At 40.4% G+C, this 232,464-nt stretch overlaps 3 protein-coding genes, 1 long non-coding RNA gene and 1 other non-coding gene across 10 annotated transcripts; 2 read left to right on the top strand and 3 right to left on the bottom strand.

Annotated features, from left to right (window-relative positions):
* Positions 1 to 6,674: 6,674 nt before the first annotated feature.
* Positions 6,675 to 28,751, bottom strand: HINT3 (histidine triad nucleotide binding protein 3). Its single transcript, XM_087444058.1, has 5 exons — positions 28,413 to 28,751; positions 17,227 to 17,344; positions 13,318 to 13,387; positions 10,509 to 10,635; positions 6,675 to 8,292 (listed from the first exon to the last, which is right to left on the bottom strand). Exons 1-5 carry the CDS (start codon positions 28,584 to 28,586, stop codon positions 8,260 to 8,262), a joined length of 522 nt encoding a protein of 173 aa, XP_087300184.1. The 5' UTR covers positions 28,587 to 28,751; the 3' UTR covers positions 6,675 to 8,259.
* A 229-nt stretch (positions 28,752 to 28,980) lies between these two features.
* On the top strand, positions 28,981 to 34,547 carry LOC147914548 (uncharacterized). The gene is made up of 3 exons (XR_015555271.1): positions 28,981 to 29,065; positions 29,450 to 31,433; positions 32,340 to 34,547. It is a non-coding gene; the product is annotated as an uncharacterized LOC147914548 (long non-coding RNA).
* Positions 34,548 to 42,154: 7,607 nt separating this feature from the next.
* On the bottom strand, positions 42,155 to 193,099 carry NCOA7 (nuclear receptor coactivator 7). 6 transcript variants are annotated; one of them, XM_087444053.1, is made up of 16 exons: positions 192,674 to 193,099; positions 170,993 to 171,106; positions 129,812 to 130,032; positions 105,845 to 105,924; positions 102,216 to 102,323; positions 97,949 to 98,062; positions 97,248 to 97,373; positions 95,534 to 95,718; positions 90,305 to 91,332; positions 89,483 to 89,651; positions 67,700 to 67,847; positions 58,469 to 58,594; positions 56,997 to 57,149; positions 45,155 to 45,250; positions 44,629 to 44,702; positions 42,155 to 44,251 (listed from the first exon to the last, which is right to left on the bottom strand). In XM_087444053.1, the coding sequence occupies exons 2-16, from the start codon at positions 171,040 to 171,042 to the stop codon at positions 44,116 to 44,118; spliced, it is 2,814 nt and encodes a 937-aa protein (XP_087300179.1). In that variant the 5' UTR covers positions 171,043 to 171,106; positions 192,674 to 193,099; the 3' UTR covers positions 42,155 to 44,115. The 6 variants fall into 6 exon arrangements, with proteins under 6 accessions (XP_087300179.1, XP_087300181.1, XP_087300180.1 ...); XM_087444055.1 differs by having other exon boundaries at positions 90,305 to 91,299; XM_087444054.1 differs by lacking the exon at positions 192,674 to 193,099 and adding an exon at positions 191,975 to 192,097.
* An 8,907-nt stretch (positions 193,100 to 202,006) lies between these two features.
* Positions 202,007 to 202,078, top strand: TRNAE-CUC (transfer RNA glutamic acid (anticodon CUC)). Its single transcript has one exon. It is a non-coding gene; the product is annotated as a tRNA-Glu (tRNA).
* Positions 202,079 to 214,329: 12,251 nt separating this feature from the next.
* HEY2 (hes related family bHLH transcription factor with YRPW motif 2) lies at positions 214,330 to 228,416 on the bottom strand. Its single transcript, XM_004422287.3, has 5 exons — positions 228,194 to 228,416; positions 226,158 to 226,236; positions 225,942 to 226,025; positions 223,559 to 223,640; positions 214,330 to 219,607 (listed from the first exon to the last, which is right to left on the bottom strand). Exons 1-5 carry the CDS (start codon positions 228,274 to 228,276, stop codon positions 218,922 to 218,924), a joined length of 1,014 nt encoding a protein of 337 aa, XP_004422344.1. The 5' UTR covers positions 228,277 to 228,416; the 3' UTR covers positions 214,330 to 218,921.
* Positions 228,417 to 232,464: the final 4,048 nt, after the last annotated feature.

The following is a 232,464-nucleotide window of genomic DNA, read 5'->3' as shown; positions in this document are numbered from 1 at the left end:
TACCCAGAACAAACCTGAAGTCCTAATTGCAAACTAGGCCCACTAAGTTGCCACCTGCGAAGCAGCTTCTGCCTGTAGAAAATCTGTGAAGGAAAACAGGCTGGAGATTCAGCCTTCTTTCCTGGTCATCCTTAAACTCTAATGCTGCTACAAGTCAAATAATCAAGGGCCATACGCTTGCAGGCAGATGTAAGATGGCAGGCTGATTGAGCTAGGCTAGAGGAGAACAACTCGCCCCATTTCTCAGCAACTGGCTGAAATAGAAACAGTTTTCCAAAAGGAGCCTAACCTAGTGCATGCCGAAATTAGGGATGCCTTTCCTCTCTGGGCTAGTCCTTAATTTGATTCTTTTGTTTGCAATGAGATCGAGATTGCAAAATACCAAAAAAGGTTTCACTCTACTTTTACTCCACTCCAAATACAAGGCCACACCAAACCCTGGATGTCATCCACACTGCTCCAGGCTTCAGCTTTGTAGCTTAGGCAGCTTTGCAAGTTTGAATGGGATCCCATTTATTACTTCTCTTGGGCAAAACTTGTGAACCAGGGGTAGTATAAGTTCACAGCACATTTGCCTCATTTGCCTCATTTGAGCCAGGTCTTTGGTCCTTCCTCCTTCCCAGTTTCCTTCTCTCCCTTCCTTCTTCCCTTCCTAAAATATAAGAAGCAAACAGGATTTCTAAACAAAGAAAGGCTTTTAGCAAGTAATTTGCAAATATGAAGTCTCCTAGTAGATGTGCAGCTTCCCTTCTAGGAAAGGGCACACAAATTCTTGTTTAAGCACAATTCCCAGTAATCACCATCTCTTGATCCTATTTGCTTCCCATGAGAAGGAAAATTATTATATGTAGTATAGATGGTCTCAAGTCCCATAAAAGGGATTTCCCTGAAAGTCTACTGTAACAGGCCCCAAAGAGGAGTTTTACTCAATTCCACAGGGCATAGGTTCTCAAATTTAGCTGCACATTGGAATTACCTGAGGAGTTTTTAAAACTACAAGGCCCAGAATCTATCCCGAGGGATTCAAATTTAATTTGTCTGAGGTATGGCCTGAACATAGATATTTTTAAAAGCCCCTCAGTTGTTGATTTTAATGTGCAGCCACCAGCAGCAACAGTATCACCTGGGAACCACTTAGAAATGCAAAATCCTGCCCCACCCCCAAACCTGCTGAATCAGAAACTCAGGCGAGGGACCTAGCAATCTGTTTTAAACAAGCCCACCAGGTGGTTCTGATGCACACTGAGGTTTGAGAATCACTGCCTGGGAGAGAGGGGAATGGATGGATGGGTTTTGAGTCCCAGGTACCACAGATAAATAGCATGTTTTGCCTTCTTCTCACCCACCTTTGGGGAGAAAATTTATGTGATAAATTTGCAAAATGCTGCAAATATTTTTCTTGGCAGATGATGTAACAAGAAGCTGGTTACTAGAGGTAACCAGCTAGATTGAGAATCTTGAATCTCATTAGCTGAGAAAACATCTAGAATAGCCAATTTAAGTTAGGTGATTTCCTGTGGGCCAGGCATGTTGGCTAGATCCAAGGCTTCAGAGAAAATGTAAAAACTTACAGTGCAAAAAGAAGTGTGTCCCAAAGGCATGGAGAGAAGTCGAGGGAAAGAGTCAGCAAGATGGCAGGAGCTAGACGACACTTTCTCATTGCCATGCAAAAGTTTAGTTATTAAATGCTTGAAATGCTTGGTGTGGGTAGATTTTTTGGAAATTCAGAGATGCCACCCGAGTTATATTGGTCATGGATACTGCCATGAAAGACATAAGGTCAGGGAGATCAGCTGACATCTAGGTTATACTCTTTGATTTGGGGATTGAAAGTTGCCTGAAATTAGGGTTATCACGTGGTGCTCGATCAAATTTTGGTTTGTTATCATAACATTTGAAGGGGCTCAGAGTTAATACAACATTTACTGACCAATAACATGAATCAGTCATTGGGCTAAGGCAATGGGGATACAAAGATAAATAAAAAATGAGATCCCCCAGCTCTAAAAGCGTTCTAAATCCAGTGGCAAGAGATACCCCATTATTTCCTGGCTAGACTGTGTAAGGTCTGTGCTAGGAAAAGAAAATATCATGGACCAGTGCTAAAGAAACACTAAATATTGCCGTGGTTAGGAATGGGAAGTACCAGAGAAAACTTCCAAGAGGTGGTAACATTTTAACCTGGACTTTAAAGCTGAACAGATTTTGAGAGGTGTGCTCAGTTTAGTTGGAATAGTAAAAATGGCTGGCATATGGGGTATCAATGCAGGAGATAAAGTCGGAAAGGCTGATGAATAATCTTGAGGGTAAATGGTGAGGTTTTCATAAGCAAGAAAATTGCATGATCAGGTCAGTAATCAGAACACTGATGGAGGCTATGTTAGAAAGGAAGCAACTGGAGGCATGGGGCCCAGTCAAGAGATTCTAGCAATGTTCAAGGCAAGAGAGGATGGTGTCTGAAAAGGCAGAGACACTGAGCACTGAGAGGAATGAACTGATTTTTGTTGCAGGGCCCTTCAAGGAAACATCCTGGTGCCAAAACTTCTTGTGTCTCAGGGCAAAGCATTTGGGAACCGTGAGTCTGAGAGAACACTCGGGCATACATGTTCTGTTTATCGACTGTATAAATGCATTGAGAACAGACTATAGGGCGGACAAGGACAAAAGCAGGGAGATAGTGTGGAGGCTGACTGCAACAATCTAGGCGATGATGACAAGAACTTGGCCAAGATCGCAGCAGTACAGCTGGTGAGAAGTGGTCAGATTCCGAGTATATTTTCAAAGTACTACTGGTAGGGTTTGCTAATGGGTTAGACATGAAGTGTGAGAGACAGGAGTCAAGGATGACTGTAAGACTTTTGGCCTGAGCAACTCAAAGATTGCAGTTGTCATTAACAAAGATGGGGAAGACTGAGAGGAATGGGGACAGAAGGGGGAATGGTTTAAGCTTGAGGTGCCTGTTTTATATCAACAGGAAATATAATAACATTTACCTGAAAGGTATTTGACTTCAGGACTGGTTTAATTAATGGATGATTTTTGACTGTGTATCCATCTCTACCTGTGTGGCTTTAAATAATTAATCATACAATGAGGATCTGATTCTTCTTAATCAGAGGTAAATCTAGACATTTTAATTAAGCTTATTTAAGCTGAATCAGAGATCTGTTTCTTGTATTTATATTGCTAGGATAAAAGCTGATTCATAACCAGATGAATCAACAGGTATCAGCTTCATTTTAGTGATCTGGAGTAGTGGGCACTTAATGAAAGTGTGGGCATCAACTTTTGTAGATAACTTTTTTGTGTGTGTGTGAGGAAGATCAGCCCTGAGCTAACATCTGCCAATCCTCCTCTTTTTGCTGAGGAAGACTGGCCCTGGGCTAACATCCATGCCCATCTTCCTCCACTTTATATGGGACGCCGCCACAGCATGGCTTAACAAGCGGTGCGTCAGTGCACCCAGGATCTGAACCGGTGAACCCCGAGCCGCCGCAGCGGAGCGCATGCACTTAACCGCTTGCGCCACCGGGCTGGCCCCTGTAGATAACTTTTTGACATCAATATCTAGAAATGTATGCGTGTTGCAATAATAAAGACTGTGCTCTTTGGATTCTTATGAAAGAAGAGTTATGTCTACATCTCTGACAGTGAACCTTTCATACATTAGGATCAGGCAGTTTATTAAACATCTTCAATTTAAACCTTTGTTTTTAGTACAGTCATGAATTGCTTTACAACAGGGATACATTCTGAGAAATGCACCATTAGGCAATTTCATCGTTGTGTGAACATCATAGAGTGTACTTACACAAACACAGATGGTATAGCCTACTATACACCTAGGCTATATGGTACTAATCTTACGGGACCACCATTGTATATGCAGTCCATCATTGACTGAAACATCATTATGTGGTACATGTCTGTACTATTAAAAAAGTCCAGATGACCTAGTGGGATTTATCCCAGGCATGCAAGGCTGGTCCAACATTCAAAAATCAATTAATGTAATGTAATGTAAACATCAACAGGCTGAAAAAGAAAAATCACATCATCAATAGATGCAGAAAAAGCATTTTACAAAATCCAACACCCATTTATGATAAAAATCCTCAGTAAACTAGGACTAGAGAGGAACTTCCTCAACTTTGATAAAGAATTTCTACAAGAAAATCTATAGCTAACATTGTATTTAATGGTGAGAAACTCAAAGCTTTTCCAGCTTAAGATTAGGTACAAGGCAACAATGTCCCCTCTAACCACTCCTTTTCAACATTATACTGGAAAGTTTAGCTAATACAATAAGTCAATAAAAGGTATACAAATTGAAAAGAAAGACGTAAAACTGTCTTTGTTCAATATGACATGATCATCTACATAGAAAATCTGAAAGAATCAATTAAAAAACTACTGAAAATAATAAGCGATTATAGCCAGGTTGCAGGATACAAAGTTAATATGCAAAAGTCAACCGCTTTCCTACACACCAGCAATGAACAAGTGGAATTTGAAATTAAAAACACAATACCGGGGCCGGCCCCGTGGCTTAGCGGTTGAGTGCGCGTGCTCCACTGCTGGCGGCCCGGGTTCGGATCCCGGGTGCGCACCGACCCGACACACCGCTTCTCCGGCCATGCCGGGGCCGCGTACCACATGCGGCAACTGGACGGATGTGCAGCTATGACATACAACTATCTACTGGGGCTTTGGGGGAAAAATAAATAAATAAATAAAATTAAAAACACAATACCATTTATATTAGCAAACTCCAAAATGAAATACTTAAGTATAAATCTCACAAAATATGTATAACATCTATACAAGGAAAACTACAAAACTCGGATTTAAAAAAATCAAAGAACTAAATTAATGGAGAGCTATTCCATGTTCATGGATAGGAAAGCTCAATATTGTTAAGATGTCAGTTCTTTCCAACTTAATCTATAAATTGAATGCAATCCCAATCAAAATCCCAGTAAATTATTTTGTAGATATTGACAAATTGATTCTAAAGTTTATATGAAAAGGCAAAAGATCCAGAATAGCCAACACAATACTGAAGAACAAGGTTGGAGGACTCACACTACCCGACTTCAAGACTTATTACTAGAAAGCTTACAGTAATCAAGACAGTGGTATTGGCAAAAGACAGACAGATCAATGTAACAGAATAGAGAGCCCAGAAATTGACCCATATAAATATAGTCAACTGATCTTTGACAAAGGAGCAAAGGCAACACAATAAAGATAGTTTTTTCAACAAATGGTGCTGTAACAATTGGACATCCACATGCAAAGATATGAATCTAAACACAGACCTTAGAACCTTCACAAAAATTAACTCAAAATAAATCATAGACCTAAATGTAAAATGCAAAACTTAAAACTCCTAGAAGATAGGGGAAAACCTGTATGACCTTGGGCATGGCAATGACTTTTTAGATACAACACCAAAGGCACCATCCATGAAAGAAATAACTGATAAGATGGACTTCATTAAAATTAAAAACTACTGCCCTGTGAAAGACAATGTCAAGAGAATGAGAAGACAAGCCACAGACTAGGAGAAAATATTTGCAAAAGACACATCTGATAATGGACTGTTAGCCAAAATATACAATGAACCCTTAAAACTCAACGATAAAAAAAACGATAAAAAAAAATGGGCCAATGACCTTAACAGACACTACACCAAAGAAGATATACAGACGGCAAATAAGCATATTAAAGGTGCTCTATATCATATGTCATCAGGGAAATGCAAATTAAAACAAGATACCACTACACACCTATTAGAATGGCCAAAATCCCAAACACTGACAACACTAAATTCTAGCAAGGACGTGGAGCAACAGGAACTCTCATTCATTGCTGGTGGGAATGCAAAATGGTACAGCCACTTTGGAAGACAGTTTGGCAGTTTTTTACAAAACAAAACATACACTTACCATATGATCCAGCAATTGTGCTCCTTGGTATTTACCCAAAGGATTTGAAAACTTATGTCCCCCCCAAAAACCTGCATATGGAGTTTATAGCAGCTTTATGCATAATTGCCAAAACTTGGAAATAACCAAGATCTCTTTCAGTAGGTGAATAGATAAACTTTGGTACCTCCAGACAATGGAGTATTATTCAGCGCTAAAAAGAGATGAGCTATCAAGCCATGAAAAGACACAGAGGAACCTTAAATCCATATTACTAAGTGAAAGGAGCCAATCTGCAAGGCTATAAACTGTATGATTCCAACTATATGACATTCTGGAAAAGACAAAACTATACAGACAATAAAAAGATCAGTGGTTGCCAGGGTTTGGAGAGGGAGGGATAAATAGGTAGAGCACAGAGGATTTTTAGGGCAGTGAAAATACTCTATGATACTATAATGATGGATACATGTTATTACATATTTGTCCAAACCAAAAGAACATACAACACCAAGAATGAACCCTAAGATAACCTATGGACTTTGGGTGATAATGATGTATCAATATAGGTTCATCAATTGTAACAAATGTACCACTTTGGTGGGGGACATTGATAATTGAGGCTCTACATGTGTGGGGACAGGAGGTATATAAGAAATTTCTGTACGTTCCTCTCAATTTTGCTGTAAACCTAAAACTGCTCTAAAACAATAGTCTTAAAAAAAAAAGGCCAGAGAGGCAAAATTCGACACAGTATTTTTCCATATTTATTTAGCTTTCTTTTAGCTAAGTAAGCACAGTTTGAAATATCTCATTAGTAATAATTTTACAATTCTGCAATTACAAATAGTATCACAACATGCATAAATAATGCTCTTGATACTACTTTACACATTTTTAAGACAGATTATCAATTAGCTTTGTGTTGAACTACTGTTATAGATAGCTAGAGAGTTACCAAATACTTAAACTACTGAAAAGGCTGAGTGAATTTTAATTGTAGTAATTTAATTATTAATCTTTAGATATAAAAGAGAATTGCTACTAAAAGTGTGAGGATCCAAGGGTTTTCCAACAAGAGAAAAACCTATTGTGAGAGGGTATAAACCTATGTTAATTAAATCAATTGGCTAATCACATTTTTTAAGAGGTCAATAAGGTAATTGAGAATTCCTTAAATACCTTACATATTATTACCATAATATTGTCAATTATATCATTGCAAGTTCACATAGTACAACATGTTGAACATGCTGAAAATTCCTTTTCTAAATCTGGTCATATTTGAACTGAATTATAACTTGTAACTGCTAATCTATGTAGGTGCTTGGTGAGCTACTTAACAAAGCAGTGCTGAAAAACCTGTAAATCTAATTTTGAGAGCCCATAACCCCTACTTCCAAATCCCTCTCTCCACTTCCAGTGAGTAAAATAGAATTTGGACATTCATTTCTATTGTAAGGTAAAAAATAATGGAAGTAGAACTCAAGGAAAGCACATGTGGGTCTCTTGGCCCCATGTTCCACTGTCTACCTGCCTAACATTGTCTTCAATACTCAGTTCTACTGCATCTGCTCTCAAGTGTTTCCCTCTCCACAGCCTCTTCTGTGAACATTGTAGCATTTAACACACTAAATTGTAATCACTGGTTTTGTTTGACCCTTGTATTAAGCAATTGAAGGCAGACTGTCCTTTCTCACTTCTATATTTCCTAATACTGGCAGTGTCTGGTAGAGGACCAATTTATTACAAAGATGCAAGGCTTCAAGAAATGAAAACTAGCATCTGAAATCTGAGTAAAAAGTGACACACATACAATTCTTTCCATCAACAAGATCAGAGATCACTATGTAGTATGGTACGCTTTATTTTGAAATTTTATGTGTAAAATTATAGAACTGTCAAGAAATAATTTATTTTTCTCCTTCATAGTAATAAAGGCTCCAACAAAGTATTTTCTATACCAGTTTATTCTTCATAAATAAATCACTATTATAATTGACTATCTACTGAAAAATTAAAATATTTGAACTTTTCTTTTTAAATACAGAGCCCTTCTTGATTAACAAAATTTGTTTTAATGGGATTTTATCTATAGTATCTTATACCTTAGACAAATAACCGTCAAAGCAAAGAGTCAATGACAAAGTATTCATGTAACTATATCACAGATCTCAAAAAACAGACATTCAGAAAAGATTTAAGGCTACCCAGTAATAGCCTCTCATAAAACTCAATGAACCTTACAACTGTAATTAGACTTCAAAAGGGGCCAAAATAGCACTTTCTGTTGAGCCAAGATTAGGAAAATCTTCCACTGTTGACACTTTCATGTTCTTAATTTTTCGATCAAATAATCAGCCTGTAATTAAAAAAATATTACATACTTTTTATTCTAGTAATCATAACCTGTATGAAATAATTCTACTGGCATTCCTATTATAAGCCACAGCAGAAGAGCTAAATACTACATATTTTGTTCCTAAAAATATCTTACAAAAAAAAAAATCTCTCAATATAATAGTTTTATAAACTATAAGTGAAGGTATTATTCTATATTGTATATAAATAAGCAGATTTTTATCCACATTGCATATTCATTAAAAAGTTGCAATAAGAGAAGGAAAATAAATGTAATACGATAGTTTTAAAAAGGAAACTAGACATGGAGGAACCTTACATGCATTTCACTAAGTGAAAGAAGCCAATCTGAAAAGGCTACATACTGTATGACTCCAACTATATGATATGCTGGAAAAGGAAAACTGCAGAGACATTAAAAAGATCAGTGGTTACCACGGATTACGAGGGGGAGATATTTGAAAAGGCAGAACACAGAGGATTTTTAGGGCAATGAAACTATTCTGTATGATACTATAATGGTGGATACATGACATTATACTTTTGTCCAAACCTATAGAATGTACAACAGCAAGAATGAACCCTAATGCAATCTCTGGACTTTGGTGATAATGATGTGTCAGTGTAGTTTCATGGATTGTAACAAATGTATCACTGTGGTGTAGGATGTTGATAGTGGCAGAGATTGTAAGTATGTGGAGACAGAGGGTATATGGGAACTCTGTGTACTTTCCATTCAGTTTTGCTGTGAACCTAAAACTGCTCTAAAAATAAAGTCTATTAAAAAATAAAAAGTAAACTAAAGTTTTCTAGTTACATCATTTCAGATACTTTTCTCAATCATCTTATGTATCTGGAACATTATATAAGAGATTCTGAAATAAACTTGAATATCTTTATCTTGATTTTTTTCAAGTCTCATAATATACTGACCAAGTCCCAGATTTAAGAAGAGTTCAGATTCCTAGGATGAACCATCAACAGATCTTATAACTTTGTTCATTCGTTTTTCTTTCCAACTAAAAAGTCATGTAAGGAAATACAGTTAAAAACATTACAAAAAAATATTTTTAATTACTTTTTTATTACAAAAGCATGGATCATGTAGAAAATTAGAAATACAAATAGAAAAAATCCCTTTTTTATCACACTGATTTTTTAAAGAGACCATTCTATCTGTCCTGCAGGATATCCCACATTTTTATTTCAAATTAACACACACACATATATAACTTAAATATATTTTGTAATTAAATAAAATCATTTGGACAACAAGTAGAAGAGAAGGACAATAAGTTTGAAATATGAAGTTTCTAGAAATCAGATGCTTTTTAATTTCTTGTGTATTATGACTATAATTATAATATGCATTAACTAATGGTAATTATTTAACTTGTAATTTGATGATTATTCAGATGGCAACTATGGTTACCTTATCATCAAGGACACACGAAATAAGAGACTGGTAAATTACTAGTCAAGTAGCCCTGGAAGGACAGAGTCACTTAATAACTAAAGCTTGACTGTCCGGTCACAAACCTATAATCAGCTGAATTCTGTGCTACTTTTGCCCTAGCAAAACAGAATTCTGCAATTTTTTAGGCTCAAAGCTTCAGCCTCAGGTCTGGTGGTTAATGCTACTTTTTCTAAGAAGTTTAAACTGACTATCAAAAATCACAAAACCTCAATTTCTACAATGATGTTGGTGATAATGATAGAGCCAGCAGGTAACATTTACTGAGCACTTACTATATTGCCAGGTACAGTTTTAAGTGCTTTACATGTGAATTATTTCATCAATCCTCTTCTCCACCCTAGAGGTAGGCACTATTACTTATATGCAGGTAATAAAGACATTGGGCCTTAAAAAGTTTAAGTAACTTGCACATGGTCCCTCAAGTAACTAATGGAGCCAGAATTTGAATCCAGATCTGACTCTGGATTCTGAACTATTAATGCCATGGTTCTTCCATATCCTATCCTCTGCTTGCAATGGAGAGACGTAGCCAAAGTTTCTCTTCCCACAGATCTGATGACCTGGAAAATCCCCCAAATTAAAAATATCATTTTGGATATGTGCAAGCAGTATGTTAAAACAGATGATCAAGTCTATGAGAGCTGTAAGTGCCTACTGTTGCCAAGAAAAGAAAAACTACAACAAAAGGGATAAATATTTTAAATATTTTTATATGCTGCTAGTATAACAGTAACACTTACTGTGATAAACCAATAGGAATTCACTCTATAAACCAATTTTGATATGAAGCCAAGCTGATCGACTGGTGCCAGTACATGAAGGTGCAAGTGGGAAATGGAACAGAATGGCGGCATATGGAAACCCATTCTAAAACAGAAAGGTAAGAGATAACGGACTAATCAGTTCCACAATAGTTTAAAGCTATTTCTTCTGGTTAAAACACATAAATATTAAAGCTAACCAAAACAGGTTGCCTAAGGTAGACAGATTACCACTCAAACATCTCTTTTATTGTTTTTCTTTATACATTTCAGAGCATTCACACAGTTCCTCTTCTTTTCACGTTGAAGTTCACAATAACATAAACTCTTCATCAAGGAAGGCCTTAATAGCATATTTATGCCTCAGTGTAACCTTTAGGAATTCTGAGTTGGCATTATGTCTTATCACTTCAGTCCTTATATTAAGCTTTAATTCTCCTAAGATATGCCTCTACAATGAATCTTAAGAAAAAAAATTACTGGAGCCAGCCCTGATTGCCTAGTGGTTAAAGTTCAGCGCACTCCACTTCAGCAGCCCAGGTTCAGTTCCTGGGCATGGAACCACACCACTCGTCTGTCAGCAGCCATGCTGCGGTGGCCGCTCACAAAGAAGAACCAGAAGAACTTATAACTATACGCCACTATGCACTGGGGCTTTGGAGGAGAAAAAAAGAGTGAGATTGGCAACAGATGTTAGCTTAGGGCGAACATTCCCCTGCAAAAAACTAAAAGGCTCAATCAAGCCAAATAATTTAAAAAAAAAATTTACTGGACACTCAAGTAGAAGAAGGGTTCCTCTATTCCAAGACATAGCCAGTAAATGGCTTGCTTTCTCCTTGAATAAAGTGGTCAATCATTTCCTTACCAGTATTTCAGTAGTGAGATTAATTATGTCATCATTAAAGGAAACTTTATCATCACTTAAGTTTCTTGTTTAATACTGAAAGTTAGATGATAATAAATTTTTTTAATATTTACTTTTATTTCTATTTATTTATTTATTTATTCCCCCAAAGCCCCAGTAAATAGTTGTATGTCATAGTTGCACATCCTTCTAGTTGCTGTATGTGGGACGCGGCCTCAGCATGGCCGGAGAAGTGGTGCGTCAGTGCGCGCCCGGGATCCGAACCCGGGCTGCCAGTAGCGGAGCGCGAGCACTTAACCGCTAAGCCACTGAGCCGGTCCCTGCTTTATACAACATTTATAAAAGAATTCCTTTGACTAGTAAAAAAAATTTTTTTTAAATATGATTTAACCTCTTAAAAATCATTTTACAAACAGTTTCGTAAATCCACTTATTCTCAGTGGAGCCGGGCACACCTGTAACAATAATATAAGCCTAGAAATATTTGCCTTTTCAAACTAGAACTGATTGTCAATTAAAAAAGAAAAAATACTAGAAGTGAGTGGGAATGTGTGAAGAAGGCACAGGAGAAGTGCTATATCGCAGCCATACAGGACTGACAATGTGGAGTCAGATACACATCACACGCTAGAAAGCTTCCACCACTACCTAGAAAAGAGGACTAGGTTTTCCTTCTATGAAACAGGAGTCACATAATGTAGAATCTAGTAATCCAAAAGCTAGAAGCACCTCAGGAGTTCACTCAACCCTTTCATTTTAAAGATAGGGAAGCCAAGATCCAAAAAGTTTAAGAGCCTTGCCCAGGTCGCAAAGTTGGGCAGTGGTGGAGCCAGGAGTGAGACTCGGGGCTCTGGACCACTAGTCCAACGTTCATTCTCCTCATAAGCACTCCTACGACTGGGAAGGGAATGTGCTGCTTTTGGCCAAAGGGTCTCAAATACCATCTGATCTTTGCCATTATCATCCTTGGATAGTGCTTAACAGTTTTCAGAGGATTTTCACACAATCTCATTTGAGCCTTACATGTAGGCAGAGCAGATGTTATCTTGGAGAGGTTAAACGACTTGTCTGAAGTAACACAGCCAGCACAAGTACAGTACACAGCAAGTAGCATGGATAGCATTGGAATTCAGGTCTCTCTGAATTCCAGTTCAGAGGTGTTAGAAGTAATCTACACTATACCTGCCTTGGTACTGCTTTGGACACAAAAGGCAAAGTCAGAAGTCTTTTAAAAAGCAAAATGGGCAGGGGAGACCAGCCCACTGCCATAGTGGTTAAGTTCGTGCACTCCGCTTCAGCGGCCCGGGGTTCATAGGTTAGGATCCCAGGCACTGCTTATCAAGCCATGCTGTGGCAGGCGTCCCACATATAAAGTAGAGAAGATGGGTAAAGATGTTAGCTCAGGGCTAATCTTTCTCACCAAAAAAAATAAAATAAAAAAAAATAAAAAACACTGTTAAGATTAATTAAAAGAGTTGCCAAATTGAACATTATGTGCTTTTGCTCAAACTTTGGCAAATGCCCAAGTTCAGCAGGCAAGGAATTCAAGTTAATTTCATGCCCAAAGTGTAATAATGTATTTTTAAATCACATAAAATTTTTTGTAAGAAAATTCAATTTACACAATTTTATAGGAATGCACATATTGAACAAAGAAAAGTGGACTTTTAACTATTTTACCTACCCACTGCTTGAATATACTTGTCTGTCCAAACTATAACTGGTGATTATTGGAAGATGTTGAGACATGAGAGGAAGAGGTTTATTTATTAAATTTATACTACTAATGAACTATATGCTCAGTTCAGGAAAACTGCATTTAAAACATGAACTCTGCCACCTCTGCTTTCATTTGTCCATGAGGAAATAACATTTCAGAAAAACCAAATGTGTATATGGGTTTCTATCTGGAAGAATACATACCTCACATTTTTGAAGTCAGTGAAATTATTCTTTTCAAGAATGGTTTTTCCAGCAGTTACCATGTTCTCAACTATAAAATAGGAAAGAAACTACATTACACTATAGGAGACATTAAGTTCACTAAATCGTTATTAATCTTAACTTCTAGGGTCCTAGTCAAAAGTCATATCAAATGGGTGAACATTTAAAGATACATTCAACGCTCTAAGTTACTGAGAAGTTTGCTTATCAACAGCTGAAATGAAGGTTCAATCTATCACAAAATATCACACATAGGCTGACTTTGAACAGTTGTTGAAGGGTACTAGCAAGTGATCATGTAGGACATATGATCCTACTGAGGTCTAATTCTAATAATAAGGAGACCAAGTAATCAAACAAAAATTGTTTGAGAAGAAAATAGAGGGCCGGCCCCATGGCTTAGTGGTTAAGTGCACGCTCTCCGCTGCTGGCGGCCCAGGTTCAGATCCCGGGCGCTCACCCACGCACCGCTTCTCCGGCCATGCTGAGGCCGTGTCCCACATACAGCAACTAGAAGGATGTGCAGCTATGACATACAACTATCTACTGGGGCTTTGGGGGAAAAAATAAATAAATAAAAATTTAAAAAAAAAAAAAAGAAGAAGATAGGAAAACTTTGAATTTGTCTTTGATCCCAAATTAGGGATATGATATCCCTTCACGTCAGCCTAGCCTTGACTAGCTAAATGTTTATATAACTGTTTTGGCTTCCAAGCTCTCATCTGCCTTAGCATCTTTATTGTCTGGTGCTTTATGGCCTTCAGATGGGTATATGCTTCCCCACTGGAAAACTTTTGGTAACCTGGGATCTTCAAAGCAGAACGCCAAACTTTAGACCTCTTGTTTCTGAATGGTGTAACCAAGTGTTTGAAAGGGGAAGCAGTGAGAGACGCTACAGAGGATGGTTGTCAGAAGGAGGCTTACAAAATCGTTGCTAATGTTTACTTCTCTAAGTCAGGCTTGAGCAGGGAGGCTGCCACTCTTCCATGACAGGGCCAGTACCATACCCCATACCGTCAAAAAAAAGTTCAAGATACTTCAAGCTAGACTTTATCTTGTTTTCCTTTAAAATACTCCCAAGAGGGCCGGCCCTGTGGCTTAGCGGTTGGGTGCGCGCGCTCCGCTACTGGCGGCCCTGGTTCGGATCCGGGCGCGCACCCACGCACCGCTTCTCCCGCCATGCTGAGGCCGCGTCCCACATACAGCAACTAGAAGGATGTGCAACTATGGCATACAACTATCTCCTGGGGCTTTGGGGGAAAAAAAAAGGAGGAGGATTGGCAATAGATGTTAGCTCAGAGCCAGTCTTCCTCAGCAAAAAGGGGAGGATTAGCATGGATGTTAGCTCAGGGCTGATCTTCCTCATTAAAAAAAAATAATAAAATAAAATAAAATACTCCCAAGATCCCAAACATGTGGGTAAATATAAAAGCCTGTTTTTTCTTTAATTTCTTTAAAAGACATATGACTGTTTAAAGCAATAATTTTAACAGTATCATGGGATTATAAAGTATGTATGTGTAATATATATGACAACAATAACAAAGTGTTGCAAGGTTTCTCACATTTTACATGAATTGATACAATGTTAACTCTAAGTAGGCTGTGATAATTACAGGATCTCTCTAGAGCAACCACTAAAAAATAATGCAAAGAGGATTAGCTAAAATGGCAAGAGATAAATTAAAGTGGAATACTAAAAAATATATTTGCTCAACCACAAGAAGGCAGGGAGGAAGACACAAGGCAACAAAAAACAAATGGGACAAACAGAAAACAATGCCAAGATGGTAGACCTAAATCCAACTATATCAATAGTTACATTAAATGTTTATGAACTAAACACTTCATTAAAACACAGAGATTTTTCACACTACGTTAAAAAAAAAGCCAGACCCAACTACATTGCTATCTTCAAGTCTTTAAATATAAATATTCAATTTGGTTGAAAGTAAAGGATAGAAAAAGATACCCAGTGCAAACAATAAATAATAAGAAAGATGGAGTAGCTAAATTAATATCATACGAAATAGACTCGAGAAGTATTTCCAGAAATAAAGAGGGACATTTTATAATGATAAAAAACGGATCAATTCATTGAGAAGATATAACAATCATAATTATGTATTCACTTAAAATCAGATCCAAAATACATGGAGCAAAACCTACTGTCTCTTTTCTAGTTCACTGATATCTATTCTTTATTGTTTCCTTCCTTATACTTCTTTTGGTCTGATTTGCTTGCCTCTTTCTAGCATCCGAAAGTGGAAACTTGTCATGGGTTTTCAATCTCCTTTTCTAATATAAGCATTTAAAGCTATAACTTTCCCCCTAGGCACTGGCACTGCTTTAGCTACATTCTACAAATTTTGATACATTGTGTTTTTGTTACCAATGAATTAAAAATATTATCTTCTTTGACCTATTTATTTAGAAGTTACTTAAAAGTGTATTAACTTAAAAATTTTTACTGTTATTCTAGATTTTATTATTTTTCTAATTTAATTCCATTGTCATCAAAGAACATATTTTAGAAGATTTCAATCATTTGAAATGTATTGAGACTTATTTTATTGCCCAGAATATGGTCTATCTTGGTAAACAAAATGTGTATTCTATAGTTGAGTCCTATTATTGTCAAATATAGTCACGGTGCTTGATAGTGTTATTGAGCTCATCCATGTGCTTATTATTTTCCCAACTTTATAGTATAAAAATATTAATTGTAAGAACTTCTAAATTTTTATTATGGAAATATTCAAATATACACAAAATCAGAAAGAACAGTATAATGAAATCCCAAATACCCATTATGCTGCTTCAAAATTAGTAACATTTAATTTGCAACAGTTAATAAAACTTTTAATAAATACTAAAAAAAAGAAAAAGAAGTATGAACACATTTCTCCCTCCTTAAGAAAAACAGTATGAAAGAAAATACTTAAGTCTATGGTGGCTGTTGTCTGGTACTAAATATTTCCTGTATCAGCTGGCCTCCATCTGTTGGAATGACTGTGAAATATACTCACAGAACTTCAGATGACTAAGGAACTTTGCAAGATCTAGAAAAAACAGTTTAAAAACTGGCACTTCTGTAGTCTAAACCCTAATGAACTAGACATCATTAGTTTTCCATAAAAGAGATTTCTTATTCATCTTCAAAAAATCTGGCCCAGTTTATCTGTCTTGTCAGCTACCTTAAAGTATTGACCAAACTAATCCCAGACCCTGGTGACAAAGGCTATCAAAGCAGATTTGAAGTGAACTTAGAAATGTCTTAGTAAATGATAGCTGACAAGTCACAGAAATCATGAGTAGGAAAATACAGGATAATGATATAAGAGACAAGATTCAGAATCTCCTTTTAAGAGGCTAAAAGTTCATCACTAAAATCTCATAATTAAACTTTGGTGCTAGTTCATCTACACAGGAAACTACAAGGCAGGTACCAACACGGTCTCACTCTCAGGCAGTATGAGCTCATACACCACATCATAACTTATTTGTTTATAATTTTTCATAGCACCTTTCATTTTCAGAGTCAAGAGAAGTCATCATTTAAAAAGCATAAAAAGGCATTGTCTTTTAGAGATTTTAAAGATTAAATAACATGATGTCTGGGATTTGCTTCAAATCCACTGTGGGAGGTTAATATATGAAAAAAGATTGGCCACAAGTTAATAAATGTTGAGGTGGGGTGATGAATACATGGAGATTACACTATTTTATTTTTGTATATATTTGAAATTTTTCATAATGAAAGTTTCAAAAAGTCATAATGCTCCTTTTTTGTAATACCTGGCTAGGCTTTTTCTTTTTAATCGTCACTGCCATTGCTGATGCCAATTCAAGATGACATAATGATGAAGAATACTGCCACTGTCTTACCCAGTTCCATGTGATCTTTCTTTAGATCTCTACAGTTTCCAATATGCTTCTTTGGCACCACAAGATAATGATGAGGTACTGCTGGTTTGATATCTTTGAAGCAAACTAGGTCTTCATTCTAAAGGAAAAAAACGTATCATTTGTTAGCGAATTTTTCAAAAGAATTTCCTAATGCTGTTCCGGCATGTCTTAAACATCGTAAATCTCAGTCTGATAGGGAAATGGTACTTATGTTACAACTAAGCCCCAGTGGGCAATTTTGTGATTACGCCTTAGATCCATAAAGATAAGCTTTAGCCTCCTTCATGAGATGCTCATTTATTCCAGAGAATAAAAAGACTTATATAAAGTCAATTTCAGGAAAACAGTTATGAATGAGGTTCATTAAAACTTCATTACCAACAATTCCAGAGTTTTTTTAAATTTTATTATCTATTTCTCCGTCTCTACCCTAAGGGTTTTTTCACGCTTAATGTGTACTTTTAAAGGTTTGACTACAGAATCACAGCAAGATGGACATATTGTTTTTTGCACTTAATTTTTTTCCAAAGTGGCATGTTCCTCAATTATAACAAGAACATCCTCAGGCGGGCCCCATGGCTTAGCAGTTAAGTGCGCGCTCTGCGCTGGCGGCCCGGGGTTTGGATCCGGGGCGCGCACAGACGCACTGCTTCTCCGGCCATACTGAGGCCGAGTCCCATATACAGCAACTAGAAGGATGTGCAACTATGACATACAACTATCTACTGGGGCTTTGGGGGAAAAAATAAACAAATAAAAATTATAAAAAAAAAATAATAATAAATAAATAAAGAACATCCTCTAGCATCTACATATCCATGGGATAATTTTAAACATTTTTTTACAGCAATTATATACAAATACTTTGTCTTTATGTTTACTTGCCACTTTACAGCATTAAAAAGACTTTGAAATGCTGCAACAAGCCCCAATATATTGTACAAAGTCATGTGCTCAATCCACTACACGTGTGGCGTCAGTTTTCTGGTTTACACACTCCACACAGTAATGTAAGGAAAAAAGAAAAGGGAGTCTTTCAACCTATTAATATTTGAGTTTCAAGCTTTTCCAAGGGAAAAATCTATATTCCCTAAACAACCTCATTCAATATCTTATATAAAAAATTAGTCAAAATTAAATAAAATCAGTAAGTATAATTTCCCTCAGAAAAATTTCCAGAAAGCACTGTTACTCATTAGTTCTCCACTCCACGAACCAAAATTCAATTTGAATGAGGGCACATATCCAGGCCAGTAATCTTGGTTTCACTGAGAATAATGGTGTTGGCAATTGCACATACTGCCCCATCAACTTCCTTCTCAGTGTCCACGCAGCTCACCTCAACATCAGGTGACTGATAACTCGACCTCCGGTGAGACCACACTTCAGAGACTGGGACTTGTCTACTTTAGCCCCCAGCAGGCCATGATTGTAATGGGAGGCAGCAAAGACAAGGTATTACGTGTCCCTTTCCTACCTTAAGACTTCTATAAAATGACCACAATACCACTTGATTAAAATACTGTTTAAATATTGACTTTGTTGCTGTCATCACTTATATACCTTCAGCCTAGAAGCTGCTAAAATGTGGAGGCACAACTACACAAAAATCTTGATTATTTTTCCAGCTATTAAGTGTGACCTGCCTATAAGATGAGTACAGGGAGGGGGAAAAAGCTGTTACTTTAAAGATCTTGTGGTAAACACAGTGATGGTTAACTGAAAGCAGCATGAGCTAGGAGAAAAGTACACGAGTAAGAACTGAATTGAGGTGCCTGCTGACAGAAACAGGGATTTGATGCCGTGTTTGAAGAATAGGAGAATCCTTCATTACCCTCAAACTTTCAGGAAAAATCTATAGCAACTGTTGCTTTGTGTTAATGTATCAGGAAAATGAAAGGAAAAGAATCTGCGTTACTTTCTTTGGTTAATGCAAGACAAAGGTTTGAGGCTAAGACAGAATATTCAGTAGAAACAGAGAATACGAGAGGTGACTAGGGATAATGTATACAGCACACTCCTCCCAGCCTCAGGAGAAAATCCTCTGATACAGTGGAGAGACTGGTGGGTTTCCTGTGATTCATGGATAGAGGCTCAGATCAGTTTTGCGTGTGAGCATACACATACTTATATACACGCATGTACATATGTATACATGAATACATATATACCCGTGTATGTGCACATGTATGTATATATAAATATATATTTTTTAAAAATAATATATATATAAAAAGAGAAATCCCAGAAGGTTGATGACTTGGGGAACCCCAATGGCTAACCCTAAAATAATATGACAATTACATCAATTTTAGTCCATTTTATTATCGCTTTTCTGTCTAGTACTAACTTTAAATTTTTTTTTTTTTTTTTTTTTTAAAGATTTTATTTATTTTATTTTTTCCCCCCAAAGCCCCAGTGGATAGTTGTGTGTCGTAGCTGCACATCCTTCTAGTTGCTGCATGTGGGACTCGGCCTCAGGATGAACGGAGAAGTGGTGCCTCGATGCGCACCCGGGATCCGAACCCGGGCCGCCAGCATCGCAGCGCGCGCACTTAACCACCAAGCCACAGGGCCGGCCCACTAACTTTAAATATTGACATCTATGCAATGTTTTTAAAAAGGATAAGATCGAGGACCACAATGTTTTTAATTAAGGTTTTCCATTATTTCTTTGATGCTTCCTTCTGAGAAACGATTAGTATTGGGGAGTAAATCGACCACAACAAAACTGCCACAACTGTACTTCCCAGATTGGTTCATAACACAACTTTATACACCTTTATTTCCCCTCAATTATGGCATTAACTTTTAAAAATCCAGAGGTAAGTCTTTCTGGTACAGAATACATCTTGATTAGAATCCGTTCGAGATAATGCACCTGAATTCTACCTCAAAGCAGGAGTAACACTTCTTTAGATTCATGGAACTAGAAAGTTCCAGTCTAAAGGTTAACAGGAGAAAAAAATTAAAGAAGCTCCTAAAAATCTGCTCTCTCATACTCCATGATTCAGCCATAACAATGAACCAAATGCCTAGTTCTCTGTCTTTGTGTACCAAACCCCTATTTTGAAAGGTTTTATTTACTAAATGTCATATATGAATAAATAATTTATTTTCCCAATTTTAATTAATAAAAAAACTACCGGTCAACATAACTGCCATTAGCAGGAGTAGATAAAATTCCTGTTAAAAGCAAAGAAACTTGCGGGCCAGCCCCATGGCTTAGTGGTTGGGTGCGCGCGCTCCGCTACTGGCGGCTCAGGTTTGGATCCCGGGTGCACACCAATGCACCGCTTCTCCGGCCATGCTGAGGCCACGTCCCACATACAGCAACTAGAAGGGTGTGCAACTATGACATATAACTATCTACTGGGGCTTTGGGGGGAAAAAAAAAAAAAGGAGGAGGATTGGCAATAGATGTTAGCTCAGAGCTGGTCTTCCTCAGCAAAAAGAGGAGGATTAGCACGGATGTTAGCTCAGGGCTGATCTTCCTCAAGAAAAAAAAAAAAAGAAAAAAAGAAACTTGATGTTTTAGTTAGCCTATGCAATCAATTACTGAATTAGATTTTCATTAAGCTTTCTAAAATACTGAAACTGGCTCTCTGATGTTACCTTCTCTCTCATTGCTACTACCAACCCAGCCATTATTTAGACTCTTCATTTCAGAATTCCAAAGATACACTGGCAAAAAATATGAAATGATGTATGTACAAGGCTATTCTTTGCAGCATTATTTATGATAGCAAAAGACTGAAATTAACCCAAGTGTCCATAATTCAACTAGGAGACTGGTTGAATAAATTATGGTAAATCCATACAATAGAGTACTGTGTAGCTATAGAAAAGAATGAGGAAGATCTTAATATATTTATGAAATAATTTCTGGAATATACACTTAAAAAAAAAACAAGGTGCAGGAGCGTGGTTAGACTATCTTTTGTGTAATAAGGGGGAATACAAAAATAAACATACACATACCTATTTACTCACAATAGAAGGCTAAATCAAAAATATTTTTTAAAAGTTTCTTATAGGAGAAGAGGAACAGGGTAGAGATGATAAGAGAATGGATGCTAGACTTCTCCAAATGTACTTTGCTTTACAATTTTGACTTTAAAAATATGTGAATATTTAACATACATTTTTTTTTTTTAAGATTTTATTTATTTATTTTTTCCCCCCAAAGCCCCAGTAGATAGTTGTGTGTCATAGCTGCACATCCTTCTAGTTGCTGTATGTGGGACGCGGCCTCAGCATGGCCGGAGAAGCAGCGCGTCGGTGCGAGCCCAGGATCCGAACCCGGGTCGCCAGCAGTGGAGCGCGCTCACTTAACCACCAAGCCACGGGGCCGGCCCTAACATACATTTTTGAACTTAAAAAAAAAAGTAGTCCCCAAAAATCTAAAACAAACAGAAACAAACGAATCTAACTGTATGTCATGTTGGTAGCATAACCACACAAAGAAAAGATGATTTCAAGTGACTTTAAAATACGGAATTTTGACTATCCATCCCTAACAACACGCACTAAGAGAATATTTCATTTGCTGCTTTCAATTCAGATCACAGGCAAGCTTCTCAAGTTTGGGACATGCCATATTCACCTTTAAACTCCAAGTGTAAGCCTGCAAAACTGTTGAATAAATAAAATAACAGTTGCTTAAATACCAAGATGGAAACTATGGAAACTCCCTCCTCTACCCCACTTTAAAACAAATGGTGTGTCATTAGGGTTTTAGATACTTCTCCAGTAAAAGAGATAGGTTTTCCAACGACCTTTCAGTCGGTCCTTGAAAACACCTTCTTAAAGTTGGAATGATGGCCATTGTTTGATTAAAACAGTGTTTCTCAACCTTTTCTCATTATCACTCCCCTAAGAAAACTTTCTGCACTTTTTTTCCAAATTGCCCCCTCCCATGATATTTTAATACCACAGCTATATTGTATATCTGTTTATGACCTACGGTATATCTTACATATATAAAGAATACACATTTTTTTGCCCCTATCCCAGGCAAGAACACCAATTTTTACCCCTTTTGAGAATGCATGGATTAGAAAAACAGCTAGTCTATCTTGACTTCATTATCACCACTGAATCTAACCATCTGGGCTAAGTATCCACTTAAATACAACAAGTAAATAAGGAACAGGGTAGACTGGCACTCAATCTCCATTCCAAATACGTCTGTGCATTCTGCACTACAGAAACTAAAAAAGCTAAAATCCCAGATGGAATTTAGGTCTTTCCAATTAGATGTACTTAAGACTTAGGTGCTTTGGAAAGCTGACCTAGGCAAAGCCATCCTTCTGCTGCTTCTGCTAATTCCAGCTGGCAAACGTGGTCAGCTATAAGACTACAGAGACAGAGTCTTTTTTCTTTCTATTTCCCCCCATTCCAATGTCTAGTACCAGCTTCCCAGGAGTACAGAGACAGGCATAAGACATCCGTTCTGTTGTCAGCAGGGACTACCAGTGTGGACCCAGCAGGTGTACAGTGTAGCTCTGAAGCAGTGTGGTTTCTCAGAGGGGAGCAGAAATGTGTAGGTGACCTTTAGGTTGTGGATGCTACTGCCATTTAGTGCCCAGAGGTCAGGAATGAGGAACATCCCACAATAGGTGGAACAGCCCTGCACAACAAAGCAGAGTCCAGCCCAAACTGCCAACGGCACTCCCACTGGAAACACCGCTCAAAAGTGGCAGTCACACTGCTCCTTCATCTCTGGATCACAACTAAGGAGACACCTTCTTCAGGTCCAAGTTCCAGTGGAGTCCCCTGACTCCTATGCTCCTGACCGCGGCAGAGAAACCAGCTCCCCAGCGAGCCAGCTCTGCAGTGCTGTTCTGGGTGTCATTCTTGGTGGCTTTTCTAGAACGTCCTCCTCCAGCCCTTGCAATGACTTTTTAGCAAATAATTCCCTATATTAAATCAATTTTTGCTTAAAATCCCTAGAATTGTTTCTCTTTCCTGCAACTGAACCCTGACTGATACCTAAAGCAAATAAAAAGAAGTAACATTTGAAAGAACATGTCAGTACCATGCCATCTAAGGGGTAGGGCAATTCTGATTAAAGGAGGGAGAGAACATTCAAGTTAAACTAGTATTTCCTCAGAATGGTTTCAAGCAAAGTAGAAATATACATCTAGCCCAGTGTTTCTCAACCATTCTCTCATTATAGCCCTTCTAAGGGCATTTTTAAGACACTTTTTTTCCCTAATCCACCTGCCTGATATTTTAATACCACAGATATATCCTGTACCTGCTTATGTACTCTCTGTTTATCTTTGCCTCACACATAAAAAGAATAAGATATTGCCCCCAAAAAACTAATTTTCACCCCCTTGGGAGTGATATCTCCTCCACCAAGAATGCATAGTCTAGTCCTTGCTTAGTTTTAATTCTGCAGAATACAACAAGAAAACACTATATAGAGGCCTATGGGGTGAGGAATCTTCTCTAGCTTTTGCCAGAAAGGTTTCCCAGACTAACCCCACATAATGCTGGTAACTCCAATTATTCCAAATCAAATTTTCTCCTCTGCACTCAATTATAAGTATACCTTACTTTATATAAACCCAGTAGCTTCTAAATGTTTAAAATTAATATATATGAATGAATATATGAATATATTATATACATATATATAATGTAAAACATAAAAATTAAATATTAGGTGGTTATTCTCCTTTTAAAAAGATTAATCTTTAACCTTTAATTAGTGAGCTCTTGTATATCAAATCATCTTAGATTCAATTTAAAAAAGATATGCAACTTTTTGGAGCACTATTGCACAAGCACGTGTATCTTGCTCATGTTCTGTATTATATGAACTACTGTATATATTCACCCTATACCCCCTATTTAGGGTATAAATTAGTTAACAGAAGTATTGATCATGCCTAATTTCCTCTATAGAAAGGCACTATGCTCTTCATATGGTTTATTCTGAGACTATTCCTAACAAAGAAAAAGTCCTGACCTTTGGCCAGGAAGAAAGCTATGATTAAAGTTTGGGGCATCCCAACCCCTCTTGATCACTTTTAGACAAACAAAGCTTTCCACAACTACTAGTATCTATTTCTATCAGTTTCCTTCAACATTGGTACTGGAGTGTGCAAAATTTAAAAGCAGTTTCTAGGAACCTAAGAAATATTGAACTCTGTGAAGTTAAAAAGCTCACTTTACCTCTCACTAATCACTAACCTAATTTTATATTTAGTAAAATAAGGAGTGAATGAAGAGGCAGAGCCCAGTCCCTTCTGATGCTGTGGATCAGTTCAGCAGAGGCCTGCTGTACAGACAGACAACTGATAGACGTAATCTTTCTCCCTATCAGCTGCTCCCTGCCTTCACTTCCTTCTCCTATTCAGCATATTTTACGGCCTATCATGTCAGCCATTCTCTAGCCATAAATTCTTATCTTTGTCCCACTGCTGGAGGGGTAAAAAAAAATCACACAGCTGAGCAGTCATTAAACTGACTGTCCTCAACCTCGCTGACCCTCACCACTATACAGCAATCCTTCTGTTTTCCCTGATTCTCTCTCCTGGCCTCCAGAGAAGCTACTTCAAACTTTTTGCTTCTAAATAACCATTAATTTGCTCCTTCACCTCCTTCAACCCTTCACTCAAATGCCACCTTCTTAGGGAAGCTTTTCCTGACTAAAATTTTAAAATTGCATCCCTTTTCTCTTTTATCTTTCACCGTTTAATAAACTGTGTATTTTACTTATGTTGCTTCTTGTCCATTTCCTGTGAGTGGAATGTGAGCTCCAGGAGGACAGGAATTTGCACGTTTAGTTACTGCTGTACCCTAGTGCCTCTGACAGTGCCTGGCACATAGGAGGCACTCTTTCAAATACTGAGAATGAATGAGCGAGTTTCCTCTTTCCTAGGGACAAAGCTCTACCACCCCGAGCCATTTTAAATCTCTCTCCATCGACAACTTCCCATCAGGGTTTAAACACACCAAAGTCTTCACTGTTTTAAAAAGCTTTCTCTTAACCTCCAACTCCTCCTGTAGTTACCACTCCCTTTCCCTCCTCCCCAAGATTGCCAAACTTCTTCACAAGTTGTCTATATTTGCTGTCTTCAATTTTTTGTCTCCCAGGTCCTTCTCAATCAACAACAACCTGCCTTCTGACTCCCCACTGCACTGCAACTGTTCTCCTCGAGGTTGATGACTGTCACTTTAGGGACAAAACCAGTTCTGATCTAACTTGGCCTCTTGAAAGCTTGCAGGAGAGTCACCTAACCCAGACTTGAAGATTAGGTAAGGCTGATACTCCTGCCAATTCCCTTCTTCTTCACATAATCCTTTTCTTAGTGTTCCTAGTTTTCCTTCTATTTCTCTGTTCCTTCTCTGTCTCCTTTTCAGGTCCTCTTCCTCTGCCAGCCCCTTATGATGTTAGTGTTCTTTAGGGTTCTGTGTAGGTGCCCTCTTCACTGCTTACTCTACATGTCCTTCCTAGGTGATCTCATCAATTCCCCTCTCTTCAATTTCCATGTATAAACTGGCAGTTCTTATAATCTGGGCTAGAGATACAGATCTCTCCAGAGCACCAGACTCTCCAACCTTTTACTGGACATCTCTGCTTAGGTGCCTCAGACTCATCTCAACTCCACAACCCCACAACTGCACTTACCACTTTGCTACTCCCCAGCCACCTGCTCTCCTCCTCTCTTCCCAATCATAATGAAATGGTGCCACCACTACCAGTTTCCCCCGGCCGGAAGTCTGGAAATCATCCTTGACTTCCCTCTTTCTCTTCCTAATTCTCCTACATCTAAATCAGGGTTTCTCAACCCAGGCACTACTGACATTTTGGAGCCAGATAGTTCTTCACTGTGGGGGCCTGTCCTGTGCACTGTATGATGTTAGCAACCTTGGCCTCTACCCATAAGGTGGCAGTAGCCCTCCCCACCCTTTCAGTTATTACAACCAAAAGTCTCTTCAGACATTGCCAAAAATCCCCTAGTGAGCAATTATCCCCAGCTGAGAACCACTGATCTATCTCCATCAACAAGTCCTGCCTGTTTCACCTCCTAAATATCCTTAAATTGATCCACTTTTCTTCATCCCCACTACCACATTCTTATTTCAGCCCATCACCAGGCTGGATCACTTCAATCACCTCCTAACAAGTCTCCGTGCCTCCAGACCGGTCCTCTCCAAATCATTCTCCACAACGGTGCCAGAATGATCTCCCAAAGACCAAACCCCTTCATGTAACACCTCAACCCCTTCCTCCCAACCCAGCATTAAACATTTCTTCTTCTCCAGAGAGAAAAATGTTGGAAATTGGAAGATAAAACATTTGGAAGGAGGAAGCATCCCTTCACTCTTCAGATAAGACAAAACTCCTTACCATGAATTACAACACCCTTAACAATCTGGTCCCTTGTTTCCCTCTCCAGCCTCAACTTTCACACCACTCATCTCCTCAAACTCGATGCTCCAGTTAGACGGAATTTCTGTTAGTTCTCCTGTGGCACAAACTGAACCTCTGGAGGTTATTTTTATCTAGGACATGATTCTCTCACCCGCTCAACTCCTACTTATTTCTTCATGTCTCACTTCCTTTGGAAAGCCTTCCCTACCCCTTAAAATCTGGGTTAGGTGCCCCTCCCACGGGCTTGCAAAATACCATCTCACCACAGCACAGGGCATTGTCATCAGCTACCTCTTCTGTACTCATTCCACCCTTTATATTATAAAATTGAGACAGGGACTATCCTTTCACTTGTTCACCACTGAATCTCCAACACTAGGTGCTTAGAAGGAATTCAATCTACTTTTAACAAATGAATGCATGATTACTACAAAAAAAAAACAGAATCTTTGGAGCTGATTCTCTCAAAAGGTTGTTTCTTTAAAGGCAAGCAGAACCGGCAGAAGAAAGTGTGTACCAGATATCTGTTTTAAAATATCTGGACAAGGGACAAAGATTGGATTGGTGGTTACCAGAGGGGAAGGGGGGAGGGAGGAGGGTGAAAGGGATAATTTGGTACATGTGTGTGGTGATGGGTTGTAATTAGTATTTTGGTGGTGAACATGATGTAGTCCATGCAGAAATAGAAGTACAATGATGTACACCTGAAATTTAAAAAATAAATAAATAAATAAATAAAATATCTGGACAAAGTCTTAGTACTCTAAAAACGTGCACACGTCGCAACTGATAACAGTTGTAGGAACTGTACCCTGCAGTGGAAATCAGAGGCTATTAAGTAATAGTTCGACCTCAGATTCCCCCCACCTCTCCTTTCAGTCAATCTAAGAAACAAGCTTTTCACCATTACCATTATTTATTTTCTGCTAGTTTTCCCTACGTCAATATTAGAGTGTGTAGAATTTAAAAGCAGAGTCTTGAAAGGTAGGGTGGGGGGATCCCTTTAATAAAAACAAAGGCCATAAACGCTATTTTCTCCAAATACCGCGGTACCTGTAGAGACAGGCCGGAGCATTTGGCTTTATCACGACGTTTGCTCCCCTCGGAACAGCAAAGATAACGCAGGAGACATCAGCTTGCCCGAGAGAAGTAGGTCTGTCATTAACACCAGGACACCTGGCCTCCCCCGGCCCATCCACGCAGGATCCTCCCACCCCGGTCCACACCCGTGAGGCCCCCCTCCCGAGCTCCCAGGGCTGACACGACCCCCACCCCGGTCCATTCCCGCGAGGCCTCCCTCCTGAGAGCTCCCAGGGCTGACACGACCCCCACCCCGGTCCACACCCGCGAGGCCTCCCTCCTGAGAGCTCCCAGGGCTGACACGACCCCCACCCCGGTCCACACCCGCGAGGCCCCCCTCCCGAGCTCCCAGGGCTGACACGACCCCCACCCCGGTCCACACCCGCGAGGCCCCCCTCCCAAGCTCCCAGGGCTGACACGACCCCCACCCCGGTCCACACCCGCGAGGCCTCCCTCCTGAGAGCTCCCAGGGCTGACCCGACCCCCACCCCGGTCCACACCCGCGAGGCCTCCCTCCTGAGAGTTCCCAGGGCTGACACGACCCCCACCCCGGTCCACACCCGCGAGGCCCCCCTCCCGAGCTCCCAGGGCTGACACGACCCCCACCCCGGTCCACACCCGCGAGGCCTCCCTCCCGAGCTTCCAGGGCCGGCAGGACCCCCACCCTCGCGGGCCGCGCGTCGCCGCCCACCTCACAGTCCAGGAGTTCGGTGCCCGGCTCCTGCTGCCTGGCGATCCGGCAGAACACGCACTTGCTGCTGCAGCCCTCGGGCTCCGGCCACTTCGCGGGCTCCGACGAAGACACGGGAGGTGCTTCGGCCGCCGCCGCCGCCGCCGCGCTGTCGCACTCCCGCTCCTCAGCCATCGCACCTGCCCCCGGTGGCCCAGGGCCTCGGCTTCTCCAGGACCAGGGGAGCTGCGTTCGGCCGGCCTCCTGCACCTCCCCGTCATTACCTGGAGGCGTCGCCCGTCGCCTGGCGCTGGCCCGGGCGGGAGTTGAGCGCCCGCGCTGATCCCGGCTGAAGCTAGAGGGACGGCGACGCGGGGCAGGGCCTCGAAGACGGCGGCCACGAGGGGGCGCGCGAGGACGCGCGGGGGCGCTACCCGGAGAAGCCGGCGGCGGCTGCGGGAGGAGCCCCGCCCCCTGCGTCTCGTTGGTGATGACGCACGACGACCGCCGAGACGCAGGAGCGCGCCCCGCGCCGCCGTGACGTCACCGGCGCGCCCTGGCGCCCGGCCAAGTGGAACCTGTTGGGTGCTCTGGAGTTTTCCCCGGAAGTCTGTCATGTAACATGGCCCGAGAGTGCGTTACGCTGTCGTTAAGAAAAAAGTTTTAAAAAATTGGTAGGTTTTAAGAGAATGAATGAAATTTTTAGAGCTTTCTTTTCAACATAGATCATATTTGACGCTCTGTGTCTGCATTTTTGAGCCACGGTAATTTTAGATGCTTAAGCTCAACATGTCCGAAGCTGAGCTTCAGTTCCCTGTTTACCTTTTATTGTTGTTGTTAACAGCACCAGTTAGGTCAGAACAGCGGCCTTTATCTCACGTTGCTCATGCACGGGTAGATGAGGGGTCCTGTGTTATACAGGCGGTTGTGTGCGCACAGGCGGAGTTGCTACCAGTTGGTGCTCTGGCTAACTCCCCTGGGAAACAGACATTCGGGTTGTTGTGACAATAGCTAGAAATTTTACTTGCGAAATGGAATGCCGTTTTCTAATTTCACAGGGGCCCTGCAAGAGCCAGCGGCAGCCCTGCTTCCGAGAAGGGTCTGAAGTCGGAGAACTATACGACTTGCCATCTGTGAAGACTTGGGCTAAGTTACTTATCTTTCTGTGCCGAGGCTTTCTGTTTCTTCATCTTAAAATGAGGATAATAATAATGCTTAATGCAAACGTTGTTGTGAGGGCCGGCCCTGTGGCTTGGTGGTTAAGTGCGCGCGCTGCAATGCTGGCGGCCCGGGTTCGGATCCCGGGTGCGCATCGAGGCACCACTTCTCCGTCCACCCTGAGGCCGAGTCCCACATGCCGCAACTAGAAGGATGTGCAGCTATGACATACAACTATCTGCTGGGGCTTTGGGGGGAAAAAATAAAATAAATAAAATCTTTAAAAAAAAAAAAAAAAAAAAACGTTGTTGTGAGAAGTAACGCGTAGCAGCCTGGCACAAAGCTCTCAATAAATGTTATTACCAATAGGTAGTGATGGTATGTAAAACCGTCCAAGTGATCAGATGGCTCGCTTTCATTTAAATACAGAAGCTTTAGGGCTCCTATCTAAGACAGAGTCTGAGTTATGCTTTTGTAATGTCATTTATCCTGTATGATGCCAGCTAGAATAAACTTGAAGCAATTAATGATCTGGTTATTACTTTAGAAGATAATGTTTTCAGTTTTAGAGGTCAAGTTTCTTAATTGCTAAAGTGCTTACTATATAGTAACTCACTATGATCAATTTATAAACTTGATTAATGGGGAATTTACCCATCATTCTCATTTTTTTAACTACTTTTTTGGTTAAAATCACGACTGAAAAAAACCATGAATGTGTTGCATGTAGAATGATGCATTAGGATATCACCTTATTTGAGAATAATTTAGAATATGGATGGGAGTCACATTACTGTTTTCAGCAGCAAACATTATTAAGAGCCAAGTTTGGACATCATGCCGTAATTCAAACAAGCCTTCATTTGTCCTTGCTTTCACCTTCATTTACTAATCCATTTCTCTGCTCTCTTTTGCAACCAAACTCCCCAAAAAAGTTGTCTGTACTCTTCCCAATCTCTCTCCTCCTCTCCTCTCACACTGTCTCCTATCAGGCTTTCACTGCCACCATTCCATCCAAACTGTTCTATCAAGGTAACCAATGACCTCTGTGTTGCCAAATCTCATGGTCACTTCTCAGTGCTCATTTTTTTTGGCAACAGTTGATCATTCTCTCTCCCTTGGTACAAAACTTTTCTTGTGTTGGTTTCCAGGACACCACACTGTCTCAACTTTCCGGCAACCTGATTGCCTGTTCCTTCTCAGTCTCTTTGGCTGCTTCCTTTTCTTCCAAACCTCTGTCATTAATGGGCTTTGGTCCTGGGTTCTCATCTCCATTCTCTCTCCTTCCCTTCCTCCCTCCCTCCCTCTCTCTCTCTCTCTGTCTGTCTCTCTGACATACAAAAAGCTATATATATTTAATGTATATAACTTGATGACACTCTTCTCTTTAGCTACACTCACTCTTTTGGTGATCTCATGCAGTCCGTTGCTTTAAACACTATATGTATGCCAACGACTCCCAAATTTAAATCTCTAGTATAGACCTCTTCCCTGAACTCCAGACTTGAGTATCCAACTTCCTATTCAGCCACCCCGTACACATGTCTAACAGATGTTATAAACTTGTCTGAAGCTGAGCTCCTCTTCCCCTCCCAAAACCTGCTACCATCTTAGTTGAGGGAAACTCCGTTCTGTCACCTACTCGGGAAAAATTTTGAAATCATATTTGATGCTTCTTTTTAACTCTTCGTATCCAATCTATCAGGAAATTCTTTCAAGTACGTCCAGAATCTGACATTATCACTACTATCAACCGTGACTGAGCCACCATCACCTTTCATATGAATTATCCAGTAACCTAACTGGTCTCCCTACTTCCAGCCTTCGTCCCACCCCCATTCCTGTCTAGTCTCAACATAGCAGCCACAGCGATCCTTTTAAAATGTAAGTCAAATTGTGTCACTGCTCTGCTCAACAGCCTTCAATGGTTCCACATCCCACTGAGAGTACAAGCTAAAGCACTTCCCTATGAGGACCCCGAAGACTCTACCTTATATGCCACCTGCCCACCTCCACACATTCTGACGTCAGCTACCACCAATAATACCATTGCTTCCTCTTTTCAAGCCACACTGGACTCCTTGTTGTTACTTGTGCCAGCCAGGCATGCTCCCACATTTGGGCCTCTGCGCTGGCTGTCTCTCTGCCCGGAACACTCTTTCTACTACTAGTCATGCAGATTTCTCCTCTCATCTCCTTAAAGTCTTTGCTCCATGTTTACTTCCCCAATGAGGTCAACTCTGACCACCCTGACCACCTATCCCTCACTCTCACCCCCAGCGCTTCCTTCCCATTTACCTGGTTCTAGTATTCCATTGCATCCATTACCTTCTAGATATTTAAATTTAAATATTTAATATTATATAGCAGTATTAGATATAATTATTTAAATACTACATATTTAACTTACTATGATTATTTGTTATTGTCTGTTTCATCCTCACTGAATGTAATCTCAACAGGAATTTTCATCATTTTTGTCTGCTTTTAGTTCATGGAAGTGTCCCCAGTGCCTCTATGTAGAGTGTGAGATACCAGGTGTCATCAAGGACAACCCCAGGGTTCTTAGTCTGAAAACTAAAAGGTTGAAGCTGATGTTTACTAAGATGGGGAACTCTGGGAAGAGCAAGTTTGAGGGCAGGAAAGACCAGGCATTGGGTTCTGGGCATATTAATTTGAGATGTTATATCAGTCTGTTTAGAAACAGTTTGTTGCAGTACACAACTCTAAAAATCTTAATGCCTTAAATCAAAAAGGTTTATTTCTTGCTCACATCTGTGTCCATTGCAGGTTGGCTCTGGCTGTGCAGACTTCATCCCATGACCCAGGCTGAAGGAGCAGGGATGTTTCTGGTGTTAAAACAGAGGGAAGAGAGAGCACAGTGGAGCCACATGATGGCTCTTAAGTCTTCTTCTCAGAACTGGCACATGTCACTTCTACTCACATGTCATTGACCGAAGCAAGTCACATGGCCAGCCCTGACATCAGCAGAACAGGATTAAATATAATCCTAGCACTGAAAAAGGTAAAACATATTTTGAAAAATAATACAGTCTACTACAGATGCCTATTTGACATCTAAGTGGCAGTGTCATTAGGTAGTTGGATATATGAGCCCGAAGTGGAGATATAAATTTTAGAATCTTTAGCATATAGTGTTTACATTCATGAAGTTAGAAGAGATCACCAAAAGACTAAGTATAAATAAGAAAGAGAAAAGTTCCAAGGACTGAGCATGGAGCCCTCTAGCATTTAGAAATAAGAGAAACGAGAAATGGTCAAACATGACTGAGAAAAAGTGGCTGGTGAGAACCAGGAGAATAACCAGGAGAAAGTGGTGGCTGGAGGTAAAGCAAAGATTGTTTCAAGTGGGAGGGAGTAATCAGCTCAGTCAAAGGCTGAGTTGGTGAGAAGAGGAGGACTGGGAACTGAGTGGAGGTAAAGCTGATAAAAGCAACTTTACTGTTGGGGTTGGGGAAGAAGCCTGATTGTAGTGGGTTTAAGGGAGAATGGTAGTAAATGAATTAAAGGCAGCAAGTATGAACAGACCAAACAGATTATTCACAGGAAAAAAGAAGGTGCACGAAGAACATCGGAAACCATAAACTACACTGATGAAGATCGGGAGAGGCCAAGACGCTGGAATATCTAAGTGCAGGAGCAGTGACTTGCCACTCAAAGCAAACACATGTCATTCATGTTTATCTACTCAGGTGTCTCCATTCCTTGCAACGTGAGGAAGCTGCACTAACTCACCATCCTTTCCCCACCAGTTAGCTTCACCTTTATCACATTTTAAATTCCGTTTCCTTATATTTCTTCCATAACCTCCTAGTGTTGGAGTGCCCCAGGGCTTACTCCTTGCTCTTCTTCTCTATCTACATTTACTCCCTTAGTCTCATCCAGTCTCAAAGCTCTCAATATCTATATGCTCATGACTCCCACATTTCTAACTCTATTCATACCTTTCTCCAAATCGAAACCCCACTGCACACTTGATATTTCGACTTGGATGTCCAATAGCTTAAACTGCTGATCTCCCTACTACAAACCTCTTTTATTCATAGATTTCTGATCTTTTTTTTCTGTTGTGAGGAAGATCAGCCCTGAGCTAACATCCATGCCAATCCTCCTCTTTTTGCTGAGGAAGACCGGCCCTGAGCTAACATCTATTGCCAGTCCTCCTCCTTTTTTTTCCCCCTTTCTCCCCAAAGCCCCAGTAGATAGTTATACGTCATAGTTGCACATCTCTCTAGTTGCTGTATGTGGGACGCCGCCTCAGCATGGCCGGACAAGAGGTGCATCGGCATGTGCCCGGGATCCGAACCTGGGCCACCGGTTAGCAGAGTGCGTGTACTTAACATCTGCTCCATGCGGCTGGCCCCATAGATTTCTGATCTTGGTCAATGGCAGGTTAATCCTTCCTGCTCTAGATCCTGTCACTCCTCTGCTCAAAACCTCCAGTCCCATCAGCAGAACAGTTAAGAAACTTTCGAGGCAGCCCTGATGGCCTAGGGGTTAAAGTTCGGCTCACTCTGCTTCCGCGGCCTGGGCCCAGTTCCCTGGCACAGAACCACACCACTCATCTGTTGGTAGCCATGCTGTGGCAGCGGCTCACACAGAAGAACTAGAAGGACTTACAACTAGAATATGTAACTATGTACTAGGGCTTTGGGAAGGAAAAAGAGAGAGAGAGAGGAAGTTTGGCAACAGATGTTAGCCTAGGGTGAATCTTTGCCACCAAAAAAATAAAAAAAGAAACTTGCCCAACATCACCCCATTGAGTCACTGACAGAGCTGAGATCTGAACCCAAGCAGTCTGACGGGAACCTGTGTTCTTAACCACAGTACTTTGACACATGCGTATATTTAGTAGGTTACGAGTTGGTATGTCGAGTAGGAGCCCATATTTTTTAAATATACAGATGGATTTATAAGAAAATGCCTGAAAGGTTGTATACCAAATATATTTGTACTGTGATCTCTGGATGAATAAATTATGGCTTGAGTTTTTCCTTCTTTTTGTTTATCTGTATATTTTACATTTTCAACAATGAAAGTGCTTTACTTTTGTCATAAGCAAAACATTCTAACAGATTTTTTTCAATTCAGGATTCCAGATAAACTTCATTTCCTTTAATCATTCTCTGTTTCATAAATAATCTCATTCCATAACTTTTTTAGTTGTTCAGCCCTGATGTCAGAAGATACAGGGCATTTTCAGGCAGATTTCTCAGTATTTCTAGCAGAGACGTATTATAGAGCTGCTACATCTATATGTCTGATACAGTGTAGTGTTTCTTTCCATGTCACAGTAAGAAGTGTCTTGGTGGGTTTGTCTTAATTTCGTAAAGTATCATCTCAACAGTAGGCGCCCCTTTTTCACATCCTAAATAGCAATTTCCTAAACATAAATACAAAGACCTTCCCTGGCTTATATTTGGTAAATAGAAATAACTTTGTGGTATTTCACCAGCGTGTCAAGAATGTTAGATTTTTCTGAAGGTAAAAGACAAGCATCATAAACACGTTTCTTCCTCCTTAAGAAAAACAGTATAAAAGGAAATACTTAAGGCTAAAGTGGCTGTTGCCTGGTACTAAATATTGCGTGTATATTGGCCTCCATCTGGTGGAAGGAGGGAAATGTCTGGGGGAGAGAGGAGTGCTGTGTGTGGGAAAGGAGAGAAATTTCCAGTTTCTGATTATTAAACTGCCTTACTTAGAGCTCTCTGAGCAAATATTGGCAAGTGGCCCAGAGTCCCAACTTGTGGTTCTTTGAGCTTTGCTAAAGGACTTTAAGGGAAGTCCTGATCTGTTGTTGTTAAATGGAAACTATGTAAATCGTTTGTAACAGAAAGAATGACAAAGGAAAAATCCTTTCTCCTTACGACGACATTCTCCTTCCTATTTTTTCCCTGATAAGTTATTTCATTTACTTGTCTATAGAATATAATGTAGACACTTCTGCTTTTCTTCATAATGCTTTCCTAAAAGCCATGTCTTCAAATAAATCATTGAAAGTAATTCCTACTTTCTATCAGGAACAAGGTTACCCTTGGACTTCGCGTTTCTCATAGAGAATTCAGCATAAACAAAGTATGATGTGACTAACACCGTAATAGTACTAACTTACCTTTGTCTGGCATTTTACAATTTTCTAAGGCACTTTCATATACATAAATTAACTTGATTCTCATGACAACTCAGAGAAGTAGATATTATTATCCCTATTTTAAAAATGGAGAAAATGGGATACAGGAAGATGAATCAGCCTACTCAGGATCGTTTAGTTGCTGGATGATAGAGAGGTCCATCTTACAGCCATTTTAGTAGGACCAGAGGCACTTCCTGTCTCCCCACAATCAACAGAAAATAGCTACTGTGTAAATCAGCACACCTCCATCATCTTAAGTTAATGTCAGTTTTCTTGTCAAATTCACACCTGTATTTCTTTATAATCTCAAGGCCAATAAATCTCATCTACGCCATTCATTCGTATTCTTATTAGCTGACCTCAAAGAAAAAAATTTTTCTTTACTCATAACCAAACTATCCTATGCTTCTTTTCCCCCAACTTTTTTCCACCGCTGACCTCTTTTAAACTTCTTCCACTGTAAAAGCCACAGTTTGATTGTAAGCAATCTAATCTATACCAGCAATCTCCTCACAGAACCATGCCTTCACCTTCTTGCCTTCACTGAAACTTGGCTTTCCCCCAAGGACATCACTCCCCTTGAGCCTTGACAAACAAAAATTGCTTTTTCTCCCCACCTTCCAACATGCTGAGAGAGATTTGGAAGCAGCGTAGGCATTCTTCTAGCTTCTAACTACCAGTTCCAGGGGCTTCCATTCCTACCTGTATGCAACGCCTGATACAGGTAGGAGTCTCATGCTATAGCACGAAGCATAATCACTATCAATCACCCACTGGCTTCTAGGTCACTCCCCCAGATTCACAGAAAGCTTCAGCAACTGGCCCACAAATGCTGCCAAACTTCCAGTGTTATCTCAGACAACCTCAACTTCCGTGATTCGCCACTTCTCAAGCACCTGGATTCCAGTGCCCTTTGCCTCCATTCCTCTTTAACACAACTCATCCCCGCGGCAAAATTCTAACTTTACATTTACCCAGATGCTCTGAAAATCTGAACTGCAATGCCTCTTCACACCTCTGCAAGCACCTGTCCCAGCAACTTTCACACTCTCCTAACTTCTTAGTAATTTCTGTTCTTGACCTTTCTTCAGCTCTTTCAGTCGCCTTCCCATCTTCACTTCCTTCCCTACCCGGCATGGACCTGAGGCCCGTCAATTCCCTAGATTGCTTCTGGGCACCCACCATGCCCTCCCTCTATCTTTGCTATACTCCCAACTAACTTGCTCTCTCTTGTGGTTATCTAAGTGGTTAAAGGCATGGGCTGGGGAGTCAGACTCCCTCAATTTGAAGCATGTTTCTACCATTTAGTAGTGATTCCGCCTTGGACAAGTCACTGATTTTTCAGTGCTTCCATTTCCTCAAATGGGAAATAATAGTAGTACGTATCTCATGACCATCACAAGTTATGATGATGATTAATTGAGATAATATATGTAAAGTGCTTAGAATAGTACCTAGCACATAAGCGCTCAATAAATGTTTACTGTTATTACAAGTGAACTGCTTGATGCTGCTTCTAAAAAAAAAATCACTTAACTGAAGTGTAGGGCCTGAGAACCTCTGATGTCATCATGTTAACTATTTGTCCCCCTCATCAGAAGTAGATAAGATTAATAGACTGACTAACGTCTATTATCCTTAAGGTAGGAACAGCAAGGATTTCGTGTGACCCCTTCCCAGAAGACAGACTAGAAGAAACAGGCAGAAGACATGAATAGACATCTCACAAAAGAGAAAACATGAATGGCTAAGAAACATATTAAAAGATGCTCATCTTCATAGTAGTCAGGAAAATGCAAATTAGACTCACTGTTAAAAGTAATCTTACAAATATACAATTCATAAATGTACAAAGTTCTATATACAAGCATGTTCACTAAAAATTGTTGGTAATAGCCAAAAAAGTCCGTTAATGAAGAACTGTTTAAACAATGACAGATCCTTGCAATGAAGAATGAGGTAAGTCTCCATATACTGATGTTGTTCTGATGCTACATATACAAAATACTTTTCACAGTATATGGTTGAATTAAAAAGGCAAAGTGAAGATTAGTATGTATAGTATGCTTCTGTTTATATGAAGGAGACATAAATAATACAAGCATAGGCATGCTCTAGAAGGAAACACAAAGAACTTTTGTGGTTGTTACCTCTGGGAATCTCCTGTACTGTTTGAAAACTTTACCATGAACATGTATTAGTTTTATAAGTAAAAAAGGAAATAAAACCTCAGTTAAAAATATCTAAAGAGCTAATGGGAGCCTTTGCAATATGTCTGAAAGTCATTTTCATAACTAAATAAGTCGCTGTCTTAGAAGATGAACTTTCTTTTGCAACTCTCACATCATTAGTTGGTTCCTCCATTTGAAGGAGGAATTCTTTCACTATTTTGTTTATCTAACGCTTAGTAGTGCTTACTGTATCCTGGGCACGATTTTAAATGCTCTAATCATCATACAGTCATGGGGTTGTTATTACAGTAGGCCCCCGTTATCCGCGGTTTCCCTTTCCGAAGTTTCAGTTACCCTCGGTCAGCCTGGGTTGGAAAATATTAAATAGAAAATTCCAGAAATAAATAAATTTTAAATTGTGAGCCCTTCTGAGTAGCTTGATGAAATCTTGTGCTGTCTCATCCCCCAGGGCATGAATCATCCCTTTGTCCAGCGGATCTAAACTGTATACACTATTAGTCACTCAGTAGCCATCTCAGTTATCGGATCAACTGTCGTGTTGTCGCAGTGCTTGTGTTCAAGTAACCTTTATTTTACTTAATAATGTCCCCAAAGCGCAAGAGTAGTGATACTGGCAATTCAGATATGCCAAAGAGAAGCTGTAAAGTGCTTCCTTTAAGTGAAAAGATGAAAGTTCTCGACAATAAGAAGAAAATCATCTGCTGAGGTTGCTAAGATCTATGGTAACTTTCACTACAGCAAATTGCTATAATTGATTTGTTTTATTGTTGTTGTTGCTAATCTCTTACCTGTGTCTAATTTATAAGTTAAACTTTATCATGGGTATGTATATATAGGAAAAAACATAGTATATATAAGTTTCAGTACTATCCGTGGTTTCCGGCATCCACTGGGGGTCTTGGAAGATATCCCCTGCAGATAAGGGGGAGCACTTTATTATTCCCACGTAGTAGATCAGGAAAATGAGGCACACAGAGGTTAAATTACTTAACCAAGGTCACATAGCTAGTAAGCTCTAGAGTTGAGATTCAAACCCAGAATGTCTGGCTCCAGGGACTCCATGCCTTCTCCACTATGCGTTGCTGCCTTTTGAAGTCTCTAGAAGCTTTGATTCTACCTGGGTGATCTGATTATATGACCTGCTGGAAGGGACACATGCCATATACCCCCAACTCTCCCTGGGACACCCCAGGTCAAACCTATCCACTTATCTGACCCTTTGGAGGATCTAATAGGGAAACAAGATGCTGCAGAAGAACAAGCCTAGTCCTTGCTGGGTATGGAGTAGGGCCTTTTAACAGCTCTCAAGGTCGACACAATACCTCAACATAGCATATCTGTAGAAATAGTCTTATTGTTAATTGGAGTCTTCAAGGATGAAAGGGCTGATCTCAGTCAGCTGTTAGGTAAAATGTGGCTGATCCATCCGCCAGTGGAGCTTGGGGTTAAGCCAAGAAGGACAGCTGTGGGGATTCAAGGCTGAACCGATTGGCTGAATTCCAATGTTTTCAAAGTACCTCAAGGTAAGGAGGATTTTCTAGCTGCAGAGACATGAGAAGACATGCCTTATCTCCCAAGTTTGTTGAACGTGAATACATTTCTTGTTTAGCATTTTCCTCAAGGGTTACGTTAAGCTAGATCAGGGTTACTTTTTGTAACCCTAGCAGTGGAGTGGTTGTTCAAATGATGAGTCCTTGTGGATGGGTAAATAGGACACTAAGATTATCTAATGCTCTCTTCCCTTTTTTATTTTTTGAGGAAGATTGGCCCTGAGCTAACATCTGTGGCTGATCTTCCTCTTTTTCTTTTTTCTTCTCAAAGCCCCAGTACACAGTTATATAGCCTAGTTGTAGGTCCTTCTAGTTCTTCCGTGTGGGACACCACCTCAGCATGGCTTAATGACCAGTGAGTAGGTCCGTGCCTAGGATCCAAACCCGTGAACCCCTGGCCGCCAAAGCAGAACGCGGGAACTTAACCGCTACGCCAACGGGCTGGCCCATAGTGCTCTCTTCTCTTATTATGCCTTTGATCGCTCTTCATTTTAATGGGTTAATACTGAAAACTTTCTCCACATGCAGGCGGGTTCTCTGGGTGTGCACGTGGTGAGTGGGCACCCAAGCTGACAAGCTTAGTAAGGAAGATTGGTCACTGAATAGAACTGTTTGAGGCCTTCTTTGTGGTTCATTATCTTTTGATGATTCTGAAACTTGATGCACAATTCTGTGTAAGGAATAAATTGTTTTTCTTTCCTGTGGTTCATCATGCACTGTGGCTGGGTGCCTGGTGAGGGATATGGCATCATACAGGGCTGCCATGTGCAGTAGAATGTCCAGTATAGGAACAAAACACATGCCAATGGCCAAGGCAGGAAATCTTTTTTGAGACGAGGCCCGGGCCCTGGGAGAGGTTTTCACTACCTTTGGTTAGAGATAGAGATCAGTAACCCTAAGAGATCCAAGTTTCAGTGTGGAACTCAGCCCTCTGGTCACTTTATTAGCTGACTACCTAAACAGTGAGACACACGCTATTACTTTAGGTGGTGCCAAGCAGTGTGATGATCTATAATAGCAGAGACAAATCTAAGTACTTAGAACTAAAGGTTCTCTTCTGGCAATGGAGTAACAGTCTGAGCTGTGCCAAATCTTGATCTAGAGCTACGCTATTCAATATGGCAGCCACTGGCCACATGTGGCTAAAATGTAAATGAGTTAAAATTAATAATTCAGCTCCTCAATCACATTTCAAGTGTTCAAAACTAGTACAGTTTTTATTGGTATGGTTTATTTATATGGTAGCTAGTGGCTACCATAAAGGACAGTGCAAATTTAGGGAACATTTCCATCATCAAAGAATGTTCTATTGAGCAGCCCTGATATAGAAGATAAACAATAAGTCCCCAAAGAGATTCTGTCAAGAAACACTATTTTGGGGGCCGGCCTAGCGGTGCAAGCGGTTGGGTGCGCACGCTCTGCTGCGGCGGCCCGGGGTTCGCCGGTTCGGATCCCGGGCACGCACCGACGTACTGCTTGTCGAGCCATGCTGTGGCAGCGTCCCGTATAAAGTAGAGGAAGATGGGCACGGATGTTAGCTCAGGGCCAATCTTCCTCAGCAAAAAGAGGAGGACTGGCATCAGATGTTAGCTCAGGGCTAATCTTCCTCACACACAAAAAAAACACTATTTTGATGGCTTGATGGATCATAACAGGAAGGCCCTGTCTAGCTTTTATTCTGAATCACTAGAGATTTGAAATAGCAGGGAAGGCAGTAAGACTTTTGATTTTAGTGTGAATCGTAAAGCCTAATTTTCTCATTAAGATACCTTCTGTTACGGGATCACTATGGATAATGGTCATAGGCAAGGAAGTGGGGGCAGAGGATGTGATGCTCTGAGGTTAGGGCTTCACCTAAATGAGGAGTTTGTGACCTGATTGAGCAGAAGGAAGTGGTCAAAGGCACTTCTGATAGTCACACAAGGCGCAAGTATGGCTGACCTTTAGTTTCTGGAACTTCCTTCAGCTTCTGACCACCTTATCTTGCTTCATCTGATTATACTGATAAAAACAGGTTAAGCGTCCTAAAAAGAACGTGAATCTTAGCTTCCCTTTCTGGTTTAAGAGATTCTCAATGCCTCCCTCAAAAGGAAATTTATTAGTCCTGGTCCACATGCCTCTAAAATTTTAAAAGGAATTAAGGACACGGAAATGAAGGGCAATGATACTTCTCACACTAGTTCAGGATGTCCCTGGTGGCTGTAGTATGGAGATGTATCTAAGTCATTTTCAACAGAATCTGCTGAGATATTGGTTGCCCCCTCCCACCCAAGTCCTTTGATATGGACTCATGAACTGAGGAATTGAGGAGCAATGAAGACTGCTGGGGTCTTCATCTTTAAGGACTAGGAGACAGGATGCCAAAGAAAACTGATCAGAGGGAAACGTGTCCCTCATGGAAATTAGCAAGTAGGTCAAGAGAGATGTTCTAAAAGGAGGAGGTCACTATACAAATAACAGCTAGAAGGATTAAGGACAGAGAAACAGGTAGATAGAGCCAAGAGTTGTCTCCAGTAACTATAACAGGAGCAGTTTTCATGAACTGATGAGAGGATAGGAAGGTGGCTACAAAGAATGAAGACGGAATTTCCAGAGCGGCAATAGAAACATGAGCACTGGACATGTCTAAGTATTTCATCATACTCTCACACAAGTAAAAACTCTAGCATCCAATAAATATTTAATGACTCCTCAAAAAGAAAATCACACTGAATGCATAAATTCCTTTATTGAAAATATTGGGCTAGCACTGCATTACATATACTTAATATCCATAAATGAAGGGCCACACATTTCTGATTGGACAATACTGTTGTAAATACAGAACACAGCATCTGGATATGCTCTCACAAGTATAATAGCATGGACTAAACTAGGTGAGAGTAAACTATATGCAAATGACCATTCTGTTTGTTAATAGCATATGGTTGCAAATGGCATAAATGGTAAACGTGATCATTATGAGACAATCCTGATATCTCACACCAACACATTATTTAACAAGCAGATTAAGGTTAAGCTGCCAGTATGTTGTTAATCAAGAGTTCTCAGTAGGAGAACTGGGTGAAAGCAGACCCAGGCTACAGATTTAAGATTTTATAGCATCCATTTAAACTTGCACGGAATGTGAGTGGAATAAAATAACTGTTGATCTGACAGGAGGCCACTTGGCAATTTGTTTGTTCTCTTTTATAAATAGTCTAAAGTAAGAGAATAAGGGAAATATTCTGCCAGCTTAAGGCTAACATTCTAAGAACTGTTTTGTTTTTTTAAATGCAGGTATGTAAATATTACTTGTTATTAATTTTTCGTTTCAAAGATCACTGGTGATGTAATTTATGACAGATCACTTCTCAGCTTTGGCTATTATTTGAAAATTTTTTCCATTAGCAGTCTTTGGCTTTCATAAAAGTCTGGCAATCAATAATATTGGTTAAATTTTAACAAGGCTTTATTATTTTTAATAAAATTGTGTTTTATGATGTGAAAATGAATTGATGTTAAAAAATAGGTTTTACTTTTCATTTCAATTTTGGTATGAATGCATTTCTTTGCATTGCTTTTTCTCAAGTAAGAGTCTAGAAACTAAGACGATTGGGCTAATTTGACATTTTTCATTTGATATAAAATATGCAGAAATTAAAACACTCGGTCTCTTTTAAAACAGAGGCCTGTTCGCTAATGTAAAAACTTGGGGAAAATTATGTAAAACACACTACGAAAATAAAGTTTTTGTTATTAATACACATGATTTTATAGGAAGCATTTTCTTTTCAAAAGCAGGGACTGTTGTAAGCCTACGTTCATAAAGGAATCCACTTCTGTAACTATCAACTATGACTGTGAGAAATGGCTTATTCTTCTTTACACAGTTATGTTCAGAGTAAGTAACTGAAAATGTACCTTTTTAATAACTAAATGGAAAGCTGGCCAACAATAGTCAAACCAACGAACATTGGTAATGAGTTTTTAAAAATTGAGAATTATGCATATATATACGCTGCTTAAGACCTATCACCCTAAACAATCAGGGCAAAAAAAATTCAATATAAAACTATATAAATCAAATGGATTTGTTGCTAAAACAGCACAAAATGTATACATTTCTTTACTTCAAGATTTGACACATTAAAAGAAAAAAACTGCCAACACATTTCAGACAATATACTAGAAATAATAAATAAAACAGTTTTTAAAAAACATCATATATTCCCTTTAAGTGCTGTGCACTTGCAATTTTTCTAAATGAGACTAACCTTTTCCATGGCAAACAAGAGTCTGCTGTACATTTTGGTAATGAAAATTATGTTGATAAATACACAAGGCATGTATGTATTTCCACAGTATCTTTTTTTTTCACAGTTACCAAAAATAAAAATTGCATTCAACTCATACATCTATAAACACTCTTGATTCCTCGCTGTATGGATTTGAAGGAAGAGGGAGTATAAAGTCTTTCACCAATCTGGACTCCAAATTTCTTTCTTCGTTGTCTGCCCTCCACATCTATCTTCCAGAATCTGTGATGCGATCATGCTCTGAGATGATGGCAGAAAGAAAGCATTATGGTGGGTGAGGCAGTCTGTGCTGGGGCTTTGTCTTCTAGCCAGCTTTAGGAGGGCTGATCAAACCCGGTCTTTTTAATGCTATATTTTAAGGCAGTCTGAATGTCACTCGAATGTCCATACTTCGAGGTCCTGAACTATGAAGTCTTCCTTTTTGGAAAGAATATCATTATTGAAAGTGCTGCAGGAGTTGCTTCGTCCGTGGTATAAATCAGCATCGAGCCACAAACCAAATCGTCCCCTGATAAGGTGAAAAAATCAAAATGGTGAAAACATTTCAATCTTGTTTGGCACATTTTCTATCCTCCCTCGCCCCATCTTCTTTCCTTTGCGCTACAGACAGACAAAACTCTAAACTGCTTGTTGAAAAAGGTTACATTTCCTTTATTTCATTTAAATGACCCATCTTTCCTAAAAGACAAGTGGTAGTAGTCCCTCATTTAGACACATCTATAAATCATTTTATCTTTGATTCTTGGTGTCATGTATCAGGCCACTGTCCTAATTAATCTAAGCACATGGACTAGCTAAAATCACCTGACACCAAGGTTTCAGTTACCTAGGTCAAAACAGACCCGCTCAGGTCAGGTGGTAAATTAATAACAACAAAAACCTTACCCTCCACCACCAAGTTCCAAAGATGTGATGTCTCCATTGATGAAGTATGAGTTTTCTCCACTCCACTTAAACACCTGAGGGTAGAAACACAGGACAGAGAACAGACATTTTAATCTGGAGAATCAGCAAAGAGGGAGTATTAGGACAGTACCTCTGTGTGGAAGGGAATTAATTACCCATTGGCTGAGGAAGCTCCTGACTGCCAGACCTTTCCCACACCAGGAAGAGATCTCCAAAGGGGTTATGAAGTCAGAAGGATCTCAGGCACATGTTGACTCTGACTTGCAACCCCTCCCTGGATCCCAGACTGTGCAGAAGGGCAGTTCCCCAGGCCCAGGGAGGGACTCTGAGCAGGGGGTGCGCTACAGTCATGCAGTGCTGACTTCATGAAGTAGTCATGAAGGCTACAGCAAAAGCCAACAAGGTTTACAGGATAGCTGCTACTCCAACGATGGCCCCGCCTCCAACCCCACCCACATCCCTACCTGTGACATTGGGAAGCTGGGTATTTCTCCCATCTAGGTACCTTGAAATTAGGGCTAAACGTGTAGAGAAAAGTTTCGCCTGTGCCATAATAGTGGTCACTGAACTTGAAAGGATGAGTTGCATATGCTCCAAAAATCTGCCAAAAGAAAACAGAAACGTTATCTACTTTCAAAGAAAGGCTTTCTGAAATATTTTAACACAATCCTGGTCTGAGATCTCATTATACCTCTTTCAGCAAAGATCATTACCAAATTGGAGCTCTTAAATAAAAAAGACCACCAACGAATGGATAAATAAAATGTCCCAGCTCTAATTGGAACCCAAATGGCTCAGAGAACTTATTTGTCAAAGACCAACAATTTTTCCAATTTTAGAAGACTTCTAAAGTCCACTATGGAGACAAATTTCCTTTAGTGAATACAGATGACATATTTGGAATATTAAACAAGATGCATCTTGCACACAGAAATGAGTGGTTGAGATAACAGTCATGTCTCTTAGGAGTTTTATAAGTGGAATTGTGACCAGACGTTTCCCCAGAGAAAATAAATTTCTCTTTTTTGATTTGTAAAAAATGAGTTCTCAATATGTTTATTAAAACCATATCCTTAACATAACTGATCCAATATAGTCATGTGCCACATAATGACATTTCTGTCCACGATGGGCTGCATATACAATGGTGGTCCCATAAGATTAGTACCATATAGCCTAGGTGTGTAGTAGGCTATACCATCTAGGTTTGTGTAAACACACTCTACGATGTTCGCACAACAATGAAATCACCTAACAAAGCATTTCTCAGAACGTATCCCTGTTGTTAAGCAACGCATGACTATATACCTTAGTTTGAAAGCGCTTTTAAGAAAAAGATAATTTCATAATACTATGGGCTTTAAAGGTGATTTATATGTATTTGAATCAATGGCTTTCCTATTTTTTGCTTGTTGGGGGTTGGAAGGAGTAGTGTTTTCAGAATACGCATGCCCACTGCCTCAGCTTCCTACCCTGAAGCTCAGATCCTGATCGGTACTGGCAGTGGTGAGGGTTGGCAAGAGTGAGTATGCATATTTTGAAAATGTCCCTAGGTGATTCTGATATACCTTCTACTCCAAATCCCACTTGAGAAACATTGCTTTAAATGGAGGTTATCTGAAAAATGTCTTATAACTTTTCAAAATTATTTTAATTGGATTATAATCATTGTGGAATCTCTTCTTCACCAATGACACTCAGTTACTGACTCCTTGAAATACAAAAAATTAGGTGGAGTACAAGTCTAAAACTCTTTCTAACCAATATTCTTAATACTTTCTGCTACTAAACCTTACCAAACAAAATCCTACCAAACAAAACAAAATAAAAATATCAAAAATCCATTTCCCTTCTTCTGATGATCTTTCAGTAAAAGAACTAAAATACAACTGAGGGGCTGGCCCCATGGCTTAGTGGTTAAGTGCGTGCGCTCCGCTACTGGCGGCCTGGGTTCGGATCCTGGGCACGCACCGATGCACCGCTTCTCTGGCCATGCTGAAGCGGCATCCCACATACAGCAACTAGAAGGATGTGCAACTATGACATACAACTATCTACTGGGGCTTTGGGGAGAAAAAGGGAAAAAAAAAAAAGGAGGAGGATTGGCAATAGATGTTAGCTCAGAGCCAGTCTTCCTCAGCAAAAAGAGGAGGATTGGCATGGATGTTAGCTCAGGGCTGATCTTCCTCACAAAAAAAATTAAAACAAAAAAAAATACAAGTGAGATGGGCATCTAGTTTTAAAAGCATGTGCTAAAATATGACAAGAGGAATGGTCATAAGTGGAAGAAAGTGGGTCCCTTTCTGATCAAAGAACAGGAAAAGCCACCCTTGCTCTCTCACTCTCCAAAGGATTCCAATTATATTCTTTCTTAGCCAAAATTTTCTTAGCAATCATAGAAATCTGTTTAAGGACTGGGGATTGAATGATACTAACGAATTACTGTTAATTTTGTTAGGTATATAGCATTTAGTTACGTAAGAAGATGTCTATTTTCTTTTTTTTCTATTAACTTATTTAGAAAGAAATTGTATAATATTGTGTATAATGATACTGTTGGGTCTATACCATATAAAAATTTAAAATACTTGGCAATATAACAAAGGAATCCATGGGAATAAATGAAGACAACCAGAAGTGGTTAAAGGAAGATTAATATAACAACATCTATAAATGTATATTTGCTCTCCTTTCTTCTCTTAGCTTCTTTAGTAGATAAAAAATCATAGAAAGTAGTAATCATAATTTACTATTGGGTTTATAATACATGTCAATGTAATACATATAACAAAATTGTCATACAAATAATAAAAAGTGGAATGATGTAACAGAGTAATATAGCAGTAACATTTCTATACCTCACTGGAATTAAGTTAGTATATTAGTATAAATCAGACTCTATTAATTGTCTGATGCTTGCTCAATTATTTTCCGTAATACCTTGTGGTATAAATTACTCCACAGTCTGATTCAATTAGATTTGGGTCCCTTTTCAGAGGGAGTTTTTGGCCAGTCTGAGTTTATCCGGACTCCAGGAAGGTTCTTAGCTGTTGCTTTCCCTGGTTCTCTCTGGAACTATCGTTTAGCTTGTTGCCTTCCTGGAGCTACCAGCCTCCTCTTAATTGTTTACCACCAAAATTGTCATTGTTCTCTGGAGCACCCTTTGGCTTGAACTTCCCCCAACTCCTCTAAATACAGTCAGCTCCTGTGGGGAGAGCTTCAGAGCTCTACTATCTTTTGGTCTGTCTCTTCCCATGGAGCTAGGAGCTCAGGGCTCTGCTCTGGAGCCGGGGGCTGGACAGTGGCCTACTTGTCTCAGATGAACAATCTTGTTTTATGAGCAGAGTGCTGGGCAGGGTAGCCGCTGGTCTTGGCTCGCCTCACCTGGCAGGGAACTGCTTCCCTGAGAGCTGGGGCAACGGCAGCAGAGACCCTTGTATTCTCAGCCTGCCATGCCTAAGGTCGAGTATCTGCCCCACGAGGAGGGGCTGGTGGAGGAAGAGAGCCTCCACCTCTAGGCCACACTTGCCTGAAGTTAGCCTCCGAAAGACAGATCTCAGGCAGGGAATAAGAAGTACTGGGACCTGCCCCTAGAGAGGGTATATCATAGCCCTTGCCTGGGAGCTGGGGGGACGAGCCCCATCTTCTTGTCCTCACATGCCCAGAGTGGAGCTTCTGTCAGTCTGAACTGGAGTGGGGGGAGGGAGCAGGTTGTCCCTCACGTGCCACAGAATCTCACTGTTATTACGGAGATTTATTCGATTTTTCTTAAATAAATGTTTCTTCACTTGCTGTATGCCCTTCAGACAATTTCCAGAGACTTTATGTGATTGTGGTTTTTATAATTTCCACCAGTTAGGGCTATTTCACTGGGGATTGACACTATAGTGCTCCTCATTGCTGCCATTATGCCTATATAATATTTTTATATTAGAATTTTATATAATTCATTTCCAGATAAATTTATAGGTTTGTTCTATCATGTTCTCAAACATAGCGAAGCCACATTCATGCCTCGGGGATAGATGGAGTGGGGGAAAGCAGAGTTAGTATCCAGGTGTCTTCAAACAACACAAGTGCCTGCAGAGTACCAGATTCAGTAAGACCACACCTCCTGACAAACAGTACCTTCAGGTGTGGGCCTCCTTAAACATCTGCCGACGGGAAGCTGGGGGAGGCTGTGCTTCGTCAATACCTGCTCTGTGCAGCCAACACATTCCCCACCAGGTTTGAGATCCTTTGGGAAATTAGCAGGAGAACTAATCTATACTTATGGTGAGGGTTTGGGTGTGTGGTCTAAAAGCATCTAGCCATATCTCATCTAAAACATAGCCTCCACCTTCTCAAACACTACACTAAATCCCTAAGTCATTCTATTTTAAATCTTTATTATTATTTTAATTTTTAACTTGACTCTACCCACTATTCAGCTTGGATCACTATTAAATAAAATGTTACCAATCAGGAGATAATAATAGCAACAATGATAATAGCTAAACTACTCCCCAGAACTCTTAATCTACAGTTATACTGCAAAAAAGTCATAGGAAAGATCTTGGGTGAGAAAGACAATGCTTGCAGTACCCTCATTTCTCTGCTAATTTTCCACAAGACAAATTATGACAGCAGAGATCTATTTCCCCTGAAATGATCTCAATTATGTGGCTTTGCACCCCAATGTATAATAGTGTCCCACACTTAACAAGTACTCATTATACATTTGCTGAACGGATGAATAAATGAATGGCTGTTGAGTAAAACCTGCTGCAATGCCAGAAAGAGAAAAGAACGGCATCATCTTAAAAACATAAAGGAATTTCTTCTTGACATTACATAGACCAAACTGAAATGAATAAAGAGCAGACCTGAAGGATGCCTTCCTTTTGTGAAGCAGGAGCCTGGGTGGGTAGCATATGAGAGAAACCTGGCCAGATTCCACCTCACACTCCAAGCTGACTGAGGGAAGGAGTACTAGTGTAGGGTAGATGGGGGTAATATCTAGACTTCACCAGTGCCTCCAAGACAAAGTGCAACACAGCAAAACTGCATTGAGCAAGGGCACAGAGCCCTCCCCCATTGTCTCATAACAACTGGGCCCTTCAGGTACCACACACCACGGCCTTGACCAGCTCTCCATCTCAGCAGCCAAGCAGGCGAGGTTTGTGGGCACTACTTCAGCTACCTGGCAAAAGTTCTGGTTTGGCAATGGAACTTCTGTCTGCAATTATCTCCAAATCCAAACTTGAGAATTTTCCCCAACTTCTCCAGCTTTAGGTTGTAGAATCATTATAGCTTCCATACTGTATACTGAGCACAGGAAAAAAATTCTTTAGAATGTGACTGTATTTGGAGATATGCTCCATTTTCTTTTTTAGAGATGCCTTGTGAAGTACATAGGGGCAAAATGACATAATAATTGGGATTTAGTTCAAAATACTTCAGCAAAGAAGAAACAAAGAAAAGAAAGACAGATGAAGCCTATGTGGCAAAATCCTGCTAACTACGGAGTCTGGGCGATGGGAGCTCATTGTACCAGTCTCTCTACTGTTGTGCAGGTTTGAAAATCTTCATTAGAAAATGTTTTCGAGTCTCGAGTCAAGATGGCGGCATGGGCAGACTCGGAACTCACCTCCTCCCGTGGACACAGCCAATTTACAACTACTCGTGGAAAAATTACCCCTGAGACAGAACTGAAAACTGGATAAGAGGAACTCCTGCAACAACGGACAAATCTAACTGAGGTGGAAGAGGCAGAAACTCCCTTCTGGAGAGAAAAATGCAGCCCTCACAAGCCGCCAGCGTCACGGCCGCCGGGAGCAGCTCACAGGTACGCAGCCTCCCTGGAGGCGCGGGGTCCTGAGCCGGGGAGCGCCCCCGCTGTGGGCATTTTGTGGACCCAGCACAATCGAGACGAGTGGCATAATATCTGACTGTGCCTGCTACTAAAACACTGGGGAGCACCCCCAGAAAAGCTGGTTCACAAAGAAACAACAACCGGCTCTTAAAGGGCCCACGCACAAACTCACCCGTTTCAGAAAGCATCCTAAAATCACCAGAAAGAAAGGTGCACAGTGCTGTGGTGAAAAGAGACTCACCTAAGAGGCCCTGAGTGCATCTCGGTTTGGGGTGAGACCTCCCCAGGGACTGGGACATCGGCGGCGGCCAATGTTGTGGCCTGGTGTGGATGTGCTGACGCAGACGACATTGGAGTTCTCCCTGGGGCCTGCTAGCCCAGGTCTGCCTCACCCCCTAGAGCACCGATTTAATCCAGGTCAGCCAGGGCAGACAGCCCACCCTAGAGACGGGCCCCACCCAACAATAAGCCCTCAGGCAACTTGTGGGCCTGCATAGATTGGTGACTGGATTCTCTGCAGCCTGGCAACTGAGCCGACTTGAGCGGGGCAGGGTGTGCACAAGGAGCGGGTGGAGAGTGTGGGGTGGTGGCAGAGTGTGTGGGGCTCCCACGGTGGAGAAACTGGGTCCGCTTGGGGAGGTTGGGGCACGCACATGGGGCAGGACTGTGTTGACTGTGTGTGGACCTGTGGGCGGCAGGGCTTGTCAGCTGCAGAAGACTTCTGCTTCTCAAAGACCTACATAGGGGGTTTGCCCCACCTTCCAAAGCCTGAAACAATTGGGTGCTCCTGTGCCTGAGGCCAGCCCCACCCAGCTGCAATCCTCAGAGAGCTGACAAGAGACCTAATAGGCTAGAGGCTTACAGCAATTGTAAGGCCCTGAGCCTAACAACCTGCCACGCTGGGGGCTTACTCACTTAAAAGAAATACTGCAACACAAATGTGGTATTAGAACTTGCAGCCAACTGTACTGGGGCTCCCCACACCTGATAAAGAGACTGAAGGGCCCACAACAACTACAAGCAGCTGAGCATTACAACAGCTGGCCAGGAGCATAACTCGGCCTCCCTGGGTGCCTACAGGGAGAGCAAACAGGCCACAACAGAAGGACACAAGTAGCCCACATAGGGGTCACCCCTGGAACATTGAGAACTGAGGGAAGCACACTGGAAGCCTCCTAAGGCATCACTTACATAAGGTCACCTATCCAAGAGCAGGAGACGTAGCTGACCTACCTAATACATAGACACAAGCACAGGGAAAGAGGCAAAATGAGGAGGTAAAAGAATACATTCCAAGTAAGGGAACAGGACAAAACCCCAGAAAAGGAACTAAGTGAAACAGAAATGAGCAACCTACCTGACAGAGAGTTCAAACTAAGAGTGTTAAGGATGCTCACTGATCTGGGGAGAAGAATAGATGAACTCAGTGAGAATGTCAACAAAGAAATGGAAGATATAAAAAAGAACCAATCAGAAATGAAGAATACAATACTGGAAATGAAAAATTCATTAGAGGGACTCAAAAGCAGAGTAGAGGATATAGAAGAACGGATCTGTGAGCTGGACAAAAGACTAGAAGAAATTACCCAAGGTGAACAGGTAAAAGAGAAAAGAATTAAAAAGAGTGAGGAGAGTCTAAGGGACCTCTGGGACAACATCAAGCGCACTAACATCTGTGTTATAGGTGTCCCGGAAGGAGTAGAGCGAGACAAGGGGGCAGAGAATCTATTTCAAGAAATAATAGATGAAAACTTCCCTAACCTAAGGAAGGAAACAGACATCCAGGTACAGGAAGCACAGAGAGCCCCAAACAAGATAAACCCAAAGAGGCCCACACCAAGACACACCATAATTAAAATGTCCAGAATTAAAGAGAGAATCCTAAAAGCCGCAAGAGAATGTCAAGTTACATACAGAGGAAACCCCATAAGGCTATCAGCTGACTTCTCAGCAGAAACCTTACAGGCTAGAAGAGAATGGCACGATATACTTAAAGTGCTAAAAGGAAAAAACTTACAGCCAAGAATACTCTACCCAGCAAGGTTATCATTCAAAATGGAAGGAGAGATCAAAATTTTCCCAGACAAGCAAAAATTAAAGGAGTTTGTCACCAAGAAACCAGTGCTACAAGAAATGTTAAAGGGGCTGATCTAAGGGGAAAAGAGAAGACCACAAATAGGAAAAATTATCTATTTCCATGATAAGAACGTAATGGATACAAATGCACAAAAAAGAGGTTAGATATGATATCAAAAACATAAAAGGAGGGAGGAGGGTCAGCTTTCAGACAGAGGTCAAACTAAAGTGACCATCAATTCTGTATAGAATAAGAAAGGAACAGAGAAGGACTACAAAAACACTGAGGAAAAAAAAAAGTTTAAAAATGGCAGTAAGTACATACTTATCAATAGCTACTTTAAATGTCAATGGACTAAATGCTCCAATTAAAAGGCATAGGGTGGCTGACTGGATAAAAAAACAAGACCCATATATATGCTGCATACAAGAGACACACTTTAGATCTAAAGACACTCACAAACTGAAAGTGAAGGGATGGAAAAAGATACTCCACGCAAATGGCAATGAAAAGAAAGCTGGGGTAGCAGTACTCATATCAGACAAAATAGACTTTAAAACAAAAACTGTAAAAAGAGACAAAGAAGGGCATTACATAATGATCAAGGGAACAATCCAACAAGAGGATATAACACTTGTAAATATCTATGCACCCAATGTAGGTGCACCTAAATATATAAAGCAATTATTAACAGACATAAAAACAGAAATAGACAGTAACACAATAATAGTAGGGGACTTTAACACCCCACTTACACCAATGAATAGATCATCCAAACAGAAGATCAATAAGGAAACATTGGCCTTAAACGACACACTAGAACAGGAGGACCTAGTACACATATACAGAGCATTCCATCCAAAAACCGAAGAATACACGTTCTTTTCAAATGCACATGGAACATTCTCCAGGACTGATCACATATTAGGCCACAAAACAAGTCTCCATAAATTTAAGAAGATTGAAATAATACCAAGCATCTTTTCTGACCACAACGGTATGAAACTAGAAATCAACTATAGGAAGAAAATCAGAAAAGCCACAAATACGTGGAGATTAAACAAAATGCTACTGAACAACGACTGGGTCAATGAAGAAATCAAAGAAGAAATCAAAAAATACCTGGAGACAAATGAAAATGAAAATACGACATGCCAGAATTTATGGGATACAGCAAAAGTGGTTCTAAGAGGGAAGTTTATAGCAATACAGGCCTATCTCAACAAACAAGAAAAATCTCAAATAAACAATCTAACAACGCACCTAAAGGAACTGGAAAAAGAAGAACAAACAAAGCCCAAAATCAGTAGAAGAAGGGAAATAATAAAAATCAGAGCAGAAATAAATGAAATAGAGACCAAAAAAACAATAGAAAAAAATAATAAAACCAAGAGCTGGTTCTTTGAAAAGATCAACAAAATTGACAAACCTTTAGCTAGATGCACCAAGAAAAAAAGAGAGAAGGCACAAATAAGTAAAATCAGAAACGAAAGAGGAGAGGTTACAACAGACACCTCAGAAATACAAAAGATTATAAGAGAATACTATGAAAAGCTATATGCCAACCAATTCGACAATCTGGAAGAAATGGATAAGTTCTTAGAATCATACAACCTTCCAAAACTGGATCAAGAAGAAGTAGAGAATTTGAATAGACCAATCACCAGTAAGGAGATCGAAACAGTAATCACAAACCTCCCCAAAAATAAAAGTCCAGGACCAGACGGCTTCCCTGGTGAATTCTACCACACATTCTCAAAGAAGACTTAATACCTGTCCTTCTCAAACTCTTCCAAAAAATTGAGGAGGGGGGGACGCTCCCTAACTCATTCTACGAAGCTGACATTACCCTGATACCAAAACCAGACAAGGACAACACAAAAAAAGAAAATTACAGGCCAATATCACTGATGAACATCGATGCAAAAATCCTCAACAAAATACTAGCAAATCGCATACAACAATACGTTAAAAAGATTATACACCATGATCAAGTGGGATTTATTCCAGGTATGCAGGGATGGTTTAACATTCGCAAATCAATCAACATAATACACCACATTAATAAAATGAAGAATAAAAATCACATGATCGTCTCAATAGATGCAGAGAAAGCATTTGACAAAATACAGCATCCATTTATGATAAAAACTCTGAATAAAATGGGTATAGAAGGAAAGTACCTCAACATAATAAAGACCATATACGACAAACCCACAGCTAATATCATCCTCAATGGTGAAAAACTGAAAGCTATCCCTCTAAGAACAGGAACCAGACAAGGATGCCCACTGTCACCACTCCTATTCAACATAGTACTGGAAGTCATAGCCAGAGCAATCAGGCAAGAGAAAGAAATAAAAGGGATCCAAATTGGAAAGGAAGAAGTGAAACTGTCACTATTTGCAGATGACATGATTTTATATATAGAAAACCCTAAAGAATCCACCAGAAAACTTTTAGAAGTAATAAACGAATATGGTAAAGTTGCAGGATACAAAATCAACACACAAAAATCAGTTGCATTTCTGTACACTAACAACGAAGTAGCAGAAAGAGAAATTAAGAATACCATCCCATTTACAATTGCAACAAAAAGAGTAAAATACCTAGGAATAAACTTAACCAAAGAGGTGAAAGATCTGTACACCGAAAACCATAAAACATTTCTGAAAGAAATTGAGGAAGACACAAAGAAATGGAAAGATATTCCATGCTCTTGGATTGGAAGAATTAACATAGTTAAGATGTCCATACTTCCTAAAACCATCTATAGATTCAATGCAATCCCTATCAAAGTTCCAACAACATTTTTCACAGAAATAGAGCAAAGAATCCTAAAATGTATATGGAACAACAAAAGACCCCGAATAGCTAAAGGAATCCTGAGAAAAAAGAACAAAGCTGGAGGTATTACACTCCCTGATTTCAAAATATACTACAAAGCCATAGTAACCAAAACAACATGGTACTGGCACAAAAACAGACACACAGATCAATGGAATAGAATCGAAAGCCCAGAAATAAACCCACACATCTATGGACAGCTAGTCTTTGACAAAGGAGCCAAGAACATACAATGGAGAAAAGAAAGTCTCTTCAACAAATGGTGTTGGGAAAACTGGATAGCCACATGCAAAAAAATGAAAGTAGACCCTTACCTTACACCATACACAAAAATTAACTCCAAATGGATTAAAGACTTGAATGTAAGACCTGAAACTGTGAAACTTCTAGAAGAAAACATAGGCAGTACGCTCTTTGACATCGGTCTTAGCAACATCTTTTCAAACACCATGTCTGACCGGGTAAGAGAAACAATAGAAAAAATAAACAAATGGGACTACATCAAACTAAAAAGCTTCTGCACAGCAAAGGAAACCATCAACAAAACGAAAAGACAACAACAATTGGGAGAAGATATTTGCAAACCATACATCTGATAAGGGCTTAATCTCCAAAATATATAAAGAACTCATGCATCTCAACAACAAAAAAGCTAACAACCCAATTAAAAAATGGGCAAAAGACCTGAACAGACATTTCTCCAAAGAAGATATACAGATGGCCAACAGACACATGAAAAAATGTTCAAAATCACTATCAGGGAAATGCAAATCAAAACTACAATGAGATATCACCTCACGCCCATCAGAATGGCTATAATTAACAAGACAGGAAACAACATGTGTTGGAGAGGATGTGGAGAGAAGGGAACTCTCATACACTGCTGGTGGGAGTGCAAACTGGTGCAGCCACTATGGAAAACAGTATGGAGATTCTTCAAAAAATCAAGGATAGAACTACCATATGATCCAGCTATTCCACTGTTGGGTATTTATCCAAAGAACTTGAAAATTTGTAAAGGTACATGCACCCCTGTGTTCATTGCAGCGTTATTCACAATAGCCAAGACTTGGAAGCAACCTAAGTGCCCATCAAGGGATGAATGGATAAAGAAGATGTGGTATATATACACAATGGAATACTCCCAGCCATAAGAAACGATGAAATCCAGCCATTTGTGACAACATGGATGGACATTGAGGGTATAATGCAAAGTGAAATAAGTCAGAGGGAGAAGGTCAAATACCATATGATTTCCTTCATTAAGTAGTAGATAATAATAACAATAAACAAACACATAGGGACAGAGATTGGATTGGTGGTTACCAGAGGGGGCGGGAGGAGGGTGAAAGGGTTAATTCGGTACATGTGTGTGGTGATGGGTTGTAATTAGTATTTTGGTGGTGAACATGATGTAGTCTATGCAGAAATAGAAACATAATGATGTACACCTGAAATTTTTACAATGTTATAAACCAATGTTACTACAATAAACAAAAATTAAAACAAAAAAAAAGGTAAAAAAAAAAAAAAAAAGAAAATGTTTTCTATGAGAGGAACAAGCCTCACCTGATTATCCATATCTTTGATGACCAATAGGACAGGACTGTCTAGCGACGCTGATTTCCGATAGAGAGTTTTCAAGCTGGTCCCATGCTCTAATGTGCTGTATGCGAGTCTCCATGGATACCCTTGTACCCTTGCTGGAAGGCGTCGGGCCAGCTGTAATTCCAAAGATGGAGATGTAAATATACAGTTCACCCACAAATCACTCATCAACTTGCAGCACAAAACAAGCACCTGTGGCTCAAACTCAAAATCACACTTACTTACATATTGCTCATCTTTACTCTGGCAAATATTTGCCACCATAAACCAATAAAAGAGAAAAATCATTGCTTGATAGTGTTCACTTTGGCAGAGGTGCTGCCAGAGCATGCTTCCCCACTCAGGGGCCTGATTGTGGGGTCACTATGCCACTATCCATTTGAAGATACCGCATCTAGCTTGATAAAGAGGTATAAATTAGACACACGCTCTCCTTTTTACACTTCAGCCTGGCTTTCGCCCAAGAGTTCGTGTTTCTCCCATTGTTCTTTCTAAACCCTCACAGGCTCAGAGCTGCTACTGACAACTACAGAGGTAAGAAGAAGAAAACACAGGCGTTTTGTGCTTGTAGTCAGATGTAGTCCATCCTCATTCCACCTGTATCTTTCACCTACACTAATATTTAGCTTCAACTTGACTGCCATAAATACAATAATGCATATCTCTTCAAAAAAACCAACAAAGGAGGCTATGAAGTGCTGAAGTCTTCAGAAAGTTTAACGTCAGTTCTAGTAACAGCATGAACCCCGTCTCTGTAATTGCTTGGTCAAATCTCTTGGCTTTCCTGGGCCTTCACAGACTCATTTGTAAATTGAGGAAGTTGAACTTAATGATTCTTTAAGGTCTCTGAAATTCAGATTTCTGAATCTGACTGATGGGGGAAGTGCAAGAGATTCCTTACTAAAGTTCAAATGCAAACACATTATAGTATTTCATAATATAGAAGTAACAGATTTTCAGAAAATATAACGTACGCAAAGAAAATTACAGAAAAAGGAAAATTCTTCCTAGCCGTAGGTAGTTTTCATAAAGCAAGTAAAGTGTATTTGCTACATGACTTTTATTAACTCGATAAATTACAGTCATTGGACCTCTGCAATAATCACTAGGATAAATCTGGATCCTTTTTAAGTGTATTAAGGACTATGGTCGGACACTTTACAAATTGTTTCGAAGACAAGAAATGGCTTTTCATTCAAGTTTGGGAGATGATGCGGTGTCTGGCGAACTCCTCGCACTCCCAAGAAGCCAACAGGGAACGTTAACCTTTCGGAAGCGGAGAAAGGGACACTGGCCTTGGTTAGGCGCCGGTGTTCTTCCTTTAAAACCTGGCTCGTCCTTCAACCCGAGCAAGAAGAGCAAATGCAGTCAAGGAGGGGAAATGCTTTTTCAGGCCTGGAAGACCCCCACCCTAAGTCCTCGCTACGGCCCACCTGCTCGATGTGCATGTTCTCCAGGAGCGCGCTGTGGGGCTGCAGGACTGGCAGGGCCAGCTCATCGTCATCGTCGTAGTAGCTGCACGTGCTCCTCCTGCGCTTTGCCTCCTCAACGGTGATGATCTGACACGGAGAAGGCACATGAGCCAAGAAAAACGATGTACTTGCGTTTCCTCTGCCTGCAGAGAGCGACCCCAGGTACCCAATTGCCCATAACAGGTGGAGTTTTAGCAGCAGGACAGAAACTGAAATGGGACTTTGGGGAAACGGCTGATTTTTCAATTTCAGAAAAAATGCAGAATTTAACACTGTACAGTTGGGGCGCTTAATATGCACAAAGTCAAGTCTCAAGTCGTCTACTCTTACTATTGCTGCCGATTGCTCAGTCATTGAGTGAAAATAATGGATAATTCCACAAGCAACTTATACTCTTGAAATGCCCTAAATTATTCTCCTTTAGCCTGCATCTAAATTTGAATTGTTATGGGGCTAAGCAAAAGATCATTCTGTGAGTAAGTCTTCTATAAATAGGAAAATTGGGGAAGATAAGATAGTTTTTTTAATCAAGACTCCCAATGTTTTCTCTTAAGATTGTGTACATAGCAACCAACCTTCATAGAGATAACGAATGGTAACAGCTACCAGGAGCAACAATTAGGATAAGATTGTTTATGTATGGTTCAGAAACTATCGAAGTAGTCTTTCCTCTAAAACTTAGAAACAAGATGTTGTACACAACGTTTATTATTTCACTGTAACTAGGCTTAGGAACTACCAAAGTCAATTTCATCTTAAAATCTACTTTTTTGGCCCCTCCTAAAGTCTGGATAAATCACGGAATTATTTTGAAATTGAAAGATATATATTTAGTGATTTATTCACCAAAATTCCCAGGTACCAGTATTAACGAATTCTGCATTATGGAGAAAAAAAACATTTAAGTTATATCCAGTGAAAGTCATCAGATAATGCACTACTCAATTTCCAAAATGTATAGTGATAGATATAAAGTACCTGCCGTCGTCTGAGCCAGATTTACAGGTAAGGAAATCAGCTTATACATTTTACCATCTTCTCAAGGGGAATTTACTTAAAACACTCTCAAAGAATCACAAATCCAGCATTTTAAATGTATTAAATAAAGCATACGTTTTTGGTGAACTCTACATTTAACACAGGTATAAAATGAGGCTCTGGGATGGAAAAAATCAAATATGGATTTCTGACTCCAAAGAGAAGGGGCAAACCACACCATATTTATCTCCAAAACAAACAAAATACCTGCTCCGGTTGAAATGTCAGCACAATCCTATTTAAGAAAGCATTTCAAAACAGACCGAGTGGCAGATCTCTGAGGACTCACCGGCACCTTATCAGCCCTCAGGGACTCCAACATACCTTCACAAAAGGCTCGTGGTCTGGTCTGGCACAATAGAAAATCTGAATGTCCAAGGGCAATCTTCGTACCCTCATCATGCCCGGGTGAGGACTGTCTGCTTGCTCTCTAACGAGGAGCAGGTTTTTTCTCTATCTGCTTCCACACCACTGTGACTTGTAGCCACAGTGAGCTACAACTGCTTTTTGAAGTCTCTCGTTTCCTGCACGCTTAAGTTTCTGTTTCCCTTAGGAGAGGGTTCAACATTTCTACAGGAACACACCCAAATTAGGATTCAGAGCAAACACCCGCTTCCTGTCAGGCACAGCCAGAGAGGCTGTAAACTGACACTTGTACCTTTGAAAGGGTGATTTCCTAACAGGACAACAAAACCCCATTGTTTTCTTTTCTCCTTAGGCTTTCCTTCCAAATTGTCCTCCGGCTAAGCTAGCTTTTCTAGCCCTGCCTTTTCAGAGTTTTTTCCAGCACCTTCTTTAAAGCTAAACCTCCCCGTTTTAACCTTTACTACGTTCTCTGATATCAGTTTGAATCTCAAAGGAAGGATGAAAAGCAGCCTTTACCTGAGGTAGAGTCCTTAGTTTAAGAGCAATAGCATTTCATTTCAATACCCTGTCATGTTTGTCGGGTATGAGGAACTTCAGTGAATGGGAGAACATCTGGTTTACATGAGGCTGAGAAAAATGTTACTTTAGATCAGATTTTTCAAAAGAGCTGTCAAAGTAATATTTATCTTTTACTTTTTAGAATATTAGTCTTCATGACTAGTAAGCATGATGAGTCCTCCTCTACTCCCCAGATCAGATGTCAGGGGGTTGGAAAGAAATATAGATCACCATTGGATCAATTGCAGTGATCTTTCTGTGACTTTTCCAGACCCCAAATGGCCTTTCGGTCCTGGGTACTGCTGAGGGGATCCGAGTGCTGTTGTACAGCTCACGCTGAGGGTCAGTTCTAATGAGGACTCTGGCAGATACTTAGTGGCCAGTCCCAGGTCAACCAGAACTTATTCTCAATGCAAGAGCCTGGACACAATCTGGGGCAGAAACACTCGGATTTTGTGCCAGTCAGACAGCATTCTCTTCAGTACCTCCCCGTCATGACAGCTAACATTACTGAGTGCTTTCTATATGATGGTAAGCACCGGGGCTTTGCCAGTCTCGGGGACACAAAGCAATCCATGGTCTCCAGTGGGTGAGGAGACAGAGAGACATTTATAAATAAATGAGTGCCATTCCACATGATACAAATGCTAACAGGAGCAGCTCAAAGGAGGCTGGAGCCACCTAGCGAGTTCTGAGATGCTTATTCACAGAGGAGGTGGGGCTTCAGTTCCATAGCAGAGGGTAGGGTGTGGGGAGACGGAGGTGGAGGGTACAGCAGGAACACAGGGATGTTCTAGGTTCACTCTGGCTTGAGAATAGAGAGCAAGAGAAGTAGAGATGAGGCTAGAGAGGGAGCAGGAGTGGAGAAGATGAAGAGTCTTGATGCCATCAAGGGGCTGAGAACGTATGCTGTAGGCCAGTGTTTCTAAAAGCTGGCTGTTCTTCAAAATCATCTAGCAGCTTTTAAAAATACAGATTCTGACATTCCATCCACCGGACCTACTGAATTAATACCTTTAATGGTGAGGTGCTAGGATTCAGTTAAAAAAAAAAATCACCACCTGGTGGTTCTGATGATTGGCCAGGTGGGTAATGATGGCAATGGGGAGCCACTGAGTGTTTTAAGCACGGGAGCGTATGACCACCTTGTGTTATTTAAACAAGTTAAATAGATAGCACAGAATATATATAAGACCTTTAAACACAAGGAAGAAAACATCAGAAATCATTAAATAGTGCTGGAAAAATTGACTATTAAAAATATTACCTATCATATATCAATAAATCAACTGTAGAGTGATTAAAGTTTAAATTGGTATCATTGGGCCACCTATACATAAAAGCATTATAAGAAAAAACCATAAGCAAAAACTATAGATAAAATAAAAGACGAATCACAAACTAGGAAAAAAATCTGTCAAAAATACAGGAGACAAAGAATTAATATCTTTAATCATAAAGAGCTCAAACTGTGTGATGAAACTATTAAGATTCTTTTAGGAAAACGGGAAAAGGAAATGAGTGGGCATCACAAGGAAGAAAAAACACAAATTTTGTATATATTATAGAGCAAAAATTTCTAGAAAGGAGTAATAGTAATAATATTTTCTGCTGGTAGAAGCACAGTGAGAAGGGTATTCTTCACATTGCTAGCAAGTTAAGTTGGCATCATATCAAAAATAAGAGCCTTAAAAAATTGTACCCTTATACTACATAATTTCACTTCCAGGAAACTAAGAGTTGCAGATCATCTCATCCTTGTGAAAAACTTGAACCAACACAACAATTCCTAACAGTATGAAATCATTAAATACATCATAATTGAGATTAAAAATATTATGCAACCACTAAAAATAAGGCTTAAAAGTCTTTTTTTGTTGTTAATGCCATTGAGTTGACTCTGACTCCTAGCGACCCTGCGCACAGCAGGGAAGACTCTGCCCATCTTTTTGTGCCGTCCTCTCCTCTTCCGGTGCCATATCAGACAATGCCCCACTGCTATTCGTAGGCTTTTCAAGGCCATTTTTTTCAGAAATGAGCGCTTCTTCCTAGCCTATCTTAGTCTGGAAGCTCCACGGAAACCTGTCCACCATGGGGGACCCTCCTGGTATTTGAAATCCCGGTGGCATAGCTTTCAGCATCACAGCAACACGCAGCTGCCACAGTATGACAACCCACAGACGGGTGGGTGGTGTGGTTCCCTGACTGGGAAACGAGAGTGCTAAATCTTAACCACTTGACCACCAGGGCTGGCCTCATTTTGGTTAGTTAAGCATTTTTTAATACATTCTGAAATCATCAACCCAGGCCGCAGCGGTGAGAGCGCCAAATCTTAACCACTAGACCACCTAAAAATCTTTAACATGATACAATTATCACAATGTGTCAGGTGAGAAAAGCCAGATACAAAACTCTACATAGAGCATGACCCCATTTTGCAAAAATAAAAAGCAAGACTCACCCCCTCTTCCCCTGCACCACCTAGAAAACATCCTAAAACAAAATAGCAAAAAAAGAGTCAAAGGAAATGTACAAAAGTGTTAAGTATGATGAGATATTATTTTTAAATTTTCTGCATGGTACTTTTCTGTAGTTCCCAAATTTCCTACGATAAGCAGGGATTACTTTTAAAAAATTAGGAATTAAAGATTATTTAAAGAGCTTGCATATAGGAGGATGGACTGGTGGTTGAGGTGGGACTGGCGGTGCCCTTGGGAGTCCAAGTGAAGGGTGCAGAGGGCAGCAGTGGTAGAAGGGAGCGGAGCTCCCTGTACCAGGCAAGATCAGAATCAACAAGATTCTGACTAGAGATGACCAACTAGATATGATGATGAAGAAGAAGAATCTGGGATGATACCTAGGCTTCTGGCTTGAGGCACTACTAATTAAGATGGGAATTCATGGGGAGAAGGAAGTTGGGGTGAAAGATGATGAGTTGCTTTGGACATGCTGAGGATCAGACACCTGTTAGCCTCCAAGGGAGTGCAAGACTCCTCTTCCCCACCCACAGAGGAGGAGAAACACTGTTATGGTGGCTTGGCTTTAAAGGTAACGCTAGTAAGCAGGGCTTGCTCCTGCATGGGAGGGAACTTGGCCAGCATTCTTCTCCTCATTGCACTTTTGGACTCTCTTCCATGTGGCAAGAAAATAGGGACTAGGTGGCCTGAACAGTCCAGTTACTTCTCCAGTTATCTTATCTTTCCACGTGTCCTGAGTGTCAGCAAGAGTACTAAGAGCTTGGAAGAGGCCAACTCTTTTCTTCCTCTTCCACTGCAGGTCTAGAGACTACATTCTAGAGGGATCTGCCCTCTCTTTCATTCCCCTCAAAATGGCTCAGTCTGAGAAGGCCTGGGGCAGACTGCCCAAGCACAGCTCTGCTCTTGATTCTGAAGCAGACCTTTCTCTCTCTGCATATCTCGAGCTCCTTTTTCTCTGGTGCTGGTAGGTGTGGCTTCTCTCACTGGAGTTGTCAAGACCTAAGATTCAAGGTTGGGATTAGTGGAAAGAGGCAGAAGAGGCCTTAAGAGAACTGCTTCGGCTCAAGATATTCAGGCCTAGTCAGGAAAGGATTAAGTCCCCAGTGCAACCTAAACCTTCTCTCTGGAACTCCACAGTGGGGCAAGAGGCCACACCTTCAGCAAGAAAATGCACCTTTCCTGACTTTGCTTCCTCTGTGCACATATCTCATGGGGGCCTCTCAGGCAGGGATGATTAGGTGAGGACAGGACTTGATATTCCTCTGTGCCTTGGCCAGAATACCAATGTCACACGATCTCTGCCTCGTGGAGACTTCTAGCAGTGCCTGTGGGGCATCTGTGATCTCTAGAGTAGCAGCCTGGGAGAAAGAGGGTGTGATGCAGGCAGATGTGGGAATCAGCAGTATAAACCACGAGAGGTGATGTGCTCATCCAAGGAAGAGTAACTGATGAGGAGAGAAGAGAGCCAAGGACAAACTCCTAGCGACAAGCAAAGTAGACTCAGAAAGACTGGCCAGAGACAGGAGGACAAACAGAAAAGCCAGAGTTGATACAAAAAGCCAAGGGAGGGAGGGCCTAATAGACAAGCTTACATCTTCAAACAATGGTCTCAAAGAAGGAGCTTACGAACTATGGGGAGAAAAACACATAAACAAGTAAACTGCTGGGAAATATACTACAGAGCTATGAACAATGGGCTGTGGGGGGACAGGAGGAGAAACTTTTCTGGAAAGCATCACAGAAGTGACCAATGAGCTGGACCTTGAAGGATGACAGGAGTTACTATAGAAAGCTGCGTGTGCTTAAGTTGTACACATTTGGGCTGAGAGGGAGTGAATGAGAAAGGGGAGAGTGAGTGGTGTAAACACACATATGAAAGGATCTGGCATTCCAGAAGGGATTATACCTAAGGGGCAGGCCTCATCACCCATGGTCATCCCAACCTGGCAAGGTCCCAGCCTTGGAAGAATCTGACTGCCTCCTTGATGAATCTAAAACCAGACTGGGGGTGCTGCTGGAGAAAATCACCTCTCCCTGCAGCCTGGCACCACTATTAACATATGGTGGCAGACCCCGACAGGGCCTTCAGTACCAGGCAGTCATCCTATGACACTTCTTTACTCAGTATTGTTCCTAGGCTCCAGACTTGCTGTTTCATGCCTTCTCCATATTCCTCTAACTCCTCCTTCACGTCTAGGAGATGGCCCCTCCTTCCACCTCAAAGAAACCACTAAGATGAGAAATGCCATGATTTGCCACCACCAAATCTCCATTTTATTTGCACACATCCTATTCTTTTCTACTGTCCGATCACCTGTCTAAGGCCAATCCAATCCCTAATCCCACATTCCCTACAGATCCTCAGGGATCCACTCTCCTGATCATTCGTCCCTCATCCCTTTATCTTCTGCACCTTCTACTCTACTGTTCCCGCTGACCTCATCTAAAGGTTAGTCTCTCTCGCAAGAGGCAAAACCCTTCCCCAATCTCACCTCTTCTTCCAGCTTCCATATTATCTCATTGTCATTCCCCAAAACCAAATGTGAGTTGTTTGTCCACATTTACTAGTTCCACTTACTCACCTCCTACCCATTCTTTGAACTACTGGAATCTAAATTTTGAACCTACCACTTTGATGAAACTGCTTTTGTCAAAGTCACTATCTTCCCCCCGGTTCTAAATCCAAAAGACATATCTCAGTTCTTGTCTTTTGACTCCTCTGCAGCATTAGTCATTTTTGAACAATTACTTCCCTCTTAAAACATTCTCTTCCCTTGGCTTCGAAGACATGACTTTCTTTATTTCCCTTCCTCTTCCCTGGCTGTTCCTTGTCAGTCACGTGTGTGGGCTCTACTGTCTTTGGCCCTTTAATGCTGGAGTCCTTAAGGTTCTGTTCTGAGCCCTGTTCCCTTCCCATTGTACACACTCTCCTGGGATGACCTCATCTACACTCACAATTTCAACTTTGCTAATGATTTCCAAAAGTGTATCTTCAGATCTTTTCCCTAAGTTTTATTCTCAGTTGTTTCTTGGACATTCCACAGGTCCCTCAAATTCAGATTAAAACCAGAACCTCAGAGAGCCAGACTTGATGGCCTAGCAGTTAAAGTTAGGTGTGCTCCACTTCAGCGGCCCAGGTTCAGTTCCGGGGCGCGGAGCCACACCACTCGTCTGTCAGTAGCCATGCTGTGGCGGTAGCTCGCACAGAAGAACTTACAACTACACACAACTATGTACCGGGGCTTTGGGGGGTGGGGGGAGGAGGAGGAAAAAAAAAGGGAGGAAGATTGGCAACAGATGTTAGCTTAGGGCAAATCTTCCCTACCAAAAAAAAAAAAAAGAACAAAGAGCATTTCCTACTAAATCTAACCGTCTTGCTATGCTCCTTATCTCAGTGAAGAACAAGTACCACTGTCTCTCCAGTTTCCACTGTAAAAACCAAGAGATCAATCTTGACATCATCCTTACTTATCACATGTAATTAATTACTCACAAAGTCCTGTGTATTCCACCTTCTAACTATCTCTCAATCCCCTCTATCCTCGCTGCTACTCTTGTAGCAACCATTATCTCTCAACACCGATTACTGGAAGAGCCTCCTAATGGGTCTTCAAGTCTCAAGTGTTGCCTAACTCCAATCTATTGAACATCCGTCAGCAGAGAGAGCTCTCCGAAATGTGTATCTGTGTGTACTTCGTGCTCAAAACAGCTCAGTGCTTCCGACTGCCCTTAGGAAGAGAACCAAACTCCTACGCATGGTTCACAGCTCCTTCACTATCTGCCCTTGCTTACTTCTTCAGCTTTGTTTCTTTTTTTTTTTGAGGAAGATCAGCCCTGAGCTAACGTCCATGCCAATCCTCCTCTTTGTTTTGCTGAGGAAGACCGGCTCTGAGCTAACATCGGTGCCTACCTTCCTCCACTTTATGTGGGACGCCGCCACAGCATGGCCGGAGAAGCGGTGCGTCGGCGCGCACCCGGGTCCGAACCCCGGCCGCCAGCAGCGGAGCACGCGCACTTAACCGCTAAGCTACGGGGCGGCCCCTCCAGCTTTGCTTCTTGCTCCTCCCTCAGCTTTGCATGCTACGCTCCAGCCACACTGAACTTTTGTTAGTTCATCAAATGCCCCACTCTCTCTCTTTCTCCCCGGGGTCATTCTCTGCACAGACTTTTCCCTCTGGCCAGAACATGTTCCAAGTTCCTCTCCCACTCCGACTGCCTATATTCCCACTTCTTCCCATCTCGGCTCAGCTCAACCTTCTGGGCAGCTTTCCCTGACCCCCTGGCTCCACGCTCCAAGCATGTGGCACTTCACCTAGAATGGCAGTTATCTCACTGTATTGTAATGAGTTATCTATATTCCTTGATGCTAAATTCTACTTATCTCGTCCGTTGTGCCCCTAATAGGAAGGGCTGGGTAAGTGCTCAAAAAAATTATGAAGGGCTTTTCAGGCCAAATTAAGGAGGTTGAATTTCAACCCATATGTGAAGGGGACCCAGCAGCAGTTTTACAAAAGGGGAGTGAAAAGACCCAGTGGTGGTAGCGGCGGTAGGGTTGACGGTGATGGGGCCTTTCTGACACACATGACTAGCTTCAAACAGAGGAAAAAGGCTACCTTCCCATATAACTTCAAAGGGGCACAGGAAATCTAACTTCTTGCCAGCCAAGAAGTTCTTGGGATCTGGAAACACGAATGCTTTTATTGCATCCTGTACTTTAAGGACCATGGCAGTGTAGCCCCTCTTGAGCGCTTACCTCCCAGCTCTTGGTGGTTGGCTCGCTGAAGAAGTTGTCAATCATATTCAGTTCTTCCTTTTCCACCACCACAAAGCCTTGCTCTTTGGCATCTTTCCCATAGACGTCAGGAGACCATTGAACAAAGAACGTGTATAAGTGATCCACCCTGAAAAACACGTTCGTCACAGGAGTTAACACCAAATCCGGTTTCCTGGCAGGCACTAGCGGGACTTGGGCACATACCACCAGCTTGGCAAATCCATTTTATTAAATGGGAAATTTCCCACTGTGAAGATGATCTCTACTAGTGCATTCCAAACTCGGAAAATAAGTCAACAAATGAAGGCAGAAGCCCAGAGACACCGAGAAACTGTCTTTTAATCTGAGCTCAAGATCAAGAGATGGGAAAGAGACCTCGCGGAGCTAGCTAGCCCCCTTTTGCCAAGGCAGGACACAGTGAAAAGACAGCCGTCTATGAACCAAGAAGTGGGCCCTCACCAGACATCGAATCTGCCAGCACGTTGATCTTGGACTTCCCAGCCTCTAGAGCTGTGAAGAATAAATTTCTATTATTTTTAAGCCACCCAGCTTATGGTATCCTTTTACAGCGGCTGGCCTGAACAGGCTAAGACAAATATTAATAGAACTAAATGAAACAAACAAAAAAGTCACTCACAATTCTGATATCCCAATGGATCAAACTGTTCTTAGGCTTCCATATTGCTATCCATTCTTGTCCACACATACACAGTTTTCTTTTCATTGTAATTGGGGCCAAGACATAGTTGTTTGTTATACACGACATTAAATAATGCACCTTTGTCATGTTGCTAGTCTTTGTACTGATTTGTAAAGGCTACGTGAGAGAGTAATGGACCATAATTAGCCTGTGCTCCCATGTCCTCAGGATATCTAGCTTGTTTCCATTTCTTTGATTGTACTTACAATGAACATCCTCATGGTCTATGCCTTTCACCATCTTTTGAATTATTTCCTCAAGGTTAGTTGCCAGAAAAGGGATTACTGTGCCAAAGGGCATGATTTTATGTGTGATTCATCCTGCCAATCTGCTTTTGAAAGCTCACTAGTTTACTCTAACACCAGCGCTGCGGTTTGTGTCTACGTTTCATAACAATCTGCTTATCCTTTTAAAAAAATGAGTTTAATATATATTTAAGTTTGACCTGAATCACTTCATGTTTCTTTGAGTATTAGTTGGCTTGAACGTTTTTCACAGGTTTTCTTCCCGGCTACAGCTTTTCTTTCATGAATTGGCTCTTTGTGATTGTGGAGTCAATGCTTCTTTTTTCAGTTTATGGGAAACTTTACATCACGTAAACGTGAACACAAGCAAACGCGTGTCTAAGGTTTTGTTCCCCTTTTTATATTAATCATGTCTTTTCTTCCATAATACAGAATTACCAATTTTCATATACTTTAAAGGTACATTTTGACATTTCTCCTACTCCTTCAAACATGGAAAATTGTCACCCAAGACAAGGTGTGTATCAGTAGGTATGATATGCTACCGTTTCTACTTTTTTAAAAAATAGATATAGATATGTTATAATTGTACATGGATATGATAGTTAATTTTATATGTCAACTTGGTTAGGTCTTGGCCAGTTTTTGGTCAAACACCAGTCTAGATGTTGCTGTGAAGGTATTTTTTCACATGTGATAACATTTAAATTGGCAGACTTTCAGTAAAGCAGGTTACCCTCCATAATGTGGGTGGGCCTCATCCAATCAGTTGAAGGCCTTAAGAGCAAAGGACTGAGGTCCCCTGAGCAAGAAGGAATTCTGTCTTTAGATGGCCTTCAGACTTGAGACTGCAACCTCAACTCTTCCCTGGGTCTCCAGCCTGTCAGCCTGTCCTGCAGATTTTAGACTTGCCAGCCCCCACAACCATGTGAGCCAATTCCTTAAAACAAATCTTTCCCTCTCTCTCTCTCTCTCTCTCTCTCTCTCTATATATATATATATATATCCTATTGGTTCTGTCTCTTTGGAGATCCTTGACTAATACAATGGCCTACTCTGAAAGGCTATATAAGAAACTGATCAAAATGGTTACCTCTGGGGAATGGAATGGGGTGAGAGAAGGACATATTTTACATCATATACATCTTGAAGTTATTTCAGTTTCAAGTTAGTCCATTTTTATGATTCAAGCATCAAAATTATATTTTAAAGAGCAAGTAATGAGAAGTTTCCTTCTCACTCACATCCCTGTCCACCACATTCTGTGCCCACCATTTCCCTTCTAGGTGACCACTTGATAAGTTTCTTGTGTGTTTTTGTGGTGTTATTTATGCAGATATAAATAAATATGAATATATATTTTGTCTTGCATTTCTACAAAAGATAGTACTGTTCTCTACCTTGCTTTTTTCACTTAACAGTCTATCCTGGATCTCTTTCTCATCAGTATATAGATGGCTTCCTCATTCTTTCTTTTACAGCCACACGGTACTTTACAGTGTGGATTTACCATAGTTTATGTAACCATCCCCTATAGCTGGACACTTGGGTTGTTTCCAAGATTGTGCTGTCATGAACAATGCTATGATGAATAACTTCCTGTGTGAGTCATTTCACAGGTGTACAGGTACAGCTGTAGGATATATCCCCAGAAGTGGGATTGCATTGTTAAAGGAGCAATTCACTTATAATTTTGACATATAGTACCATGTTGTCCTTTTTAGGGATGATATGATTTTTTGCTCTCCCACCAGCAATATGTATACTCTTTTGAATCTTTGAAGTATTTTTACCACATAGTATGAAATTTCCTATTGAAAATTAACTTAGAAAAAATGAAATAAATCACTACTCCGGAGAGGTTTGATAAGTCTACAATTCTAACCCTTTTAGTTTTCTATTTATTTATTTATTTTTTGTGTGAGGAAGATCAGCCCTGAGCTAACATCCATGATAATCCTCCTCTTTTTGCTGAGGAAGACCGGCTCGGAGCTAACATCTATTGCCAATCCTCCTCCTCTTTTTTTTTTCCCCCCCAAAGCCCCAGTAGATAGTTGTATGTCATAGTTGCATATCCTTCTAGTTGCTGTATGTGGGACGTGGCCTCAGCATGGCTGGAGAAGCGGTGCGTTGGTGCGCACCTGGGACTGAACCCAGGCCGCCAGTAGCAGAGCGCGCGCACTTAACCACTAAGCCAGGGAGCCGGCCCCCTTGTAGTTTTCTAACACTTAAAATTTAGTCCATCTTAACTGTATTTTGGAAGAGAGTTGAGAACCAAATATGCTTCACTCTAACTTTTGGAAAAGGAGACAATTATTACACGCATATCCCAATCAGATAAAACGGCTTCCTAAATAGTGTTGGCTAGCTTACTTGTGAGAAAGAGAAAATCGGTCCCTGATACTGGGAGCTAGCCTGGTCCCTTCAGCCAGGCCTCACTGTTCCTAGGAGCTAGCCTGGCACTCACAGCTAGGTCCTGGTATCTCCTATTGAACATAAACAACTTTACAGAACATCACCATCAGACAAGGCCACTCCATGACCACGATGAATCATGACAAAAACAAGATCACTCTGAGGTCTCATATCTGAACACAAAAACGTGAACATTATCCAGCCACAAAAATGACCAAACATCCCTCTAATCTGGCTAATATGAATGACTGCTTCTTTACCAATTTCAGCATTAGCCTCTCTAGATAACCTTCTAGATAAGACTTATAAGATACCCCACCATAGAATGACCTCTGCTTCCTAACAGCATCCAACCCAGAGCAAAGTCCCACTTCCTCAAGTCTTCCCCCAAATCACCCAACACAACCTAAATCCTCTAATTCCTTTCTAGTACCCTCTTACTGAAATGGCCCATGGTCCCATGGTGTGCCTTCTCCCTCACTGCAACAAGTCAACCCAATTCATTCAGCTTCAGGTGTGTTCTTGGTGGTCGCTGGCTGGAGGGCGTTGCTTCCCTCGACAACACTCCCTTTGCATCCACTATGTACCAGCGACCCTGCCCATGTGGAGCTTACCTTCTGGAATACTAGAGCTAGTGGGGATATTGGATATCGTTTAATCCAACTAACTCTCCTTAGATGTAAGGGAAAGGGGGGGTCTGAAGTCTACCATCAGCATCACAGCCAGGACTGGATCTCCTGAGGCGGGCATCAGGTGTCTTTCAACCACACTACAAAGTCCTCTCCTCATTCCACATTGATTTCTGAACCATTTCCCAGTTAACTTCCTGGTTATGTCACAAGACACATTTTTATCACTTTTTGGACCCATTTTCCACTTCTCATTTGTCCTCTAACATTTTACCCTCACAGGAGAAGTTGGTGCACAAGCACAAGCACTCAAGAGGCGCTCCACGACACGCTAGCAGCTCACGCCGACACGCGTCTCTGCGCAAGACTGCAAGGGAACGAGGGATGAGGCACCGATTTGGAAGTAAGACTTCATTTCTCCGTAGACATTATAGGAAAATATCAATTGTGAAAAATGAAGGTCAGTAAAGATTTTACAGAGAGAGCTCACCTTAGCAATTGCCAGTCACTTCCCTTTTTGCTGACAAAGACATTAAGTTGCTTGGGGAGACCATTTGAGCAGTCCTTTTTAATTATGCAGATATAAGGTAAGTTGGACTTACTATTCTGGAAGAAGATATAATTGGACGTTCCTTGCTTGGTGAAGACAAGTCATTCCTACAACCCACTGGGAGGGTGCATGGGATGGAAGATGGGAGAGAGGGAAGATTTGTATAAGGTCTAAAGGATTTCCTGGGGAGGAGGCATCTTGTGCTTAATACCTTCTCTTTCAAAGTTTAAGATTATTAGAGCATCTCTGATGAATTAAGGTGGTCCTAATAGAGGTAAGCCCTTAGGGAAAGACAACACCTCTTCCTCCACCCCCATCCTTTTTTTTTTTTTTTTTTTTAATTTTTATTTATTTACTTTTTCCCCCAAAGCCCCAGTAGATAGTTGTATGTCATAGTTGCACAGCCTTCTAGTTGCTGTATGTGGGACGCAGCCTCAGCATGGCCAGAGAAGCGGTGTGTCGGTGTGCACCCGGGATCAGAACCCCGGGCCACCAGCAGCGGGGCGCATGCACTTAACCGCTAAGCCACAGGGCTGGCCCCCCATCCTTCTTGAAGAGAGAAACTCTTGAAGAGGGTAGGGAGTTAGGGGAGTGGTCTGGTCTAGACTGATGACCTGGGATCCAAATAAACGCCATGATTATCTTAGGAGCAGGTTAATTTGGGCATGGTGTGCTGCTGATGGTAAAACTTAGACCAAGCCCCCCACACAGTGGGCATACTATGGAAGGAAATGGCTACATATGCCATATGCATATGTGTGAGTTCCTTAGGAGCTGAAACAACCTGGGGATGTGGGGAGCACAAGGTCAATTTTGGCATAAAGCATTCTTGCCTGCATGTGTCATTCTTTCTAGAAGCAATATCTCAGCCTGGGGCAGGTCTCTGGGGTGACCAGGTAAGGGGGTTTATCCCACACCTCTTCTCTTGGGACTGCCAGGTTTCCAGAGAGTGGTGAATCAAGCCTCTGAGGTTGTGGCCAGAGCGAGTGGCCTATTCTGCAGCAGCCAGTGGGGGTTCAAGAGCAGCCAGGACCACCCCTTTAAACTAGGCACTGGGTTTGGTGAACTTACCAAAGTCTCTAGAAAGGAGGGAAAAGGCATTCTCAAAATATCGTAGAATAGAGGCTCAGGGTCAAAAAATTTTAGTATTAAACAGCGAAGCGCCCTTATGTTTTAAGCACTGCTGGTGTAATATAACATACCAGCTACCTAAAAAGAACAGACGTGATTCCCTCCCCCGGGGACCTTACATTGCACAATAACCCTAAGAGGCAAGTATTACTCATCCAATTTAAAGATAAGGAAACTGAGACTCAGCAGATGGAAGAATATGCCCAAACACCCCATCCTAGAATGTTCCAGCCAGTCTAAGCTGACTGCCTCTTCTTTTATGAATACTGAACTCCAAGCGGGACAGGTACGCTTTTGGACCTGTCCAGAGACAGAGGTCTCATAGTATGGGTCAACTGCTTCCTCAGCTTTGGGTTTTATTAATAGCTTAAGTAATATTAGTGAGATGCCCTGGGTGGCCCTTAGAGCACATGCTGCCCACTCCCCAATCCTCCTCCTACACCGTCCATTGGTAGGCTCACGGGACTGCCAGCGCTGTGCTCTGTGCTTGGGGAACATCATGGGGCAGCCGCCTGACCTCAGCCATGCTTCTGAGAATGGTTCTCCACTGGCTGTGGCACGCAGGGCAACGGCCCTGAATGGCCTCCCTCCTCTCTCAGGTGGTGTGTTCTATCTCTGCAGCAAGAAAGTCGCCCCAGCCTTGGGAAGCCTCAGGTGAGGTGAGATGGGAAACTTCAAACATACATTCTGCATGGGGCATCCTGATGGGAAATGCTCACGTCTCTTCTCGCAGACATTCAAGGCACTGGCACACCCTGACTTCCCTCAACAGCAGCCTCCCACACGAAATCTCCCCATTCTGTCATGTACATGGGCCCTCACGCTATGCCTCTGAGGGAAGAGCAGAAGGAACGAAGAATCAAAATGGCCTGTTCCACAAGAGAAAATGAAAGTTCATTTGGAACCAATCTGACTACTTAATTCTTAGGCCTCTGGAGACCAAAGGGAAAGAATTAGTGTCCCTCTTCCCAGCTCTACTTCTGCTCAACTCTCTAGCTTTCGTTTATGTCATTTTTACGATTTAATTGGGGAGAGAGAGGAAGAGGATATGACTTCATCTTTTTTTCTTCTAGATTAGAGTGGCTGTAAGTTAAGTTTATTTAACCTAATTCTTGGAATGGTTCTTTTTGGCTAACTGGGTTTTCCCAGTGGTTGGTTCCCAGAACTCAACGCTGCCCTCTGGAAACAGGCCTCACCTTCTGAAAATTTCCCTCCTTGTCCCTCTGCCTCCACATGCCCTGTCCTTCCCCTTGACGGTATCAGTTCTGCGGTATCAGTTCTGCTCTCACCTCCACCCCACCCCCTCCTCTTCCCGCAGCATCAGCCCCTCCCGGATTCACACACTTCCAGGCCAACCTTTCCATCTCACCGGCGCCCCCTAGAGGCACAAAGTTTTGATCCTTCTGCTGCACCTGCCTTCCAAACACCTGCCCACAGAAACAGAAACAGTCATCTTTCCAACTCTCTTGGGATGATGGATGTTGCTGTATTTTCTTATTCATGCTGAATGGATCCACTACAAATCAAAGGCATCTAACCTTGGCTAGGAAAAACTCTCCCTCATGGGGCTCCCTACTCACCTCTACCTCTCTTCCTTCACTAGCCCACACAGCAGCTTTTCCAGACCTCTGCTTTCTCAAGTTCTCAACCTCACCTCCCACTCACCTCCCTCTCTAGACAGAACACTCTCCACTGTACCATTCTAATAATGCACTCCCCTCTGCCGTCCCTCTTAGAGATCTTTCTCTCCAGAAGAAGGAATTCCTCTTTTCCCCATTTTAACCCTCCTCTCTGTACTTTCACCAGTTCCACTCCTTGGTGAATCTCCTCCGTTATCTCCACCCCACCTCTCCATTTTCTCCATGTCTTTATCACCTTCATTTTAACCCACAAAGCTGCTTGCATTTCCCCATCCTAAAAAAATAAAAGCTCCTGGATTTTGTTTCTCCCCAAAGCTCCCTTCCCATACCTCATCTTCCCTTCAGGGTATATTGTTAGCATTTGGGTTAGCATATGTTCCAACTCATTTTCATTCCTGAATTTTCCATTCTGATTCTATTAACCTTTCAGTACATGCCCTTTGTTAAATCTGCCATAGATACCATCTAGAAGGAAGCAGAGTTTTTAAATCTTGTTCTCTCCCTCACTACTTGAGTGAAGCTGTTTTTCTCAAAAGTGACCTATTGTCAGACTCAACAGTATCTCAGTCATCATCTGTCTTGACCCCCGAAAGCCTGTTGATGGCTTTTGTGAACCGCTCTCACTGACTCACCCTGTGGTCTGGGATGAGTCACTGAGCTTCTCTTGGCCTCAGTTCCCTCAGCACACTGTCTAGGGCCTCTGGCCAAGCCAACACAATTACCAGCAATTACAGCCATGTTGGCTGCTAACTGCCCGTGAAGCAGTAAGCGCGGTAACACACGTGAGCTGGGAACCGGGTCAAGTACTAGGTTCTGGGAAATGCTAATATTTAAGGAGCAGCAGCAGAAGTGGTCCTAGAAGGAAGCCAAGAAGAAATGGCAGAGAGGTAGAGTGATCTTACAAAATGCAAAGCTGATCACTTCGCCCAACTGTGTAAAATCCTTCCAATGTCTCTCCGCAGGTTTTACGATGCATTCAAACTCCTTAGGGCTGCCTGAGAGCTTTGTTTTGTGCCAATCCCCACAACTCCTTGTTCCAGCCATATGCTCTTGTATCTTTGCTCCAACATCCATTCTGGCCTCTGTGCTCATGCTGCTGCCTCTTTTCTTATTATTATCATTGTTTTTAAGAAGAGTGATGACAAAGGTAAGCCCAGTGGAGAAGCATCTCAGGCTGGGGTCAGGGAAGGCGTCCCGGGGGCCATGGTCATGCAGAGTGCTGAGGGATGGGGAAGAGTCAGTTACAGATGGAAGCGGAAACGGCCTCCTACCAGAGGGAATATGTGCAGAAAGACATGTTATTTCAAGAGCAGGGTGACGCTGGAGGGAGGTCACAGTGGACACGGCAGAGAGAAAGAAGGGCAATGCAATCAGGTCACTGGTGACTTTCTGACCGAGGATTCTGCAACAGGATGGGGCTGCTGAGATGCAGGAGACCCAGGCCCTGCCTAGAGTGCTCAGACTGAGGGGAATAAGTCAATCCTGAGGGGAATAAGTCAATCCTAACACCGTTACAACAATCCAGTGACAGAAGCCAGTGACCATCTGCCTGGGATGTCTGTGTTGATCAGGCAGGGGAGGAATTCTTGACAGGGGAATGGAACAGCGAGATTTATTCTTTGCTTCATGGGATGGCAGGAGATGAGAATGAAAAAGCCAGAGGGCCTGGGTCACTGGGTCACAGAAAGTCTTGGACGCAAGATAAATGCTTGGACCTTATCCCGAGGCCACTGTTTCCCAGTGTGGCAGGGGTGGTTCCAGTGACTTCAGAGGGTACACAGAGGAACATATTTTAATAGCTACATACTTAAAGAGTATTAGTAGTAAATACAACTAGTGTATTATACCTCTGGTCTCCCAGGTATTACTATTCTGGAAAAGGCTAAAAAAAAAATAAGGATGATTTAAGTCCTTTAAAGACAACTATTAAGTAAACAGCAGCCCAGAGGGTATGCAGATAGGGGGTATTTGTGAAGGAAGCTGTGAAACTGAAACATGCGAAGCACTGCTGTGGGCGCTGGGGAGACAACACCCAGAGCTTTAGCAGGGAGGAGGCCTGGCCAGATCTGTAGTTTAGAAAGATTGCTGTGCAGCCAAGTAGGGAAGGTCAGGAAGAGACAGGACTAGAGACAAAGGCTTTGTTGAGAAGACTACAACAGGGATGCCACCAAGAGATGATCAAGGCCACAGCCCAGGCGCGGCAGCGGACCTGGGGAGAAGCCTGCCATAGACACACCTCCAGGCACAACACCAGCTCCGACCCAGCCAGCCACCATTAACACCAAAACCCGGCACCCCGGCTTTGTTTGGGTTTCCTGTCTAATTACAAATTTGGCTCAATCAGATTTCTTCATAAATTCAAAGGTTTTTATCGTCAACACAAGGCTCCTTTAGGGATTCACCCCAAAGGAGACACCAGATTCAAGTTACAAATCCCTGTTTAGCAGATCAAGTTGTCATCTCTGAAGAAGAAATTGAAAGAAAGTAAACGATACAGGTTCTTGGAAAGCAGTGGCTTTACCTCAGAGGCAAGAAAGCACCGCAGGAGAAGAAGCAACAACACCGGCAGCAGAAACAGCTAACTTTCATCCTTTAGTGAAAAACAAGGCCGTTTTTTCTCACAACAACCCCATGAGGTAGCCCCTATAATTATCGTTCCTATTTAACAGAGGAAGAAACAGATGCTGACACAGATGAACTAACTTGCCCCAGGCCACATAGCGTACGAGTGGTGGACCCGGGGATCATCCTCAGGTCAGCTCATGGTCTCAACCAATTATGCTTCACCATTTCCTTTATGGCCAGTTCCACTGTCCTGGTTTTACTCTTTTATAAAAGCTTGTCACTGACAAAGCTGTAGGGCTGAGGGATATAAAACCTGATGAAAAATCCAAGAGTGGACGCCTGGAACAAAACATTATTCTATTATTCACACTTTAGGTATATAAGCTTTAGGTATAATTATAATCTCTTTTATCAAACAAGACTCACTACTAGTTATGGTGGGATTTTATTTACTGTTGCTTTTTTTCTTTTCTTTTTTTTTTTTAACATAGTTTTGAGGTAAAGTAAAAAAAAAAAAAAAAAAAAAAAAACACTCACACGTTTCTAAGTTAAAGACCTGAATTCCCAAACTAGCTGGAGGCTTTCAGAAAGTTCCTTAATCTCTCTAAGCTTCCAAAATGAAGATAAGAAAACCAAGCTCCTCAAATAGGTGTCAGGAGCATTAAATGTGCAAGGAAGTTCATTCTACCTTCGGACAGACCTTTTAGAAAGTCCCTTCTGTGTGATTACCTAAACTCTCGCTACCACGGAAACCAACCAATTTGACCAAAATGACCCAGAAGCAGTTAAGGCATTCTTGTCTTATCCAAGGCCATTTGACTGGTAGGAAAAGAAACTGGGGCTATACACAGCAAAATATAACCCCCAAACCACCCACTTGATTTAAAAGTAATTAGCAGGAACCATTAAACAATTTAATACCTATTACATTAAAAACGTATTTCAGAGAACATTATGGCACAGAGGACGGGAAATAACAAGAAGACAAGGAAAGGGGAAAAGAGAGAAAGAATGTGACCTAGAGAGTACTGAAATATACATATATATATGCAGCCCCACTGTTCACTTGTATTGCTGATTATAAGTTACAGATACTCCAATGCACTTCAGCCTAAAACCTCCATAGGCTCCGTTCTGAATGGACAGCCACAGAAGCCTAATAGGACAAAACACACTGGACCACAGACCTTGTTACTAGAAAACCATCACTTTTTAAAAGCCACCTCAATGGCCTGGTCCGAGGTCCCTATGTGAAAAAGGTAATTTTCCTTGCCCTGTAAGGTCCCCTCTGGATTCAATATTCTACAACTCCAAATGAAATCAACAGTTAATAATGCCCTGGTGTGATGCCCATTCTTAAAGGGTCTTAGTGTGTCTGTAAAAAGAAACTTTATTTACAAAGTACCAACTAAAGATGCTTCTTTCCTCCGGTTCACCAAAAATAATAGGTAAGTTCCTTTGAGACTCATTGATCAAAACAACAGTTATACCTAGAGAAAGGATCACTCAAAAATAAGTAAAAACTAAAAGTTCATATTAATATCAGTGCTGGCGGCCGTAGGCTGGCAGCTCATATCTCACACTCAGCAGCAGATACATTCTTTTCGGTCTGCTCACTACTTTAAAAAAAAAAAAATAATCCAACAGTGGCTAATACTTAAGCAACGGGGAAATTTGACACACATAATCCCTATTTCAACTTTCTTTGAAAATGATGGGAAGATCTAGCAACACCATTCCCACGTAGCGACATTGGGTCGGAGGTACACGGCAGCTGTTCCCTGGTAACACTGGCCCCAGCTTCCCTCCCTCCACTCCTCTACCTGGCTCCTGCATGCATTTAGGCTTGCAATAATTACCGTTTCTGCATACTTACTCTCAAACACTGTGTGCAGCACCCATTGGCAGGGACTCATTACCCTACGGTGGAAACGGGTGACGAGCTCCTCTCCAAAGTGCTGGCATTCACTCCTCCAACAGAAAGCAGAGCCAGCACAGTGGAGAGCTCACTTATAAAGGGGGTTATTTTTTCATGAGGTTAGGTCTGGCTGTAGAGTCACTGATTAACTCAAGGCATTTGCCAAAGCTGGTTACTGAAGTTATGAAGGGTGGCTGCCTAAGAAGGTGCTTCTGGATGGTGGTGACGAATTTCTAGAACTTTAAGGTGATAAAACAAAAGGTAAAGTGACCAGGAAAAGAATAAGAGGAAGCAATATCATTTCAAAACATTTTAAAGTATTAAGAAAAAAGAAGGGAAAATATTTACATAAGCAACTAATAATCCTATAGCTTATATTTGTGCAGCAGTTTTCCAAAACTTATAACTTGTGTTAAATACAAAGAGAGAAAGATAATTCCTTTAGGGATTGCTTTGGAGACCTTTTTGGTTTTTTTTTTTATTAGTGACATTCTCACCTTAAAACATCATTATAAGATTACAGTATGACATAATGGTGTGAGATACTTAAAAATCACAGGGTTTGTATTCTGAAAGATACCTGGTTTGACTAATTAGGCCTAAGTTGTTCTAGAAAGTACAATACTTTAAAGGCTATTCAACACTATGGTCTTCTTGGCACTGACGGTCATTAAAGATTTCAATTTAGCCCTGAGCCCATTAAAAGCAAGGTGACCTGATGAGAAAATTCAGCATTAACCATGGTTAAAGATCTCATGCTAGAAAACTAGGTCGGTTTGTGATGCCTTTAATTCATCTCTTTTTGTCTAAGGAAAATGTTCTTAAGAGCATTTTGCTTAGTCTTCATGAAGGTCCTTAGGACTTGGACATCTTCTCATTGTGAAATTAGTTTAAAAGGAGAATTTTCCTTTTTATGATTTTTACCTCTCGTTACCAAAGTCATGCATGCTCACAAAATGCTTCAGATAGAATCCTTAACGGCAGAGAAAGATAATCTTTTAAGTAAAGAGTTTACAAAATAGCATATATATATATACTATACATACACTATTATTACATTAATACACGCATAGAAAAAGGTCAAAAGGCTACAAAAATAAAAATAAATTGTAGTTAGCTTTGTGTAACAAAATTTGAGCTTTTAATTTTCTTTTTGCTTTTTTGGATTTTTCTAATTATATAAAGTCTATACATTATTTTTATTATAAGAAATAAGTTATTCAAACATTTTTATCTATTAGTCTATAGGTTAATTTATTTATGCAACCATCCAACTAACATTTAGGAGTATATTATATACTAGACCCTATGCTGTTTTTAGGACACAATGTCATAAGACTTGGTTCCTGCCCTAAGGTTAAAGTCCAGTAGGAAAAAGCCACAAGTAGTCCCCATTTGTAGAGGAGTATGCTAAGTTCTATGACAAAGGTGGGGGCACAGTGGAGGGGCATCTAAACCAGACAGGGAAAGTTTCCTAGAGGAGACATTTGACCTAATATGTGCACTTAGGAGAGGTGGGTAAAGGGGGGAAGTTAGGCATCCCAAGCCAGTCAATAAGTCTGATGCACATTTCTTAACGTTGAAAAACGGCCAGTTGTCCACAGAAGGGTCAGAATGGGAGCAAGAGATCCTAGAGATGTTAAATGGATAGAATAAGCTGGATGTGGTGACTGACTGATGCGGGGAGATGACTGAGAAGCAAGATTATGTCCACATTCTGGCTTTGGGGACTGAATGGCTGGTGGTACCAGTTACTGTGATGGAGAAAACAGGACAGTGGCAGGGACAAAGATGGAAATAAGAAACCCGGTTTAAGGCAAGATCTGTCTTGAGTTTGTTTTACCCGTGGATCATCCAAGTATTGAAGACTACTAGGTATATATGTGTTTGGAGATGAGTAGAAAGTTCTAAACTGAAGACATCTGGAAATGATTGGCATATAAGAAGGAATTAGGCAATTATATATATAGTCAGGCATCACTTAATGACAGGGATACGTTCTGAGAAATGTGTCATTAGGTGATTTCATTGTTGTGCAAACACCATGAGTGTACTTACACAAACCTAGATGGTATAGCCTACTACACACCTACGCTGTATGATACTAATCTTATGGGACCACCAACCTATATGCAGTCTGTCATTGACCAAAATGTTGTTATGCGGCACATGACTGGATAGTGAGAAACAGAGAGGGTCATTTAAAGGGTAACATTTAATGAGGAAACAGAGGAAGGAAAGACTGGGAAGGGATGATAGAAGGAAAGAGGGTGGCAAACACTATAGAATGTGAAAGTAAAATAGGAACAAAATAACACCCCTTTGTTTATCACAATATGCAGAATGCCAAACAGATTCTAGTGTTCTAACCCAAATCCAAAGCAGCAGAAAGTCCAAGGAAGGACCAGGTACTCCATATGTTTAAGGTTCCTAGCTGACTTTATTACGAAGCTAAGTTTGGCACCCATTGATCTAAGCCATGAATTCTTTGTTAAATCCTACACGTTCGTATCTGTGACACAGAACACATTTCTCCACAGCCTTCAGTCCCCAACATTTCTGAATTTAGGGAAATTACCAAACAGAGACCGATTGCTCCGCTAAGGGGAAAGGGTGCCAGACTTCGATTCCCCCTCGCAATGCCTCTGCACCTGGGGGTTGTTCACTGGTCAGGTGTAGGCTGGGAAAGCACTGTAACTGCCACTCCAGGGAGAGCTCATTGTAGAGTGTATTGTTCTGGGAAACAAGGATTTGCACAGGTAGAGAAGAGGGGAACCACTTGACTTCAGGAATATGGTACTTAAAAAAGATGCCAAGCTAGAAAAGTCCTAGACTTATTGGGCAAAGCCCATAAAGTGGCCAATCTTGGTAAAGCCGCAGATTCAGACAGATCAAGAAAAAGCTAGAAAGGCACGCCAGTCTGCAAAGGGCTTTTAAAAACAGACAAAGGATTTAGAGTTTAATTCTGAGGGCTTAAGATATTTTTTTGCAGCAATATAACAAGATCAAAATACCTTTCTAGAAAATTATTGTGGCCATAAGGTACAAAACAGACTTTAAGGGGAGGAACTAGAGAACAGGAAACAGTCGTTTAGGTACAAGGTGCAGTGTTCACAGTAAGTCAGTAAAATAAGGAACCTGGATCTTGTAATATTAGCTTCATAGGATGAATTTCGTGTGCTTTTGTTTTTGGCCAGATGACCACTATAACACATAAAACTTCATTCTAATAATCAGCCAATGCTAGAACCAGCCTGCAACTAAGTTAAAACATCTAATATCAGAGAAAGGACCTTTTAATCAAGCTCTTTATTTCCATACAATGTTCCCATTAGACCACCTCAGTTCAGTTAATGAGCACCATGGAGCATCATCCATAAAGTATCAGCCATGTCCTCTCCCCATGATCACTGAAACATGTCTAGTCTAGGTGGAAGCTACTTGAGCAAAGTCCAAGGAGATGAATAAATTTGCGGATGATGAAAATATTCATTCCCTCACTGGCCAAGAAATGACTTTGAGTGTATGAAATATCCCTCTCCCACGCCCATTTAAGTGATTTGTCAGACTAAATAAAGACTATAATTAATACAGTTTAACTGCCTGCTCTGTTGTCTAGTTATGAGAATGGGATTTGAAATCAAATGGATTTGAGTATAAATCCTGGATTTGATACTTGCCAGTTAGAGCAAGGTGTTGAAACTCAGTGTGTCCCACTTTCTGCATTTGTAAAATGGGGAATAATACCACATGCCTCATGAACTATCACAAGTATTAAGTGAGGTAACCCACGCAAAGTGGCATCCAGAGTACCGCGCCTGGCATGGAGTCAAGGAGGGCACCAAGTGAGTGCACTGCCTGCCCTCTTAGCCCTCTCTGACTTAGAACTGGGGAAATTGATAGTTGAGCTGGTGAGTTAATTTCTTTGATATTCCCCTTTGAGATTTTAAGAGTGGGAATCCTACTTTGGATGATGAAGATATCACAGAAGCATCCTTGTAAAGTATGTGCTCAATCAGAATAATCTGATGCATTTTATAAAGCTGCAATTCAGGCACCAGAATTTTATCAGGGTCCAAAGAAGCTTAGAGCCGCCCCCCACCGACAGTTTGAAAATGAATAAGATTTCAGATGGATGGCACATCATGAAAAGCCCAGTACTCATGACTTTCAGGCTTTACTCTAAAGATTCCAAAACTAAGAGTGAATACTTTTTAAAGACAAAAAAAAAATACAAAGAGAGTTAAAAGGTAGATCCTCAATAGGATCTGCCATCAACCAGTCACTCCTAACAATACAATATAGCTTTGATGGCCAAAAGGTTACATACATGGTCTTTGTATGTATGGCTGCCACTACTAGAAATGTGAAAAAGGGAAATAAATCCCAATTTGTATTTACTATAGTAAAGAATTTAAAATCAACAGAGATTGGACTAAAATAGTCTTTAAACTATACATAGACAGACAGATAGACAGACAGATAGATAAATGGATGGATATGCAAGTAATCTTATAAAATTAAAATGCAAGCACCTTTTAAAAGGACAGATACCTGTGTGCTCATGGGTACATTTTAATTTTGAAATTATAAAAAGATCCCAACTATTATAAAGTGCTTGGGAACTTCAGTTATTCTTGACATTATATAAGGAAATATCATGCTTTCTAAAACCGAATCAACATATACGATGAGTTTATTCTAAACGTGGGCAGGCACAAAATATAACCATCCTACACAAATCAAATGGCTTGCTGATCTTAATTAGAAGCTGATTAGAGAAACATGATATATTTGTATATCAAGGTACAAATAAATTTATTATTAAAGAAGTCACATAGAATAAAAATCCTCAGGCCACTAGTGACTTTATATCAAACAAATGATATTTAACAAGCACTCAACTTTAAAATAAAACAATTCTAACGCTACACTTGCTTCTTTTTTCATCTATCAAATTGAGAAACATAAAGAATCATAACTACTGAGATTTCCCAGCTTGTGGGGAAGGGCACTCTTATGCTGGTGGTGCGTAAACTGCACACTTTCACGCGCGACATGCATTTAAAAGCCTTAAACATATCTACTGACTTGGAAAGACTACTTGAAGGATTTTACAAAGGTGTTTAATGTAGCAGTGCTTATAATGGCAAAAAATTTGGAAAACCTACTATCCAAAGCAGGAATGATTCAATCAATCAGGAAACATAATGGGGGTGCTAACTATATTGTTCATGTACATATAATAATATAGTATTTGATGTGGAAGATATGCGTAACATATTAAGTGGGGAACAAAGCAGACTGCAAAATAGATTCTGCTCCCCCCATCCTTGCTTCTCTGTTTGTTCAAGTGTTGCTAAAATTATCTTAGCATAATTATTTTCAAGTTTAAAAAAATTTTTTAATATCCACGGGCTCTCCCTCTCCCACTTCCCCTCTCTTATCAGCTTACTTATTACCCAAATCACACTAACCAATTAATTCAGCTTGGATTAAACATTTATGCATGACTTGGCAAATTCTTCGTAATTCCTGCTATTTAATTCCACTTCCATCTTATTTATTTTAAAAGCCAGATAATATGAAATCAATTATTATAAAACATTTCAGAGATTAAGAGACCATAAATAATTGGAAAAAAAGAGAGAAGTTTAAATTTGAATAGGAATTATTGGTTCTTTCTAAAAAAGGAAATAATCTCCTAGTATTAAGAAAGAAAAAAGATAATTGTATTTTTTATATAGAAGAGTATCCAGGGCCGGCCCCGTGGCTTAGCGGTTAAGTGTGCGTGCTCTGCTACTGGCAGCCCGGGTTCGGATCCCGGGCTCGCACCGACACTGCTTCTCCGGCCATGCTGATGCCGCGTCCCACATACAGCAACTAGAAGGATGTGCAGCTATGACATACAACTATCTGCTGGGGCTTTGGGGGAAAAATAAAAAAAAAAAAAAAAAAAAAAAAAAGAAGAGTATCCAAATCTTTGGAAGACAATCTATATTAAGTCTCTACAAAGTGCTAGGAACTGTTTTCAACAGCTTTGCATAAGCTCCCCAGGGTAGGGTCCCAGTCTTATTTACCTACAACCAGCCCAGTGCCTGCCAGGACCTATGCATTCAATAATTGTTTGTTCAAATATGATCCAATTACTAAACACTCACCATGATCCATTTTTCAATTTAAGAAATTATGTTTCAAATGGATAACGTATCTCATTCTAGGGCCCACAGTTCCTAGCAATTCTCAGTCATCTCTGTCCGATGCTGGGGCTCATTATCCCACTGCCCAGGGCAGGGCAGCCCAAGACTCCATACCTCTTCCAGGGCAGGACACGCTATTGTCTTCTTCTTATGCCTCAGATAACTTCCAGCACAGTCTTGTGCAAAGTGAAGGTGAAAAATAAACGCTTGTAATACCAACAACCTTATTACTTGTCGTACTCTATCAATTTTAGATTACCTTCCAGATAAAATATTCCTTTAGGAACAATAGTGTTGTTTTTAAAGATACAAAACTACAGATTAATAGCTAAGTTAAAAAATTTTTTGCAAAAATCCTTTTGCAAAAATAATTAAGGTTTAGTAAAAGAAACAAAGTATATGTAAATTTGTAAATATTCAAAGTAAATACTGTGAATATAATCAAATAGAATAAAGTTTTAAGTAATCAAATCCCTAAATTATTTGGCTATTACAGCTCACAATTACTTTCAGAATGGTGTATAGGCCTCAGTCTAATGGTCAAATACTTGACCAGTGGTTCTCAATGTGAAGTGATTTTGTCCATCCGAGGACATTTGGCAATGTCTGGAGACGCTTTTGGTTGTCACAACTGGGAAGGTGCTGCTGACATCTAGCGGGTAGAGGCCATGGATGCTGCTAAACATCCTACAATGCACAGGACAAAGAATTACGCAGCTCAAAATGTCAGTAGTGCTCAAGTTGAGAAATCTTGTACTAGACGATTAAAGTAAGTTAGAATTATCCACTGTCCTCATGTTTAAATTAGCATCCAGTGAGAGCAGGAAAAGCCTGGATGTCCCAGGTTTGTAAGTCCAGTTCTGGACACTTGGCAAACCTCCAAGCACACCACTGTCATCTTCAGGTGATTCAAGAGAAGTACATGATTCTGCAAGCTGCAGTGGAGACAGGGAGGGTTTAAAGTTGACATGAACTCGATCCTCAGTGGATGTGCACATGTCACAAGTAGCAGTATATGAGTGTGCAAGAAGAAACTACTACCTTTTCTGGATCCATGGTGGTCTTAGATCTTCTGACAACTTCTCCCAAGTTAAATAAAACTATTATATATCTAGGCAGTTTTTAACTACTTCACATCTCTAATTTCTAGTATGTAAATTTAGTAACAAGGCTTGCAGGGAAAAAACCCGACTAAAAACAGAGGCGATAAAGACAGACTACACGCAGGGCCCCATCACTGCTTCCCTGCCTTCAGCTCCTCCCATTCTCTTACTTGGTAGACTATTCATTCAGTGATGGTGTTAAGGAAGCCTTAGAGCACATTGTAAATGAAGAAGGAATGTTTTGGTAGAGTTAATTTCTTAGTAATAATAACAAAAAGGGAAAAAAACCAAACATTTAAAAGAAGTCTTAGGAATAAGAGAGAATAGTGAGACACATTTGTGAAGTTATGTCAACATCAAAATTATTCTCCTGTGACATGGAGCTCTCGTACATTGCACGAGTCAAAGATACCTGCCAATGAGAATAAGCTGTCACATCTAGAAAAGGTCTCGGAGAAGACAGTGTAACCTAGAAAGGGAGCCACTGCTGGGATGAGCTGAAACTCCAATGCATGCCAGCATCCATTAAATAGAAAGACAAGTAGGAATACTCAGTTTGATGCAGCAAGGGAATCTAGAAATCATTATCAGAGGGAGAAAATCATTGCCTGCCATTTCTCGGCTCCTTAAGGACTTCATTGAGCCTTCAGTTCTGAAGAATTTCATAAATTGGAAACCAAAATGAATTTTTCTTATTTCTTATTGTGCACTTGGAGGTCTGAGTGGGAATTAACTTTAGGATTCCTCCATCTTTCCCAATCTTAAACTAAAAAGTGGCTTCTTCTACGGCAGGTACACATAGAAGTACATAAAAGAGCAATTAAAACAAAATTTCCTAACATTTACACACACACAAAAAAATTTATCAACACAGTGAAATATAATGCCTCCCAGAAAATCTTTGGTTGATTAATAATTAGTTCAAGAAAGAAAACTAAGTGTGTCAGGTTATTTGCTAGCCAAAGACAAGTAAGTCATGGACACTATAAAATACAACATAATGGAATTCAAAAGTGACCTACTTGAAAAAGCTCACAAAAGCCACATGTATAAGAGGTCAAAGAGAAGGACCATTTCAGCATACAGATTTCTTCTGGGTTAAAGAATGACCGTAACATAACTACATGTGTGGGATTGCTAAAATTATTTTAGAAGAGTCCTTGGTGCACACAGTCTCATTAAAGATTATAAAATTGAAAAAAAACCAATTTTCTTATATTATAAACAACACATTTTCCCAGAGAAAAAGTGACATATATGATGAGTAGTTTTTCTGATAGACCTGGGAAGTCCCCACAACCCACAATGTAGCTGAAAGTTTCAGTGCTGTGTTTTCCTTGCCTATAAAATCAGGAAATGGCCTAATCTCTAAGGTATTGTCCAGCTGTGAATTTGATTCTAGAACTCTGATTTTAACAGGGCTTCAGAAATTTACATTGCTTCTGCTAAAACATTTTTAAATAATAAAAGACAGACATTTTCTTTTTATCTCCAAGTACCCCTAGTTTATCATTTCAGTGAGATACTGTGGGGGTTGCAGGCACAGGTAGAGGAATCCATTTCATAAATGCAAAACAAATTAGGTTTAATGTGCATGTTAAGGTGGGTGTGTGTCTAAGAAAGGGAAAAGATATTAGCAAATTCATTAATTAAAATGCTGTTAATTATTTTCCACATTAAATTATAATTTATTAAAAGGCAACTCTCTCGATGAGAATTATCATTCTGGGTACTAATCAGCCAGAAGGTGTGCCCTTGCTTATAATTTCATTTTGCTCTATTAACAATTCATGCTTAAGGAAGCTCACTGAGTGCATTTGTTCTTGGCAGGTGTGTTAGCCAAAAAGTCTGCCCAAATGATGATGCTCAACGACTAGTTAGGAAAAGGAAAAATGTGTGGGTTTAACAATTTTGAAAAGTAATTGCAAGGCCTTTGTAGAGGTCTTTTACAAAGATCTTTTAAAGGTCTTGTATTCTACCATATATACAAAAGAAAAACTTATTTTTTCTAAAAATAATGTTTCCCAATTATTTTTATTATAAAGATGTCCTCAGTGATATACTGCTGAAGAATTTCTATGCCACCATCCCTGCTATCCTAGACTGTTACAAAACCAATAAATTTTTTTTCTTGGGTAATTTAAAAATACAAATCTCCTTAGAGGTATACAGCCCCTCGAACCCACCCAGGTGATCTCATGTCACGTTTCTTATGCTGCTGAGTCACAGATACTCCCTCCAGAAGGCCAAAGCAATCTTTAGTTCCCCCAGAATAATAAGCACTTAAAAATTACAATCATGCCTCTCTACTGCACTTAGAGGGGTTTGGATCTGCTCCACCGTGCTCCTTTATTCTCAATGGAAGGGCAATTCCAATTACTGGCATTTGAGAATACCTACATCTTCCTTCACTTAAAATTCAACTGGGTAGAAAGTTACGAAAGCGGTTCACCACACGGTACATAAGATGATCTCAAATTTGCTATCCTGAAACCATCCTTTAGCAGAAAGCTACTCAAATAATATCCTTCTATAAATTCTAAAAAGTACATTTAAGAGAAATTTCTTATTCGAGTAAAATTAAGTATTTTAAGATTAAATAAAAAAATCAAGATGCAATTAGAATCTAATTGACCACCAGATTTTCCATTTTAGCCCACACTCACCTCTCCCGAGGAACAGCAAACCAGTACTCTGGCTGCTTTCTTCGTTTGCCATAGTGCTGGACCATGGCCGCAGTGTGAGTGGCAAAGGATTTTCGCATTGGTTTTCCCACTTTAATGCACAGAAACATGGGTGGAGTTTTGCTCTTCTCTTCTTTTGAAGGAAGTATATCTGAAACACACATGAAAAAATCTTCCTCAATATTGGCGATAGTAAAACCTTTCAACTTACAAAGAATAGTGTCCAATCCCCTCTTAGTGACGCAAAGTCAGAACATGGCAGAAACATCAAACAACATCATCACATTAAGACTAAATCTTTCAGACCTTCTTTAGCACAAAAGGAAAAAGCTTTGGATGTTTCAGGTTGGTTTACATCGCATGAGATGCTACGTAGTAGGAATAAGCATAAAAACCAATACAATAACAAACAGTAGAGAATTGTGACAACCCACGAGAATACATATTAATGAATGGTACTGAGGATCTGATCACACCATAATGCAATTCCGTTTAGAACTGAAATGTCTTCAAAAACATTTTAAACTCCTTTAAATTTAAAAATTCAAAATAAAAGAGGAAAGTTATTGGAAAGATTAAAAAAAAAGCAAACTACTTTTGAAATAGAAATCTATGTGGTTCAATTTCCAAAACAGATACCACATATTGCTAATTTTTTTCCCAATTATTAATGTATCAGTAAAGATATGCTCTATTGAGAAAACATTGTTCTCAAACAATGGTACTACTTTTGCTACCCTATGTGCAAGTTTTAGTAGGCAACTATACAACAGAATATAAAGACACTAAAGAAAAATGGCTTACCTTCAATGGGTACCTGAACTCTCTTTAAGAGCCATAACTGAATTTCAGATTTATTATCCATTTGTGCGCCTTGGCAACTGTTGTCCAGAGCAGATTTCAAAGAGGAGTCTGGAGACTCTTTACTCATCTTTTCTTCTGTAGAAGAGCCCAGATGCAATAGAAGGGGTGCTCTCTCTTTCACCCAGGTTTTGTCTGGCTCTTTACTGCCCTCAGTTGGGGGAAGAGAACTACTAAGGGTGATGTCTATTCCCACTGGTTCAATACTTTTGTCATCACTTAATTCTGCCTTCTGCAAGTTATCAGATAACCGTGACCCTTCTTTGTTCTTATTAAGGTAATATTCGATGAGTTTAACTTTATCTAGATCTTCATGTATGTTCAGTGTGTTTTCCACCTGGCTTTCTGGGGAACCAGACTGCTTGTTCACCTCCGGCATTATATCTTGCTTCTCACAGGTTTCTAAATCTAGGGCTCCCTTCAGTTCAGCATCACTCTCTGTTCCTGAAAAGTTCAGGGCTGACTGCACCCGCATTTCCATAGCAGAACTGATTATTTGTGACTTAGTCTTCCTTAGCTCCTCTGAGTCAAAAGAAAGGCACTCCTTCGAGGTGTCTCTTTTGTCCATTCCAGTATCAGTTTGAGAAGAAAGTTCTTCCAGGTCAACAAAGTCATCATCTTCCCCTAAAAGGGAATTTTCTTTGGCTATAGATTCAAATGCAGCCCGAGTGTCAGAAGGTTCCTTGCTGACATTAGTTACTGTGGTAGATCCAGTGGTTGCCTCTCTATAGGATTCCAGTTTCTTTAACTTTCCTGACAGAGAGCTGTCTGAGGGCTTTGTATGTGTGTATTCTGTTGACTTCTCCAAAGGTCTTGTTTTGGAATCTGAAGTGATGGGTCTCTCTCCATTCTGCTGTCGTTTTTCCTTGTTGAGAGATTTGAACTTACTGAATGGGTTGATATCGTTTTCTGAAGCCAGGTCTTCCCATTCTCCAGGCCTGTACAGAGGACAAAGATCCTGAGGTAGGTCACTGTCGGGGGAAAAATGATGGGGGCACATGGAATGTTAAAAACAAAACCAAAAACAAAATGGAGGAAAGGCAAAAATCAAAACAAAACCCAACCAAAATCAAAACATAAATATACCACAACTTAAATTTATGTTTAAATGATTTTAGAATAAAGAAATGAAATCAAGAAATTAACTTCAAAATGAAACATAAATCAACTATAAGAAGTGGCAAAACAAAAAGCCATGAGAGCTGCACATCCTACTAGAAGCACATGAATGGTATTTGAAGTCATTATGAACATGGAGATGCCACCCACTAGATTTTTAATGATGACATAATGTTTCTGATCTTCATGAGGGAAAGAACAAAGGAGAGGAAATGTTTTAGTATGACTAAAATTCCTTAAATATTCAAACTTTTTCCTTTTTATAAAATAGTATATAAACCAACCACATTAATTCTGAACAGCTCATTGACTGAGTAGCTACTCATTTAACTGCTCTGTAAAATTACTGTCCCTGAACCCTAATTTTGGGTCTCACGACTTAGGATCTGATGCTTCTAATAATAGACATCCTTCTACTCCCAAGGGAAATGCAAGAGGAAGCTTCCACTATTACTGTGGATATACAGCACCTGCTCCATTTTACAGTTTAAATATTTATAGAAAAGTAAATCAAATAAACTCTTACTTATATACTTAGTTTAAATTTCTTAATAAGTTTAAATTTCTTAACTCTTTCATTTTATAGCAATATCATTTTACTTTATGGAGATAGCCAACTGGCTTATCAGCTGAAACACATTGTCCTGGGATGCAGTCAATTATTTTTTCCTTAGTCACAGATGCTTCACTACCCAAATTTGAATTACACATGATTAAACATGATCTCTACAGTTTAAAATAAATGGTCACGAAACATACTTTTTCAACTATGACTGGAAATATCTTGATTAACCCGTATTTTCACGTACCTTAGTGTCGATGCTGGGTTAAAACACAGAGATATAAAAACCCTCTTTAAAAATAACATGTTCAGATTTCAAAAATAAGTTCTCTAAAAAGGCTATATCATATTCAGGTAATACTTTATTATTCTGGCTTGGAAATAATTATGACAATAAAGCTACAAAGTACCAGGAAGTTCTCAAGTTACAAGACCATCTCCCCAAAGTTATTTTATAAATCACTTGCATGGGAACATCCATGCTTTTTCCAATAGAAAATGAAAGCCTACGTAATTGTTAGGCTCTGACAAATGCTTTAAAAAGCCTCTTTAATTTATAATTCATTTCAATTCAATAAGCATTCATTGAGCCCCTAAATGCCATATGCTAAAAGATGCTGTGACAGTGTCTCTGTTCTGCAGGAACCTGCACACACAAAAATGTTCTACACAATGCATTAGTTCTTATAACAGCTCTATAAGCACTCCAGGAGATGTTAAAAGACACTTCAATCCGAGAGTCAAATAAGTTACTATAATGTGGTACAATTTCCACTTTAGGACCCAAAATTTAATTTGGCATATTAAAGGCTATAAGAAGTCCCATAACAAAGAAACCCAGCTTCTCACATACTTAGTTAATAAGCAAAACTGCCTTCCGTGAACATTTAAGTCCCTTTCTCATCTCTTCCTTCTCTACCTAGCTTGACCCCCACACAGAATACATTTGACTAAACTGGAATCAGCCTCCTTTATTACCTTCTTGTCCACTCTTCCCTTCTTCTTCTTCTACCTAATCCAAGCTGGGATTAATTTAGCCATCTGCTTTTTCTGCCTTGCAGCTGCCAAGCACTGCTGGGGCAAAGTACGTAGTGGTGTCAACTGGCTCTGTTGTTAATGTTTTCTAGACACGGCCAGGCACCTAATGATGATCAATAATCTCTTCAGGTTTTCCCTTCCTAGTGTCTGTGGCAGCTGGAGTTACAAAATGTCCTACATAAAAAATACACAGCCTGAAAGTGAGGATGCAGAGATTGTACACACACATACACGCGTGCGCACACACACACACTTTTAAAAACTATTTGCACAGTGCAGCTAGATAACTTGTACTTCTTGTTTTACCACACAACTTTTAATAATAATGCAATTTTAAACTGTTTTAAACTTTTAAACAATTGATGGAATTTTGAAGTCAATACTAAGTTCATTTCACACTGATTCCACTCACACATGCTGTTTTGCTCACTGGTGCACACAATGTTCATTAGACTGAAAAGTCTTTATATACCTGCATCCAAGGCAGGAATCAATGCACAACTCTGAAACAATTTCAACACATTAGGAGCCAATTCTTAACTCTTCTCTCTCCCCCCACCTATGGCATTAGCCCTGTATCCCAGATCAATAAACACAATCTCAACATTGAGAGAAATCTTTCTGTAAAGATGTACCTTCCCTTTCTATTAGTAAAAAGAATACCTGACATCCTGAGCTGAAGATGGGCAATAGTACTACTCCATTAGAAGCCATCATTGGGCAAGAAATGCCCCTATTTACCTGGCCGTCCACTTCCAAAGTCAACTCCATCTTTACTTAGTCTTATCTTCTTTCCTCTTGTCACAGAGAATGCAAGGTTCATTCCTTCTTTCCAAAACTAACTCTTTTCACTTCCTCTCCTCCTTTTCACCTAAGATTCCAAGGCAGTTGGATACCCCCTCACATGGGTTCCCATGGACTGCTGCACGCACTTCTGTGTTTACAGTGCTATCCACCTGTCTGTTACACCCAGGAGACCACAGGATAGGGGCCATGACCCACTCATCTTCATATCCTTGCCAGGCAAAAGGTGTGCACTAAGATGCATTAGAAGCCTCAATCTGCACAGATAACAAGATTCCCACAGAACAATGAACAGAGTTTCAGATGTGAATTGAAGGTTCAAATAATAACAGCCTACATTTATTGGTGCCAGGCAATTTTCTAAGAGTTTTGGTATAGCAATGCACTTAGTTCTTATAACAGCTCTATAAGCTGAAGAATACCATTAATTCCATTTTATAGATGAGAAAACTGAGGCTCGAGATTGAGTAACTCAGGTACGTTATGGAGCCAGGGAACCCAGGCAGTGTGGCTCCAGACCTAATCACCACGCAGAACATCTGCCCTGCTACATGGCCTCCCAAACCTCTCACTTGGATGCTTCTGGCTGAATTTAGAACCACCTCAGTGCCCAGGCTCTGGTGGTCTCTTCAGTGCCTTGGAGTCGGTAAGGGCCAAGTGGATCAGACGCCACAGGCTGCAGGAGTCCAGGGGAACCTGCTGGCATAAACCCCCTAAGGACTCTGTGTCTGGGTTAGCTCCTTAATTATCTTCCCTACTTTTCATGAGTCCCAAGGGCTAGTTTCCCTTTGCACTGCTAGACCCATTGCTTACCTCTACCTTCCTATCACCACGAAGAGTTTTTAAAGATTTTTACTGCTAGCATAGAGAAACAGACACACTGACAAAATGACAAGAAGAATCAGATTATCGCTACAAGGAATCCATTTGCTGAGCTTTCTTAACTCTCTTTCTTCATGGCGAGCTTCCTTCTCTTTTTTACAAAAAACTCAGCTTAACAAGCCAGAAGTAATTAGAACTAAAGTAAGATTCACCTACATTTCAGAGACAAAATGAACTAGTACTATTCCCTCTTCACACCACTTAAGGTCACCTGGCTACAGGGGTAGTGGCCCCTGCACCATCCACTCCAATCTCTCTCCATGTAGGACTAAAGGAAGACATGAGTTGGGAAGAGCATCTCTCCCAGAGCTTGAATGAAGAAGAACATAACTCTGCTTAACAATTAAACCAAGAAGACAACACCATTTTCTTTTACTATTTTAGTCTCTCTTTAATCTCTCTCACCATTTTAGTCTGGTAATCAGACTGAAATTCTTTCAGAGAAACTCCACATCTTCTTTCCTAAACTCATTAAGAAATGCATTGTTTTTCAGAAAAATAAGCCAAACAAATACCATTTTTATATGCTGGCTTTTTTGCTTTTCTCCTTTCATCTTTATATGCTCAATTTTTCCCTATCATTGACTTTATCACTTCCATTCCTCTCATTTTTCTATCTTCTTAAAATTTAGTGGACAAATCCTCCAACTTCAGATTCACCTCTACCCAATCTCTCACTCCTTCCAATGCCCTCACTTTTTAACTCCATTTAATTCTCCCAACACCCCCCTTTTTTTTTTCCTGGTAAACAAAGAAATGTCTCTTACGACGGCAAGGCATCTTTGATCTTCATGTGGGAAATGTCGTTGTAGAGTGCGATGGAAACAACCTCCTCCATGGGGCAAATGAGGCCATACTCCTCGCAGCCATTTTCAATGACCAGAGGATCGGACTTGTGAGGGTCAAACATGATGTTGTTAGGAGTGACAAGCATGACACCTCCGACCACACCCTGCAGGAGACAGGCACGGGACAGAATCACTACAGGCAAGATGCAACCAACCACAGCAGCTTTGATGAACTCATGCTGCCATTCCATTGACTTTGTGAACCACAGGATCCTACATGACAATCACATCCCCTCCATGAGGGCTGGAAAATCAGGCTGAAGAAATGCAATGCTGGGTGCTGTGTGGTGAGGCAGAGAAAACAGACTTGTCTTGCTATGGCAATCAACAGAGCCTGGTTTTGGCACAGCTGCCACATCAGTACAATTGTCGTAGGATCTTGGAGCACACATGTATGTCTCAGATTCTCCAACCCTGTCTGTAAAATGAGAGGGGCTGTCCCAAGAGCTTTCCTGATTGAGAACTGAGTGCTTCACAATTCACTTAGCACATATGCACCACGTGTCCAGCAAGTGCGTGGTACTGTGCTAAGGGAGCGGCTGTCTCAGAGTCATGCCGCCAAAGAACAGTCCTACTATTTTTCTCTAAAATTATTAGAAAGCCTACATCCAACAAAATTCAACACAAATGGGAATATGAAGTTTTTGCAGCCAGAAGCGAAAATAGCTGAACTATGGAAATTAAAAGCAGAAAACAGTAGCTTGGTGGGAACTTAAAAGGTTGAAGTTTGGTCAGTTTACATTATAGACTTTGCTGGCCGCAGGGGTATTATCTGCCAGGGACAGCAGGATACAGATGACTCTCTTTAGGTAAATAATTTATTTTAGTACTGTTAATGAGTTTAGTGATCATCTTTGTGAAAAGTTTTCCATTTCATGCATTCCTTATTCTTGGTGGCCAAACTTTTAAGTGCATATCAATAATGTATTTTCCTACCATTTGAACCTGGCATGAAGTCTCTACTATGAGCACAGGAATTCACTTTATATCAACATAACCCTTTTTTTAAGAGGCTCACTAGAAGTCAGATTTGTTCTTTGTAAAAAATTCCAACCACTAAAAAACTAAAAATATGACATAGCAGACATTTTTCATACTAGCATCTCCAACAGCAAACGGGTTGAGAGGTTACTGTTTTTCCAGGTTAAGTGCTAAGCTCTTTACATGAATTCTCTTTTAATTACCATACTCTATTAGTTAAATTTATTATTGTTCCTATTTTATAGATGAGGAAAATGGAAGCTTAGGAAATTTACATACCTTGCCCATGGTTTCAGAGCTAGTGGGTAGTAGAGTTGGAATTTAAATTTCAACTTAAGTTCAGTGAGTCTGACTCCAGAATTTGCTGTTAAACACATTCTATACTGTCTCCCTAACAATTTATGGGCCAAGAACTGAAAGATAAAGTCATAAATCCAAGGTCACAAAGAATCACATTTCCGCTCAATGATCACTATTCCCTCAGCAAGTAACATGCCAAGGATCCATCAGGGGAAAACTAATGGACAGCCATGAAATCTTAAGCTGAAACTACGGGTAAGATATTTTAATGTAGCCTGCCTTCAGTAATTTGGAACCTAGTTTAGTTTTCCATAGATCCCAAGAAAAGGAAACAAATTACATTGCCATATACCTTTCCATCGGTGAAGTATCGACAATTCATTTTTAAAAATTTTACCACGCCTGGCTCATCTTCTTCTGAAGTGGATGATAAGACTCTTTCAATAGGTTTTAAGGCCTTTCTTGCTAAGTCAGCATCCTTTAGAAAGCAAAAATTTCCAAAATCAAATAGAAGCCCTTTTTTAAAACAGATTATTTATATAAATCAAGCCACATAAGTTCCCTGTAACTGTTTCTATTTGACTTGAACGTAAAAAAAAAGCAAATGTTCTTTGTCCTTCAAAATTATCACAAATATAACAATAAGTATCCAAATCAAACCAAGATTAAAAAAAAAAAAGAACAAGTGTATTTGTATGAACCCATAAAAATGGCTCATCACTGTCTTTAGAAAATGACCTAAATGAAAGAATTTGTATTTGACTCATGTTTCAAATCTTTCAGAAAAAGGAGTAAAAGTAGCACAAATAAACTATCGGTCTCACTGAGAGTTTAACTACATACTTTTATGTAAATGAGGCATGCATTTCTGCCTTTGAGACCTAAATGTGAACAAGTTTCTTTTGGTTAGCTTGCATTCTCTCAACTAATGACAAATTACTTAACCCCACCCCTTTGAGGGGAATTTCAGATGAAATCTTGTAAAAATAGCATATAGAACCCAAAAAATATTTTTGATAAATATGAACATCAGTGCGTGAATGACATACATACAGGCAGTTTATCATATTCTGCATCTGATGATGAAGGAGAGACAGTAGCACCAGGACTGGAAGATGATAACCTTATGGTACCGGAAGGAAAGTTGGCATCTGGCACAAAAAGAACCTGAGAATGGGAAAGAAAAGCTGGTTGAGTACCAAGAATCAGGCAAACCACTAGACAGTGTTTAGATCAGTTATTCTCTGCACAGTACCACGCTAGGTGCATGACTAAGACCGAGCTGGCTTTCACAGAACTCATACGCAACTTGGGGTCTTCTAGACTAATCCATGAAATGATACTCAGCAATATGAATGTGTGCAGTGAAAAAGGTACAGAACACACCTGTAGACACTGCCGGAGCTCAGAAAAGGGGAGATCAAGGTGGGTGCAAATTCTGGGCAGGTCAAGTCAAACGCGTGGGTCCAAGTGAAGCCTTGAACAGTAGGTAGGATTTGGATAGGGAGGGAAGAGTCTTCCAGGGAAGGATACTAACAGTACAAGGGAATAGAGGAGAGAGCAGCATGGAATGCTTCTAAACATAACACCTGTGTCAGGAAGAAATGGAACAAATCCAGGCTTGCTAAGTCTGAGCAGGCTCTGAGTGCTAACGTAGTGAGTCCTTATACGATAAACTGTACAAGGTAGAATCAATAATCTCAATAATTTCTCTTCCATCATTGTCTGGGTTATCTAAAACCAAAAACTAAAATCCCCCAAATTGTACAAAATAGTCTCTTTCTGCAAAACGCCCTAGTTCTCAAAATATTATTATGATCCTGTCATTCAATACTCTTTTAATGAGACATGCTACATTTTGGCATATATCAAGTACAGTCTGAAAATGATGACCTCTAATGTTATAAAACAGAATTCAGAACTAATCACATAACAACTGTTCAATATTATTATCCATGCTCTCCCATCCTTCCAGTCATATCTCTGTTTTAACTTGAGTTATTTAAATCTCTCTTCAATCCAGAAAAAAATTGAGGCAACAACAAAAGACACATTATGATAAAGCTAGGAAAAACATCAAGGAGAAATAAGATGTGGACTGATTACTATGGAAAATATGTGCTCCAAAATGAACAAACACTTCTTGAGAGGTGGCCCATAAAACTGGCTCTGAGTTTCCAAATAACCAATGCAAAGGGATAGACCTCATTAGTTAGCAGAATTCAATTTCCATAAGATAAAAACAAATCAGTTTCTCAGAAGTACAAGTATTCTCCATTAAGTCTCTTAAGGAGTGTCCTAGACTGAACTGTTCATCCTTGACACATCGACAGCAAATACAATAACCAGTTTTAGAGGACTGTTCTTTATCATGTCTTCAATGTGGGTCAAAGGTAAACGCCAAGGTTCAAAGTTCCATAAAAGCAATTTACAAAGAGCGTAAATTATGTGGTCTTGGTATACAGCTCTCTTATTTATGTATCTAGACTAGAGGAATGAACGGATGGCATTTCTTCCAAGCAATCCTCCATTCACATCTTTTTTGCATCTGAGCTCTTGACAAGCGTTAGGCAACATACGTTGAGATTCTATTGTCTGACGTGTTCTAAATGCCAAATCAAAGGGGCGATTCCTGTGCTTAAACAGTTCATTGCACTGTAGACAGAGGTGACAAGTGAACGCTGGGAAGCTTAGCCAGAAAATGTGCTACCTCAATGTGGATGTGAGCCTGGATTGTGGGCAGGGGTGAAGTTTTCCTATTGGCTTCAGAAAATCATTCTGGGTCTGCTCCAAAACATAGGCAAATGGGGGATTTGAGGTCCTCAAGTTCTTTACCATAAAACAAAGCTGTCATTACTTTAGCCTAGAAATTTTTCTAAGCACGTGTAGCCAAGGTGCCCCATGAGTATAAAAACATCTTAAACCAGCTATCCGCAAGGTAACTTCTGAATGTGCTCAAGATAAACTACTTGAAAAAGTATCTTCTTTGTACATGTTCTCAAATTTGATAGAAATTTCAGCACTAATAGCCAAACTCAGGATCTTCCAAAAATTTTTTATGCCTCAGTTACTTCTTTTTAAGTTTGTCTGATATTGTTTTTGGTCTTTTGAAGCAACAAAAAGTCTAGAGTAAGATTTAGTTCAACAAGCTTCCAGGTAACCTCCTCTGAAAAGTCACTTCTTACATGTGTCACTCACCCAGCCAGACCAGCTTCCTTTCCTACCTCAATATAACCATCAAATCAGTCTCTGGAAGGGTGAGTCTCAAGTTTTCTGGAGCCAGAACAGATAAAACTGGTTTTGATTTATCAGATCTACTGAGATGAGAGGGATACCTACACCTCAAGCACCAAGATAGAGTATTTAAAAATCCTTGACAGCGAAAGGTCATCTACAATTTTTGCAAGCCCCTCAATCAATTTCACTCTTCTCAATTTCTTATCTTTGCCAGCAAAATCATGAGTACAGCTGGGGCCTGGGACAGCTAACAGGTATATGAGGGTTGGACAGCACAGCGAAGGCTAGAAGGGACATCTGAGATAATGCAGCCCAAGGCCTAATTTCAGAGATTAGGAAACTCAGGTCCAAAAAGGAAGTGACTTGTCCAGGTCAAATAGCTACTACACGGCCAGTCAGAAACAAAGATCTGGGGCTCCTGTTTCTGGTATTTTTACCATTATAGTAGGCAGATTAAAACAGTCTTTACACCTCCTATTGGCTACTGGAACCTAATCTAGTACCAATATTTTGTTTATGGACACAGTAAAAAAAATAAAAAATCATCCTAAATTATTTTACTAAATTCCAGTGACTATAGTCTTCAGCTTTGAATTAGTAAATATATGGCTAGGTTCTTCACTATGGGTCAGTTACACATTATGCAACAATATCCCAGGTCATTAAAAAAAAAACCCAAAAAAGAGATTGAAATCAACCATTAATTTTCCTAGAGATGAAAACTTATTAATTTTTGAAAAGTTTGAACACACATTTCTGCTCAGGTACCTGGTACCAGAAGTATACTAAGTTCTCCTTTTGACAAGAACATAAACACTAAAAGCACAATAAACTGGCCAACTTATGGCCTATTGGCTTCACGTGCTGCCCTTGAAAGAAATGCAAAAAACAAGATCACCATTCCCTGAATGAAGTTGTACTTAAAAGTAGTAATATCTCTCCTGAAAGAATTAAACATCACTATAACGCAGAGATGCAGGAAGATGCTCAAGTAAGCCAACAACAGAACCAGTATGTGCTCATGGCTACCAAGCAGTTCTGTGGATAGAACTGGAAACCTGGCCCACTGGCCTAGGGTCCGCCAATGACTGGGCCACTTACATTTACCAGCTAAATGTAGTTTTTTTTTTTTTTTTTTTTTGTGAGGAAGGTCAGCCCTGAGCTAACATCCAAACTAATCCTCCTCTTTTTGCTGAGGAAGACAGGCTCTGAGCTAACATCTATTCCCAATCCTCCCCCCTTTTTTTTTTTTTCCTTTTTCTCCCCAAAGCCCCAGTAGATAGTTGTACGTCATAGTTGCACATCCTTATAGTTGCTGTATGTAGGACGTGGCCTCAGCATGGCCGGAGAAGCAGTGTGTCGGTGTGTGCCCGGGATCCGAACCCGGGCAGCCAGTAGCGGAGCGCGTGCACTTAACCGCTAAGCCATGGGGCCGGCCCTAAACGTAGTTTTAAAGTAGAAATACAAGAATATCTTATTATTTAGAAGGTACTGAAGAAAATTTGCTGGATTAACCAAGAGTGGCAAAATTACACAATCCGTCAATTTCATTCCGTTTAACAAATAAAGTAGTGAAAACCTGAGGAAAAAATTTGTGTGGCCTTTTCTTGACAGTCCTGCTGAATGTCTCGGCCTTTGCCAGAATGACTATTTTTGTTATGGTATCAAATCAAAACAAAATTCTGCCTAATTTAAAATAAACTGATAGCCATAGTGTACCCCAGGAATGGAATAAACTGAAACTTGCAATTCTAAATTAAACATTCTAAGAATATCTGTCTTCTACAGATGTTCTACAGGGACAAAAGTCACATTAATTTCACTTCTCTTGGTGCCCTAAGAAACACCTGCAACATAAACTAATGACAGTTAAGTAAACTGGGTTATCATTTGCAAAGCATTCATCTCTGAACAGTTCACAAGTACGCTTAGAATTCTTGGACCTAGAGAAGAGTAAAGACCAAACCAATGCACCTTATCATTGATAATAATCCTGTGACACCCATAGTAAGGCATTTTTACAAATGGTAATAAAAGATAAATGCCAAATTTCTAAAGTAATATTTAACAGGAAAATCATTACCTGGCCTGGAACAATAGTATGTGTGAAAAGTTTATTCATTTCCACTAATTTATTGGGAGTGATGTTAAACTTCAGTGCTATCGAGTTCAAGGTGTCCTGACTTCCAGCCTAGAATAATCAAACAAACAAGATTTAATACACAAAGCAAAAACCCCACAAACTTCCTTTTGATAGACATTATTTGTGATATGAGTGAATAAAAAAGTAATACCTACATCCAGATGTATTATGAAATAGAGTGAATATATTCTCAATTCTTAAGAAAAGTCTTAAATGTTATTCATTTCTGGGTTCTGTTACCTTCAGATTTCACTGTGCACTAATAGATTTCTAAACTTACTTTGGCACAACTTAGGTGCATGGAGTAGAAGCCCATGACATATAACATAAAACTGTAAGATGAAAAGAAATAAAACACAGACACATACCACCCCCATATGGAAAACGGGACTACTTTCCCTTTGCATTTTTCTGTCGATCTGCCCGTGTCTTTACTGCACTTTAGGCTCCTGCATGGTGGCCTGTTAATGGTCATTTTCCCCACAGTGCCCAACACAGAGCACGCACTCAAATATTTGATGAATGAATACAGTGAGTGGCAGGGAAAACTACAAGACATTCAGATTAGCTACCAATAATTGTTTCCTGTCGTTAAAATGACAGTTTCCCTTGGTCAGCCAAATTAGTGTTGTTCTCTAAATCTATATAACTTGGGATATACATCCCAGGTATGTATGTTTCTTTCCTTCTCCAATAGAGGGAAAATAGGAATAAACAGGCAGCGAGAAGATGAGAAACTTCACAGTAAAAAAGCTCCCCCCAAAAAGAAGTCTGCTCCTGTGGTCAGGTCAATATCCCAGGACAGACTCCCTGTCTGGCCGGGGTCACTGGATGGAACTTGTTAGTGGGAGGTCACTCTGGGGAATGCCACTGACAAGTTCCCATCTATAGTCCTGGGTCAAGATGGGTGGCTGCCCCTATAAGTAGAACTGGCTCCACAGGTAAGCCTTGAATCTGGAGGAGACGTGAGGTAGCTGTAGAAGGTTGTGGACTGATGAAAAGACAGCTGTAGAATTAAACTCCCCACTGCCCCTACTGTCAGAAACCCATCAACTAGACGAACTGTCTCAGGCTAATAAAGTTCATAGTTAGGATTACACTATAATTACCTCAAAGCCTTTCTAGAACAAGTTAGGATATAAATACATGTATTTTAAAAAATCATTGAAAACTTAACAACATATGCTCCTACCTCTGGGCAAAGTCATCTCTACTAAAAATGAAAAAAATGTTTTAAAATATATATATATTTTCCAATATTATACATTTATATAATATATTCAAATTCAGGGGTTTTCAGGATTTAGAGTCAGGACAAGACACAGATTGACAATACAGACTGGAGCCAGACTGTTGGATCTGAATTCCAGATCTGCCACTTGTTAGCTGTGTGACTTTAGGTCATTTGCGTAACTTCTGTGTCTCAGTTTCTTCATCCATGAAATAGACATAATTGTAATTTCTGCTTCATAGCACTTACTACATGGCAAGTGATCAATAAATTAGCTCCACATTTTTGTGAAAAAACTTGTAGAAGATACTGCATATAGGGGGTTCAGAGAAGGAGAAAAACTCTAACAGGGGACGGCCCCATGGCATAGTAGTTAAGTTTACCACACTCTGCTTCGGCAGCCTGGGGTTCACGGGTTCAGATCCTGGGTGCAGACTTACACCACTCATCAGCCATGCTATGGCGGTGACCCATATACAAAATACAGGAAGACTGGCACAGATGTTAGCTCAGGGCCAATCTTCCTCAAGCAAAAAAAAAAAAAAAAGAGGAAGATTGGCAACAGATGTTAGCTCATGGCAAACCTTCTGCAGCAAAAAAAAAAAAAAAAAAAAAACTATAACAATCTGGAGTTGGTACTGAAGGATCAGACATATATACAGAACCAAGCCACAGACCTGGGAAGGATGTTGGTATCACTAAAGGTTTAAAACTAAGCCAGAATGCTTGAACATCCATAGCTCAAGAGCGATATAAGCAATCTGATAAGTGCTAGCATGGTTCTCTAAACATGAAGTTACGAATCACCTTTTATTTCCAATGACAAGTACACAACATAACTTGCCAAGTAAAACTAATCTCCATAACATATAAATCAAACAGGTGGACATAGCTGTATGACTAATTTGATGACCTGTTCATAGTAATGAACTTGGGGGTTGCTTTTTACTCTCACTGCATTGCTTAGTATATGCTATGTGATATGTCTCCTAGCAAACAAACACTTTTCATTTCTTTGAAGGGGCTTGTGAATCACACTGCTGGATACACACATGGCTTTAGAAGGAATATTGTTGTTAATGATAAATAATCCAACACTTCCTGAGTGCCTGCTATGAGGTAAGGCACTACACTAGGTGTTACGGGGTCAACAACATATTATAAACAGTGGCAATGGGAGATATATAATCACCCAAATCCTTTTTGGAAAGGATTTGGAAAGGACTACACCTATAAGCCAGAGAGAGATGTCTAGAGATGTTCACAGAGCACTAAGCATGAAAATGCCTGTGCCAGGGCTCTTTAGGGCGACTCTACAGAGGCCTGGAGAAGATTCACATTCCAGAAGAAATGCCAGGGAGGGATCAGGTCTTGCTGTTTGCTTTATACAGAGCTGGCATGGCACACAAGTAATGAGTATAAAATAAACACATGTTAGGAAAACACGACCAGGCAATGGCAACAGCACTTAATTTCTTCTTAGAAGTCAGAGAACACTCCTCAACAAAGCCATCTCAGAGTGAATTAAAACAGATCTATAACTGAGTGCCATTTTGTGCCAGGTCTAGGATAAACAAGACAGAGCCCTGGCCTCCAGGAGCTCATGGTGCAGTGAGAGAGAGGAACACGTGGCACACAGTGTGGAGCAGCAGTCATGGACACATGCATAGCTTTATTCACCTACTGATCCAACAATGTGGAGGTCAACCCCCTGAAAGGTACCAGAAATACAATGGTGACCAAAAAAGGGTCTAGTCTCTCTCCATGGATATGTGAATTAAGGAATAAGACAGACATTAAAATAACAATCACACTAGTGACTCAGTAATGTTAAATTGAGATAAATTATGTAAAGGAACATGATTCTAGAGAGAGTGAAATGACAAGATCTGGCCTAGACTTGCCAGATGGTCACAGAAGGTAAGACTGAACATGGAGAGTAAGGGGAAGATGTCAAGGATAAGGTTCTGGCTTGTAGAAATGTATGGATGATGGAACCATTGTTTCTTGAAAAAGGACCAAGCATGGGGGTCTAAGTGAATATGCTGAGTAGGTAACTAAATCTATGGTTTTGGAACTCAAAAATGATGTATGGGATGTAGACCTAAAATTGGTAGTCACTGGCACATCAAAGGTAATTCAAGTCACAGGTTCATATGAGATTGCCCAGGGAGAAAATATGGAGGGAAGAGAAATGACCTAGAACAAGTCTTAAGAAGCTTCATTATTTTATGGTTATACGGGAGGAATGCAGCTAAGGGGCAGGATGTGTCAGGGAGAAACATTATGTAAATCTAGCAATATTAACAAACATTCACAACATCCTGTTTATACTTACAGTGTATTCCATGGTACCGTGGGGCTTCTGAACCACCATCTTCTTCTCTTTTTTATCATGTGTTTTGTTTTGATTGTCATCTGAAGAATAAAATGTATGTAAATGAATAACTTCAGTTTCAGTAATTGAGGATAGGGTAATCTACAGTATATTAAAACCCCACTTTCAAACTGACTTAAAAAAAAGACACGAACAGAAAAATGTACTAAGGGCACAAATAGACCACGTGCATAAAAACATATTGTTCGTCAACGAACACTTGAATAAATGATTAATGTTAACTGTAAGCAAATAGTACAAATAACAATGAGGTAATGTTTCACATTAAACTATTAAAATAATAGTTTGAATGATAATGTATAATGATGATGAAAGAGTAAAACCAGTGTAGTTATGATATAAATGACGCATAACGTAAAACAGTACAGCCTTTTTAGAAAGTGATTTGTCAATATGTAACAATAGCCATAAGAATGTTCATTCTTTGACTCAGTAATCTTTGCTTAGGAATTTATCCTAAGGAAAAATCCAAAAGGAGAAAAATGCTATATGTCACAGCATATGGTTACTACACTACTACTACTAATAAAACTTGGAAAGACCTATGTCCAATAACATAGTAAGATGAACTAAAGATTTTGCTCTTTTTATAGATCAAAAATGGTCAACCTTTGGCAGCTGCGTGTGATTGAACTTAATTGTTATGGTTAAATACGTCTTGATATATGAAGCCAAATATAGAAAACCAGAGAGACATACTGCAACGGATAAAAATATAAGTGACAAAAAGAATATAAAATTTAACTATGAAACAATGCTCTAACTTGTACGTGATCAGAAAATTGAAAATTAAGGAGAGTTTGGAAGACAGCAGCATAGGAGAATCCAGAGCTCGCCTTCATCCATGGACACAACAAACCTACAACTACCTGTGGACCAACTTCCTCTAAGAGAGATCTGGAAACTGGATGAAAAGAACCCCCACAATGAAGGACAAGACAGAGAGTAGTGCAAAAAAGCAGAGATACAGCCATGCTGAGTAAAAAAACACACCCTAGCCACAGCACTTTACAGTTGGGAGCGATCTCAAAGGTAGGGAGCTTTTCCCGGAGATGCAGGGGATTTGAGCTCCACATTAGGCACACCAGCCCTTAGATCCAGCACAAGAGAGACGAGATCTCAAAATACCTGGCTTTGAAAACTAACAGGGAATATATCGGAAAACTACAGAACTTCAGGGAAAGAAAAACCTGCTCTTAAAGGGCCCATGCACAGACTCACTCAACCCAGAAAACAGCACAAAAACACCAGATAGAAAAGTGCATAGTCCATTGGTAAAAGAGACTCACTTAGTCAGCTTGGAGCACATTCTGGAGAGGCAGGAGGTGGCTGGGCCCATTTCCTAGGGACTGAGACACTAGCGGCAGCCATTACTGTGACCTTGTTCAGCCATGCTGACACAGATGCTGGCAGATGCCATTGGAATTCTTCCTCTAGCCTGTTAGTGCAGGGGCCTGCGCTGCCTAATAGAGCACTGGAGGCAATTGAGAGCAACCAGGCAGCACAGGCAGCTGGTCTCAGGGACCAGCCCCGCCCACCAGCAAACATGCAGCAGACTTGCACCATTGGGCCTTGCAAACAGCCACAAAGGGGATCTGCCCCGCCTACCAACGTGCCTGAAACAGTTGCATGCCGCTGCGCTGAGGGACTGCCCCAGCCATCAGTGCACCTGAAGGCAGCTGGACTGCCGGGCTGCAGAGCCAGTCCACGCCAGAGGCCTGCCCCACCCAAGAGCAAAGCTAGTAACAGCTGCATGCCATGCAGTTAGCCTCACTGGAAGCCTGCCCTGCACCAGCACACCCAAGGCAGCTGATTGCTGCCACTGTCAGACCATACAACCAGTCACACCAGGGGTCTGCAGCAGTCATGCACACGTAGGCCTAACAATCAGATACATTGGGGGCCTGATGTGTTCACCAGCAAACCGCAGTAGCTGGGTGCTCCCAGACCTCACAGTCAGCCATGCTGGGGGCTTATCCCACCCAATAACAAGCCAGTAGCAGCCAGACATGGCCAGGCCTCACACCCAGCCAACCTGAGGGCCAGCCCAGCCTACTTGCATACCTGCAGCAATAGCAGTCCTGCAACAACAGAAAGGCACACATAGCCCACAGAGGCGAGACCCCTGGAGCATATGGCATAGATGACAAGAGGGGAGCATGCTGCTGGGCCCCATAAGACATCTCCTACATAAGCCTACATTTCTAAGATCAGAAGAGAAAGCTGATCTACCCATACATGGACATAAGCACAGAGAAGTAGGCAAAGTGAGGAGACAAAAGAATATGTTCCAAACAAAAGAACAGGACAAACCCTCAGAAAAAGAACTAAATGAAACAGAGAAAAACAATCTACCTGATAAAGAGTACAAACTAATGGTCATAAGGATGCTCACTGAACTGGGGAGAAAAATAGATGAACACAGTGAGAACTTCAACAAATAGTTAGAAAACACAAAGAAGAATGAATCAGAGCTGAAGAATACAATAAATGGAAATAAAAAAATTCACTAGTGGGAATCAACAGCAGGGTAGATGACAAAGAACAGATCAATGATCTGGATGACAGAGCAGAGAAAATCACCCAAGCTGAACAGAAAAAAGAATTAAAAAGAACAAGGACAGTCTAAGGGACCTCTTGGACAACATCAAGCATATAGAGTATTAAACATATAGAAGAATATAGAGCATCACACAAGATGAACCCAAAGAGGTCCACGCCAAGAAAAATTATAATTAAAACGTCAAGAATTAAAGATAAAGAGAGAATTCTAAAAGCTGCAGGAAAAAAGCAACAAGTTACACACAAAGGAAACCCATAAGGTTATCAGCTGACTTCAGCAGAAACCTTACAGGCTACAAGGGAGTGGCATGATATATTCAAAGTGCTGAAAGGAAAAAACCTACAACCAAGAATACTCTACTCAGCAAGGTTATCATTCAGAATGGAAGGAGAGAGAAAAAGTTTTCCAGACAAGCAAAAACTAAAGGAGTTCATCACCACTAAACCAGCCTTACAAAAAATGTTAAAGGGACTTATTTAAGTGGAAAAGAAAAGCCCACAAATAGGAATAAGAAAATTATCAAAGAAAAAATATCATTGGTAAAGCAAATATATAGTAAAGGTAGTGGATCAACCACCTATAAAGCTAGTATGAAGGTCAAAAGACAAAAGTATTAAAATCATCTTATCTACAATAAGAGGTTAAGGGATATATAAAATTAAAAGAGGTAAAATATGACGTCAAAAACATGAATTGTAGGGGCAGGGAGAGTAAAAGCATAGGGCTTCTAGTATGAGGTTGAACTTAAGAGACCATCAACTTAATACAATTGCTATTTACATAGGTTATTATATATGAACATCATGGTAACCACACACCAAAAACTTATAGTAACACAAAAAATAGAGAAAGGAATCCAAAATAACACCAAAGAAAGTATTCAAATCACAAGGGAAAAGAGCATGAGAAGAAGAAAGAACTACAAAAACATCCAGGAAAAAAGTAACAAAATGGTAATAAGTCCATACTTATCAATAGTTATTTTAAATGTAAATGGACTAAACGCTCCAATCAAAAGACACAAGGTGGCTGAACGGATAAAAAAACGAGACCCACATAAATGCTGCATACAAGAGACACATTTCAGACCTAAAGACATGCACAGACTGAAAGTGAAGGGAAGGAAGAAGATATTCCATGCAAATGGAAATGAAAAGAAAGCTGGCGTAGTAATACTTATATCAGACAAAATAGACTTTAAAACAATAATTGTAACAAGAGACAAAGAAGGACATTACATAATGAGAAAGGAAATAATCCAAAGAGGACATAAGACTTGTAAATATCTATGTGCTCAACACAGGAGTATCCAAATTTTAACAGACATAATAGGAGAAATTGACAGTAACACAATAATAGCAGGAAACTTTAATACCCCATTTACATCAATGGATAGATCATTCAGGCAGAAGACAATAAGGAAAAATTGGCCTTAAATGACACATTAGACCAGATGGACTTAATAGATATATATAGAACACACCATCCAAAAACTGAAGAATACACATTCTTTTCTAATGCACATGGAACATTCTCCAGGATAGATCACGTTAGGCCACAAAACAAGTCTCAATAAATTTAAGAAGACTGTAGTCATATCAAGCATCTTTTACGATCACAATGTATGAAACTAGAAATCAACTATAAAAAGAAACTGGAAAAGTCAAATATATGTGGAGATTTTTTCAAAATGCTACTGAAAAACTACTGGGTCAATGAAGAAATCAAAGGAGAAATCAAAAAATATCTGGAGACAAATGAAAATGAAAATCCAACATACCAAAATCTATGGAATACAACAAAAATAATACTAAGAGGGAAGTTTATAACAATATATGCCTACCTTAAGAAACGAGAAAAAATTTCAACTAAACAATTTAAGAGTACACTTGGAGGAACTGGAAAAAAGAACAACAAACAAAGCCCAAAATCAGTAGAAGGAAGGAAATAATAAAAATCAGAGTGGAAATACATGAAATAGAGACTAAAGAAACAATAGAAAAAAAAAATTGAAACTAAGAGCTGGTTCTTTGAAAAGATAAACAAAATTGAAAAACCTTTAGCTAGACTAACCAAGAAAAAGAAAAAAGAGATAAGGCTCAAATAAATAAAATCAGAAATGAAAGAGGAGAAATTACAATGGAGACCACAGAAATACAAAGGATTATAAGAGAATACTAAAAAAGCTATAGGCTAACAAATTGGATAATATAGAAGAAATGGATACATCTTTAGAATTATACAACCTTCCAAAACCAAATCAAGAAGAAATAGAGAATCTGAATAGACCAATCACTAGTATGGAGATTGAAACAGTAATCAAAAACCTCCCAGAAAACAAAAGTCCAGGACCAGACGGCTTCCCTGATGAATTCTTCCAAACATTCAAAGAAGATTTAATACCTATCCTTCTCAAACTCTTTCAAAACACTGAAGAGGATGGAATGCTTCCGAACTCATTTTATGAGGCAAATATTACCCCAATACCAAAACCAGACGAGGATATACAAAAAAAGAAAATTACAGGCCAATATTGCTGATAAACATAGACGTAAAAATTCTCAACAAAATATTAGCAAATGGAACATAACAATACATTAAAAGGATCATACACCACAATCAAGTGGGTCTTATTCCAGGGATGGAAGGATGGTTCAACATCTACAAACCAATCAACATGATACAGCACATTTTCAAAATGAAGAATAAAAATCACATGATCATCTCAATAGATGCAGAGAAAACATTCAAAAAGATTCACCATCCATTTATGATAAAGACTGAATAAAATAGGTATAGAAAGAAGGCACCTCAACATAATAAAGGCCATGTATGACAAACCTACAGCCACTATCATACTCAATGGTGAAAAATTGCAAGCTATCCCTCTAAGAACAGGAAGAAGACAAGAATGCCCACTGTCATTACTCTTATTCAACACAGTGTTGGTAGTCCTAGCCAGAGCCACAGCCTATACAAAGGGCTCCATATGGGAAAGGAAGAAGTAAAACTGTCACTATTTACAGATGACATTGATTTTATACATAGAAAACCCTAAGGAATCCACCAAAAAACTATTAGAAATAATAAATGAATGCAGTAAAGTTGCAGGGTAAAAAATTAACATATACAAATCAGTTGCTTTTCTATAAACAAACAAGAAAATAGCAGAAAGAGAAATCAAGAATACAATCCCACTTACAATCGTAACAAAAAGAATAAAATACCTAGAATAAATTTAACCAAGGAGGTGAAAGACCTGTACACTGAAAACTATAAAACATTGTTGAAAGAAATCAAAAAGACACAAAGAAATGGAAAGATATTCCATGCTCATGGATTGGAAGAATTAACATAGTTAAAATGTTCACACTACCTAAAGCAATCTACAGATTCAATGTAATCCCCATCAAAGTCCAATGACATTTTTCATGGAAATAGAACGAAGAATCCTAAAATTTACATGGAACAACAAAAGACCCCAAATAGCCAAAGCTATCCTGAGGAAAAAAGAACAAAGCTGGAGGCATCACACTCCTTGCTTTCAAAGTATACTACAAAGTTGTAGTAATCAAAACAGCATGGTAACTGAAGCAAAAACAGACACACAGATCAATGGAACAGAATTGAGAGCCCAGAGAAACCCACACATTTATGGACAGCTAATTTTTGACAATGGGGCCAAGAATATAGAATGGAGAAAGGGAAGTCTACTCAGTAAATGGTGTCAGGAAAACTGGACAGCCACATGCCAAAAGAATGAAAATAGACCATTATTTTATACCATACATAAAAATTAACTCAAAATGGATTAAAGACTTGAATGTAAGACCCGAAAATATAAAACTCCTAGAAGAAAACATAAGCAATATACTCTTTGACATAAGTTTTAGCAGTATCTTTTTGAATGTCTCCTCAGGCAAGGGAAACAAAAGAAAAAACAATTGGGACTACATCAAACTAAAAAGCTCCTGCATGGCAAAATAAACCATTAACAAAAAGAAAAGACAACCTACCAATTGAAAGAAAATATTTGCAAATCATATACCTGATAAGGGGTTACTATCTAAAATATATAAAGAATGCATACAACTCAAAAACAAAAAAAAAAACTAAGCTCAATTAAAAAATGGGCAGAGGATCTGAAATATTTCCATAGAAAATATATAGATGGCCAACAGGCACATGAAAAGATGTTCAACATCACTAATTATTGGGGAAATGCAAATCAAAACCACAATGAGATATCACCTCACACCTATCAAAATGGCTATTATTAAAAAGACAAGAAACAACAAGTGCTGGAGAGGATGTGGAGAAGAGGGAACCCTCATACACTGCTGGTGGGAATGTAAACTGGTACAGCCACTATGGAAAACGGTATGGAGATTCCTCCAAAAATTAAACATAGAACTACATATGACCCAGCAATTCCACTTCTGGTACTTATCCAAAGAACACAAAAACACTATTCAAAAAGATAAATGCATTCCTATGTTCATTGCAGCATTATTCGCAATAACCAAGACTTGGAAACAACCTAAGTGCCCATCAACGGATGAATGGATAAAGAAGATGTGGTATATACACACAATGGAATATTACTCAGCCATAAAAAGATGAAATCTTGCCATCGGTGACAACATGGATGCACCTTGAGGGTATTACGCTAAATAAAGTCAGTCAGACAGAGAAAGATAATTACTGTATGATTTCACTCATATGTGGAAGATAAAACAACAACAACAAACAAACACATAGCTACAGAGAACAGATGGGTGGTTACGAGAGGGAAGGGGGGGTGGGGGGAGGGTGAAAGGGGTAAAAGGGCATATTTGCATGGTGATGGATGGCAACCAGACTTTTGGTGGGGAATATGATGTAATCTATACAGAAGTCAAAACATAATGATGTACACCTGAAATTTATATAATGTTATAAACCAATGTGACCTCAATTAAAAAATTTTTTAAAAGGAAATTGCAAATTAAGACAAGACATCATTTTACACCTATTAGCATGGCAAAAATCAGAAAGCTGTATAATTCCAGTGTTGGCAGGAATGTGAACTGCTACTAGGAACGTAAACCGGTACAGCCATTCCAGCAAATGAGTATCTATAGCCTGTATGAGTCAGCAATCTAACTTCCAGATGTACATCCTCTCCCAGGAGGGATACACTCTATGTATATCACAAAGTGACCTGCTTGAGGATGTGCATCACAGCGTCATCCATGGCAGTGGGGAGCTGGAGGGTAAGCAAAATGTGGTAGATATGCTCTGAGATTCTACGCAATAATTAGAAATAACAAGCCAGAAGTATACATGGCAACATGCTTACATCAAGAGAAACAGAAAGGGATGTACAGAATATCATTATGTATATTTAAAACAGATGCTCACAAAACTACACACATTTTTCAAGGCCACATACAAATAGAAGCCTATACACATTGAACACAACAGAACAGAGTGGGCAGAGAAATGAGAGTGGGGAATGAGGATAAAAGGGAATTAATGAGTAAATAGCAAGGATCCCAGCTCTGACCAGTGATGACATGCCATGAACTGAGAAGTGTGATTAACTCAGCCCCTACATCTGAGGTCCTACACCTCCCCCCCACATACACGCACATCAACAATATCATTTCACCCATACAACAAATATGGGTGTACTGGATGAGAACTGGAAGGTAACAGAAACATGAAAATAGTTAATTCACATGGGATTTATCTGACTTCTAAATATTTCCTTTATATTATTTAAAATTAAAAACCAAGAAAAAAAAAGTAATAGATGCTGCCATTAGAGTTCTTTTCTAGTCATTTGTATGTTCAATCAGATCCATTCATAAAACCAGAGAGACCCTGAAAATCCCTCCAGATTATAAAAAGTGACCTCCTTACCTTCAGGTGGCCACATCTAAATTACATCAGGAAGATGAGACTACTGCCTATGTTTTTTAGATCTCCAGATTCTGTAGATCGGGAGATTCTACACAGCCTATTGAAAAACCCAATCATCGTATTTTACAACTCTTACGATCTAACTGGTGTTCAACTCCTTTTAATATCTCAGCTCCACTGTCTTCTTCCTGCACTCCTGCCCTTCTCATTGTTACCATTAACAGCTGTCATTTTAAGTCATCTTGCTTTGAAAAGTCTTTTCACCTCTTTTTGTAGGTACTTCCCATTTCTACAGCCTAAGCTTCCTCTTCCCATCTGTGGCAGCTTCTGGTCCACGCCATTCTATAAGCTGTACCTAATTATCTCTGGTCCTAATGGGAGCGCTGTGATAAACCACCAAATTGTGAGCTTCCACATTGCTCAGCTGCAAAGGAAAAACAGGTGCTGGCTGAACGTTTCAGGATAAATTTAACGGTGTATCCTGAATTAGTACAAAAATTAAAATTACTTTCCTTTGGGGCCTGCCCCCGGCTTAGCAGTTAAGTGTGCGCGCTCCGCTACTGGTGGCCTGGGTTCGGATCCCCCGTGTGCACCGACACACCGCTTGTCAGGCCATGCTGAGGCCGCGTCCCACATATAGCAACTAGAAGGATGTGCAACTATGATACACAACTATCTACTGGGGCTTTGGGGGAAAAAAAAAAAAGGAGGAGGATTGGCAACAGATGTTAGCTCAGGGCTGGTCTTCCTCAGCAAAAAGAGGAGGATTAGCACGGATGTTAGCTCAAGGCTGACCTTCCTCACACCCACACAAAAAAAGTTACTTTCCTTTGGCACAGGTAGGTAGGCCAGAAAAATGTTCAACATGGTAATATTACTAAAAGAAAAGAAAAAGCCTTTCCTCCAGAGTCTAAGCTTTTGAAATTCTTGAGGTAAGGACCATGATGTACCTACCCATCTTTGAATGTCTTGTGCCTTAATATGATGTCCAGTATATAAGCTTGAATGAACTTCCCAATATAGATCAGTGAGCCTGACAAGTTTGACTGTGGGCAACATTTTCACTGATAGAACATCACACCGGAAACACAATAGGAACCTATCAAAGTCACACACTGAACACTATGCTTTACAGTTGACTCAATATAGAGAGCAGTAATTGGCACATTCTAAGACCTGTCTTCACGTCGTTATAGCACAAGGTAAGGTGTCACATTGCTTCCTAAATATTTTTTTGCAGTAAGTTTTAAAGGTGGCCAACTATGTGTCTCATCAATAAGTGAAGTCCTGTATACCTTACCTACACAGGTTCTGCAGCACACGGTCCACAAAGCACGGGAGGAGCTTCTGGCCCTGGAGAGAGCTGGGGAGAGACCAGAGCCGCCTCGGGAAAGGGCTCCTCTGCTGCGCTTCAGGAGGTGCTCCACCTCCAGCGTTTCAAGCGAGGCCCCAGGACCATCTCCAAGGGAGGGACTGTCTCCCAATGACACTGACACCTCATCTTCCAGCTCCAGGCCTCCTCAGACCTTTATACCTGCCCAAATTCTGACCCTCTTGCTCACGGGAACCTGAAGCAAATGATGTACAAGTATGTACCGCCAGAGGCGGAAGCTGGCCAGGTGTTCCTCAGAAAACACTCAGAGCATAGCAATTGAACCTCCTACCTGCCCCACCTCTGAAAAGAAGTCTTCAAATTTGGTTGTTCCCAGTGCAATAAGGAAGTGACTGTGACAAAACTGACCAAAACCCTCGAGGAATGAAAGACAGACCCTTTAGCCTAGCCCATCTCATTGCTCATAAATCCTGGAGGTGGGGGCTGAAATGGGGAAGAGGGAACATGTGTTGACCTCAGCCCAGGTGGATCTGGTGCTCTGCGCACGCGTCCAGCCTCCTCCTCACCCCAAACGAGGGCCAGGAGTGTCTGGAACACAAGGCTCTCGCCCCGCATCTGAGGAGAACCTAGATACGAGCTGATTGAAAGAAGACTCCTCTCGCTCCGCCTCTGGGGTTAAAAGAGGCTGATGTTCAGGAGTATGTCTGGGGCCTAGACGGGCATGAAGGCTCGATGTGAAAGAATCCTTTGCAGTGGTGATCTGGGATGTCTTGGATATGGTTACAACTGCCAAGGTGTGAATAAATTTTAAGAGAAGATCTGAGGTTTAGGATAGAACCTAAGGAAGGATTCGATGTGGGGAGCGACAGTAAGTGTAGCTGATGGAGGTGGTGGAATTAAATGGACAGGAAAATGAGGAGTGTAACATCACCAAGTCCTGAGGTGAAAAGTGGAGGGATCTCAAGACAGATGGTGTTAACTCTATCAGGAAGGTAAGGGTAAGGTCATTCACTAAAATATAATGAGGTAAAGACAGGACTGGGGGCTTAAGAGGTTGTGAAATTTGGAAGAGTTATACAGCAAAGATAAGGTTTCAATAATGCGAATATTGAAAGAAGCAATAAGAGTTCACCCAGGGGTGGGGTCTCAACACCAGGGTGACAGACCACGTGAGGAGGAAGCAAACACCCTGCTGTAACGGCTACCTGTGGGTTTACGACGCACAAGCAGGGCCGTGGTGGGTGGGGCACTGAGATTCTGGAGTTAGGAGAATGGCATGATGGATTCGTTTCCTATTGCTACTGTAACAAACTGCCACAAATTTAGTAGCTCAAAACAAACACAAATTCATTATCTTACAGTTCTGTAGGTTCCAAATCGGACATGAGTCTCACTGGGCTAAAAATCAAGCTTCCCTCTGGAAGCTCTAGAAGATGATCAGCTTCCTTGCTTTTCCCAACTCCTGAAAGTAGGCTGCTTTCCTTGGCTCAAGATCCCTTCCTCCATCTGCAAGGCCAGCAACAGCAAGCCGAGTGCTCTCGTGCTGCCAGATCTCTAGTTCGCTCTCTTCTGCTACCTGCTCACACTTTTAAGGATCCACGTGTTTCTATTAGGCCCACCTGGATAATCCAGGATGCTCTCCACTGAGTAACAACCTTAATTTATAATAATATGACCTATAACCTTAATCCACCTTTGCTGTGAAATATAACAGGTTTTGGAAATTAGGACATGGACATCTTTGGGGCGGGGGGCATTATTCTGCTTTCCACCGATGGAGAACAGGTTTATGGGAAAAGACAAGAAAAGCGGTTCAGACTCAAAGACAGAATTTTTGAGGATTGAAGTAGTGATCTCGGATGTGAGTGTCCTGGGTTTAGGTAGGTGGTGTAAGGAATGCAGCACTGGTTAGATGTTCTGATTCTGAGAAAAACCAGCAAGAACGAGACAATACCAATGTCTTTCAAACCTGAGACCACTGGGGACTGGCGAAGTCAGGACAGAGGACAATATTCATTATTGTACTTGAAAACAGAAATGAGACATCTGTGAATTCTCTAGATCTTGATTCCATAATCTCTACACAGATACAGGAAGGATAGAAAAAATAGTATGTAGCCTTTTTTTCTGTTATCAATTATCTGAACAAGCACAAACAGAACTTTGAAAATTATCAGGTTTTCAAATTACATCTGGACCAATTCTGCACTGGCCTTACACTTACTCGGGGTGTGTGTGTCCCCTTCTTCCCCTGCTCCCTTGAACAATCAATTCTCCCCTCTCCTTCTGTCTCTATCATGAGACCATCTGCACAGGGTACACGAGGCTGACAGCATAGGACTCTCAATACCTTGTCTAAAGGAGGATGGTTTCCATGGCATCCAAATGAGGGGATTCAGAAAGGCAAAAATTGTCTATGTCTCTCTAGATCTTTCTAAGAAAGGGGCACCCTGCGGCCGGCCCCGTGGCTTAGCGGTTAAGTGCGCAAGCTCCGCTACTGGCGACCCAGGTTCTGATCCCGGGCACACACCGACGCACCACTTATCTGGCCATGCTGAGGCCGCGTCCCACATACAGCAACTAGAAGGATGTGCAGCTATGACATACAACTATCTACTGGAGTTTTGGGGGAAAAAAATAAAAAATAAAAAAAGAAAGGGGCACCCTGATTTATAAACAGGAGAATCTGTTTCCAATGACAGGCACACCCCTATACTGGGAACTGGTGCATTTGGCTATGACAGTTTGATGACATTAACTATAAAGTCAGGTCATGTCCCATCTCATGTCACCAAACATTTTTCTGATAATAAATGCTATTATTAATAATAATGCAGTCAACATAAGTAAATAGCAATTTGAGCAGAGTTGGGTGTTAAAAGAATTATGAACCATAAGCAAAAAGGTTTCATTCCAGAAATACAGGAGTGATATAACACTAATATGAAAGATGATTATAAATTGTTTAAAGGAGAAAAACCATATCTGATCATTTTGATACATGCTAAAAAAGTATTTGATGAAATTACACAGCCATTATTATATTTTAAAAAAGAAGACAATAAAAATCCAACCTTTAGAAAACTAAGAATAGGAGTGAGCTTCCTTAACATGAAGAATTTTTAGTTACTCTTCAATACTCATTAGAAATATGCTCCTAGGGCCGGCCCCGTGGCTTAGGGGTTAAGTGCGCGCGCTCCACTGCTGGCGGCCCGGGTTCGGATCCCGGGCGCGCACCGATGCACCGCTTCTCCGGCCATGCTGAGGCCGTGTCCCACATACAGCAACTAGAAGGATGTGCAGCTATGACATACAAATATCTACTGGGGCTTTGGGGTGAAAAAAATAAATAAATAAAATCTTTAAAAAAAAACAAAAAAAAAACAAAAAACTTTGATCATTTAAAAAAAAAGAAATATGCTCCTAAAAAAGCAATGGACTCCTCAAGGGTGTGTATCAAAAGCAATTTCTCCATAAGAATGGAAACTGAATGACGTCATGAGATCACCTCCAGGTCTGTGGGGGCTTGTTAATTACTGGTGAGGCCCCCACCCCGGCTAGAGAAGAAAGATTCCAGAGTGTGCAGTGGGAGAGATGCCCATAGGCACTGCGTGAGCTCCACCCCATTCCTTTTATTTCTGTTGTTCTGCGGGAGACAAGTGCCTAAGAGCAATTCCAACAAAGCTTTTAAGGCTTCTGGGCATACCATTTCCCACTTCAGTGAATTACAACAAAGAGGCTACCCTTATGTGATGCAAGGCTAAACCACAAGTATTTAAGGTCATAAAAATAAACTTTGTAGTGAGATGAAAGCACAAACACTACAAACATAATGGGGACCCCCAGGATGAAGAGGGGATCCTTGCCATCCACTGGGGGCCACCTTTCACAGCGCAGCAAGGTGACACCTGTGCAGAATGCACTCCAGGGGCCCACGTGTTCACCAACGGTCTCTTTAGAAATTAAGCACTACTCTAAACCTCCTAAAGCATACCTGAGTAAAGCGAGATGAGTTTTTATATCAGAAACCGAAAGCAAATATTAACACAAACCAATATAAATATAAGAATTCCTGCTATCATGGTTTATACTCAACTTTGTTCTGGAATCTCTAGTCAAAGCAACAGATAAAAAGAGTTTTAAATACTGAAAAGAAAGAAATGAAAATTTGATTATTAGTGGATGAATTAATTGTCTACCTAAAGAACCAACATCATAAAAACATCCAGAAATCATAAAGTTGTTCAGTAAAGTGGCCAGATATAATAGTCTTTTATACTTGTGATAAAAATGTATCTGGATGGGGCCTGCCCGGTGGCATAGTGGTTAAGTTCATGTGCTCTGCTGTGGTGGCCCGGGGTTTGAGCATTCGGATCCTGGGCGCAGACCTACACATTGCTCATCAAGCCATGCTGTGGTGGCGTCCCACACACAAAACAGGAAGATTGGCACAGATGTTAGCTCAGGGACAATCTTCCTCAAGCAAAAAGAGGAAGATGGGCAACAGATGTTAGCTTAGGGCCAAACTTCCTCACCAAAAAAAAAAAAAGAAAATATTTGGCAAAGTCTCAGGCATATGGCATCAAACTAGAAAATATCTAGGAATAAATATAACAAGATAATAGCAAGATGTATATACAGAAAATTAAGAAAGTTTACCAAAGTATATAAATGGAAGCTTGAATAAAGAGAGGTACATATAATGTTCCAAAATAGGAAATCTCATTCTTGTAAATATTTCACTTTCTCTTCAAATTAATGTTTAAATTAAATGCAATTTAAATAAAAAATAAAAAAAATTTTGGAGGAGGAAAACATGCCAAATTGATAACTAGGTTTATCTAGAAGCATAAATACATAGGACTATGTAAAATTATTTTTATGAGAGAAATGAGGTTAAGAACACTGCATTGATGTTAAAATGCATGATTATAAAGCCATAGCAATTAAAACATTGTGGCGAGGGCCGGCCTCGTGGCTTGGCAGTTGAGCGCGCGGACTCCGCTACTGGCGGCCCAGGTTCGGATCCCGGGCGCGCACTGACGCACTGCCTCTCCGGCCATGCTGAGGCCTCGTCCCACATACAGCAACTAGAAGGATGTGCAGTTATGACATATAACTATCTACTAGGGCTTTGGGGGAAAAATAAAAAACAAACAAACAAAAAAACATTGTGGTGAAATATGTAAAATCAGAACTGTATGGAAGGAATTTAATGTAAAATAAAAGGGCCTTTATAAACCAGTAAGAAAAGGCTGGCTTTCCCCATAAATGTCATCTAACTTCACATTAGAGGGGAGACCTTGGCATCACACAGACTGAATGAGAGTCCTGGTCTGGCCTTGCCTCACTGTGTGACCTTGGACAAGTGACTTGACTTAAGCCAAGACAGTTTCCCAGCGTGTAAATGGGGATGCCACCTGGACTCCCACAGTGAGTTACCGTAAGGATTAGATAAGGCAATTCGATTCAGGTAAAGAACTCCACAATGTGCAAAACAAGGACTCAGGAAGCCTCATGGGTTATTATTAAATGATATTGGGTGAACATTGGCTAAGATTTGGAGAAAAATCCAGATCACTCTCAAATCAATGAACATGGATTAAAGATTTAATAGTAAAAAATAAAGCCATAAATGCCTTTGAAGAAAATATAGGACTTTTATTTGCTGAAAGAAATAATGTCTTCTCTATCAGCAATGCACACTTCTCAAATTATTGGCCTACGTCAAGAGGGCAATTAAAATATTCAATATTATTTAGCATTTTAAGGGCCTTTATAAACCAGTAAGAAAAGGCTTCTGGAATACCTGAATCATAAGGTGTCACGATAAAATTTTAAAAAGCTGTGTCACAAGGAGCCTACGTCTCCCGAGTATGGAGAGGGCGTGGATGTGGGGAAGAATGAACTCTGTACTCAATACGACTCCACATTTTATCCTCTGTTGACAGAAAGGGAAACGTCACGCAGATGCTATTTTCCTTCCTTCAAGCACATCACACCCAATCTAGTCCTTGACTAAAATGAGTCACATGGAAGTAAAATCTAGAATGCAGGAAGGACAGGGGAGTTATCCATCACGGAACTTTACCTCAGAGCCTAATACCGCCCTCAGCACAGAGCAGGCCCTCAAGTGTTTGTGGAATAAATGAACTAATCTCCCTCTGCATCTGAGGAAACAGATTATTTTGGGTGTTCTGGCAGCATTTGACTTAGTCATAAAGCCAGCGAATGTTTTGAATGTAACTACATATATGACTAAGTCAAGTAGTTAAGCCCAGAGAGAAATTTCAACCTTATCATCATTCATATTATAGCTCAGGGGAAGAGGAAACCCCATGTATAGTCAACTTTTTCTTCCTTATTAAGAAACAACAATGTTCTTGGGGCAGTGGAGAAGACACTACAATGTTATTTAACTTGTGCCTTATTTTTCTCCCAGAGTTGACTGGAGGGGAAGCAGAATGACGTACGAAGGCTTCACTAGGGCTTTTGTGCCAGAGAGCTGGGCTCAAATCCCTGCTTCACGTGGACCCGCAGCGGGACCTTCCAAGAGTTACTTGGCTTCTAGGTTTTTTCATTTGTAAAACAGGCTACTACCTGCGGTAGATCATGATGAGTAGTAGTAAATTAAATAATGCAATAGAGCATCTAGCCCAGGAGACACTCCTCCAAAATAGGTTCTTTCTGCTCTCACACCTGATGCTGCTTCTCCTTCCTACTCTCTGAAAACTCTTTCAAACGGCTTTTTTTGTTTTTATAAATGTATCGAGAACTTAATTGGGTAAATTTAAACTTTAGAATATAGGAAATATAAAAACCAATTCTGTAAGAATCAAAAATATATATGTGGTCATTTAAAAATATTGGTGAATAGGGCCGGCCCTGTGGCTTGGTGGTTAAGTGCGCGCGCTGCGATGCTGGCGGCCCGGGTTCGGATCCCGGGTGCGCATCGAGGCACCACTTCTCTGTCCATCCTGAGGCCGAGTCCCACGTACAGCAACTAGAAGGGTGTGCAGCTGTGACATACAACTATCTACTGGGGCTTTGGGGGCAAAAAATAAATAAAAAAATCTTTAAAAATATAGGTGAATAAAAGAAGAAAACACAAATCATCCATTTTACCCCCATTCAGAGCAAACCAAGGTTTGCATTTTGGTGAGTACATATATACTTCCAGCAGCTCTCCATCCTCCGTTTTATATGTATATGAGTTCTTTTTTCAAACAAAAATGGAATCTTAGTCTATACGCTATTGCCAACCTGCTTTTCCACTGTAACAATTTTGTGAAAATTGTTCGTCATTAACTGTTTTTCTACATCATTTAAAAAACGGCACATTGTATTCCGTTTTCTGTCACTTATGTTATTTTTATTTTCCCACTATTTTAAACAACGCCACGATAGTCACCGTAGTTAAATCTAATACGCTCGTGATTGTTTCCTTAGGGTGAATTTCTACAAAGAGAATTGTTGGGTCAAAGGTTCTTGATAACAAAGGCCAAATTGCCTTCCAAAATGATTTGATTACTCTCCCACCATCAATGTATTAGAGTGTTCTTCCCTTGCACCTTCCCCAATTCACTTCTAATTTGATTTTTCAAAATCACTTAAGCTGAAAAATCACTGCCGGTATCTAGTCTAATCTGCTGTCCTTCCCTCAGCCCAAACCCATTTGGGCATTTCTCCTACAGTGAGATTTCTCATAAGACAAATGTGATATAACAGGACAGATTAATTAGGGAATGAGATTTGCATTACGCAGACCACTCTGATTATAAACGGGCTGGACTCTGAGCTCAAGCTTGTAGTGCAACAGGTTTTTTAAGACATAGCTGCTTGGTTCAGTGACTGTACTTCTTGTTCTAACAATGACAAGAATGAATTACAACATACTGTATTAATGGGAGTGCTGGAGTTATGAGAGGAAAAGGAAGGTGTGTCCATTGAGTGAAAGCCAGAGCAATCACAGCCAGGTTACCAGGGGTTGGGGTTGGGGGAATGGGGAGACGATGGTCAAAGGGTACAAACTTCCAGTTATAAGATGAATAAGCTCTGAGGATCTAACGTACAGCATGGTGATCATAGTTAATAATACTGTATAATATACTTGAAACTAGCTAAGAGAGTAGATCTTAAATGTTCTCAGCACAAAAAAGAAATGGTAATTATGTGACCTGATGGAGGTGTTAGCTAAAGCTATGGTGGTAATCATTTTGCAATATATTAGTGTATCAAATCAACACATGTACACCTTAAACTTACACAATGTTATGTCAATTATACCTCAACAAAGCTGGGAAAAAGAGAATTATGATGCCTCTTTATATTCATGCTTATAACCATATTTACATGGTTATGTATTTTTTTTTTTTTTTTAAGATTTTATTTATTTTTTGCCCCCAAAGCCCCAGTAGATAGTTGTATGTCACAGCTGCACACCCTTCTAGTTGCTGTATGTGGGACTCGGCCTCAGGATGGACAGAGAAGTGGTGCCTCGATGCGCACCCGGGATCCGAACCCGGGCCGCCAGCATCGCAGCGCGCGCACTTAACCACCAAGCCACAGGGCCGGCCCTGGTTATGTATTTTTAATTTTATGTTTAGTTAGTTGCAATGCTCACCACCAATTCTTTTATAAAATGACTTTTTCATTCTTGAGGACTAGATTTTGACACGTGTCTCAGTTAGAAAAGAACATCTCTCTCTCTCAGTAACTTTGTTCCAGGAAAAATATGACACAAAAGGTATGTTTCCTAAGACCTTGTATGTCTGAGAATATCCTGTTGTCTTTGAGCTTAAAAAACTTGAACATCACAGCTCTCAAGATTTCATTCCTCTGGTGTTCACTGCTGTCGAGAAGTATGTGCCCCACTCTCTTCTTTTGCTCCTTTGTAAGTAACTTTTTTTTTTTGTGGTGCAGAAGATTAGCCCTGAGCTAATATCCGTTGCCAAGCCTCCTCTTTTTGCTGAGGAAGATTGACCCTGAGTTAACCTCTGTGCTCATTTTCCTCTGTTTTACATGTGGCATGCCGCCATAGCGTGGTTTAATGAGCGGTGCATAAGTCCGCGCCCAGGATCCGAACTTGCAAACCCTGGGCCGCTGAAGCGGAGTGCGCGAACTTAACCACTATGCCACCGGGCTGGCCCTAAGTAACATTTTTTTAAAGATTGTTCTTGCCATTTATCCACGACCTAGAAACATTTGCCACAGTTTACCTAAGTGTTGAGCTACCCCTTTAATTCCGCCTAAATACGGTGAACTCTCGATTTCTAAAGTCAGGTAAGAGTTTCAGCTCAAGAAAGCGTTCTTCCTATCTTATACCATGTCTGCATCTTATACTTACACCACTGCTTCTACTCCCCTTGTTCTGACGTCTTCGCCAAGAACATCTTTGATTCTTAGACACTTCACTCACGCCTCCCATATCTGTTGTCTTCTCTCTTATCACTTGCTTTCCTTCTGCAACAATCTGTACATTCTGGGGGCACTCATCAGATTTGTCCTGTTCACCACCTAGGTTTTCATGGTATGACTTCCTTTAAAGATCAAACATTAATCTGACTTCCTTGTTGGCCCTAAAAAGCACAGGCCGAATTATTTCCACCTAATAATTTCAATTTATTTTATACCCAAGTCCCTCAAGTCTTTATATTCTGCTTGAATTAAAAAACATTAATTAGGTTCTTGATACTCTCTTTCCACAGCAAAGTCCATTTTAATCCTCTATTCTGTGATTCTTTGAGCTTTAAAGTCAGAACGATCATTACTTTTGCATAGAAGAACACTGCTATTAAATGTTTGTGGCTTGACCTACTTTTACATTTGGAAATTAATTTATCAAAATAACATAACTTTGACTTTCTGAACTTGCTATGTGAGACAAAGACAAATGACAGACAGGAAATCTTCACACATGTGCTTAAAAAAAAAACCCAAGAAAATGTAATCCGTGTAAGGATAAGTGTCAGGGTTGCCATCGTGGGAAAAAATTCAGTAGTCGGTTACTTTGTTGTTGGAGCGAAACCCAAAAAAGTTTAACAAAGGAAAAGTAGAGAATTTCATTTATTAGTTTACTCTTTTAAAGTTTCTTTCAAATTCAGGAAGGAAAACTATGATTTGAAATGATTAATATAGACATTACAGATTTATTATTGCAAACCTCAATTCATTCTTTACACTGCAGAGGTTTTCTCTAAATAAATCTTTGTGACTGTGATAATCACAAAACTGGCCACACCCAAGTGTTTTCTGTGTGTTAAAATACCCTCCCAATTCTCTTAAAATATCTACTTTAGTATCCAGGATTCTTAGTATTAATCTTTCATATTAAAACACTACAAAATCATAATATATTATTTCAATTTAGCTTGCCTCCCACAAGTATACAATTTCTCCATCTCTTTCAAATCTTACACCTGCATACCTGTTTCAGTTGAAGAACTTTCCTACTGAGATGTTATCCACATTTGTAAAATTCTCATTCCTATCTTCATTTTCATAGAAGCAAAGATGTGCACTTAAGGAATAATGCATTCCTTTACTATCAAAGAATTTTGTGATATAATTTATGCCACTTAATATATTTTGATACTTTAATATGGATGAAACATCTTTTGATACATATGTAAACATTCCAACATACTTGTGTCCAATTTAACTTAATAGCTAATTTTGAAAAATATATTAAGATGCATTTTATTAAACAATTCCTTAGGAGTATACATAAACAAACAGAATAAGTGAAAAAGTTCTATCTATCAGTAAATACAAGTACAAGCATAGAAAGTTGAGTTCATTTATTCTAGAAGCTTCTTTTTAGATGCTTACTGTGCCAGGTGCCACATTAGGGCTGGATCTAGATTTATCTGACACCATCTGCCTCAATGTAATTACTCCACTTCCTTTTTCCTATTCCCCTCTCAAAAACAAAACAAAACATTTTTAGAATCATGCCACTTTGTTACAATGAGGCAATTCTAATGACTCAATCTTTCCGTAGCATCTTTTATCAGTATCTTAAGTGGTGTGTGCTTCTAAGTGTCAGGAGAGAGCAATGAATTATTACCCAAGGCTTACATGAGGCACAGATAAATCCAATTTAACAAGTAAAGACTTTACTTTGTGAAAATATGCTTCCTTAGGTAGGTAATGTTATAGATGTGGAAATAGATACCTACAGAAAGTAATTCTTTTCTTTTATATCGATTATAGAACTTTACACTTGTCTGATGTTCTTTTTGCAAAGCCCTCAGGTTTACTCTATTCTATTATTCAGTTTTCTATATTTTGTGATTAATATTAAAAATAACTATAAAATGTGTAATATGCAAAAAAATGAAGAAAACAAAACTCGCTTGCAATTTCTGTACCCAGAGAAAACAATGATCAATATATTGTTATAGATCCTTCTGGTCTGTTTTTCTATAAATTCATCATCATTTGTCATCCATTAACTTTCTGTTTCAACCCTCTGTGTGTTTCCCGGATTACTTCTCTGACATGTATGGATTTACCTCCCACCTTTAAGCAGCAATTTCCGGGCCTTTCACCTGAAATCTAGGCCCCTTGAGACAAATCCACTGGGCACGTCAAAAACATCTCCAAACACAAATTCTTATTATCTTCCTTCTTTCTTCTTGAGTTTTCTAGTTTGTCAATTCTGGACTCGGTTCTTTTTCTCCCTTACATGGTACATTGGTCACTAAATACTGCTGTTTCTATGAGAAAATCTCTCCTCAGGGAGCCCCTCCTCCTCTGCCCCCGTCTCGACCAGCACAACCTGCCTTCAGGCTCACTTCCACCCACTGTCCCTAGATTTATCATCTTAAAATACAGAGTGAGTAGAGTTGCCCCAACAGCTCCACACTGACTATGGGATAAAGTTCAAATCATTAGCATGGCTGACAAGATCCTCCCATTTTAGTGTCTCTTCCCCCCAGACTAGAGCCACCAAAAGAAGCCGTGAACTGGAACTGAGATGACTTGAGGTCTAAGGCTCCACCTAGTGGTACAGAACAACATCCTAAGATGGAAATCAGGGAATATGCCACGTCAGCCCTATGAGATCAATGGAACCTGCAACTCAGGTGTTTGTCACCTACAGTCCGATGTGAAAAGGGACAAGGAACCCTGGAATTCAATGGCCCACCCAGTGGTTTTATCTAAGCACTGGATTCTCCTAAGGAAATGCCCCAAACCTCCCAACCAGTTGTTATCATCGCCATTCTTGAGAGAAGATGAAAAGCCATGATGACATCTCTTTACTTATGGCTACTAGATAAAATCACAAGATAATTCTGACCCAACTGTTGTCCTATTGCCTCTTTCCTTCCAGAATTTTCGTGGAACTCAAATCAAAACACGGGTATTCATTCATCTATGTATTAATTCATCCACTCAATGCACATTTAAAGAGCAGCTGTAAAACTGCAGAAACTACACAAAGCTAATAATACAGGGTCCAAGTCACGACAGCCTGTAAATAGAGAAGCAGACAAATAAATCCATGATGACAATGCAGAAGGGAAGTCTAACTTGGCCAGGGACAGGGAGGGCTTCCTGGAAGAAATGATGATTGAGCTGATTTTGTGAAGTCAAGTGAGAGACAGTTAGATAGAGTAGAGTGAAGGTATTATTTCAGAGGCAAGGCGTTACACACGCAACAGAGGGCAGCACATTGAAAAGCTACCCTAATGCAGCATCCACAGTTAGCACAGCATCATGACTAAAAAGAAACCTCAGTGGATAGGACACTATCAGCCTCCTTCAGGGAAACCCCCCAGAGCAAAATGTCTCCACTTTAAAATACTTCTTGAGCAGCAGTAAAGTAAGGATGAAAAAAAGATAATATTTTAAGCTGCACAACTATTAAAATCACACATTTTCAAATGTCCAGTGTGTACAAATCATAAGTAAAAGAAGATGTGAAACGCATTTTTCCTTAATCTTCTTCCTCTTTTTGGAAATAAAGGATGATACTCAATCCTTTAAATTTCAAGAGGAAGTTTATTAATCACACCCTCTGTCAATAGGTTGACAGTTACACCTTTTTATAAAATACTGAATGGCTTGAGATTAAAAGCATCCACTAAGCTATGTAATACGTGATATAATCCCCTTAGCCCACTGGAATGCTCCAACCACACGCTTTCCACTGCAGATACCGCACCGCCTCTGTTGGAGCAATGTCAGCAGAGCCGCACTTATGACCACCCTAACGGCAGCCCATTTTATCTTTGATGAGCACTGTTAGAAAGTTATATTGAACACAGAGGCAAGATCTGTCTCCCGGTAACTGTGGCATTAACTGGGACCAAGTTTGGGGCCCTCTGGAACGAGTCTCAGCCACGAGCCCACGTTTCATACACTATATTGCAGTTCATTCTCAGAGACCCCCTCAGTCTTCTCTCTAGACTAGCAATCTTGAGTACACTGTAACCGGTATGCCACACCAAGTTTTGACACTGGTTCCCTTCCTTTGCATCCTCTTTTGAACATACATACTCCAGGCCTGCATGTGATGGGAGCAGTAGGTGTGAGATAGCTGGTCCAAGTACAGCGGGATCATCGCCTCCATCCTGCTGGATATGCCACTTTTGCTGATGCAGGGTCAGATGAAATGGCTATTCTGAGAAACTCTCTAACACTGTGGACTCATTTTAAGATTCCCCTTAACGAAAACTCCCAAGTCGTCGTCTTTTTCGTAACTGACAGATGCTAGGTCATGTCTCCTCCATTTTCTATTGCTAGCTGATGCCAAAAAGTACAGGCATTTCTATCAACACTTTTATGGATATGTCTATATACATTAAGAAAGATATTTCTCATATAGGAAAAGTGACCATTGCTTTGATAAATATTTATTAGCACATACTCTATGCTAGGCACTGTGCTAGATGCTGGGAACATAAAGTTAAATGAGACACACCAACATGATTTCATTGCCATCCCTTTACACAAGGCTGTGTATATAAAGCAAGGGCCATTGGCACATAGCAGCTGCTTAATAAACTGTTACTATTATTATGATTACACATTATAGTCTTTTCAAAATTACAGATTTTTAAAATGAAAATATCACAGTATTGCCACCAATACTCACCAATACTATAATATCTCTTTAGTTCTGTACGCCTGATCTCCTTTAACTGATTATTTTTTCTCTTTTTTTTCTCATCAGTAATATAGTCCTCTTCCACAGCAATGTTGCACTTGTCTTGTTCTAAACTGACTGTAGTAGCATCTTCTTTTCCAGTGTGAGTCCTGGTAGCAATGGCTGAGGCTGTCTCTACATTTTGTTTGGCTTGTTTTTTCTTTTTCAGTCTAGGAATGAGAAAAAAAGGAAAAACATTGGAGAAATGATTTGCTAGGAAGAATTATTAGTTTCATGGTCTTGGGCTTTGAGAAACTGATACAGAAAACACTCTCCTTAAATTATTGTTAATTACATTTTCCTGTTATTTTTTTTTCTTTTCCAATCACTTAAAAATTCTTAGGTGGAGACCTATAGCTTTTCCTCAATTTTATATCCTCAATACTTACGTCTCAGAAAATTACTGTGAAATGCTCTAGGCCTGAGGAGAAACTAGATTCTTCTATAGGCTATTTAATGTTGAGTATTTTTTATCAAGATATACAGCTACCCTACTAAGATGCCATGTTTGGACTCTTATATTTAAAAAAAAAAGAGTTTCTGGTTTTTAATGGTATCTTTGGACTAGTGAGCAAGCACACTTGTAAAAAAAAATGCTTTATAATTGGCTCACATGCTGAGTATAAAGGTTTGGCAAGGTATGACATGGTTCAGGTCTAAGTAATTCTTTTCCTTTATACATATGATAGTCCTACTGAAGGAAGAGTTGCATTTCCTAAGACAGAAAATGCCACGATGACAATATATAGTTGTCATTATGATTGCTAATAGCTGATACATCAGTTAACATATTTGCCGTTTTCAATTCTTTACTCCTGAGTTAAAGATGTATAAGAGATAAAGTTTATCACAATTCACTGAAATCCAGTAATTCAAAATATTGTCCAATTGATGTAGCACTTTAATTAATTGATGTGTCACTCTGTACTTACTAGTCCTTCTTAAAAACGTTTTTACCTTCCCAGAATGTAAAGAACAAGGGTCTTGGCCTCTACTATAGTGGCAGTCTGCTCACAGGTAAATATGTTTTAATTAGGACCCTTTCCCCTGTCCTTTCTATCTAGGCACAGCCACCTCTCTCTCACACGTTTATTTCCTTTGCTCTGTTGAGCATCTATACAATTTGATGTTGGACAAGGATAAGGAAATACATGGGGAGAAAAATGAGATAACAGTAGGATAATACAGGGACTAAGGTTTCATTTTATGCTGCTTTGCTCTGTGATGTTGGACAAATCAATTTAACAGTCTGGAGAGGTCCCTCGCTGAGGCTTGGCTATCTAACAAGGTCTTTTATCAGGACCAACTGAGATAATATATGTCAACATTTAACACAAACAGAAGCAGAAATAGTAAAATATCCCATAACACAATCATATAATGACATGAGAACTAAGCATGGTGAGAAACATAACACATTCAGCTTTTGAGAAAAAGGTCCCATATTTCAACAAAATATTTCAATTAGCTATCTTAATGTTTACTCGCTAAAAAAGAATTGAAACAAGCAAAACCACAAACCAAACCAAACTGGAGACTCATGAAAAGGAATTATATTCAGTCAACACATTTTTATTTTCTATCCTCAGATTTTAAACTGTTTTTTCTGGTAAAAGAGCAGGTGGCTTTCTGTAAAGTTGAGTTAGATAACGCTCTTAATAAAACAATTTCTCTCTTGATCAAGATTACTGTAAGAGGCTGAAATTCATATGCAGTAACCTAAACATCGCACAGGGATCAGCTCTTCGCTTAGGGAGGTCTATGCAAAGAGCTGATTTCTGCATGTGAAAGGCTGGCTGTGGATGTGCTGATCTTGTTCTGATATATCGGCTTATCAAAAACACGCTTGAGATGAACCTTATTGTCCACTTCTAAGAAAGGTTCCTTCTAGGAGGAGGGAAAAGAGACATCAAAAATTAGTTCTGTGCAGCTTGAGGTGTGTTGCTTCTCAATCTTCTGAATTTTTCCACTTTAAGTTGATTTAAATGTCCTCGTTTCATTGTCCCCATGATAATTAAACTCACTCAGATCTAGGGCACATGTTTTGATGAACGGCAGCACTGTTTGGGGACATCTCATTAGACTGATTTTCACACGTGGAAATAACAAAATGGGATACATTGTTTTATTCATTTTCCTCCTTTTCCACATGGACCATTACTGTCAACACATAGAGCCAAACATAGTGGTTATTTCAGAAGAAAATGCTAGAAAATAGCAATACCAAACTTGTTTAACAGAAAACAAGGTACAATTTAATAGTCCACTAATTTTACCATCAGCTACGTCTTCTTGTTTTGACTAGAGTACTCATGAGTATTTGTTTTCCTAGAGGTTACCAATATGACTGGAACATTCTGATCTTGCTGCTGGAAATCAGACGTGAGTTCTGGGATCCCACTGTAAAATCCTTCCTTCAAAGCATGGAAATACATTTTTAACATCTTTTCTAAGGGGGAATAAATGCCAATCTGATGGTATAGCTAACGCTCTTCAAACATTCCTGTTTAGGGTTCTTATCTTTTAGGCCTTCTCTTTTGTTCCTCAAGTCAGTATCTATCATTGTTAGACAGTCTCACAATAGGGTTTTGTTATCATTAAATTAAGGTAAACTGAAAACACAAGGTTATACAAGAAAATAAAGTCCTTTTATTTCACCTAAGCTTTTTTAATGACCCCAGATGTACACATTTATATGGTGGCCTAAAAAAGTACTTGGCAAATCATCTTAAACAGATGAGTGACTGGAAATAATGAGACATATTTAACATTTGATTGCTGTGAATATAAATTAAAAAAAAAAACACCTTTATTTTGTGCTGCTACATTTGTCTTGCTTTCAGATAGATCACATTTACATAAAACAAGTGTTTACTACTCAATCTTCTTTCACTATTGTAACCAAGCCTTGTCAATTCTCTCCATAAATCTCTCCCTCTCAATTTCACCTTCTCTTCTTCATCTCTGCTGCTGCTGAATCATTTCAGGCTTTCATCATCTCTCTGCCTGCACCATGTTTTACATATAAATAATTATTTTTTGTTTTATTATGAAAAGAATACATGTTCAAAATAGAAAATTTTGAAAATGCAGAAAAGTAAAAAGAAACACTTAAATGAAATGCTCATACTAAGAAGCAGTCACCGTCTCGGGGAGATAATGTGAAAGCCAGAAGACAGGGGCAGTTACACTAGCCAGACCTCCCTCAAGGGCAGAGGAAGCAGGCCGTGTGGCTCACCATCAGGATCCTGAGCTGCTGCTTTGTTCCTTCCCATAAAGGAATATTAAAGGGATTATTTTGGAATCTCTTGCTGCTTTACATTAAGATTGAGTGCACTTACAGGACACACGTATACCTCATTTTTTCCCTACTAGCATCCCAACCCCAAGTTAGCAGACTGAAGAAAGACATAAGGTGATGCTGCTAAAGAAATCATTTTTATTAGCTAAATGCAAACTGTTTCCTCTGAAGCTTTTTCCTTTACTGAAGGAAGTGAGTTCAGGGGACTGGCAGCAATCAGAGCCAGGGCCTTGAGCAAGTTCCTTTCTTTGTCTCCACAGAGGTCTCTCCTGTTGCTTGCTGACATCGAGTGAAATGCAACACAAAAGGCACCAAAAGATGAGATAAGGCACTAGAGGACAAGCTTCATGAGGGCAGGGATTTGTCTAGGTTTTGTTACACTCCGTAGACCCGAGCCTATGCATGATACACGTTAGGTACTCAATACATACTTCTTGAATGAATGAATGGATAAACGAGGTTATGTTCTGATTTGGTTGAGATCTGCTCTCCCAGCCTGTGATCTCCTACAAATATGCCATTTCACAGTCTTCTCTGATAAGCAGCATGTTCCCAAAAATAAACTCCCATCTCCTTATTTAGATACTTGATTTGAAAAGAAAACTATATATTAACCACATATAATTAAAAATGTCTTAAACTATAGACTTCTTTAACTAATATTATGTTAGTAGTTCTATATGACTCTTTCTTTAATTCCATAATTTGAGGTCCATGAGTTTCTGTAAAAAGTGCCACAGACATAAATATCTAGCATGGCATTGTTCAATTTGGTAGCTGCTATCCAGCCACCTATGGTTACTAAATTTAATGAAAATCAAATAAAAATCTAAAGTTTAGTTCTTCAGTTGCAAGAACCACATTTCAAGAGCTCAAGAGATTCAAGTGCTAGTGGGCACTGCACTGGACAACCCACATATAGAATACTCTATCACCACGGAAAGTACTGGACAGCACTGACCTAGAGCTACCAATTCAACACTTAGCTCTATTAGCAAGAGATTAGAGGGAAGGGTAAAGATAGAAATCATTTAAGACTTAAAGGCTTATTGAGTATATGCATAGAATATGTCTACAAGCACACACAAAAAAATTGGTAAAGTGAGTTTCCAGCAAAAGAAAGTTAATAACCAGTGGGAAAGAGAGAGTACGAAAAATTACTTTTCATTGTATTCTCCTTTGTACCTTTTGGATTTTATACTACATATAAAGCTAGTCAAAAAAAGTTTTTTAAGTATTTAGTCTTTGAAGTCTCCTTCCTACTGTAAGAATAATTTAACACTCACATAGAGTCAAATTTAAAAGACTGCGTTTTACATTTTGAAAAAGATTATTATGACAAGTTTGAAAGAGTTTTCTTCTAACAGCAAGTACTATTGAGTTCACTAATGAACCAGGCACATGCTGTGTACTTTACAAATATTATCCTGTCCTCACAAAAGCCCAACAGGGTAGGCGATCTTATCTCTGTGTTACAGATAAGAAAAGGAACGCTGAGAAAAATTAGGGCCATTTCCCAAGGTTACAGGGCACAGTTAAGTTGTGGAGCAGGAATTCGCAATGCTAGGTTTGAGCCAGTGGCCACAGGGCCTCCCAGGTCCTCTCCAGAAAGTGTACCACAGCATATATGAATATCTCCACTTTAAAATAAAATCCACTGGACTTTGGAAGCTTTATGAACTATTTTGGGGAAACCCCCCTGGCAAGGCAGTGGGCTTCAGTGGAGAACATGCTCACAGAAAGGAAAGATTTAGTTCTGGACTTGGCTCCCTGTGTAATCAGTTGTGACCCTCTTTGGAAATATGATAAACTTTCCAGGACTTCTAAGATAAACAAAAGCAAGAGGCTGACATGACTTTCAAGGTCCTGTCTGGCTCTAACCGTTTACATTTGGCTGAGATTAGGAAATGTGCTAAAGCTGTTTTGAGGTTAAAACAAAAACAAAAAAACACTTTTAAATCCAAACTCAACCTTCCCCAGAGTCTGCACTTCCCTGCACTCCCTCACATCTGAGGACATTTTCCTTCCACTGCAGAGTTTCCAGCCCTGGGAAAGTCCAGAGTCCAAGATAGAAACACTATTCATATACAAAAGACGTAAAAAACAAAAAAAGCAAAGAAGGTCTGCTCTACGATTTGGAGCTAATAGCTCCATGAAGAAAAGTAGAAAATGTCAAAACTGACCAGCTGTGAGAGCAATATAGTCTTCTTTTTGTTTGTTTGTTTTTAAATTTCCTTAAGCGTACCCCTTGGTGTCTCATTTCATAGAGGTAAAGAAAGGATGAGCTGTGGTCTGTGGAACTCCAGAGAACATGTTAAGAGATGTGAGGAAGTTGTAGAATAATAAACGTTTGTTTAATATAACTTTCTAACAAAGCAATCCAATAATGGAACTGGCTGCTTACAAAGTAGTGAACTCCCCATGACTGGAAGTATTCAAGCAGGTCAGGTCCACATTCTGAGCTCCAAAACCACATGTGACAGTGCTGCATATTTTTTTTGAGCTATGTTGACATAAAACATTATATTAGTTTCAGGCATACAACTTAATGATTCAATATTTGTATATATTGTGAAATGATCACCACGATAAGTCTAGTTAGCATCTATGACTACACATAGTGAAAATTTTTTTGTGTGATGCGAACTTTTACGATCCACTCTCTTAATTTTCAAATATGCAATACAGTATTATTAACTATAGTCAACACGCTGTACATTACATCCCCAGAACTTATTCATTTTATAACTGGAAGTCTGTACTTTTTGACTAGTTTTATCTATTTCGCCCACCCCCCCATATATTCTTCTTTAATACAAACATTTCTCCACAAATTGCCTCTGTAGGTAAATAAGAGTATTAACGTATAAGACGTATATGTAATACTATTTCATGAAAAAAGTTATAGAACAGCATTATAATATGACCTTATTTTTGTGTAAAACAAAAAAAGCAAAACCCTCCCAAACCAACAACTATCCTATTTAGATGTATAGGTACATAGGTTCAGACGTATAGGTATGGGAAAATCCTTGGTCACTTGGGAAGGAGAGAGAAGAGGGGCAACTTTTACTTTACGTTTATATAATTAAGTGTTGAATTTTTTGTACAGCAAGGGTATATTACTTTTGTAATTATAAGGCCAATAAATTGGTAAAAATTAAATATCTGCAGCTATGGCAACATTTCGCTAAGTTCCGTTCAGTGGTTTATTCTCTCTCCCGAGTCCCCTATCACAGTGAATTCTCGCTCACAGCACCTTCTCTATCCCGCAGAGCTGGTCTGTCGCCCTCAGGGGACCTTCTCTTGGCTCTAGTTCTTGGCTGTTTCACTGCAACCTTGTCATTGTCCTGTTCTGACCTCCAGAGTCCAGGCTGCTTTTTCCTGGTTACCTAAATCCGACTCTTGCCATTTCCAGACTCAGGGAAACGGGGGCCTTGCCAAGGAAGGAGCTCACCTGTGGGCCAGAAACATCTGCATTTGAATCCTCACTTGTTCTGTCCTAGGTGTGCGTCCTTGGGCAAGTTACTAAATCTAAGCCTCAGGTGCCTTGTCCCGGAAATGGAAATATGGCCTTGGGTGATTTTTTTGTGATGATTAAACTAAATAATACACAGAAAGCTTACTTTTACTATTAAACACAACGTGTGCCTGGTTCCCAGTAAGAGTCAATAACAAGAAATTTCTGCTTTGCTGTGCTACAGTGTTGTCATTACCTGGGGATATCTCAGGGTCCAAGAAAATGAGGTAACAAATGAAGCAGTATAACACAATAAGAAGATTAGATTCCAGATATTATTCTAGATCTGTCTAGACTAATCTAGATAGGTAAAATTCTAGATATTATTGTGTGTACATTTTATTTTTCTCACTGTACAAAAACATTCATTTTATTAACTCTGCTATGAATTTAGTCACCAGTACAAAGCTATTTATTATTTTTAGAAGAACATCACTTCTAGTATTCCACTTCACTTTGTGTTTTCATAAAAGGAAGATCAGTTTTCAGTTTTCACTGCAAATTCCCAATTGTGATATATGCCAAATAAAATCAAACTTAAGGCCAAAAGGAGAAAAATAGTTAAAAAAACAAAACAAACAAAAAAACCGACTCACTTGATGAAAATTCTCTCTTGGAATTATAGTCAAATAACACCAAAAAGTTTAGAAGTCATCACTGGAAAAATCTGTAGATGAACCTGATTCTAGCGCCACCCTTTGAGATGCATATTCTTTTTTTCGCTTTGTCTAATTTTGATAATGAGATTTTTTGCCCCCTAAAAGAATTCGTCAGTTAAAATGGAAATACTGTGGTTCTAAAGAACCAATACAGTTAGAAAAAGAGATCTTTCGGCTCTGAGTTCAATAACTAGCAATATATCCACACAGGTGACGCACGCACACGCACGCACACACACACACACAATGGAATTTCCCTTGGCCTCAAGAAACAATAGCATTCTAATAAAGACCACTAAATAGAATGCCAATCAGGGACAAACCACAAAAATTTCCCTTTCTTAGGATTTCTTTGTTCTAAGTAATGGCGTCAGCAGATCTTAGGGGACTCTGGCAATCAAAGTGCAGGTGCCAGGAATGGACACAAATTGTCACCCTTTCAGAGGAGCCTTGGGGTGGGTTCATCAGGGACATTTCGGAGAACCTTACGTGCTGCCCCCAGTACCAGGATGACAATGGCACTGCCACAAAATGGACGTTTACTGTGTAGAATGTTTGCCTTGTGATGATGAAACAAGACAGGCTTTTGTTGCATATATAGATTGCCCGTGTGGGAGTCTGGTTCTTTTTCTAGAAGTCAGGACGCTGAGTCATAGCTTCAGGGAAATCAATGGTCCTGGCTACAACCTGAGGGAGCGAACCAGAAAAGGGACCTTGCTCCAGGTGCTCAGAGAACTGCGTTGTGCTAAGAGTAATCAGTCAAGTTCTGTCAATATAGTATGTAAATATTAGGAATTTTACTGCTTATCCATCAAGAATAAGCTGTTAAACATGGCAACACAGAAGTTCATCAAAACCGGCAAAAACCCGTTAAGAAGTGACAAAGTATTTGGAAGTTTTCAAATTCCCTTTTGCTTTACAATGGTATTATGTATGTTGTTGATTTAACTTAATCTAGCTTAGCTCACTGGCTATATTAGTTCCCTATGGAGGAACAAATATACCACAAACTCGGTGGCTTAAAATAACACTCATTTATTCTCTTACTGTTCTGGAGGTCAGAAGTCCGAAAGCAGCTGCAGGGCCGTACCTTCCGCAGAGACGCTCTCCTCACCTCTTCCAGCTTCTAGAGCTGCTCTCCCTGCAGCCCTCCTCCATCCTCGCAGCCAGCAGCGTAGCATCCGGCTTCAAACTGCCTTCTCTGTAGTCAAACCTCCCTCTGCCTTTTTTTTTTTTATTGCAGTAACACTGGTTTATAACATTGTATAACTTTCAGGTGTACATCATTATATATCTATTTCTGCATAGATTACATCATGTTCACCACCCAAATACTAATTACCATCCATCATAACACACATGTGCCTAACCATCGCTTTCTCCCTCCTCCCTCGCCCCTCCCCCTCTGGTAACCAGCAATCCAATCTCTGTCTCTGTGTTTGTTTGTTGTTGTTTTTATCTTCTACTTATGAGTGAGATCATACGGTATTTGACCTTCTCCCTCTGACTTATTTCACTTTGCATAATACCCTCAATGTCCATCCATGTTGTCACGAATGGCTGGATTTCATCGTTTCTTATGGCTGAGTAGTATTCCATTGTGTATATACACCACATCTTCTCTATCTATTTGTCCCTTGATGGGCACTTAGGTTGCTTTCAAGTCTTTGCTATTGTGAATAATGCTGCAATGAACACAGCAGTGCATGTATCTTTATGCACTGGCCTCTGACTCCTTCTTATATGGACACTGAGCCTGCATTTAGAAGCCCACCCAGCTAATCCAGGATCATCTCCCTATCTAAGATCCTTAACTTAATCATATCTTCAAGGTCTCTTTTGCCATATAGGTGACATTCACAATTCCAGGCATTAGGACCTGGATATCTTTGGGGGTAATTATTCAGAATACCACACTGGCTAAATTTGTGTTTGTGTTATAAATAATTGTAAACTGAGCATTATATCACTGTAGGGTCTTAGTTTCCCATGTCCAAATTATGACTAGGTCTACACCATGTATTGTCTATGTTGCTTGAGAAAGTTCCCTGCGGGCAGTGACTGACACTAAGCACATACTTCTAAAGAAAAACCAAAAAGTTTATTCAGGACTATCCTGAAATCTCAAGATGCAATGGAAATATTACAGACATGAGCTTTCATTTTATGTTGGGTGACTTCAAAATAGTCTCTTGGAAGCAGGGATATTGGAAGGAAAATTTTAACAGATAGGATTTCTAAGGAGTTAAACCTTATTTTCATATCTGATCACTTCAATCGTCACTGAAATCAGTTACTCATTGTTTATGATCAAAGCTAAAGAAGTCTTCCAAATTTTTTTTTCTTTTATTAGAGCTCCTTAGTATGCTCAGAAATCTCTTTTTTTGTCAGTTAACACTTTTAAAATGTTTTTTACTCAAAATGAATCATATGCTCTGACTCCCCCATGACTTTTACGGAAAACAGCATTGGGACATATTTCAATGACATATTTCAGTATAACAGCAATATATTTCAGGGACACAATTCTTCTGGAGAAACAGAAAAATTTTGATTTCTTGAAGCCATTTCAGCAAAACAAGGAAATAATGAAAGCATAGCTATCTTGAAATTTTTCAAGCAGAAATACAATGATGCCAGGGATTTTGTTCTCAGATTTTAACCTACTACCCTGTTAAATGCTTAAACTATAGAAACATGGAGGAAAATAAAGGCTAAAAAAACACAGTCCTGAAAATAATCAGGTTAGTATATAAATTAATGCTCTCCTGAAAGTCTAGGGAGTGAAACATAACATTTATGATCAGCAGAAATGGCCTGCTGACAGAAAACAACTATGAGTGGTACAAAATTATAAAATGCTCTAACTCAACTTCTCTCCCTCCTTGCAACTTTTAAAATATATTCTAATAATTTTTAACTGCTTTTGAGCAATTTTAGACACACATATACTTATGATAATGTTACTTCAATGTCATAAGCTAGACATGGCCTCATAATTCATCCTGTCATTATAGGTACTTTCAGAAAGAATAACATAATATTAGGTATAATATTTTAAAAATTATTTTGGCAGATGCTCTCAATTTAGTTGCTTTACATCCAATATGTGCATTCAATTTCTTAGAGGTATTTTTTTCCAATTGATATATACCAGCCATATCCTTCGGAAGTGACGTTGCTCAAAAATAGGATTGCGGGGCTGGGAGACTAGTAATACCTACTTTGAAATTTTTCCTTTCTAAAATTAGTGTAGAACTCCAGGGTAATTCATTCATGTGTAGAGGTGAGCCAAAAATAGATTTGTGAAGAGAAATTCTGGCCTTGCTTTGGTATTTCTGAGGGCACATATCTAGGGCGATGACCATCCAACCACATGGCAGTCTGGGTCAGGGTTTTCAGAAAGCCTCATCAGTGGTCATCTCTCAAGTGTACTAATTTTCTCTTAACCAACCAAAAAGGACACCTGTGGTATAATAAAAAATAAATATTTGGTCTTAGTCCCTCCCTGGTTTCTGGCACAGAGCTCCTGAAACACTTGAATCTCCAGAGTGATATCTTTTGTATGTTAGTGAGATGACTCAGTACGTGTAGGGGGGCTATGGCCTAGATGGCTTCAGGATAGGGGCTCGTCACCAGGAACACCAAGCCTTGATTAGAAGCTTGGAACTTTCAGTCCCATTCCCAGACCTCTGGGGAGGGGAGAGGAGCTCGAGATTGAATTCAATCACCACAGCCAATGACTTACTCAATCACGCCTATACAATAAAATCTCCATAAAAACCCTTAAATGACAGGGTTCACCGAGCTTCTGTTGGTGAACACATTGAAGTGCTAGGAGGGTGGCATGCCCGGAGAGAGCACGGGAGCCCTGCACACTCCCATCCCCATTCTTTACCCTATGCATCTCTTCCATTAGGCTGTCCTTGAGTTATATCCTTTATCATAAACTGGTAAAAATAAGCAAAGTGTTTTCCTGAGTCCTGTGAGTTGTTCTAGTGCATTATCAAACCTGAGGAGGGATCATGGGGACTCTCAAATTCATAACCAAGTTGGACAAAAACATGCGTTCACTGGGGATCTGGGCCTTACGACTGACATCTGAAGTGAGGGCAGTCTTGAGGGACTGAGCCCTTAAACCTGAGGAGTCCGACACTAACTCAGGGCAGTTAGTGCCAGAAGTGAACTGAATGGTTGGACACCCAGTTGCTGCTGGAGAATCAGAGAATATCAGATGCTATACGTTGCCAGAGAATCAATCTCGAGCGCAGCAGAGAAGGCAGAAGGGAGACTGATAAAGACTTGTACAAAAAACACGCAGACTACCCCTGCCTCTGATCGGAGATAGATGACTGAATGCCTGCTAGCGCGTTCTGCTTGGCCCATCAGGACTTTTTAAAAATCCAAATGACTGAATGATGAGCATTTAAAATGGGGACATTTCACAAGAAAAACTGGATTTCAGGTTCATCTTGAAGAAGAAGAAGATACAATATTACTGGTCTAGGGCCCCACACGGCAAAACAGGATGGAGAAGAACAAGAGCGGCTTCCCTCCTCTGAAAGGGCATATGCCGTCCAGTCACCACTCTCTTCCTTCCCTACAGTGCCCGATGCCTGAGGGTGGCAGTTACCACTCCTCATTACTCATTTACATCACCACGTTGGTCTTAAGGTCACTGTTTGCTCCAGAAAGCATAAAGTTTTATTCTTGGGTCAATTTGGATCATCAGAAAGCTGCAGTCTTGCACCATACTGTGCTGGCCCACTGCAGGCTATCTTTTACTGAGTCATATATTGGCATCATGTCCTTCCCTTGTGCCTTTGCTGCAATAAATTGCATTTATGGATGTTGTTAAGGGCATTACCACTACATTTTTTAGTGTCCCTTTTATATAGGACATGAAGTCCTACATAATTTTAGAGTTAAGGGCTAGGAAGGGCTCTGTCACCTGGGGAACTAGTACGTGCTCTCCTCATGAACAGGGAGAACTATGGAAAGGAGTTCCTTTATAACACTGGCCATGGAAGTAGTTCTGAGTCAACTAGACAACTAATAGCACGCAGTTTAGTGTCCAACTTTTCATCCCTATTTGTATGTTCCTGGTCTGGACTTTTAACTTTTAATTAGCATTTTATAATTTTTTAAAGGCAACAAAGAGAAATACATTGACACGCAGATAACCTCAGCCTCATTGCTTGTGCTGTCTCCTCAGGGAAACTCTGGGTCAGAGTCTCAGATTTTGCCCTTTGCCTGGTCTGAGCTTATTAACACAAATGTGAGAAATGAATTAGGAGGAGAAGAAAAGTGGAAAAGGACATATGGTGAGAGAGGAAATAGAAAAAGGCACATAAAAAAGAAGTGGGAAAGAGGAGGAAAGGTAAGGACATGAGAAGCTACACTGAGGGGATTTGCGGAGAACTCTGTGTAGGTGTCAAGAAGGAGCGAGTCTGGGGAAATAGCTGACAGCCACATAAAAGGTCAGAGAGATGGGGAAAGAGGATTTTTTAAAAGTCCTGTTATATGTAATGCATTTACTCCCCTCTTGGATGTTTTCTAAAAAGTGAAGTAAATATTTGAACTATTTTCAATTGTTTTTTCTGTCATACTTATTTCTTTGAAGGTAACTTAATGCTGGGACATATGTGTAGTTTTTATAAGGTGCCTCAAATCTTTTTAGAATAAAGTGGGGCATGAACGAATGAATGAAAAAATAAACAAGAAAATGAACAAACTTCAGTCCTGGAATGATAAAGCAGGCTAATGATTAGTTGAGTTACCCATGTCAGATTTCACAAATTGATAAAATTCTTGAATCTAACCATCTCACATATTAAAAAGGACCAATATCTCAAGTGAGATTATTCCATGCCCTTACAATGACAGGAATCAAACTTCACTCAACACTAACCTACTAATTTAAAGAATAATATAGGGTGTTTTAAGAGGGACGACTACCCTGAGACCTAACAATTCCCCCACCATTCGAATACCTGCCCATTTCTCCCCAAAAAAGAGAACTAGACTTTCCTATCATTAAGTCTTCTTCATACCTAATACATCACTTGGCACACAGAGGTGAGAGAGAGTTCATTATATGTCACTAACTGAGTAATCAAACCACCCTCTACAACAGCAGTCTTTTTTTTTTTTTTTTTTTTTTTGTGAGGAAGGTCAGCCCTGAGCTAACATCCGTGCTAATCCTCCTCTTTTTGCTGAGGAAGACTGGCTCTGAGCTAACATCTATTGCCAATCCTCCTCCTTTTTTTCTCCCCAAAGCCCCAGTAGACAGTTGCATGTCGTAGTTGCACATCCTTCTAGTTGCTGTATGTGGGACTCGGCCTCAGCATGGCCGGAGAAGCAGTGCATCGGTGCGCGCCCGGGATCTGAACCCGGGCAGCCAGTTGCAGAGCGCGCGCACTTAACCGCTAAGCCACAGGGCCGGCCCCTACAACAGCAGTCTTTACCAAGAAACTTACACTTGGATTTTATTACACTTTCTTTTTGATTTTATAATACTTGTTGATAAAAGGCAAGGTAATTTCTCATAGATTTGCGTTTATTTATATAGTTTTAAGTGTTCTGATCTCAAGAATTCCTTTTAATTTTAATTCACATTATAAAGCTCTTTTAGACCTTTATAATATTGGAATAATAGTCATCCAAATTTCCTGTGGATTTCCATGTTCCTGCAGTAAGCCATAAGAAAACTCAGCTGGACTGTCTTTTTGCTGAGATTAAAGAAGGCTTCTGAAGAAAACCAAAATGTAATGATAATATTTCATAAGGTGGGGGAAAATAAACATGTTTTTGACTATTACTGAGACTTTCTGCAGGGAGTATATTAGCCACAGCTCAAATGCAAGTCAAATGAAGGAAAGTTTCATTGCTGTTTATATGGATTAGGGCAAAGAAGCTCTAATCAATAAAAAGCAAGGCTCAATATTTAACCCATGTATGCATTTCAATTTCACAGTGGCATGGGCAAAAACTAAAATTCAGCATTTATCAACTATTATATCCTTGGTGAGACTGCTATACACACAAAAAATAAGGCACTCTTCATCAATATGTTAATTCTTCTATATTCAGCTATTGTTTTAGGAAACTTGTGATGTTAAAGAAAGCAGTGAATTGAGTTTTCAGAATTCTACATAACACTGTCACAATATTAAAAATTCTAAAATGGTAAAATAATAATTTAAAATGATAAAATAATTACCTAATCTAATAAGCAAATTATGTTTTCTAAGAAGCATAAATCATAAAATCTCAGGTAAGAAAACTCCTTAAAAGTCATCTCATCAAATCATCCAACGACGGAATTAACTACTATATTTACAGACTCTTTCAAAACACTCCTAGAAACTCACCGAGACTCAACATATATCATTCCTCTTTTTAAAAACATTAACGCTGTGCTTAGTTCAGTGTCTGGCTCACTACAGATAATTGTAGTAGACTTTCACTAGTTTCCCTACAATCTTTTCCTCCTTGCTTTGACATCAAGGACCAATTTTCAATAAATACACCCTGCCCCCACTTTTAATACCACATCTTGGTAGGGCTCCAGCACAGCTCCAGGATGAAATACTTGACCCAGGCCAATCGAGCACTGAGGCCCCTCTCGGACAGCTGCCCAGCTGCAGTGATTACTCCAAGAACCAGCACATGATCTAAGCTGGTCCAACCAGAATGCATCTCAGGATGTGAGTAAGCTACTGGCAAGCACGCTCACTTTGCCAGCTGTTGCACAAGGGAGATCCTGGGTTAGCAATGTTTAGCAAGTAGAACCTGAGAAGGTAGACAAATGACTGGAAGAGGTTAAATACAGAGAAACTGAGTCATGATGACATTATTTGGGCCCCAAATCCAGGCATTACTGAAGTCAAATCTAAAATCTAACCTGGGACGTATAAGTGATGTGTGCCAGTAAATCCCCCAACCCCTTTTCTCCCCCTAAGCTATTTTCATCTGTTTTCTGTTACTTTGCACCCCCTGCCCCAAAAGGGGAAGAGATTCCTCACTATTATGGAAATTTACATGCAAATGACCCCCAAAATGTAGATTAGCTGAGCTGGGGTTGGATGGCAGCTGGGAAGTTGGCCATCTTCGTAATGTGACAATAAAATGGACGCCAGTTGTATCTTGAAACTAGATCGTATGTCTACAGGACTGCATTATTAGGGGACTTGAGAGAATTTTTAGGATTCTGTAGTAAACTGTCTACTTCTTTTAGCTTTCTGTAAGGTCTTACAAGAAAGAGACAAGCTTGGGCTGTCACTAACCTGCTGAAAGCAGAGCCAGATGAAAATACAACTCCACTAAGAGAAAACCTTTGTTTGTGGCTTGCAACAGCTGAGTGTCTGGTGACAAGGAGTCTTGCAGAGATGGGAAAGCCAAATTATCGGCCCCAAACTAAAGTTAGTGTAAGGAATATAGAGAACTTTGCTCTAGTGAGATGAGCATCTGTGAGAAGCTGATCTTCCTCAGGCCCCTCCCAAATATCTCCAGTCATTCCCTCTGCCAGACACACGGGATGAAGGCTCCACTGCACTGACGCAGCTAGAATACAGTCCAGGGCTCCTTAGAAGCAAATAAATAGTGCCTCCCCAACTCAGGAGGGTTTTTACTTAGGCCACTGGTTTTTACTTAGGCCACTGGTTTTTACTGCCCTGAAGCAGAGACTAAGAGGGTAGCGCTACTTGGAAGACTACGGAGATGGGCTGAACACCAACAGTCCACTGCTGAGGGACCAAAATTCCCAAGCCAAGTTCGGTCTCCATCCAAAGACCACGGCTCAGCCAAGTCTGTGGTTCTGGTTACTAGCCTATGGTGTTTGGCCAATGAAAATAGAATTAAAGCCTGCTCAATTTTCAAATGGAATTGTATTGCCAGAGAAACTCCTAATTTGTCAAACAAATGGACTTGTAATTTCTCAACTCCAAAAGTAATCCCTAGGTCCCCAAATCTATGCCATCAGAAAATGGGCTGCTAGAGAAGTCCAGCTCCCAGCCGGGCTTCCCCTCAATGCTGTAGGACAATGGACAAGAGTGAGCCACTTTGAGTAGAACTGGTGGCTGCCCTCAGTGGAGTGGGGAACCACTCCACTACCAGAGAAGGGAGAATCTGCCATTCCTGCCCTGTTCAGCAAGATCGGGTAGGCGCAGCAGACCGCTGGCCACCGGTGCTCCTTCCCAAATGGGAGTTTTCACTTCAGTCCAGTCAGGGTGACGACTCTGAACTGGATGACTGAATGAGCTACCAGGAAACACTCTTGCTCTTTCCTCCCCAGGGAGATAAGAGGCTGGAGCTGTGGCAGTCTTCCTGTCACCACATAATGAGAGTCCAGAGCCACCCAGCTCACTGCGGGGTCTAAGAATGAAGGAGACACAGGGCTGAGAGATGGAGTGTATGAACCCCGAAGTCCACTGTTCTTAATGTCATGGCTCCTCTTTGAGATGTTTTTTTCCACTTGCATCAAAGGAGCACTAACTGATACCGAAAACAATTATCACTTATAAATAAATAAACACCACTTATAAAGTTCTTGGTTATGCTGAATGCCAGAATTTGCCTCTGAAATTTCCATCCATTGGGTTGACTTCTCCCTTGTTCCACAGAGAACTGAGATTTCTGCTCGTCATGGCAGGACTTTCAGAACATGAAGCTGATAGCAGGCCCACTCGACTAAGTTTTCTTCTTCAGGCTAAATACCTCCAGTAGCTTCCCTTTCTCTTCATACAAGATACGTCTGCGTTGCTTTCAAATGAACACAGCCCAGTGCTGCAGCGTCTCGTCGGGGCCTGAGCAGGGAGGCATGGAGCTCTATTATCCTCTCCCTCGAGATGACACTAGCTGTTGAGGGCTGTTACAGCACCCTCTCCAGAGTGGAACAGCCTCTCAGTGAATACTGGTGACTGGTGGATGGAAAAAACAAATGGAGGAAGGAAGGGAGGAAGAAGGGAAAGAAGAAAGAAAAGTAAGAAAAAAGACCGGGAATAAAGAAAGAAAGACAAAAAGGCAGGAAAAGGGAAGGAAGAAAGGAGGAAGGAGACGCTGACATGGACCAAGACATCCCCAAAGCTGCAACTTTTTAAAAGCATGTGTTTTACGGCAGAATGGCAACATCCCACAAAAAAAAGTCTTTGTAGGAGTGCAAGATGGGGCACGGTCTTCGGAGGGCAATTGGGGATAACTGTCAGAAGTTTAACTGTCCTCAGGCTTTAATCACTGCTAGGAATTTACTCTATAGAACTGTTTGCACAAAAACAGAAATATATATAAAATGCAATTCAATGCAACAATTGTAATAGCAAAAAACACGGAGTCATCATAAAAAAATGTCTACATATTGCATTAAGCTAAAAAAGAAGGAAGTTACAGAGCAGTAAGAATCTATTTATGGGGTTAGGGGAGGAAACACGATTATATATGCATGAGTACTTCTTAAAGGACAGATATGATCCTATTACCCAGATTACCTTTGGGGAATAGAAATTGCAGAGAAGAGGGGGAGAAAAGAAGGTCAGAAGACTTTAAAAATCATTTACCCTACACTCTTTTGCACTGTTTGAATTTCTTATCCTTATCACTTGCTATTGTTTTAAACCATGAAAAAGGGTGAGCCTCTGCCATGAGTAAACACTGTATCCTTTCTCGTTACCCTTCTGTTCCTCTATTCTCTATTTTTCGTTTTAATAAGAACAATGCTTCAGTGTGTAGTTCCCTTGACTCGTTAGGATTACCAACTCCTTGGTGGCACAGGATCACACACTCATCCCAGGAGCACTGCTGTCACAGAGCCACTGGCTTCAGGAAATGCCCCACACAGGATGCAGGAGGGATGGAGGGAGCAAAGGGCCAGGGGTTAGGAGGCCTCAGTGGACATTTTCCAATTCTGGCCTCACTTGACCCCTCAGCTGCAATCAGCACTACTGACTAGATGTTTTCTGGCTTTCTTGCACCACCCCCTTCTCATGTTGAGAGGCCTCTCCATCTCAATCCCCTTGTGTTTGCATCCCAGGAGGAAGGCCACAGGTGGCTGGGAGGCGGTGCCCAGGTGAACACCCATAAGACAAGATCAGAGAGGCTGGCAGAGGCTGAAATACATAGGCTTTGTACCAGAGTTTTGATTTTATTTTGAGGGCTACGAGAAGCCACTGGAAGATTTAATCCAGGGGATGAGATGATCTGATTTGTGTTTTAAAAATTCTTTTCTGGCTTCTGTATGAAGAATAGATTGTAAAAGTGAAGGGTGGAAGCTAGTAAACCAGTTATAGGCTCCAGCAGCAATCCAGAGAGAGATGGTGGTAATTAGGAGAGGAAATGGACAGATTTAGGTTATGTTCTGGAGGTGAAGTCAGCAGGGTTTGCTAGCGGAAAGTGAAGGAAAGAAGAATTGAAACCAACAACTAGATTTTTGGTTTAAGCTAATGGGTAGATGTGCTCACTGTGATGGGGAAAATTAGGGATAGAGCAGGGTTGGGAGTTCTCTCTTCTCTCTCCTCAGAAGACACATTGCCATGGCTTCCATTTTTATTCGTAAGGGAATGACTCTCACCTTTATACTCCCAGTTCAGAATTACGCTCTGAGCTTCTCCCCTGCATATCCAATTACCTATTCCACTTCTCCATGCGCCCTCCTCACAGGCACACCAAATTCAAGATGACCGAAACTGAGCCTGTAGTTTGCCTCCCCCAAATCTGGTTTCCCTGAGGTGTCTCTATCTTACAGGAGTTCCACTATCCACTCAGCCCTTTAAGTACAAGCCTGGACCCTGGATCCTGCTCCATCTTGATCTCCACATTCCACTACTGCTGTTTCTTGTTGATTTTTCCTTCTGCCTTTGTATACGCTGCTCCCTTTGCTAGGAATGCGCCCCATCACCCTTTACCTAGTTAGTTCCTATCATCCCTCAGAGATCAGGTCAAATGTTACTTCCTCATGAAAGCCTTCCCTGATCCTCAGACATGGTCGTGTCCCCCTGCTAGTCTCTATGCTGTCATCTACTTCTTCTTTGTAACACTTGGCAATTGTCTAATCGAATAATTACTGCTGCAACTAGTTGTTTAATATCTGGTTCTCCCAGGTGAATGTAAATTCTATGAAGGAAGGGACAAGGTCTGTCTCAGTCATCACTGTATACTCAGTGCTTAGCACAGTAACCTGGTTACACGACAGAAGCAAAATATACATTTGCTGAATGAATGAATGAATGAATGAATGAATGATGCCCTAACTAGCCACTAACTGACCCTGGTTAAATAACAACCTCTTGACTCAGTAACTCCTCTCTACCAAGAAGTTAGCTTAAGTAGTTTTTAGAAAGGTAGTTTCTTGCCCTAAATGTCTAGAAAAATAAACAAGTAAATAAATAAAACTGAATCATATGGGGATTGATTATTCAGAGAACAAAAATCTTAATTATGTCTTATTAAATTTCTTAGAATTTTTTTATAGCTGCAGAGGACTAACTATCCTAGGTCCACATGAATTTAATTATTATTTATATTTTTAAATCACTTTAATTTTATCTAGTGATATTTTCAGACACACAGATAAGTGTTTCAGGAGAACTTTCCACGGTTAAAGCCAAACATTTACATTTATTAAAAACAAAAACAAGGGGCCAGCCCTGTGGCCTAATGGTTAAGTTCGGCATGCTCTGCTTTGGCGGCCCGGGTTGGCGGGTACAGATCCCAGGCGTGGACCTACACCACTCATCAGCCATGCTGTGGCAGTGACCCACACATAAAATTGAGGAAGACTGGCACGATGTTAGCTCACGGCTAATCTTCCTCAGCAAAACAAACAAAAAGCCACTCACACGTTTCTTTTAATACTCTCCCACTCTGTAGCAAAGTACATCTTATTGTTAAAGATTCTTTGTCATATCTTAATAATCTGCCCACCAAATGCTTTTGCGTGCATTATAATTTTTTTAAAATAGTGAAAACTTCATGGCTTAGCATGCCAGTTTTTTAAAAAAGGTCCATGATTATTTCTCAGAGGAAACAATTCTGTAGAATCAACAAAAAGGAAGAAAAAGACAGAAGGAAAAAGGCCGTACTTAATCCAGGAGCCACCCTAACTTCTCTACAGGAGGAAGTGAGGGCGGAACTGAGTTTTGGAGGGTTAGGGAAGGTTAGGGCAGGCTCTGGGGCTTGTCTTAAAGCTGCACCTGCTAAGCAAGCAGACTCCTTTATTAGGATCCATGTGTATGTGGGGTGGCACATGGGGAGTGCTGATGACAACGGCATTGGGGGAGGGACTCAAGCCTCCAAAGCACCTCCTCCTTCCACCCTGACCAGCACAAAAGACCAGCCCCACTTACTTCTAAGAGTTTTAGTGGTCTGCCTCGCCAACTAAATGTTTGTGAGTAGATGTGTGACCTTCACTATAAGCACATTTGTCTTTCTTGATTTCTGCTTTTTCCTTAATTTCTCATTTTGTCTTCCATGAAGTTCAACTATGAGGATCACTATGTATGACCTCAAATTAATAAATCACCAGGTTTCTAGGGCCAATAGTTTCACTCTATGGTAATACAGATTGTAGCAGACATGTTATTTTGAAAAAATAAATGCTTCATTAAACACAATTTCTAAGAAGTTGGAAAATAATTTATCTAGGATGCAAGAAAGAAAATTATTCTGAGGCTCCAGAGAGAAATTGAAACCTGTAACGGGATTTTGGTGGGCGGAATATGTGACAGGGAGAAAGAAGGCTCAGAGAACAGGCTATGCTGTCACACAGCAGGGTGATGACATCTGGACTAGCCCAGCTGTGGAAAACAACGGCAGCTGAGAGATCCTAGCCATCCTTCACGAGTCCTGTCAAAGAACGTGCCATTCGTAGCAGCACTTCCTCAGGAGGTAAACTTGATGCTGAGTTTCACTATAACTGGTTGTGAATTTTGAGCAGCCCACCAACCAAAGATGACTAAAAAAAACCTGTGAACTTGTGAGCACCTTTGGTATGCTAGACCCTTATAGGCCACAACTGAAGGCTCTTTACTGACCAATGACAAACAGGACTGGTTAAAACCAATCGTTTGTGGGCTTACGGACTCATTCCTTCTACCCAGCATGCAAACTTCAGTCCTTAATTAGCATATTCAATGAACTGTGCATGTTCTCTTGCCTCTCAAGTAATAAAATTAATTCAGTGCTTGTTTTGTTGATCCCTTTAATAGTTAAAAGAAAAAGAGTAAAGTATTTGGGGCTCCCTGTCAGGGGGGATGAAAGCAACCCAATTTGACCTGGTAGAACTAGTTAGGTTTAGCATACAAAATGACAAAGTAGCAGAGAACCCCGTAAGGATTATCTCAACCATCAGTCAAGAGTAACTTGTCCAGGGGCCGGCCCCGTGGCTTAGCAGTTAAGTGCGCGCGCTCCGCTACTGGCGGCCCGGGTTCAGATCCCAGGCGCGCACTGACGCACCGCTTCTCAGGCCATGCTGAGGCCACGTCCCACATACAGCAACTAGAAGGATGTGCAACTATAACATACAACTATCTACTGATGCTTTGGGGAAAAAAAAAGGAGGAGGATTGGCAATAGATGTTAGCTCAGAGCCGGTCTTCCTCAGCAAAAAGAGGAGGATTAGTATGGATGTTAGCTCAGGGCTGATCTTCCTCCCCCCAAAAAATTAATAAAATAAATAAATAAATAAAAGGTACTTTCTTTAAAAAAAAAAAAAAGAGAAACTTGTCCAGACACATGGTCAAGGGATTGATCCCCAGTGGAAGAAACTGAAATGATTCTCTAGTGACTCTGAAGTTCTCGGCAGGAATCGCATGGATTTGAGTTGTCGATGATGTTTTCCCCTTACCTTCCAGTTGAAGATTGTGACAGTAAATCAAAAGGAAGATGTGAAAGAACACAGTAAATAGTGCAAAGGAACAGACCCAAATGATAGGTTTCTCTCAAAGAATATTAGGAATCTCTCAGTGTCCCAGTCACATGCAAATTCTATGCACTTTTACGTGTCCGTGCATCTGCACACGGTCTTCCCTCTGTGTGAAACTCCCCTCTTTCCTCCTCTCTTCATGGTATCTGAAGACAGCCCCAAGTCACCTCTTTTATGATGTCCAGGCTCTTTTACAATGGTTTCTTCTGCCCTATACTCTCAGCACTTGGCTAAGAGTGCTGAGAACCTTGGTTCCAGTATTTCTTCCCTTGTTACTAGTTTATAAGCATCCCGTTATTACACCAGACCGTGCATGCCTACAAATGTTTGCTGAGGGAAAGGACAGACGAGTATCATGTCACGGCCAGAGTCTCAGAGGGAAATGGCTCAAGAGGGATGATACGTTCTTCTAAAACAAATTCTGTCCATCACAAATGAGCCCGTGGATGAGGCAAAGCAGAAAGCATCTCAAGAAATGAATGTGTCCTGACGAACTCACGTTTTCAGTGGGCTCGTATAAGGGATGGCAGAAAGGCACAAAATGAAGCTCCAACAAAAGCAAAAAGCGAATGACAGAAGCCCGTAAGAACGACAGTGGGAGGCTGAAGCTCAGAATGAGCAGAATTTTGTAAATAATGCAAAGGAAAAAGTAACAAGGAAATTTTAGGGATGGTTAGAGGATGGAGGCAAGAAGCAACAGGCTCCCTGCCTACGGCACACTGGGTGAAGTCAACTTACAAGAGAGAGAACGCAGACCTAGTGCAATCCGATTTTGCAGCTCTGTCAGAGAGACTAAACGAAAAACTAGAAAGTTCAGCTGAAGCATCCTGGCTAGGAAGAAAATGAAATCCAGGATTAAGTCTCTAGCCCTGTAAGAAGTAACCCCCTGAGTTGTGGAACCACTTCCAGTAAGCTCTGATGAATCACAGACAAAGACTGGAAACAGACCAAAAAAGTCCAGGTTTTTAAAAGAAAACAAAAAACAAAAAACCCAGATTCTAGAAATGACACATTGAGCCGCTTGATACTAACTCCCAGAAAAATACACTGACAGATATTAGACAAATCATCTGTGATTACTTGATGATGAATTACTGACTGCTGGGAGCCTGCATGGGGACACTAAAACTGAGTGAATACAAACTAACATACTTCTCTTTTTTAATAGTGCTTCTAGATTTTGACAGGCAAGTTATAGGAGGCAGTATGTCAAGATTTGACTAAGACCCTTGAAAATGTCTGTCACTACCTTCTTGAAAGTAAGATGGAAAGAGTTGGGCTAGAGCATTTTATTACATGAACTTAGAGCAAGTTAACTTACAGCAAGTTAAAAGACTTAATTGTTTAATCCACTGATGGTACTCATGTGCCGTAATGCATGAAGCTTTCCATTTCAGCAAGTTTATCAACTACTTGGATGAGGACACAGAAGCCATGCTCTTCAGGTTGTATATCTGACCCAAGCAAGGAAGGAGAGCCAATATGTTTGATGCTAAAAATAAGGCTTCAAAATTCCTGGAAAATGAGAATAATGGGTGGAAAACAAACAAGAGAAAACTAAAATTCCATTTCACAGGGAAAAACACTTTTTTCCTTCAGTGTGAATATAGCTGTTGCCAACAAACTAATGAAATATGATGCTGTATTAAAAAAAAAAAAAAGGATGACAAATAACATTGCTATAAATGCATTAATCAGACCAGACCAAGATGGTCAAGAATTTAAAAAGTCTGCCTTAGGTGGTGGGATTTAGAAACTTAGGGTATTCAACCTGGACAAGAGAAGGTTCAGGGAGACATGAGGTGATCTTCGAACCCTGCGATGATAACATATGAAAGAAGGATTTGAGTTACTCTATGTGGCTCCTAAGTAACTAGGAAGAAGTAGAATAAATTGAAAGGAAATAAATTTTAACCAAAAATTAAAAGCAACCTTCTACTAATGAGAGTTTTTTTTTTTTTTAAAGATTTTATTTATTTTTTGCCCCCAAAGCCCCAGTAGATAGCTGCATGTCACAGCCGCACACCCCTCCAGTTGCTGCATGTGGGACTCGGCCCCAGGATGGACAGAGAAGTGGTGCCTCGATGCGCACCCGGGATCCGAACCCGGGCCGCCAGCATCGCAGCGCGCGCACTTAACCACCAAGCCACAGGGCCGGCCCAATGAGAGTTTTTCAAGCAAGAAATGAGTAGCCTTGGGACATCCCCATAGCTGGAAAAGCTCAAATCCAGGTTGGAAAAGGCAGATGCAGCCGATTCCAGCCCTGGTGTGGTAGCCCAGAGGACCTCTGTCTTTCAACTAAAAGATTTTATGTTTCTGAAGTTAGACGTGGTGTTTGTATTAAGATGATTGGAAGGAGAAAAATAAGATAGCAAGTTAACATGAACTTGACACTTATAAAAGAAAGTGCTGCCTTTCCTTTCTAATCTCTAGAGCAATCACTTCTTCCAGGCCCCCCCCCAGGTAATTAGGGCATTACCTAATTACATTATTACCTGGTCCTTCTATATCCCAGACCTACTCTTAGAGAGGGACTGAAGTTCCTCAAATGATGTGCCTATAAAACTAAGTCATTGTGAAATAGTGCACTAAAAACAGGTCATGGAGACATTCATTAGAATTCTGAATGCAGGAAAAGAAATTTACCAGCTGTTATCCGAGCTACACAGACATAACCACTCCACTGCACACTGTTTACTTGAAAATGCAGGAAGATGTTTGCTAGTGGCTTGCTTTTTGTACACAGAAGAGGATATTACAACAGGCCCAACTAGCTGTTCTCATCAAACATACCACACATCAAGTTTCTATACAGATGTCACTGCCCACAGCATTAAGATGAGCATCCTTCATTTAAAATAGACAGGAACGATTGATGCTCACCTATAACAGAATAATTATATTAAAACACTAATATTTGAAAATCCAGTCACTGGATTTTACACAACAATACTGTATTGTATATTTGAAAGTTGCTAAGAGAGGAGATCTTAAAAGTTCTCATCACAAGAAAAACAAATTGTAACGATGTGTGGTGATGGATGTTAGCTAGACTTGATGTGATGATCATTTTGCAATATATACATATATCAAATCATTATGTTGAAACTAATATAATGTTATACATCATTTATACCTCAATAAAAAAAATCCAGTCACTTAGAGTTTTAAAAATTCATATCAGTAAGGAAAAAAGTTATACCACCAAAGTACTCTAATTCCAAGCACTGTGCATCTGTTTCTTAAAATAATATGCAAAGTTCTACTCAGTAAACTTAAACATTTAGGAATTCTCCAACTACCTGTGGACATATATTATAAAGAAGGCACATTATAATTTTTTTTACTGGTACAAAAAATTTTTGTGGAAAAATTTCTATCGAGTTTTCATTAAAGATATTACAACTAAAAATTTCTATTATGGAACAGATTTATTCTAATTATTTTTACATTGTATTTGGAGAGTACTATGTAGGTAGTAGTTAAGAATCAAGGCTTTGGAGTTGGACATAAATAGGAAGAAATCTTGGCTCCATTACTTGCTGGATGTGTAACGTGGGAAGTTACTAAACCACTCCAAGTTCGTTCCCTTGCCTGTCAAAATGAGAAAATACCACCATCTACCTCATGGGCTGTTCCGAGGATTCAATGAGGTCATATTTGTAAAGCTCCTGGCACGGAGTGAGCAATCAGCAAAAGAGAGCAATATACACAAGCAAAACTTGACAACCTGTTATGGGGCCTGCATGGGCAGGTGCAGGAACCCGGCGCGGCTCACCTCCGGCTTTATTGCCTTGCTAATGTCCTCATGACTTTACATAAAGGTCAGTCTCCAAGCTGACTCCTCGGAGGGAACCCCCTTCTGTCCCCCCGCCCCGTCCCCCAACTGATGGATCATCCCCTTAGCCAGAAAACATGCTCTACGACTTTCTCTTCCTCCTCCATCTTTAAAAATTACCTTTCCTTGACCTCCACATCTCCATCCTGCCATGGCCCTAATTTCTGGCTTCCCTTTCCAGCCGTGTTCCCAGAAGAATTGCCTAGAAGCTTGGTCTCTACTCCCTTACTTCCCATTTACATTAAACTGGCTTCTCCCACCGCTACACTGAAACTGCTTTTTAGTCATCAGTGACCTCCAAGTGGTCAAACTTAATGGATACTTTTCAGTTCCTCATCTTAATTTACCTCTCACTGCTTTCAAAATCGGTGAACATTCTCTTCTCCTTGAAATACTCTCTTCTCTTGGTTGCTGTGATTCCACCTCTCCTGGATTTCATCTTAGTAGACCACTGACTGTCGGAGTTACTCAATTCTGCTCCCCATGCCTTCATTCTGGAGCGAGTTTATACTCTCTCCCTGTATGATCTCTCCGATTCCCACGGCTGAGGACAACAACTCTTAAATTTCTATCTCAGCTCAGACCACCCTGTTTTCACTCCAGATTCACATACCCAACTGTGCATTTAGTGGTTCCACTGGATGTCTCAGAGGCATCTCAAACTTAACATGTCCAAACTTAAATGCTTAAGATTCCCTCCCAAAACTGTTATTTTTGTAGTTTTCCCATTTCATTTAAAGGCACCTCCATCCATCTAGTTGTTTAATCCATATTCATAAACTTGGCCCTCCATGATCTGCCCCAGCCTACCGCTCCACCCTTCCCGTGCTATCCTCCCTGACAGCCCTGTTACAGCCACTCCGGCCTTCTGCAGATCCAGGAACCTGCCAAGCTTTTTCTCACCTTAAAGTCTTTGAGTCTAAGTGTTTCCCCTATAATAGCCCCCTCCTTTCTTTCTCCCCAGTCCTTCTCCCAAACACAGAGATCATCTGGCAATCTCCTGCTCCTACCCAGGATCAGCTTAAACGTCGTTATCCTCCAGAGGTCTTCTTCAACATCACTCCCGTCTAAAGTGGATGCTGCCTTTGCAATTCTTTCATAACATTCTGTTACTTTCCCTCACAGCAAACACTGCAATTTCTAATGACGTATGCATTTATGTGTTTCCTTGCTTAATGTCTTTGTGAAAAGTAATCTCCAGAAGAGCGAGGCCCACATTTGTTGCGTTCACCGCTCTACTCTCTGGGCTTAACAGGTGCAGGCACATAAGGTCTGTCTGAGGGATAAGCAATGCATAAGTTTCTCCCCACAATACGATAATATATTGCAAATTCAAGGATAAACATTATGTGACTCTAATAAAGTCTTACATTTGATTAAGTCAAAGAAATGGAAGACGTTTTAAGTATCCACTTGCATCAGATAATATAAAAACCAAAATGGCCACTTATTCAAAATTAGAGAAAAGTTTTCCTACGCATTAAAAATAAACAGAAAGAAAGTAAAGATTACATATATTAGGTTCATAACTCAACTAATTTTATAATTATAAGTTTTCGATGACCTGTTAAGACAGTGCAAATTGCAAAGATAAAATAATGTTATGTGTGTCCTTATAACTAATTTTTATATTTTAAAAATCCATATACTCATAAAAAAATTATATTACATATTTCCATACATACATGTGTATTTATGACTTATTTTTACATTGAAAATACATCTAATCTTATAAAAGAAAAATATCCTGAAATCTTGATTATATAAGCTCAGAGTTGTGGTTTAAAAAAATTAAATTTCTCTCATTACCTAGTGAAAGTAGCTGATTTAGCAGAGTAAAAGGAAATATCCCCCACTTAAGAAGGATGATGGAGTCATTGAAATGGAGATGGCTCAGTCCCCAATGACCTCACCAGCATCTGCTTCAATTACCTTCTGAAAATGAAATAACCAAATTACCGTTCAGCTTTCTGCTGTGCTAACAAAATTAATGTGAAAGATCAAACTTCATCTGCTTTAAATGATATATTATGCAACTTCTAAAACCAAAACCTCTTCTAGCTCTAAACTGTGAAGAAAACACACCATGGTTGTCATAATCAACAGTAACATATTCTCAAATACACAGAAAAAGTTAATGGAATGATTAATGACTTAGCTCAAATTATCCACGACGGGGATTTGATTTAAATCATTCCACCTATTCAAAAGTGGGATCGATCAATTTTGATTCTATTCTGCTTTGTACAACAGATGTGTTCTTGAAAATATATGTTCAAACTGTATTTTAGATGCCAGATTGGTTTAGAAATATAATTAGGTTTCATTTTTTTAGTGTAGAAAAGAATATTTAAAGCATGAATAAGTGGCCTCTAATTTAACTGTTTCCTAAGTTCACATGGTCATGTTTTGGCCATCCAGTCTGTCAAGTACTCCACAAATACACTAATAAAATACCTTTTTTTTTTTTTTTTGTGAGGAAGATTAGCCTTGAGCTAACATCTGTTGCCAATCCTCCTCTTTTTGCTGAGGAAGATTGGCCCTGGGCTAACATCTGTGCCGATCTTCCTCTACTTTATACGTGGGACGCCTGCCACAGCATGGCTTGATAAGTGGTGTGCAGGTCTGCACCTGGGATCCAAACCCATGAACCCCAGGCTGCTGAAGCAGAGCACATGAACTTAACCACTATAGCACTGGGCCGGCCCCTAATAGATACATTTTAAAATCTTGATGTAATCCATATTTTTATTCTCTGGTTCTTCTATATTTACTTCATAGTCTCTGTTCACACCTAAACAATTCTTGTCTCACAACCAACAAGCTACATTTCTCATTTAGTCCATGATATCCCCACCTCAAAGTCATCTTGGATTGTTCTTCAAGTGAAATCAGTTGCATAGTTCTAATAACAGAACTATTGAGAAAAGACCTCCTCCTTGCTCTGCACCACTTTCTGCCTCAGCAGATGCTAGATCCTGTCTAGCTTTGGGAAGAGACCCAGGAGGTCCCCCAACCCAACCACCTCATCTTCCCTTCTTGTTTCTAGGACACTCAGATTCCTGCTCTGCAGTGCTGACTCATCTGTCTGCTTTATCTGGTGCTGAATCACATTTGCAAACCACAGACCATCCTGTGTCTGGCTCAGTCTCTTTAAACCTGGCCTGCAATCCTTTCCACTACCATTTTCATTTATGTTGGAGAAGCAAAAAGCTAAAACAAGTGGGCAGGCCTGCTACATGTTCACTGGTAGACTATACCACAAAATGAGTGCAGAAAAAAAATGGAAAGTTAACCATTTTGTTTATGCAAACTTTGTTTGAATGGTAAGTGAAGGAAACTGGAAGTAAAAATGCATGAGCCCATGCTCCATGGCTCAGGCATTGGGTCATCGCCTTTACAACAGAAGTGCCCAAGCTAGGTGACCTTCAGCTGTTAGGACCTCCAGCTCTGAATCTAGAGAGGAAATACCGTAATAGGGGAATTCTTGCCACATTCCAAAAATACAGAGGAAGGTCAGGAGACAGCTGATATTTCTTTGGTATGTAGGGACTTTCAAAGTTTCCTTGAAAGAGCAGAGATTCCCTAGCTTGCTCCAAAGTTCCTAAGAATACCTTTGCACCAAAATCAGAAAATATCAGTTTAGTACTTAAACAAATTTAATCATTTAGATCAGTGAGTCCCACTTATCCTTGTATGGATAACTAATAAGGTTCCATAAAATTCAATTCAACATAGTTTAATGAAGAATACGGCATAATGATGAAAAGCATGAGCTCTGAGAACCTTGGGCAAGTCACATAACATCTATAATAAGGCTTAGCGTCTTTATTGTAATTAGGATGATAACAGGACCTACTTCATGGGGTAATAATTAGATTACATAAGTACGCAAATCAGTCTGTTACATAGTAAATGTTCACCAAATGTTAGCCATCATTCATGGTGAACGACTGTTAGGTGCAGGGCAGGAAGCCAGACCTTGTGAGGAATATAAAAATGAAAAAGAACTAACAATAAATAACCACAGAGAAATAAGGCAGAGAAGATGAGAGTGTTACTGGGTGTATCCAAAGACCAACTGTCCTAAGGGCCCCAAGAGAAGGCATAAGGAAGCCTAGCAATGCCCTCTGAGCCCAGTGGCAAAGTTGTGCGTGTGTGTCTGTGTGTGTGTGTGGTGGGGGGTGGGGAGTGAAGGCTGAAGGATTAAATGAAATAGGAAAGGTCTCAAGGAGACAGTGTCTCAATTAAAGATGGGTTTGCCATCACTATATATAAGGAGAGGACAGCCAAGAGCAGTTCTTTGTATAATGAAAGCAAAGTTCTGAGGTGGCAAAGTGCAAGACATGTACAGAAAAGCAAAGCAGGAGATCAAGACAGAGGTAGGAATGAGCCATATTGTGCAGAACCTCGAATTTGAGAGAAGAATCTGGAATGCAGAAGTGTCATATCTGAACTGTGCCTCCAGAAGACTAATCTGGGAAGATGCGTGGGAGGAAACACAATTAGCATCTGACTTAGGAGGGTAGAGGGGGTGAAGATGGTTGGAATTTTCAGACATGAGTTTTGGGGGAAAAGAAAGGAAAATTTCTACTAAAATCACCAATAGCTGGACTACAAGCACGAGCCATGAAGCGTCAGAGCTGTTAGCACAAAACATTCTGGGGTTCAGAACTCAATTTTCTCTTGCTGAAGAACTGTTGTACCAGCAACAATGACAGGTTTCAAATGCATGTGACACGAGTACCTCCAGCTGAAAGGGCCAAGTTTAAAAGTCCAAATTCAGAAGTCAGTTCAGCTGAAGTCCTCCTCACCTGTGGGCAACAACATTAAAAAAGGAGGGGGCAGCTTAAATCTCTCACTTTTCATGGGCTTCAGTCTTTTCTGTGTCTTGGAATCTGGAGTCTTGGGTCTTTCATTCAAGGCTGTGACTACACCACATTTATGGGCAAGTTTCAAGGGATATACGAACTCCCTGAAAATTTACACGGAATTTGTGCCTCTGTATCTGTTCTTACTCTTTCTCGCTTATTCCTGTATTCCTCATTTAGGCAGCATGCTTTTATATTAAAATTCATTAGTGCTTATCTTTCATGAGTGCTTATTTTAAGGACTTCAGATATTTTAATTTAGTCAATCGTCTCAACAATCTTATAAAATAGGTACTATTATTATTCTCATTTTGGAGCAAATAAACTAGACTCAAGGCCCCAGGGCTAGCAAGTAGTTCTATAGAGAGGAAACCTGCAGGAGGCCCACATACAAGAGTTGCCAAAGCTTTGTGGCCACCACAGTTCCATGTGGTGGTTTTGTTAGGTTACAGCTTCACTGGGTCTCTCCAGATCTGGGACAGTCCAGGTAAGCCTGGGATTTCAGGTTAAATGGAGACATGCTTGTCGTCGATCCTGGAAATTAGTTTTATAGGGACCCATTACACTGCACTGTGGAAAAGTATATTTATATAAAAGGTACTTTATGTACAGCTGTCTCTGAACAATTGGTTCATGTGTGTTAGAGCAACAATTTTCAAAGAAATTTGTTTTTCAATGAGGAAAAAATAACCTCACTCCCATATTCTAACCACCAAAGACTCCTCTAAATCAATGAGTCATTTTTTGATCATGGCCCACAATAAAAATAATTTTAAATTGTGATTCAATATATATAGACTTCTAAATATTTAAAACAAAAACTTCACAAAATATTATTTATTCTGACTACATACAACACACTCTCATATTTTCTATTCAGTCTAGCTTAGTCCACAGTAATCTATTCTGTTCCATTCCATCAAAAAAAGTGCTGGTTCCTAACCACCAAATTGATTTCAGGATGCCCCAGTGGGTTGTAACCTAGTGAGTGAAAGGCAGTATTCTACATGGAATCAAATCAAGTAATTCTGTCTGTTCCTTAAAAATGAAGCAGAAAGCATGAGTCTAACTATTAATGTCTAAATGTTTATAAGCCTTTTTTTTAATCTGTGGAAAAAAGTTAATGATTTCCTGAAAACATTAGCAGATCAAACTTGACCAGGGATGTTTTTCCCATTAATGAATGACAAGCAATATGTAAATATTCCCTTAAGAGCTGCCTGATCTGAACTCAATCAAGAAAATAGGAAACATAAGCCTTAAACAATATTACAGCTCATTTAAGAGTTTAATTAGTAATGAATAAGATTTTCAAATAAGGCACAAGCAACTTTTTCATAGGAAATGATTTTAAAAGTCTTCATCTTTTTTAAGATTAATAAAGTTGCTGAATACTGAAAAATTTGTAATGATAAAAATTAAGACTCACAAGTCATTAATATCCTACATGCAAGAAGCTGTTTTAAATATTTTCAGTCTGTCAGTTGGTCAAAAAGTACCTAACATTTGTTAAATGCCAACCACTATTTACCAAGGCACATGGAAAGAGCACTGAACTATTGCACAGTCCCCACCCTCCAGAGAGCCCACGTAGGGGGAGATTGACTGTCAACACATCAACAAACAAATAAGAGCTATGAAGGTCACATACGCGAGTATCCTTGGGCAGTGCTGTGGATCACCACTTTAACAACCACAGTCCTCTAGGATGGTTCTTAGAAACTGAAATCAAATATGGTTTCCAGTAAAGTCAACTAAAACATTCTACTTCCAAACCCATAAGCAATTTTCCTACTTATCACATTATGATGCTAACAGCATGCTCTAATCCCCTTCTCAGACAAGTAAAAATTAATATTTAATGCAATTTAAACTGAGACAACATGGAATGAAGAAAAATAATCAGATACAGACAAAGCAGTCTGGGACTCAGGGCTCAGACCCTCCATTTAAAGGCTAAGTGATCTGAGTCAAGTCATTTACCCTCCTGAACTATGGAGTCATATCTGCACTTCTATCTCTCAGGATCATGGTGAGGACAAAGTGACAGCACGCATGTGAGAGCACTCTGGAAAGTACTAACAAACGCTACTATTAACTTTTATTAGAATCAGTAGGCAGATTGGGCCAGCCCCGTGGCTTAGCAGTTAAGTGCTGGCACTCCGCTGCTGGCGGCCCGGGTTCAGATCCCAGGCGCGCACTGACGCACCGCTTCTCCGGCCATGCTGAGGCCGCGTCCCGCATACAGCAACTAGAAGGATGTGCAGCTATGACATACAACTATCTACTGGGGCTTTGGGGGAAAAATAAAGAAAATTATAAAAAAAAAAAGAATCAGTAGGCAGAGTGGAACTGAGAGAACAAAATATTAACCAAACATTAAGAAGGTATAGAGTTAATCACCAAGCACTTAAAACAGTTCTATTTGCTTTTCGTGTATCAATTCAATTAAAACCTGTAATATGACTGAATATCCGAATCCAACAACTGGTAATAATCAAGTTTCTCCTCAAATTTTGGAATACTAAGGTTCTTCTCTAATAGCTCTTGGCCAGCAGGAAAAAACAATCCTCAGACTGTTAATTAAAGGAAGGGCAAGGGTTCACACCACACCACTCCACCCATGTGGTATACTCATTCTTAGCACAGGCCTACCAGAAAGAGCCAGCTCTTTCCTAGGGTTCAAAGACGGCCTCTGTGGGGCTGGAGCCAGGGAACACTCTCTGTGTCCTCAGCAGTGCTGCAGATCAACCAGCCAGACCTATCCAGGTGACACTTCCCCCTGGATCTTAGACTCTGTACTTGACCAAGAGGGCAAGCTGAGGCTTTCCCTCCAAATGTCTTTCTGCATTCATTTCTATTATAGGCAACCACTCTTTTTAGACAAGATGCAATCCTAGTGAGTAAAGGGGATCAGTGTAATGCAAAACCCTGACTGCACAGGTGGGGTATACAGACTGCATGTTTCATACCGCCTTGGTTGGTTAATACTCTGACATAACGATATTATGGATGGGTAAAGTTGACAAAACACACAGTATGGCATGTCTTCAAGTTGTAAACAAGATGTTTTGGAAAAGGTCACTTATAAATTAGATCTTTAGAATCCAGGATGTATTTCTGCAAATTAATTTACAATGGTGTAAATTAGTGGTAAGCTGCTAGGACTGCCCACAGAAATCTATTCAACCCACACTGCGAGTAGCAGCAGTCAGGTAACCTGTGTTCAATAGGCCTCCTTCTGCCACTAAGTTGCACCGTGGCCCTGGGCAGCCTCGCAGAGCGTAAGCTCTGGGGGAGGACATCCTTGGGCTCAGATCCCACCTCACCCACCTGCCATACAATCTCAGTGAAGTTATTCAACCCCTTTGAGTCTAAATTTCCACAGCAGTCAAACCATATCTGGGGATGAAAATTTGTATATATCAGAGGCTTGGTATGAAGATAATTTGAACCAGTTCTTCCAACCTTTTTCACATCAAAGCAGGACAGAAGAGGTTAATACTTCTACTGCACCCTGGATAGGATGCTGTCCATGGCTAACGGTGAGCAGCCTGGGTGTCTGGCCACCCCGAGGGCTGAGGGGTCAGTGTCTCTGGCACACCTACCGGAGACATGAGATTATGTAAAGGAACACCAGTGGTGAGGCTCTGATTAGCAGTTAATAGATATGAAGAGCCCTGGCATGGGGCCAACACATGATTGACAATTTCCCCTCATGAGCTTAGGACCCAACAGTTAACTAAAAGGGTGCCTCAGATTTCTCAAAGCCCTTTGGACTACATGATTCCACTTCATTATATCCCAGAACCTAGCTGTATGCATAACAATGTACCTTTGGGAAACTATGATTCCGCTTTGGATTGTTGTAACTGCTCCCGCCTCCCTGATCTGAACAACAGGAGCAGCTCACGGGATGGGACTGGAGTGTCGAGATGAGGATTCTTTTGGGTGAAGATGAAGGTGCAGGGAGGCACAGACGCTAAGATCAGGAAGGATTCGTTTTTAAAGGAATGACTGAGTACTCACTGTGCCAGACATTCTGTAAGTGTCACCTCACTCTTCACAGCCATCTTGGTTTAGTTTTGTTTGAACGAGAGAGCTACACAGTTTACTACGTGTACTTAATAAAAAGGCTATCCAGTGGGTCAAATATCATCTCCAGATCCTCATCCCTGAAGAAGGGGTCAAACCTCAATCAGTGTGGACAGGGGACCGATCTGGTTCAGCTCTAGTCCTCCTTGCTGTGTCCCATTAGGGCTTCTTCTCCCTGGTTCGGGCTGGGATGCTTCCTTTTTTGAAGCCCTCTTGTTAGTGGGTTATTATTAGCCACATTTAACAACTGAAGAAATGCAGGGTGAAGGAGTTTAGGGAACTTGGCCAAGGCTATACACTGGAGTGATTTTCAAACCCTAGGTGTTCTGCTGATGGGTCAGAGGTTCAAGGCTGAAGAACTGCCAGGGCAGAGGCCAGCGACAGAAGGAGTGGGGATGGGAGCTAAGATGTACTGTACACTCCGCATTCCTGGTGGGGGAGGGGTTGAGACAGAAAGAAGAACATCATCCCCCTCCCTGCTGTGTGCTACTGGCCTTGAAGGGGGTGGGTAAGAGAAGAGACCAGGGGGCAGTGGCAGTTCTGCTTTCCTGATAACCAGGAAAGAGGGGGAGGGGGCCAGCAAGTCTAGGGAAGAGGGACCTACCTGAACCACACACAGTCTACTGATGAGTCTCTACCCCTCATGTCTACTCACAGGCCCTCTTATCAGAGGGGAAGAGTAAAGCTCCTACAAAACACCACTTTGGGTTAACTAAAAATGTTTTTTTGATATTCTAAATTAACCCTTGATCCTGAAAAATAGGTTTTTAAAGAATTTTCAAACAAACATACAAAGAGCATAAAGGCATTTACACAAAAATCACTAAATGGGTCCAAATTCTACAAAAGCAAAATAACGTCAAAATGGGAGTGGAAGAAGAGAGCCTTGCGTGGCCCGACTTAAGAAAATACCGGCCTTCTAACTACAGGGGAAGGAGGAGGGTGCAAGGGCCATAATGAATAACGATCACTCCAGAGGATAGTACAGGGAGTAGAATTTGCTTTAATAATTCAGTTTTTCATTTGGTTTCAAGACCTGTCAAGCATCAAGGAATTAATACACGTGTATATAATATACTAATTTTGTACAAACAAATTCTTTGCAAAAACACAGGAAAAGGTCTCCATGAATTATTTGATCTAGAATAAACGACTGGTACATAACAATTCTGAAGATCCTGAAAACCAGGTGGGCCAGGACCAGGAGATCCTGAAAACTCCTTAGGGCTTATCCAGAATAAATCTATCCTGTAGTGATGCTAATTCACCCTTCCATTTGGAGTTTCACAGGCATGTTTCAAGATAAATTATGAGAAAGGAAGTATTGGGTGATCCTCAAATTGCTAATTTTAATCCAAAAGTATTAAAATAGAGTATTTTAAACTTAACTTTGCTTTGATGTTAAATTCTGGGGGATGGGGAGGGAGGGAGGGAGAGAGGGAGAGAGGAAGAGAGGGGGAGAGGGGGAGGGAGAGAGGGGGAGAGGGGAGAGGGGGAGGGGGAGGGGGAGGTGGAGAGGAAGAGGGGGAGAGGGGAGAGGGAGAGGGAGAGGGGGAGAGGGGGAGAGGGGGAGAGAGGGAGAGGGAGTGAAACATCAACAAAAGAGGTAGATAAAGGATTATTTACCAAACACAATCACGCAATGTTTATGAAACCACATGGTAAAACAGTGCTATTTAACAGAGGCTATTTAACTACTCAGAATGGAAAAGGGATGGGGGGGCAGGGTTTTAAAACCAATTTTTAGGGTTTCAGATACACATTGTGGTAGCAGGCAGAAATCAGGACAACTCTCCCTTTTGATCTCCTTTGCACACTCAAAGAGATTTGTGTTCAGTGGTATGACTACATCAATTGGGCCTTACCCTTGGCCTGACTTGACACTCTTCTCTGGAGATCTTGCTTGGAATGCCCTTATGCACACTGATCCCCCGAGAAACTGGCCTAACAATGCTGTTAGAAACTGGCTTTCAAGTAGGTCCTATTGGTAATTCCACTTTATGGAATGCCACAGTTCAGTCAGAAGGCATTTGAAAAGATTTATAACTTTGGTTGCCTCTTTTCTGATAATGAAGGGTTTTTTGGTTCGCTTTTTGCTTTTAATAGCTTGACCATTTTGGCTGCCATTTCATTAGAATAGCTAAACTATGGGTTTGTCTGTTTTTTCTCTCTCTCTCTCTCTCTCTATCCCCACCAATGTCTCTCTCTCATTTCCTAGTAACTAATTATGTTTCCTCACTGTTTTAACAGCACCACTGATTTTTGTCCTTGTCTTACTATCCTTATGCTCCTGAGGTCACACTTCATTTTCAGATATGTTTTTCTTTTCATTGTTAGAATACTTTTCACAAGAGGTCAAAGCAAGCATGACAACAAATTTTACATTTCTGAGTTGAAAAAGCTACGTTGTTCTTCCAGGAGAGTTTCATCTTGCATTCTCAGTTTAAGGGCTCCCATCACTCTACGTCTTAGGAACAAGAAGTGGTTAACTTTGAGCAGGTTGTTCGTGAACCAACAGTCACCCTTACCATTGGAAACAGTTTGGGGTCAGACTGAGAAGGCACTATTATAGCTTTTGAAATCACTCTATAGGGGGGCATCCATAGGCTAAAAAAAAAAAAAAAAAGCACCCTGACTAAACTCACCTCTTACATAAAAGTTAATTCAAGATGAATCACCGACTTAAATGTAAAACATGATACTATAAAAATTTTAGAAAAAAAAAAAACTAAAGAAAATCTTCAGGACCTAGGGCTAGGCAAAGAGTTGTTAGACTTGACACCAGAAGTACAATCCATAAAAGGAAAAACTAATAAATTGAATAGCATCAAAATTAAAAACTTGTGCTCTGCAAAAGACACTATTAAGAGGATGAAAAGAAAAGCTACAGACTGGGACAGAATATTTACAAACTACATATCAAAGGACTAGTATCTAGAATGTATAAAGAACTTTCAAACCTCAACAGTAAAAACAAACAATCCAATTAGAACACAGGAAAAAGATACTGCACTGAGGAAGACAGATGGCTAATGCGCACACAAAAAGATGTTCAACTTCTTTAGTCATTAAAAAAATGCAAATTAAACCACAATGAGATATCACTGGGTACCTAACAGAATGGCTGAAAATAAAGAGCAACAATACCAAATGCTGCCGAGGATGTGGAGAAACTGGGTCATTTATACATTGCAGATGGGAAGGAATGTAAAACGGTACAGCCACTCTGGAAATGAGCACCGGAGTTTCTTACAAAATTAACCATGCACTCATCATTTGACTCAGCAATTCCACTCTTGGGCATTTATCCCAGAGACATTAAGACTTACATTCATACAAAAACTTGTATACAAATGATACTAACAGCTTTATTTGTTAACAGTCTCAAACTGGAAACAACTCAAATGTCCTTCAATAGGTGAATGGTTAACGAACTGTGATACATTTATACCATGGAAAACTACTCAGCAGTGAAAAGGAATAAACCATTGATACATGCAACATCTTGGGCAGATCTCAAGTGCTATGGTGTGAATGTTTGTGTTGCGCCAAAACTCATATGTTGAACCCTAATGCCCAATATGATGGTGTTAGGAGGTGAGGCCTTTGGGAGGTGCTTAGGTCATGAGGGTGGAGCCTCATGAATGGGATTAGTGCCCTTATACAAGAGGCCTGAGAAAGCTCCTTGCCCCTTTTGCCATGTGAGGTTACAGCAAGAAGACGGCCTTATCTGAACCAGGGAGCAGCTCTCACCAGACACAGAATCTGACCATGCCGGTACTCTGATCTCAGACTTCCAGCCTCCAGACTGTGAGAAATAAATTTCTGTTGTTTATAAGCCACTCAGTCTGCGGCATTTTGTTACAGCAGTCCAAATGGACTAAAACACCAAAGGAATTGCACTAAGTGAAAAAATCTAATCTCAAAAGGTTACACGCTCTATGATTCCATTTATATGACATTTTTGAAATGCCGAATTACACAGACTGAGACCAGATTAGTGGTTGTCAGGAGTGGCAGGTAGAGGGAAGAAGGTGAATATGGTTACAAAAGGGTAGCACATGGGATCTTTGCGATGGAATTGTTCTGTATCTTGATTGTGATGGTGGCCACACAAACCTAAACATGTGATAAAACTGCACAGAACTAAATACCCACAAATACACACAGAAACACAAATGAGTGCTTGTAAACCTGATGAAATCTGAATCAGGTCAGTGGAGTGTTATCTATGTCAATTTCCTAGTTGTGATATGGTAGGATAGTTATGTAAGGGGTTACCATTGTGGGAAACTGGATAAAGGGTATAGGATATCTCTCTGGATTATTTCTTAGAACTACATGTAAATCTACAGTTAACTCAAAATAAAACGTTTTTAAAAACCACTGGATGGTTCTTATTTATTCTAATTGTCCTATCTTTCTTTTTTTTTTTTTTTTTTTTTTTTTTAAAGATTTTATTTATTTTATTTTTTCCCCCCAAAGCCCCAGTAGATAGTTGTATGTCATAGCTGCACATCCTTCTAGTTGCTGTATGTGGGACTCGGCCTCAGGATGGACGGAGAAGTGGTGCCTCGATGCGCACCCGGGATTCGAGAAGTGGTGCCTCGATGCGCACCCGGGATCCGAACCCGGGCCACCAGCATTGCAGCGCGCGCACTTAACCACCAAGCCACAGGGCCGGCCCTGTCCTATCTTTCTAATGTTTCATCCAGTAGCCTGATTTCTTCCTGCCCCAAACAATCCTGTTACTCTCTGTAGTCCTAATAGTGAAAAACATTTCACTAAAATTAGTAGTTTAACTCTTGCTGTCCAAAAACTCTTATTCATAGTTTACTATTACTAACATCAACAGGCCCTTTGGCGACAACCCTATATTTGAATACTGACTCTTCCGCTGCATGAAATGGGCAAAATACTTACTTTCTGAGTCTTAGTTACCTCAGTGGTAAAACAGTGGAAAAACTTATGTCATAGGTTTATTGTGAAGACAAATAAAATAATAAGTAAAGTAGTTGGCCCATAGTTCCTTAAATGTTCGTTTCCTTCCTTTTTTCATTAACAATCTAAAACCTAACTTAATTTCTTGACAAAAACATCAAAAAATCTTTGGTTCTGAGTTTCCAAGGCTTGCATTTGGAAAGCAGGAAATGCATCCTTAACGATCATAGATTGCGGGGGCTGGGGATGTGGTGAGGATGAATTCAGTTCTTAAGAAGTATTTCAATTTAGAAAACCATAATGATCATTTTAAGCCTAGGTTCTCACTCTGAGTTTCAAAACATTCCAGCATCCAAATGATTTATAAATGTTTTAGCATATTGTTCATTTTATTATGACTAGTGAGTGGCTGCCATATAGATGTTTAAATCTGTAAATAGTAACCAACCATATACTAGATCACTCCTATTCAGATATCAACAAATGTATACATGTTGGATGAGTTCAAGCTTTAAAAATGACACGAACTCCAATGACAGAATTTCACCCATTCTATCTACCTATAAAAATAATTTTCAGTAATAGACTCCTCATAAGGTAATAAGCTTTAAATACGTCTAGATTTTTAGTTATAGCTCAACCAGTTAAGCTACACAGCAGCAGGAACTAAGCACTTAGGATTTAAAATTCAATGTAGGTTGCTAATGTGGGATTCCGAGCAATCTGCAGTTCAGTGCACACGGACAGCTAGACTCCCTGAGCAGCACTGGCCTGAAAGAACTATCAGACATACAAAGAGAAAAACCAAATGTTATTCCTCTAATAGAAATGACAAAAAGGATGAAACAAAGTATATTTAACTTCAACTGGCTACCTGCTCTGATTACGAACAGTCACAAAACACAAAATGCCAAGTAATGCCTGAGGACAAAGTCCCCTCAAACAGTACTTTTTAAAAGTACTGATATAATTTTGCAAAGTGGATGCTTACCGAGCAAAATAACTTTGTTTCCGTTCCTTCTTCTCTTCCTTGGTATCCATAATATGCAATCAAAAGTGCCAAGTATTTGGGAAACTCCTTCTTTTTAATCAATAAATCATAACCCTGTAAAAAAAAATAACAAAGTGACTGTAAACTAAGAAGTTTATCATGGCCAATATGAAGAAGAAAGCAGAGTGGAGCTCCATGGCCCACAGCAAATGGAAGACAAACGTTAACCAATAAACAGTCACATGAGTTGTATATGAAATACAAATGCCCATGGTTGAGGGGGGAACTACAAATAGAATGGAGGTATTAAACTATAAAATAAAAAGCAGGTGGAAAAATAACCTGAAGTATTTTCCTCACTGAACAACTATTTCAAAATGTGCTAAAATGAAAACCAATGACCTGGAAAGATTTTAGGCTAGCTACGCAGAAGCTAATTTTTTTTTTTTAATTTTTGAACTCATAACCACTCTTTTCAAGTAAACAAATAACGAATGTCATAATTATGAAAAATCGATCAGTTAGGTGTTTTACAAGAATGTTTTTCTATAAAAATAAAAATAACATCAGTGTTCTATTTTATTTTCAGAAACATGCCAGCAAGTACATCCCACTTGAGCAAATGTGGAAATGAAAGTACAAAGGCTCAGGAAGCTGTTCTTCAGATGGCTTCATATGTTTGCCTCTGCCCCTCCCTCTCCCCCACCCCAGCTACCCTCACCTATGTTTCCTAGGAGCGGTTTCAACCTGTAACAAAAGGTTGTCTCCAGATCAATCTTCCTTAAATACCACTTTCATCATGCCATTCCCCGGCTCAGAAATTTCCAATGTCTACTTACTGTCTGATTCACTAATCTAAATTTTCTGCAGAGCATTAACACTTCCTAAAATCTGTCCTTCCACCCCGCAGGGGTATTGAAGTAAAAGCAAAGAAAGTTCATCAATCAAAGTTATTTACTAATTCATTTCAATTCAATAAACTATTTAATTCACAATACATATTACATGAAAGGTACTATGATAAGTATCAGATAGTAAATATAAATAAGACATCATATATGCCCCACTGGAATTTACTGTCTTGTAAGGGAGACACTTAGGATTTCAGGTCAATGGGATGCGAATTGCTATGGAGAAGGCACAAGTGCCATTAGAGCCTAGAGGAAGAACACTTAACCTGACGCAGCCCATTCCATGCATGCCCCACACAGACCAAGATTTGAAGGATAAGTACAGGTTTCTCAGTTAAAGGGTACAGAGAAGCACCTTGAACAAAAGCAAGAAGACACAGTATTTCCCTGCTGCTCCAGGGTAAAATGTGAAGAAGGGCAACAGTGGGAGCTGAGGATGAAGACATGGGCAGGATTAGGGTCACAGAGGACCTTTTACGCCATGCTAACGAGCTTGCACTTAATCCTATATATGTGTTAGGTGCTGCCCACCCCCTATATTGCACCCACGTCAGACATCACTAAGCGATCATGCTGAACCCAACAGGAGCACTCATAGCAGCCATTACCAAATTGATCAGAGCTGACTCAGGAGATAAAACCAATTTTCTCATCCCTGACATATGAAAGGAAGCCACCAAAGGGTTTTACATGAGGGAGTGTGATATACAGATTGTACAGGATGGACTTGAGAGGCTTAAGAGCAGGGTGAAGTAGATCCACTAGAAAGAAATTATAGTAAAACTAGTTGAGAGAGGAGGACCCACTTAGGCAGCAGTCTTTGACATAGACAGAGGGGGGATGCATTCAAGAAATATTTAGAAGGCAGATGAGTTGAGACTTGGCAACTCATTCAATGTAGACAACAAGGGAAAAGAAGGAATGAAGAATGCCCTCCAAGTTTTTGTTTCAGGGAAAGTAGACTGTGATAGCAGATATGATACAATCCACATGAAGGGGGCAGATTGTGTGGGAGACAAGGGAGCAGAAACAGATGAGAGATCGGTTTTGGACACGTTGCCTTTATGGTACCCGTGTGATAGTCAGCTGGAGACATTCACCAGATGTTTGATTATGTCTAAAGCAGAGGAGTGCAGTGAGGGCTAGAGAAAAAGATTTATAAATTATCAGCATATGGTTGCAGTTAAGAAAAGAAAAAAAAACGATACAATGATGAGATCACACTGGAAGCATGACAACTACGCAGAGGGCTCTGTATGGAAACAACGGGACACAGTCTCAATCTTACTGGTTTATCTCTATGTGCCTGACATGGGCTCCACCCTCAAGCAGTTTACCATCCAGTAGGGAAAATAAGATGTGTGCAAATAACTCAAATGTCGGGTAGTAACTTGGAGCTGTCCAATGAGTAATACTAAGAATCCAGAACACACAAACTTCCATTTTGATTGAGGTGATAAAGTAAACCTTTCAGGGAAATGAGGATTTCAATAGGTAAAGAAGAGAGAGAGGGCATTAGAGAAAGTGGGAACACTTAAGCATAGGTATGGACATGAAACGGGCAAGACACATTCAGGCAAGAAGGGCAGAGTGGCTACCAGGTAATGAAGGAACCAACCATGATGGCTGCCTACTGTTAAGTCATTTATTTCAACATATTATCCACAGGCACTTGTATCTCTTTTAATCCTTACAACCACATTATGAGTTAGGTATCCTTATTTCCATTAAACTGAAGCTGAGAGATGCTAACTTCCCTAGTTCAACAGCACCAGCTGTCATGGAGCAGGGATTTGAATCCAGTGTGGGGCACGCTTCAATGCCTCTCAACAACCTTTGGAGCCAGGAAGCACTTGGAGATGAACTAGAAAAAGCGTCTGGAATCAACAGCATCCAATGCCTCAGCATAGACTCTGCCGGTTAAGACAAATGTACCAGCCACTGGAGGAGGGGTCATTGAGGACCTCCAACAGGTCGCGTCAGCGGAGCAGCGGGAGTGAAAGCCATGCCTCAGTGAGTGAGGGCAGTACTCATTCAAGCAATTTGGGTGATGAAAGAAAGGAAAAAAAAGAAAACCCAGTAGCTGAGTATGCAATTCGCATAAGCCCAGTCTCACACTGTAGCCTGAACCCACAGGCTCCTCCCCAACTTGGGGACGGGGGACATAGACCCAAGCCAGCCAGACTCAGACTCCAGAAGGGATTAGAATCGCAGCTCTCTGCCCTGCCCTGGGCCAGGTGGTATATCTTAAAGTTTCTCTCCTGCATGCCACCATATGTGATGATCTCTGTTTATTAGCTTTCCACTCGTGACTAAAAATGAAGTCATAACAATCTAATTGGAAAACTTTTATATTGCAAGCTGAGCCAGAAGCTAATATTTAGTTCTAGTGGAAAAATATTGACAAAAATAAGCACGAGAGAAAAAGATTAAACGATCCAAGCACTGACATCTGGTGCTGCTGTGTCTGCTTAGAACTGGCAAAGCTTTTTTTTCCATAGTCTATTCGATAAATAAAAGATATACTGAACTCTGGTTTCTTTTAAATTTCTGGGAATTTTTATACTCCTTAAACAAGACAAATGCAGTCCTTGCAGGTCTAGACACACCAACAGATTAACCAGAAAGAGATTAGCAAAGGATGCTATAAAAATGATTTGCACAGAGCACCACACAGCAGCATCATGCTTCAGTGAAGAACCAGAGTTCCTTAAATCACTCTCTAATGGGAACTACATTTTCCATTATAAGTGGTTATAATGGGCTCCTTAAAAGCCCTTCTTTCATTTAATGTTGACTTTTCTTTCCATCAATAAACTCTAGACTCATCCAAACACTAAACTATAAGAGTCTCCTGCATTTATGGCATATTACAGACCAAAAAGAATTTTATGAGGGAGCACAAGTTGAATATTCTCAATATTTCTTTTTGCGATCTTAAATCAGGACAGTCAATTTAAAACCTAAATTCAGTTCTTTATTCAAATAAAAAAGACACATACAAAATTCTTACCTCATAAGAGCTGTGTTGAAGACAAAGTATTTTCTGTATTACCAGCAAAGTGCTCCCTGTTTGAGATCACGGCACCACGTGGAAAGAATTTAAGCATAAAGCTATTGGAGACTCCCTAACTACACGAAATCAGTATGGACCCGCACAGCCCAGGGTGGCTTTTTGGCTTCACATCTAACACACTGCAGCTCCTTGGACATTCAGTATATCCAGTCTGGACTAGAAAAACACAAGCGTACCCACGATGTCTATCCACTGTTTTCCCAATAACATGTTTCCTATTATACAAATGAAATAATAACAAGAATGTGTTTGACTCTTGGTCACACTAAGTTTGGCCACTTAAGGAACACACCAAAATGCACCTTTCTATGAAGACACTTCCCCCTACAAAATACTTACACTTATACAGAAATACAACAGGTGTTCAGTCTTTCTCAAAGCCACAATGTCATCTCAACAAAGGAAGAATATTTAAATTTCCGTGTTAACCAAGGTCGGAAATTTGAATACTCTCTTTAAAAAGAAACCTCGGAAGAAAGACATAGAAACAAATACAAAAGTATGTCACAAACGTGGATGTTCCAGGAGATAAAGCCCTCAAATAAAGACACGTGTGTCACAGAAAACAGAACTTAACAGCAACAAACAGCTAAAAAGTTATGCCTGAATCAAGGTAATGATGAAGGACAGGTCTGCACTTGGGAAAACGGAACAACACCAATGGATGGCAAAATGAATGGAGAACTCTTCAACTCTCATTCCGCTATTCTTTGCCTAGGGAACTGAAATTAGACCTGAAAAGAATTACACAAATGTGAGTTTCAGTATTCTCTTACATAAGATGAATAAGGAGATTTCATCAAAGCTCCTAGATACTCTAAATGAAGACCCATCTCGGGCTGGAGAGATCATTTTATAAGTTCTCTTTAAGAAGAAAATGTGCAAATGAGATTTCTAAAAACTGATTGGCAGAGTCAGGAACTGTTGAAGATGTAGACAGTGCCAGAAGCCTGCAAATAGGCAAATACGTTTTAATTTTCAACAAAAGCTAGAAAAGAGATTGTGCAAATTACACACTGGGGAACATCACATAGATCCCCAGCAAAACTTTAGAAATGATCACTAAAGGCAGGTTAGCAAGGACTTGGAAGAGGAGGCAGTGAACTCTGAGATCCAGAATGTTGACAGAAAATCAACCATTCAGCAGAACGACAACTAACAAGCAGATCCCTTTTTGAAGCATTGCCGTGGACCCAGTACTCTGCTGGAGATCCAAAGATGAAGACAGCCTTCAGGAGCCGGGAAGCTCGGATGGAACAGGCAACCGAAACCCATCAGCTGGTAAGACAAGTGGTGAGTGCTCTGATGATGGTGGGTACAAGGAACCACGGAGCACAAGGGAGAAGCACCTAACTCTGCCAAGAAAGGAAGGAGTGTCAGGGAAACTTCACAGGTGATGCCAGAGCTGGGCTTTGCAGGAAGAGCAGGGGTTTCCCAGACAGTGAATGCAGAAGAGGTTGGGCTTTTTAGGCAGAATGAGGATGTGCAAGCCATCGGGAGGGATGTGTGATGCTCAGGGACTCCTGAGTGGGCTGGTGTGGCTGGAGTGTAGGGCCAGGGGAGGGCAGGAAGTTCAGGGAATGATGGCTTAGCAAAATTTCCCTCTTGGACATCGTTACTTTTCTAGTGCATCAAGGAAATGAGGTAAACACAGTGTAACTGTACTTAAAAGGCATATGATAAGTTTCTCTTGGTCTACTTATGGATAAGATGGAGAAATGTGGGCTAGACATGGGTGGACGCTTCTATGATTAGATGAATAAAGGAAAGCACCGAACCTCTGTACCAAGAGGTATGTGCTGAGCGACAGTCCTCAACTGGGAGTTGGGAGCTGACCTCCATCCACAACCTGGAGGGAGGATGTTAAGAGCTTAATGCAGTATTTGTTCTTAGGCCCTGTCCTCATCAGTAAATTTATCACTGACTTGAATGCAAATATGGGCCTCCTTATTAGACTTTTGGAGGGACAAATAACATCCTGGATAACAGCATTTGGATTCAGACAGATCTCAGCTGTCTGAAGAAAGGTGGTATTTACCCCACATGAATCTCGGGTTATACATATGGGCGAGGGGCTAGGGAATGAGAGAGGTAGAGCTTAGCATTAGTACAAGTGAGTAAGATTTGCAGTTTCAGGTGACAGTAAGATCCACATACCCAGGGGTGTGATTCCACTGCCCCGCCCCCAGAATAAAAGAGATTAAGATGTTCTATCTCACTCTTTTTGAGGATTAGAATATAACAAGATGACTGCATTTAGCTCTGGGTCTCACACTATAGGTGAAATACAAGGAAATTGGAGCAACCAGGATGGTTAAGTGACATAAAACTAAATTTTAAGAATATTAGTCAAAGGAACTGGTCAAGTTTAGTCTGGAAAAAGTTGGGATGAAATGATAGCTATTTTCTTTTTTTTTTTCCTATAATTTTATTTATTTATTTATTTTTTCCCCCAGAGCCCCAGTAGATAGTTGTATGTCATAGCTGGTCACACATCCTTCTAGTTGCCGTATGTGGGACGCGGCCTCAGCATGGCTGGAGAAGCGGTGCATTGGTGCGAGCCTGGGATCCGAACCCGGGCTGCCAGCACTTAACCGCTAAGCCACGCGGCCGGCCCTAAATGATAGCTATTTTCAAATGTCTCAAGGATCTTATCTGGTACAGAACTTGGGCTTGTACCAACAGACCTTCCAGGGGTATACCGAGGACCAGGCATTAGATACGGAGGGAGAGGGGTCTTGGCTCAACATAAGGAAGAACTGTCTTATAGAGAGATGCAGAGAGCTGCCTCCAGATGGAGTGGCTTCCAAATCTCCAAAACTGATTGAGCACAAACTGAACAACCTTTATGGGATTGCTGTAGACCATCAGTTCTCAACCTTATCAAAATCAACACCCCTCATCTAAATAAATATATAAATATTTTATAATATGCCCTTTATAGTGTTGAAATGAAGTTCATAGACAACATAACCTACTTACACAGTTAATTTTACGAAATCAATATATTGCCCAAAAGGAAAGTAACTGATAGCAGACATTTCAATATGCAGATTCTCAGATTTTAAAAATCAATATAATGCCAAAAGAAAAGTAACTTTTAACATCGCACAAATTCACTAGAAGACAAGGGAATACCCAAATGCTTACACCAACTTCTATAGGACAAGTTGAGCTATAGGAGAAATGAGATCAGAAAGTATTTCACTACATACGAGAAGTACAGGAAAACGAAAGGGCAGAGGGGAGAGGGTGGGTATGGGGGTGGGGAGTGTATGGAACATTAGAACAAAAACTAGTGCCACAAGTAATAACCAAACAGCTATTTCTACACATGGTAATTTAGGACTAATCTCTTTCTTTTCTTTAAAATATCTCAATAAATATTCATATATATTCTTACAGAAGATACGAAAGTCCCAAGTATAAGGGACAATTCTTCATTGTCTAGGACCATCCCACTCATTGCAGAGCATGTGGCACCTCTGCTTCCCCCCAACTAAATGCCAGTAGTGTCCCCCAATAACCATGCCAACCAAATTGCACCCTGGTGGGGGGATACTGCACTCACCGAGAACCACTGTTATAGAGGAAGTGAAGCTCTATGGATAAGCTTCACTTAATTTAATTAAAGTTTAATTAAAGTATTTTTAATTAAAAAATTTTAATTTCAAGAATTCCTTCAAAGCTGAGATTTTATAACTCTAGACACCTGAGAAGTTCTCGGTTTTCAAGATGCTCTGTGTTTCACCCGACTAACCCCTCTGACCACGTTAGTAAGGCAGTGCGGCACCTTTAAAGCGGGCCAGGCCTGGTTAGAATCCAGACTGAGCATCTGCAAGGAATGTAGCCTCGGGCAAGTTACTCAATTTCTCTAGCCCTCAGTTTCCTTATCTGTAAAAGGGCTGTTATAGAGATTAAATGTGCCCAAAAGGTGTCTATAGAGTGTAGTGCCCCATGAAACAGAAAATTCTATCCACTGAGAGTTCAATGAACCCAGCTGTTCAACTGTTCATGAAAATTACACCTACCTTCAACAGCACCTGGAGAGCTGGATTCAAATTTGCCCCCAAAAAGAAAAATCCTATAGTGAACTAACTGAAGCTAGGTGGCCCCAGAGAAGATAAAGATGACGGCAACGAGCAACGGTTGAACATTTATTGAACATTAGCCCCAGGCACCAAATTTTTTGTTCAGTGCTGTTACTCACACTGTTTATTTTAGTCTTTATGACTGTGTGACGGAGTTAATAGTCTCAATCACTTTCAGATAAAGAATCTGAAGTTTAAAAAGGTTAAAGAATTCATTCAAGGTCAAAGAGCCACAAGAATTAGAGCCAGAATGATCGGCTTTGTCCAATGCCAAAGTCAGAACCACCAATAATGGTCTCTGATTCGAAGCTCTATTACTACACAGAATTTTCACGTCAACTGCTTGGCTCTTCCTGGATTCACCAACCATCAAAAAGAACAAGAGGGTGAACAGCGGCATTCTGGCCAATTGTCCTTTAGAATGTAAATCCTGCACTGTATTCAGGTTAGTCATTACTATTCATCAATAAATGCTCTACATTGAACATATCAGTGCATTCAATAAATATTTATTGCACTGAATTAGATTTTTTAAAGAGCCAACTGGAAAGCACGTTCCCTTAATTCACTAAATTAAATGAACTACCTCAAGTTTTAAGAACAGAAGTAATGATGCAACGTTGCATATGCCAGAAATAGTTCCCTTAGCAGTTGGCAATTTTTTTCTGTTTCTGTTGTTTTGAAATGTAATCTTATGCCAATCCAATTATTTCTCCACTGAAAACAAAATTAGTAAATGCAGAGAATCAGAAAATGGAATTTTGATCTTTTTAAAAAAACATTTCTTTATTGATTTTAAGTTACAAAAGTTCCTTTTCTCTAAGGACTAAAATTATAGGTTCTTTTTAGAAAAATAGGATTCTACAAAAATTCTACCAGCAGTTTTTAAATATATTGCATGCATTCTCTCATTAATACTCATAAGGGTATAAGAATTCAGCTTTGAAGAGTTTCCTACCTGAACACAAAGACAGATTAGAAAGGAAAAATATGCAGAAATTCATATAGAAAGTTATTGGAGGAAATGAAAACAGAACAGAGTCTACTCTGCTGATCTCATTTACCAACCATAAGAGACAACATCGTCTTTCTCACCATCAATCACTATTTATTGGACGTCTGATACACACATATGATTGTCTCTCACTAGAGCTGGGAAAAACCTGATGCCTGCGCCACCCACAGAGGTGGTTTCCAGGGACACTCCCTACTATTGCTCCAGCACCACAAGGTCACTTCAGGTCATCTCTAAGAGGAATCGAAAGGTGGTAGGCTCCAAACGTTATCAATAAAGAAACAGGTAACATGGGAAGAAAAGCTTGTCCTCAATTACTGCTGGAATTCATTTGAATATTATCAGACAGACCTGTTCCTAAAATCCTAGGATCTCTAGCCTGTTTGATTTTTTTGCATACATCATTTAGCCCTGGCCCAAAAGGAGCCAGCACCACAGTCTTCTGGAGTCTCTCTACTGGTACAGAACTCAAGTTCATTCCCCCAGGCCTTGCAGAGAACAGGTGCCACTGTGAATCCCTGTGCTCACAGCAAATGCCATCGCCACTGCATGGGTCTTGGTCTTGCACTATGCCCTGGCTCCTTCAATTCTAGGACAGAAATAAGTGTGAGCAGTGGTTACTACTACTGATTTTATTATTATTATTATTTGGTGGGAAGGGTCTCTTTGATGGATCTGAATTAGGGTTAATTGATGCAAGCAAAACCAATAAAATTTGATGGACAAAAGATGTAACAAATGAATGTGTTTCCAAAGAACATACAGTATATGGGTTGCCAACACCACATTTCAGGAATTAAATATAAGAGCTTTAGTTGAGATTATCAAGAGACATCAAGTTCACTCTATCAGGTAAACTGCCATTTCCCTCAGGAAAAGGCCACGTGCGTCTTTGTTCTCCGTGGATGTTAGCTGCAACTGAATGCATTTTCAAAATACACTGGCGTACACTCATACTTGTAGACATGCAAAATAAAATATAATTGAGTTATCACTCTTTTTAATGTACTTTCAGCATATTTATTTACATGCGGAGTATAGGTGGCAATATACAATTTACACTTACTCCAAAATAGTGCCTTGTCACTTATGTATAAGCAATCTCTTTGATTCAGTTAAGCATTTAAACTGGGAACCTGTTGTACGCCTACCACCGTACTATTTATCTAAAACCTGTGGATATAAAAAGAATTCAACATGCTCTAAGGAAACTTTGATTTTTGAAGAAAGAGAGAAAATTTACATAAATAAAACAATGTGAGTGGCTATGGACGTTCGGCTATAAGAAGGCATCATCTGACACCAATGGTGACTTATGCACATCTTGGTATATCCATCTATAGACTTTGATATTATTCTTATGGATTGAATTGTGTCATCCCAAAAAAGATATATTGAAATCATATCCACAGTACCCCAGAATGTGACCTTGTTTGGAAAGAGGGTCTTGCAGATGTAATTAGTTAAAATGAGGTCATACTGGAGTACGGTGGGCCTCTACTCCAACGTGACTGGTGTCCTTATAAGAAGATGGCCATATGAAGACAGAGACACACAGGGAGAACACCACGTGAACACAGAAGCAGAGATTAAAGATACGCAGCCACAAGGAATGCCAAGGATAGCCAGCAAAATCACCAGGGGCCAGAAGAGGCAGGGAAGTTTTCAGAGAAATCATGGCCCTGACGATTTTGGATACCTAGCCTCTAAGACTGTGAGACAATAAATATCTGTTGTTTTAAGCTACCCAGTTTGTGTGACAGCAGCCCTAGGAAACTAATTCACTTATTTTAAATTTTATACACTATTACTCTTCCAAAAGGATACTGCTCCGAAACTGTTATTACTTTCCCACCATGTCTATTCTGCCACTTTCTCTCATAATTTAAAGGAAATGTGGGCATGTAATTGAGAGCATTGGCAAATATTATTTTGAATATTAGAGCAGAAGGCTCACACAGTTAACATCTGCACACAGGAAATAATTCAAGCATAGCTTATTTGAGTAGGTGGACTACAAACTGACCTGAGTATCAACGCAAGACCATAAAACGGGTTTTGGAATATTCTGAGAATGTAGCAAAACCATGTATTACGCCATTCTTATCAGACTTGAGCGATTGTAGTCTAACTAACTCATACTGCTAGGTTTCTTATGCACATTTAACGCTATCTTGTACCACTTTCTAATTAACTGCTCCTCATGCCCACATTCCTTCCAATTGGTTCCCTTCCTCTAAAGGCTGGGAACATGTCTTGTGCCGTACATGCATGAGTACATGTGTGCACACTAGCACACATATGCAAACACACAACTCCTGGTTTAGACTATACATCATAAAGTTGATTTTTGATTTGTTATGGCTAAATACCTAACAGAAACTGACTCTGGGTTATTTAGATTAGTGGTCTCCATTTTTAAAAGTTATATTCCACATCAATACAAGTATCTGAGCATAAAATCTTAATATGTATATTTTTTACTTATAAAAAACATGTCTTCTGCACTAATATATGAATTATAAAACATATAACAAAAACAGAAGTCATGACAAGATGAGATAGACTTTCTAACAACTGCTTCTTGTACCCTCATGGGGTGTGTGCAGCTCAGTTTGGAAACCACTGGTCCAGACAAGGAGAGCAGATAGGTGAAACGTTTCCTAGGATTTGGCCCTTTCCAGGAAATCCAAGATCTTAAGAGAATCTAACATTTTATGAACTTTAAGCACATTCTCTGGCAGATTCATGAAATTGGCTTGATCAGACAAGCAATATTTTAGAGTAGATGACAGAGCTGTCCCTGCAACCAGGATTAGTTTGTACACTGCTAGACCCCAACTGGAAATGCATTTGCTAACTGTGGTGTTCTCTGCAATTGAACCCTTTGGTTTTTAGACTTTAGAAATAAAAATCTATTACCAGATTTTCAGGTAGATTTCTACAAGACTGAGAGAACCAAATTATATAACACTCTGATCTTTAAAATAAAGGAAAGAGAAGGATGGGCAAAGGAGAAGATGAAACAGAAAACTCATAAATCATCTGTTAAGAATGTTTTCAACATAACAACATCCAATCTTCCTGTGTTCCAGGTGCACAACACTGTGCTAGAAAACTGAAGGGCACATGTGGACAACACTGTGCTAGAAAACTGAAGGGCACATGTGGACAACACTGTGCTAGAAAACTGAAGGGCACATGTGGACAACACTGTGCTAGAAAACTGAAGGGCACATGTGGACAACACTGTGCTAGAAAACTGAAGGGCACATGTGGACAACACTGTGCTAGAAAACTGAAGGGCACATGTGGACAACACTGTGCTAGAAAACTGAAGGGCACATGTGGACAACACTGTGCTAGAAAACTGAAGGGCACATGTGGACAACACTGTGCTAGAAAACTGAAGGGCACATGTGGACAACACTGTGCTAGAAAACTGAAGGGCACAGAGTAACATGAAACACAACCCCTGTCAACTTACTCTAAGATCAGCTAAGCCATAAAGCAAGCCAATACTTAATTTGTGGTACATGTAGTTAAGTGCCAGAAGAACTGAAATCAGGGGTAGAGTAGACATCTTGGAAAGTGTTCATGGAACTGAGTATCAACCCGGTGCAGAATATTGGCTTTAAAGGAAGAAACGTGCAAGGAAATTTCAGATAGAGACAGTAGCAAAAAGCCTGAAGGCAGGAGTTACCCCCGTGTGTGCGTGCGTGCGTGCGTGTGTGTGTGTGGTACAAGAGATTCTGACCATACTGGAGTGCTGAGTTCATGGAGGTGGGGAGTGGGAGATAAGGCTGAGTGCCTGAAATGTGGAGAGGAGACAGTGCCGTCATCACCTCAGCAGCATTCTCTGGCTTAAACTTCCAAGAAAAAGCCACCACCAGTAAAATCTCATAAATCATTTCACTTGGCCTATTTATTCTTGAAGAACTAGCCTTGTGGCTGATCCATACACAAAGCAAGCAAGCTAAATGCAAGAAAATATCAAGCAGATGGCATGTGGGTGAAGATGTTGAGGAAGTGAAATATTAGTAGCTTTGAAGGGAGGAAGAGAAAGTAAAATATGTTAAAATGAATATGCATTTGGTAAAGAAAAGTCAAGAATATAAGAATCCTATGATATGTTACTTTTAATAATTTATAACAATTATTATTGTAATATATACAGATAACATATAAAAATGTGAAAATAGAAACTACCTATGGTCCCATCAATGGGAAAAAAAGCTTTAATATTTTGCCATTTTCCTGTCTTTTCTTCTATGCAGACACATTTTAAAATCAAATTAGGATCTCTTTGTACATATAGTTTGGTGGACTATCATTTAAAAAATGACTTCATTGTTGGATTTGTCTCAAATTTTCACAATATCACCCTTGATAATAACTAATACTGATATGGTTGTTTACTCTGTGACAGACAGGTTCCAAGCACTTTACATATATTAACTTATCTAACTCTCAATACAATGTGGGAGGGATAGACTATTATTATTTTCATTTTACAGATGACAAAACGAAGGAGAAATTAACTTGCCTAAAGTCACATAGCTGGTAAATGGTTGAACACGACTCCAAGCCCAGCACCTGGCTCCAGTGGTCCTGCCCTTAACCCCTCCACCATACCACTGGCCTCCCAGAGATAATGTGCTCGTCACTGAAATTAAGCCTCATCTCTGATTTCCTTAGGATGTACTCTTAGAATAGGATCACTGGTGCCAAGGGACTCTATGAGCTAAACTGTTCTCCATCTGAGGTGTACCAACATACCACTCACCATCCCTGAAAGGGGAATAAGACCCAACCTCAACCTTGCCAGCACTGTTCTGGACTTTTAAAAACCAGTTATTATCTGCATTTCTTTGATGCAATGAAGTTGAATATTTTTTCATGTCTTGGCCATTTATAGTTCCTTTTTTGTGAATTATCTATTCCTATCCCTGCTATAGGCTGAATGTTCATGCCCCAACCCCCCTACCCCCCCCACCCCGCTGTCCCCGCCCCAACTCATGTGTTGAAGACCTAATGCCCAAGGGGATGGTATTAGGTGGGGCCTTTGGGAGGTCATCAGATCATGAGGGCTGAGCCCTCAAGAATAAGATTAGTGCTCTCATAAAGGAGGCCCCAGAGGGCTCCTTAGTCCCTTCCACCATGTGAGGATACCATGAGAAGCTGGCAGTCTGCAACTCAGAAGACAGCCCTCACTAGAACCCAACCATGCGGCACCCTCGTCTTCGACTTCCAGCCTCCAGAACTGTGAGCAATAAATTTCTGCTGTTTATAGGCCACCTAGTCTATGGTATTTTATTATAGCAGCCCGAACAGACTAAAACAATTCCTCACTACAATGCTTTTTAAAGAGTTAAGTCATGTTAAATTGAAACTATTTTGGAAGGTGCTGTGATTCAAGATATCAAAGAGGGCTGCTAACTAGCTGTTCCAGTGGGACCCTGTAGACAGGCAGTACCTTGGGGGAATCACCAGGACCTAGGGCTGAGGGCTCAGCTGTGAATACCTGGGACCATCAAGACTGAGCAGGCCCTCCCAACAGAGGATAGCCGGGAACTCCGTTATACCATACAGCAGGGGCTGTAATTATCCTACGGCCAGAATATTCATTACTGCTACTCAGGACACCCTCAATTTCTCATATCAACATGTCAGGGGAAACCAATCAGTAAATCTGATGTTTGCTTAGCGAGGCCAGAATTACAGAAGGAAAATAAGAGATCTTGAGGGATCTCACACGTACGGAGTTGTCTCACGTATTTTTCCTATTCTATACGGCATACCTGGTTAGCGACCAGAATCACTCACCAAAGGATTCCACATGAACAGTGCTGAACACTATTAAATTTTTCCTCTAAATCCTCTGTTAATCAGTCAACAGCATAAGACCTCATTCCAGGCACTCTGCAATAAAACCCAGCACCTAGGACACCCTCTGATTCCTTGGCTTGGAGTTAAAAATACCTCCTTCACAGGGGCCAGCCTGGTGCTGGTAGTGGTTAAGTTCACGCGCTCCACTTTGGCAGGCTGGGGTTTGCAGGTTCCCATCCCGGTGGCAGACCTACGCACTGTTTATCAAGCCATGCTGTGGCAGGCGTCCCACATATAGATGAAGATGGGCACGGCTGTTAGCCCAGGGCCAATCTTCCTCAGCAAAAAGAGGAGGATCGGCAACAGACGTTAGCTCAGGGCTAATATTCCACACACACACACACACACACACACACACAAAATACCTCATTCACAGACAAGGATCACTTCTTAGGATGGGCCACTCTCTCCAGATGGTTCATGTCATCTATCAGGGTGGATGTTTAATACTTTCAATTTCTTAAGAGTAACCTTTTCTCCTATTAGATCCCTAAACTTTAGTGACATCCTGTTTGGAGGCTGTCACCCCTTTGTGTACCAACTACAGAGGCCAACCCAGGGGCAGAGACATAAAAGATTCTCCTAGATGAGGGCTATAATAAATATGAAAGTTATTTTTAATGAGTGTTAACACAATGTTTGAGAATCTGTAAGTAAGCCAGGGATGCTAAAGAAAATGATATGGACATGCATCCTACTGAGGGGAAGGGTTGGGGGATAGAAGAGGGATGAATGGTTAAATAAAAGCTTCAACCTTGGATTTTTTTTTTTTGACCAATCTTAGCATACTATCCAAAATCATGGTTAATTTTTACTAGAAAGGCAATTTTGCTATTTATAGGAAACACCTGTTCCCAGGATGGAAGCCTACTTGAGACACTATATCACATGTGGAAGGCTCCATGAGTTTCTGGAATCTCAACTAAGAATGGCCACTAGAGATGACATCAGAACTGAGTGTGGCTTGCTAATGAAAATAGGAGGACGGAGTGTTCCAAGCAGAGGGAACAGCATGGAGAAGAAAAATCATAGGCTATGCATGGGCAGGGGTGACAATCAGTTCTGTATTACTAAAAGAGAGATTCTTAACTTGGGGTCCATAAACCAGGACATGTAGGAAAAATGGTGTGTGATGAGACCATGACTTTCATCAGATTTTTTTTAAGGGTCCCTGATTGGGGGGAGAGTGGGAGGGTTAGTTAAGAACAAGTATGGGCCAAATGCATGACCGGTAGGGGCAGGGGGGCAAAAGATGAATTCCTCAGGGCCCAAGAGACCAGGCTAAGATTTGTGGTGGACTCCTTCCTGCATAGGATGGGAATCCTTTAGGTTTGAAGAGGGACGTTTAGAAAGATGACTGGCTGAAATGTAGGGAAAGGTAAAATGCAGGCAACTGTCCAAAGCATCTGAGGAGCCAAACAAGGGTGGTGGGAATGGCAAGAAGGGAATTCGAGAAATGGCTAGGAAATCAAATGAGCAGGCTGAATGTGCATATTTGCTTGTATATGCATAAAATGTCACGGAAGGATTCCCAAGTAACTGATAACAGTGGCTGCCAGTGGACGGGGAAGCAGGTAACAGGGAAAAAGGATGAGAGGGGGTCCTTTCACTGTATACCACCCATTTGTACCTTTTAAATCACATGAAGATATTACCTTCCATAAAAATAATTGTTTTAAAAAAGACACGGAGGTTATCAGAACGAGGTGCTGCCACGTAAAAATTTGCCCACATCTCCCTCCAAACCCCCTCCAATGTTTCAAGTTGCACTTTTGAATTCAGATTATTTTTACCCCAAAGGCTCCTGGATTGCCCAACGACTGACCCTTGAGAAGGGCAACTCTGTTGACCTGGGTGATAAACATATTAAACTGAACTTGGCATCATATGGATGTACATAACCATTTACCTGGTAAATAGTTATCAGGTAGTTGTCAAACACCAGAATGAAGAAAGTCTGGTCAGTTAACTCATGGAGCTCAATCTTTTAAATGCTATGGTAAATAAAAGAGGCTCAAAGAAGAATCTACATCTGATTTATTAAAACAAAGATGAATCAAGTAAATTATTGATGTGAAAAAGGTCAGATGTGAGGTCCAGTGTGGCGAGTGTTAAGCTAGCATAAGCTAGCTTTTTGGCTAAAAATGACTTTTTTTAATTATATGGAATGAAATCTCCTGTTCAGCATTTAATTATATGGAATGAAATCTCCTGTTCAGAGCATACAAGGCAGGTACTCCAGAAATAACTGACTTAAAATGAATGGTTTTACCAATTTTAAATTAGTAATAAGTGGGCATAAATTTAATAGTTAAAAAATAACTAGAATTTAGTTTCGCAAAACTATTTAACACTGTTTTCCATTTGGCTATATAAGCTCAAACATACTCAACTTGCCATGCTTGTTCAAAACATATTTAATGGAATCGATTAAACTTGTTAATCAAAAACACACTGTGTCCACAGATCAGTTCTGCAAATGTTTTCTTTTATTTGGTTTTATGTTTTATATTTTGCCTTTTTCTACAAAGGATGTGAGTCAGCTTAAAATAATAAATTCAATAAAATGGGAAAATATAATTAGGTAACAATCAGAATCAAGAAAAACAAGGTAGAACAGAAGCTCAAGACCAAAGGGAAAGTTAGAACATCAATATTAGGTCACAGGTTTTTACAGGGTTATTAAAATTGAGTTGCAAATTTGACTCTGCATTTCCTAGTAGCCAAATCAGAAAGGGAAACAGAATCAATGATGTGATTCTAGTTTTGCATGATGAAAAATAGACACATCTGTTCAGCGGAACTAAATCTTTTCTTTGGCATTTGGAGCTGAATGGAATTTCTTGCACAGGTGTTCAAACAGGAGCTGTAAAAGGGACAGTGATCTTAATAACCACATCTCTTAAGTAACATAACGGTAGGTTTCTTATGACCGTCTTCATTAACAGAATCCCTCAGTGTGAGCAAAATTGGGGGAGAGGAGTGCAAAGGATGCAAAACAATATAACCAAAGTACATAGTTTCTGAAGATCTGGTCTAACACCTAGAATTGGAGGGGAATGGGTGGATGTCACAGCCTTTGTTCAGCCAAGCCTCTGTAAACATCGTTTCTCTCAATTAAGCTTCTTATCAAATTTATGAGCAGACAATTCGTATTCTCTGGCATGTGCAGAAACAAAGGCATTCTCTCCCACTGCTGAGTGGAGATGAGTACACAACAATGACTTTTCAACCACCAGTGCCTTCTATTTGAAATTCAAGGTTATACACACTTTCTTTTCTATACTTTTTCTGCAACCATAACAATTTTGGTTCCAACATATGTGAATTGACTGGATCCTATTGGATGTAAACAACAACAAACATTATGGGCTGGGATAAAAAAGGAGTGGGATAAAAAATTATGCTGAGATAATAAAGGACAGTAAGTAACATTTAGCAAAGAAGAGATAGAGGTTTCAGCAATAAAACCTCAGGAAAAATACAGAAAGATAAGATAGAGTAAATGCAGGTCTTAGAATTGCATTCCAGTGGTACATGTGGAGGCGGGGTGCTGGAGGCTCACCAGACAGGACCCAGGTAGTGAGGCAACCAATCGCAGAGGCATTGTGCACTTGGATGCAGGACACAGAAAAACACCTCTTCCATTCTGAGATTAGGAACCAGCTCTTACGTGACTGATTTCAAGGCCAAGAGTGCCCGCACTGTCTAAACACTCAACTTCTATCCGTCACATGAACAAATAAATGTTTATTAGCTGCAACAAAGAGTTTACTGTATCTATAGGGGAAGGCTCTTTTGAGAAGTCTGAAGTAAGCAAGGAAGAATTATGTAAATTAATGGCTCGATAGCCTTGATCTCAAATTTAAGATGTATAAAATGCCATTATCTTTATTTCATGGGGGAATGTTTGCTTTGTTTTAATAAATCATAATATATTTTTCATAAGTTCCCTCCCACTGTTGGTTCCCCCAATCTTACCACCTTTTCCATGAAAGTGTTAATTCCTCACCATCTTGAAGAACTCAAGCAGGCTGGAGAAGCAATAGTAATATTGTGAAAATAAGTTTTTTTGGTAATATGTAGTGAGGATGGTGAAAAGGTATTAAAACGACAAAAAAAGAAGGAAAGAAAGAAATGACTAGACTACTTCCAGATAATTTTGTTAAGCAAAGCGATTGAAAAGAGGTTAATACTGACTCATAAAACTTACATAACAGCAAAATAAAAACAAAATCAAAACAAGAAATATCACAGTGCAAAATTAAAGCAAATGAAATGTGATGCAGTTATCCTTGATTTTTTCAACATAACATAAAATTTAAAAGCAGAAGGGCAATGAATCTTCCAAACCCAATTTCACAGCCACCCTGGTTGTCAACCTTGTAAGTTGATATGCTTATACTGAAGAAAACCCATACAGTTGAAAATGTACATCTATACCATTTACTTTGAATCATTTAGAGATGACAGAAACTTCTAAACGCTTTATTTTTACCTTTACCTGTAACAGAATATATTATAATTAGATTAACCACAACAACTCAACTCTAAAACTAGCTAATATGTCACTTATTAACCAAATCACTGCTACCTCTGAAGTAACTTAGAATTTTCTTTTAAACATGAATTATATATATTTTTTATTGTGCTTGAAAGTTTAATTGAAATAAGTCTGATTACCAACGAGACTGGAAAATCTGCAAGCTTAGACATGCAATGAATTTACGTTAGGAGTTGGAGAAAATGACCTCATTTAATACATTTAGAGAAGAATAGTATATGTTCCTAAAAATGTCAAAATTCAAACTCTGACGTTAAGACAACCGAATCTGACTATTCATACAAAGAAGCAATTTTTAAAATCCAGTTAAACTTCACTGGCCACAGGACACACAAATACATTTTAATCCTAAATTGTCTTTAGATGAAGCTTGAAACGCAGTTCATTCCACAAATAACTAATGAGCGCCCATCGTGCATCAGACGCAAGGGATTACAGGATTGAAGACGAAGACTCTGTTCTCCTGGAGCTTACACTGCTTCATTTCCCAAAGCTTTAATATTAATACGTTAACATAAAATTGGAGCTTATAGTGATCCACTTTCCAAAACTCTACACCTTACTGCTTAACACAAAATAAACAATGACAGCCTGTGAAGGGAGAGTCTTGCCACAAGCTCTGATGTATGAACTTTACACTGGGGGAGAAGAAGGAATTCATACCCAGTTTTTCAGAAATACAAACCGTAATATCTAGTGGGAAGCTAGGCTGTGCCCAAGGCTGCCTCTGCTGGCCGACTCGGTGCATCCTTCCAGCAGATTCTCAACTCCCGACACCTGTATCAAACTTGCCACGCTTAAACACATCCCTTCACGTAAGCCGGAGGCTCCCAAGGAGGCAGCACGAGAATATCCCCAGCCTCATCCATCTCCGGAATAATGTGTCTTCTAGAAGGACCTTCTCTAACTGGCCCTAAAATGTTGACTGCAAGGGTTTGAGTCATCAATTTTATATACCAGCCAGCCAGCTGTGAAATACACAAAAATCCACAGCAAGTTCTATATACCGCTAAATAACGCTTTGCGTGGCTATATGTTTAGCTAAAACAGGAAGAACGCATCTGCTCACGCCGCTGAAAAATTACGGTAAACGCTTCTACCTGAGCTGCTGAAAATCCAATAGTCTTCCTCCTCGCAAATAAGCACACACCAACTCGTCCTCCCCACCCCCTCCGGCAGCGCGCACCCCACGGGCCCAGGGGGCGGGCGGGGAAGGGTCAAGCTCTCCTTCGCCACGCTCGGCCTCCCGAGCTCAAGCAGAGGTTGTCAGGTTAACAGGGGGCTGCCCCCAACGCCATGAGCACACCTCCGAGCGCCCCGCCGACCCGCGGCGGGAGGCAAGTTTGGCGAGTCCTGGCCCCTGCCCCCCGCCTCTCCCCAGCGGCAGCATCAGCTGCGGGCGGCGGCGAGGGCTGGTCCCCGGCTCACCCACCTACCTACAGGGCGGGGGCACCGGCTCCTCGGGTCCAGGAGAAGGGGATCGGGCGCACGCATTTCTGGGAGCGGTGGCCTCTGCTGCTCGGCGCGGGGGAGCGCATCCTCTAGGGTGGGTGGAAGGAAGGTCGGGGGAGGATCGTGCGCCGAGGAGCAGGGGCAGGAGGGAGGAGCGCCGAGGCGCGCGCCCCTGGGGACCCGCGTCCGGAGCTGGCGGCCGCCCGGACTCCTCGGGCCTCGCCCCGCGCGCGGCACCTTGCCAACCCTGCAGCTGCGCCCGCGGTCAGGGCATCGGCCGCGACAGGCTCCCGGGCCGGCCGGAGGCGGGGAACTGCGGGTGGCGCGACGCGGTGCAGAAGCCCGCCTCTAGCTCCGCCCGGCCCGCGCCACGCTCTGCGCCCCTCCGCAGCGGCGGGGGCCGGGGAGCTGCGCGACCTGGCTCGGCGGCTGGGGCTGCAGCTGCGGCATCCTCCCCGCCCCGGCGCCCTCCGAGCTGGGAGGCCGGCCAGCCCCGCCACCCCCGGCTGCTGCAGCCTCCGCTGCGCCGGCACAGCCCCAGCCCGGGCCCGGCGGCTCCGCCCTGGAGAGCTGCGCGCGCGGCCTCCGCAGGCCTCGGCCCATTGTGACGCCTCCCGAGAGCCAGCTCGGTGCTGCCGGGGCGGCAGGACGCCGGGCGGCGGAGCTTAGGAGGGTCTGCTTACCTCGCCCCGGGGCGCATCCCCTACGGCTGGCCCGCTGTGGCCGCCACTCTTCGAGGAAAGTAAGGCTTTGAGAGCAGAACTGGCGTTACAGCGTCTCCCCGAGCTTTAAAGCCTTGAGTTCCCTTCCAGCTCGGGGACCATTGGCCACAATAAATGCATCCCTCTGTCCTTTCCGGCGTGGCGTTTCGCAGAGGGGCCCGCCATCTCCTCCCCCTCCCGCACCCGTCCCCGGTACAGCATCGCGGATGCTGCCAAATTCCAGTCATTACAGCAAAAGGGACGTAGCAGTTGGGCCCTCCAGGCTGACTCTTGGCACACACCCGAGAGAGCCTTGCTTGGGAGGATTTGCATCAGCAGCAGGTCAGGGCCTGTGAGCTGCCCGTCCCCACTCGGGCGCTGTGTGATCCCATGACCAGCACTGCAAGATGACTAGGAGGATTTGGCCTTGAAGTTTACCCTTACACACAGAAAAACTCAAGGCAGAGCCTGCAGCCGGTCTGATAACACTGGTGCGTCAGAGGCCATACACACAGGCACATTCGATAGCGGCCTCCTCTGGGCTGTTGATGCTGCTTATGCTGTCACAGCCTCGGATGCAAGGCGGAGCGAAGCGTTTAACCGTGGTGGCTTTGCGATTTCAGTTGCAAGTGGTTGTGTTAATACTGTCTTGCAAAATATGGAATAAGCGCCCAATGCTGCGCTGAGCATGTATAAAATTGGACCGCAGGTTTACATAGTTGTGGTCTGAATGTGAAGAATCGGGGGGTTTTCCTCTTTTTTCTATAGGCATTGTGTTATTTGCAAATTATTTTCAAGGGAAAATTAGGCTCCTATAAATATAAAGAGCTGATTTCACGGAATCAAAAGAACGTGGTTTGGATTTCCAGAGAGACTGAGCTGCTCTCACACTTCTTTGATGAGTGCTTTTATGATTTTGAAATCGAAGGTTAATTTTTTAAAAAGAGGCTAAGACATGTTCCATAGCAGTACAAACTGTGATACAATCGCTAAGAATTTTTGAGATGAGTTCTTATAAGCAAAGTGGAGATCTAGTGGGGCGCAGGGTGGGATCTGCACCGTTTTGAGATCAGGAAAAAGGGGACATAACTCGGTCACTTCTAGGGACTCAGATCTAGAGCCCCAGTTTATTTTCAATAGATACCTATTATTATTCATCATATTTTGCCCCCAAATCAGAATAACTCAATTACAGGGATGTATATGTATATATGTGATGTATAAGTCACAGGATGAAGTCACAATGAGGAGCATTTGGCGGTTGCTTACTCTTTAACAAAGTTTACATAGAGGTCTGCTTTAGGATGTAGTTTCTGCAGGAAGTGTCCGTTGAGTTGCAATTCTTCCCTGTTTCCATCCTTTCGCCACCAAGCATCCCCTTTTGTTTTTCTCTCTATAGACACCATGTTTTGTCAAGAAACAAATTAACTAGTGAAACAAATTAACTAATCTTTTTTATTAGGCAAAGATATAACTGAGTATGTATTTTAAAAGTAGTAACCATCAATTATAAAATGTTTGCCAGCCTTTTGAAAACATTGCTTGTAATTGAAGGATCCTTTTTATTATCTTCATGAACTCCTCTAGGACTGCATGCTGTATCATATGCTTATAACATTTTATTACAGTGAAAGTCCCGGTATAATAAAGATTTCCACTCCCCAGCTTAGGGTAGGGGGCTGGGGGGGAATTCCCCCTTAAAGATTCTTCACTCATTCTTTTTCATTAACTCAGCATTTATTGATTTGACTAAGCCTCATCTTTATAGAGAAATCAGAAGAAATAAAACCATTTCGTTATCCTCTAGATCTGTGCTGTCCAAATGGTACCCACTAGCCACATGTGGCCATTTAAATTTAAATGAAATTAAATTTTAAAATGCAGTTTTTCATTCCAGTAGCCACATTTCAAGCGCCGAAGAGCCACATGTGGCTAGTGACTACTCTTTTGGACAGCACAGCACAGAACATTTCCGTCACTGCAGAAAATTCTTCTGGACAGCACTGCTCTAAATAGAAAGTGAAATTTTAATTGGGAGATAAGAAAGAATACATAAAATAATTTGGGAAATCTTAGTACACTACAGGTCAAACCTCATTAGAATGTATACTTCTTAAGAACATGGTAATCTCTAAGAATTCAGGCTCTGGCTTCAGACCACATCTCCACCATGAGCTGACCCTGGGTATGTTACTTAATCTCTGTTGCTTTATTTGTAAAAGGGGGATGATGATGATACCAACTTTACAGGGTGGATATAAGGATTAAATGAGATAATCCATGAATGATGTGTATACTAAAGTCTAGAATGTGGCCTTCAATAAAAGTTAACTATTACCCTAACAAGATACATTATTCTAATAAATGTTTCCTTTTTTAATAACTGTATCCCTCACATCCCTCACTATACCTGGCTAATAGAAGGTGCTTGGTAAATGCTGTTAATGAAAAAGTAGAGTGCTACAGTGATTTGATGGGCATGAGGGCCTCTGTTAAATATGAAAGCTGGCCTTGCTCTGTTGAACGGTAGAGGCCATTGTAGGGCAATTTAGGTAGAACTGTCATCTCACTTTTTCTGAGACAAAGAACCCTGAGACTTGAGGTACATGAGACTTGCAGTATGATGAGACTTGAGGTACATGCAGAGAAGCAGAGATCCCTTCAGCTCTTAAAGGAAGAAAAGAGGGGTCACTTCACTTGCCCTCCCGCTTGTTGCTCCACAGGGTAGGAAGTGGACCGGTGGGAGGCATCAGGATCCCTGAGCTCAGGCATCAAGTGTTCTCCCAAGCGACTTCCTGGGGTAGGAATTCCATGGTTTTGAGAAACATCACCAAACAGTAGCAACAATTATTGCAAACGTCTTCAGTATTTTTCCTACATATCTATCGAAAGATCATTTTGTAATAAAGAAGTATGGCTAGTATGTCTTTTTAAGCACAACACTGGTAACCTTCATGGAACTGGAATTCCAGGAACACTGGCAAATACAGCTCTAACCCTTTGCCAATGGATAAGTAATGAGCTCACAATCACTGAAAGAGTTGAAACTTCTTTGGAAATTTTCTCTGTAAAGGGATAAAGGAGCTTTGTGCATTGGGTGATGAGTTTAGTCTACCAGCACCAGGAAAGTTCACTCTTTAGTGGTTAAACCTACTCTCCTTTTTCTAGCACAGAGAGAAAGACCTCCTTTCACACTGACTTAGGCTGGTTGAGACATGGGAGTTCCACAGGAGGTAAACACTGATGACATCTGTGGAGGTCTGCAGGTAGCCATCCTGCATCTAAGGAGGCTGAACAGAGTTCACTATTTAATGGTGTTGAAGGCAGTGGCTCATTTTCACAACTGGGGTCATTGATCCAGCGCATCATAGATTCCACCTAGAGTTTTGAGAGGAATGTAAATAGGTCCTTTTGTGGATGGACCTTGGTTCAGTGCTTCTCTCAGCTTGTTAGAAAGTCTAAAGATGGGGTAGAAATCTCCTTGTAATTTGAAAGGAGGAGCCTGCCAGAGTGTATTGAGAAAGAAATACTGACATATATAGAAATGGATTGCTGTCTGGGTGCCCATCAGCACCTAGAACTGATGGCTGATTATTTAGGTTAAGCCCAATAAATTTGCCCTTTTCTTTTATTCACCATTTAAAAATAGCTGCTTTCGGACAGTTTCTGCTGTCTTATTTCTGCTAAAAATAGTCTCTTCACTAGCTTGAGAATTCATTATTGATTTTTTACATTTTCAAAAAAACTTATTCAAATAGGCTGGTGATGAGACATTGGTGCTAAGATATAATTTAAAATTCTGAAATGAATTCCTAGATACAAAATGACAGTAAGTGGTGATGGTTGTTTGGATTTACCGGGTGAAAGAGATTTACAGTGCAATAAGCTGAAAAGGGAGTTTTTTGAAGAAAATAATTATAGACTCACAGAAAGTTGCAAAAATGTATAGGGAAGTCCTGGGTTTTCCCCCACCCTCGATGTGTGGGTTAGTTGTCCCCCAATGAAAACATCTTGCATAACCACAGTACAATATCAAAACCAGAAAATTGACATTGGTACGATCTTTAGAGCTTATTGAAATTTCACATATACTCATGTGAAATTTTACATATACTCTTGTGTGCGTGTGTTTTCTATGCAATTTTATCATCTGTAGAGACTCTTCTACCACTACTACAATAAGATACAGGACTGTTCTATCACCACAAAGCCCCCACAACCTACCCCTTTACCATCACATCCATCCTCCTGCCACCACATCTCTAGTTCCTGTCAATCACTAATCTGGTCCCATCTCTATAATTTCAAAAATGCTGTATAAATGGAATCATACAGTATGTAACCTTTTGGATTGGCTTTTTTTTTTTTTCTTTTTCACTCAGCCTCATTCCCTTGGCATCCATCTAAGTTGTTTTGTGTATCAACAGTTTGTTCCTTTTTTTTTGATAAATATTCATGGTATGGATGTCCCAGTTTAACCATTCACCACTGAAGGACATTTCGGTTGTTTCCAGTTTGGGGCTATTATGACTCAAGCTGCTACAAACATTCATGTGCAGATTTTGTGTGAACTTAAGTTTTCATTTCTCTGGGATAAGTGCCCAAGAGTACAATTGATGGGTCATGTGGTAAGTGCATCTTTAAAAGAAACTGCCAAATGATTTTCCAGAGTGGCTGTGCCATTTTACATTTCCATCAGCAAAGTATGGGTGATGAATGATACATTTTTAATCTAGTAAATATATTTACTAAGTTAAAGTATAGTCATACATTTCTTTTACTATCCACTACTCTACCATACTGTAATTCCTTGTTTACTTGAACCCCACCAGACTAAGCTTCAAGGTCAGGGATCCTGTTTTGTTCACCTTGATGTCTTTGGTTTCTAACGTCTATTAGGTAGTTAATACATATTTTTTCAGTGAATGAACAAATTAATGAACAGAAGAAGGATAGCTGAGTAAGGTTGAAATCAAATTGAAAAATAAAATTGTCAATAATTGATAACTGAATTTGAATTGGATGCCATGATTTTTCTTGCAAAATATAAGAGCATTTTCAAATCAGAATTCTATAAGGTTAGTCCCTTGTGGGCAAATTAATAAGAACTAAATACTAAATTATTTTGGGCCAAGGTTATTCATTGTAGTTCTTTGGTAACAACAAAAGACTGGAAACAATCTAAATGCCCAATGATATGGAACTGCTTTAATATAATGTCTCTACAGAGGAATGCCATGCAGTTATCAAAAATAATGGGAAAACACTTTATGTAAACAATGGACATCCTTCAGAAGATATTAATTAAAAAAGTTACAGAAGGGTCCCGCCTGGTGGTGTAGCGGTTAAGTGCACACGCTCTGCTCCTGGCGGCCCGGGTTCGGATCCCAGGCACACACCGATGCACCGCTTGTCAAGCCATGCTGTGGTGGCATCCCAAATAAAGTGGAGGAATATGGGCACAGATGTTAGCCCAGGGCCAGTCTTCCTCAGCAAAAAGAGGATGATTGGCATGGATTTGGCTCAGGGCTGATCTTCCTCACACACACACAAAAAAATAGGTTACAGAGAGTTACATAAAGTATGCCACTCTGTGTGTAAAAATAAAAAAAGGAAATTAAAAAAGAAAAGATATATACATAAAGATGTTAAATTCTCCCTAAATTAATCTATAAAGTACAGGGTATGCCTGGACCAGCTTATGCCAGAAAGTAAAGAAGTGCTCAAGAACTTATAGGGACACGTCAAAAGAATATAGGAGCCAGCTTAAAGAGACTCCTTCTTGCCAAATTTGGGACAATTTAAGTATTAAATGAATAATGCAATAGATTATATCAATAATTATATAGATATAGCAATAGATAATACTTTAAATAAAAACACAAAGAAAAAAGAATTGTTCAAACTGATATTTGAAAATTAAATAAAGATAAAAAGAGGGAGGAGAGAAAGGAAAGTTCTTTATATGAGAATAATAAAATTAAAATATCACCGTTTTGTAATCAACAAAGTAATAATTGATTCAGGCAAGGATCATCAGTGGATGCTAACACCATTGGGTGAAAGTTTGCTGAAGAACAGAAAAGACATATATTCTCAAAGTATTACTTCCATGGGTGATAATTGCTTTTTTCAACATTTGTTAATTACAAGTATAAAAGGTAACTGTATCATGGAGAAATATGGCAGACACCTTAACCAAATGATCAAACTTAACTGTATTAATTTCCTATTGCTGTTGTGAAAAATTACCACAAACTTAGTGGCTTAAAAAACACAAATGTATTACCTTACAGTTCTCTAGTCGAGAAGTCTAACACACATCTCACTATGCTAAAATCTAGGTGTTGGCAGGGCTATTTTCTTTCTAGGGGCTCTAGGGGAGAATAGGTTTCCTTGCCTTTTCCAGCTTCTAGAGGCCACTTGCATTCCTTGGCTCAACGTCCCTTTTCTCCATCTTCAAAGCCAGCAAACACTGGTTGAGTCTTCCTCAGATCACATCACTGGGACACTGACTCTCCTGCCTCCCTCCATCACTTATAAGGACCCTTGTGAGGATTTAGGGTCCACCCAGATAATCCAGGATAATCTCCTCTGTCTCAAAATTCTTAATTTAATCACACCTGCAAAGTTCCTACTGCCATGCACAGTAACATATTCACATGTTCTGGAGATGAGGACAGGGATGTCTCCGTGGGGGCCATTATTCTGCTTACCACATTTACCATCAGAGACAATGCGATACATCAGCATTCTGTGCTTCTGATATAATGCACTGAGAAGGACACATCACTTAATGTAGCTTTCCTGCCAAAAGAAATATTTAAATTGAGAGACTTTCTGAAACAGCTGTCCTCCATTATTCAAATAAATCAATGTTATAAAAAAAAAAGAAGAAGAAGAAGAAGAAGAAAAAGATTGGGAAATTGTTCCAGATTAAAGGAAGGAAGCTACAGAAATGTGACAACTAAATGCAATGTATAATCCTTGAGTGGATCCTGGATAAAAAGAAAAAGAATAAAAGGTGTTACTAGGACAATTGGAAAATTTAGTTATTGACTATATAATAAAAATAGTTTATTAAATTTAAATTTCCTAAGTGTGATAATTGTATTGCTTGATATTGGGAAATATATGATAAAGTATTTAGAAGTAAAGTATTATGAAGTCTGCAACTAACCTCAAGTAGTTCAGAAACACTAAATCGGGAGAAAGCAAATATGGCAAAATATTAACAACTGATGAATCTAGATCAGTACTGTAAAACAGAAACATAATGTAAGCCACATATATAATTTAAAATATTGTAGTAGCTACATTAAAAAAGTAAAAAGAAAGTAAAATTAATTTTAATATTTTAACCCAATATATTCAATTATTTTAAATGTAATCAATGTAAAAATTATTAATGGGATGTTTTACATTCTTGTTTTTCATATTAAGGCTTAAAAATGCAGTAAGCATTCAACTCTTATAGAACATCTACATTCGTACTAGCCACATTTCAATGCACAATAGCCACATGTTGCTGGTGCTGCTAAATTGGACAGCACAGGTTTAGATGAAGGATGTATGTGTGTTCATTGTCCTACATTCGCAATTTTCTGTAGATTTGGAATGATTCAAGATAAAAAGTTGGGGAAAAAAGAGATAGATATTAGTTTGTATCTGCATAGACTATTTCTAGGAGGATACAGAAGAAGCTGTTAACATTACCTCTGGGAAGAGGAAATGAGGAGAGATTAGGATATAAGACAGAGATGGTGGTTTTCACCACCAAAAGGGTATACTTTTGTTCCTTTGGTACAATATTGTCACTAAACTGATGAAAACTTAAAATTATTCTAAAAATAATATCTGCTTTATCTTTTTATTCATAACCAGACACTCCAATGCTAAACTCTGGTAATCCCCAAATGAGAAGTCAGAGCACCCTCTACCGAACTTGATTTCCTAAAAATTCCTTGATATAGGAAAGAAGTGTGTGTCCCACCCAAAATATAATAATTTAGAAATTTCTTCTGGTGATTTTCCATCTTTATTAATTAGTCTTAATAAGTCCTTTTAATCTTTCTGTTTGCTTATTATTAAATAATTTTAGATAAATTTTATCAATACCTAAACGCCATCTCTGAGTTACTGAAAACAAGTAACAATATTCCAGCATAGGCTCACCTGAATTCTGTGCTGATGGATGACGGCTGTAACTCACACCGGCGCCGGATGTCGTGAGCAAGTTCGTTACAAATTTATCAGTGTTTTGCTTAAGCCTCCTTCCATCTTGCAGCGGAGCGGAGTCTCTTGGGTTACATTTGTTCAGCTGTAACGGTTGGCACTTTCAAAGCTGAGTTACACCCTATTGCCTTCTGCTTGTATTTCACAAGGATTTCTGAATTGAGGCTGGGCTGGAAGGTCTCTTGATTCTTTTGGTAATTGCATCATTTCCTGGCCGCGTCTCGTACATAATGCGGAGAGGTGAAGCAATTGTCCAGTTAACACTGTATGAAAAATATGAGGATAATGGACACGGTGGGTTTGAAGGGTTTATTGGCTTCTCTTGCACATGTCCTGGTTCTTGTTCACTAGGCACTTCACCCACAAGGCTCTTTCAGCCTTGTTAGCCTGACTCCCAAACTCTCAAATAAGTAATCATCACCATATCTATATCTATATCTATATCTATATCTATATCTATATCTATATCTATATCTATATCTATATCTATCTATATATCTATATCTATATATCTATAGCGTCCCATAAGGCCCCGTGGCCCTGCATCGCCCACATTTATAGAGCATGTGCTTTGTGCCAAGGACGTGTGCGGTGTCGCACCAGCTCTACAACGTGCAACACTCTCCGCCGGTGGCAATCTATCGTCCGATTTAGTAAACTGTTTAGTGGGACTTAACATCTGTGTACGAGGGAAAGACAGAGACAAGAGGTTAGATTTAGAAAGAGCATCTAGACGATTAAGAAAATAATAAAGCAAATTACAAGGTTCTGCACAGTACTTTAACATTTGTCTAGCTATAGATATTTACGCGTTACATAATCAGAACGAAATTTCAGGGCGTCTTTTCCAGCATGGCAGTGGGAAGAGGATTGGATTTGCAGGGTCCACCTTGAACCCTCTGGAACCGCGGCGGAGCTCGCCTGGCGGTGCTGAGAATTTGCCTCTGTTTAGGAGACTGAGACACAGAACCGGAACAAAGAGGGTGGAGCTTAGAGGCAACAATCTTGTTTTTTACTGGCCACGTTTACGTCGAGACGTTTAAAGAACCAAATACATTTCAGGAAGCCTTCTCGTCAGGTTCCCTGGTGGTCTAGTGGTTAGGATTCGGCGCTCTCACCGCCGCGGCCCGGGTTCGATTCCCGGTCAGGGAAGTCGTTCTTTTCTCTTACTGGCAACCTAAAATCCGGGTGTTTTATCTGCTTCGTTCTTTTCTCTTACTGGCAACCTAAAATCCGGGTGTTTTATCTGCTTCGTTCTTTTCTCTTACTGGCAACCTAAAATCCGGGTGTTTTATCTGCTTCGTTCTTTTCTCTTACTGGCAACCTAAAATCCGGGTGTTTTATCTGCTTATCTTTTGGTGATTGATTGTTGATGTTTTTTCCAATCATAAAAATTCAGTTAGTGTTTAAATATTATGTAATCTAAGATTTAAAATACACCGTACCTATTTACAGATACAATCAAATAAACAACATAAAGATCCCTGATTCTAAAGTTACTCTAAATATATTTGTCAAAAAAATTGTTAAGCCTTTTCTCAAATTGCATTTTCCAGCATTTAGAGATAATTTGGATGTGTATACAAGCATTAATTTTTAAGCCTTTGTTTAATCTTAAGCTTTGTTTGACTACTAAAAGGAGGAAATAATTTTAGGAGGGATTATGCCTATTCTGCATCATGCTTAGTCAAGTTCTGCATATTCAGATTATGCGCTTTGTAGATTATTTGTGTATGTTGGAGCTGTTCTTAACCTGTTCTCCTTTGTGAATCTAAGATCGTTTTTCAGATGTTGTGGGTTAATTATCAAGTAGCTGGTTTATGTTTTCTCTTAATAACCCGTTTTAGTTCATTATTTTATCTATGTTTTACATTTTCTGTAAGAAATTCACACAAATATTGCAAATTTCTTGCATCCAGCATGTCAATTCCCAGTAAGTGAATCACATAGGCCTCTCAAAAAATGAAGTTAAGTATCATTAGGAATTCTTACATTCAGGGCAAAATAGGACTCTGGGAGTTCTCCAAAAGAAAATATGGAAATGTTGGAGTCAAAGAAGAAAAAGAGCGCTATATAGACATTAATTTTTTTTTTAACTTTGAAATTTCAAAAACATTCTAATATTTGCCACTTTTTGAGCTGTTGGGTTTTTTGGCCATTTCAGTTTAAATCTGAAATTTCACAATAGCATAGAAATGGACTAAAAGCTTGATTACAACTAAAATGGCTTTGTTTTACTTTCCTTTTAGCCGTGCTGAGACTGGTTTGGAAGAGGAAAATGATGAGTATTAATTCATGGTCCAGGGGATTGAGAAGAGAAGATGTGACCCTGGTGTTTTAAGGAGCCTTATATTGAGGAATTAAGACACAAGTATATTTGTTATTATTATTGCCATTAACAGAAATAATAGGCACCATTCATTGACTACTTGCTATGTGGTGGACACTTTAAATAATTACAATATATGGTGAGGCAAGGGAGAAGGAAAAGGATATGAGAACGAAAATAGAACTCGAAAACTGGTTCCCAAGCTAACCTAAAGGCTAGTAGGATATGGAAAGCCTGAGAAGAGGGGAATGGGCATTTCATCTAAGAGGATCCAGGATGATCAAGGCCTGGCATCTGCACCGAGGATGGCTATGTCAGGCTGGCTATAGAAGGGGACCTGTGCTAGGGAACAGTGCAGGTCCAGGTCAGATAGGTTGGTGTAGCCAGATTATGGAGGACCTTAAGACAAGCTAAGGAGTTATGAAGGGAATGCAAGAAGCCCTGGTGTTTGATAGGATAGAAAGGGTTAAGAATCGGGAAGAGTCAGTAATGACTCTACGATTTATGTTCTATGTGATTAGTAAAGTTGGAGTGGCCTAAAAAGTAACAGGGAGGTTGAGATGAGGAAAGAGACTGGGGAGAGAAGGTAAGTTCAGCTGGATCCCCACAGAGACGACACAGCCAGATGGTGGTTGGAAATATAGGATGGAACTTAGGGTGGAAGGTATAGATTTTGGAGCCATTAGCTTAGAAGTTTAAGAAGATTGGGCTCTCTCAAAAGGAGAATCCCTAATAAGAGAGAAGACCAAGGAATAAACCAGGTGGGAATACAATAGTGGAGAATGGGAAGAAGTAAGGTAACTAAAAAGGAAATAGCAAAACAGCAGTAAGAAAGGTAATGACCAGATAAGAGAGACTAAGAAGGAAGTGGCAGGGAAGAGAATAAGATATTGTAAAAAGGTCAAGGAGAAGATGGGGGAGATTAAGCAAAGATAAGTGGTGAGACAATGGCTGTTGGGTGCAGAATAGACTGGTAGAGGCCAGATCACAGTGAACAAGTCTGTCTAGGAGGCCATTGCTATAAACATGATTCAAAATGCTGAGGGTCTGCACTATAGTGAGAAAAAGACAGCAAACTTATCAATAAACTAGATATTGTGACAGAACAAATATGGAGAAGAAAAAGAGGTATTAGGAAAGCAAAGAAAACACTCTTGTTCAGGAGCCAGAGACTGTGAATTAATCCTGACTGCCAATATCAGCTGGGTTATCTTGGGAAAGTGACTCAACTTCTCTGAGCCTTTGGACTTTTTTTTTTCAGGGAAAGATTCACCCTGAGCTAACATCTGTTGCCAATCTTTCTCTTTTTTTTTTTCTTTTTCTCCCCATAGCACCCCCCACCCCCGCCCCATGCATGGTTGTATATCCTAGTTGTAAGTCCTTCTAATTCTTCTATGTGAGCTGCTGCCACAGCATGGCAACTGACAGACTGACAGACGGGTGGTGTGGTTCTGTGATGGGGAACTGAACCCTGGCCAGACAAGGCTGTGCGAGTGCCGAACTTTAAGTAGACCATCAGGGTTGCCTCAGGATCTTTATTGGTACAATGGAGTTGCTAATAGCTTCCATGCATGCTTCACAGAGTTGTTGTCATTGTCAATGCAAAATAACTAATAACCTTTCCATAGATAAGAGAGAGAAGGTGAGTTTTACTTGAGCCAAAACTGAGGATTATGACCCGGGAAGGCCTTTTACAAAAAGGAAGAAAGTGTTCCGGAGAAGCATGGTTTTCAGTATAGTCTTATCCCTTTTTAGAACAAAGAACATACATTAAACACACCCAGGATACACATTCATCAATGTTTCATAGAGGTATTCAGTTGCAAATTAGCAGGTCAACATGATCCCGACATCAGGAAAGGGCATTACCAACAGGGCGTAGGAGGGGAAGTGTGCATTCTTACCTTAAGAGAGTGCATTCTTTACTTTAATGGTTAAAGCAGATGTACTATGTATGTTTGATAGGCCATGATAGGCCATAAGTCAGGCATCTTTAGTTCAAACTGAATCAGTTTTGAACCTGAATAGTTACCCCATATACCTCAATATTTGTGAAAATCTCTTGTCATCACTCATTTATTCACCCATTTGGCAAACACTTATGGAATTCTTACTCCATGCCAGTCGTTGTAGGCACAGGCATAGAAAGGGCAATAAGACTGTCTCTATCACAGATGAGTGGAAATCAAAGAAGAAAATGATTAAGGTTTCGATTATGGCCTATTAATTTGCAAAGGGTGCTGACTGGGAGTGAGGCAAAGCAGGAAGCCATGTTGCATTTAGATAAGGACTGAAGAAAGGTCATCCAAATGAAGCTGTCCCGTACATGGGTTGAAATTTTTCACTAACAATGATAGATTTGGAGGAGATTCAGCTCTGAGGTGAGAACTGAAGCCTCGAGAATGGAAATGCTTGCCAAGAGATTGAGTGAAGTACAAAGAAGAGCCAAGATTTGCAGGCTTGACTTTGGCTGGAGGAGGATGAAGGAGGAAAGCCTGAAGGAGGAGAGTCAGGACAAGTCGGGGTCAAGGAAGCCATAGAACAAAGAGCCTGCGGAGTGCAAAGCAGTCATTAACAGCATACGGCATATCTCTCTTGTTCGGTTAATTTTTTAACAGAATTTTATTTTGTTAGTTTTGGTATCATCCTTATTGTGTTTTACCTATTCTGTTGTTTTTAGTCAAAGAAGTACACTTTTTCTAAATAATATTGTCATTTAGACACAGCAATATAAAACAGCACCTACACACAGCACAAAGTTGCTGCTTTGTGGAGCCATAATATTGTGCTCAATTCCATATTTATGAAGAAGTGGGAAATGCTGAAGGACTGTTTGCAGAAATACTCCACATACGAAGAAGTTCTTTAAAGGTAAAGAAACACAAAGTATGTAACCTGCACAAAAGAAAGCAAAATTATTGGCTGCATACCAAAAATATTTTTCTGGACTTGTCAAATTATTTTATTTTAAATACAAAATTGTCATTCATCTAGGATTGGACTACTATAGTGGATGTTGAGTTGGGCTGACGCATACCAGAATTATAAGAATGCCTGAGAGCAACCAAGAGTGGGGAGGAAGGAAGGGAAGAACTTTAACATCTAGTACAGTGCTTGGCGTATGGTTGATGCTGAATGAATGGATTACATAATTAAACCAAGAAGTAGATTGCTAGGACTTCACTTGAAAACAGTCACATACATGTTAACCCCTCGTAATGCTATTTCCACTGAGAGAACACAAGTGGAAAAAGAATTCAACTGAGTCATTCTGAATAATGTCTATCACTTACTGAGTTCTTTTAGATGCTGAACACTGAACTAAGCACTTTATCCACAATAATAGAATCAATCCTTACAATTATCCTTATTTTGTAGCTTAGGAAACATGGACTCAGCAAATTTATAACTTTTTAAAAGTCACACTAGTATGTGGGGGAACCAGGTTTCCATCCTGGATTTGCCTAACCTAAATCCTGTGTTAATACTCCCCACACTACAAGTTTTCTGGTGGCACTGTGGGGTTGTCTTTAGAGCAGTCTTTACAAATAGGGTGATTCATGGGGAGTGTTCCATAAAAGCAAAGAGGAATTACATGACATTTGCGGTTCTCTTTCAAATGCATAATTGAATTCTACGCACTGCAACTTTGGTGAAAGTCAACCCTAGTGGCTGCTTATTGGGGGTTACCAGATTCCATAGAAAGATGTGGGACATTTTTAATTACAAATAGGATTAACAGCAAACACAGTGTACTTGCATTTATGGTAAGCATGTTGATTTGTGAAAGTGTTTTTTTCTTCAGTACAATTTTTATTTATTTAAAAATAATCTTGGGGCCAGCCTGCGGCACAGTGGTTAAGTCCAGTGTGTTCCACTTCGGTGGCCTGGGGATCATTGGGTTGGATCCCAGGTGTGGACATACACCACTCGTCAAGCCATGCTGTGGTGGCAACCCACATATAAAATAGAGGAAGATTGGCACAGATGTTAGCTCAGAGCAAATCTTCCTCACCAAAAAAAAAAAAAAAAAAAAAAAATTCTTGGCCACATCTGCATGTTGATCATTTTTTATTGACTTAAAATGGTTCTTTTTCTCCATCATCTTCTTTTAATGAGTAGGCTATAAAAAAATATTTTTACATATTAGGAATATTACATAAAAGGAAAACATATTACATAAAAGGAAAACAATTTAAATTTAAACCACAAACCTACTTGATTAATTAGCCTTTTTTTCTGATTATTACATCCTCTGAATTTCTTTTTTTTTTTTAAGATTTTATTTATTTTCCCCCCAAAGCCCCAGTAGATAGTTGTATGTCATAGTTGCACATCCCCCATGCTGTGGGACGCGGCCTCAGCATGGCCGGAGAAGCAGTGTGTCGGTGTGAGCCCGGGATCCGAACCCCGGGCCGCCAGCAGCGGAGCGCATGCACCCAACCGCTAAGCCACGGGGCCGGCCCTGAATTTCTATAATATACCTAACATAATGTATAGTACTTTAAATAATTTGCTGTTATTTCGTGTTAGTTATGTTTTTGTAAATTCCTTAAGGTCAGAGTTCATAAAATATATTGCTGCCTTGCAAAGTGATAATCATATAATTGGTGGTCAAAACTGTTGCAGTTTTTTGGTTCTGATAATTAGTATGATCCCTGAAGTCAATAAAGTGACAGTCAGTCAAGAGCTCCAAGAGGACAGGGTCTATGTCAGATTCATCTCTGCATCCTTCAGACTACGACAGTACTTGGCACAGGGTAGTAGTTCAAATAACTCTTGAGTGGATAAATGAAAGAAAGAGGCAAAAGACTGGAACTGGCACTTCTCAGAAGAAACATGGGTGACCAATAAACCTTTGAAAAGAGGATCAGCCTCTTTTGTAACTAGGAAATGCAAATTAAAACAAAAGGGATTCTGTTTACATCCATCAAAGTGGCAAAAATGGAAAAATCTAATAATATCAAGTGTTGGCAAGGACGTAGAACAAGTGAGACTTTTATACATTAATGGTGGGAGTGTAAATTGGTGCAATAAAATAATTTTGGAAAACAATTTGTTATTATCTAGTAAAGTCAGAGGTTCCTGTACCCAGCGATTCAACCCCTGGGAAATCCTGCTGGTGAGCACCAGGTGATATACACAAGAATTTGCACCGCAGCACCATCATAATAGACCCAACCTGGAAGCAACCTCAATGTCCATCAAGAGTAGTGTGGCTAAACCTATTGTGGTGTAGTCATACAATGAAATACTACAGAGGAATGAAAACGAATGTATTACAGCTCCTTTTATCAGCACGATGAATCCCAGAAAAATACTATTTAATTTAAAAAGCAAATCAAATACAGAATGATCCCATTTTATACGAAGTTTTAAAATGCTAAATTAAAAATGTTGTTTATTCACATATACATGGATGGTAACCTATAAATAAAAGCAAGATAGTAATTATTCCTGGTTAATGGAGAACATGGAGAAAAGATTTGACAAGACGCACACAGGGGTCTTTTATAGCAGTACAGGTAGTAAGCTGAGTGGTAGGTACACAGGGGTTAATTCTCATTTGATTATTCATAACATACATATGTTATACTATTTTCTCTACCAATTCAATACTTAAAATAAATAACAAAATGAATGATAATGTTTGAATAAACGCTTTGGGATAATGGCATGCAAACAATATTTAGTTGAGCAAAATTCCACTTTTCTCTATTGCCATAGTTTACAATAGTATTTTTCTAAAGCCGGCAAGTTTCAGGCAGGTTGAAAATGATAAATGTGAAAATAAACCACAAGGTGGCATCCTAGTCTCATGTGTCTCATTCAGTCAGGTTTAATCCATGTAACCACACTTACCTTGGAAATGTGATAATATGGTATAGTTACCATATAGAGTTTATTGTATTCATAGGGAGCAGCAGAGGATTTTTTAATTTTAGGTTCTTTCTCCTCATTTCATCAATTATGCTTGATGTTACTTGCATATATACTGTGCTATCAGATTAAAGTTTGGAGGAAGCATTCAGATAAATTAGACGCAAATGTATGCAAGTCCAGCATAAGACATTTATTCACTCATTCCTCATCCAGTCAGTCATGCATTCATGTATTCATTCATTTAACCAACATCCACAAATATCTGTTGAGCTTCCCTTCTGTACCAGACACGGGGCAAAGAGGCTCTGGAGACTTAATAGTGAACAAACACAGTCACTTTCATTTGCTTTCAGTGTAGTGGTGGAAACAGACAGTAATCATATAATCACAAATTTAAATTGCAAATGACAAATTCTGTGAAGGAGAAGTATGTGGTTCACGTGATTCCACAGTAAGGTTTTGAACCAGGTGGAGATGCCATTTGTCAGATCCGAAAAATGAAGATGAGAGTTCTTACCTAGGAAAAAAGAAGACAGAACATTCCAAGTAGAAGGAACATGTGCAAGTCCTTGTAGCAGGAGAGAGCAAGGAGAATACCAGGAGCTGAAAGAAAGCCGGGATGGCTGATGGCAAATCAGAGGTAGCAGAGAACGATGAGGAGAGGCCCAAGAAGTGGGCAGGGGACAGATCTGGCGTGGCGTTGTAGTCTGAGGTTAAGACTACATACTATCTTCATACTAAGAGCATTAGGGAGCCACAGAAAGGGGGTGGGTGCAGCTGCAGCTCCAAGTCCACGCCCAGTCATTGGTGAGTCAGTAGCTTTATCAGTACACAGGTTCCCCCCCCCCCCCCCCCCCCGCTCTCCGCAAGTAGAGCGTTCCTATGAAATCTTTCCTAAGCCGAAATGGCATAAAGCGATAAAGCAATTACCATTAATTTATATGGGAAAGATTTTTGAGCATTCCCAGACCCAAAAACATAACTTACCAAAATAAATCAAGATAAAGCACAGATGCTCCCAGACACAGCTCAACGCTGTGGGGGCTTCATGCTGAGATGCTGAGTGCAGTTCTGGGGGAAGACAGTTGGTGGCGCTACTCGCGCTGCCCGGGTTGCACGCTGCCTCTAACAGCCCGCTGCTGTTAGCATATATAGCGCAGAACGCTATATATTCACTTTTCGCCTTTTTTTTTTTTTTTTTTACCATAAAGACGAAAATCCTCTTCAGATTTCCTTTGGTTAGCAAAAACAGGTACTAATGTTGGTCTTTCAAAAAAAACGGAAATGGCGGAAAGCGAACTTTCGGATAGCGGGGGAATCCAGTTTATGCGAGTCGCCCTAAGTGCTAGACAGTGGCACAACTTTGTTCCCCTGCGTGTGATTAGCTTTTTGATGATGAAGAATATCACTTAAAAACAGTAATATAATTTCAATCGGAGCCATATTCATTAGATTTACGATTTTCCTTTTAAAGGAACATGATTCCATTGTATTTATTTTGAGTCAGACTAAAAACCACTGCTTTTGAAGACAGGAAACATAAAGTGTGTTGTCTTAAACAAATAGACCTATTTAGCTCATCCACAACAAACTAAAAACTTTTGGCACCTGAAATATAAAAGATATGAAAGAAAATGTTTACTTGATGGTCATGTGCTCTCAGAAAGGACCTTGTATCGGAGAGCAGGAGACCTGGGTCACGTGACCGTGGAAAGCTCATCTAACTTGGCTGAGCCTCAGGTTTTTCATCTGCAAAATGAAGCACTGGTCTGGGTTATGTTCTTCTATCTCTGAAATTCTGTGAATCTGTAAATGTATTCATAAAAAGCAATATGTACATGTTACTAATTTCATGTATAGAGAACAGGTGTTGGGGACTACCTTGGTGTGTATTTGAATAAAAATCTGTGAATGGGTACGAATGAGACTTATTTTGGATCTTAAGACATTTTTAATAAGCTAAGTTTGAATAAGCTACACTACTGTTTATTGAAAGTATACTATGTGCCAGGTGTTATGTACATTATTAGCTCATTTAATCTTCAGAAAATCTTCATGAGATGGGTGTTGTTTTTTTAATTCTGTTTTACTAATTAGAAAAACAAAGCTTGCACAGATTCAGTAACATGTCCCAAGTCACACAGTTAATACATGTCAAGACGCATCCAGATCTGCCTGATTTCAGAACTTGTCCTTTTAGTCATTATACTATTTATTATAGTCATTGAAAAGTTGAGATTTTTTTTTTCTTTTTGTGAGGAAGATCAGCCCTGAGCTAACATCCATGCCTATCCTCCTCTTTTTTTGCTGAGGAAGACTGGCCCTAGGGCTAACATCCATGCCCATCTTCCTCCACCTTGTATGGGACGCCACCACAGCATGGCCTGACAAGTAGTGCGTTGGTGTGCGCCCAGGATCCGAACCCAGGCTGCCAGCAGCCGAGCGCGCGCACTTAACTGCTACGCCACAGAGCCGGCCCCAAGAGTTGAGATTTTTAAAAATGACTTATAAATATTGAGTAGAGATAAATTCCCTAGAATTATAAATATGGATTCGAGTTATTTATAAGTGGTCTGTGGAATAAATACCAAGAATTTTAATAAGCTCCCACATCTTAAACAAAACTGCTCAATAGACTGACCTAATTAAACTTGCATTATCCTGGAGATGGCTGTGAAGTTGCACTATCATTAAACAAACCACCTCTTTGTTAATATCTTTCCTGTATCAGTAGAGGATATACTTGCAGAATTCTAACTCCTAAACTATACATTTCAAAGGAACAATTGGAGAAATAACTTGCACCACTTCTCTCACTATGTCATAAGCTGAAGACAGACAATGGTGAACTTGGCTTCTCCTTTTGTCTCAAGCTCCTGATACTCAGAGCAAGGCAGCTGCCTGCGGGACCTCGGTGTTTGGAAAAGTGGCTAAATGCGTTTATGTTGAATTATTATTGCTCCTGTGTTGTTTTGTCTGTGGCTCCAGCGCTTGGGCGTGCTTGGGGTTGGACGGTCACATCAAAGGAGCAGCTGTGTTGGGAGAAGTGGTCAGCGTGGGCCAGATAGTTCGTGGGTTTATTGCTGAGAGCTGTTCCCATGCGTTCCCACGACGCACTGGGTGTTCAAGTCTGCTCTCCCGGTGCAACGCATATGCCTTAAGCCTGCTTGACGATTCAGCAGTCATGGACTCATGGATATCTTTTGGGGGGGTTTCCTGAACCTTGAAAAGGGGCATAATGGCCCATCTAGCCTCCTTATTGTGGCAGGAAAGGATGTTTGTCACCCTGGCAACGCTTGCCCACGGAGCTTGGCTGTGGTGACCTCATCTGATGGTCACCAGGCTATAGGTGGGTTTGATAATGTTACTATACCCGACCACTTGTACTATGCCACGCTTATCTTTCTGCTGTCAGAAATATGTCAAAATAATAAAATAAATCTAACTGTGGCTGCTTGTGAGACTTAAAAAGTGACTGGCTTAGTTCCTATTTAGGAGGCGGCTTGTGAGTGTGACAGAGAAATGTGTTATGACAGGAGTAAAATATGGTCTGTGTCCCTCTGTTTCACCCTCCTGACTTCGAACATGTCTCCGTCATCTTGCCAGACCCCAAGGGAAGCCTATTTAACGCAGCTGTGCTGGGACAGACTGGCTAGGACAAGGGAAGAGGCCAGCCATTGCTGGCCCAGGAGAAGGTCTACGCAAACAGATCTACACAAAGTTCCGGTCATATTGTTTTGGAGAAAAAAAGTCTTTAGGTTCTCTGCAATTAAGGAAAAAGGTCAAAAAAGAAGTAATGAAAGATCCAGGAAGCAGAGTTTTATAGTATGGTAAATAATATTCAGCTTGATAGTTTATAATCAGGAAAGGAGGGGTTAACTTAGATATTCAGTTGTTTTACGAGTTTACCAGCAATTTTAAATTTATCACCCCATTACACAAGTGAAATATTATGAATAATAGCCATTCTTTGCAAAATAGTTTTTCTTCTGCATGAGAATATGTGACTTGTTTTCACTGCAATGAAAACACAAAACTAGTACAAAACAAACTTAATGCAAGAAACTTCAGAGTTAACTTGCCAAAGATACTCAACTTCTTTCTATCCCTTAAAGAAAAAAAAGCTTATAAGGCATTCCATTACATGCATATACCATTTCATATGCATGAATCTCTTCATTCCCACAGACTAACAGAATGACAACAGAGGTCAGGGAAACAGAATATTCAGTTCTCAGAAGACTAAGAACGTAGAGGCATGTAAAAATGTCCCTGGATATAAGATTTTTCAAAAATTATACACATAAACTGTTAATTGTTATAGAAAACATGCTTAACTGTGGGCCGAAGAGTTTAGGTTAAAAAGCTCTTCCTGATATGGAGAATTGTTCAAGTGAATGGGTGACTGAGCAGGTCTTCATAGGCCAGATGAAGAATGTTGTTTTATGACATGATGGACCTGGAATGTATAAACATTCAGAATAATCCAGCATTCTCCCCTCAAAAAAGAAAACTTTTATCTTTCACATCCAATTGAAGACTGAGGATTTGTTTTTTTTCAAACTCAATTTACTCAGATCTCTAGTCTTATTAGTTCACCATTTTGCCTCACTTTTGTCAACTATGTTGAGTGGGATTCTAGAATATTCTTTGGTAGCCTTTGCAGAGGGTAAGTTCACTAATTAAGATAAGGTAGTTTAAAACCTTCTTAACTCTCAACTGCTTGAAAGTTGAAAGTTAAAACTAGGGAATTGCCAAAATAATTTCCTTTTATGTTGTATTACAGAATAAGGTGGAGTAATTCTTTTTTTTTTCAATCCTTTCATATATTAAAAGGGTGAGATGATGGAGGTTTTTATGCTAATAGTATAGACAGATTTACTCTTGTCATTAGGCCAGGTGATCCCATGCAGGTTGAAATCCTTGGTTAGTCTGAATGAGTCTGAGTCCAAAAAGGCACTGTCAAAAGCCACAGCCTAGAGGTCAAAGGCTTAAGAATCAGATAGGCCTGGGTTGAGTCACAGCTCAAACTGCTAGCTATGACCTTGGACAATTAACCTCTTATTCTCCAATTCCTAATATGTAAAGATAATAATACAATCCACTCTATAGGACGGTTATGAGGCTTAAATGAGGTAACAGATTTCAAATACTTAGCACAGAGCTTAGCACAGAAAACAACCAAACAGTATTAGTAGTTAGTATTACATTTTATTTTCTTTTTTAGACCTGTGACTTACAGTGGGTGCTGGTTCTGTCAGTTATTGCAGAGGACCCAATTCCCTGACCAACCCCATTCCTGCCTGCTCCTTTGAAGGTAGAAGTGAGGGAGAAAGTTGCACGGGACCTAGAGAACCATTTCTCATATGCATCTGGCCCCTCATACAAGATTGTCTATGGAAGCTTTTCTTCTTTTTAAGATCCCCCATCCGAGTTCAAAGACTTAGCCCTCCAAAGACCATGAGCTACAGTCACAGTTTATGATGTCATATTTGCTGTAAGGCTTTGTTGTAGTTGCTGAAATTTTCACAACCTCGGTTATTGCTTAGATCTTAAAAGAATTACAAGGGGAAGTCAAACTCCATTCTTCAGTAAAATGCAGAAGTAAGAGTAGTCCCACTGGGCAATTAAAACATGAAAAGCTTAAAAAAATACATTTATCTTTAGATCATTAAGCCATTACATAGTCAATCCAGATTCTTTGACTGGGACTGTATCCTGATGTGTTATTAAATCAGCCACATTTTAATCTATGTACATCTCTAGCCATGGATTTTTTAAATCACGTTCAAGTACATTGTATTATAGTATTGCCTCAAATCCAAGATGCATTTTTTTTTCTTTTTTACACTCTGGAATTGAGACGTCTTATGATCAATGTGTAAAGTTATGTTGTGGTAGTACTTTCCTTAAAAACTGACCTTAAACCAATAGTATATGTTGCAACTGATGGGGTCTTAGACCTATGGAAATATGGAGCTTTAAAATCATCTTGCTTTGTGATGATGTTACTGAAGGTGACACGTGTACTTTGTGTTAATTATTGGCAAAAGGAAGATAATCCAAAAGGCTTCAGGAAAATTGATGATACCTATGTCCATATGGATCATAGAGCCATCACTCTAGTTAATATTTGGACTTTTTTATGGTTCAACATTACTTTAAAAGTCCCTTAGATTTCTTCAAATATGATAGGAAATATCATTTTTTGTAATTGCAAAAGATCCCAAGGAGAGCAAACAGCCTCCTGACCAGTTCCCAGAAACCCCTTTCCTCACTCTTGGGGCACCTCCTTCTTTTGAGGGTCCCTGAATAGCTGGGGTGGCAGCCACACCTATCACTGTCAGGCTGTAGGATCACACTTTCACGGACTACTACACACCATTCGAAACCTGACATACACAGCACGGTGCTGGGCACAGAGTAGTTATTCAATAAATACTTTCTGGCTCATTAATACAAAACTATTCTAATTAGGCATACATATAGCTTTTAACATTTGGGGAAAACTAAATTTCTAACAATGTTCTTTTTTTCCTTTTTCCCCCTTTTTTCCTACCAAAAAATCCTTTGAGTTGATTTTGAGACTTTCACACAAATAAAAGCTACCAATAAATCAAACTCTGAAAGTTCTTTTTCCCTTGAACTATAAGAACAATTTTTTTTTTCTGTTATGGCAGCAAACATGAAAATTACCACACCTAAAGGTGGAACGCCACTTTCACAAGCATTGGATTGGAGATGAAAAACTCAATGGTAAAGTTAATAGAAAGAGTAAAATATGATGTTAAAAGCTGAGGATGTGAAATATTCATCAAAGACCAATTAACCTTAAAATGACAGAAATTACTGACAATGATTATCTTCAGGAACACTGACAACCTTAGCAACTATGTGGCAAGTTGGTTTGCAAATATTTTAACCAATTAAATTGAAACATAATAACCCATATGTAACTGGGAAGAAAGAAATACAAGGAAAAAACAAAAAGGAAGAGCAAGGGAGGAAAAGAGGAAGGAAGGGGATTTATCTTAAAATATTTAATCCAAATTTAAAAAAAGAAATTCCTTGGGGCCGGCCCCGTGGCTTAGCAGTTGAGTGCACGCGCTCCGCTGCTGGCGGCCCAGGTTCGGATCCTGGGCGCGCACTGACCCACCGCTTCTCCGGCCATGCTGAGGCCGAGTCCCACATACAGCAACTAGAAGGATGTGCAACTACGACATACAACTATCTACTGGGGCTTTGGGGGGAAAAAAAAGGAGGAGGATTGGCAATAGATATTAGCTCAGAGCTGGTCTTCCTCAGCAAAAAGAGGAGGATTAGCATGGATGTTAGCTCAGGGCTGATCTTCCTCACAAAAAAATAAATAAATAAAAAAAGAAATTCCTGATCTCTAAAATAGTTTACATTCCAAAAAAGAAAAAGAAGCTCTTTGAATGCTGACATTACAATAGGCACAGAATCAGTTATTAGACCCTAAACAAAAATCATTTCCATGCTTCTTGTCCACAAATCATGATTAAAAAGCAAACTTCAAATACCACTAAATCCATTTTCTTATTTGCTACCTAATTCCATCAGAGCTAACTGAAGATATAATAGCCCCAGAGCTTACGGACAGGAGGAACAAGGCGGTCTGTTTTCACTCATTTTTTTACCCATTTACAGGCAAAAGAAATTAGATAAACCCATAGTTGATTTTTCACAACTAAAATAAGAAGCTTCCCTTTTTTTCCCTATAACTTTGAACAAAATTGATATGCATAATAAAAACTTTATGTATAATAAAACATTCTTTTTTATTCTTTTCATATGTTTCGCCCAATAGCTTTAGAAACTCTGAAACAGTCTCTTTTAGGCTTCATTCAAGAAAGAGAAATAGCTGCATAATTTCTACAGCATCAAAAGAAATTTTCACTGAGGTAGATACAGAGGATTTATCATCAGGAGGCATGTATATGCCTATCACGTATGCATGTGATATTTTAAAAATACTCTACAAGTATTTTTGAGTTACAAAATGTATGACACATCCTAGCTTATTATCCTATGTTCCGTGTACTATTATTTGGAATTCTGGTATTTGCACTTTTCCAAGGACCATGATTAAAAATAAAAGGCAGAGGAAAATGATCACTTCCTGCCTCCAAGTAATGTCATACCCGCCTATGCTTAATTGATTTACAAGCTCAGATAAATTCCATTTTCAAGCAAGCTGTGAATTATATCAAATGACTTTGAAAGAGAAAAAAGCCATGGCTTAACTTATTAGTGAAGGAAGGCCTTCCTTGAAATTCATGTCAACTTTCCATTCTGCAAAGCAACTCATCCACATAAAAATAGTCAAAAAGGACTTCATTTAATTAGTGATATGTAGACTTTTGCATAGAAAAAGGTTACAAAGTAATGCAAAAAAGACTAGGTACAGCAATTTTAAAACAAATATTTAAAGGTATAATTTTGCATAATGTTTAACATTCTCATAATGTTTATTGCTTTCTCCACACAGCAGAGAAATGAAGTGCATAATAATACATGCTGTGTCTTTATCTTTCAAACATAAAATCTCACGTGCTCCATTTCAATGTATTAAGAGATTACTTTGTCATTAAACAAAATAAAAAAACAACAAAACCAAAACACTATTATGTAGCACTAGTCTAGGCATGGACAAAAATAATTTATGTACATCCCATTGCATACATTCATCTTGATTTGGGATCAAACACAGTTACGAGCTTCACAAAGAGCATTTCAAAATCATGGCTTTTCTCTTCCCAATGCTCTCTCCCTGCCTCATCACCTCCAGATATGCAACTTCTCCCCAGAAGGTGACAAGAATAGATATTACACATTATTAGGACAAAATGAAGGGGATAAACATGTAAAAACAGTCCAAATGAAACTGAATAAATTAATCTAAACTGTACAAACTGGCGAGCTTTCAAGTTGGCGTGAATCAAACAGCCTCTGGTGCGACACAGTAGACAACGACTTCTAGGTGCACTCTATAAATGTGTGGTTTAGATAAAGAAGCACCATCTTTTGAGCCATGAAAAAAAAAGTGCCTGGGGGTTTGCAAGCAGGGTAGAAATGCTTGTTAATCTGAGCATTGATGGAATAATTGCTTATACCAATGCATTGCTAAGTGTCACCACTGGGCAAGTCTGTACAACGAAAGCAAACTAAGATAAAACTAGGTCTTTCAACTTGAAAATTATTTTCAGCAATCCTTTTGGCCAATAAAAACTTGTTGGTTTCAACAAAGTACTCTTCTCTGGCATTGTATTAAAATGTTTGCAGCCTAATGCAAGACTCCCGGCCCTTTCCTTTCTTAACCTAACCTCTACGCTCTTCTTTTCTTGTGCAATGTTATACGTTCAGAAGGAAGCTTTACTAGCTCAGGCACTTATGAAACATGAATATTTTTTTTTCATCTAGTTTCAAGAGAATTCAGTCAGGGCATTTTTCTTCCCAAATTCAGACATACTGATGCACTGCTGGATGGTACGGTCCATATATTTTCCAGGAAACTTCTAAATGCAAACAAAGTGTGAAGTTTTCAAAAGTTGCTGATGTCAGTTACCAAGCTGCCTTAAACAAAAAAAAGAGAAAAAAGATAATACCACATTTCCACTTGTGAGGTTTGTGTCTCAAATAGCTTTATTGTTCCTTTGCGGATCTGTAGACATCGGTATGGCTACTTTCGGGGAGCAGAGGGCTTAAGCTGACTCGGAAATGAAGGACATTCAGTTACTACTGCAAGAAGTTCAATGAAAACTTTTAAAAGGCTCCCACTTCTGTCCCCCAGGGTCGGTAAGGTTTACTGTTTGTTCCACTGCTTGTCTGCTGAGGACTGGACGTGGCTGAAACCGACAAGGGCGGGCTGAGGGCGGTGGCGGCTGCCACCGCTGCAGCTGCGTTTGGGGGCAGCACGGGGAAGGCCCCTGCGAAGGACAGAGGGAAGCTGTGCGCAGCTGCGGTGGCTGCTGCAGCGGCCGCATGGACAGTGGCTGAGAGGGACAAGAGCGAGGTGGAGAGAGGTGGCACGCAGGGGGCGACACTGCCCGTCGACGGCATCCGAAGGGCAGAATCTGCGTGAGCAAACGTGGCCGTGAGGAGAGCGGAGCCGTGGGCAGGAGGCACGTCTGAAGTGGTGGAGAGGCGACAAGGCGTTGACTCCGAGGCGTGGAGTCCGTTGGGTTGGAGCAGGGCTGCGGGGAGATGGTGGAAGGCCGCCGCCCAGTGGTGCGGATGGAGGGGGTGGTGGTGGTGGGCCAGCGAGGAGGTCATGGCCGCAGCCTCCCGCTGCGAGGCGCACGTGCTGAGATGAGAGACCAGGCGCACGCGCAGTGGGTCCGAGGAGTCCAGGCCTTCCACGGAGCTCAGGTACCGGGCCACCTCTGTCAGGCACTCTCGGAACCCAATGCTCATGAAGTCCATGGCAAGAGCGTGCGCGTCAAAGTAGCCTAACCGCGGGTTTGAGCAAAGTGGGGGCCAGGAGAGAGAGGGAGAGAAAAATGATACAATTACCAAGGGTAACCGCTACCTATGTTCCCCTCCGTCCTTCAGAGACTAAGTAGAATGACGATCCTTTCTGAAAAGGTGGTCAGCTACTTAGGGTTGTCAACTTTGCAGAAGTTAAGACAGTGTACTTTGCAATTCACATGTGTGACAACTCCGGCAAGGCTACAGATAACAATGGTTCTTGCAACCAAGTGTCACAGTGCAGAAAAATATTCAAGACCATCTGTGTTTCAAACACTTCCAGGAAAAAAAAAAAAAAGGTGTCTCTCCTTTTGTATTGTAGGATAGTGAAATTCCCGAGTAAACTTTTTCATGCTAATACAGGGTACCAGTCTCTCTGTTTCTGTCACATGCGTTGAAGATTAAAGCGCTTATCGGCACAGCCTCGCTCTCTTGGCATTTATAACAGAGATATGAAATGCATCTTAGCAGTTGAGGACTTTTTTAGAAATGTGCTAGAATCTCATAAATACTTCTTGACTCACAGTGTTTTTCATCCACAAAGTGAAAACGTCTTGTCATTACTTTGTATGAAAAGAATTCAATGAAAGCAAAATGCTTTAAAAAAAAATTTGGTTACTAATTTGAAGATCTTATTTTTCTATCAGGCTCCTTTACTGATATGAGATTACAATAACTCCTAGTTTTCCTGAAGTTCAAATATATATTTCCTTTATTGGTTAGCTTACTTTTTCCTGGCACCCACCCAAGAAAAAAATGTATATTAATTGGGTCAGTGTATATGCACGCACCCCCACACCTATGGTTACTACCATAAAAGTGGCTGGAGCTGGGTCACGTTTATGAGAATCCCTTTTTTATTCAAAGATAATATATTAGAATAGAAAATAGTAATGTCTGATTATTATCAGTGCCGATTTAGGGTACTGGTAATAATCAGACATTTGGGGAAATGTCACCAAATTATATTAGTGACCTCAAATTTGAATTAGTGACTTCTAATATGTGTAAACATATCCTTTTCAGATTCTTTCTCATTTGCAACTTTTTTTTCTTTTAGCAATTTTCAAATTAAAAAAAGTCCACTCACTTTTGGGATGTGTGTATATGTAAATGAGAAATACCACATTCAAACAAGGTTATTTTCACCTAAGGCATTTATCACATTATCTTTTTTATGTTTTTGCAGATGAAAGTATTACCTGTTTCATTTATCATCTATTGATAAACTATGTTATTCTGTAATCAAAGCACTCTGGAAAATAGTAGTCACAATATTCAAAGTCCTAAAGCTAGAATTCCAACAGAGATTTGGAAGTCCCAAAAAGACATCTGGGGCAAAAATATACACCATTAAAACAGTAACAACAACAGCAGCAGCACAAAGCTTATATAAGAGAATGTTATGAAACATAGAAGATCAGCAATAAAAATAGTTATCATCCCAGGACTTTCTCGTAGTTAGCAACAAAAACCTGGGATTAGGAGGGAAAGCTCTTCCTGAAGAAGACGCCCCCATGGAAAGATTTCATGTAAGAGCCCTCAGTATTCTCTGTAGGGCTCTGCAGACTTCTGGCTTCCCTGCAAGAAGGAGGGAGGTAATCACCAGAGTAGACAGAGTCCAGAAACCCAGAGAGATTTAGAAATTTAGGTTACTCTACTTAATTCTCTCTAGAAACTACTGCCATACTAAGACAGACTGTGAAGAATGGACCAACAGAATTGTAAACCCCAGGAGCTTCCAAGAATTTTCATGAGTGGGCACCAAGTAATTGAAACTTGTGGTTTGCCAGCTACATGTTGTTGTATATAGCTGAATTCTCTGTTTCTTCTTAAGGAAGATAAATTATGTAATTCCCATCCTCCTGCTGAATGCAGAGGGAAATGACGATGAGCAGTTATCTCCTGAGACTGGGTCTTGGGCCAATAACAATAGCACACAGGTCCATACCACTTCCTCGGTGCCCTACAGCTTTAAGTGAATAAACTCACAACAACCTCCAGATGAGGAAACTGGGGCTCAGAGAGGGTTAGTAATTTATCCAGGGTCACAGAGCTAATAAAGGGCAGAGCCAGGGATTTGAAACCAGGCAACCCAACTGCAGAGTCCATGGCCTTCACCACTGCACTATGAGGACCTCACAGCAATTGTGAGTCTTGGACGATGCGGGCCCACACTACCAGCCCCCCTTCTTCACGGCCCACACATTCTCCTGTGCAATGACCTCTCCAAGGACCTGGCAGTCAGCTGACTCATATGAAGCTTGCTTGGAAATGTCTGTTCATAAACTATTCTGGGATGAATTTTAGGACTGTTCAGGTAGCCAAGAATAGCAACAAAGATGGAACTTAGTTTTTATAATAAGGCATAAGAACAATATTACTCTTTAGAAGTATGGCTCATGCCAAATATTTGAAACCCGATAAGAATTCTTAGCCTTGTGGCTAACATCACCAAAGGAGGTAGAGCAATCAAATAACTTTTCTTGCACATCAGTAACTCAATCAGTTTCCTAATATCCAGAGGTAGCAGGTGCAGAGACAGAATCGTGGGGCTGGAGGGGCCGTTAGAGCTCAGAGTGCTAGTGCAGGCCTCACAGTGCTGCAGAGCGCTTCTGTCTCAGGTCAAAGGCGAGGCAGTGGCCACGCTGGGCTGGACTGTCAGCTTCTATGGTTTCATCCAGTTCTCTTCTCCATTACATAAGAATGTTTGCATCCTATGGTTAGGGTTACATTTCAGTGAGCAGAAATCACAATTCCATGCCCATTCATTCAGGATGGTGCCTTGAGAAGGTGCAGTGGAGGGTAAGTCACACTGTGTGGGCTTCCCTGTGCAATGATCACCCTCCACCTGACACAGGTAGAAGATGGTGAAGGGCAGGGCTGTGTCCCATAGGAGTTGAGTTAAATACTGAAATACTTCCATACCAACTGGTAAACAGCTACTTCCCTCCAGTGCCCTGCCCCTGCCCTGATCTACAGTAAACTATACTATGTAGTAAAAGGGTAATGCTGAGCACAGAGAAGCCCCCAGGCTGTAGTTACAGTGCCCAGCCCCTTGTGGCACCCTGTCCTTACCCAGTTGTCAAATATATTGATAACACCCTTGGCTACGATGAATAGCAAAGCCTCGCCTGAAGGGTGAAAAAGACACAAAAGGGCAAAATCAAGTCTGAGTGACATGTGAGAAGTGGGACAATGAAATCTGAATGAATATTACAGCTTTCAGGATCTCAAGTCTATATTTTTTAGCATGAGGTGAGGGTCTGTTCCTGACCCCCTGGACAGTCTTCTCTAAATCACTATCCAGCACAGAGGAGACTCTCCAGGGCACTGGGCCCAGGGCACCTGCTCCTCCTTGCTCTCTGCAGGAACAACTGCTCCCTGCGTGGTTTCCAGTACAGAGATTCACTACTTGCACTTCGAATGTTCTGTCTGCTCTAAATCCAAGACCAACCCAAATCTGAGAACAACAATGAAAATAGTTCTAGAGTCACTTCCTTTGGTTTGGAATAGCTGCATTATATTAGGTCCTAGCTCTGATTTAATAGGGGGGCTTGGGGGGAGGGAAAGAAGAGTTGCCTCTAACCTCCTGTTTATGTTTGGGTGTTTGTTTTGTCTCTCTGTACAGATTCCAGCATGCGCTTCTGAGGTCCCAAACAAATCTCAGACCAGGCTGCTGTGAATGAAGCTTTACTCCCACAGTATTATGAAAGCAAACACAAGCCCAGGGTCAAGTGCTTCTTTTGTTCCAGAAGTTCTTTCCCACGAGTTCAATCCTGCCATTAGCATTGATTTCCACGGCTTTAATCTGGGACCTCCTATCTCAGCTTGTTCAAGAACTGTTCAACTATGACTTCCTTACAATCTTAGGGGGAAAAAATGAAAAGAGAAAGGCGGGAAGGGGGCAGAAAATGAAGTCACAAACTTACCTTTACCCCCGGTTGCCTGAAGCATCTTCAAATGATCCACCGTCATTTGTAATATTTCAGCTTTTTCTAACTTTGCAGATCCCTTCATAAACAAATAAGAAAGTCTTATAAATCCTATGGAAACGAATTTGGAACATTTTACACTGAATTTTCAATTTTCCCTCCCACTAGAAAATTCTAAATTAAATTTTCTCACAGAGAAATCTGAATTCTTACCAAACTTTACATGAAAACACTAATTACTATGTCATACCTAATGACAGACGCTTGCCATTTTAACTTTTACAGACTAAAAGGCATAATAAATAATTTTTTTATCACAAGAATAATTGTACTCCTAAGATCCTTTCACCGAAACTATTATAATTGCTAAAATCTCAAACTTTGCATCTAATCCCTACCTTGGTTAATAATAAACTTTATTTTATTAGAAGACATCCAACAGTCTTAACACTGAAGTCTAGATTGGGTAAATCCGACCCTGGAGTATAAGGAGAGCAGATCTTAGCAAATTATTGTTAAAAGTAGATTTTTCAAAAATAGAAAATTCTAAGTCTTTACGGTAATTCATACTAGGCCCCTGGTAAACAGAACCAAAACATAAAAAAGGGAAGACTTTTATGGGTTTTTTTCCCAATAATTACCAGCAGGTGTCACTGTGAATTCCAAGACCATAAAGAAGAAAGTGTAATTTACTACTCATCTAGTAAGCATCATAAATGCTTAAGGATAGTTGAACCCTTTAAAATAGTTCTTAATAAAATTGTCTTAGAAATGTATTTTTATGTCCCCCCTTTTTAAAACAAGGCCACCTCTGGAAACCAACTGAAATACAAATGTGCCACCTCAAACTGTCTCAGAGGCTGTGGGTGGCTTCTAATTTCCTGGAAGAGCTAAATAATTAAATCAATATGTCTTTTTGAAAAGGACACTGAAGTTTATTTCAGGTTCTTATGCTTTACTTGTTTTGTGAAAATTATCAGCACCCTGTCCACGGTGAGAGTGCCAGAGTTATTTAAACTGCTCGAAAGAACACTCTTCTAATCATATTGTGACAGGGCTCTGTGTTGGTAGCCAAGTTTGGCAAATAGGAAAGCCTGTGTTTATGGTAACTGACTGCCAAACAACTGAGGCTCGCTTTTAAGGTTTATTTTAAGTCAACAATTTAGGAAAAAGTCTAACAAACCAAGAAAAAAAAATCACCCAATGGACTGTGCCTCATAACTGTAAATATTTCGGTACTTAGAGTAAAAACATCATTGATGACTGACATTTTCATTTTCAGCTTATTGTCACTGAAAATGCTACTAATCAAAACTACAATTTCCACATTACATTTAGCTTATCAAAGACAGTCTCAGCATATAGAATGGGTGTCTTTTTTCTCTTAAAAATGTATAATTAATAGCATATTACATCTTATAATGTATGTCAATGTTCAATTTTTCCATGCAGATGTACAGTAGTTTCAGTGAAAGTGACTAATAACAAAACTGCAGTATCTGGATAATTTCCAAGGGCTTTGTAGGGCTTGCTTTATAATGTTTGTGGTTCATGAAGTAAACAACAAAATGGAATAAACAAACAACTGCTGTCTTATACCCTATTCGAACTGAACTGAAAGTATGTTCAACAAGGGTATGATCCCATATTCTTTGAAAGATGCTCTTAGAAATCTCTGCCATTAGCCATGGCGGCAGGAGGAGAAACACAACTTTTCCAGAACAACAAAGATTTAGCTTCCTACTTTTCTAACTGTGTAATATCTTTTTTTTTTTTTTGTAAAGGAATACTTGAATTCTGAAAAGGGCATTTATGGCTAGTTTGATTTTTACCAAACATCCAAAAAGATGGCCCAAATAGAATATCATTCTATTAACCCAGAGATTAAAAATGAAACCAAGTGGCTTGGTAAATAAATTTTATTAGTATTATTATTTAGGAAATAGAGCTAGAGATATTACTTCCCGGGCTTTGGTTATTTTTAAAGTAAAAAGCTTACTTTTTTTTTTTTTTTAACAATTTGAGACAAACATGAAATTTCACATATGCTATCTTTTGTTTTTTGACGAATACTACATACGGCTCAGTTTTAAACAAAACCACTACTGGTATTCATAGACAGAACAGAGAAAGCATGAACACTGTTCCCCTTAAGGGGAAAATAAGCTGAAGAATGGGAATGTTTTTCAACTTCATGATGGATTATGTTTTTAATAGTTTTGCCACAACAAAGCATTTTATTGAAATAGCTGCTCTGTGTCAGATCAGGGCATATATACCATTATTTTAATGAGATTTAACAAGAACCCACATTCCCAGATGAGAGAATCAGATTTTTTTCAGCTTTTTGGTGGGGTGGTCAGGGGTGAGGGTAACTTACTTGTTTTTCAAAAGCAGTTGGCACCAGCCGTCTCAACTCAGATAAACTGTTATTTATCCGATCTCGACGCCTTTTCTCTATTATCTATCCCAAAGAAAGCAAAACAGCAACGAAAGTTTATGAATACACAAATGATAAACTTACTCATAATGGAAAAAATACAACTGTTACACATTAGGCTGGATTACATGAAATAAATAGGAAAAAACCACATACCCCTCTCCTTTTCTTTCTTGCCATAATCTGAGATGTTGTTGTTGGAGAATTCGATCTAATCACAGAGCTAGTACTTTGCCTAAGAAATAGGAAGACAAAGTCAGGTGCTGCATTAACATAACAATGGTTTCTTCTGACCAAGGGACGGCACACGTTAAATATTCAGAGAGATCGCACAGTTCAGGTCTGTGTTATTTTATTCTTAATTCTTGCTCTAACCTGAACATACTTTGCTTTCAGCCCTTATATCTCTTTTCAGGTAGAAATCATGCCTCTTTTTTTTTTCTTTCAATTTTAAGGAGTAATCCAGATGCCAAATCCATTGGCAAAAACGTCCCTAAATTTTTAAATCTCCCAGTGAAATAATCATGGGCAGTCAGGGTGAGAAGTTAGACATCAGTACTTCCTAGTTCCATCATAAATATTTCTTAACAGTCAACTAATCTTTAATAGCATCCCTCCTCTTTCCTCCATCATCACACTGAACAAAGCAAAGCTATTTTAAAATAAAGGCCAGGTTTAGCACCACTATCAAACAGATACACAGCCATCACATATCAAATTGTTGTCACTAGACGCAATCTTTAAAATAAACAAAAGTTATCTTACTATTTCAAAACTTCAATTAGTTATATCTCACAACAGGAAAAAAAATAAATTTTAATGTTTTGTATACTAATCTTCCAAAAGAATGCCCCAAATTAAATATGCCATGGCAGGGAAATTAAAATTAGATCAACTACTAGGTAAATGTTTTACTTTGAAAATGAAACTGTAGGTATTTCTCAGCTTTCAATCCAAGCTTAACCCTTAAGGAGCTGCAGTCCATCTTGAGTTTACTAATGAAAAGATACTTTATATTGAAAGTTCCATCAAATCATTTTTTGTCACTTGTAATTTCTACAATTCTTTCTAGTTTATATCTGTTTCTCTTCATAATTCATGGATACTATGCTTCTTTATGTTCTCAAATTCTCTAGGTTCCTGCTATTTGTTCTCTTTCATTTCAAAAATGTTGCACACACGAGGTTCTTATTACCTCCCCTTCCCACTTCTGGATCTTATTTCTTGAATTAACTGTCTGCCTCGTTCCCACCCCTCTCAACTGGTTTCGCCTTTCACATGACATCTTCTGTTTTTCAGATCTCATTTTTTAAGATGACACAACAACACTTTAATAATTAGAAAATACTTTGCAAACAACGTTTCATGTAAATATCTTTGAGATTGCGGATTTCAGCTTTGGTTTGTACCTATTAGAATAACAATATTGAAAGAAAACTAGTTTTCCAAAGGTAGGAAGAATTTTGCTCGTTGAGTGACAGCTGCAGATAAATAATTAAGGTGCTTCTGGGGATGCCAATTAGAAGCAATTATCATTTGACCCGCCTTGGCACTAAAATGCCTCGGTAATCTCCCTCTGTCACTGGAAAGTGGAGGTCTGGCTTGTGTGATCACGACCCCGATCTTTTCCAGACTTAAGAACCAGCAGTCAAAGAGATGATGCCCTAAACGATCCTTACATCTGTCACTCACTCTCCCGTCAGCCGAGCCCCACACGGTCAACCTGGAAAACTCAACCTACTCAGCCGTGACATCGCAAGTTGCTTCGATTTCTCCAAAAAGCAGGTCATTTTCTTAGTCTCTTTAAAAATAAGAAATCAATTTGTTTTTCTTTTCGCCTGGTCCATGTTGAAAGTGCTGCCAAACACAGTTCCAGGGGCGGGGGCGTCGCCGGGACGTGCCTGTCCGCGCGCCCAGCGCTGACAGCCGGGACCCTCCTGGGCCCACCGCTGCGCTCTCTTTCAGCCGCGTCCCCCGTCCTCCCCGCCGCACCTCTAGAGCGAAAACCGGCATCCCTCGCCCCACCCCAACGCACGCTCCGAGAGCGCCCACTACTCCAAGTTTCTCGGGCAGAACTTCCTCCGCTGCGTTAGGACGCGCGGAGGGCAGCCTCGGGATCTCCAGGGAGCCGCCCGTGAGCAAAGCTCCCGACGCCCCGGGCTCCGGGCAGCTCCCGCCGAGCACGCGCTCACCCCAAGTAATTGTTCTCGCTTCCCACGTCGATGGTCTCGTCCATGTCGCTCTCGGAGGTCGTCTCCTCGCAAGGGCGCTTCATCGCGGAAGACCGCGCGGGCGCGGCGCCCTCCCTGCCTGCCTCCTCGCTCCCTCGGTCCCCGGGCCGGGGCAGGCGCGGCTCCGCCGGCGGCGCGGTCGGCTCCTCGCCGCTCTTTCCCACGCCGCAGCCCAGCTCGGCCGCAAGAGCCGGAGCCGGCCACGCCCCCCCGCGCGGGCGGGGCCCCCTCTCCCGCCTCCCGCGCGCGGGCCCCCGCCCCTCCGGGCCCCGCCTCCCGGGGCCGGCGTGGCCCGCGATTGGCTGCGGCGGGGGCGGGGCCGCGCTCGCCAATGCCCGCCGCGGGGCTCCGGCCCGGGCGTGGGAACGCGGCCGCGCACCTGGGGCCCCGGGGCTGCGCGCGGGCGGGGAGAGGCGGTGGCGAGCGTGAGCGCGAGGTCGCTAACTCCAGCGGCGAGGCGCGCGGACGCGGGCGCGGCGCGGGCGGGCTGGCGAGGGGCGGGCTCCAAGCTTGGGTTTGGGCCCTCCTCTGCACCCCGCCGTCTGCTGGTGAAGTTTCGGTCCTGTGTTTAAAGACTAACCCCAAGCGCGTGGCTGAGTGTGAGCGAGCGCGTGTGACGTCGGGAGGCGCCGTGGCTTAACCGAACCGCCCCGGTCGGCTGTCCCTTGTCTGGACCAAAACTGCTGACTAGCTGACCCTGGCGGTCACATTTGCCCTCTGGGGTTTTTGAAAACCTTAAATCAAAGTTGCTTTTCTCCCTGGCAACTCCCGAGGCTCCTTCCGCGGCCTCTGGGCTGTGAACAGATAAGGACGCGAGTTTCCCCGGCCAGGTACTTAACCGCTGGCGATCGGAGGGTCTGAGAGGTCGGCCACCATACGACTTTCGCTTTGCTCTAAATCAATTATTTCCATTTGGCCACTGGGGCTGTGAATAGTAGGGCCCTCTGAGTAACCCATGGGCTGGGGTTGGGTCTGGGTATTTCAGGACACAATTTTAGTAGTTTTTCAAGTTCGAGTTTTTTCGGGTTTGGAGTGTCCGGATAATTGCAATTCTCCACTCCCCCTGGTGCATGCAGTCGCAGCAGTAGAGTTAAGTAGAATCCTGGACGTGAAAAAAAGCGCGTTGGAAATTGAATTTATTTTCTAAAGTACGAATTCGTGTCCAGTTTTTAGCGCATTGTACAACGTGGGTTGTAAAATCTCTGGATGTGCTTTCACAACATGTTTTCAAGCTGCTCTTTCCCTGCATGCGCTGCAGTGCCTGAATTTTTGAACAGGCTATGCCGGTGTGCTTCTGGAGGGCAGGAACTGAGCAGACCGAGCCGGGGAGCCTCGGCACCCGGCGGGCGGCGGGTTGGTGGGGGTCGAGCCGGAGATTCCCCTCGTTGCGCCGGGACAGCTCCGGGCTTGGTGGAGAAAAGCTTTCGAGAAAGGGGCGTCTGTCAGTTATCACAACCCTCGGCCACGGACGGAGTCATATTTTGGGGAGGATCTGCTTAGGGCACCCCTTTGACACTCCATTCTCTCCGCGCAAGACCGACGCGGGGCGGAGAGGAAAAGAGGAAAGGATGCGCGGTGAAAAGACCCGGCCCGGGCGGGGGTTGGGCTTGGGGAGAGCGGGAAGGACCTGCAGCCAGCGTGTTAAGCCCTCATTAAAACACAAAACCCCTTCCCCACACGCCGTCGTCTCTTTTGTGCTGTCCCCACCGCGGTGCCTGCAATAACCGTGTGACAGAAACCTGAAACGTTCCATCCCGATTTCTGAAACTTAACCCCGGGCAAAGTACACAGTTGGCGGCGGCCGGGCGGGGCTTGGTGGGGCTGGACCGGGTCAGCTCAGGACGGCGGGGCCGCGGGGGACGGTGACCCTCCAGCTCGGCTGTGGGCCTCAGGGCGGGTGGCCGGCCCTCTCGGGTCTCCCGGCCTCTGCTCGCCGCTGCGCCGGCGGCCAGAGCGCGCTGCGCTGAGCGGAGCCGGCCCGCATCCCACCCCCTCCGACCTCCCTTGACGCCAGCCGCTCGCGGTCCCCGCGCCCTCCGAGTGATGAGCCCGACGCGCGCGAGGTGCCCGCTCTACCTCCAAGGCGGAGGTGCCAGTGGCCAGTCTGCACAGGCCACAGGGGAGCGCGTCGCGTCCGGCCTGGCGCGAACTCGACCTTCACAACTCGACCTTCAGCGAGGGCTGCACAGTTTTCTGAAAGCGAACGCCTACAGGTGCAATTAACATTTGCCACGCGAGCAAATTAGCGGGCGCTTGCAAACGTCGGAGGCAAAACCTGAGATCGTCTTGAAAAAAAAATTGAGTTCTGTCTCACTATACTAGTGTATTTGATTACAATAATTGCGAAAAATTGCAAAGAGGGAAATGGTTTGCTTACAAAAAAGTAGCAACTGGTTAAAGTTTTTCCATATTTGTCTTTGAAGACAACCGCTGTACCATGTTGGAAAGAAAAATATAGCAGGGACGTTCGAAGAGCACACGCGGATTTCGTGTAGCTTAAAGATACTTTTTAATCAAAGAGGGTCATATTTTAAAAGCGTTTAGAACAGTGCCTGGTACATGGTAAGCGCTATATGGCTGTTAAATACACAAGAATGCAAAGGGCAAAAGACCTCGGCGTTTTGAACACTATCAAAAGAATAATATGCTCACTTATCTGCAAAATACTTAATCGCAATTAGGCAGCACGAGATTTTTCAATTAGGTCTTTTATTCTTCTCAAGTATTCCATTTGCCTATCCCCTGGTTAGGCGCCTGCTCTGGTCTGTCTTCCACTGAAAGTGCCTCTTGGATCAGAGGGAGAAACAGAGGGAGGAAACTCTTTAAAACGCCGGAGAAAACTTAAAAACGGTCATGGATGGTCGGGGGGCGGGGGGAAGGTGTGGGGGTGGCGTATGCCGAGAGAGAGAAAAGAGAGAATGAGAGGAGATCGGCGGGATTTCAAGCCTCATCGCCCCTCAGCGACATCCTTTTCAGCGAAAGTTGGTTGAAGGCTTGCTAAGAGCCCGGGCAGAAGAAAAGATGTCCGCGCGCAGAGCAATCCAAAGTTCTTTTCTTTTCAAAGATTTGTACAATGAGATAATTAGACCAAAGGATACGAGGGACTTTCCTAGAAACGAAATGCCGTTAGAAAAGAAAGCCCAGGACCACAGATCTAAAGGGAATGGAGGAGGGGAGAATCGTCCGCCTTCCCGAAATTGATCGTCTCGCCTGTGTTTTGCGCATCTACGATTTAACTCACTTAAAGGCGCGACAGTGAGATGATGAATGCCGAGATCTGGAAGCATCGCACTCGGTGGTCTTGATTCCCCTCTCTCTCCCCCCAAACCCGTTTAACATAAAGTTACAGTTCTTGCACCTGTATTTATAAGTCTGGCAATCTTGATCTACTATTATCTTGTCCCACAAAATTTGAGTTTTGTGGCACAGATTAATGAAGTGATTACTTGGCTGTAATTCTAAAATTTCCCTTACAGCATTTTGGGAATGAACCTGGGATCTTTATTTTATTCTACTTGGTCTGCTTTTTCCTTCATTAGAGCACTCTGATTTTTCAAGATCAAAAGTCACACTTTTTTATTTGTGGCTTCTCTGAATCCTTTGAGATGCTGCTTACAATTACTTAAAAAGTGTTGGCCACTCCAGTGTTTGGCTTCTCTTAGAAAGTCACCAAGGCGTGACACCACTTTAAAAAATGTTTTAACTTAGTTTCTCAGTGAAATATAGGCAGCTGCTATTTAAAGACCTTTATGTTAGTCTGAGAAGCCTAAGTGCACATAGTTCAAATTGAAAAGTCCAATAATTTGCCCCATCTGAAATAGGATAATTATTTACACAGCTTTCTCTTGCAAAGGGAAGACAAGCAGGTTGCCCTGAGAAATGCTAGTCTATTTGCGATTGCTGGGGCAGGTGACAAGCTCGTGGGTCTTTGGGCAGCATTGTTGGGCTGCCTTCCTTCTCTACGAGGGCTATTGGGAGCTGGCAAGCTCTAAAGTGTGTGAGAAAGCTGAATCCTACAAGTGGAGGCCAAGGACAAGATCCTTGTAAATTTCAATACCTTTCTTGACATCAGGCTGGCAGCAGGCAGGCCACCCTAGGGGCCCTGTGCAACACATATTTGCAAGCCAGTAAAGCAAAACAAAGCTGAAAGCAAGGGCAAATTTAGGCCCACCAACCTTGAAGTCATCTATAAAAGGAAACTGCTTTACCAAGTTAACACTTATTCTTGCCTG

This window comes from Ceratotherium simum, chromosome 19 (assembly GCF_057802395.1).
Source record: "Ceratotherium simum simum isolate JZ-2026a chromosome 19, ASM5780239v1, whole genome shotgun sequence".
Lineage (NCBI taxonomy): Eukaryota > Metazoa > Chordata > Mammalia > Perissodactyla > Rhinocerotidae > Ceratotherium > Ceratotherium simum.
Note: the sequence above shows the minus strand (reverse complement) of the source record. Positions and strands in the feature narration are given on the sequence as shown.

What these genes read in the sequence shown, in the direction of transcription:
- NCOA7 (XM_087444053.1), bottom strand. Translation starts at nt 171,042, where the DNA reads ATGGATACCAAGGAAGAGAAGAAGGAACGGAAACAAAGTTATTTTGCT. An exon ending in TTTGCTGTTCCTCGGGAGAG is followed by an intron (nt 67,848 to 89,482) that starts GTGAGTGTGGGC and finishes CGTGTTTTTCAG; the next exon opens with GGTGGATCACTTATACACGT. An exon ending in CAACCACCAAGAGCTGGGAG is followed by an intron (nt 58,595 to 67,699) that starts GTAAGCGCTCAA and finishes TCTCCGTGTCAG; the next exon opens with ATCATCACCGTTGAGGAGGC.
- HEY2 (XM_004422287.3), bottom strand. Translation starts at nt 228,276, where the DNA reads ATGAAGCGCCCTTGCGAGGAGACGACCTCCGAGAGCGACATGGACGAG. An exon ending in AGCGAGAACAATTACTTGGG is followed by an intron (nt 226,237 to 228,193) that starts GTGAGCGCGTGC and finishes CCTATTTCTTAG; the next exon opens with GCAAAGTACTAGCTCTGTGA. An exon ending in TCAGGCAACCGGGGGTAAAG is followed by an intron (nt 219,608 to 223,558) that starts GTAAGTTTGTGA and finishes ACCCGCGGTTAG; the next exon opens with GCTACTTTGACGCGCACGCT.
- HINT3 (XM_087444058.1), bottom strand. Translation starts at nt 28,586, where the DNA reads ATGGCTGAGGAGCGGGAGTGCGACAGCGCGGCGGCGGCGGCGGCGGCC. An exon ending in CCGAACTCCTGGACTGTGAG is followed by an intron (nt 17,345 to 28,412) that starts GTGGGCGGCGAC and finishes TTTTTCCTTTAG; the next exon opens with AATGAAGACCTAGTTTGCTT. An exon ending in ACTGACTTCAAAAATGTGAG is followed by an intron (nt 10,636 to 13,317) that starts GTATGTATTCTT and finishes TTTCTGTTTTAG; the next exon opens with AATGGGTTTCCATATGCCGC.